The sequence below is a fragment of the Plecotus auritus genome (assembly GCF_963455305.1).
Source record: "Plecotus auritus genome assembly, chromosome: 1".
In the NCBI taxonomy this organism is placed as follows: domain Eukaryota; kingdom Metazoa; phylum Chordata; class Mammalia; order Chiroptera; family Vespertilionidae; genus Plecotus; species Plecotus auritus.
The window spans coordinates 41,470,440-41,686,718 of NC_137770.1; the positions used below are offsets into that span (position 1 = coordinate 41,470,440).

General features: G+C 41.2%; 1 protein-coding gene and 1 pseudogene across 14 annotated transcripts; one reads left to right on the forward strand and one right to left on the reverse strand.

The window, feature by feature from the left end:
- Window positions 1–19,304: 19,304 nt before the first annotated feature.
- Window positions 19,305–143,038, reverse strand: KTN1 (kinectin 1). Of its 13 annotated transcripts, XM_080640536.1 has the most exons (44): window positions 142,685–143,038; window positions 128,689–129,241; window positions 120,579–120,716; window positions 118,839–119,006; window positions 117,258–117,388; window positions 109,826–109,942; window positions 107,397–107,537; window positions 101,482–101,588; window positions 100,635–100,767; window positions 95,185–95,272; window positions 82,008–82,174; window positions 81,515–81,583; window positions 80,000–80,037; window positions 79,276–79,366; window positions 78,360–78,428; window positions 77,819–77,856; window positions 77,586–77,667; window positions 74,701–74,769; window positions 67,793–67,827; window positions 65,965–66,055; window positions 65,230–65,298; window positions 64,385–64,422; window positions 63,614–63,704; window positions 63,396–63,464; window positions 62,027–62,064; window positions 61,289–61,379; window positions 61,145–61,213; window positions 60,278–60,315; window positions 55,500–55,590; window positions 53,632–53,700; window positions 51,768–51,805; window positions 48,888–48,978; window positions 46,789–46,875; window positions 42,789–42,878; window positions 39,352–39,432; window positions 36,829–36,918; window positions 36,607–36,699; window positions 34,011–34,082; window positions 33,694–33,777; window positions 33,443–33,526; window positions 30,133–30,216; window positions 28,464–28,556; window positions 27,164–27,284; window positions 19,305–21,460 (listed from the first exon to the last, which is right to left on the reverse strand). In XM_080640536.1, the coding sequence occupies exons 2-44, from the start codon at window positions 129,212–129,214 to the stop codon at window positions 21,456–21,458; spliced, it is 4,074 nt and encodes a 1,357-aa protein (XP_080496662.1). In that variant the 5' UTR covers window positions 129,215–129,241; window positions 142,685–143,038; the 3' UTR covers window positions 19,305–21,455. The 13 variants fall into 13 exon arrangements, with proteins under 13 accessions (XP_080496662.1, XP_080496667.1, XP_080496669.1 ...); XM_080640541.1 differs by lacking the exon at window positions 63,396–63,464; XM_080640543.1 differs by lacking the exon at window positions 46,789–46,875.
- LOC308254050 (uncharacterized protein C3orf38 homolog) lies at window positions 90,735–91,762 on the forward strand (annotated as a pseudogene). The gene has a single exon. The product of its transcript is annotated as an uncharacterized protein C3orf38 homolog (transcript).
- Window positions 143,039–216,279: the final 73,241 nt, after the last annotated feature.

The window sequence follows — 216,279 nt, forward strand, 5'->3', positions numbered from 1 at the left end:
TCTTTTCCTCTCCCTTCCTCTCTGAAATCAATAAAAATATATTTTTTTTAATTGTAAAGTATCTTTTTTTATTTTTAAAGTATTACAAATAGTAGTGCATATGTCTCCTTTTTTTCCCCATTGACCTTCTCCCAGCCTCCCTTACCCCCCAGCACATGCCCTCACCCCAACCCACCCCCAGTGTCTTGCGTCCACTGGTTATGCTTATATGCATGCATACAAGTCATTCAGTTGATCTCTTACCTCCCCCCATCCCTCCCCAGCCTTCCCGCTGTAATTTGACAGTCTGTTTAAAATTGTAAAATATCTTATTAGTAACCTAAAAGATTCATTTTAGATTACTAATAAGATATTCATTTTCTGTTGATTTTGATAATATTTTGGATATATTGAATTAAACTAAATAATTTTTAAATTAATTTCACCTTTTTACATTATTCAACATGGCTGCTAGACATTTTTTAATTAGATATGTCTTCATAATGTGGCTGCCATTACATTTCCATTGAACAGCACTAGTCTGGAGGGCAAGGTAGGAAGCTGGAAATCTCACATTTCTCTGGCCCTTCCTCTGGGTTCAGACTTAGGAGCAAAGGGGCTTCATCAGAAGGTGTCACTGCCCTAACCAGATTGGCTCAGTGGATAGAGCGTTGACCTGCGGACTGAAAGGTCCCAGGTTCGATTCCGGTCAAGGGCATGTACCTTGGTTGTGGGCACATCCCAGTAGGGGGTGTGCAGGAGGCAGCTGATCCATGTTTCTCTCTCACCGATATTTCTAACTCTCTATCCCTCTCCCTTCCTCTCTGTAAATAATCAATAAAATATATTAAAGAAGGTGCCACTGACTTTACTGCTGCTTTATTGGTTAGACTGCAGCAGTGGTCCCCACACTTCAGTGACCATAAGTGCTATGGATTGAACTGTGTCCTCCCCCAAAACTCATATGTGGAAACCTTAACCCCTGTGACTGAATTGGAGATAAGGCCTTTAAGGAGGTGATTACAGTTAAATGAGGTCATAAGGGTAGAGCCCTGATCCAATAGAACTGGTTCATAGGTCGACCACTGAACCACACCAGCTGGGCAAATTTAAGTCCTTTTATTGGAAGATAACTCCTGGGGGTGGAGGGTATACTGTCATAGTGCAAAGGCTAAATCAGGGGGAGGATTTTTTAAAAAATTAGCTGAGCTTGGTCACAAATGAGAAAGCAGGCTTAATTCCTTCATACGTGAAAAATATTCTTGAGTCTGAAAAACAGCTCTCTACAATGTATTCTTCGTTATTATTATTCATTAGTGTCAATGTGTGGCTTGTTTTCAATTCTTCTATATCGAAGCTAGTGAGACATGATGGTAAAGTTTCAAGACAGCATGAAGTTCCTAGTGCCTCTTATTAGAAAGCAACATTTTTCATCCCAGGGTTATGCACCACCATTTTTCTTATTCATTACTGATGCCACATCAAGCTGTGAACTTCTGCAGGGCTGAAAAGAATTCATGCAACCAATCTTCTTTAACAAACTAATCATCTCTCCCCTTCAGGAAGTACAAGCTATGGAACACTGGGGATGATTATGAAAAATAACAGTATTTATATAAACCTACTGGGCTCCACAATACCTTCAGTGCAGTTGGGGAAACTTTAACTGTGGTTAAAGATCTTTCCACTAAAACTCTCATGGAGACAGAAAGGGCTTGCCACATCATTTGGACAGAAGTTTCCAAACATTGTTCTCAGAACCCCTCTACACTCTTACCAAAAGTATTAAGTCCCCCAAAGAGCCATAGTTTACATATATTAAAACTATCAATATTTTCTATATTAGAAATTAAAGGTGAAAAAAAATTTTAAATGAATTTGTTAATCTTATTTTAAAAAACCTATTAGCATTTTTATAAAACACAACTATATTTTCCAAAACAAAAACATTAGTTAGAAGAATGGTATTGATTTACACTTTTGCAAATCTCTTTAATGCCTGGCTTCATAGAAGACAACTGGATTCTCATATCTGCTTCTGTATTCAATCTATTACAGTATCACACAGCATATAGCATCTGAAAACCCCCATTACACTCATAAGAGAATGAGAGTGAAAAAGTAGATAACAATTTGGTTTTATTGCTAAGATAGTTTAGACCTCGTGGACCCCCTGAGAGTGTCTAAGGAACCACTAGGGTTCCATCAACACGTTTTGAGAACTGCTGAGTTGGGATAAGACTGACTCCCATAAATGAAAAACTAAGCTTAACTATCTAGTGAAGAAAGTGCTAGAACTAGAAGAGTGAAAGCTAAATAGAAGTAGAAAACATAGTATCTATTTTAAGGGGGTTAACATGTATTTTGCAATAGAACAGTGGGACATATTGCATTACTCTTCAAAATATCTGCTGCTCCTCTTACCAGCTTCTCCTAAGTGGGCCCTCCCAACAGAGACTCTCCCTAAGGGACAAGTATACTCTTCCCACCCCGTTGTGTTCATGTCTGACCATCTGAAATGTGAGTGGACTGACATGTTACTTCTGTGCAGAAGCTTTCAGGGCCATTGCATGATTTCCTCATCCCTCATTTCCTCTCCCATCACACTCACAAGGCAGCATGAAGCAGAGTGGCAATCAACCCATGAAATCCATGTAACAAAGTAGTTGTCCACTGAGATTTTTGGGGGTGTTTGTTATTGCAGCATAACTTAGCCAACGGTGACTGATAAAGGTGGGATAAATAAGTACAGAGAAACTTACATATTGAATAAAGTATCATAGTAATTATTGCCACATATTAAAGAATAAGAAGCCAGAGATGATCTATGTCAGCATCCTCAATTTTTTAATTAAGTGTAGCAAGCACTATGGAGTCAGGCCCTCTACCAGACCCTGAATATTTAGGGATGAATAAGATATGGTCTCAGTATGGAAGGCAGTGGTAGGAAGCATGGCTTTGACATTAGGCCTAGATTGCAAGCCTAATTCTGCTACTCACAACTGTAGAACCTTAGCAAGTTTCTCTGAATTTTATTATTCTTATTTGTAAAATGAGGATATTAATACCTACTTCAGATGATTGTGAGAATTAAACAATATGATTAAAGTACTAGTATATGGCAGATAGCCTAGCATAGTGTATATTTTCAATAAAGACTGCTTTCTTTCCACCTTTGTTCCCCCATCTTCCACCCCCACTCCCAGATGAGGTCTTGGGATTATAAACGTAGCTCTATTAACTGAGTTTCTCAGTTACTTTTCTAAATTTTAGTCTTTCCAAAAATAAAAAAACTTTATATGGACAACATACATATAAATACACAAATATAATCATTTAGTCTGTCACTCTAATAGTTATTAAATACTATACTCAATTTACAAATGAGAAACCTCAAGCAGTGAGAGGCGGAAAAACTTCCCCAAGATCATATACATCAGCACATAAATGTTTATCTCATTTTTTAAGTGGCTGATACTATTCAACATATTGATAGTTTCCTTAAACATTCCCTTTTGGAGGGACATTTTCAAGTTGCATTATGTGTTTATTATGACAACAAAGGAACATCCTACACAAATATCTTTTTATACATATGTAATAACATTTGTAGGGTAAATTCTTAGAATTGGATAGTTAGGTCAGAGTATAGAAATTTAAATTTGGATAGATAACTGAAATTGCCTTTCAGAAAGTCTTTGCCGATTTATACTCCAGCCCACAGCGTGTGACATACCTTTTCCCAGAGTCTCATCTATGCTATCATCTTAACCTTCAGTGGCTTATGCCTCTGGATCAGTGTTTCCCAAGCCGTGTTCCCAATACTGTCATTGGGCACAGCTTAGGAAAGGCTGCTGCATAGGGAGCACCCCCCTTTTTGTCCTTGGTGGGTTAATGCCTTCTTTCTCTGCTTTCACCCACAATGCATTTGGTGAGTTTGGCTGGAAGTGGGCTTTGTTCTGCTCTGAACTACGCAAGAATAATTCATCTATCTGAAAGGTAACTTGTATATTGATCCAGAAACATTGCAGGAGTGTAGCTTTTTCATCGATTATTTAATAATGGGTCATTTCATTTCTATCTACTTCTGACTTCTCTATCTAACTCAGATAAAAACCCAGGTAACCCTGAACTCATAATTCATCTCAGTGAAAAGCATTTTGCCTGCTCATTCACATTAGCTCAAAAAATGACCCTGCAAACCTCCAAATCATTCAGAACAATATGAATATGGCTCTTCCAACCTGCCTTGTTCTTGTTTAATATTTGGACAAGAAACTAAAGGAGCATTTATTTTGAAGCAAATTACATCTCATATTTTCTTGGAATGAGGCAAAAGCAAGCCTAAAACATATTTCAATGGCGTGAACCCACGTTGACAAGAGCACTTGTAATCGCTTCCATTGTGTGTTCTTAGCCAATTTACAACTACATTCACTGAATTAATAATGATCACCTAGAACTTGTAGAAGCCTAATACCCAGGGCTCCATTCGAAGGCTACTGCCCTGACATTTAAATATTTATTGGTGATAATTGGATGATAGATAGGGATGGGCTCAGCCAGAAATAAATTCAATCTGCTTGCACGAGCTCCCAAGCCAAGAGTCCTCCTCAGGCCACGTAGATGCAGTACCAGGAGAAATGGAGTGAGAAGAACTTTGAAGATATGTGAAAACTAAAATCTTGAGTCTTATCATTGCTTTGTTTAGTTAAAGATAAAGGTGACATCATTTTTAAACCAAATTGTCAACAAAAGGGAAGAGAATTTGGAATTCAAGACGTTGCCTCCCTGGTCTCTGAAATTTCCCTATTTCAAAAAATATTTGAGTGCATTAGGCATCCAATCTGTATAGAGACTAAAAGGAGACTCAGGGTATGGAATGAAAGAAGTAGAAGGTAGAGAAAAAAAGGCAAGAACAGGAAAAGAAATTGATCAGAAAGAAAGCACTGGAAAAAAATTGTTAAAGATCCTTTTCAATTCATGACCTACCTTGTTAGCACTTAGAGACATTTAATCATTATTTCCCCCCAAGATGATTCAACCTGTTGCTTCTACCTGACAAATAGAAAAATTACAGAGCTAATTTAGGTAGCAGTGTTAACCACCTTCCTGGAGCATTTATTAGCCAAGATATGCTAGGTTATGCTGCAGTAACAAAGAATCCCCAAATCTTAATGACCAAAAACCACAAAGGTTTATTTTATGCTCATACCACATGTCCATCTCAAGCTGCCAGAGCATTCTGCTCATCACAGTTACCCAAGGATGCAAGCTAACAGAACAGCCAATCGCCCTTTCAGGAGAATCTTGCATCTGTAACTGAATGTTCTGACCTGGAAGTAAATGGCACTAATGACTACCATGGAGGCCATGCTTAAGGCTTTGAATCCCTTCTCTGCTTCTCACTATCCATATGACCTTGAAAATGTTACCTTTACACTTGGAGGCTCAGATTCCTTATCTGAAAACCAGGATAATACAATTGTAGAACCTAGCACATACCTGAGGCTCAATAAATGATAGGCTTTTGGTTTTTACCACATGAAAAGAGATCCAAAGAGCCCAGTGGGTTCACACAGCTGTTTGCTTTTGCTCACTTGTACCATATTATACACAAAATTCCTTAAAGTATATGTTAAACCACAATGCTTGCATGTCTCAAGGCTCTCACTGCCACGCACTGTGGTTTCTAACAATTCAACAGTTCAATATTGTATATGGTGAAAGGTGACCTGAAGGTGACTAAAGAAATGAGCCAAGATTTAACATCCAACTTTGTATTTCCTGATTTCCACTACAGTCCATATTCATTGCTGTGCCCACCTTCTGTGTCTGGGGACAAAATGAGGGAATAATATACTGCACCACAGGAAAGCATCTTTGTCAGCAAGCTTTTAGACAAGGATCAGTAAGCCGAAAGTTTATTGTCACTGTTCATATGCAATGATTACCCTTCACAACTATATTTCCCATAATAACTAAGAAAATTAAAGAGATTCAAAAAATGATTACTACTATAATAAAGCAGAAAAATAGTTTATGGAACAATGTGTTTTAGGGAAGTGTCATAGGGTGGAAGCAGGAGAGGGAACCCATGCTTATCTCCAAGGAGAGAGGGGAGACCCCATGGATGGAGCAGGCAAGCTGCATCAGGCCTGGCAGGTACCATTTCAGTGTTATGGGACCAATAAATTAGAGAGAGAATTTAATACCTATTATTTTAATACTTACCTAAGAATTTTTAAAAATTCTATATCTATGAATTTTCAAGGGGGACCAAGTGGTTTGTGCTAACCCGAAGATGTCACAGCTAATACTCTGTCAAACAAAAGAACACACTTTCCAAATAAAGACAACAACATTAAATATAATTTCTTCATGTTTTTTAAATGAATAACCCATTAGCAATCATTCAGTCATGAACTAATAGCACTTACTAGACACCCCTTAGTGATTTCTCAGAAATATTGGGAGATTGACAGGATGTGATTAATCAGACTAAGCCTATAAACTATTTCCAAGTACTTGTTCCTTTTTTCTTTCACGTGACAAAGTGGGCTGCAACTAACAATGTCTGTGATCATAGTGGATGACCACTATGGTTAAGTGGAAGCTGGAGGGGTAACAGCAGTTGGCAGGGTAGGCTAGTATCACATACAAGGAAGGCCTTGCCAGTCAGCAACCCTCAGATCACACATTTCCACGTTCTGTCCACATCTCCTTAGCTGTGCTTGTTGAGAAAGATGCAGCCCAGTAAGTTGGTGAATGGTCCATGGTAGGCTCCAGCAATGAGGATAAGACACATATGGGCATAGAAAACTTGTAGGGGAGGTAGAGGCCAGTCCTAACACATAAGCCCTGAAACAATTATGTCATTAACTTGTTATCAGTGGCCCTCAAGTCAAATGGAAGAGAACCGCTTCACTGCACCAACATGGATGAAGGCAACTCTTTGGCTTTTTGACTGTCAGTGAGCCTTGATTCAGAAATTACCGAAGAACCTCTTCTGCTGGAGTCCTGAGCAGACTTGTAGCTCTCAAGACTACATGTGCCTCCCTCCCATCCTTATGTTTCTCTGGGCTGGGTCGCAGTGGCCACTTCGGGAATGGGCACTCAGCACCACCACCATCCACATATCCATGTACCTGTTATAGGAATTAAGTGGTTACTTCCCTCGAGGCAGGAACTAAGCATCAAATGGCCTTGTATAGCAGCCATAGCACCTGTACTATGAATTCCCTAAAATGCTTTTGTCAAACTGATGATTTGTATAGTCTTTGCCGGTGTCATGGCCTTGCCAGGAAATACCGAGATACACCAGCTCACACTTACTGCCAGCACAGTGGCTTTTCACTGTTCCACAGAGTGCCAGGGCTTGTGGGCTGCTGCGAGGGACGAAGGGGGAAAGATAAGGTCAAGAGGGTAGAGCATCGGCCCCACCTCCACAACCAAGGCGTCTGCTTTCTCTGTTTAATACATCAGGGCTATGTTTTTTCACTTGAAGAGGGGTCTGCTTCTTTTAAAAGTTTGAAAACCAAGGAGATGCCCAGATGACCAGAAACATAAAATCAGTAGGTAGTGTGCCTCACACAGAGAAGCAGCTATGTGGACAGCAGTGTCCTAGGTTTCCAGCGTAAGGTACTTCTCTTTCTCGACGGGGAACATTCGTTATCTCTTAGCATTCCAAGAAAAACCAGCAACCCTGAATATGTCTACAGCCTAATGGGGCCCCCTCCTCGATTAACCTTAAGGAAAGCTGTGTAAGGAAGGAGAAGAGATATGAACAAAACAAGGAGAAAAACGGCAGCACTATGCCACCGTGGAAACGCTATCCTGCTCCTTCTTCGGGAATTTACCCCGCCGTCTTCATAGGAACATCAGGACCAGCTATTGAAAGTGTCACACAGACGGGAGGACACTCAGAGACAAAGGAGCCCAGTGGATTTGCAGTCAGAGGCCCGCGGAGGCCTATCCACTGACAGTCTTGCTGAGTCTCCGGACAGAGAGAAACTAGACCCCAGGCTGAATCATCTGCAGTCAATTCTGGATGCACCTCCAGACAAAACAGCAGTCAGACACCCTGGCACCAAAGATACGACCAAGAAAACACTGGCAAGAGATCTGTTTACAGGTCCCCAAAAGAACCCATAGAAAAAGTCTTCGACTGCAAATGCACAGACTGTTTCCATCCTGGCTGTCCCTGCAGCATTCACAGCCTGAGGTGCAATGGCCCTGTGCTGCCTTAATGTTCACCCATCAGGCAACAAAGGGTATCCAAGGTGGGAGAGCAGGAACATTTTCCGAGAAAAAAACCCGGATTCCAAGGTCTAAAGGGTTCAAGTTAATCCTAGAAGCACGTTTGTGGTAACCCTTCTATCCGTGAAGCCCCCTAACCTCCTCAGCCTCCTGGGGACCAGACAAGGGGAGGAGAATGGGAGACAGAGGTGGTGGTGGATGGAGAAAGAGGCCTGAGGCTTGGGCAGTGAGGCCTCAGAACTCAGCCCGCGTCTGGCTCCTGGACCAAGGCAGCTTTTCCAGGCGCAAACACTGATGCTTCCTTTCTCTTCAGACATCTCCCTGCCTTACCTTTACTGCAGTTCTCTGCCTTTCATCACCCCCAACATCTTCCCACTGATGAGCTACTTTCAGAGCAGCCCAGGTGCCTGCTGCTCTGAGGCCGTGGCCCCAAGACACCAATTGCCCAAATGGAGCTTCTCTGAAGAGCTCAGGGAGGGTCCGTTGAAATGACTTTTCCTCAAGCAGTAACCCCAAGAGAGTTTCAGTCTCAGTCTGAGGGCCACGGTTCCCACAATGCACCCCTGCCTCAGAGCTGTCCACCTGAGGGCTCTGAGGTGGAAAAGGACAGAACACGCCAGGAGCTACGTGGCTTTGCTTCTCTGACACTGAAAGAGCTTCCTCCATCTCATCTCCCACCTAAGCCAGCCTCCAGGACTCTGAAGGCACAAACGCATCCTTTCTGTCCTCAGATAAGGCAGCTCCTGTCACCCCTCTCACCAAGGCAGCCCCTCATCACTGGCCTGGAAGGAGGTTGAGCAGCTTTGCTGTGGGGTAGCTGTGCTCTGGTAATTTTATTGCATCTACAGGAAAACCGGGGGACATTTTATAAACCCTAAAGACTTAAATTGGATTTTTAGAGATTCATTAGCTCCTGACATCTTGGGTTATGTCATTGTTGAATGAGAGCCAATAGAAACGGATGGGAAATATGTGTCTCTGGCGAACACATGGTGTTTCATAGTGAGACTGCTCTACAGCCAGGGGCCAACAGGGAAGTTCCAGTTCTTATTTCTCTTTTGCCAATGAGATGCTCAGCTGTCCACAGTTCATCTGGGAGGAGTCCCACAGGAATCTGGCCGTCACATCAGAGCAAGGGAATTTGTTCAGAGTGATTAGAACGGAAAGTTAGAGCAGCAACTTTCTCATATCACTAATTCACAACAGAGATTCGCACTCCTGGAGGGCTTGCTAGGAAGGAAAGACATAAGGCTCAGTCAGAGGAATTTGGGTCATTTCAGTACAATAGGATTTGAAGGCTGGAGGCATGTCTACCAGTGCAGACCAAAGAGAGAAGATGGGCTGGGCTGGCGTGACTCAGTGGTTGAGCATCGACCTATGAACAAGGAAGTCAAGGTTCAATTCCCAGTCATGGCACAGCCTGGGTTGCGGGCTCAGTCCCCAGTGGGGAGCACCGTGCAGGAGGTGGCCAATGATTCTCTCTCATCATTGATGTTTCTATCTCTCTCTCCCTTTCCCTTCCTCTCTGAAATCAATTAAAAAAAATTTTTTTTTTTTAAAGAGAGAGAGAAGGTGGGACTATCAAGGCAGAACCAGGTAAACAGCAAGGCAATGAAAGATGGTGGCAGCTGTCCTCATCCCCTGGTTCTGAAGTCCCCACCCCAGTCACACTTGCATGGGGATACGGGGAGTAGACTCCCTCTGCAGAGCCCACAGCCCCCACACAGCCACTGCTTCCTGGACAGTCTGGTCCATGGACAGAGTCACCTTCCCTTAAAACTGAATGGTCCAGGACAGGGACCTAGAGGGCAAGCTCAGAAGGAACTTCACTTTGACTCCAAAACTCATGTTAGATTCCTCTTAGCCTACATTCCTTAGGCCGGGGCTAAAGGCTGATGCTTTAGTTTGAAAGTGCAAAGTAAAGGGAAAGGAGGGTGGGTCAGGGAAGGATGGGGAGTAAACTCGGGTTGTCTTACTGTGCTGTCCACTACTTCCAACAAGTCTATGAGATTCAGCCATTGCCCAATAGGTATTCCTTCTTGCCACACAGGACATCCCTGGTCAGGCTACAAAGAGAAGGCGGAAAAGTTCATCAAAGGGAAAAATGGAGACAGAATTTATCTACCCATCTCTAGTCTCCTCGGCCAAAGTGGCCCATGGGCTTCTCTTCCCTGCACTGAGTTGCAACAAATGGTCCTGCCCCCGAGGAAGCCAGAGCCCCCACCTGAGGTCTGAAGCTCATGCACATCCAGAAATGCTGGGAGGGCCTGAGACGCTGGGCATCAGAATCCAGAGCCTTGCCAGTCGATCCCCACCTCAGCAGCTGAGAGGAGTAAGCAGCTGTATCTAGGAGGCAGGTGAGGCCAAGAGAATAAGGGACATCTGAGATGTGTCACATACAAAGACATGCTACTTGGTTAAAAGAAAGCCTTACCCCTTACTCCTAACTTTCAACATAACCATCGTCACCTCTGAATCCATCACTGGAATTGGCAGAAGCTGGGGTTAGGAAGCCTAATGTGAAGCAAGGGCTCTCGGCCCCTCTGCCTCTCTAAGTGACCTTCAGGAATGGAAGACGCCTAATGTCTCGTTGCACCTGCTTCGAGACAGGCTTTCCACTCTCCATCCACAAACATATTACTGACCAGGTGGAAGCAGGTTTGGCCCATCGGGCAATTGTGGGACACTTTGCTGGTTCTTGGTTAGATGATGCATCTCAAGAAGCCAAAAAGAAGTATGCATCCCCTTTTCCATATACTGAAACAGCATTGCATTAGGCTGAGGGATCTGGGTGGGGCTGTGGAGTCTTACTGCATAATGTCCCTGGGCCACCACTTCCCAGTTATGTAACCCCCGCCTCTCTCTGTGTGTGTTCTCTCATAAGTAAAAAAGGGCATAAAGTTAGAACCTCCTCGTAGAGCTGTTGTGAGGATTGAAGGCATTCCCTGGCAAGTGCCTAAACAGTGCCTGCTACCTAGAAGTCATGAACTATTAGCTATTAGTAGTAGTAAATAGAAAGTCTCTTGCTTATTATTAGACTAAATTTTTTGTCTCTGCTACCAAAAAGTTGGGAGGTAAATTTTGATGGCATTGTTCATAAGCGTGTTTACTTCCCCTGATTTTCTGCTCTATTGTATTTGCATTGTCATGCAAATGTGCTTTGTAATAAGCTGCATCTTTTACCTCCTTTTCCATTATGCTTTCCTCCTTTAACCAGCCCCATCCCACTCCTAGTTTTCCAGGTAGAGAAACTGTCAGCTGGCTTGTGTCCCACACCTACCACCCCTTCCAGGGTAGGTGCCTGTCTGCGTGCTGACCCTTCAATGTTTTGTGTCTGGAAAGGGCTTCTCCCTCCTTTAAAAGGTGAGTGCAGCCAGGTAGCATCCAGCTGTCACCACCTGGAGTGTCAGGGACAGCAGAGTGCTGAGGAGGAGGAGCTGGAATAAAAGTCCTTAAAAATACACAAATCGCTCTCAGATGGCTTGCTGCAACCTCCAAAGCCCACGACCACCCCTGAGCTCGTCAGTACCAGCCAACGTTCTCTGGGCGTGGAGGAGGCACCCACTCCACCTTAGCCTCCTCAAATGATGCATGCTGTTTCCTAGAACGGTGAGTCTCTCGGGTAATGGACAGTTTATGACTCAAGGTTTAAAACTCAAAGCCAAACAACTGCAGTTTCTTGAGGCTCCTAATGCTACAGATTTCTGTGTAACTTCCTTGGGTCCCCAAAGGTCACGGCCATCAGAAGGCCCCCACACCTGCAGTGGTGGTTCCCCTGAGCTGGCAGCTGCCAGCACAGCCCTTCATGCTGTGGTGAGGGATTGTACAAGGTGCTGGGAGGGGAGTAGGGAGCTCAAAGCTGCAGGGGATGCCTCTTACCCCTGCTCCGTGCTCCCTGAAACTCGTCCCAGCTGCCTTCAGTCTGACCACTGCATCCTGGGGAAGTTATGTGGGCATTGGAAGAAAAACAGTATAAGTGCTCCTGCCCTGTGGAGTGGGAGAGACCGCCTGCCTTTTAGGAACTGCTGGTGGCTTCTCCTGTGGGGCCCATGTCCCCAGCCTTTACAATCATCTCCATCATCTCAGGCCACCAGGTGCAGACTGAGGCTGGAAGGTAGGAGGTGGGGAGGCCGGGGGGAGGAAGATTCACTGCAGACCACCCAGGGCCCTGTGTGTCAGGAATCCCGGAGGGGACCAGGAGACTGGGCTGAAATAAAGGGCCTGGCCTCGTAGTCCTGGGAAACCATTTAATCCAAAAACAAAGCAAGCAAAACAAATTCCAATACCGCCCACTCAGTACCACCAGAACAAGGCCTGCTCATTTGCTCAGGCCCCAGCTAAGCTCAACAAATTAGGTACAGCCATTTGAATTTTACAACCTCTGACTCAGACTGTCAAGATATAATGTTAATTTTACATAAATCAGTTTAATTTCTGTATCTGAGCACCCATTGTGCTGATGGCAGCGAACTTAACTGTCAAATTTAAATACATGTCCATGCACCAGATCTTCCCCAGCCCCACTCTGGGCCTCTCTCAGCCCCTCCCTGCATGCCCTTGCAGGGCGCACAGGACCTTGGATGTTCTTTTTGCACCATGATGGGTGCCAGGACTCCAGTAGGCTACCTCAGAGGCCCCTGGCAGACCCCCAGTCGCCTCTGTGGACACCACGTAGAGCAAGAGTCATCCGTGCTCTGGGGTCACCCACACATGTCTGAGGTTTCTATCAACATCTCCCCATTCTGGTGCTTGGCTCTGATGGTTTGATCCTTTCTCTGAAATACTCCTGATGTCAAATTCAATTTATCTCCTTCTCTAACTCAAAAACACAAAACCAAAGACATTCTCCAAAGCCAAGAAAAAGTTTGTGTTTGGCAGGAAAGACTGTTCTTATTTAAATATTCATTCTTTCCAAAGTCTATTATTCATGAAGTCCACCTATGTTCCTTCAGGTTTTTTTCACTTTGGGAACTTAAGTACCAATAACAGTGACAATAACAATAATAATGATGATGATAATTTTTAAAAAGCAACAACTTTTCTCCTCTCGGCAAATAACTGTGGGCTTCCGGCTCCTGGTGTAGCCCAAGGAGCTACAAGACCCACAGGCTCTCTGATGGAGCCTCCCTTGTTCCAGATGCCTGCCCTGGGTGCTGAGCTAGAAAAAGCAAAGAAAACAAGCAACCTTTCAGGACCCAGAGGAAGTAAAATGTCTCACCCCTCCGCCCCCAAACCAGTGCTACACAAGCACTGGTCCAACAAAAACAAGTGGCCCCTACTCTCCAGGTCTGTGGCTGCCCACCATTGTTCTGAAGGGAAACACCAGCTAGTCATGGTGCCCTTCAACTGCCATCTCTTGATTTTCCCTCTTCTTTGTGAGATCCCTCTAACTGGAAAACACAGAAAAGAAAATTGGGAGAGGAAATCAGAAAAGAAGCAAGTCAGGGTCACAGGACTATTTACTAGTCCATAATATTGGGAAACTTTTAGAAAAATATAAAGATTCTTTTTCTGAGACACTCATGCATACAAAATATATTTTATTTACTTTTCCTTTATTACACAAACTATGATTTCTAACATAGATGGAATACTATTACCATCAATATTAAAATGTCCTCATGCTATCCTTTAGGGTCTGATTTCCCCCATATCCAGGATCCAGAGACCACACACTGCACATAACTAAAATGTCTCATTAATTTCCTTTAATCTGGGATAGTTCCCAGACATATTGTCTTTTATGACATTGAATTTCTTTTAAGAATCCAGGCCAGTTGTTTTGCAGAATGTTCCCAGATTTGGATGTTTGATTGTCTCTTCTTGATTCCATGCAGGCTCAACATTTCTGGCAAGAATCCCACACAGGTGTCCTCATATGTTTCACTGAGGCCACTGTGTCAATTTGTCCATTCTTGGTGTTGTCTGATCACTTAAGGTAGTGTCTGTCAGAGTTCTCCATCATAAAAGCACCCTTTTCTCTTTTTTTTTTTTTTAATATATTTTATTGATTTTTTACAGAGAGGAAGGGAGAGGGACAGAGAGTTAGAAACATCGATGAGAGAGAAACATTGATCAGCTGCCTCCTGCACACCCCCCACTGGGGACGTGCCCGCAACCAAGGTACATGCCCCTGACCGGAATCGAACCTGGGACCTTTCAGTCCGCAGGCCGACGCTCTATCCACTGAGCCAAACCGGTTTTGGCCCCTTTTCTCTTTTTAATTAACAAGTAATCTAGAGGATGATACTTTGGGACTGTATGACTATTCTCTTCCCCCAAAACCCTTCACCCAGTGGTTTCAGCATCCATTAATAATTCTTACCTGAATTATTACTATAGTGGCTAAAAAATGTTTTTTTAATCATTCCTCTGTTTATTAATTGGCATTCTTCTAAAAAAAAAAAAAAGCTTTTCCTTCTCCCTTCCACTTTATTTTAGTATAAATGTAAACTGGTGGATTATTTTTTAATGCAATGTGCTATTATCCATTGCTGTTAATAATTTTTATGCTCAAGTTGCCCCAAATGTGATTAAGGGAGTCCCTTTAAGCAAAGTCTGTGTCCTTTTCTTTTTTAAATATATTTTTATTGATCTCAGAGAGGAAGGAAGAGGGAGAGATAGAAACATCAATGATGAGAGAGAATCATTGATTGGCTGCCTCCTGCACACCCCCCACTGGGGATCGAACCCGCGACCAGGGCATGTGCCCTTGACCAGAACAGAACCTGGGACCCTTCAGTCCGCAGGCTGACACTCTATCCACCGAGTCAAACCGACTAGGGCGCCTGTGTCCTTTTGACATGCTCTCTTCAGTTTGGAACACATTATGATGGCATTTAAAATGAAAGGAGATTAAGAGAAATGTAGAAGGAAGAACCATGAAGGACGAACAAGAGGGTAGTCATGGTGACTATGGCAACTTTTCTTCAAATAAAACAGAGATGTCATTTTCAGCCAGAGCTTCCTGTTTGCACCGCTGAGGCTCCGACGTGTTCAGAAGCCATAGAAAAGGCCTGACAACAGTCTATGCACAAGGAAAGTCCTTGGCGAAGAACTCAAGATTTGTCCCCTGATAGATTCGTAACTTTTATTACGCCTGGCGCATAACCTGTTTTCAGAAGGTTGTAGAAAGGTAGGCCTCTTCCTAAAGGAGAGGGAGGCCAGCACGACTCACTGGTCCTTGGTTGTAGGAGGAGGTTCTCAGGATGAAGCGTGGGGGCTACGATATGACCCACTTCCAGGCAGTCCTGAATGTGAGAAAGGCAGCCGAGATGATTGTGAAACTCCATCACACATGGAAGCTCAAACAACACTGTGTTGGGACCCTTCTAGCAGGTGGTAACACAAAGGCAAGCGAGCCACTCTCCCTTTGGCAACAGAGCCACACACAGCATTGGTCTGCTCTGGCCAGAGGGTCATCTGACGTAACAGAGCAGACACTGCAGCGGGGGGAACTTCTTTATGAGGACCTGGAAACTGACCCCAGAAATACTTTAAGTGGTAGAGAAGATGGACTATTTAGATAATGTTGAATGCACAGAAGAGGCAAAAGCCAGATTACTATACAAAATAAATATACCTGGATGGTAAACATGGAAATTATAATTATCCCTGAAAACAAAGGTTCACTGGGATTCTGCAATGTCTCTGGTCAACCAGCTTGTTAGTGGTATTCATGAGACTTGGCTTCCTAATCCAACATTCTTTGCAGCTAGCAGAAGGATAATGACGAATTCTAGAAGAATGGAAAGAGAAGAAAACAAATCACCATAGGAAAAAGTGGGGAAGAAAATGACCTAGAAATAGCCCTAGAATGATCTGGATAAAATACCCAAGTAGGCCAGCTCATAAAATCATGAAAGGGATGTGATCAGGAACATGCCTTACTAGCTCTGCCTAACATGAACAACAAACACAGTCTAAAAAGAAATGAAGTGGAAACAATAAAGGAGAAACAGAACCTCAACAAACACAGAAATGATCACAGAGCAAACAGAAGGCAAAAAGAACCATGAGAGAGTCTGTGCTTAGCCGTGAGTATCTTCCATTCATTTGTTGGGCATCACCCACTATCCAAACTGTTCATGATAGACTAAGATGCCTCCATGGAAACACCTCATCAAAAGCACATCAAACCTTGATGAGAATGGCAACCAGTACCTCATACAAACCTTTGCTTTTCTGTTTTAAATCCCTGAGCATCATTTAGGAAAAACACACACACTTTCCTTCCAAAACCAAGTTGCCTATATGCCTTGTCTAATGCCTCCCCCTAGTGATTGCTTATATGATATACGCTAAGAATCCATGGACACGGTTAATGTCTTTCATATTTGCAGAGTATTGCCCATTCCTCAGAGTGCTTTCACACGTGTAACCTCTGTGTCCTGACAACAGCCCTGTGAAACCTCCAACCTTGCTTTGGAGTCTATTATTAGAACTGGAGAAAGAGGCCCTGACCGGTTTGGCTCAGTGGAGTGTTGAAGGGTCCCAGGTTCGATTATGGTCAGGGCCACATGCCTGGGTTGCGGGCTCGCTCCGCAGTGGGGGGGCATGCAGGAGGCAGCCAATTGTTGATTCTCTGAAACATGTTTCAATCTCTCTCCCTCTCCCTTCCTCTCTGAAATCAATAAAAATATAAAATAAAAAACTGGAGAAAAGAGAACAACCTAGAGCAGTGGTCGGCAAACTGCGGCTCGCGAGCCACATGCAGCTCTTTGGCCCCTTGAGTGTGGCTCTTCCACAAAATACCATGGCCTGGGCAAGTCTATTTTTGAAGAAGTGGCGTTAGAAGAAGTTTAAGTTTAAAAAATTTGGCTCTCAAAAGAAATGTCAATCGTTGTACGGTTGCTATTTGGCTCTGTTGACTAGTGAATTTGCCGACCACTGGGCTAGAGGTTTGGAGTCAGATCTGCATTTGCAGCCTGGTGCCTTCAAGCATCGCTTTGTGATTTCCAGCCAGTGGCTTAAAATGTGAACCTCCTCTTCCATGAGTGTGATACATGGTTGAGGCTGCAAGAACTCAATGAATAGGAGCCCGAGTTCTGTAGAAATGTGAGGGGTTGCTACTACTTCTCCTGTTGTTCAGTGTTTTTGAAGAGTGCTGTCCACTTCCTTAGAAACCCATTTAAGATTTCTGGACCTGCTGGGAGGCATTTCTTCCCTGTATCTAACTGAAATACATGGCTCTATAACTTAAAATCTACTTTCTTTTGTTCAGTTTTCCTATCTTCCGGTTAGTGCTCCCAGGTGGCCTGGCTTATGACCTGTTGTCCAATCGCTTCTAAAGGAGAACCCTGGTGTTGTTACCAGAGTCCCATCCTGCCACCCCTCAGCTTTGGTCTCAAGCCCAGAGCTGTGTGCAAACCCACAGGACGCCCTTCCCTGGGCTCCCTCAGTTCCTCCCTTTCAGCTCTCTCCACCCCTGAAACCCAGGGAGCTGAGCTTGACAAGAAGAGCACATGCACCCCAGGCTCATTCAGAACTTCTCTTCCTCAGAGACTTTATCTCCTGGTGGACAGAGGACCCAGTTGCTTTGAGAAAGGACAGAAAAATCCATAAGGAGCTCTTTAGAACTCTAAATCAAACTTATCACTGATCAAGCTTATAAAGCATGCACGTACACGTACACACACACACACACACACACACACACACACACACACACACACACACACACAGGTTCAGAGCAATTATAGGCTCATGGAATCTGCTCGGGGGAGGTGGGAACTCCTGTAGTCAGCCACCTAAAATAGCTCCAGCACCTGGACCCAGCAGATGTCAGGATGAAGAGCAAGCAGCTTGTTCCTGAGCAAACACCTTTGACACAAGAGTCACCTGGGCTGCCCTCATAACTAGCACGGGCCTCTGTCTCCACTTCATGATGGAGTTAAGAATCAACGGCTCCACCAGGTGCCTTTGGGGGTCTTACAAGACCAGCCCTTTGCTGATGGTCACTTGTTTTCCTATACACACCATCTAGGGAAGATCCCACGAGTGGCAGGTGCCCATATGCAGTCTGTCCTGGGATGCAAGACACGTGGAAAATCTCTCCCTGGCTCAAACTGTGGGCAATACAGCTTCTGCCAACTGGTGCACACCTACAACCTCGTGCTGCTGGGGGACCACTTGCAAGTCGCTCCAGCCTGGTTGCTTTACACTGGTGACTGACCTCCAGGAAATTTACTAGTTCTGCCACACCAAACAAGGTTATAGCCTGCTTCATAGGCATCCCCTCACTCCTCCCTTTCAGCTCTCTCCATTCTGTTTCAGGGGAGCAACAAGTCAGCTCCCAAATACATGGTCATTCTCTCCTCCCTGTAGGTTCTCCCCAATCTGAGTAATCAGGGTTTCCTGCCTCAACTGGCTACAATAGAGGCAAGGAGAGCCACTAGAGACCTAGGCCAGTGGTCGGCAAACTCATTAGTCAACAGAGCCAAATATCAACCATACAACGATTGAAATTTCTTTGGAGAGCCAAATTTTTTAAACTTACGCTTCTTCTAACGCCACTTCTTCAAAATAGACTCGCCCGGGCCATGGTATTTTGTGGAAGAGCCACACACTCAAGGGACCAAAGAGGCGCAGGTGGCTCGGGAGCCGCAGTTTGCCGACCACGGACCTAAGACACACGGCTCCCTCTTAGTTTTGATGCTCCCTGTCTCCCTCAGTGAGTGAACTGCTTACAGTGGGCAGTTGGGAGATGGATGAGGCAAGCAGGCTAGTGTGGCCCTTCATATTCAGGGCAACTAAGAACTGGGCATATTTAACTTAGAGGGAATGACTTGGAGAGCATAGAGCTATCTAGGCATATCTGAAAAATAACCAAATGGGAGTGTGATAAGCTTTTCCTATTTGATTCTGGAGTAAGGAAGTAACACAAATTGATGCAAGTAACAGGAATAGACTTTTAATAAAATTAAGTAATCGTTAACTATTTCGACTGCCCCTAACTGGAACAGGCAATATTAACAACTTCCTGCCATTTCAGGGGCAAAACGATGAATATTTGAGTTGGAATGTTGAGGAAGAGGACACAAATAAGACACCAGATGGAGTCCTCTGAGTCTCTTGCAATTATTTTATTTTTTAAAAATTCCAACATAGAGGAAGATTAAAAAAATAATACAATTATACAATTCTTAGAAACCAAACTCCGGAGAGAAGAGTAGCAAGGAAAATTTGTAAAATAAAAGACAGGATTTCTGTTTGTTTGTTTTCAGGTGGCAAAGACATAAGTAGCTTTACAGCAAAGCAAAGGAAAAAGGAGAGAAGATGCTGACACAGTATCTGGCCTTCAGATCAATTTCCCAATGGTTTGCTGAAAGCAGCCAGGTAAGGCCTGGGCCCTGGGGAATCCCAAATCCCTAGGCAGGCATCCCTGGTCATATACCTTAGAAATATTACTTGATAGGTGTGCTATGAAGTGAAAAGGTTGGGAAGCAACAATCCTCAAGCTATAAAAATAAATTTCATCCATTCATTCATTTAAATATTTGAGCACAATTAGATGTCAGGCACTTTCTCAGGGCTGGGGATAAAACAAGGAACAAAAGAGGTGATTCCGGCCCTCGTGGAGCTTCCTCTCCGTGGTGGGGTCTGGGGACTGACCAAGTATATATCTGAAACTTGTAAATGTTATAGACAAAAACAGGTATGGGGACAGGGAGGCAGGGGGATACTGGATGATCGAGAAAGATCTGATGAGAAAGGTGACATTTAAACAGATCTCAAGATGGTGAGGGATCAAGTCAAGAAAAGAAAGTTTTACACAGGAGAACAAAGTGGAGAGGCCCCATGGTAGAAGCATGACAAACTGCAGGGAGGCCAGGCACTTTAATGCTTCAATACTCAGTGGCACAGACATTTGTCAGCATCTGAAGGGCTCAGTTTTTCATCCAATTATCATTTTTTAATATATTTCTATTGATTTCAGAGAGAGGGAGAGATAGAAACATCAATGATGAGAGAGAATGATGAATAGACTGCCTCCTGCACACACCCGCACTGGGGATCAAGCCTGCAACCCAGGCATGTACCCTGACTGGGAATCAAACCATGACCTCCTGATTCATAGGTGGAAGCTCAACCACTGAGCCATGCCAGCCAGGCCAACCGATTTATTTTTTAAAGCTTCTTCAACAACAAAAAAAGATAACACATGGCCTTGGCCAGGTGGCTCAGTTACTTGGAGTGTCATCCCAGATACCAAAGGGTTGTGGGGTTCGATTCCTGGTTGGGGCACATACCTACTAGGTTGTGGGTTCAATCCCCAGTCAGGGTGTGTTTGGGAGGCAACCTACCGATGTTTCTCTCCCTCCCTTCCTCTCTCTCTCTAAAAAAAAAAATCAATAAAAACGTATCTTTGGGTGAGGATTAAAAAAAAAAAAAAAGATTAACATGTGAACTATAACATAGTGCCTGGCAAGAAGGAAACTAAAAAAGTTAATTATTATTACTTAACAAAATAGTAATAGTAAAAATAAAGTAGAGCTCCTCAACCTGAAGTGGGGGTGGTAAGCATGAAACCCTAAATATTTGCTCGTGCTTTCTGTAACCGGCAGCTCTTCTGGATAAGACTTACGTTGCACAGAATCCCAGAGAAGACCCAAGGCTCCAGCAGAGAGGCTGTATGATCAACAATGCCTATCTCATCTTGTCTGAAGGTTGAAATTACTAAGTGTGTTGGCCTGTAATGCTAATAAAATCTATTAAAGCTCAATGAAATTAGAACAAGTCTGATAATAAGCATCCCTTTATTTGCTGATGCCATTACAAAAACCGATTACATTAGCAACAAAAAGTGTTTTCTTGAGTGGACGTCAGAGGCAGTTACTCCCCAAAATGTTAAGTAAAACAGTGCACAACATCAGTATTAAAATGTTAAATTTTACATTGTCTTTACTTTTGATCTTCTGAACAATTTTATTGAGCAAAATAAGATAAAAGATTACATGTTCATTTTATCTTCAGGAATGTAAAGGTCTAATTATTCAAACAGTTTTTGTTATAAAACTAAACTCTGAAGGTGTCTACAGAGTTGGCTTTTTTTTCTCTCTCTTTAAATCAGTAGTCTAACAAGGATTAGAAAAGACAAAACTCTGTTCAGTGTTTCTGACGAAGTAGAAAGGGTGAAAACATAAATAAGGCTTTAATTTGGCAAAATATAATACAATGCCTCCTGTTATTCTTGAATGAACAGTTTCTCAATTACTTCACTCTGTAAAAGATCAGAAATAAATAAATTCAGTTTAAAACAAAGAAACAAAAGGCAATCAGAAACTTTTGACAAGCACCAGGAGTACATACTCCATTTGAACTAGCATGGTCCTTTCGACTGGATCAAAGCAATTAATATTAATGGTAATCCAAGGGGGAAAATTCTGAAACTTTTACATGGATTTTAAAATATGTGCATCAAAACTTCATACCAAACTTAGAATAATTTAAGGGTGTTAAAATCCTATTAAAAATATTTAAGAGAACAACACTGAGAATCCATTTTTGTTAGTTCTACTCAAGAGCACTCTACAGCTATTCAGGTGAGTGAGTAGTCCTGAAAAGAGGGACTGAACTTTACAACTTTCCACTCATGCGTAAATAGGTTCAGAGACTTTCTGAGGTCATATGAAGCTTTCCAAGTCTGATAAAATGACTAAAGAAATTACCTTCAAAGTTCATAACCAAGTGCAGCATGTGAATTTTGATAGGATGATGGTTTGGGAAAAATAAAAGCTATCTGGGGTATAATTGAGGGGACTTAAATATGGGTTTAATACTGGATGATGATATAGAACTACTGTTTTATTTTTGGGGATGTGATACTGATACTGTGGACTTGTAAAGGAATGTGTTTGTTCTTAGGAGATGCACACTGGAGTGCTCAGGGATAAAATGTCATTACTTTCAAATGGTTTGAATCAGCAAAACATACACACACACAGAGAGAGAAGAAGAAGCAGGTAAGCTATGTGAATGTACTATTCATTCAACACTTCTTTGTGTGAAATTTTTCAAAATAAAAAGTTGAGGGGGAAAAGAAGCAGTTAGAAAGTAAAAGTTATCACTGGCTATCATGTTATCTAAACAAGATTAACAGCTGATCAGAAAGTACATATATTAAACTATAAAGTGCTATGTAAACACATTACAGGAAATGAAAACCTGATCAAGTGTAAAGTGTAGAAATAAAAGCTAGTTTTTATCTGGAATGTCAACATTATACTTCAATAGTACTATAAAAGAATTCTTTCTTTCAGAAATAAGAGACAATAGCATCATAAAATAATCCATTTGTCAATGGGAGTAGGGAAAGCACATATATACTTCACCCCAGTTTTGCTGGATAACACTGAGAGCCTCTCCCATTCATTATTAATAAACCAAATACATACCAACTTTAGGAAAAAGTCAGAATTAACAGAAGAAACTCTAAGAAGCTGGCAACAAAGGATGAGACAAAATGAGGAGAAAAGGAAGAAGGGATGGAAGCACACAATGCCTAAATCAGGGAGAACAAAAGTACTGATTCAGAGCACAGGCCCTGGGCCCAGACCACTTTGATTTAAACCCCAGCTCACCAGTTACTAGCTGTGTGACCTTCACCAAGTTACAGAACCAATTTGGGGTCTATTGTATAATGGGAATTAAAAATTAACAATACCTACCTACCATGCAGGGGTGTTGTGAGGATTACATGAATGACAATGCCTATGTGCTAGAAGCATGCTCATGCTTGGAGGAACACTCAAGAAGTGTCAGCTATTAAAGTTATCATCCTCCCTCCATGGGACTCCACAAACTGGTTCCAAGGTCAGGGAAGCTGAATCTTTTGTGTCCATCTAAAAGCTGTATGTTGAGATTCTAACCCCCAGTGTAAATGGTATTTGGAAGTGCCCACCTTCCAAAGACCCCACTGTCATGAATGGGATCAGTGCCCTTATAAACAGGACCCAGAGACCTCCCTCACCCCTCTGCCATGTGAGGACACAAAGGGAAGGTGGCCATCTTTAAACCAGGAAGGTTTCACTAGAAACAGAATCAGCTGGCACCTTGATCTTGGACTCCCAGCCTCCAGAACTGTAAGAAATAAACTGTGAGACATTCAGTTTGTGGGGTTTTTGTTACAGTGGTCCAAACAGATCAAAACACTGGGGTGATGAAGTTTTCTGATACAGACAGGTACACACTTAGAACACAAAGGCAGGCAAATATGAAACATAAAGAACAGTAGATTATCTGGGAACAAAAAAGTATATTATAAAATACTAGTCATTAAGATAATTAAGCAATTATCTTAATTTTTTAAAAAAAGCAGGGGTCTGATAGCCTTCTTTGGGGGGCTTGCAGGGAGAGAGGAATAGAAGATGGACAAGAAGACATCCAAAAGAAAAGAAAGGTTAAGGCCTTACCAATTAAGGTTATAAGATAAATACTCCTATTCCTACAAAAATGCTAAGTACTGTGTATTAGGATTTAGAAAACTAAATTACTGGCTATCACCTCTCTCATTTATCTTTTAAAAATAGCTTTTCCCTTACTGATAATGTACAGCATTATCTTAAACAATTCATATATACTAAAAACAAGTCTCCTGATATCAGCTTTAACCTATTACCTACATTCTGATGATTTAAAAATTTATAGTTAAAATTTAATCATCTAGTAGTTTTAGAATAGTTCACAAGAGGGAGAATACTTTGTGCAAAAATGATGGCTGAAGTTAAAAACCTGAGAGAGCCAAAACCGGTTTGGCTCAGTGGATAGAGCGTCAGCCTGCGGACTGAAAGGTCCCAGGTTCGATTCCGGTCAAGGGCATGTAACTTGGTTGCGGGCACATCCCCAGTAGGAGGTGTGCAGGAGGCAGCTGATCGATGTTTCTCTCTCATCGATGTTTCTGACTATCTATCCCTCTTCCTTCCTCTCTGTAAAAAATCAATAAAATATATTTAAAAAAAAAAAAAAAAAAAAAAAACCTGAGAGAGACACCAACAGTTAAGGAAGAGCTGTGGGAACCAAGGGATCTGTGGGAGGAGCTAGCATTGTCAGTGCTGTCAGTGCTGGGTAGAACACATAGAAGGAAGGCGGTCCTCAGTGCCTGGTGGACCTCCACCTTCACACACCCCATCCTGTCCCTCCTGCTGTATTACTGTTCATGCTCCACCCCTCCCTTCCACTTGCCAAATAGGGACTTATGCTCATCAGCTCACAAAAGACTGCTGAGCTATCACTTATGGGAGCTGCCTGCCAAAGAGTTCAGTTTTAGCTGTGTTCCAGAGCATAGATATTTATTTAACAAGTTACTACAATTTTATAAATCAAGACCAAAAATTTTTAAAAAATAAAAGTGCTATTACCAATGATCAGTATAAGTGTCAAATATAATATGATTAAGGCAAATGTGGAAAAAGGCCAAGTCAAAGATGGTTCACAAGACTTAATATGAGCAACCCATGTGCGTGGGGGGAAAAGAAAAAATTCAAGAACACCTTTGACATGCTGGAGAGGTACTACTGATGAGGTCTAAAGACAAGGGTAATCGGTGATCTCATAATTTTTTAAGCTCTTGGAAATGAGCCCTTCCCTTATAACACAAAGGCCTATGGACTGACTTCAGCCTATTTAGCATATTTCACTATCTTCCATGCAAACAAAGGACCTGTATTAGATCCAGCAATTAGGAAATCCCTAATGATCTCAGCAAAAAAAACGTTTCATTGGAAAGGCAGGAAGAGAAGCCCTTCTAGACTAGATGAACAGTTAATATCAAGAAGTAGATGTCATGAGAATAGTTTTTTTAAGAATTTTGTTGATCAGTGAAGTAAAAGAAAAAATAGGGTAGTAACCTAAAGGAAGTGCACGGTTAAAACAAGACATCTGAGCAGGTTTTCAAGACTGAACAGAAGGAGCACGTGGAGAGAAAAGAGTAGGGCTTAAGACATGGGAGGGAAGAAGCAGGAAGCAAGGGCATTTCCTATTGTGGGAAGGTGGTAATGTGACAGAAGTGTAACTCTAGGTAACTGAAAGGTCAACATCCTAAGGCTAAAAGACTAAGAAATAATTATTTTGCTGACAGGTTAAAAGAATGAGCTGGATTTATTTGGAAAGTCTTCTTAAAGGTAACTGGCCTGAAATAGCATTTTAAAGGAGAGCATATGCTAAGGCCAGAGGATAATCATTCTATAAAAGTGAAACAGGCCCTGGCTAGGTGGCTCAGCTGGTTGGAGCATCATCCCGTACACTGAAAGGTTGGGGTTCAATTCCAGGTCAGGGCACTTAACTAGATTGTGGGTTTGATCCCTGGCTGGGGTGAGTATGGGAAGGCAACCAATTCATGTTTCTGTCTCACATCGATGTCTCTCTTGTCTGTCTCTCTCTTTTCCCCTCTCTCTTAAAATCAATAAGCATGTCCTTGAGTGAGGATTAAAAAAAAAAGACAGAATGCCCCTGTAATAAAAATAGCTGTCCAATGGAAGCATGAAACAGAGTGCGGAATCTCGGAGGGAAGGCAGGGGAGGGTGGGTGTGTGGGAGGTAATCAACCAAAGACCTTGTATGCATACATGCAGAACCCATGGGCACAGACAACAGGGTGGTGAAGGCCTGGGATGGAGGGTGTGGTTGGGCTGGAGGGGGTCAATGGGGAGAAAAAGGGGGCATATGCAATACTTTCAACAATAAAGATTAAAAAAATAAAGTTAAAGCATAGGATATAAAATAAATAAAATAAAAATAAAAGTAACCCATGTCTAAAATAAAAAAATAGCTGTCCATTCCAGTTTTTCCAGGACACCTAACTTACCCTGAGACTTCCATACAGACTTAAAGAGTCTTAAGTAAGGGTTTTGAAAGAGACAGTTCAGTGATGAGTGGCCCCTTTGTATTGTATAAGCCACTCCACTCATCTCCAGATACCATGATTATTTTAGAACAAACAGCTTTGAAAGAAGAATATCTGAAGTATTCATGCATATTGTAATATCCTAATTACCCAAGGTTAATATGACTTAATTCATTCTGAAAACAGGTAAAACCCAGGAATTAACCAATCAATTGATCTTATTCACCAGCTAAAACACAAGTCACTTTTTAAATATATATATATTAAACTTACTTTTAGTTATAGCTGATACACAATATTATATTAGTTTCAGGTATACAACAGTTATTCCACATTTAAATACCTTGCAAAGTGATCACCACAATAAGTCAATCAACCATTTGTCACTAATCATAGTTATCATATTACTGACCATATTCTCTATGCTGCACATTATATCCCTGCAAGTCATTTTTAAGTGACAACAAATCTGAGCTTTCCCAGGTAATATAGGCAATAAAATTTCTTAACATGGTCTGGTTAGTGACGGATTTATTTATCTTCAATTAAGACCGTCACTTCAGAAGTTAAAAAATGAATCTGGTTAGCTTTATAAGCAAGCAAAGAAACAAAAAATCCAGCATCCAATTTAAAGAAACTGTGATGACCTGATTTTCAGCTCAGAATCTTAACTTAGTAAAAAATCAGTCACTTTATTTTACCAAGTCATTAAAAAAAAATGCACAGATACTTTACCAGAACTTAGATCAGGATAAAGTAAAGGAGTTGCAGACATTATGGCAATGAACAAAACTTAGGTAAACAAGTTACAAGAGTGTATGTTTTATACAAAGGTCAAGGAAGGTAAAAATAAAGGGTTTTTTCCCTCCCTCCAAGCTGGAAGACCAAAATATGTACAAAATGGTAATAAAGCTCCAAAAAAGCTAAAGCTGTCACTGAAGGTTCTGAAAGAGATAGAGGAAATATTTCTGCTAGGGCAATAACAGCTCCTGTATTTATGATAAACACACAGTACACATACATTCACATACACACACTATGCCAATTACCCATAGACAGACATTAATAGTTCAGTTATTCTTACCTACTACCGGGTAGTGTTCTTTCTCCTTTGTGAGCTGTTGGTTTACTGCCTGAAGCAACTGTTGTAACTGTGCTACAGTCTGATTTAGACTTATAGACATTGTCTCCTTCTCAGAAGACTCCTAAAACAAAGATGAAAGTAGTGAAAAACTCCCAATACAAGAAAAGGGCAGAACATTTTTGTTTTAAATACAACATGAAAAATCTGAAAGGTGACATAAAAATCAACAGTAAAAACCACATAGAGAAAGAGTGTTTGATACCTAGTGATGCAAATTAGTTTGCACCAAAGAAAGCTGTAATAAATGTTGTCACTGGACCACAAAGGGAAAAACCTAGAATCTCTGAATGTCAGATATGAATTCATTTCTCTGATCAGAAAAAATATGTGGGGCACCAAAGAAGAGAACATTCATAATAACAGTAAAAACAACAATAAACATATACTGAGCTTTTCTAAGTGCGAGGCACTGTTGTGTTACCAGCTATTTTAAGCGATTTTTATCAGTGGTCGCCAACTGGTGGTCCGCGGATCATTGGTGGTCCATGAGGTCCAAAAGGTTGGCGACCGCTGATTTATATAGTAACTCACTTATTCCTTTCAACAATCCTACAATATAGGTACTATTATAATTGCCTTTTACAAATGGGGCAACTAAACCACAGAGAGGCTAAGGAATTTGCCTGAAGTCTCACAACTACTAAGTAGTAGGGGCAGGATTCTAACACAAGCAGTCTATACTCTTAAACAGTATACCAAAATACCTCCCAACACAAACCTTGATTAACATCTTACTAAGCTAAAGGGAAAACAAACATTAATAAAAACACTGCATTTCAGAGATAGGGTATCAGTTAAAAAAGCAACATGACTGATGGAAGCACATTACAAAGGTGTTTTTTTTATCCTCACCGGAGGATTTTTAAAATAATTGATTTGAGAGAGAGAAAGGAAGGGGGAGAGAAGAAAGGAAGAAAGGAAAGGGGAGAAGAGAGAGGGGGGAGAAAGAGGAAGAGGGAGAGAGGGGAGAGAGGAACAGAAAGGAAGAGAGGGAGGGAGGGAGGGGGAGAGAGAGAGAGAGAAATATGAAACATTGATCAGTTGCCTCTGATGTACGGGCCCTGACTGGGAATTGAACCTGCAACCTTTTGGTGTGTAGGATGATAATCTAACCAACTGAGGAACCCAGCCAGAGCTACAAAGGCATATTTTAAGTCATAGATGGATCTTGTACATGTTTTACTTCACTTAATTTATAAGGTAATTAGCTCTGAGATTTGAAGTTAAAGAAAAGACATACCGTTTCTGGGGAAACATCACTATTCTCAATAACAGTAGTATCTCCAGCAGCTTTTACTATTTTTGACTGGATAAGATCCAGTGACTGTTGAGCCTGTAAAGAAAGCAATATGGTAACCTCCACATACTACAACTGGTAATTAAATATAGACAAGAAAAACAATGAACGATTTTCTTACATCTTTTGTACAAGAATAAAGCTCTTCTAAAAACACAATGTAAAGCCAACCTATTCAATTTTTACTCCAAAATGAAAACAGCTTCCTCCCCCACCAGACTATAAAAACACATGGCTCACTGTTTTAAAAAGTTCAAACAATACACATTTAGGATTAACATTAGGCTAGGTCAGGGGTCAGCCAAGTATGGCCACAGCCTGTTTTTATACAGCTCATGAGCTAAGAATGGTATTTACATTTGTAAATGATTATGTTAAACAAACAAAGAACAGTATGTGAGAAGTCATATGTGGCCCACAAATCCTAAAATAGTTTGTGGTTTTGCTGACCCCTGGTCTAGATCCCTCTTCTGTGCATACAAGGGGCAAATAGAAAACTGGCAAAAAAAAAAAAAAAAATGTATAAATGGTCTTTAACATACATGCTGTTTTATACTTGTTTTACATTGTATTTCATTAACTTTTTTCATGTCAATAAATATTTATGTGCATGTCCAATCAAGTGCTACACGGTCTTTCTATATAGATCTGAGCACATCACTGTTGCCTATTATTGCCATTTTAGCCATCACAAATAACATGGCATATCTAGTATCTTTGAGTGCCTGTTTAATATTCTTAAAGTATATCTGAGAAACTAAATTGCTAAGCTAAAACTACATGCTTTATATATTTGGTCCAGAGGTCAAAAATTACCACATACTGAAGTAAACTAGACTGCTCAGCCTTGACAATTGTATCATGTACTTAAGTTTTGAGCTCTAAAACAAACTTCCTAAGTTCACATTTTATTTTCTGGTAACAATAACACCAAAGTAATCTGAAGCAATTCTGAAGTCCTATACTTTTACATAACATCATACAGAACCAACAAAAACATTTCTTTCAACTTTTGAAAAAGTGACGTATTTGTTTTGCTAATGAACACAATCACAGCTCTAAAGCAGCTTTGATAATAAGTACACATGAATTACACTTTGAAAAATATCTCAAAATTACAAATAACTTGTCAACCTAATGCAAAGAATAAAAAAATGTAATCCTAAAAACTGCCTATTTATGAGACTAAGAAAAATGTATTTCTACAAAGTAATAAATGAAAGGAACAAACTTCTGAAACATCAGAGGTCTATATACATCTTTCGGATCCATGAAGATAAACAACTATATAAGCTAATCCCCTCCCCCTCAAAAAATAGATGGCTGTAAATAAGTTTTAAAAAAAGAATAACTTCAATTAAATTTAAAGTTTATTCTATACTTTATAAAGCAATTAATTACACAAATGTGATGAAATGATGAAGCAAATTAAAAATGTTAAAACAAGCCAAAAAGTTTAGTTCTAAAAACTATATAACAAATAGTTTAAATTTATAAACAAATTAATATAATAATGCAAAAAATAACAGCAGAATTAGCAGTACGTTTGTTTAAGATTCAAGGCACAACATTGCATGATGCAATAACATCTTCTGGATAAGCAGTGTCTTACCTTATGCAAGTCACCAGCTACCTTCTGTCTTTCACTTTGTTCAGTTTTAAGTTTTGTGAGTGTTTCATTTAACTGTGTTTTTAACTGTAAAAATAAAGGAACACCATAATTAACTTTATTTTCATCCTTCTTTGATTATGCTTAGACCTCTACAACTGAAGAATGAATGAGAAAGAATGGGATCTCTAACAGTTATGCACAGTGGATTAGCCAATATGCTGCACCAGATGTATAGAAAAGCTAAGCAGTGGAGGATCCCATCTGTAAAGCTAAGTCAATGTAAGAAAAGCTATAGAAACAAACTAGAGTTTAGAGAAGAAAACTGTAAATGTAAAAACAAAACCATCAAATTCTAGTCAAGTGCCTTTAAAAGTATTCCTATTCACTATTCATAATAATTCATTCATATTTAAATTATTCAAATTAAAAGGCAAGTAGGCCCTAGCCAGTTTTGTTCAGTGGATAGAGTGTCGGCCTGCAGACTGAAGGATCCTGGGTTCAATTCTGGTCAAGAGTACATGCCAGGGTTGTGGACTCGATCCCAGTAGGGGGCATGCAGGAGGCAGCCAATCAATGATTCTCTCTTATTGATGTTTCTATCTCTCTCTCCCTTCCTCTCTGAAATCAATAAAAATATATTTTAAAAAATAAATAAAAGGCAAGTAGTCAGAAATTTTACTAATTTTTAAAGACTTTCATGACTATACAGTTAAGAAAAGTCAACTGTGTAATATTTTAAAAGACATTGAACAAAAGATTGCAAATCCAGTAAAATGATAACTTCAAAAATTTTAATGTTGCTTATCCTTTAAGATGGCACTGAAGAAATCAGTGCAAGACCATACTGGCCTAATAATGGCAACAAGAAATGTCTTAAGACACACTTCTCAATAACCAACTTGTCAAAACAGTAATAAAGCTCTATAAAACTCTAGTGCCAATACAGAATGCCTCTAATCTTGTTAACTGTCCTGATTAAATATGAATAAGGAAAATGGACTACACTGACAAAAAAAAAAACTTTCTTATTTAAACTCACCAAGTTAACTGATTTAGCTTCCCACCCAGAGGCATAACATTCCAAAAAGGTCTGGAGACGCAAAAGGGGGAAATACAAGATGCTGACGTTTCGAACTGGAGGGAGAATTAATGGGGGACGTTCATTTGGAAATTATTTTTAGAACTCTATTTAAATACCAACTTCTTCAGTTTTGCTCTTTTACTTAATTCTGATTTAATGTACCAGACAGGTTATTCCTTTGGTCCAAGAACACACAATGTATGTATAGACAAATAAAATTATTTTAATTTATCTTAAAATGTGGCAACAGTTTTCCTGAGCAAACAAACGGAAAAACTAAAATTAAGATTTTAAACTCGATGTGAAAAAACCCCACTCAAAATGGCCTCTTGCCCGGCCATAATGGCTCAGTGGTTGAGCGTTGACCTATAAACCAGGAGGTCACAGTTCAATTCCCAATCAGGGCACATGTACGGGATGCAGGCTCGATTCCCCAATAGGGGGCGTGTAGGAGGCAGCCGATCAATGATTGTCTCTCATCATTGATGTTTCTGTCTTTCTCTCCCTCTCCCTTCCTCTCTCTGAAATCAATAAAAACATTTAAAAAAAAAAAGACCTCCTGACAGAAGTTGAGGAGCAAATAATCAAAGTGAGCATCAGTCTGAATGAAGAGTCAGTCACCAAGCACCAAAGTTAATAGTAGTGTCTCCAACAACAGTAGGAGAAATTATTTTCTAAAAACACATTATAGAGTAAGGCTTATAGCTGTAGCATACCACAGTCCTGACCTGTACAATCAATGTATAGCGAACATATATATAAAACTAGTCTCACACTGCAGTGGGAATGATTCAATTAAGATAAAATGAAGGTAAATAAAAATTTTTATTTTAAAAACTAAAGAGGTTGTTGTGTGCATGTGTGTGTTTGGGGGAGAAGGGCAAGGCTCTACATGTACATTCCATTGAGCCCTATTCTGAAAATGAATTCCCATAAATCACTAACGTAACACAGAAAATCAACCACAAATGGATAAATTAAGAAGTTTTCTTTGGTACCTACAACAGTATTAATAAGTAAATTCCAAACTGGGCAGGATTAACTTGGTGTAAGAAGAAAACTTACTGTAATCTTCCTAGAGTTTATTCTGGTACTTTTTAAAAATCTAATTACATGCTATAACAATTTTTAAGTCATGGAAAGACATAACAATTGTTTGCAAAACATACTACAAGATAGTCATATTTATCTAACAACTAAGCCTGTCACAATCAGTATAAATTTCCAGAAATTTAATAATGGGAGTACTCTACATCTATAGACATTTAGCTAACTTTAGTTAAATCTTTAAGTCTATAGCTTCATGACTACTGTGCCCTAAATGATGTTGATGATAAAGAATTTCACAAGCTTTTTATTAACTATCTGTATAACAAAAGCCTAAGTGACCGTTAAGGTGGAACAACCAGTCGCTATGATGTGCACTGACCACTAGGGGGCAGACATTTAATGCAGGAGCTGCCCCCTGGTGGTCAGTGCGCTCCCATAGGGGGAGCACCACTCTGCCAGAAGCCAGGCTCACGGCTGGCGAGAGCAGCAGCAGCGGTGGCGGGAGTCTCTCCTGCCTCCACAGTAGTGCTAAGGAACAGTGAGCCGAGCAGTAAGGAGCAAGGGGTCCCAGGGACTGGGCCTAAGCCGGCAGTCGGACATCCCCCAAGGGGTTCCAGACTGCAAGAGGGTGCAAGCCGGGCTGAGGGACACCCCCCTTCCCACTGCTTCCAGTGCAAGAATTTAGAGCACCAGGCCTCAAGTAATCTATAGAAAGACCAGTTAAAATAAGAAGCTGGATTGGATTATTGCACTTGAATGAAGAGGCTGCATCTTCAACCTTTAATATTCTCCTCCTTCCAGGTTAAAAAATAAGAGGTCTAGTTTATTATGGTAGCTCTGAGAAGAGAATCTTCACAACTCAGTCTTTATTAGCGTGTTTCATTTCTTTATTCATAATGTTATTTAAGAAATTAGGTTTCATAAAACACAGGAAATTTCTGAGAAAGAGTTGTAAGCCAAACATGCTATTGTTAGGAGCTAAGAAAAGAAGGATCGTCTTAGGAATCAAGAAAAGAAAGATCACCTCAGGAGTCAACAGAATATGAAGATTATCTTAAACTTACAAAATTGCCAAGCTAAAGATGTTAGCAAGGAGAAAAAGTTTGGATGGTTTCTCCACGTGTCAACACAAGTGTTTTCAGAGCCTACTTGATACCCAGTGGAGAACAAGCTTCTTACCAAATTTAGCTCTTCATTCTGTCTTACTGCTTCAGAATATGAATCATCAAGTTTTTTCTGCAATTCAGTCAACAGATCTTTCAGCTGCAATGAAGTTTAGAGTTTAAGATTGATCTCCTTATGGTAGCCCATGTTATGTATGCAACTTGGAAGCTCTGCCACAAACAACTTACACTAAAATATTTTACTACTCTGTTATAAACTTAATTTAAGTAGAGAAGGAAGGTTGAAAAAAATTCTACTGTAAGTACCTCTCTGACTTCTGTGACATAGGTAGATCGTTCAATTTCTGCCTTCTCTAGTTCCATTTCCAAATTCTCTCGTTCTCTTCTCAGCTAGCAATGCAACAAAGAAGGAAAAGTTAACAAACACATTTAAGATTTCCCTTCATGATGCTTCTCACAATGAAGAGTTATGACACTTCTGAATAAAAAACTATTATCTCAAAAACTACAAGATATCCTTAAATGCATAACAAGTACATAAATAGACTAAAGAAGTCTTAACAGAGATCTTAAAAAAAAAACATATACTTAATGCTAAAAAGTCAAACAATGAAATAACATACATTTTCATTATCTTTATTTTCTCTTCTTAATTGCTCTAGCTCTTGTTCCAAAGATGTGAATGACAACTGCATCTGAAATATGAAACAATTATATGACCAACTAAACCACCAAGGATATAGAGACTTCTATCTTCTAGAATTTTAAATCATTTTCTTGAAATGCATCTCATTTAAAGCTATAACGAATTTTAAAAGACCTTATAAATGAGAGTGTCACATTTAACTTGCAGTCAAAATCCACCCCATTTGCATGTTATTATATTAGGCCTTGTCAGAAGTGCTTAAATTTTTTAACAATTAACTGACAACTGACTGTATTTAGTCCCCAAATGCATTAACATGGAGTACCATCAGCATCCCTAAATTCTGCACAGGTTGGCCCAGAAAAACAAGCAAGCAACAGAAGGCACTCTTTACCACACCCAAGTAAATGGGAGAGAAATTAAGATTGCACAAAAACATTCAGGTCCATAAGAATGTAAAAACTTATTAACTTTTTCTTGAATACTATATGTCATGGGTCACAATATCCTATCTAATAAAAGAGTAATATGCAAATTAACCACCACTCCGCTACACCCACAAGCCACGCCCACCAGCCAATCAGGAGCGAGTATGCAAATTAACCCAACCAAGATGGCTGTGGCCACAGAGTGAGCAGGAGGCTTGGGTTTCCCCAGCAATGGAGGAAGGCAAGCTTTCTGCACACCCTGGCTGGCCCAGGCCTCCACTCAAGGCTACAAAGTTTCAATTATAGAAGATAAATAAATCCCAACAAAAATGGCGGCAGCCATGGAGCTGGAGAGAGCAGGAGGCTTGAGTTGCCCCCGGCGATGGAGGAAGCCAAGCTCCCGCAGCCCTGGCCTGCCTTGGTCTCCACTCCAGGCTACAAAGTTTCAATTATAGAAGATAAATAAATCCCAGATACCAGGGCCTCCGCTTGGGTCGCCGGGGGGTGTGGCCGGCCTGCAAACCACCACAGGCCCCTCGCCCAGGCTGCCCCACACCCCAAGGGAACCCCCACCCTGATCTGGGACACCCTTCATGGCAAACCAGCTGGCCCCCACCCGTGCGCCAGGCCTCTATCCTATCTAATGAAAGAGTAATATGTAAACTGACCATCACTCCAACACACAAGATGGCTGCCCCCATGTGGACACAAGATGGCTACCACACGATGGCCAGCAGGGAAGGGCAGTTGGGAGGGACCAGGTCTCCAAGGGACGGCAGTTGTGGGTGATCAGGCCAGCAGGGGAGGGTAGTTGGGAGGGACCAGGCCTGCAAGGGAGGGCAGTTGGGGGCAATCAAGCCTGTAGGGGAGGGAAGTTAAGGGTGACCAGGCCAGCAGAGGAGGGAAGTTGGGGGCAACCGGGCCTGCAGGGAAGGGCAGTTGGGGGGGCGGGGGAATCCAGACCTGCAGGGGAGAGCAGTTGGGGGGGACCAGGCCTGCAGGGGAGGGCAGTGAGGGGCAAAAAGGCTAGCAGGGGAGGGCAGTTAGGGGCAAACAAGCTGGCAGGGGAGGGCAGTTAGGCATCAATCAGGCTGGCAGGGGAGTGGTTAGGGGGTGATCAGGCTGGCAAGCAGAAGCAGTTAGGGGCAATCAGGAAGGCAGGCAGGCGAGCAGTTGGGAGCCAACAGTTCTGGATTGTGAGAGGGATGTCCGACTGACTGTTTAGGCCTGATTCTACTGGGATCGGGACTAAACGGTCAGTTGGACATCTCTCAAGGGTTCTCAGATTGGAGAGGGTGCAGGCTGGGCTGAGGGACACACACCCCGTGCACCAATTTCGTGCACCGGGCCTCTAGCAATGTTATAAAAGTCATTTTGGCCTGGCCAGTGTGGGCCAGTGGTTGAGCATCGGCCTATGAACCAGGAGGTAACAGTTTGATTCCTGGTTAGGGCATATGCCCGGGGTTGTAGGCTTGATCCCCAGTAGGAGGCATGAAGGAGGCAGCTGATCGATGACTCTCTCTCATCTCTGATGCTTCTATCTTTCTCTCCCTCTCCCTTCCTCTCTCTGAAATCAATAAAAACCTATTTTTTAAAAAGTACTTTTGAACTTCAAATAATTTAACTCGTGTCACTGCATAGTAGTTCTGTCACTTTCAAAGCATTTTATATTCTTTATCATTATCCTTTAGTTGTACTCTAAACCAATGATTCTCAGTCTTGGGTGGGAATCATAACCACTTGAGGGGCTCTTTAAAGCAGACTGCTGGCCCCACAGAGTTTCAGATGCAGTTAAGTCTTGGGTGAGACTCAAGAATGCATTTTTAACAAGTTTCCAGATGATGCTGATGTTGCTGGTCCAGGGCCCACACTTTAAGAATCGCTGCTCTAGCTGGTTTGGCTCAGTAGATAGAGCATCGGCCTGTGAACTGAAAGGTCCTGAGCTCCATTCCAGTCAAGGGCACATGTCCAGGTTGTGGGCTCAATCCCCAGTAGGGGGCGTGCAGGAGGCAGCCAATCAATGATTCCATCTCATCACTGATGTCTCTATCTCTCTCTCCCTCTCCCTTCCTCTATTAAGTCAATAAAAATATATACTTTAAAAATCACTGTTCTAAATAAGCTCTTCCTTTTTAAATACAGTACCTGTTTAATAGTCTTTTGTGATTCATCGACCTTAACTTTCCATTTATTTTCTTCCTGCTCCACACTTCTCTGTAGCTTCTGTAAAATACCTTCCTATGGACAAAAGTATAGTTGTTATGAAAAATTCATGCTCTAATGCTAAAATAAACTATTTAAGCCACTAAGGAATAAGTTAATGATTTTTAAATGAAACCAAAATGTAGATTAAAAATCATTTCCTACTGTTTCTGCAAGGACGGATTTATATTTTTCACACTCTAGTTGTAACAATGTGTGCATTTCATCAGCTTCTTTCAACTTGTGCTCTAGAACCTGCAAAAAAATGACATAAAGAAAAATTCCCTAGTTTTACCAGAAAGTTTTGTGCTTCAAACTTGTTTCAGTACTTACTGGTATATTATGACAAATGGTTTCTAACTGTTTTAAAATGAAACACTACATTTCAACCTTCTTAAGGAGCAATGAAGTACAATGACCTTTTTGGTCATTTGGTTTTTGCTAATAAAACTCTCTGAGTCTGTTTACTACAAAATATATTACACAATCTATATATATAAAAGCCTAAGCGACCGAATGACCGGTCGACCAGTTGCTATGACGTGCACTGACCACCAGAGGCAGACACTCAACGCAGGAGCTGCCCCCTGTGGTCAGTGCACTCCCATAGCAGGAGCGCCGCTCAGCTGACCAATGGGTGCCAGATGCCAGGCTCATGGCTGGCGAGCACAGCTGTGTGGTAGGCACAGACAGGGCCAGGATGAGCTTGGGCTCCTCCCAGTCTGCCTGCTGCTTTGCACACTACTACACTCCTTGGGGGATGTCGGACTGCTAGTTTCGGCCCAGCCAAAACCAGCAGTCCGATATCCCAGGAAGGGTCCCAGATTGCGAGAGGGCACAGGCCAGGCTGAGGAACCCCACCAGTGCACGATCAGGCCAGGGAGGGACTGCGGGAGGGCTCCAGGGCATATCAGGCCCATCTCGCTCAGTCCCAATCAGCCGGACCACAGCAGCAAGCTAACCTACTGGTAGGAGCATCTGCCCCCTGGTGGTCAGTGCATGTTATAGAGCAGGGGTGGGCAAACTTTTTGACTCGAGGGCCACAATGGGTTCTTAAACTGGACCGGAGGGCCGGAACAAAAGCATGGATGGAGTGTTTGTGTGAACTAATATAAATTCAAAGTAAAGGAGCAGAGGGGAGAGCAAGAGAACCCTCCGCTCTTTCGGCTCCGCAGGCTGGATAGAACAGCCGAACGGGCCGGATCCGGCCCGCGGGCCGTAGTTTGCCCACAGCTGTTATAGAGACCGGTCGACCAGTTGACTGCCTGCCCCCTGGTGGTCAGTGCACGTCATAGCAAGTGGTGGAGCAGCCTTAGCATATCATTAGCATATTACGCTTTGATTGGTTGTTCTGCCATTCAGTCTATTTGCATATTAGCCCTTTATTATATGTGATGATTATATATGACTAGAAGTCCGGTGCACAAAATTCATGCATGGGGGCGGGGGGAGGGTGTCCCTCAGTTCAGCCTGCACCCTCTCCAATCTGGGACCCCTCGGGCAGTTGGACATCCCTCTCAGAATCCGGACTGCTGGCTCCTAACCATTCGCCTGCCTGCCTGATTGCCCCTAACCACTCTGCCTGCCAGCTTGATAGCCCCCTAACCCCTCCCTTGCTGGCCTGATTGACACCTAACTGCTCCCCTGCTGGCATGATCGTCCCCAACTGCCCTCCCCTGCCGGCCTGATCGCCTCTAACTGCCCTCTCCTGCCGGCCCAATCACACCCCAACTGCCTTCCTCTGCAGGGCTGAGGGGACTGGGGGACTGAGGCTGCATGAGGTGGGGCTGAGGGGATTGGGCACCGCCATCTTGTGGCTGTGGGTGCCACCATCTTGTGAGGGCGTAACAGTCAATTAGCATATTCCCTCTTTATTAGATAGGAGGATAGGATAGTTTCATCACTCTTTAGCAGATGGTAAAATCAAAGCAAATCCACATGTGAAATAAAGTCATAATACCTAGGCTACACACAAAAGAGGATTTGAATCATGCCATTTGACATACAAAGAAAAGTTAATCCCCAAATTTCAGTAGACAAGGATAAAAACACATCTAGGTTCTGAACACGTCTAACTATATATCTGGGGTTGCTTTAGCAAACCAGTCAGTTTCTACCTGCCTACCTCAACTGAGCTTTACTTTTTAAATTCAGGCTAAAAAGAGAGTAAGAGATAAATATTCAATTTTAGAACTGAGTTGTAGAGTTAAAGAAATGGCAAACTTTAACTTTGTATATAAATCAAATGCAAGGAAGACTTACAGCATTTTCACCAAAATTTACACAAAATGAAATCACATTATACTTTCTCAAAAAATCATTATTCTGCCCTCGCTGATGTAGCCAAATGGTTAGAGTGACAGCCCGCCCACCAAAGGGTCTCTGGTTGGATTCTCAAACAAGGGCATGTACCTGGGTTGTGGATCTCATCCCTGGTCCGGGTATGGGCGACTAAGGTAGGCAACCAATCCCTGTGTCTCTCTCACATTGATGTGTTTTTTTCTCTCTCCTTCCCTTTCTCCCTCTCAAAATCAATGGGGAAAATAGCCTCAGGTGAGGATTAACAACAACAACAAAAATCATTAGCCTATTCATACTACATCTTTTATCTTTCCCAAGCTCATAAAGACAAATTCTGATTTAATTCTTTTTTGGTTAAAACATAGATATTTCACTTCTTAAACTAACCTTAACCTCCTCTGAACCAGAAGTTCCAGTCACACATTCTTTTGCCTTCTTTTCAAATCCACGCAACCATTCACTATAATTCTGTGGAGAAGAAAAGTAAAAATAAACAATATCCAAAAATATATAAATAAAATAGGTAAACATTTTTAAATAACTAATTTAGATTATACTGTAAAAGAAAACTACATAGCCCTGGCCAGTGTGGCTCAGTTGGGTGAGTGTTGTCCTATGCACTGAAAGGTAGCTGGTTCGATTCCTGGTCAGGGCACATGCCCAGGTTGTGTGCGGGAGGCAACTGATCAATGTTCCTCCCTCACATCTCACCTCTCTTTCTCTTTCTCTTTCTCTTTCTCTTTCTCTCTTTCTCTCTTTCTCTCTTTCTCTCTTTCTCTCTTTCTCTCTTTCTCTCTTTCTCTCTTTCTCTCTTTCTCTTCTCTCTCTCTCTCTCTCTCTCTCTCTCTCTCTCTCTCTCTCTCTCTCTCTCTATATATATATATATATATAGAAAGATAGATAAATAGATATATTTCTCGCTCCTCTCCCTTTCTTTCTAAAAATCAATAAAAACTTTTTTTTTTTTTAAGAAAACTACATAGACAAACTCCAGCCCGCTGGAAATTTCAAAGAAGAATAAATATAATGCATAAATTATATATAACCATCCTGGGCAGGAGGCGCAGCTGGCTGGAGCATCATCCTATACACCAAAAGGTTGAGGGTTTGATTCCTGGTCAGGGCACATACCTAGGTTTCAGGTTTGATCCCCGTCAAGGTAAGTATGAGGCAACCAATCAATGTTTTTATCTCACACTGATGTTTCTTTCTCTCTCTCTTTCTCTAAAAGACTAAAAAACATATCCTTGGGGGAGGATTTTAAAAAAATTATACATAACCAAGCCTTGAAAATAAACACTAAAAATATACCTATGGGCAAATGCTCTCCCTCCCAGGAGCATGCCCACACCTTTCCCTTCTTCCTCTTCTCCCCCGACAGGAATGCATCTCCTAAACCAGTGGTTCTCAACTTTCTAATGCCGCGACCCTTTAATACAGTTCCTCATGTTGTGGTGACATCCAACCATAAAATTATTTTCCTTGCTACTTCATAACTATAATTTTGCTACTGTTAATGAATTGTAATGTAAATATCTGTGTTTTCCGATGGTCTTAGGTGACCCTGCTAGCAGTTCTCAACCTGTGGGTCGCGACCCACAGGTTGAGAACCGCTGCTGTAGGTAGAGCCTAAGACCATTGGAAAACACAGATATTTACATTACGATTCATAACAGTAGCAAAATTACAGTTATGAAGTAGCAATGAAAATAATTTTATGGTTGGGGATCACCACAACATGAGGAACTGTATTAAAGGGTCACGGCATTAGAAAGGTTGAGAACCACTGTGACCTAAACTCTAAGGGACCCCACAGGGCTTACAAACAGGGAGCAATGGGCAGCAGCAGTTCATCCCAGGCTAATCCCCTGACTCTGTCCCCAAGGCCCCCTATTCCCTGACTTCTCAGTAAGCCAAAGCAGCCCAGCCTAGGCTCATTTTCCACCTAGTCTCTCTCCTGTTGCTTCTTCAATCCTAGTCCCTCCCTTGTTTCACTGTCCCCAGCTTTAATAAATGTCCTCTAAAATTAAATATATATTAAACATAAGTTTTATATTATAGTTTTAGTCATTATTCTAAATTTTAGAACAATTTATTCTACATTTTGGATGCTTCTTATCTTAATTTTATACTTTGATAGAGTATTTATTTGTTAGATACTTTAAATCAAATTTCATGTTAATCCTCTTAAGTCTTTGGTTTACTTTATTCTAAGAAAAAATGAACACAAATGAAATTTCTATTAACTGCTGTAATTTAAAGCTTCATTTACATGCTGAATCAGGATTCTCTATAATCTATCAAATCAGAACAAAAAATGAAAACTGGATGTGAGATCACCCCATAGTACAATAAAATAATATAATACACCTAAAGCACAAAATTTACATTTTCACATTATAAATCTGAACCAAGACTAAGTGGATACTATTAAAATCCTACTTCGCTTCAAATACTGGGATTTAATATAAATAAGTAAGCTGGAAAACTGATTTAGTTGTTTAAAATTTGTAATCCTCCCTCTATGTCATATGGCTTACATCTCTCCTATGCTGATGAAAGCACCACACTGTCTATGCAGTCATCCTGCTCCCACCCCATCCTAATCAGGCCTCTACTGACGAACAACTTATGAATACACGATGGACAGAGGAATATACTGGCTACAGGGATTCAGTCAGCTACATCCAAACAGGGTAACTGCATATAAGACATAGGTTTTGTGGTGTGTTTTTCTTTTAAAGGGTGGGATTGCTAACAAGAAGGAAACCCATGGAATAAATAAATCTAAGAGACATCTTAAACAAATCACACATTGACCCTTCCTTGGGTCCTGACTAAAACACACTACAATAAGTAGTTATTGTTTCATTAAAATAGACAACTGATATGACAACTAGAAAAATGTACTGACTAAATATATGAAATTAAGGATTTTAAAAAATGTAATGGTTTTATTTTAAGGAATCCTTATCTTTTACACATATGTATACAGAAATATTTATAGATGAGATGCTCTTATGTTTGACTTCCTTCAAAACAATCTAGGAAGTGCAGGGTAGGAGGAAAAACAAGATGCTATGTATTACCAATTCATGCCACATATTATTAATTGTTGAAGTGGTATATTGGGTATATCAGATTCATTATACTATTCTACTTCGGAATATGTATACAATTCTCCATTAAAATAAATAAAAATATCTACACCAACATTTAGGGAACTACATGCATTCACTGGCTTTCTCTGTCCTCAAATATCCACTGCATTGATTATATGAATCAAAGCAACTTTTCTCTCCCACTTAAAACACACACAACCTCAAGTAAAGTAAGTTGTTCTATATTATCTTTAAGACTTTTACTTGAAAACCTTAACAGATGACCAAAATCTTGCATTGTGAACTAAAGAGAGCTTGGCTCATAGTATTAAATACCTTTAATTAAAAAAATAAAATGTTCCTAAAACTAGGAAGCAATCACTTAAAATTAAGTTCTATTTTGAATAAAGCCATTAAGAACATTATTGGCAGATTAACCATTAAGAAATCATTTTGTCCCAAATATGTTTATGACCTTCTAAATATATGTCTCCTATTTAAATTTTATAGAATACAACAAAAGTATCAGCTGAAAAACAGGAATGAGTTTTGAATCAAGTAACTGATCTTCATTACTTAGAAGCGCCCTAGGTTAAAAATGGAAGAGAGTAAGGAATTGGTGCACTATTGGAAACAAGTGCAGAGTGCAAATGCTGCTTACTCACAACTTTCTTGAACAGTGATAAAGATGTCATGTTTTACAAAATAATAAATTAATCTTACCAAATTTGAAGGAACAGACACCTTTGGAAATAATTTTTTGAGAACTTCTTTAGCTTCCAACTCAATAGCTTCCATATGTTGTTGTCTTTCCTAAAGCAGAAGTTCAAATCAAACTTACAAGTTTATAGAATTAAAAAAAAAAAAGAGCTACAGTCTTTTAAGTTCTTAGGGAGGAAAAAGTGAAAGTATTTCTTAAAAATTCATGTCAATATTGACAAATGTCAAATTTTCCCCATTTTGAAATGTCAAAATGGCTTCCATAAAAATCTGCAAAATCTCTAAAGCATCCTAAATAACAAATAACATCTTATATTAATCAAGCCAAGGCAATATCTAACAATATGGACATTTTCCTTGTCATTAGAAATCAAGTGATTTGCCCCTCTAGGAACACTTCAAAAATCAAGCAAATAAAACCCAAAAAACAAAATATACTTCCTGCAGCTAAAATTTTAAACTGCGTGTACAAAAAAAAAACAACTAGAAATGTAACAAACTACATGCAAAAAGTAGGCATCTGGGCAACATAACTGACTGAGGCTTACTGCCTGATGAATCTCCACAAAAAAATGCATCACCGATGGACTATAACGCCAGGGGATTAAAATGCCAACTTTCATATTTCCACCTTCAAGGTCAGGTAAAAATACCTATTTTAAACAAAGCAAAAAAATAAATAAATCAAAATTTGATGGGTGGTACATATGAGAAGAAGAGAAGGAGGAAAAACTGATGTCATATTACTTCACCAATGCCAAGTATCAAGAAGACTAATTCTGAAACTTTTATATGGACTCTGTCCACTGTAAATTTAAAGTTAAGTATTACAAATGCATGTCTAAATTTGGTGAATTTAAATCCAAATCTAATGAATATCAATTAACTCAAAATCATAGTTTGTCAAAATTAGGGTAATGGCTTGATCACACACAAAATAAAAATCTAATAATAAAACTATCTGTGCAAGATAAAAAATGAGAGCTATAAAAATGCACATCTAAACCAAGCCAAGAAAATCATCTCAAAACACTTGTGAAGTTCAACAGATGACAGAAATACAAGCAAGTTAGCAAGATCTCAACTCAATTCCCCCCCCCATCATTTAAATGTGATCTTTGAAATTTATTACAGATTTAAGATGCACACACTTCAATTTAAGAAAATCTCAAGTCACAAAATTAAAAGCTAGAGATTAATCATATTCTCTACACACAAAAAGTTATTGTATTCTGTGTTAGTGGAGGATTTTAAAAATAGATGTTTTAAGGGAGTATTTTAAATAATTCAATAAGTTCGACTATTTTTCAGGAATACACCCACCGGGCTGCATAAAATAAGGTATACTTATTCACGGAAAATATTTAACTGCCAATTCAGAGACAATTAAGAGGTCTCTGAATTATTAGCATATGACTATAGAAATGATAGAGCAATCGCTAAAGAAAATCACTCAGGAAAAGATACACTGTGAAGCAGAATCTTTTTGATAACTTCCCAAGGAAAAATGAATCTAAAGAAAATAAGTGTTTAACTTTTAACCAAGAGGCACAAAGATGAGAAGTTACTTTTAGTCTGTACTAATTCTAGCTAAAATGTTTTCATTTAACAAAGTAGTTTGATTGTAGATACAATTTCCATTCCCCCGTAACACCTGGAAAATATCCAATAATTGAAAGTAATCATTATAATTTCCTTACTATCTTTGTCTAAGTAATATATATAAAGTATCTTCCATGTGAATCTAACATTTATAGTAGCTCCTCAAGAATATATACTCCTTACAGCACAACTTGTGGTCTGGGTCAATCAATATCACTTTACACTTATGCTATCTGAGGACTAGATTCCTTTAAAATAGAGAAAGACTGTAAATTCTATTATCTGTTGATTATTAGCTTTGCAAGAAGCCATTGTACACTTGGTGGTGAGTCTGGAAATGTGGATAAATTCTTAAACTCATCACCAAGCACATGAAACATGGTTAAACTCTAGCTTTCTTTTGGAATCCTAACATGCCAGAATGCCTATATAACTTCTTGCAGGATTATTAAGAGACTAGAGGTCCGGTGCACAAAATTCATGCACTGGCAGCGGGGGATGGAGGGGTGTCCCTCAGCCCAGCCTGCACCCTCTCGCAGTCTAGGACCCCTTGGGGGATGTCCACCTGCCGGCTTAGGCCCGATCCCCCAGGGGATCGGGCCTAAGCCGGCAGTCAGACATTCCTCTCGCAGCCTGGGGTTCTCGCAGTCCGGAACCTTTCACTCCTTACCACCCACTTGCAGTGGAGGTGGGAGAGGCTCCCGCCACTGCCACTGCATTTGCCAGCCATGAGCCCTGTTTCTGGCTGAGAGGTGCTCCCCCTGTGGGAGCACACTGACCACGAGGGGGCAGCTCCAGTATTGAGCATCTGCCCCCTGGTGGTCAGTACGCATCATAGCGACCGGTTGTTCCGCCATCATTCCGCCATTCGGTCAATTTGCATATTAGGGTTTTATTATATAGGATTAGTACTTTGTAGATACCCAGTCTCATTACCAAAACAAAAGCTAAAAGGTAGCTCTTAACAGTGACAAAGTTATAAAACAACCACCCCCATTACTGATAGAACTGACTGTAACCACTCACAATGAGAAAAGGTCCACCCTGGCCTAGATTTTTCTATTCCTGGGCCTAAATTTCTCTGGTCCCAGTATCTGCCAGCAGTCTCAAGTTTAGGTAAATTTCCATTACACTAAAGGGACTATAACTACAAATATATACTTAAAAATATATACTTAAAAATTTATAAAAACTCTGCTAAAAAAAGTCCTTCAAATGTCACTAAGACTTACATTTAAAATACAACAGATTAACTTGGCACACAAAATACTTATAGAATGCTGCCGAAACCGGTTTGGCTCAGTGGATAGAGCGTCAGCCTGCGGACTGAAGGGTCCCGGGTTCGATTCCGGTCAAGGGCATGTACCTTGGTTGCGGGCACAACCCCAATAGGAGGTGTGCAGGAGGCAGCTGATCGATGTTTCTCTCTCATCGATGTTTCTAACTCTCTATCCCTCTCCTTTCCTCTCTGTAAAAAATCAATAAAATATATTTAAAAAAATACTTATAGAATGCTGAACTGAATCATATAATTAATGAGCTTTATTAACCCATCTATAAAATTCAATATTTCTGTTCCACACATTTATTCTTGGTAAGAATTTTCAAAATGCCTGACTGAACTGGCACATTCATTTCTCTCAATCTTTACAAACAACTTAATTATAATTCATTAGAAATCTTTAAGCCCATGGAACTTGAACTTAAGAAGAATATCCTTTATCACATTGAAGACAGGGAGAGATATTCTTCAAGAGTATTGTACATACTCTGGTCAAGAGAATTATCCCTTATGGTAATATTCTGTACTGAACATAATACATGATTACTGTCCAGCCACTTCAAAACGTAAAGTTTAATTTTAATTCCACCTCTTTTAAGGAACCATCCCCAATAATATACCAAGAAGAGATCCCTTCCCTGAACTTCTTAAGACTTCTATTATTTTCCACTTCGTCTGAGTTGTCTTGGTGTGCCCCAAAGAACCTAGGAAAGTTCACTGTGCATTGTAGGTACATCCTAGTTATCCAAATGTGTTTATTAATTCAGTTAGTTTTTTTGACTGAGTTTTCATCGAAGTTTTCTTAGCTAACTCAAGAGGTACACACTGTCTCACAAGAGTTTACATGGGAGGCAGCATAGGTTTCCTGAGACTCTTCAGCTTAAAGCAGTAATCACCAAAGCTAAAACCATCAGGTAATCACAACAAACCAGCAAGCCCAAAATTAAAGCTTCAAGGAGTAGATGAAAAAAAAGCAGAGATGGCAGAGATGATAAATGTGGATGGATAAGGAGATTATATATTTAAATTGCAGTATAATTAAATGCTTTAGTCTGACTTCAAGATAAGCTGCAGATTTTCTCTGTTCAGCAGATTGTTTCTAGGAGTTAGCATTACAACCTTGGAAGTCTTGTTCACTCTGTCCTGCAGCATTTTTTCAGTTGATGCCAATGCTTCCATTGCTTCCCAGTTTTTCTCCCGAAGGTCCTAATCATTTTTAGAGAGAATGATTTCAGTTTATCCATTATTGAAAGATTTTTGCTTTTTACTTCATCAGTATTTTGCACTGCATTTAAATGCTGGTTACTGCAAAATTATTTCAATGGGGAAATATGTACATTAGCAAAAAAAATAAAAAGCAATGTTTAGAAATTTGAATGAGAAAACAAAGATGCCCAGTTTGCATGTTTTAGTATACGTGTCAAATATGCCAGCTTTAAAGTAATTACTGTGCACATGTGACAAAGAAGAAAGCATTTAAAAGTAAGCACACATACCAAGATTACAAATATGATTTCAGGTACACCGAAAATTAAAGGATTAAGGACAGAGCAAATACACAATTGCTAAAAGCTTGAATTTTAAACAAGGCCCACTATCACTCATGGGACGTTCCACTGCAGCCTAACATTTTTTCTCTAAATATGTTTAATTTAATTAACACATTTCAAGTCTACCTAGGAATGACATAGTAACTCACTGTGCTTCTGTATCTTTCTTGGCATGGTCAAATGAATATGCCATAAAGCAACCTGACATGAACTGTATGAGCTACTCGATCCAGGCAAACCAGGAGACAGGAAGACTATAAAACACATTCTCTTGGAAGAGAAACAGAGGTCATTGGAAACTGAACTCTGAAAGATCTATTTAACAGCATTTTATTAGCAAATTCAGAAAAGGACAATCTGCTATATTTCAGTCTTTGTTCAGATTCAGAAATCCAAACAGATAAAAAACAAAAAATAAAAAGCCAATAATCACCATTTATTGAATGTTTACTTATGTACCCAACACTGTACTTAGCGCTTCACACAAATTCTCATTAATTCTCACAACCCTAAGAGGTATTTATTCCCACTGCATTGACAGGGAATCCACAGCTCAGGTAGGTTAGGAATTTGGTCAAGTGAACACTGCAAATGAAGTGGCAGAACTAGCAATCTGCTTGCCTCCAGTATCCTGGCTTTTCTCACACACATCAATGCCTCCAGCGCTGCTGCATTAGAATGGCATTTACCATGCTCTACAGTTAGGATGTTAGCAGTATAGTGGCAAATTCAATTCAGGTTTTGTGGCCAAGCAATGCTGTTAGTAACATTACACAAACACACAAGGGCAATTCACATACCTAATTTTGACAAACTCAGAGGTACAGGAACATTTCAACTTGTTAAATTAACAAATTAATGCAAACTTTGAAAATTTTTACTTTCACTAGAAAACACATATCGATTTACTTTCAATAGCCCCTTAGATTTCAATAACATTTGTAATCTTGCTTAAGACTTAGCAATCGTACTTTTGTGTGCAAAAGTTCCTTCTCTGCCAAAAATGTTTGTAATCTCATAGTTGTCACCTCTGGTCAAAGAGAAGTTAAAAAATTCATCTTAATTCACTCTTTATCTATTTAATAAAAGTATTAGGATTTATATTTCTGAAGGCATTATCCCTTCCCATTTTAGCATAAAAGTATTCAGGTCCTGAGAGACCTCTATAACATGCTTATTAATTCCCAAAATTTGAACTATCTCAGTTAAAAAAGGAAAATTCCAGAAGGCTTTGAAAGACAGTTAATTATTAAAATTACTTGGTTTAAATACTGGCATTACTTTTAGCTTACAAAAAAGCTAGCCCAATCAAAGTAAGAGGAAATAGCTTTGATTTTAAAATGTTGAACTTGAAAAAATAATTTTCCCAAATAAAAATTTAACAGAAAGTAAACTGCATTTTAATTTTAAAATATTTTTAAATCAGAAGCTGTAATAATCATAGCTTCAAAAGTGTACAAATTGGTTTTTTCACTTATTCATTTAAAAAAGTCTGTTCTCCAATAAAATTAACCCAATACTTCTCCCCAAAAGAGCTATACACAAAATAGTACTTAAAAAGACTAAGAAAAATATCTCAAGTAAAAGTAGATTTTAAAAAATTCTGAAATTTGATATTTCACTGAACAAATAAAAAGAAAAGCTTTATTCTGATCAAGATTTGCTTACATTGTTTTTCTTCCTCTGGTGTTCAACAGCATCCTTCAAAGTATCGATCTCATTCCGGAGACCAGTGATTTCTTTCTCTCTTTCTGAAATTCTAAACCAGAACATAAATACACACAGCAATATTTTGGGTAAAGAGTGAATAAAATATTTGTTACTACAAAATAAAAACCTCAGGTAGATGATGCTTTAAAAAATGCATTAACTTAACAGGCAAATTCTTAAACTTAGTTACCATAGAAAGACTATCTATGAATAAATTTTTACACTACTACACGCTGACATTTGTGTTAAAGTTATATAATCCCCTAAGAAATAATTCATGAACACATAAATTGCTGCAGTTGTAGTTATCTCTATTTTTATGTAAGTTAATGAAGTAGCAGTAAAATCTCAATAATTCAGGGGTGTTCGTTAAAGCTGAAAGTCCATTAGTAAGTTTTCCAAGTGTGTATGTTAAAAATTGACAAATTAGTTTACCTGTTTTTATTTATGTAGATAATTTTGTGTAATTAGATACAATTAAGTATGTAAGAAGAGTTTAATTTCACAGAAAAGTTTTCTATGTGTTATTCTAATTTTAATTTTATACTGAACTAGTGGCCCAATGCACGGATTCGTGCACATTGAAAGGAAATTAATTAGAAGATTCGTGCGGTAATTATGTTACTGAAAAAAATTATATGTCAAAATAGAATATGTAATATAGTATTATAAAATTAAAACGCGCACGATTGGTGCCAGTGAGAGCTTTGTAAGTAACGCACATGTGCAAGTCAATGTTTATTTTTAAATTGCCAGTGCGCATCATATGCACCGGCCATTCGGTCAGTTGAATAAATCGCGAGGTGATTCACGTTGAATGTCAACAACAACCAAATTCACAATTGACAATGACAGATCAAAACACACGCATGCGATTGGCACCAGCGAGAGCTTTACATGTATGGTGCATGTACAAGTCAACATTTATTTTTAAAATAGAGGCTAGGTGCATGAATTCATGCACAGGTGGGTCCCTCAGCCTGGCTGGCGATTGAGGCCTATTAGGGGGCTGGTGGCCAGGGAGAGGGACCCTGGGAGGTTGGCCAGGTGGCACCCCCAATTGGGGCCTTTGGGGGGGAGGGGGCCAGTTGACGGGGGGGAGGGTGGAGGGAGACTGCGGGAGGTTGGCTGTGGAAGCACAATGACCACCAGGGGAAGCTCCTGCTTTGAGTGTCTGCCCCTGGTGGTCAGTGTGTGTCATAGCAACTGGTCGACCAGTCAGTCATAACAGTCACTTAGACTTTTATATATATAGATTGCCAATGAGCATCGTATGTACCAGCGGTCAGTCGGAAGATCAGATGGATGGATGGTCGGTCACTTAGCCTTTTATATATATAGATAGATAGGTCTAGTAAGAGCATGAATTCGCCAGTCACATGTAAACAAATGCACAGGGCTAGAGTGTGGCTTAGTACAAGTCGGAACATCAGCTACAGGGTTAAAACTGCTGCAGAAAGTCTCACCACGGGGCAACAGACTCTATTCCTGCGAGCCATGAGGTGTGATCATGTGCTAATCATTTGCTGAACATTGTTAATTAGTGGTGACTTTCGGATTTAAATACGTAGACTATAGTTGTAGAAATGTAATGTTTATTTATGTTGGCGAAATTACTATAGAGTTTTCTCCAACACATGACTTATTTGCTATAATTTGTTAAAAATAACAGTGAACTAATAACCAAAATAATACCTGTTAATTTATTTATAAGAAAATCTTGGTTAGAAGCATTTTAAAATTAACAGGGTGTTAATTTTCAGATATATGACATATGGACCAGAAATTTTTATCCCTTAAATCCAAAGTCCATTAAATCGAGATCCACAGAATCGATGATTTGCTATATTTCCAGAAGAGTGAAAATGATGTAGAAGCACTCTCTTAAATATTTCTTTTTTCCAGAAGATAATAAAATCAGTTGTGAGTTTCTTAAAGTGGCTAACCCACAATAAAAGTATGCAGTTAATGTAAGGTACGTGTTCCCTTGTAATTTTTGTAACAGTCTCAAGGTTCCTGTTTTTCTGGTTCTATCTAATGAGTTAGTGGAAAGCAATGGCAAAGACTCACAATTCAATACTGTTATAGTGGACAGCAGTTTGAGTAGAAACTTTAATTACAAATAGCTCTTCCCTAAGAATAAAGCTCTATATGAGGATTTGGCAAACTAGGGCTCTGGGTCTGTCCCCACAGTCTATTTCTGTATAGTCCTCAAACCTAATTTTGTTTTTAAAGAATTAATATATATTTATTTACATTTATACATAGATTTATGTTTATTTAGATTTGTTATATCATCTAATAATAAGTGTGTTTGACACTTAATGTTTTGAAATATACAACTTATCTGAAATGGCCTTAAATGTAGCCTCTTTGGAGAAAAGTACAGGTCAAGAATTTTAAAAAAATATTTCAGTTTAGGAAAAAAAAGTCTCCTCAGAAGAGAGCAACCATACAGATAAGGGTGTGGTTTGTTTGTTTTTTTGATGCATAAGCTAAACTAAATTTTCAATTCAATTCCACAATGATAGAGTAAGTTAAATAAGTAAAGCCTTCAAAGTATAGTTTATTTTATTGGATGTTTTCAGAATGCCTAAAAAAATAAACAAATAAAAATTTCCCTCAACAAAATGTTCAAAGAAAACCAAATACTATAAAAAGGTACATTAGCTTAGCCAAAGGCACAGCTAAACTCTACTGATCTGCAGTTCAAATAATCCAAACAGAACTGTAAAAATTTGGTGACTATTTGCAATGACAGTAAATTGCTTGTTTTAGAACTATTTAGCACATAAAAAGTTACCAATTCCCAAATTAAGAATCAAAATTATTACTTACACTTTTAATAGTTCTTCAGGCGGGGGAAAAGAAGATGCCTATTAAAAAGAGTTAAATGTTATTTCAAAACACAACTTTCCAGAAGATTTTAAAAAATTAACTCTTTTCAGATATAAATTAAGACAATACCAAAGGTAAACATGCCATATATTCCATGTCACCAAGTAATTTTAATAAAAACATATACAAATTTTTAAAATGTATTGAGCCCTAAATAGAATCTTCATTGTCACTACATGCTTAAACTCTTCATTTAACAATTTATCAACTTCCTACTAGGTGCAAAACACTGAGCTAATACCTTCAAATTTTCATACGCTGTATTTCCTATTTGACTATACTAAGTTCCTGAAGTCAAAAAATACTATAAATGAAGTCAAAATAAAAATTAGGAAGAGTTAACTTGCATGTACCAAAAAGTTAATTTTACATAATATGTAAAGGTATATAGCCCTTCACATGTGATATTTATTCCTTTATGACTCCAATATCTCAAATTAAACTACTATAAGCTTCTTGTCATCAGGAACTAATTGTTTTGCCCCTGAAAAAACTTTCTAGTTTATCCATATACATTCATAAATTAAAGAATATTTTGTTAACATCTTTTTAAATTTTTAACCAAGCAGAATTATATCTCAAAGAAGTTATTTAAATAGTGGTAAACTATCTATACTAATAAAAGCCTAGGTGGCCCTCACGCGACACCCTCATGTCATCACAAGATGGCCACCCCCATGTCGTCACAAGACGGCTGGCAGGGGAGGGCAATTATGGGCAATCAGGCTGGCAGGGGAGGGTAGTTGAGGGGGACCAGGCCTGCAGGGGAGGGCAGTTAGGGGCGACCAGGCCTGCAGGTGAGGGCAGTTGGAGGCAACCAGGCCGGCAGGGGAGGGCAGTTGGGGGCCATCAGGCCAGCAGGGGAGGGCAGTTGGGGGCGACCAGGCTGGCAGTGGAGCAGTTAGGCATTAATCAGACCGGCAGGGGAGCGGTTAGGGGGCGATCGGGGTGGCAGGCAGAAGCGATTAGGGGCAATCAGGCAGGCAGGCGAGCGGTTAGGAGCCAGCAGTCCCGGATTGTGAGAGGGATGTCTGACTGCCAGTTTAGACCCGATCCCGTAGTCAGACATCCCCAGAGGGGTCCCAGATTGGAGAGGGTGCAGGCTAGGCTGAGGGACACCCCCCCCCCCCCGTGTACAAATTTCATGCACCGGGCCTCTAGTTACTTATAATATTACATATTTCTTAGTTTCTCTCCAATTATTGACATTTTATTTGGGGTTAAGGCAGGGGTGGGCAAACTTTTTTACTCGAGGGCCACAATGGGTTCTTAAACTGGACTGGAGGGCCAGAACAAAAGCATGGATGGAGTGTTTGTGTGAACTAATATAAATTCAAAGTAAAGGAGCGGAGGGGAGAGCAAGAGAACCCTCTGCTCTTTCGGCTCCGTGAGCCGGATAGAACAGCCGAACGGGCCGGATCCGGCCCGTGGGCCGTAGTTTGCCCACGGCTGGGTTAAGGGGTAGTAGGGTATACACACATAAGTTAAAACTGACTCATGGGATTTTAAACTGAGTTGCTAAAAAAGGTCTTCTAGAAAATCTGAAAATACACACAGCCATACATAACAGATGTGGAATACACATTATTTGCGTATACACTGTACTTTATAGATTTTATCTTGGATATGGCATAGCAAACTGCTTTTTTTTTTCCAGGAAATTTGATAAAACACTTATAAATAAAAACAACACATACTTTATTCTCAATGAAAAGACAAAATGGTAAGAATATTATCCAGCCCATCATGGGTTATATAATTTTTCACCACATAAATAAATGGCAAGCCATCTCATAGTACCTACCTGTTGGTAGTTCTGTTGCTTCAGCTGTTCAATTTGGGATTTAAACAAATTGTTCTCATCTTGTACCTCCTATTTAAACAAAAAGTAAACATTAATAACTGGACAGAGTTTTATTTTTATTTTGAAGCCAGGAAAATTCTAAAATAGTAATAATTTTAAAGGGGCATAATAAGCCCTCATTATGAGAATAATTATATTATTTAGTACTGGTTTGAAAGTGTACTAAAGTCAGCAGTCAGACATCCCCCAAGGGCTCCCGGACTGCAATCTCATTATGTCTCAATGAAGAAAATAGGATCCAGAAACAGAGCCAAATACCTATAAGAATTTAGTATAGAGTAACATTTTAAACCAATAGGACAAATTCTAGTGATATTTTGGGCTAGCTGTTATTTTGTCGCGAGGGGCTGTCCCATGTACTGTAGGATGTTTAGCTTTATCCATGGTCTCCATTCTCTAGGTACAGCACTCCACCAGCTATGGCAAACAAAAGTGTCTCCATATATTGCTAAATGTCCCCTGAGGGGCAGAACTACTACACTAAAACAATCATCATGGATTATTTAATAATGCAGCTAGCCTTCTTTTTTTTTAAGTTGAAATGTTATTCTCATAACTTACTCAAAAAGAGTACATATGAATAAAACATCTCAACAAAAAATATAATACAAATGTATTAAAAGAAACATGTAAACATATCTTTATGATCATAGCATGAGAGATACCTTTCATCCCAAGACTTGAAACTAAAAAAATTACTTATACTGGAGTACATAAAAGTTTTAAATTTCCAAAAGAGAGGAAAAAAGACACAAAAGAAAAACTTAGAACAAATCACCTCACATATGACAAGACTAATTTCCCTTATATGTTGAAAGGGATCATAAGTTAGTAAAAAAAAGTTAACATGGAGAAAAATGTGGGAAAAATTAAAGGCCAATTCATATACAAAGGAAGAGTGCTTAACTTCTCACACAATCAAATGCAAATTAAAACAATCTGACCATCTACCAAGCACCATACCAAATGTCTTGATCTTTGTCACTGTTGGAGAGGATGAAAAGAAAACGGCCCTCAGTTGGCAGAAAGGTAGATCAGTAAAAATACTTTTGGAGGATGATTTAGTATTATCGAACAAATTTAAAATTAATCTACTTGGAAGGGAGAAGGAACCTGACAAAACCAACCATTGGAGCATGAAATGTGAACAAGAGTAGTGAGAGACAATGCAGGAATCTAAAATTTGCTATCACTTCAAATGAATGTTTTATAAGTACTTTCAATATTAACTACATGAGGGTGAGGATACACTGATTTTCTATTTTAACTATCACTTTCAGAAAGGAGAAAAACAACTCTGCATAATCCTTTGATCCCAAATTGCACTTCTAGATATTTTAGGTACAGATATACTAACAAAAGTATTGAAAATGTGTGGGCAAGAATATTCACTGTTGAATTGCTGTAACAAGGATATTCACTGTAGAACTGCTGTAACAAGAAACTGTAAATAATCTAGGTATCCATAAACTAGGATGATACAATTATATCGTAAAATACCATAAAGCCATTAAAAATTAAAGACAGAAAAGTGCTTATGTGAAAAGATCTCAAAAACATTATTAAATAGGGATGGGGAGTAAATACAAAAGTATGTATGGTTAAATATGGAAGACAATTAAGTACACATACATATGCATGGCATGTTCTCAAAAGATATACAAATGAATAAAGTAAGTCATCTTTGAGAAATGAGACCCAGCAGCTGTGCGGGAGGGAGAGGGTCATTCTGTATTCTGTTTTCTTCTGTAGTCGTTAAAATTGTATTTAAAACATATACATAATTCATACAATAATTAAACATTCACCTGTAGCAGCTTTGTTTTGCTAGAAAGATCACTCTCCCTTTCTTTTAGCATAATTTCCACTCTCTTCATTTCATTTTCATTTTCTTTCAACCTAGAATTTTTACAAACACCTTATATTTAGTTATACACATAAAAAAGGATAAGCAGACTCCAATATCATCTGTAAGATAAAAAAGATAGCAGAAACAATGCCTATCAACTTTCTTCCCATATTATACCAACTTATAAATTTGTTTTAAAAGATAATTATTTCCAGAATTTTCAACTCAAAGTCAAGTACTTCCTAACACAATTTATTTCATATTTAACAGTTCTTAGGCAAGTATGGCTTTATCTAGGAGAAAAATCTAAAAGAAAAGCCTTAATTAGTTGACTCTAAAACTTGATTCCCAACCCTTTGTACTGAAGAAATGCTACATATAATTTCATCTGATTCTCCCTAATCCAACACAGAGATGTCTCACTATAGCAGGATAGTAAGAAGCTGGGAAAATTCCTGGATAAGTGGAATGGGGAAACTGAGACAAGAAAATTAAACAAGGCCAACAGTTTGGGCAGCTCGTAGTCAGCTTGTGAATGGCAAGACCTTATTTTCCCAACCAAGGAAACTTGAGAGCAAATGGTTTATACTTCTCCTCCCTAACCAGAGAATACATAGCTTAAATCACACTGGGCTGTAAAAATAGAGAACAAAGACCCAATTAATGCAATTTGTGCCAGTTAAATTCAAGAACAAATATCATTTGGGAGCTGTTAGGGCAGGAAAGAGGAGAGAGGGAGTTATCTAAAACATTCTGAAATAAGCTATAACAATGCAGAAAGAGACTTTGAAACCTAGTTTGCTACTCAAGATATCCAGCAGAACTTAGAAACCTATTCAGGAAAGGGTATAAAACCCCTGAACCCCAACCGGACGTGTGCTCAGACTAGCTGAGTTGCCTACTTACGCTTTATGCCAAGTGTATTCTTAATAAATTCACTTGCTTTGTTTGTTTCAAAGCTGTTCTCTGTCACTGGTCTTGAAATCTTTCTTGCAAGATTGACAAGAGCCAAAGAGGGAAGAGCCCCCTCCCTCTAACTCAAGGGGGCTGTCCGGTAACATTACCATATACACTGAGTGGCCAGATTATTATGATCTCTGAACGCATAATAATCTGGCCACTCAAGTGTATACCCTATATAATAAAAGGCTAATATGCAAATTGTCCCCTCAACCAGGAGTTCGACCAGCAGGCAGGCCAACCAACCGCCCATGTCCCCTCGCCCTGGCCAGGCTGGCCGGACCCCACCTAAGCATGAATTCATGCACTGGGCCTCTAATACACACACACACACACACACACACACACACACACACACACACACTCTGAGTGGCCAGATTATTATGCGTTCAGAGATCATAATAATCTGGCCACTCAGTGTATAGCCCAAGTAAATTACAACTGCCTTTGTCATCCTAAATACAGATCTCTCTAGCATAATGTTTAACACCATTAGTCATTTTAGCCATTTCACTATTCCCAGTACCAAGGGCACATAATAGGCTCTCAAATATTTGCTGAGTTGAAAAGTTATTTTTCTCATACCTTAATCTAGAATTTCAACATGTTTATAAGTCTATTTTAAAAATGGCAAACAGCATACTCAAAGAGTCAAATTAAAAACTGAAAAGAATAACAAATATTAAATACACAGTACTAAGTGAAAAAAGCCAATCTGAAAAGGCTACATACTATATACTTCAAATTATATGACATTTCCAGAAATGGCAAAATTATGGAGACAGTAAAGAGATCAGTGGTGGGGGATGAGTAGTGGGGCGGGAGGGAGGTATAGGTGGAGCACAGGAGATTTTTTAGGAAGGCAAAACTATTTTTTATGATATTATAATGATGGATACATGTTATTATACATTCCTCAAAACTCATAGATACAAAGAATGAAACCTAATGGAAACTATGAACTTTAGTTATAACAATATAACACTATCAGTTCAATTGTAACAAATGTACCACACTAATACAAGATATAAATAATAAGAGGTATGGGGGAGGGGAGAATATTGGAAATTTAATATCAATTTTTTATGTACCCCATACACCTAAAACTGCTCCTCCTAAAAAATATTCTATTTATTAAAAAAAGAAAAAAATGTGAGGCAGAAATAAATCTAAAATCACATACTTTAATGATCTATATACCTAATACAAATAGACCACAAGTATGTCTCTAATCTTTCTATTAGCAAATGTGACAATAACACCTAGACAGTTACACAATGCCCACAAAATAAACAATTAATTCTAAAATGAGCAATCCTAATGCCAGGAATAGAGACATCTCCTTTGTCTTCCTGAGGACAATCCTATATAATAAATGGCTAATATGCAAACTGACCGGACGGCGGAACGACTGGTTGCTATGACATGCATTGACCACCAGGGGGCAGACGCTCAATGCAGGAGCTGCCCTTTGGTGGTCAGTGCACTCCCACAGGGGGAGCGCTGCTCAGCCAAAAGCTCTGAGCCGGGCTCACAGATGGCGAGTGTAGCCTCTCCCACCTCCATGGCAGCACTGAGGATGCCCGATGGGTAGCGGGCCTAAGTCAGCAGACAGACATCCCCCCAGAGCTCCCGGACTGCAAGAGGGCGCAGAACGGGCTGAGGGGCACATCCCCCACACCAGTGCATGGATTTTGTGCACCAGGCCTCTAGTGACCTAATAAATATCCTCAATGTCTTACTTTTAAAGACACAGATTATAGCCAAAACTGGTTTGGCTCAGTGGATAGAGCGTCGGCCTGCGGACTGAAGGGTCCCAGGTTCGATTCCGGTCAAGGGCATGTACCTTGGTTGTGGGCACATCCCCAGTAGGAGGTGTGCAGGAGGCAGCTGATCGATGTTTCTCTCTCATCGATGTTTCTAGCTCTCTATCCCTCTCCCTTCCTCTCTGTAAAATATCAATAAAATATATTAAAAAAAAAAAAAAAAAAAGACACAGATTATCAGGCCACTTCTTAAACATCAATGAAGACTGATGACATCACAACAAAACAAAACCTCTTAAAGGGAATTCTATAGGGGACCAAAAAAGATAAAATCCAGGTAACCTTCTCACCACTGTAAACTGATTCAGTTTAAGAGAACAAACTTTATAGGATAAAAATTTTTATAAGATAAAACAGATTCAATATTTTTACTATTCTTCACAGCATACTGATGACAACAGACACCATTTTCCCCAATAAGTAAGTTACTTTTATAGAAAGAGTCAATATTTATTATCAAGTTATGATTAAAATTATCATCTGGTTAATTAAAACATGTTATTCTTTCAAATACTAAAATAGTCTTAATTTGAAATAATTCTTACCTCTCTTTACAATAATTGCATACTTTGTTTAAAAAACAACAACAACAACAAACTTAACACCAGTCAATACTAAGCAGAAAGAGTATTTCAGAAAATGAGTTTGAAGGGCTGGGAAAGGATAAAGTCTCCAGGTATCTGAAAATACTTAAAGGGCCCATGTTTATTTAGTTTTTATTTATTCATTTATTTACTTATTTTTAATTTTATTTTATTGTTGGTAATATTAGAGATGGCTCCCATTTTCTCATTTTTTGCCCCCTCTACCCAACCACCACCCCACCCCAGGCTTTCCCAAGCAATTATGCATGTTCATGGGTGATGCATATACTAGAGGCCCTCCCCTGAGGAGTCCAGATTGCACAAGGGCGCAGGCCAGGCCAAAGGACCCCCACTGGTGCACAATCAAGGCCAGAAGGGACGCAGGAGGTTGGCCAGCCAGGGAGGGACTGGGGGAGGGCTCCAGGGCATGTCCGACCTGTCTTGCTCAGTCCCAACCGGCTGGACCCCAGCAGCAAGCTAACCTACCGGTCAGAGCATCTGTCCCCAGGTGGTCAGTGCATGTCAAGCGACTGGTCAACCAGTTGACTGTCTGCCCCCTGGTGGTCAGTGCACATCAGAGCGAGCAGCTGAGCAGCCTTAGCATATCAATAGCATATTACGCTTTGATTGGTTGAATGGACGAACGGACACTTAGCATATTAGGCTTTTATTATATAGTAGGTTCTTTGGTTAACCTCTTCCTATCCCCTCCTCCTCCTTCCACTTCCACCTCTACCCCCCAAGGTCTGTTATTCTGTTCCTTGCATCCAAACCTCTGGATCTATTTTGTTCATCAATTTATTTTGTTCATTAGATTCCACATAAGAGTGAGATCATGTGATATTTATCTTTCTCTGACTGGCTTATTTCACTTAGCATAATACTCTCCAGGTCCCTCCACGCTGTCTTAAAGGGTAAGAGATCTTTCTTCTTCACAGCCATATAGTATTCCCTGATGTAAATGTACCATAGCTTTTTTATCCACTCATATACTGATGGGCACTTGGGCTACTTCCAGATCTTAGCTATTGTAAATAACGCTGCTATGAATACAGGGGTATAGTCCCAGAAGTAGGATCGCTGGGTGAAACAGCAGATCCTTTTTTAATGTTATGAGGAACCTCCATACTGTTTTCCACAGTGGCTGCACCAATCTGCATTCCTACTAGCAGTGTTACAAGAGTTCCCTCTTCTAAAGAGCCCATGTTTTAATATACCAAACAGAGACTTTGCTTATTTGCCTCTGGACTACAATTCCTATTTAACCAGAAAGTTAATGATTTAAAAGAAACTCGTTATAATATTCAAGCACATTTTGAAAAATAATGAGAACTTTCTCTTTAAATGTTGGCTAAAAATATACTTACACAGTCTCAAGTTCTTCATGCCGTGAGGCAGAACATGCCTAAGAAACAGATTCACATTTTCAATTCTACTATCAAAAAGATCAGGCACTAAACATATATATATATATATATATGTAAAATACCTCACCAATAAAATAAAATTATATGTAGTAAATTTAAAAGACAGAATGAATTTTCTTTAATTTTTCCCCTTAGATTTTGCTTCTATTTTTTTAATTAACAGATTTTTAAAGTAATTTTAAGTTTACAGAATAATTTATTAAAAATTACAAAGTTCTAACTTAATTTTTAATATCCGTTTCTTTAAAGGATTAGAGAATAAGCAAGACAAAGACTAAGAAAGTTGTCCAAGGACACAGGGAATGATTTGAGTTTCTAATCTACACCAATCTCTTGATCCCTATGGTATGTTACCTCCCGACATGTCTTTGATATGTAATTTTTGTTTAAAGATTAAAAACACATCTTTATTAATCAATACTAAATTAAATAACATTCTGACTCCACATCAGTAATGTCATAAAGCCTATCAATTTTTTAAATATTAAATTTATTGGGGTGACATTAGTTAATAAGGTTACAGAGGGCTTGGTTGTATAGTTCTATGACACATCATCTGTAATTGCATTGTGAGCCCACTACCCAAAGTCAAATCTTCTTCCATCACCATATATTTAACTCCTTTTACTCTTTATGATCCCCTTCCCTCTGGTAACCATATTGTTGTTGACTGTGTCTATGAGTTTTACAACAATAATTTTTAAGCAAAGAAGTTCAGAGAACAGATTACCTTCTTTGTTTTCTAATATAGTAAAATAAAAACTGCTCATTTTTATGTAATATTCTGGTTGTCTGCTTATACTATACCTCTTTCAAGTTATGTTGTGCTATCTCCTGAACATGAGCTTTTAAAGATTCATTTTCTTCTTGAAGATCCTAAAAAAGAATAGGTATGAATTGAACTGATAATCAACTATAAAAAAGACATTTTCTTTGTCTTTATCTTCTCACCTGTAACCATTTCCCACTATTGGCTAGATCTTTCTCCTTCTCTTCTAAAATAGTCTTCAAGGTATTCATCTGTTCCTCCTTTCCTTTTAATCTGACAGTAAGTTAAGAAGAACTATCAATGAAAATGTTACAAGACTATACAAAGCAACAATAATGGAGACTGGGAAAGATATATTTTAGATTATATTTATAGCCCAAGCTAACTTAAATAAATAAAAAATAAAACATGCAAGATTTTGGAGATATCATATTAAAAAGCATAAGATGAATAAATCAAATTAAAAAGCATATGATGATTAAATCCATCTATCACTGAAGATCCAGATATTGACTAAACTAGGATAGCTATAGTCCCACTCCATATCATGCTGTTTAAGTCAATACCAGCAAATTTAGACGGCTTATTACAACTGGTTTGGTTTTGAAATATACAGCCAGTTTTACAGTGGCTATGAAAATGGGCAAAGAGGATCATCTCAATTTAAGGTCATATTCAGATTATAAATCATAAAAAATAAAACTTTCCACTATATCCCCATTCCCATAAAAAAACAAAACAAAAAACCTATAGGTTAAATCCTAATGAAAACTTAAGACCTTAAAGCCTTTTTGAGGTATAATTTGATATTCCCTAAAATAGTACTTAAAATCAAACAAAAAGAAGCTACAATTTTTGTTATAATTGTATTTAACTGTTGAAAAGAAATATTAAAGGAAAATTAAAGAAATGGTACTTACAAGTTCTGAAGCTCCTGAACTTGAGAAGTGATAGATAACTGAAATACAAAGAAAAAAGCAGAGAAAAAGCATTCATAATCCTTTCAACTTACCTTATTAAAGCTTTATGATAAACACAGATACATTCTAAATTACAAAGATCCCAATTGAATTATTCATGCCAAAATAAGATGCATTTTGATTTTGTCATCTCTTGATTCCAATGACACAGTAAGAGTAACAAATTAAAAATGTAAGGTAGGCAGGCAGGTGGTGGCAAGGAATATAGTTATGAATAACTAACTCTAAATAATGTGATACTTCTGTAATTGTGAAAATTAGAACATTAAACTGTCTACATACCTCCCTACCTTATCAGACCTCTTCTTTCCCAGTCTTCAAGGTCAACCATTCAACAGCATTCTATAGTGTCTTTAATCTCATTTTCTTATCAGACACAGTTCTATAGTACCTTTTATACCCCATAGTCCCTTCAGAGCTTGGCTTAGATATCAATTCCTCAGGAGGAAACTTTCCTGATCTCTCAATCTATATTTAGAGTAGTTTTATCTTTTCATCATACCCCATTTCCTTTGACACATTATCTTCATTAACATATTCTTTTGACAAGTAGGAGGAACTCAAAAAATATTGTTGAATCAATCTATTGGGATCTCTTCCATACAGCCTCACCATTTTTTCAAAGAAGCCTTATTGGATTAAATTCACCAAAACCCATCTATTTCCAGTAACCATTTTTACCTCTGAAATATGAAATCTGTACTTTGTTCTAAAGGCAAAGGTTGAGCAATACATATTCTATAACAAAACATTACAGTCCATGCAGTTAAGAAAAAAGTTAAAAAAAGATTTACCAAAGTGTTTCATGTATTAAGCTGGAAAACTAAAGTGAAATATTAGTACAGAAAACTTTCTAAAAAGGAATCTTTAGCCCTGACCGGTTTGGCTCAATGGATAGAGCGTCAGCCTGTGGACTGAAGGGTCCCAGGTTCGATTCCAGTCAAGGGCATGTACCTTGGTTGTGGGCACATCCCTAGTAGGAGGTGTGCAAGAGGCAGCTGATCGATGTTCCTCTCCCATCGATGTTTCTAACTCTCTATCCCTCTCCCTTCCTCTCTGTAAAAAAATCAATAAAATGTTTTTTAAAATAAATAAATAAAAATAAAAAAGAATCTTTAACAGTTCAAAGACTCATTAAATATCAAGAACGCTTTCTCAAATCAGGCAAAAACAATAAAGAGCACATTATCCAATATACTTACATCACACTACTAAAAGATTTTTTTCCAAGTAACAAGAAGAAAACCAAGTAGCTCATAAATACACATACACTAACAAATCTGTCATGCTATGGCTCTGGGATTTTTACCTGTTGAGCCTTTTCAAGCTGGATATTTCCTATTTCTTCTTTTAGAGCCTCTATTTCCTGTTTCAAATCCTTGACAATGACAAAACAAACAAGATTGGACAATGGAAACACAGAAATTGACATAAAATGCAATGTACAGACAAACACATGAAATTAGATGGTATTCACTAAAGTTGGTAAACAAATAGACAAGGACACAGTTTTCTCACTCTCAATACCTGAATAGTTTTCTCCTTATTAGCAACTTTGAGAAGTTCAGCTTCTAGAAGCTCTTCCACAGACTTGATCTTTCCATCTTTTTCATGAATTCTTAGATAAAGAAATGGAGTATTAAATTTGAATAGAAACCATTACCAACTAAGAATAGCACCAAATCATGAATAAGCTCACCAAATGAATTCTCCCCGTTTTAAGTAAAATAGCAACATATCAGACAGAAGGGGAAATAATACTTAAAGCTCTTTCTAAATGAGAAATAATCAGTAACTATCAAGTGGCTGAAGCCTATGCACATTAGGAGAAGGTAGTGACATGTTTCAGAAGTACACAGAGAATATGAGGTGTACCCTGAAGAATAGCAGAGAGAATCAAGTTCCTCTCAATAACATTGGCTCTTAGGGCTGCAAAAGCTGTGATAGAACTTACACATAATTATGACATCAAACTTTATAGACATCTCAGAAAGGAGACAAGCAAGGAACATATCTCCCCATCTAATAAAACCTATTCCTTAATAGTTCCTACCACAGAAACAGAAAATTAACAATGCAATGTTATAAGTTAAGAAAATAAATGGAATCAATTAGGAAATACATTTTTTAACAATCACGTTGTACCAGGGAAATCACAGCTTATCCAATCAATAAAAAATTCTAGAGTGAAAGTTAAACTAACATACATAGCTATCTCAACTGCACCATAAAACAAGATTTATCAGGACTAACCAAGGGACTAAAAGAGGAAGACCAGTTTAATATGTCACCACTTACACTTTCTTAAGTTCTTCAACTAAAGATGCAAAAGAAACCTGGAAATAAGAAGGCATCCTAGTTAGTAATTTGCTCAAAATACCAATGGGTCAGAAATAGAAAAGTATGTTATCCTTAAATTTTCCACTGTACCAAAATCCAAATAAGCAAAGTAAACCCAAGAATTAATTTTTACTAGATTTTAACATCATAATTATGAAAATGAAAAGCACTTTGAAAGTAAGCAGCTTAAAGGCTACTTATGGTTAAGTATAGGCCAAAAGAAAAATCAACACATAAATGTTAAAGAGAAAATACGACTTAAAAAATTACCTAAATCAGGTAACCCCTTCTACTATTATTTAGAGCAGGGGTGGGAAACATCCGGTCTGCGGGCCATATAGAGCCCGAGAAATCATTTGGTCTGGCCCTGCCAAGGCATCAGGGGTGAGTTAATTAAATGTTTGAACAAATATAGTAGGCTAATTTTTAAGTTGATAATTTTGTATGACCCTGGAATGATGTTATATATATCCAAATGGCCCTTGTCAGAAAAAAGGTTCCCCTCCCATGATTTAGAGTCTCACTTTCTTTTTTTATACTCAACCCTTTTATCCTATCATAAAAAGCAATGACCTCCTATCTAGAGTACTCTACCTAGTACTTGGGATATAGTCAGCATCCAATAAAATTGCTGCCTCTATTACTGATAATCAAGTCACTAATCATTCACAAAAAACTACAATTGACTAATTCCACTTTGGAGAAGGAAGGAAGAGACAAACAACAGAATGGCTACGTTTGAATGTAACAGGCCTGTCCATTATTTTAAAGAAAATGGTTGCAGAATCTATTAAATTCCTTACCTGATCATTTTGCTTTGCCTTTAAGTCTTGAACTTCTTTTGTCAAAGATGAGTTTTCTGTTCTTATTGCCTTTTTCAAAGACACATAAACAGAACATACTTTTATTTTCTGGGGAAAAATAGCTTGCTTCAAAATAAACTAGCTTCTCATTTTTTCTTTAGCTGCTTTTTTTCTCTGGAAGGCCCAGAAATCTCCCTTCTTCCACATTTACAATTCTGTAACTTTTAGAGCTAGCCAAATAGATTTTTAATTCAATTATTTCTATTTATGTTTACACAATCACACAACCACACAGTATACCATTTGTCACCTAAACTCAAATACAACTTTTAAATTATTTCTTCCAGCACCACCACTTATCCTACTCAAGTTCGTTAATGATAATCATAAAACAGAACTGTAGTCTCTCCTTTCTCTGGCCTCCAATACTACTTCCTGAACTTATGAAGTCTGCTAGTTAGCACTGGTTATAATTTGAGCATGGGTGGAGGTGGGAAAACTATTTTAAAAACCATAACAATAGTACCTACTTCATTAAGGCAATGAATACTATAATCAACTATGCATTTTTGTATTTTTAATAAAATCTTAAATTTAATGAAAGAAAATCATAAATGTAATAAAATGTGGTTAACTCATATGCAGTTTAAAAGCTATGGGAAAAGTCTTACACAAATTATAGTGAAACCCCTTCAATGTATAACCACAAGGAAAATAACTCTAAAAGTGCTTTACATTCAGTTCCTCTTCTTTAGTGGCCACCTGAATAAGTCCAGTTTCAAGTAATTCTTCCACAGTTTTCAACTTCTCATCTTTTTCTTGAATGCTGAAATTATAAATTTAAAACATATGTATGAACTATTTTTTAAGTTAAGTGAATGATATCATTCCTAAATATTTGACATGGATTACCTCCTTTGTCCATTGTTCTTTATGAAATTTAATTCTAGAAACATTTCTGAGAATCTTTGATTAATGTCTAAGGGTACTTCTTCTTTACCAGTAAGTAAAATGTGTTCAAGTAATGCATGTTTACATGCTAGCCTAAACAAATAAATCACTGCTACGCATGGCACCCAGAAACCTAACGTAATCCCAAATCAATCAATAGCATACCACTCTCTTCCATTGTGAAACACAAAAAGAATTCTGAGAATCTTGATTAATATAGTTAACTAGTGTCCCGGTGCACGGATTCATGAACATTGAAAGGAAATTAATTAGAAGAAATATTTTAATATCGCTATTCACCCTTCTCTAGAAGTGTCAACCAAATTCACGATCGACAATGACAGATCAGAACACGAGCGTGCGATTGGCACCAGCAAGAGCTTTAAATGTATTGCGCATGCGTGAGTCAACTTAGCCTTTTATATATACAGAATAAACTTGCTTAATTAGATCTGCTTTCTGATGTTGCTAAACTTTTTCCAGCCCAGTGAAGCACCCCAACTTCTCCTTCAGGTAATTGTCAGCAACACAGCAGTAAATATCAACACAAAGCAGATTATCATTATAGATCAGGCAGGGAAAACAAAGGGTAAAATATTTAACTGCAGCAGTGTTTGACTATATTCTGCACAGTGAGAAAACCTGAAGTCATTTTCAAGGTCCACCATTTCTTACTTCTTTTCAGTCAGGTCAAGTTTCTAAACTTTCTAAATCTCTGTTTTCCAGCTAATGAAAAGAAACTAGGATTCCACCGAGTCTCCTATCTACCTACTCCAGGACTTCCATGAGGATCAAATGAGATGAGGCACGTCAAAATGCTTCACAGACATTTGGTTAAAGTGTAAAATGTTTGCACCTGGCTATAAAGCAAGTCGTGTTCCTGGGCTGAAGAAACTCCAAGGAGACTAGTCACTAAAGAGAGGAAGCCGGGCGTTGCTATGTGATGTCATTACCCGGCGCCCACAGCGACCGTTTCCAGGCTGGGCTGGGCCGTGGGCCACATTTCGCGCCATGGGGTCTTGGCAGCATTGGCTGCGATTTGGTAGGGTGTCCCTCTGGGGTGGTGGTGGGGCCTGTGTCCCACTTGGGGGAAGCCAAGTGTTGGTTTGTCGGCACCAAGTCTGTGGTGCCGTTTATTTTGAAATAGACAGTGCGCGTCATGGCAGCTCCTACATTGAGCGTCATAGCTACCAGTCGGATGGACACTTAGCCTTTTATAGACTAGAGACCCGGTGCATGAAAATTCGTGCACTGGGGGATGGGAGGGGGCCCCTCAGCCTGGCCTGCCACCTCTTACAGTCCAGGAGCCTTCAGGGGATGTGACGACTTAAGCCCGCTCCCCATAGCTTTCAGCCACCGCAGCTGCTGACCCTCCTCGGCCCTCGCAGCCACTCCAACTGCCGGCCCTCCTCGGCCCACGCAGCTGCCGTGACTGCCGGCCCTCCTCGGCCCTCGCAGCTGCCATGGCCACCAGCCCTCCTCGGCCCTCACAGCCTTTGTCTGGTCTATCCGGTCTAATTAGCATATTACCCTTTTATTAGTATAGATAATTGTTATCTCAAATTTGGTAGAAGTGAGTCATTAAAATATCTAAAGAAAATTTTAAACTCACCATTTTTCCATTTGTTCCACAACATCTTTATTAGGCTAAAATAAAAATCACCAAAGAGTTTAATTTACCAACTTTGCATGAGGTAAAACTTGTTTAAACATTGAAATAGGATTCTATAAAAATTGTTTAGTTTTAATTACATTCAAAATTTAGTAAGATGATCCATATTTGAAGACTGCTAATAATTAAATAATTAATTTACAAACACAATACAAAAGAGAAGCAGCTACACAAGACAGAAAAACGTGAAATATAAAATGGACTAGTAAAGTGAGTTAGTATGTTATGAATAATTCTTTAATTACTACAAAAGAAAATCTTAAGGATAAGAAGAGAATGTGCCTTAGTTCCTTTTCATCAATTAATTCAGTTCTTCATATATAAAAAAAAAAAATCAAAGGTTCTAAGGCCTCACAGGCCAGGAAGGAGGCTTTGTGTTCTTTCTTTTTATAAACGGATTTTTTTTTAAACACTAAGATATAGTATTTATATAGGCAAGTTCAAAACTCCTATGTACAACTCAAGAATTTTTTAACATGTAGATGGTTATATAACTACCACCCAGACCAATATATAAAACTGTAGATGGTTATATAACTACCACCCAGACCAATATATAAAACTGATTATAAATTGCAGAAGCAACATATGAACACATCCGCCTTGTAGATCATTAAAACGTGACATGTAGTCCTGGCCAGTGTGGCTTAGTTGGCCGAGTATCAACCCATGCACCAAAAGGTCACGGCTTCTATTCCTGGTCAAGGCACATACCCAGGGTGCAGGTTCAGTCCCAAGTTGGGGTGCATGCAGAAGGCAACCAATTGATATTTTTCTTTCACAATGATGTCTCCCCGCCCACCCCCGCCCCAATCCCTTTCTCTCTCTCTCAAATCAATTTAAAAATATATATTTAAAAAAAACAACTGACAATGTGTCAGGTTCAATCCCTGGTCAGGGCACGTATGGGAAGCAACAGGTCAATTGCTCATTCAATACTGCACAAAACTGACACAGCTTAGCATCTATCCAACATTTTTACTTTATACATTACTGGTCTAGTCTAATCCAATTTTGTTCCTCCCTGCATGATTTGCAAAACTACATCTTATATAATAATGAATTAGTCTGCAATAAAATACAACTGACCCCTGACATTGGCCTCCCTCCTGCCATCCCCCCATACATACAAAAGTCCTCACAGTCATAATTTATTGTGTGTCCAGAAGCAGAGTTTCCCCTCAGTATCTCCAGGCCTTCAGGCAGCTAAGGTATAATATTTATATAGGCAAGTTCAAAACAGGTTTAGGGTCTTTTTCCTTGAACACTGTCTTCCACCCATCTCTACCTGCTCTCTCCTAATTTCTCTAGTTTCTTAATTTTTTCCCAATGTTATTACAACCATTTTCACAAACACTATTAATTTTTCCAATTTCCATTGCCAAATCCAAATCCTAAGATTCTGCTTCTTACATATTTCTAAAATTAACCCCCCTTTCTTCTATGCCATAGGTTAGGCTCTCAGCTTTACTCTTCTCAACTATCCATATCACCCTAATTCTTCTCCCTGCTAATCCATAAGGATAATTTTGTGAGAAGTACACAAAGAACTTCCAAATGGAAAAAATTCTTCTTACCATCAGAAAGGAGGTAAGAGTTGTCAAACATATATTAAACTCTGTATAATAAAAGCCTAATATGCAAATCGACCAAAAGGTGGAACAAGCAGTCAGCGGGGGGCAGGGCCGGCACCAGGCCAGCCAAGGCGGGTGCCAGCGGGCAAAGGGAAGGGATGCAATCTGGAGGCAGAGGGAAGGGACGGCAGTGACCGGAAATGGTGGAGAGGCGATTGGGGGAGGTGGGGGGCAGGGCAGACGGCTCACCGGCCAGCACTGTCCCCTGATCAGCCTGCAGGTCACCTCTCACAGAGGGAGGCCAGACTGCAGCATCCCCCAAGGGCTCCTCATCTGTAAGAGGATGCAGGCCGGGCTGAGGGACCCCCCTCCCCCCGCCACCGCCAAGTGCACGAATTTTCGTGCACCGGGCCTCTAATCAGGTTTATAAACTGTGAAAAATAAATCATGCAATAAGTTTACATCTTTCGTCAAGATGATATTTGCCCATCTTAAGTCTCACATAAAGACTTAACACAAAATGTGTAACTATGCATGATAATGGATTTTAACCACATTTACAGTGGTAATCTTTTCATAATATACACAAATATCAAATCATTATGTTATATATAGTGTTAGTGTCAATTAAAGCTCTATTTTAAAATGAAAGAAAGAAAAAAGGGAGCAAGGGAGGGAGGATGCATGCACGTGCGGGTGTGGCTCAGTTGGTTGCTGTGTCATCCCATGCACTGACCAAAGGTTTTCAGGTTCAATCCCTGGTCGGGGCACGTACGGAAGGCAATAGATCAATGTTTCTTACATCAATGTTTCTCTCTCCCTGTCCCTTCCTCTCTCTCTCTCTCTCTCTCTCTAGAATCAATGAAAAACATGTCCTTGATGAAGATTGGAAAAAAAAAAAGACAATACTATTAAGTCCAAGTTATCTTCACATTAACCGTTCAGTTGTATTTTACTTTTAGTCCTTCATACTTCTCCCCTATGTAAATTCAAATACTTAACTGTCACCAGAGTGATCTATCTAAAATGCTAGACAAAATGCTTATTTATTTTTACAGCACCCTTCAGTGTCATACCTATATGCTAAATCAAGTTCACTGTCCTTACACAGCATACAAAGTTCTTCATTATTAGGCCCTACTGACTCTCTACTCCTTACACCTCATACTTTGCAGTTCTCTAATATGCTCTAAATATACCAATTTACCTGTATACTGCCATGACATTTAATACTGTATCCACTAGACCTGGAATGCTCCTCTTAGCTGTTTGGCAAATTCATAGCCCTTTTTCAAAATCACATTTAGCTGTCCCCTGTTCTCTGTGCATTTCACCCTCACCCTCCTTCAAATAGAATTCATTACTCCTCCTCCTAACCTGTTCAAGAATTTTATTCATCACATTTTTCTGTGTTATATATCTTCACACTAAGCCTGTCTTGAAGACAGGAACCAGTTCTCACCCATCTCTGTAGCCTCAGCATGTAGCATAGTTTCTAGCATGTACTCAATTAGTAAATATTTAATAAAGTGAAATTTCCTTTAAAGAGGTCACAGTTTAACAAGTACTCTTGGTCAATTGCTCATTCACTATTCAATTGTACATACTGACCCAATTAGCATCTATCCAACATTTTTACTTTATACATTATGGATCTGATCTAATCCAATTTTTCCCTCCCTATACGACTTTCAAAACTATATCTTATATAATAATAAATTAGTCTGCAGTAAAATGCAACCAGGCATCAGGGCAAGGAGTAAAAAAATGTCTACTCCCACAGGTTTTACTTAATAATACTGATCACTGAATCTTAAAAACCTACTAGAATAAAATAAAAAGTCACGCTGCTCCTTTGCTAAAAAGTCAATATTGTAAAAAAAAAAAAAAAAAAAAAAGGACATGTAATAACCCTCATCCCCAGAAAATTTTATTTTATTCTGAATAAATGAGATTTTGTATCTGATTTGATTCATCTATAAATGGTGATTTCACTTCTTTAGTGTATAAACAGCTTCCCTTACCTGGTGTTTGTTGTCTTTCTGCCTCCTACACCTTAAGAAACAACAACCTGGCACCATTGTTGGTTTCTGTTTCAATAAGGTCAATCTTTTCCTCCAGGATAAAAATCCATGGGGCAAAAGGACTACATTTTTTTAAATAACTGAACTGTTCATCTCTCAACTGTCACTTGGAATTCTGACTGCTGGGTAGGAAGGGGTTAAAGAAAGGTAAAAATGAAAAAACATTATACTAATCTTTAGCTCTTCTTTTATTAGCAATAACAAAGAAATGACCAGAAAAAAGTCAAACAGGTGGTTCTTTGGTCTGCCAAGATAAGTCAGAACTACAACCAAAAACATAACACCAGTCATATGCTTTCTACAATATTTTAAAATAAAAAAAGACTTTTCAGAAGAGAAAAATTCTAAGAATTATCAAAGAGCAAATCTTAAGTTATTACCATAAAATGAGTTTCCACTCTTAACAAATAATTCTTATAAATAAATTTTAAAAATGTGACTATGAAATTTTGTTCTGAGAACTACTGCTAAAACTTCATAAAACTATTATTCGTTTAAAAAATTCATGTCATGCTAAAAGTTGTTATTTTAACAATACCTAAATGCACACAGAAACTTCACAGTAAAGGCTGACTAAGGCAGAAATTAGAGGATTTTTAAAAATATATTTTTTTAATTTTTTATTAACTTCCACATGTGATAGTTTATATAAGATATTAAATGGCAGTTTTAGGGCATCATATTATCTTTAAGAAAAAGAAAATTTAAAGACTAGTGGTTTCACTCTTGTCTAATGATAGAGAATACCATTTTTAGTACAGAACAAAAGTTAAAAGAGTTTTAAAAATTCAGGTTTTCTTTTAAACCTAAATAGGATTTACCAGTATATTTAATACTGGAAATTTAGGACAGATTCAGGTTTCTAGGCATTTGCTTTCATCTCCCATGAAGTTAATTTAGAAAGTTTAAAACTACATATTGAAATAGGTGTTCCAGAATCTCTGATAACCAACTCACAAAAACTACATTCTACTTTTCTGGGTAAGAATTAACACAATCAAAAACCATCTATAAGCCCTGACTGCATGGCTCAGTTGGTTGGAGCATTGTCCTGTACAATAAAAAGGTTTCGGGTTCAATTCTTTGTCAGGGCACATACCTACGTGTGTGTTTAATCCCCGATAGGGGATGCATACGGGAGGGAACCAATTGATGTTTCTCTCTCTGCCCACCCCCGCTATACACACACAACCCCTTTCTCTCCTCCTGGAATCAGTTAAAAAATGTTCTGGGGTGAGGATAAAAAATATCTATCTATCTATCATATTTAATCTCATCCAATTCACTGACGTTGCATCTCACAACCGATATTTTATGAAGCACTAAAAATTAAAAATGCTGCCAACTAAACTGTAACCAGAGACTGTAAGATACAACCAGACTTCAGAGATGGATGATAAATTAAGAAGTAGGAAAAAACCTTACAATTGATGAAATATCATCCCTCTTATAAGCTATACCTCAACAAAATGAAATAAGATTTAAGATAAGATTTAAATACCACTTTAGGATTAGAGGCATGAAGTCATATCCCTGCACTAAATATCATCTGCTCAGAATTTTCTCCTCTATTAACTTTAATTTGCAGGGGTAAAGAATATATAAAGTAATAAGGATTAAGCAAAGTACTTAATATCATATTGAAGGGAGGAGGAAAATAAGTGGATTATACCTGTTAAGATATTAACAATACTTCCAAAATACTTCCACAGTACTTGGCACAGCTACTTACATCACTTCAATACCTGCATAAATGTGGATTATAAAATAAAAAAGAAAGCATGCACCTGCTGAAAGAAGTGCTATCGTTTGCACTAACTTACATTTCAGCTTTTAAAGAGTGTGTTCTAAAAATTTAACGGTATTAGAAACACATGCAAAGCTTTTATTTTAATGTGTCATCTAATATCAAAAGTTTTTAGAATATTTTTTAAAACTGAAATTTGAAGAGTTGTGTAGGAAAAGAGTATGAAGACAACCCTCAGGAACAGACATAAAATGGATGTTGCCTAGGGCTCTAGTTTATGGAGCTACTGGAGGCACCATGCACGGATTCATGCACCAGGTGGGGTCCCTCGGCCTGGCCTGTGGACATCCCCCAAGGAGTCCCAGACTGAGAGAGGGAGCAGGCCAGGCAAACGGACCCCACCAATGCATGTTCGGGGCCGGGGAGGGACCACGGGATATCTCCAGGGCATGTCCGGCCTGTCTCGCCCATCCCAATCGGCCAGACCCCAGCAGCAAACTAACCTACCGGTCGGAGCCTCTGCCCCATTGGTCAGTGCGTGTCACAGCAACTGGTCGAATGAACAGTCAGACACTTAGCATATTAGGCTTTTATTATATAGGATGCTTATTCAGGCTGCTATAGTTTTGATGGCTTGCTATAAATATAGAAAAAAGTATGATGGCAGTATGGGGTGGAAATGAGATGGAAAAAAATATTCTAAGGGAAAGATATGGAGGTATAAAATAACTACTATATGCAAAGCACTAGGCTAAGCACTATTCATAAACTTACCCATTTAAATCTACCAAGCTTATGATGTAAATAAAATGTGAAAGACTTGGGATGAGAGGTTTCAGAAAGGATAAGCAATTTGATCAATATCACTGCATTAAGTGCTGGTATTAGGTTTCAAACCCTTTCTCTCTCCCTCTTTTTTTTTTTTTTTAATTGATTTCAGAGAGGAAGAGAGAGGGAATGAGAGATAGAAACATCAATGATGAGAATCATTGATCAGCTGGCTCCTGCATACCCCCTACTGGTGATCAAGCCAGCAACCTGGGCATGTGCCCTGACTGGGAATGGAACCATGATCTCCTGGTTCATAGGTGAGCGCTTAACCACTGAGCAACAATGGCTGAGCCAAACCCATTCTCCTTTTAGGGAACCATGCTGCCTTAGAGAATGTGAAGTTCCAAGTCTGAGGACTTTTATCCTCAGAACCGAATGCATCAAAATAACTTAAAACATTCTTTTTATGCATACTATTACATTTTTCTTTCCTTTGGGCGGGAGGAGGGTTACTTATAAGCATGTTAGCATTAACATCCTTTCAGGAAGAAAAGTTATATTTTCCTTAGTTTGGATATTTGATAAGCACAAGAACAATAAAAATACAATCAATATTTTCAAAGTAAATGAACTGGTTACTATTTAAAAAGAAAGGTTCGTGAAAAGCCTTACCTGTTCAGAAACAAGTGTCTGTAGCTTCTGAACTTCTAATTGTAATGCTTTGTTTTGGTCACTTAAAATCTGGAAGAAAGAATCTCAATTTACTGTTTTATTGAGAAAAGGTAACAATGCAATAATTTAAGTTTTTTAAAAAAATATCAAATCCATATTATTGCTTTAAGTACTAACAAAGTGGCAGGTGAATTATATACTAATGTACATAAGAATGCAAATTTCACATGGCTCCCGTTTCCAGATTTAATGAATATATTCCAGAGTACAGGAATACAGTACTATTATAAAGTACATCCTATCTAATAAAAGAGTGATATGCAAATTGACCGTACCTCCACTACACCCATCCTATCTAATAGGAGTAATATGCAAATTGACCATACCTCCACTACACCCACAAGCCACACACACAAGCCAATCAGGAGCGAGTATGCAAATTAACCCAACCAAGATGGCTGTGGCCACAGAGTGAGCAGGAGGCTTGGGTTTTCCCAGCAATGCAGGAAGGCAAGCTTTCCGCACACCCTGGCTGGCCCAGGCCTCCACTCAAGGCTACAAAGTTTCAATTATAGAAGATAAATAAATCCCAAGAAAAATGGCGGCAGCCACGGAGCTGGAGAGAGCAGGAGGCTTGAGTTGCCCCTGGCAATGGAGGAAGCCAAGCTCCCGCAGCCCTGGCCTGCCTTGGTCTCCACTCCAGGCTACAAAGTTTCAATTATAGAAGATAAATAAATCCCAGATACCAGGGCCTCCACTTGGGTCACCGGGGGGCATGGCCGGCCTGTAAACCACCACAGGCCCCTCGCCCAGGCCGCCCCACGCCCCAAGGGAACCCCCACTCTGATCCGGGACACTCTTCAGGGCAAACCAGCTGGCCCCCCACCCATGCGCCAGGCCTCTATCCTATCTAATGAAAGAGTAATATGCAAACTGACCATCACTCCAACACACAAGATGGCTGCCCCCATGTGGACACAAGATGGCCAGCAGGGGAGAGCAGTTGGGGGGGACCAGGCCTGCAGGGGAGGGCAGTGAGGGGCGAACAAGCCTGCAGGGGAGGGCAGTTAGGGGCAAACAGGCTGGCAGGGGAGCAGTTAGGCATCAATCAGGCTGGCAGGGGAATGGTTAGGGGGTGATCAGGCTGGCAGGCAGAAGCGGTGAGGGGCAATCAGGAAGGCAGGCAGGCGAGCAGTTGGGAGCCAGCAGTCCTGGATTGTGAGAGGGATGTCCGACTGCCCGTTTAGGCCGAATCCAGGTAGGATTGGGCCTAAACGGGCAGTCGGACATCCCTCTAGGGGTCCCAGATTGGAGAGGGTGCAGGCTGGGCTGAGGGACACACACACCCCGGCACGAATTTCATGCACCAGGCCTCTAGTGTATAATAATCTCTAAAACAAATTCTACCAAGCCCCCTATTTCAGTCATGTAGTTTATCCAAAACACTGTTAACACTGTGCTTTGAACTGCTTTCATGTGTATTTCAAAGAGTTGAACAGTTTTTGCCAATGGAATCTGGGAAACCCTGCTTTCTTAAGTGAGTACTAGTAAATAAAAGCCCCCAAGAAGCAAATCATATTACACAGAGATGCGCCCTGGGAATCAGAATGCAATCAAGCTGGTTGGCCAGACCAGAAACTAGCACTGCATCAACAACAAAGGCAGAGAGAACCATCACAAACTATGAACTGAAAACTGTAGAGAAAAGGCTGGAGCAAAACAAATTTCAAAAGTCTGTTACAAAAAGAAATAAGATAATCTAGGCAAGAGGAATCTGTTAAATTCATTGCTTGTATAAGTCCCCAAATAAACTCTAGAAACACTGTTTCAGAGTCATCCTACCTAATAAAAGAGTAATATGCAAATTGGCCATCGCTCCAACACACAAGATGGCTGCCCCCATGTGGTCAAAGATGACTGCCCCCATGTGGACACAAGATGGCCGTCACAAGATGGCCAGCAGGGGAGGGCAGTTGGGAGGGACCAGGCCTGCAAGGGAGGGCAGTTGTGGGCAATTAGCCCAGCAGGGGAAGGCAGTTGTGGGCAATCAGGCAAAAAGAGGAGGGCAGTTGGGGGTGATCAAGCCTGCAGGGGATGGCACTTAGGGGTGACCAGTCTGGCAGAGGAGAGAAGTTGGTGGTGACCCAGACCTGCAGGAAAGGGCAGCTGGGGGGGACCCAGACCTGCAGGGGAGAGTAGTTGGGGGGGGGGCAGGCCTGCAGGGGAGGGCAGTTAGGGGTGACCAGGCCTGCAGGGGAGGGCAGTTGGGTGGGACCCAGGCCTGCAGGGGAGGGCAGTTGGTGGGGGGACCAGACCAGTAGGGGAGAGTAGTTAAGGGCAATGAGGCTGGCAGGGGAGGGCAGTTGGGGGTGACTGGGTCAGCAGGGGAGGGCAGTTGGGGGGGACCAGGCCTGCAGGGGAGGGTAGTTAGGGGGGGGCCAGGCCGACAGGGGGGGCAGTTAGGGGTGACCAGGTTGGCAGGCGAGGGCAGTTAGGGGCAATCGGGCTGGCAGGGGAGCAGTTAGGCATCAATCAGGCTGGCAGGGGAGTGGTTAGGGGTGACCAGGCTGGCAGGCAGAAGCGGTTAGGGGCAATCAGGAAGGCAGGCAGGCCAGCAGTCCTGGATTGTGAGAGGGATGTCCGACTTCCCGTTTAGGCCCGATCCCAGTAGGATCGGGCCTAAACGGGAAGTCGGACATCCCTCGAGGGGTCCAAGATTGGAGAGGGTGCAGGCTGGGCTGAGGGACATCCCCCCACCCCCGTGCACGAATTTTGTGCACAGGGCCTCTAGTTAAACATAAAAGTAGTATTTCTAGATTCACTTCAACTGAAAACTATTACAAGGTTGTTCAAAAAAAGCAGAGATGACAAGCTTAATCACACACCTTAAATTCTTCCATTTTGTTTGAAATTTCACACTGTAGCTGCTCTTCAAGCAGTCTTATTTTATCATCCTTAACACGAATACTATGAGGAAAAAATCAATTAAAACACGTAATATATTCAGAAAGTGTACATAAATTATGTGCACAACTATGTTATAAGCAGCAATATTTCCTATAATTATATTTGGACATAAATGTATGAATGACTCCATATTCAACAATACATTAATTACCTTTTATGCATTTTCTCCAGTTCATGTGCAGCAGCAGCCTGTGTTTAGAATGAGATGAGAATTATGTCATTTCTCAGGCAGTACTCTAAATTATTTTTTTTACTTATTTTTACATATTAAAAAGTTACATTTTTATATATTTGAAGTAAAATTAAAGCAATATCAATACATTTTGCTATCCAATATTTTATACTTCTTATTGATCAACTTTTATCCTAATAAAAAGATATGTGCTTTTTTAATTAAATGGTAGAAAGCTAAAACAAACCAGCACATTAAAAGTGCTTTAACTGTTCCTTTGCTATATCAAAAGTGGTCAATTCTTTGGATCAAACATTAATTTCAACATGAAAATAATTAATATCTAGATGGGTTGTGAGAGGCATATAAAATAGAAAAGGCATTCAACAACATACCATGAGTAACCATTACATTTATTTACTGTCTACATGAGTAAAATTAGAGCTTGCAATACCAATAAAAATAAGTATAGACAAACTGAAATTCTAAGGTAAATGCTTAAAAAGCAATAAAGATCTACCTGTTCATTTGCCAAGGCCTGTAATTTTTGTACTTCAGCTTTTAATAAGAAATTCATATTCTGTATATCCTAGAACAAGAAGAAAAAAGAGAATTAGAAAGACAATATATAGCCGAAACCGGTTTGGCTCAGTGGATAGAGCGTCGGCCTGCGGACTGAAAGGTCCCAGGTTCGATTCTGGTCAAGGGCATGTACCTTGGTTGCGGGCACATCCCCAGTAGGGGGTGTGCAAGAGGCAGCTGATCGATGTTTCTCTCTCATCGATGTTTCTAGCTCTCTATCCCTCTCCTTTCCTCTCCGTAAAATATCAATAAAAAATATATTTAAAAAAAAGAAAAAAAGAAAGACAATATAATTGACTTTGAAGCTTGTAAAACGCTCTTCTACTTAAGCAAAGGTCTCAAAGCAAAAGTCTCAAATTATAATTTCTTAAATGAGGAAGAAAAACTGTCAATTCCTGTTGTTTAACATATTTCCCAAATTACTGTCAATTGTATCATGTGAGAAAAAAACCTTTAAATTTTTCCTCTTACAGGGCTAAAAAGGATTTTGTAGTTTAGAAAAGAGACACTTTTCAGATGAGTTTGAGTATTTTCTCTTTTTTTTTAAATATATTTTTAATGATTTCAGAGAGGAAGGAAGAGGGAAAGAGAGAGAGAAAAATAAAAGATGAGAGAAAATCATTGAACAGCTGCCTCCTGCACATCCCCTACCAGGGATCAAACCTGCAACCCAGGCATGTGCCCTCGACCAGAATCGAACCTGGGACCCTTCAGTCCACAGGCCGACGCTCTATCCACTGAGCCAAACTGACTAGGGCTAGAATATTTTCTTCTTCATAAACACATGTGCTGGTTACAAGATCAGGGTAACAATGACTGTAAAATATTGCAGCCATTTATAATAATTACTGTACCTTAAGTTCCTCCTCTTTACTTGTTAAATGATCATGTTCATTTGCTAAAGAATCTTCAGTCTGTTTTATCTGCTTATCCTTTTCTGCAATCCTTTAACGGGAAATACATTTGCACATTCAATAAATATTCAGAAGTCAAACCACAAATCAAAGCAGTTTCTCACATAAACTGTACCTTTCATTTCTGTAATCCCCCTTTCAGTGAAGGAATAACTGTCATATGCATTACTACCACTCCTTAAAATACCTACCCCTATTTTAAAACTTTAGGTCAAATAAGTAACTTTTTTAAGCTCACAAGCCTGGCAATGTCAAAACCTGAGTTTAGGGTTTCTGAACTCAATTACACAATACACAAAAACACAGAACTTCGTTTTGGCCACCACCGTATAGTTAGATACAGAGTACCTGCAACTACTTGGACACAATAACTTTCACTGATCTCAAATCATAATTATCTCTCCCACATAAATGCTCAAGACCAAATTAAAAAAATTTCCCCGATTCTTTTTATGATGAAGACAAAAACACAGAACGTTTAACTTTTCAGGAACCAAATCATTGAGAGGGAGGGGGGCTGGCGAGAGGGTGAGAGTTGCTCCAAATTTAGTTGCATTTTCTGAACAAGTTAGAATATAAATTTAACCATAAGTACTGAATCTAGGAGGTAATAAGTTAATGGTGATTAAGCAATTATAAGAGAAATGTAGACAGGCAAGCTTACACTTTATGTAATTCTTCCGCTAGAACTGAAGCAGAGGTCTAAGAAAGAAAAACAGTGTCAACATAAAAGCATTTAGGACAAAGTTTAAAAGTTTCACAATAATCATTAAGAATTAAAGTGTATAAAATTATTAAGGCATCATCTAGCCCATAACAAGTGTTCATTAAATAGTAGGTATTATTTTGAAGGCAAATTTGATCAACAACAACCAACAAAGAAACAAAACATTGGGAAAATAGCCATGAAGTTCCTTTTTCATCCCTGTACTTCCTTTTCCTTAGTAACGATTTCCAATAATTAAATGATACAGTTCATGATTAAGGTAAGAATTAAACTTTTTGGTAATACTTATGCTCATCTTTACTTTTTAAAAGGTACTTATAGCATCCTCTAAGTATTTAATTCCTAATAAATTTTCTAGAGCTCTCTTTCAGCTAATAACTTGGATTTTAATCCAATTTGAATTGATAATTTATATATACATACACATCCATAAACACACAAACATCCTTCCCTATATTAAATAATTCTTCCTAATTAATTTTAGACTAGTTTCTACAAAGAAAGCAAATGGGGGGGGTGAGGATGGGAGGAAATGTTTGCTATCTCAAAGTTTTAGGACTTTAAATTTGCCTGAAACTTTAAAAACAAGTTTTTAATGTTAAAACTACTTTTTATATAGAAAGATGACGTTTATTCCAAGCTAATCCTTTTTCTACAAACAATTTTTAGAATTTTAAAGAATTAAAATTCACAACATGTATATAATGGAAACAAGTTAAATACTCGCAAGTTTTTTCTTTTTTCTCACTGTTGTATTATTTATATTCCAAAGACTATATCTACCTATCTACCATAATAAAAAGATATATCCTTTTTTTAATTAAATGGTAGAAATATAAACCAAATCAGCACATTAAGAGTATTTTAACTGTTCCTCTGATATCTCAAAAATAGTCAATTCTTTGGATCGAACATTAATTTCAACAACAAAATAGTTAATACCTAGATTAAAATGCTGCTAAAGAAAAACAGGCCTTGTAATACCACTTGCAAAACTTTGGAAGGTTTCTCCACTCACTAAACTGAAATATAAATCTTAAAGTGATCCTTTTATATATATAATCTGAGAGTTATGATCAGCATACTGCTACCACCTGAGGGAATATAAAATTTTCCTTTATGGCTAGTCAATAGTAGAGAACACTTCTAATAGACAAATGACTATTCTTGACACCATTTGGCTAGTTCCTCCTGTTTTGTGACAGAATTGTGGACATTTTTTCTTCCTATGGCAAAAACTCTCTAACCCACCTCTCAATTAACTGAATTTGAATTTCTTATTGTTTCTTATTATGATTATCAGAGTGTTTAGCACTCAGGATCATCAATGCTGATTCAATGACTAGTCTCCCAATGACTAATCCAGTGCTCAGCACTCAATAGGCACTCAGAGGATTAGTTATACAGCTAGGAAGCTATTAGTAATGATAAACAATAAGAGAGCACCATTACCTGGGCTGCTATCTGGGAGTGGAATTGTTGAATTTGAGCTTTCAAAGCCTCATTCTGTTCCAAAATATCCTTTCATAAACAGCAACCAAAAAAGAGAGGGGGGGAAAGTGTGCTGTTACTAAATATACCAATGCATACAAACAAAATGAGTTACAGGTACATGTGTTTATTTTTAGAAAGGCATTCTTTGATTCCAAAAGACGTCATTTTATAATAATGATTAAGCATTCTTCTAAGAGAGTTAATTTACAAGGTAGAAATTAAGAATATGTTGTGTTGTTCCTAATGTAATACAAAAAGCCTAAGACTGTGGGTGAGGACATCTTTAAGTATATATTCAAAAACACCATACTGTGACAAATACTCAAAGATTAAGTTTTAATTATTCATCACCACTCCAGAATTAGGACAAGGCAGACTATCCTCCCTCTTCTATTTAGATACACCCAATTCCTGCCCACCTTTATTTTTTAAAAGAGATAAAACTAGATACCTGAACTTGCATTTGTAGAGACTCTTCTTTATTCACCCTTTTTTGCTCCAATTCCATTAACTGCATTAGTCTTTGCTCCAACTGCTGTTTTGATACCAAGGTATCTGTAAGCTTACTATGCAGACTCTGTACTTCATTTTCTTTGGCCACAAATTTACTCTGTAAATCTGTAACAAAGCATTGTATTTTACAAAGGTCTCTTCCTTTCCTGGTTACTGGTACTCATCTTTATTTAGTGTAGACATTATCTCCTCTGGAAAACCTTCCTTGAATGTCTCCTCTGCTCCCTCCTTCCTAACTGCATATGAACAGCCTATGTGCTTACTTTTAATCACAGTACCTGCCACACGATACTAATTCGTCTTCTCACCCAGCTTTTTGAAATCAGAGATTACCTTTTCTTAATCCAGAGCTGTGACCAATACTTGGCACAGAGTACATACTCAATAAATGTGTTAACTGAACAGTACGTGATGTTTAAAACTGTTACATGATTTCTTTTTTTTATTATTGATTTTTTTAGAGAGAGAAACATCACTGGGGAAGCAAAAACATCGATCGGGTTCCTCCTGCATGCCCTCTACTAAGGATTGAGCCCACAACCTGGCATGAACCCTAACCTGACACAGAATTGAACCGGCGACCTTTCTGTGTATGAGACGACACCCAACTGAGCCACACTGGCCAAGGCTATATCATTTCTTAATTTCCAACACCTTTTAGTAAGTACTTTAGTAAGTTATTTAGTGAATTTCTTCTAAATTCCCTGTATTCTTCTACCTGGAAAGCAGAGAAAGATGCTGAAAGCTGACAAATGTCCTGGTGTAAGACGAAGTAAAAATTTTCTGTCTGCTTCTCTTCTAATAACCCCAAGACAGAGAGATAGAGAGAGATGAGAGAGAGAGAAAGAGAAAGATGAGAGAGAGAGAGAAACTATCCTTGATGCAATCATAAGTAAATGTAACTCCAAATCACAAGAAATTAAGACAAAATGAATGGCGAGATGATCACTAACTTGGAGGAAAGGGAAAGGGTTCTAGAAACCTAGAAAGGCTCAGGAAATCATGATACCAGGCATTATGAGAGTTGCCTCCTGGCCCCATAACACAATCAAGTTCAAAACAGAGAGAAGGGATAACACAGGCAGAACATGGTTGACTACCACCAAGAATAGAGAGGGAAATAGAGGGAAGAAGGAATGTGTATATGTGTACATTAGATATGTTTTAAGAAAGGTTAGATGTTTCTTCCATAAGAAGATACTAGTATCAAAATGGAACACAATTCATAAAAGAGCTCCTGAAAATTAAAGACATAATAATAATGTCCAGGTTTAGAACTCAGAAGAGCACAATATCTCTTATCAGCAACAGAAGTTAAATCTGTGGGAAAATTATTTCCAACCCAGAACTCTACATCTAGTCAAACTATAAAACAAGCATGAAAGTAGAAGAATAAAAACATTTTCATATAGTCCTAACCGGTTTGGCTCAGTGGATAGAGCGTCGGCCTGCGGACTGAAGGGTCCCAGGTTCGATTCCGGTCAAAGGCATGTACCTTGGTTGCAGGCACATCCCCAGTAGGGGGTGTGCAGGAGGCAGCTGATCGATGTTTCTCTCTCATCGATGTTTCTAACTCTCTATCCCTCTCCCTTCCTCTCTGCAAAAAAATCAATAAAATATATTTTAAAAAAAAAATTTTTCATATATACAAACATATGTACTTCAAGGCTTATTCTTGTGAAGCTACTAAAACATTTGCTATTAAATGAGAGAGGAAAGCAAGAAAGATGGCAGTGACACAAGACGCAAAAAAAAGGATAAAGAGACAAAACTAAGTCTCAGGAAGATAGCTATGGAGCAAACCTAGAAAGTAAGGTACTCAAACAGGAAGACTGAGTACTCTAGACAGATAGCTCCAGGAAAAACTGATAGGGTCTCCATTATCTAACATGTTGAGAGGCTAGGGGAGGGGAAAATGTTAAAGGGAGCTTAACCACAGGTAAAAATTTAAATGGTAAAACAAAGACCAAGCAACTTAAAAACATAAAGCAATAATTAGCTCCAGAAAATTAAAACACTGTTCAAGAAAAGAATTGCAGTTTTCATATTTTTCTTGGCTCAGCACTGAGTACAGAGTCATAATGATGGAAAAAATGAATATTGACATGATCAAAAAGTATAAATGACCTTATCAGGAGGATGAGGGAAAGGTGAGAGAAATAGTGTAAGAGTATTAAGCCCTCATTTCCTATGGCAGAAAGTTAACTGATGCCTATCAAGAGATAGCAGTATAAATATAAATAATATGCTTAATTAGAGATATGATACAATTGCAACCAAAGAATAAAATAGCTAGGAATAAACTTAACGAAGGATGTAAAGGACCTATATACTGAAAACCACGAAGCATTATTAGAAGAGATTGAAAAACACACAATGAAATGGAAAGATATTCCCTGTTCCTGGACTAGAACAGTGGTCGGCAAACTCATTAGTCAACATAGCCAAATATCAACAGTACAACAATTGAAATTTCTTTTGAGAGCCAAATTTTTTAAACTTCAACTTCTTCTAACGCCACTTCTTCAAAATAGACTCACCCAGGCCGTGGTATTTTGTGGAAGAGCCACACTCAAGGGGCCAAAGAGCCGCATGTGGCTCACAAGCTGCAGTTTGCCGACCACGGGACTAGAAGAATCAACATAGTGAAAATGGCTATATTACCCAAAACAATATACAGATTTAATCAATCCTCATCAATATCCCAATATCACCCTGGCCACTATGATCAGTGGTTAGAGTGTCGGACCCACACACCAAAGGGTTGAAGGTTTGATTCTCAGTCAAGGGTTCCCTTCCCACCCGCAGTCGGGACAGGTATGTGAAGGAACCAGTGGATTTGTCTCTCACATTCATGTTTCTCTTTAGGTAACTAAATGCCTAAAGTATAGAAATTTAAAATGTGCTTACTCTAGTAATTAGGAATTCAAAATATGTTGCTTATTGGTCTAATTAAATCAGAAGGATTAATTCTGTGATCCCAACCAAATTTTGAATATAAAGACCAGTTTAAAATTTAATTGATATCTTAAGATAATTACAAAAAGTAATATAATCTTTAAATCATATATAGATACTTGTTTGATGGTTTTTTCCATGTTAAAATTTCAAGGCTTTAACCAAGAGATGATTCTTGGAGAGCTCCAAGGGCCCGGAGTAATTCAAAAAGTTATTCTCTCTTCTTAAAGGAAATATTTTGAAATCAAACCTATTTAATATACTTGAAATTGCATGGAAAGCTTTATCAAATAAAAATTAATAACTATATTTTACTTATAAATGTTATGAAAGTTTTGGCCTCTAAGGAGGACAAAACAAAATTTCTAAATAAAGCCAAATTTTTAACAGCAGAATTTTAAAACAATTTAAAATAATAACAAGCCCATAGCCGCCTGCATTCTTAATTAGGCTAGAGGTGGGGCAACCTTTGTGCCTTGTGAATCAGACATAAACATTTACTAAATTTGCTTTGCTTTGCTTATTAATTAAAGATACCTACTTAAATTATACACAATTAAATTCTAATAAAGCCACTGGAAACAGCTAGTGAGATTTCTGTTTGTCTGCAATGTAGTTTTGGCTTTAACAGTTTAGACCAGCCATGGGCAAACTACGGCCCACGGGCCGGATCCGGCCCGTTCAGCTGTTCTATCCGGCCCGCGAAGCCAAAAGAGTGGAGGGTTCTCTTGCTCTCCCCTCCACTCCTTTACTTTGAATTTATATTAGTTCACACAAACACTCCATCCATGCTTTTGTTCCGGCCCTACAGTCCAGTCTAAGAACCCATTGTGGCCCTCGAGTCAAAAAGTTTGCCCACCCCTGGTTTAGACAGTCACCATTTTTGGACTGCCTGACTTGGCAGCCGCCAAGTTGGCCTCATGGCTTGCCGCTCCCCTGGGGCCCGCCATCTAGAAACAGCAAAGGCCAACCCCTCTCTTTGAATAAAGTTACTGAGACCTCCCATGATCCCTCTGTACATACTAATTAGCCAAAGGGGATACTCTTTAAAAATAAGATTCTAAGCTTAATAAAAAGGAGAAATTTAAAAATTTTGGAATCTCTTCCACTAATATTTACAGGATAAACTAAGATTGCTGTTAAAGTTTTAAATCTGACAGTAAAATAGTAGTCAACTTTATGTAAAGTTACTTGTAACATAGCTAGCTATTCAGCTGTAGGCTTGAGCGCCAAGCAGCAGCTCTGTAGGTTGCTTGTCTTAAAGAAAGACAAAGAGTTTTAAATGAAACTCTCTGTAGCCTGAGAATTATTTTGGAAGGAAATAAAGAGAGGTTTTCTTCAAACACCTGAAGAACTGTAATTAAAAGTCAATAAATTTGGCCTCATAAACTGAAGTAAATAATTTGTGTTTTTGCCTCCTTGAATATAGCTAAAGTTACTCCTAGACTAATTGCAATTAATGTCATTTACTGTCCATAACCAAGGACAAGTAAAGTTAAAATTAATAAAATATATATATATACTTTATTTCAGACTAATTTAAATTGGCTAATTGAAATGAATGAATATTCAAAAATAAAAACTTAATTGTACTGGACAAAAAAACTGTTTCTGAAGTGTTAACTAAAATTTTTATTGGTAGTTCATCTCATAGTAAAATTGCCTCACATGCAATGACTCCAAAGCAGTCATATTTCTGTGCAAAAAATTAAAATTAAAAGTTATCAAGACTGCATTGTAAAAATTTCCAAAAGCCTCCTAATATGTAAATCAAAAAAGGGGGGATAATAGAGTAATATCCTGTAAGAAATAATATCCTATAAGTAAATTACATCAAGAAATTTTTTACTTTGAAAATTAATTTTCATTTGTAAATGCTAATAGCAAGACTCCCATGAAAAATCACATGGTGTCAAAATAAGCCAAAGGAAATTTATTTGGGCAAAAAATGAAAAAGGATCCCAAGTCAAATTTATAGAAAAGAATTCTTTATTAACCTTTGGTCGAGAATACGTTTGTATATTTCCAGAAAAGCCCATGTGGGTTCCTGCAACAGCGGATCCCAGAGAGAAACTGACCGGACTGCTCCAGCCATAAAGACATGAGGAGAAACAGTCCAGAGATGGAAGATGCTGAAGATGCCTTGCCATATTAGCAGTCAGCAGCTGTGCACCGCAGCAGGTTGCCCAGGACCAAGCAGAGAGGGTTGGACCTGCATTGCCACCATTTGTCCACCATCCAGAACTGAAATATCATTGCTGACATGTACACATAAGGAACTATTGGCCCAAAAAGAAACTTACTACAGACTGATTCATTTGCCTCTCAGCATAACCACTATTGCTTGTCTCATTTTTGTTCTTATATGTTTATTTCTAGTCTGCAGATGCAAGATTTTTTAAGGAAAAAAAGTGGAGGAGATGTTGGAAGCCGCCCATTGCCTTCACTAGCAGAGAGGTGTGGACAAGGAACCCAGAAGGCTGGTCAACCTTGAAGTTCTGAAAGGTCAGAGCCAACCACCCACTGTGTAGTTAAGACAATGGTAGCTAAAGCAACTTCCACCATTTTTTTTTTAATACATTTTATTGATTTTTTACAGAGAGGAAGGAAGACGGATAGAGTGTTAGAAACATCGATCAGCTCCCTCCTGCACACCTCCCACCAGGGATGTGCCCGCAACCAAGGTACATGCCCTTGACTGGAATCGAACCTGGGACCTTTCAGTCCACAGGCCCGCCGCTCTATCCACTGAGCCAAACCAGCCAGGGCGCAACTTCCACCTTTTAGTTTTATGTAAATCCTTGCTGATTGGCTATTATTGGAATTGCCTGCCTAAGGGTTATGGGTGTATCCCACAATCTGAATAAAAGGGATTGCAAGGCCAGAGCATGGTGGAGTCCTTCCCCTTGAGTTGGGCTCCTACCTGGCCCCCAATATTCCCAAATTTATACTTTCTTGTCTAGTCTCTTTCATTTGTGTGCAGCCTCCTCCAGAACCCGAACCCTGAACCACACGGGACGTCGGGGGGACACTCTCATGGAACCACAGAAGTCCCAGAATAGCCAAAGCAATCCTGAGAAAAAGAAAGAACCTGGAGGTATCACAGTATCTGACTTCACATTCTACAGAATTACAATAATCAATACATCATGGTATTGGCAGAAGAACAGACACACCGACCAATGGAATAGAATTGAGAGCCCAGAAATAAAACCACAGGTATATGGGCAAATAATGTTTAACAAAGGAGCCAAAAACACACAATGGAGAAAAGAAAGCCTCTTCAATAAATGGTGCTGGGAAAATGGAAAGACATATGCAAAAGAATGAAATTAGGTTAATTTGTCCCCATTTACATGAATTCAAAATGGATCAAAAACCTAAATATAAGATCTGAAACAATAAATTACAATAAATAGAAAACATAGATAGCAAACTTATGGACCTTAGTCATAGAGAACATTTTATGAATTTGATCCCAAAGGCAAAGAAAGTAAAGGCAAAAATAAATAAGTGGGACTATAACAAACTAAAAAGCTTCTGCACAGCCAAAGAAACTAACTATAAAAAAAAAAAAAAGGCAACCAACCAACTAGGAAATGGTTTTTTGCAAGCAACAGCTCAGACAAGGGATTAATATCTAAAATATATAAAGAACTCATACAGCCCAGCTGGTGTGGCTCAGTGGTTGAGTGTCAACACATGAACCAAAAGATCATCGGTTCGATTCCCGGTCAAGGCACATGCCTAGGTTGTGGCTTAATCCCCAGTAGGGGGCATGCAGGAGGCAGCCAATCAATGATTCTTTCTCATCACTGATATCGAGAGAGGGACTTATAATCTGATAGAGCACCTGAATTAATCTGAAAAATAATCATATTATTTTAAATTTTAGAACACATATACTTATGTGAATAGGGGGTTAAGTTTCTTATATGTGACTAAGGCGTTAAGTTTTTCTTAAAGTCTCCTTTACTCAAGGCCCATGCGAAGTGATTGAGGAGGTGACTTGGCTGTAAATCCAACAAGCAGAACCGATAAGCAGGGTCAGACCGACACACCAGGAGTCAAAACATCATCTAATCACCTGATGACTAAAGACAATAGCTGACGTCTGTGGATCTCCAGGGCTGCATGTAACTGCATTCCATTCCCAGTCTCATCCTAGCCCATGCCCCTTTATAATCCTGTCCCCCACACCTCGCTGTAAGACAGGATTTGAATGCTTGTAGGTACCCTGCCTTCTTGGTTGGCTAGCCTGTTCAATAAATGCCTTATATGATTCAACCCAGCCTTCATTACTGGACACAGCAACGGGCAGCCTGAGCCCACCCAGGAGTTTCCCAGTAACATTATTTTTATCTCTCTCTCTCCCTCTCCCTTCCTCTCTGAAATCAATTTTTAAAAAAAAATTTTAATAAGCAGAGGACCTGAACAGACACCTCTCCCAAAAAGACATACAGACAACTATCAGGTATATGAAAAGATGTTCAACTTCACTAGCTATTAGGGAAATGCAAATCAAAACTACAACGAGACACCACCTGTTAGAAAGGCTATTATCAACAAGACTAGATAGAGGCCTGGTGCATGAATTTGTGCACAGGTGTGGTCTGGCCAGCCCACCCCAATGGAGGCCTATCAGGCCAGGCAGGCGGGGGGGAGGGGGGGAGCTGTGGGAGGTTGGCCGCTGGACCTGCCCTCAAATGGGTTGGGCTGGCTGGGGGGAGGGGCACGGAGGGGTTGGCCAGCTGGGGACAGGACCGGCCAGGGAGAGGGACCATGGGAGGTTGGGGAAGGCCGATCAGGGCCCTGATTGGGCCGGTTGGCCACTGCAGTACACGTCATAGCAACCAGTCATTACAGTTGTTCCATCATTCTGGTTGCTTGGCTTTTATGTATATAGATAGGTAATAAGCATTGGAGAGGTTGTAGAGAAAAAGGAACCCCCACCACTGCTGTTGGGACAATAAACTGGTATAATCACTATGGAAAACAGAATGGGGGTTCCTCAAAAAACTCTTCTGTGTATCAACCCGAACAACTTGAAAACATTTACTAGTATTCACAAAGATATATGCATCCCTATGTTCGCTGCAGCATTATTCACGGTGACCAAGACATGAGACAATCAAAGTGTCCTTCAATAGAAAAAGAAGATATGGCACATACTAAGGAATACTACTTAGCCATAAGAAAAGATGAAATACTGGCATTTGTGACAACATGGGATGACCTTGAGAATATTATGCTAAGCAAAATGAGTTAGTCAGAAAAAGCTAGGAACCATATAATTTCACTCATATGTACAACATGGAACTGAAACTCAGAGACACAGATAGACAACTGTATAGTGGTTTCCAGAGGGAAGGCGGTGAGGGGTAGGTAAGGGGTAAGGGGACCAAATGTATGGTGATGGAAGATTATTTGACTTTGGGTGGTGGGCACACATTGCAATATACATATCATCTTATCATAGTAATGTACATTTAAAACCTATACGACCCTATTAACTAATGTCACCCCAATAAATTTAATTTTTTAAAAAAGCAGTTACTTCCCATTAAAAAGTCACTTATGTTAACATAAAGAAAGTTATGATAACCCGGGAAGGCACTTCCGGTGCCTGTTGCCAAGGCGCTGGCCCCGTGGGCCTAAAGGAGCGACTTTATTGACATCATCCTCTCCCCGCTTCCTGGGGGTCGAGATGTCGGGGCTCAGCTGCCCAGAAAGAGGGCTGTCGTAACCTGCTCGGCCTGCTGGATAATGACGAGATCATGGCCCTGTGCAACACCGTCACCAACCGCCTGGTGCAGCCTGAAGACCACCAAGATGCCATTCGTGCAATCTTAGTGTACAAAGTGTAAAAGAACTTCTGAGGCGTAAAAAAGTCCACCAAGATGTCATATTTAAGTACTGGCATCACAGGGGGTTGTTATACCTCCAGCTACTGAAAAACACAATCTTATCCAGCATGCAAAGGATCACTGGAAAAAGCAATTACATCTGAAATTGAAGGAAACACCAGAGCCAGTTAAGACCTCTTAGGACATTAGAGACTTTCAACAGGAGAAAGATAAAACTGAAAAAGTTGATTTCGGTCAATTAGGAGAAGCATTCTGTCACTGGTTCTTTGAACTTCGTAATTCTCAGAATCCTTTTTTTGGACCACCTCAAGATGAATGGGGGCCATAGCACTTCTGGCATGATGTCAAGCTTAGGTTTTATTACAACACATCTGAACAAAATGTGATAGACTACCATGGAGCAGAAATAGTGAGCCTTCGTCTGCTGTCACTTGTGAAAGAAGAACATCTTTTTCTCAGTCCCAACCTTGATTCCCATGAATTGAAATGTGCTTCTTCTCCCCATGGTCTTATGGTTGGAGTTGCTGGGACTGTCCACCGAGGGAACTCTTGTTTGGGCATTTTTGAACAAATTTTTGGATTCATCTGCTGCCCTTTTGTGGAGAATTCTTGGAAAATCAAATTTGTCAACCTGAGGATTATTGGAGAGGCTTCCCTTGCTCCTGGAGCATTAATGAAACCAGCTATTACATTTGAACCGAGGGATCTAGAGGCCTTTTATAATGTAATTGTCTTATGTGGTACCAATGAAGTACAACGTAATGTAAGGCAGACGGATAGTGGCACTGGAGACCAAGGTTTGTGCAGTGGAAATGAGGCATTGTTGAACAAAAGATAAGTGAGTTTAAGTAATCCTCTAAAGCACTGAGCACTGTATGTATGGAAACTATTCCAGATACTACACTGATATATTTTAGTTGAAATATCTTTTTTGACTACAGACTAACTTATGTGAATACTTGCCTCTTTTCTACCTGAGCTGCATCAAATGTTCTGAGGGCTTAATGCAGTTCATCAAATAAATCCCACTTTAGATGTTGTGCCCTAGAAACCAGGTAATATTTGCATTTTACTGAGTATAAATGTTCTGCTAATGTGTATACGTTTCATGTGGAAAAGGAGTGATGATGTCCAAGGCTTCCCTTTTTCAAGTTTCTTATAACAATCTGGATAATTTTACAATATTTAAAAAATATGCACTTTAAAAAAATTGCATATTTTAGAGATGTCTAATGTAAAATCAAAGTTCTTATTTTAGAAAACATCAATGACATTCATATGCAAAAAGTTTAATAATTTAGCAGGCATAGAAAAATTTACTTTGCCTTTTTAAAATCTGAGGAACCTATTTCAAAGTTATCTACTGTAGTCCAAGTTAGATATCTTATAACCTGCAACATTTTCTGAACTATTTTGGGCAGTGATAAGTGCTGTTCTCAAATCAGACTTTATTATCTAAGCTCTAACAGTTTTACAGGGCATTTATTGTAACACCATATAAAGGAAACATCCTGTTGAAATTTTTGTAAGGTGTTCCCAGTTTCTAACTTTTAATTGAATTACTGTTTTTCCTGTTGCTTGATCTTGGTTGAGGCGACCAAAAAATAAAAATAAAATTATAATGTAAGCATATACTCACTCACCACAAATTAAAATTATTAGGATTTTTTCACCTGTAACTTGTTTTACTAGGATTGAGTTATGCGGGTTAAGTTGCCAAATTAATTACATAGTTGCTTTAAAATTTAAATTTCTCATCACCCAGCAGCTACTTGCTGATACTGGATTTAGTTTGTAATTTTTAATTTTCAAATGCCATTTGGAAAAAAATTCATCTGGGAAATGCTGTGATGTTGTATTGCATGTTAACTTTTTACCTTTAACTCTGCTCATGATCATCTAGGGTGACTGAAAAGAATTTTGGAAGCAGGAGGAAAAACTCGTTTTTTTAATGCCATGCCTCTTATGAGGAGTACAAATTGATATGTCCTAAAATAAAAACTTAAAAAAGGGAAAAAAAAAAAGTTATGATAGAAAACACTAAAAGCAAAAGTAACTGCTTCAGATCAGAGTACGGTTTTATTATTTACTAGAGGCCCAATGCACAAAGAGATTCATGCAACAGGCCTTCCTTCCCTTGGCTTCCAGCACCAGTTTTCCTCCGGCACCCAGGACCCAGGCCTTCGCTCCGGCCAGAGTCTGCCATCTTTGCTGCAGACTCCGGCCAGAGTCAGCCGTCTTCATCTTCACTGCAGACTCCGGAGTCTGCAGTCTTCGTCTTCGCTGCGGCCAGAGTGCCGCTCCTCTAGATCCCTTCGCACTCCCCTCCCCCGCCCTCTCTCTCATAACCTGGAGCAGCTGGACAGCCGCCATCTTTGTCATTCTAATTTGCATATTCCCTCCTGATTGGCTGGTAGGCGTAGCAGAGTGATGGTCAATTTGCATGTTTCTCTTTTATTAGTGTAGTTAGTTACATAGTTTATATTTATATATAGTTTTGATCTTGTTTGTTTTTATATATTTTTATTGATTTCAGAGAGGAAAGTAGAGGGAGACATAGAAACATCATTGATGAGAGAGAATCACAGATCAGCTGCCTCCTGCACAACCTCAAGCTATAAACCAGGCATGCGCCCTGACCAGGAATCAAAAGGTAACCTCCTGGTTCATAGGTCAACACTCAACCACTGAGCCATGCTGGCCAGGAAGTTATATAAGTTTATAGTTACAATTCTTTTAGCAAGATTCATATGTGCTTTGTTGATTAAATATAAAATATTAATTTTAAGAATAAGCTAATGTATCTTAACATAAATATAAACTTTACCTATAAAGAAATAGGGCTTCAATATCTTGCGTATCTATAATAATAAAAGCGTAGAAACAACCATCCCGATGACCTTCCAGATGAAGCCAGGGCTATGAGGGCCGAGCCCCTTGCACGAATTTCATGCATCGGGCCTCTAGTATTTATATATTGAACCAAAGGGAAATACTTGGGGAGGAAAAAAAACACAAGAAACCAAAGGTCTAAAGACCCAAATTATAAAATTATATTTTATTAGCTTACTGCCTCTTTCATAGAAGAAAATGAGTAGTGGAGACATAAGTAACATACAAGCTTCATTATCTCCCATATCTACACTAATAAAAGAGAAACATGCAAATTGACCATCACTCCGCTACACCCACCAGCCAATCAGGAGCAAGTGTGCAAATTAACCCAACAAAAATGGCGGCGGCCACGGAGCTGGAGTGAGCAGAAGGCTTGGGATGCCCCCGGTGATGGAGGAAGCCAAGCTTCCCGCCAGGCCTAGCTGGCCCTGGCCTCCACTCAAGGCTACAAAATTTCAATTATAGAAGGTAAATAAATCCCAGATACCTGCTTCCAGCCGGCCCTGGCCTCCGCTCAAGGAGGCACTGAAAAAAAGGAGGGGCTGGGAGCTTGGGTCACCGGGGTGTGTGGCCAGCCTACAAACAGCCATCAGCCCCTCACCCAGGCTGGCCACAACCCCATGGCCCAATCAACATCTCTCGAGGGGTTCCAGATTGGAGAGGGTGCAGGCTGGGCTGAGGGACACCACCCCCACCCCATGCACAAATTTTGTGCACCGGGCCTCTAGTATATTTATAAAATTAAGAATAAGAGGTGAAAGTATTTAAGGAGTAGGGAGTTTTAAGTCAACTATTTGGAATAATAATGCTCTTGTTTTTCTCTTCACAATATAGGAAGTGAGACCCTTAGAAACAAAAAAATCAAATGAAGAGTTGATCAAAGAACCAAAAGGAATAAATAACTACAGAAAGGAAACACACAGCAAGGGTCGTATTACCCTATTATGGACTATAATTTTTTTGCAACTTAATGCTTCAAAGCTTTTAGACTGCTTTTTTTTTTAAATCCCCACCTGAGGGCATGCTAACTGATTTGGGGGGGGGGGGGGGGGCGCGGGGGAAGAGACATACGGACGGACAGACAGACATCAATGTGAGAGAGAATAATCGATCGATTTTCTTCCAATACCAGTCCTAACCAGGTATTGAACCTGCAACCTTTTGGTGTTGGGACTATACTCCAACCAGCTGAGCCCCACTGGCCAGAGTTAGAGTGCTTATCTGTAAAACCCTAGGGAATGTTAAAGTAATAAAGGTGCTTTAAAAGTTTAAAAGCTATTTTTATTGAGCTATAACCAAAATGCCAAATTACATACTGTCTCAACAATATGGAAAGGGGAGAAAATTTTACACAGAATTATATACAAAATTTACATGACTACCTCTTCCCCTTACCTTGCTGTGCTGCCTCATGCTCTGCTGTTCTCTTCCTGATATAACTTTGGACTTCTTCCCGCCTTCTCTCAGCTTCTTGTAATTGAACCTGGAGAATGGATAAATCAGCACAAACACAGGATTGCATTTATTTTTAAGTATCCTCTACCTTTACTGTTGTATCATAAAACTGCTTATTCCAACAATTAGTCTCCTACATTTTAATAAGATAGGCAGATATGTTTAGCCTGATAATATGCATGGATATTATCAGCCACAGCCATTCTACCACCTCCCCCCCACCCGCATCACCACCACCATGTGTATACAGGATTTAGATATTGGAAATTATTTCGAAACAATATTTGTGCTGGTGGATCATTATACCTACTATGTATATATCTGATCCTCCTAGCTATAATCTGTTTTCCATTAATCTTCCGTGAGCTAATAGGCTTTCAAAAGAAAAGATGGTATCTTTATTGCTAAATTTCAGTAGGTACACATAATTTGTAATTTGAGGTATAGCACAACACTTTAATCTTTAGTGTCATTATCTACTTATCCATATCCAGAGAACAAACTTCCATATGTGTAAATGCCAGCAAAAAACACACCAGCAAGACAAATCCTATATAATGAAGAAGTAATATGCAAATAGACTATCACTCCAACACACAAGATGGCTGCCCCCATGTGGTCAAAGATGGCCACCCCCATGTGGACACAAGATGGCCGCCACAAGATGGCCAGCAGGGGAGGGCAGTTGGGGGTGACCAGGCCTGCAGGGGAGGACAGTTAGGGGCAACCAGGCCTGCAGGGGAGGGCAGTTGTGGGTGATCAGGCCGACAGGGGAGGGCAGTTAGCGGTGACCAGGCTGGCAGGGGAGGGCAGTTAGGGGCAATCGGGCCAGCAGGGGAGCAGTTAGGCGTCAATCAGGCTGGCAGGGGAGCAGTTAGGGGGTGATCAGGCTGGCAGGCAGAAGCGGTTAGGGGCAATCAGCCAAAAAGGCAGGCAAGCGGTTGGGAGCCAGCAGTCCTGGATTGTGAGAGGGATGTCCGACTGCCCGTTTAGGTCTGATCCCACCGGGCAGTCGGACATCCCTTGAGGGTTCCCAGATTGGAGAGGATGCAGGCTGGGCTGAGGGACCACCCCACACACCCCCCGCCCCGCGCACAAATTTTGTGCGCCGGGCCTCTAGTATTAAATAAAAGAAAGGACGATTATATCAATCTCCCCAAGGGATCCATGAAAACTAAGAAAACAAAACTTACACTATTTTCTACATTCAATTATTCCCAAGGCCCTTTTAATCCCTACTATTCTGAAACTAATATCAATATATTACTGTATCAAATACCTAGGAAACTACTACATTTAACTTATACAAATTCAACTACACACTCAACAAATCCTCTCCCCAGTAAAAGGAGGAAAAGACAGTTCCACCCATCATTCTGCTCAATGTATATATGCTAAAATGTTCAAGAGAACAAATCTACTCCTCTCTCAGACAGCTTCAGCAAACACATGCATCTCTTCTCAATTTGAACATTTCAACTTACCAAGTGGCTAAAGATAAATTCTGGTGTATAAGGAAACAGTGTATACTTTTTGTGTACTATGGCTCAAGCAAAAGCTATTGGAGCATTACTAGGTCTGGTGCTCAGACAAGGAAAAATAATCTATTCCAATGCTGGAAGAAAAATAAACTTTGTTTGAACTTACTAAGAAATCCAAGTTATGAGTAAGTAATGTTGAAGGTAATTTTAACTACATGACTTTTTACTTACATGGGTAGACCCTAACCTCCACATATAAGATGAAATTCTCTCTACTGGTTACTAATATACAGGTGTACTGGTTAATAATGCAGATTTTTTTCAATAGATGGAGTTATACACATATGTTGATATATATGCGATTTGATATGTATGCTATTTTATTGTATTGACAGCAAGCTTCAAAACTTCATATGTCATATTTTCTGAAGGTGTTAACATCATAGATATTTTTATGCTTAAAAATGTCGAATTTTGTGTCAAAAAAAAAAGAGCATTTGCGGGAAGTTTTAATTCATTACTTTATTTTGAAGAAAAGTGCTGCTGAAAGTTATCGTATACTTCGGGAAGCTTATGGTGAACATGCTCCATCTCAAGATACTTATGAATGCTGGTTTAAATGCTTTAAAAGTGATGATTTTGATGTGAAAGACAAAGAACGTCCAGGTCAACCAAAAAAGTTTTAACAACAATTACAAGCATTATTGGATGACGAAGCATGTCAAACTCAAAAACTACTTGCAGAAAGATTAAAGGGTGCTCAGCAAACAATTTCCGATCGTTTACAAGCAATGGGAAAGATTTAAAGGAAGGAAAGTGGGTGCCACATTAACTGAACGGAAGACAAATGGAAAACCGAAAAGTCATCAGTAAAATGTTGCTTCAACGGCCCAAAAGAAAGTCTTTTATGCATCGAATTGTGACTGGCAATCAAAAGTGGGTTTATTTTGAGAATCCGAAATGCACAAAATCATGGGTTGATCCAGATTAACCATCAACATCGACTGCAAGGCCAAATCGCTTCGGTAAGAAGACAATGTTCTGCGTTTGGTGGGATCAGGAAGGTATGGTGTATTATGAGCTTCTAAAACCAGGTGAAACCGTTAATACTGATCGCTACCGACAACAAATAATCAATTTGAACCACGCTTTGATCGTAAAACGACCAGAATGTGCCAGAAGACACAGCAGAGTAATTTTGCTTCATGATAACACACACTTCAAATGATCACACACTTCAAAACCAGTTAAAAACATGTTCAAAGATCTTGCCTGGGAAGTATTAACCCACCCAATGTATTCACCAGACCTTGGTCCTTCAGATTACCACTTGTTCTCATTGATGGCACACGTACTTTCTGAGCAGCATTTCAAAACGAATGAAGAAGTGGAAAATTGGGTCTCTGAATGGTTTGCCTCAACACAAGAAAAGTTCTATTGGGATAGTATCCACAAATTACCTGAAAGATGGGGGAAATGCGTAGCCAGCAATGGACATTACTTTGAATAAAGCACTTTTGATGTTTCTCTTGAAACTAGAGGCCCAGTGCACGAAATTCATGCACTTAATGGGGGGGATCCCCCACCCTGGCCTGCACCCTCTCACAGTCTGGGAGCTCTGGGGGGATGTCCAAATGATGGCTTAGGCCAGGGGTGGGCAAACTTTTTGACTCGAGGGCCACAATGGGTTCTTAAACTGGACCGGAGGGCCGGAACAAAAGCATGGATGGAGTGTTTGTGTGAACTAACATAAATTCAAAGTAAAGGAGCAGAGGGGAGAGCAAGAGAACCCTCCGCTCTTTCGGCTCCACGGGCCGGATAGAACAGCCGAACGGGCCAGATCCGGCCCGCGGGCCGTAGTTTGCCCACGGCTGGCTTAGGCCCACTAAGCCATCAGTCAGACATCCTTAGCATTGCCACAGAGGCTGGAGAGGCTCCCACCACTGCCACTGTGCTCGCCAGCCGTAAGCCCGGCTTCTAGCTGAGCGGCACTCCCCCTGTGGGAGCACACTGACCACCAGGGGGCAGCTCCTGCGTTGAGGGTCTGCCCCCTGGTGGTCAGTGCACATCATAGTGACCGGTCAGTCTACCATTCGGTCATTTGCATATTAGCCTTTTTATTATATAGGATACGCTGTAGACGAGGCCCCCTAGAACCATAAGAAATGCAAAAAATTCACTGTTAACTCATTCTTGAATTGCCCCCATTTAAAATCAAATTGCCCCCCTGTGGGGCGTGTGCTGCACCTTGGGAATCACTGGGCTTGACACTTTTCCTCTCTGAGCTTCATTTCTGAATACATACGCATATACCATGGGAATTGTAATCTCTTCTCCGCCTACCTCACTGGGTTGTCATGAGGAGGTTCTGAGCTAATAAACCTAGAAATGTTTCATCAAGTAAGTGATGTCTAAATGGGAAGGGATTGTTATTTTTAAGCCCACGGGTACCCTCACAGGTAGCAGGTGCTGATTAGGGGAGGAGGACATGATTGTTTCCTGGGACTGCAGCTATTGAAGCTTTGCAGAGGGTTCCGCAGGCCTCGAAGGGGCGGGCTCTGGCCAGCAGTCCTGTAGCGGTGGTCGTCCCTGGAGGCGCTGGCCAGGGGGGCAGTAAAGGGGTGCTAGGGGGTTGGCGAGGCCGAAGGGGGGGTAACTGTAAAACCTCCCCGCTTGGTGCCATTCTTTAAATTATACGTGGCCATTTCGCAGCTGTACCTGCACAGGGTGGGGATCCAATCTCCTGGAGCGGGAGGGGGGCCAAGGAGGTGAAGGGGGAGTGGGACTGGGCCAGGGTGGGGCCAGGTGGGCTAGGAGGGCGGGTTTAGCCACGGCCCCCAGCGAGGTTCAGCCCACTTCCACTGCGGAAACAGTGCCGCTGTCTGGGGGGGATGGGTCTGACCCTGGGAGGCCGCTCGGGCCTGCCTCCACCCGGGTCTGGAGTTGTAGGGAGGAGAGGTGTGCCCAGCCCCAGCGAAGGGGACCCAGCAGCAATGGGCCACGGGTGCCTCCGGGACACTGACGGGTCGTCGCCAGCGTGCTATTGTTGTGGGCACCCCTGGCAGGGGTGGCAAGGTAAGAGATCGGGAGTTGGCGGTGTGGGCTGCGGCTATCCCCGAGGCTGGGTCTTCTCCACATCCAGTCAGCCTCCTCGCCCTCCCAGGGTTGCGAGGGCTGGGGGTAGGGTGTCCGTGCAGGGGGATTGGAAGAGTTCCCCTTGGCCACTTCCTCTTCCTTCTTTGCAGTCCCGGCTCCTGTCATGCGCTCTCCTCAGACCCCTCGGAACTTGGCTCTGGCAGCCCCGCCCCTCCATGGCTCCCTGCTGCCCCTGCCCCACTAGGCTCTCCCCGGCTGCCTGCCTGTCAGGAGGCTGCCAGGGTGCACTGCTGCAGGAAGCGTGGTCCTGGGGCAGGGGGTGGGGGTGTGGGGAGCAACTCCAGTAAAGTTTAGTAAACCCCAGGTCCACGTTGGGATTCGGCTGCGGGGACTCAGGGGAGTATGCCTGGGTGGGACAAAATCACGCCAGACCCAGAGTCCCACCTCACGGCCCCACAACCCCACCCACCCTGCTGAATGGTCATGACGCTATGGTGTCCTGGCTAATTTGCATATTCCTCTATTATTAGTACAGATTATCGTGTTTTCTTTGATTACAAAATCCGCATTATTAACCGGTACACCTGGTACCTATCAATCAGCTCATTTCATTTTTCATATCTTCAGTCTTTAACTTCAAACTTAAGCCTATATTTAATTCTTACATAAGTGCATACAAGTGTATATAGGCAGAGTACTACAGGTCCTATTCAGCCTCAAATTACATATCTCAACCCTTTATATACATTTAGGACACTGAATTGAATGTGTACATTATTTATGAAATAATAAATATGGGTGGAAATATATCACCTTCAGCTGAGTAACTGCTTGCTCAGCATTCTTCTTTTGAACTTCCTCTTGCTGCAATTTTCCTGTTTTCTCAGTCAGCTCATTCACCAATCTAGCATAATCCTGGCGCAGTTTATTTAGTTCAGCAGACTGCCTGAAAACAGTAACTGGATTAGGAACCTCCCATTATTATTGACTAATATAAAGAATAAGCAACATACTGAGTGTAACCTCTGAATCATTCTGATGACAATTATACAAATTCTAAAATCACTATAATATAATCAAGAAAATAAATGACCACACTCATAAGCACAATCAACAGTGTCACCCTCAAACTGATATTCTGAAAACTGTATTAAAATCTAACAGGATTTAGTCTGTGTAAGGATGCTACTAGTCTTCTCTAATGCACTGTTTCTCAAAGTATCAGAGCCAACTACATAACTATTAGTGGAATGTGTCTTAATATGTACACTCCTGGGCTCCATCTTAGAGCACCGAATTATAATCTTTTAGGGATCGGACTCAAGAATATGCTTTTTTAACTAACATGCCAAGATGCTCTTCAGAATAATGAAATTTGATAACTACTGTTAAGGGGGATAGATGGTTTAAAACTTCAGTCTCATAAATTTGTATACTATTCCATTGGAAGTACAGTACTTATCATGTAGTTTAGCGAAAGAGGTTCTTCACAGAGCAAGAGAATTGTTTTTTTTAAATTAACTGATTTTATAAACAAATATAAAAAACAAAAGTCTAACCAATCACTATCAAACACCATTTTGATGATTCAAGAAAATACTCTGCCAATCAAAGAAAATACTCTGCCATTCAATTAAAAATAAAGCATTTGGAAACATACTTGTTTTCTAGTTGGTTTGTAGTGTTGCTGACAGCATCTCTCAATATGCCATTTTCCTGCTTCAAGTGAGCTATCTCTGCTTCCATCTGCTCACGAACTTGCTGGAACTAAAATTATTTTACAAACATAAGATGTAGAAAACAATGACTACCAAAGCTAACTTTTTTTTTTAATCCTCACCTGAGGATATTTTTCCATTGATTTTTAGAGAGAATGGAAGAGACAGGGAAAGAAGAAACATTGATGTGAGAGAAACACATGAATTGGTTGCCTCCTGCATGAGCCCTGACCAGGGCCCGGACCAGAGAGGAGCCTGCAACTAAGATACATGTCCTTGACCAGAATCGAACACAAGATCCTTTGATTCACAGGCCGACACTCTATCCACTGACCCAAACTGGCTAGGGCTGCCAGAGCTAACTTTTAAAAGACACTTTATTGTGAAGAGAACGTAAAAAGCATCAAGTATAAACTTTGCACCATCCTTAAATATAAAGAAACGAGAGGCCTGATGCATGAAATTCATGCAAGGGGTTCGGACCTCACAGCCCCTGCTGCCTTGGCCGGCCCTCACAGCCCCCGACAGCCTCAGCTGGCCCTCACAGTCCCTCGCAGCCTCGGCCGGCCCTTGCAGCCCTGGCTTCGTCTGGAAGGTTGTCTGGAGGGTTGTCCAGATGGTCATTCTGCTGTTTGGTGTAATTAGCATATTAGCTCTTTATTATATAGGATTTAAAAGATGAATTACATTTTGATAGTGATGAATGCAAAGCAAATACCAGCTGCCACAGAAATCCAAGAATGCAAGGAGCTCCTGCCAGTTTTGCTCAGTGGATAGTGCGTCGGCCTACAGACTGAAGGGTCCTGGGTTTGAGTCTGATCATGATCACATGTCCGGGTTGTGGGCTCAATCCCCAGTAGGGGGTGTGCAGGAGGCAGCTAATCACTGATTCTCTCTCATCATTGATGTTTCTATCTCTCACTCTCACTTCCTCTCTGAAATCAATAAAAATATATTTTTAAAAAAGAATTCAAGTAGCTCTAGCCAATTTGGTTCAGTGGATAGAGCGCTGGCCTGTGGACTGAAGGATCCCGGGTTTAATTCTGGTCAAGGGCACATGCCTGGGTTGCAGGCTCAGTCTCCAGTGGGGGGCATGTAGGAAGCAGCCAATCAGTGATGCTCTCTCATCATTGATGTTTCTATCTTGCTCTCTCCCTCTACCTTCCTCTCTGAAATCAATTAAAAAAATTTTTTAAAAAATGCAAGTAGATGCTAGCTGCTATCATATTTGAAATGCAAAATACACAGAGATGCTGTTTCAGAACTAAAAATGATTTAGAATCTTTTTCCTACCCCACACTCATACAGAATTAAGCCTGTCTTAATCCTATGTCAATTTTATGTACACAATATTTTTTAAAGATTTTATTAATCAAGTTTTAAAGTTGAAAATACGTTTAATACATTTATACTAAATTGCAAATTGAGCCATAACCAAATATATGGCAAATTCATTACACAAAACTCTATTTGCTAAAATATTCTGGCCTCTAATTTTTTATTTCAGAATTATAGAATCAAAAGATAAAGAACACTGACTCTTATATCTCCATAAGGGCATATCTTACTTTAATATGTAAAATAATCTTAATAATTTTAAATCTATTTAATTAAGAGAGATTAAAATGTGTGTTTCTATTTTTCTGAGAATTTATTATATGGAATCTATATATCATGGCCTCTATAAGCAATCAAATAAAAAAAAAAAAGATGAATCACTTCAACACCTTTCATCCTCAATAAAAGATGATGGATGCTATAAGTACCTAGCTAATTTTTAAATCAACATTAAGTAGCAATTAAGAAGAAGAAAATATCACCTGAGGCAGGAAAAATCAGTTCTTCCATAACCTGACTTACAGGAAAGAATATTTTAAATGACTCGAGGATGGGAAGACGGAGGATTGGACCAAATGAAAGAATAAAAACAGCAGTGGATGGGGTAATAACCTGACAACAGTCATTCACTTCTTTTGTACTATTCCACTATTAGTGTAATTCCATAAAAAACATTTGGACTTTGATAGCAGTGAAGAATAAGTTTAAAATGTGCAATAGAGCCCTAGCTGGCTTAGCTCAGTGGATAGAGCGTCAGCCTGCAAACTGAAAGGTCCCAGGTTCGATTCCAGTCAAGGGCACATGCCCGGGTTGTGGGCTCGATCCCCAATGGGGGACTTGCAGGAGGCAGCTGATCCATGATTCTCTCTCATCATGGATGTTTCTATCTCTCTCTCCCTCTTCCTTCCTCTCTGAAATCAAGAAAAATATATTTTTTAAAATTTGCAGATTAGCAATGTGATCAAAATAGTGTTTTATAAACATAAATCTAGTACTAATCATGTTAGCACATAAATGAGAAATCTATTAAGAAGGTGCCACAAATATGTTAGAATTGTTACTGTAGGTAGCTAGTTTATATTAATAAAGGAAGAGAGAAGAGGGAATCAGACATTGAGAAGCCTAATGTAAGAGGGAGCTAAATTAAGCAATGAGCCTGCTTAACTAGGAAGTTGCAGCATTCATAGACTCCCCATAGGATCAGAGTATTGCCCCACCAACAGGATTAACACCCCTCCTTGCCCCATATAAGGGAGGAAGGACTGGTTTCCAATCTCCCCTGGGTATAACTGGCCCACTCTCCCAAACTAAAGGGGGAAGGAATAAAACAACAAAGAAGAAATTCCTCTATTGGGCACATGCCCAGTTGAAGCCAAGATGGTACAAAGGAAGGTCTTTCCACTTTCAGGCATGCACAGGAGCCAAGATGAAGACCATAAAGGAGAGGAGCTACCTTACCTGGGAAAAGGATTTGATTGGATAAGAGGCACAGAAACAGGCAAGAACTAAAAAATGGATCAGTTAGGGGGAGGATCCAGCACCAACAGGGGTTGGTTTGAAAGAGCACCTGGTCCTTCCCAAATCAGAGATAAGACAATCCGAGCTTAAAGGCAATCTCTCTCTTTCTCTCTCAATCTCTCTCAATCCCTATCTCCATATCTCTCTCTCTCTCTCTCTCTCTCTCTCTCTCTCTCTGCCCGTAACATGCATTCATTCATGTGCTCATGCATTCTCTCTCCACAGCAGCCATGGGGGCATAGCAGCCGCCTGCAGGAGGCCAGCCAGCCATGGGTACTCTAAGTGCAGGCACCAAGCACTAGCCTGGGTAAAGCAACACAGCGCCAAATGGAGTGCAGACAGGAACAGAGACTATGCTAGCTAGACAGGGACAGAAGTTGAACTGGACTAAGCTTTGACATGGACTAAACAAATGGCACAGAATTTCTGGACATTAGCTATTTTCCTGGGTTTGATGAAGACAAGGCTGAACTTTTTTCACAGGTGGACAGATGGTGATGAGACATCAGGAACCTGGGGGTAGCCTTCTATTTCTATCCCAATAAACCTTACCACTGCATCTTATCCTCCCATGCGTGGGTCTCCCAAAATGCTTTTCTTGCAACTTTGTGAAAGGACCCCATTTCCACCGGCAACAGTATGAAATACTAAACTAAGGTAATGTCTAAGAATAACAAGAAATGCAAGAATAACAAGAAATACAGTATCTATTAAGGTTTTAAGAATAAACTATAGATTGAGCAAGGGAGAAAAGTCAAAGGACTTAAGAGTAATAATAATAATGCCTCAAAATGTTGGAAAACAAAAACAACCTGATCAAAAGAGTATAATTTTAGACAGGTGATGATAAGAGCTTCCAAACTGAAGCATCAGCCAGCAATGAAAATAATTTCAAAAAATTACTAGTTCAGAAAGTCCAATATAATAATAAGCCCACTTGGCAAGTAGACACAAACCATGTTCTCCAAAACCCTCTTTATTAGCAATAAAGATGATATTTAAATCTCAAAACAAAAAGACCAAAAAAAAAAAAAAAATCGCTGAATTAGACCTAATTAGAATCATGAAAATGGATGATACAGAGAAAAGATATATACAGTAAGAACTGAACTTTCTTAAATGCTAGAAGACAGGTGAAAGTAATAACAAGAGAGAGAACCAGCCGAAACCGGTTTGGCTCAGTGGATAGAGCATCGGCCTGCGGACTGAAGGGTCCCGGGTTCGATCCCGGTCAAGGGCATGTACCTTGGTTGCGGGCATGTCCCCAGTGGGGGGTGTGCAGGAGGCAGCTGATCGATGTTTCTCTCTCATCGATGTTTCTAGCTCTCTATCCCTCTCCCTTCCTCTCTGTAAAATATCAATAAAAAAAATATATTTTTTGAAAAAAAAAAAAAAGAGAGAGAGAACCAAAACTGTAGGAGTTATCCTTCATTATCATTTCTCTCTTCCTCTCTCCTCCACTCTATCACTAAGCTCTATCTACTCTTTTAAATCACTCAAACTCATCTTTCCATTGTCAACATCTGATTTCAGGACTTTGTTCTCTTGGTTTCCTGCCAAAGCTTTCCAAAAGATCTATCCTTTGTTCCGTTCTCCACAATACTGCCAGAGTAGTAATTTAAAATACTAATATTATAACACTGATGTCATTTTAATGACCTGATTGTTATTTAACATAAAAGGGATGAAAGGGGAAATCGAATAGTATAGGCATGACATTTGTTCAGCTTTGCCAAAAAGCTGCATTTAATACTCCAAGTTTGTTCCCAGCTCATTGATTGGGGAAGGAACTAGAGAAAGGTAGTTTAGACACACTCCCAGTAAGGTCTGAGTGAAGTGGAAAAATACTTGCCTGTCAATCACACCTGAAAACAACTCGTGGCCAAGATGAGCATGGCTACTGAAAGCTCGGGAAATCTAAATATATAAACTTCTAAACAAAGGAAGCTCAGCCCTTCCTCTCTCTCTCACACACATGCCAGCACTCTGGGGACTCCAGCTGCAGGAGGCTATGCTGTATGCACATGGCACAAGGCCATGTTGGATTCCACACATGGACTGATGTATTGTAATCTGGTCTGAATGCTGAACCACAACTGGCTGCAACACTGAACAGAAACTTTGGACACTGGCCTTGTTTCTGATTCTGCTGAACTCCCAGCTGCTCCTCTTCCAGGACTGGCATGAGGGAAATAGGATATTAGAACTAGAGAAATATAACTCTACCCCAATAAAACCTTCTTCCACATTTCATCCTCCCATGGAGACTTCTGAAAACGCTTCTTTCAGTGGCACTCCCAGAGCCTCACTCCCACTTGTGTCTGGGAAGTCTGGCCCTTTAATTCCTCCAGCATCAACACTTGTGGTTTGCTAAATTTCACTGGCTCCCCAATCTTCAGTTATACAAGGTCTTTTAAGACAGGACCTCTATTTACTTCTCTAGATCTTCTCTTCTACATTCCAGCCCTGACTCACAAATAACGTAAGTTTTATTTCTTACAAACTGTTATCTCCAAACATTCTGTATTGGAAACACTGGAGTACACTAATTAAAAAGCTCAAATAGCCCCAATATAGACCTAATGAATCATCATCTCCAGAGATATGACTAAGGAATCACACCAAGTAAAAACCTCTTATACGCAGTGCCCACTCCTTCATCCTCTTACTAAGTAGCTGACCAGGCCTAAATGTTTCAAAAGATTCAACAGTCTGAATATCATTTCTAACAAGTCTTCCCTATCATTCCTTCTCTTCCACACCTCCCATCTCCATTGTTCCAAAGCACCCAATGCTTACACCACTATTATAATGGATTATTTACTTGTCAGCTTCCAGCTCTCTACCTCATCCCGACATACAAAAGTTGTTTACTTAAGGAGGCAGCCAGTTTAAGTAGCCACTGTACCATGACCCAGCATAAAGCCTTACCATATTAGGCACTTAATTAAATTAAATCAATGCAAATACTTCACTTTGTTTTCAAACAATGAATATATACCTTCATCTGCATCTGTTGAGTCTCTTGATAACTGACATGCATTTTGTTTTGAAATACATTATGTTCCTTTTCTAATGTTCCAATACGATCTTTCATCCTTGCTATAACCACATTGCTTCTTTCTTTCTCTGTCATCATTTCCTAGAAGAGTAAACCAGAAAAAATATTATTAAAATGTGTTATTAAAAATATAAGAACATACGACTCTAATAATAAGAAAACATTTTTAACATCAGTAAAAATGATGTCAGTAAAATAATCATGAATTCTGAAATAAGTACTTTAAAAGTAAGGTGAAAGGTTAAAAAAAAAACACACTGTCATCTGTATCTCACCTCTTTACACCAATTCCCTCATAAACACTATTCTGTTAACTCTTATTTCAAATGCACTTTTTGGTCTAAGAGTTAGAGCTGAACCTGAAATAAATCCTACCTTCTAACTTGATAAGAAAGAACATTTTAAAAGCAAAACAGTTCTCCTGGCCGGGTAGCTCAGTTGGTTACAACATCGTCCCGATACCAAAGTTGTGAGTTCAATCTCCAGTCAGGGCACACACAAGGAGAACCAATGAATGCATAAATGCGTGCAACAACAAATCGCTGCTTCTATCTCTCTCCCTCTAAAATCATTCAATACATTAAAAAAAAGAAAAACAGTTAATTCTCTATAATTTGGAGGTACTAGCTCTCTTTTAGGGTACAAAAAAAGGACTGGAAAAAATAGTATAGAAGAAAAAAGAAGCCTCTTTCCTAGGGAAGGAGATTGATATGTTTATAGCAGAATGGAAGTTTGGAATAAGGGAAAAGTAAAAATCAGAAAACAGAGTTGTATTATCTTCCTAAGTCAAATCTTTAAAAGGTGGTTTCATTTTATGTTGCAAATATTATGAACTTCTAGAACAAATATTAATTATCAAAGTAAAAGAAAGTCAAACAATTTGAAAGTTATCTGCAGGTATGATCAGCCCATGCCCCTGCTGTAAGAAACTGACAAAATTTAAGATTTTTATGTAATTTATGGTTGCCCAAAGGAGTTAATTCATTTACATTGGGAAACTGTTATATGATATAGATAAAGCACTTAGGAAAAAGTATTCACATCTGAAGTGTACAGCTCAATGAATAACCAAAACGTAGTTACCTTTTTTAATTTTTTAAATATAGTCAGAAAAATATAGCAACATAAAACTATACTAAAGTTTCTAATCTTAAAATATAGTCAAAAAATATGGTAACATAAAACTAAAGTTTCTAATCTTAAGCAAATGATTATATTTTAGTAACAACTTTGTTTAATCTTAATCTGACCAAGTTTTTCCAATCACATATTTACTTCAAATTCACATAAAGAATTTTATATTCAAATAAAGCCATTCTCATAATGTCATGAAGAAGTTCTGTGAATGATACAGAAATAAACCTCATTTTACTCTACTGTACTTAATTCCTAAAAGGAGAAATAGTATTTCAGAAGAAATGAGACCCCATTTTCTATTGACTTTCAATTATGTTCTCAGTCTACATTATTTTTTTGAGATTTAATTGACAACGAATATTATATTAGTTTCAGGTTTACAACACAATGATTCATTATTTGTATATATTGAAAAGTAATTCTAGTTAATATCAAAACCACACAGTTGGAAATTTTTTTTCTTGTTAAGAACTTTTAAGATCTACTCTCCTAGAATCTTTCAAATATACAATACAGTATTATTAACTGTAGTCACCATGCTGTACCTTACATCTAAAAGTTTGTATCATTTAACATGATTTGTTAAAGGCCTTTCTTTATGTCTCAGAGTAAAATTTCCAGGGCTTGAAGAACTTCAATGATTAAAAATTATAAATTTTTATAATTTAAACAAAATCGCACTGAGTTTTGTGCTTCTATAGAGAATAATTTAAGTGAGATCCAATTGAACAATGTCCAAATGCTTCCATTATTTTGAAATTAGGATATCTATAAGTACTGTTATTTTAAATTCATAATTCAACTATAGGCTATAAATTACACAAAAGAGTAAGACCCCACCACCACCACCAAAACTCTAAATGAAAATGGCTTTTACACAAATAATTAACTCAGGAATTGTGGACAATTTCTAAAATCCTTCACTGATTCTGATTCAAAAACTGTATCCTTTAGCCTTGGCTGGTGTGGCTCAGTTGGTTGGAGCATCATCCTGCACACTGAAAGGTGGGTGGTTCAATTTCCAGTCAGGGCACATACTCAAGTTTCAGATTTGAATCTGGTCAGGCATGTGTGGGAGGCAACAATTGATGTTTCTCACATCAATGTTTCTCTCTCTCTCTCTCTCTCTCTCTCTCTCTCACTTTCCCTTCTTTCTAAAATCAATAAAAAGATAAAACAGCCTTTGCTTTAAAAAAAAAAAGTATATCCTTTAAATGCAAGAATGACTTCACCTGGGTTAACTGCTTACACCGATCTTTCATAGCAGCAGCATCTTCCTTCACAGCAGCAAGTAATTTATCTTTCTCTTGAAGCTGATGTACAAGTACAGTCAATTCTCCTTTACTTGACTATAATTGAGAAATCAATACAGTATTAGTAGTAGTTAACACAAGCTAATGAAAATTATGAAAATGAAATATCCAGATCAAGTGTTCTTAGGCCAATGCAGAGTTCACTAATACATATAAGTAGAATGACAGCCAACTAGCAGTCAGTAAAATATCATTCAGAAAAATTACTGTATCAGTATATATTCTGATGCATATAATAGGATACATATTAATCAAAAAACATATTTTTACGAAGAATTATATAGGTCTTCCAGTTTTTAACCATGAGTCAATATAGCCATCTCCCCCTCCTCCTCCTAAAAGATCAAAAGAATAATATGAAACCAAAATGCACCACAATGAAAGTCATCTGTGATGTCAAAGTCATCTGTAATATCAGGAAAGATTGCCAAAAGCAGTGGAAATCAAACACAGGTGCTCAACAACCCTGTCAGAATATACCCAAAACTACAGAAGTGCCATGGGTGCTTAGTTCTCTGAAGTTAATAGACATGTCCTGAGAAGTAAAACCAACAATCTTGCATTTGACATCAGGAACAAGTACAAAGATAGAAGGTAGAAATTTTCTTAGAAGAAGTTCTCAAGAAGCAGAATTTAAAAAAAAAAAATGAAGAAATCATACAAACTTTACTCAGAGAGAGCAGCTACAGTGAAGCATGGTCAAGGGAGTTTGAACAACTTTCTCTAGTGAAACTCTCTATAATGAAGATTTTATCTGGGAAAAAGGAAAGGCTAAAAGAACTCAATTACACACACAGCCCAACGAGAACACCCCTCAGTGGAACAGGAGTACTGATCAAAAAGAAATAAAACAGGGTCTATACAAGATACAAGAAAAAAAAGAAAGGAAAATAATAAGAAAAAACAAATGGCAAGAAGAAAAATCACCAGAAAAAGATTGTCAAAGAGTAGACAAAAATTGTAATTAAAAAGTATCACCATGATTTTTAAAAATCTAGTATAACAGTCATTTCTGGAAAAATAAGAGCAAAGAATAGAACTCAGAGAAAGAGCTCAGAGAAAAGACCAGACCACAGAATGAGATAAAATATGTGCTGGCAAAACCCAAAGCAGAAGTAAAAGTAACACCATCTCAGAAATATAATCCAAATAGAAGCAACAAACAGAAAAAGAAAGACTGCTAAAAATACAATAAGAGACATAGACTACAAGGTGAAGTAAATAAAAAGAAGCAAATAAACCAAAAGCTTTCTTTTAGAATTAAAATATGAAAGATAAAGACAACAAAAATCCAACATATGCTTAATTGATACCCATTATTTTACTTATTTTTTAGGGACACTGAATCTCATTATTGAAAAGATATGCTTTATCCCAAGTAATATTAATAAAGGAATCAATGCTCAGACATATTATAGTAAAATTATTGCTAAACTTCAAAGAAGCTGAATCCCTGGATGTTTGTACAGTAGGGCATATACTGGAAAAGTCCAATAAATAATAAACACTTGGTTGATTGCCCAAAGGATGTTTTTATTGTGAGTGTAGTTCGACAAAAATACATGAAAAGAGTGCAAAATTCAGGCAGGTCTCAGATCTGTATCCAGCAATTTGGATGTAGATAATAGTAAAGCAAATATGAAAATTTCTCAAGGAAAGAAAGTGACATCCAGAAACATTATACCCCACCAAATTATCATTCAAGTAGAAAGACGACAAAGAAGCATTTAACTTGCCAGAATTTGGGAAATATAGTTTCCATGAGCCCTTCTTGAAGAAATTCCAGGAAAAACAACTTCAGCCAACCAAGAGATGAATACAGAAGCTATGGCAAAAGAACTGGTATCAAGCTTTGAACCCATCATTAAACTGTAGAATTAAAACTAAAACAAACATGAAAATTATAGTCACAAAAGAAACAATAAATATTAAAAGTACCTGATAAACAAATGCTATAATTAACAAAAGCTAAGAAAGAAGAGAGAAGGTAGGAAAAAACTTAAGTAAGCAGATATCCTCCTATTATATAACACTAGAGGCCCGGTGCACGAAATTTGTGCACGGGAAGGGGGTCCCCTCAACTCAGCCTGCACCACTCTCTCCAATCTGGGACCCCTCAGGACCCCTGGCTCCTAACCGCTAACCTGCCTGCCAGCCTGATCCCCCTAACTGCTCTCCCCTGCTGGCCTGATCCCCCTAACTGTTCTCCCCTGCTGGCCTGATCCCCCTAACTGCTCTCCCCTGCCTGCCCTGATTGCCTCTAACCTCCTCTGCCTTGGCCCTGCCAACATGGCTTTGTCGGGAAGGACGTCCGGAAGGACGTCCTGAAGGTCGTCCAGAAGATGTTCAGTCTAATTAGCATTATTACCCTTTTATTAGTATAGATGCCACCTTGTCCTAAAAATGCAGGTTGTTCCCAGGTTATCCTATTGTGGAAGGGGAGCCCACAGTAGCATCCTGGGTTCTAACCAGGGCTTATGCGCTTGTGCTTTATCTCAGCAGATTCGATTCCTAGTAGAAGACTCTTGGATGTACCTTGAACATTTCTATCGAATTTGCCAAATCATCCTCCAAAAATGTTGAACCACTTTAAACTCCCACCAGCAACCATGCGTGTGCCCTCCGTCCCACTTTGATGCCAATATCATTGATTTCTCCCTAGAAACTTCCCTCCCGTCAGCCGGGATTGCTTGGTACTTGAGCCAACCTCATTGTTCAGCTGGGGCCTTGATTTCCCGAGATAGAATTATGGAGGAGGAAAAATAGTTTTCCTCTACCTTCCTGAGTTCCTAGTGGAGGCCCTTGTAATGAAAGACAAATCACCAAGAGAAAAACAAAAGTTCATTAACATGTGTACCTCGTGTATATGTGGGAGATCCCAGGGAAAAATTAGTAACTCCTCAAGGTGGCTTAGAACGCAGATTTAAATACCTTCTTACTAAGGAAAGGGGACGGGAGATATAGGTGTCTTAGGGGAGAGTAAATGATATTTAGGAAAGATGAATGGGGGTGGGGGGAAATAGTTTGTAACAAAGTTTGGGTGTGATGCCGACTTCTACTCTCCTGTCCTGTGACAGGAGTCAGTCTTCTCTGCCTGATGACACTTCTCCCATCAAGGGGACCTATGACATTTGAGCTCCTTTTGGGGGGTCCCATTTTAGGCAGATCAGGAGACTTCAGTGAAAGCCTCTGCATGCATTTGCTGCTTTTCAAGCATCTGCAGCTCAAGATCATCAATATAACAACACAGCATATGTTGGGGTGGCATGTTCTCTGACCTTCAGAATAAACCCAACAAAAGCTTGTTTCCTCTCTTAGATGATTTGCCACAGTAGCGTTATTCCCTGGAGACAGTATTCTGACCAGACCTTCCTGGGAGTGGTCATAACATACCCTGTGCTTGTAGAAAGGTGTGGGCCACATCACTAAATAAACCAGGGGCAGTTTTCTCATCTTGTGGAAAGGGAGATAAAGTTATGATAGTTTATCTCCCTTTCCACAGGTTTCTTGGGGGTTTGTGTCTCCGCTGCCCTCCCCCTCCCCCCCAGCAGCCCCAGCACCACGGTGGCAGGCCTTAGGGCTGCTGGGTGCCGGCCTCCCTGCAGGTTTGTGTCAGGATCTGGCCCCCTGCAGCCCCAGCGCCGCCATCATGGGACTTGGGGCTGTGGGGTCCAGCCTCCCTGCAGGTTTGTGTCCCTGATCCGGCCCCCGCAGCCCCAGCGCCGCCATGGCGCAGCTTGGGACTGCGGGGTGCCAGCCTCCCTACGGTCTGTGTCCCCAATACGGACCCCCTCCCCCCAGCCCCAGCACCGCAATAGGGACTCCCTGCAGGTTTGGGGGCTCGGGGTTGCGGGGTGCCGGCCTCCCTGCAGGTCTGTGTCTCAAATACGCGCCCCCATCCAACCCCAGCACCGCCATGGCGGGGCTTGGGGCTGCAGGGTGCCAGACTCCCTGCTGGTTTGTGTCCCCAATCCGGGTTTGTGTCCCGATCCGGCCCCCCACAGCCCCAGTGCCGCCATGACAGGGCTCAGGGCTGCGGGGTGCCGGCCTCCCTGCGGGTCTGTGTCCCCAATCCGGCAGCCCCAGCCCCAGCGCCGCCATGGCGGGGCTTAGAGCTGCTGGGTGCCGTTGTCTGGCTGCTATGGGCGTGGCCATCTTTGCTGGGTAATTTGCATACTCACTCCTATTGGCTGGTAGTGCAAGGGAGTGATAGTTAATTTGCATCTTACTCTTTTATTAAATAGGATGGGGCCAAAACGGTTAATAATTTAAAGTTGAAAAATTACATTATTGAGGCAAGTGTATTTAAAGGCCAATAGTAAAAAATTAACCTATTAACTAAAATAATCAAATACATCTTTAAAAATTTTTTATGGTAATCACATTAACAGTTAACATATTTTGAGCAATTACTATATAGGCTAAGAACTCTAAGCACCTACTACATATTATCTCATTTAATTCTCAAAACCTGATTATCATTCCCATTTCAGAGATGGGAAAACTGAGGCACCGAGGTTAAGTAACCTCTAAGGCCACAAAGTTCAACGTGGCAGAGCCCAGATTTGAATGCAGGAAATGTGACTCCATGGCCCAGGATTTTAACCTACACTCTAAATATATAGTACAAGTGTCTTGTAGATTAAACATAAGTCATGTGCACCCACACACACACCATAATACCTCCTCTCTAATTATGCAATCTCTCTTCCCCAACCCCTAAAGTTTCAATCCTCCCTAAGAACCTATGATTCCACTGCCTCCTGGTATTTCTCCTTCTCCTGCTTTGTAGTGGCTTTCCCTGCCCTTTTAATGTTAATGTTTCTCATTCTTTAACTTTCTTATCACTCTTCACATCTTCTCTGGTCTAATATACATCCACCATATGTATTGGTAAAAGTAGATTAATTGCCTAAATCACTTCCATTGAAATCCTTTTTCAACTCCAGAGAAATAAACATATATTCAATTGTGAAATGATTCTATCCATTTAAATGATCCAAAAGATACCTAAAACAACTTCCTAAAAAAACAATCCTCTACTCTCTCTTCCTCTGCAAGTGTTCACAAATACCATTGTCACCACTATCTACCCAGTTACTCAACAGCAAAACAAGCATTCATTCTAGACTCTTCTTTAGCCACCATATGTAATTAATCAGCAAGTCTTCTAACTCCTCTATCTATATCCCTATGCCTGTGCAAATGCTCCTGCATTTATCTTCCCCCTTTCTCTCAAGTGGTCTTTATAAGATTAGGGATTCATTTACATATGGGACCTTGAAATCTATTAAAAGGTCTGTCTGACCAAGACTCCGTTTCTCTGGCAAAAAAAAAAAAGGAGAAATTAAACTTACCTAGTCTTTCCCAGATACAGTGGACCTACAGGGCACCGAGTCCCTTCTAATGAGAATAGAACCACTCCAGAGAAATCCAGAACAAGATTTTACTCTGAAGCTCAACATTCCAAGGAAAGGGGGGAAACATGTAGTTTCAAAATACTTTATGTCAAAATGCTGCCTTTAGCAGTCCCCAATTCCTCCTTGGCCTGCCTAAAATACCTATCAAGGGGAGTTTTATTTCCCACCTACTCATAGAGTTCAACACTGTCTCAGACAATAAAATGACTACTCTTTTTTTTTACATACTTATCCAATTAAAATGAAGTACATCAAATGACAAATTCATCAATTAAGAATTTCAAGAATGTTCTCTGCAACAAAATAATCAGATTTTGTATCCAAAGTCACACAGAGTTATCACACTTACTCTGATTACCCTCAAACACCTTGTTTACTCTGGGCCACTGCTGATACCACAAGAAGACTATCCAACAAGCATACTACATTGTAAAATGCCATAGATTTATAAGACACATTATCAATAGATACTTACAAGCATGGACAGACTTATAATGCTAAGATAAATGTTATGACAAAAAATCCAGATAGCTATGAGAAACAACAGTGAGAACTATGTGGACTGGGAATTCAAATTATCTTTATATGAGAAAAGGATATTTAAGTGGAGACCTGAAAGAGGCATTAGCCAAGGGGAGAAATTGGGAGGTTAAGGGAGTGGGCTGTTGGGACAGTCCAAATAGAAGGCTTGGTATGCAAGGGTGGGGGACCTTTTTTCTGTCAAGGGCCACTGCATATTTAGAACATCATTCGCAGGCCATACAAAATTATCAACTTAAAATTAGCCTGCTATATTTGATCAAAACACCCTAATGCCTTGGCAGGGCCAGATCAAATTATTTCTGGCTGGACATTCCCCACCCCTGCTCTAGAAGAACCAGAAGAGCCCTAGAATGGGTGAAATGTAGTGAGTGATGGAGAAAATGCCATGAAGTAAGGTTAGAGAGAGAGATTGACGAAGTCCTGCTAAGGAATTTGGGTTATATTCTAAGTGCAAAGAGAAAGGCATCTAAGGCTTTATAAAGGTCACCTTACAGTTGTTTTGAAAAAATAAATTAAGAGGACTAACAGGGAAGGCAGAAACAACACCTAGGAGACTATTGAAGACAATCAGGTGAGAGGTGATAGCCTGGATGGGGTGTGTCGGGAGGGGGGGGGTTAAGAAAATATGGAAGCCACTCAAGGTTTTAAAGCAGATAACTAGTGTTTGTGTTTTGTTTTTTTTTGGGGGGGGGTAGGGGGTGTAATGTGTGTGTGTTTAGAACAATTAAGGCTACATCTAATAAGGACCAGAAATTGTGTCATCTTACATTACACAAGTAACACATAAAAACTTGTCACCTTTACCAGTATGACATAGTACACATAGTGAGCAAGACTCATAAGAAATTATTAACTCCACAGGTTTTTGTTTTTGTGTTATTGTTTTCTTACTTATTTTAGTCATAGCAATAATTCCACTATCCAAATAATTTATTTATTTTACAAGGGTAATATTATACGCATTCACAGGCAACAACAGATTCCCAGGCTCTTTGAATGGTGCTATCTTCAGTCACAAAAATATTCCCTATATGCTATCCAGAAATCACCTGAAATTGCTTTCAATACTTCCAATTAGAAGATAGCAAGGTACAACTTAGCCAAGAGCCAAAAGACGTGAAAGTGAGATAAATCATCTTACTTATAAGCAATTTGCTTTTGTCAAAACATCTAATGACTCAGACACCTGACTAAACTAAGTAAGTATACTGATTAGTATGGGTATATGAAATAACTTCTAAGGGCATTCTAGAACTTCTAAATGTGGCCATAAGCTTTGGTGTATGAAGAATGGAAGTAGATGATAATTTATTGCTCTAGCTAAAGTTTTGCTTGGTGAACTTCTAATCACTGCTTCCACATATGCTCATAACCAAAAATATGCTTACCTTCTTTAAAGCTTCCTGTATCACACCAGACTTCTCCTTTAGCAGGTCTACAACACAAAGGGCCTCATCTTCAGAAAATATCATAGTCTTCAAGGACAGAATAAAATCTTTAAATTTCATTTCAGCATTTTCTAAAAACAAAATAACAGTTGGCATTTAAAAGACACAGTAACTTCAGTAAAGCATCAAGAATTCTTAACCCAGAAAAAAACCAAGACAAAACAGACTTATATTGCAAGTCAAACAAAAATAATCTAGTGAAGAGAGAGCAAGTGTTTAGCATCTTTAATGTAATATGGAATAATGAATTACATTAACTGACAATTTGCTCACACTGTATAATACTTGGTTCATCTACCAAGACTACATTTTAAATTCAAAAATTTAATACTAAGGTATCAATATGCCCTCACTTTAAAAACAAAAAAATCGCCGAAACCGGTTTGGCTCAGTGGATAGAGCGTCGGCCTGCGGACTGAAGGGTCCCGGGTTCGATTCCGGTCAAGGGCATGTACCTTGGTTGCGGGCACATCCCCAGTGGGAGGTGTGCAGGAGGCAGCTGATCGATGTCTCTCTCTCATCGATGTTTCTAGCTCTCTGTCCCTCTCCCTTCCTCTCTGTAAAATATCAATAAATTAAAAAAAAAAAAAAAAGAAAAAAAAAAAACAAATAAAATCACTCAAGTCTCTAGGATGTGATAGCATCTATATAAGATTTGTTCACAAATATTCTCATTTAACCTTAATACTCGTGACATATAAACCAAATTTTACAGGTGAGAAAATAATATCGAGGATATTAAAAGGAAATCTGATTTTTCAAATACATACAAGAAATCTTGACATTTAGAAAAATTCATGTATCGGACATCTGACTCACCCATCTCAATTCCTCAAGTGCTCTCATATTAGGCATCAACTTACTCTTCCTAAAAGCAACTTCCACCCATTAGACCCAAAAAAGCCCAGGGCTTTTAATATTTCAGCTACATTATTAAGTTTAAACAGGCACTGTGTGCATGTGTGGGGCCGAGGGGTATGTGAGAACTCTGTACTTTCCACTCAACTTGACTGTAAACCTAAAACTACTCTAAAAAAATTAGTCTATTAAGAAATTAACCAAAAAATAAAAGATTAACCAAAGAACTTATATGCATATATGTATAACCCATGGAAATAGGAAATAGTGTGATGAAGGCCGGGGGGCAGGGGTAAGGCATGGGAGTGGATGGGGGAGGGTGTCAATGGGGGGAAACAAGGGGACATCTGTAATACTTTCAACAATAAAGTAAAAAAAATAATAAAAATAAAAGGTGGTTGTGAATTAGCATAGAAATCTTGTGTAAGACAATCATAGAAGGGAAAAGATCACCAGACACCAAAACAGCTGTGAGCCCTTGTGCAAATCAAAGCCAGTATCCAAAAACTGAGGTTAGACTAGCAAACTACCAATAAATCCTTTACTACAGTATTCTATTAGTCTTTCGCGATTCATTGCTTCTATGAGAAAATGTACTCAATTCCATCAGAACTCAAAAATGTGTTTTTTCAATACAATAGATTGCCTCATTCTGTATGTTACCTTTGTCAGTTTCCACCCTCAGTTTTTTAGCCCCCATTTTCTGGATTCCTTCTACTTGGTCAGGCTTAATCAGATCAATAACCTCTCTCTTCACCGCAGGACTTGAGTCTGCATTATCCATCAAAGGAATATAAGTAGTTGCATGAATAAGAGGTTCATCTACCAAGACTGCAATTTAGATTCAAAAAAATTATAATTAGTATTTTTTACAGCAGTAATTAAATATCATGTAAGCACATTTTAGTTTAATGATAAATGCAGTTATTTTCAAATCTCTAATACTACCTAAATTTGGCTTTAAATTCCTATTTTAACATTTTAAAAGTCAAAACACAGTGCCAGTTCAATACTATTTCATAGTACAGTAAACATTTAAATCATCTAAAACTTGGCAGCATATCTCTTTCTAATAGTATCTGAAAACTTCTTCTTATACATCCTTTACATTTTAATTGGTTCTCATTTTTCTTGTTTTAAGAATCCATTTACATTTAATTAGTGCTCAAGAAAAACTTAAATTTTTCTTTATGTTGGTTCTTTGTTGAATGTAAGTGATAATTCCTAATTGAGTTCCTTTGACTTGCTAAGTACAAAAATCAGTCATTGTTCCTTCCAGATATCTTCTCACTTCTAATAGGTATGCCTCCAATTTCTGTGGCACTTCTTACTACATTGGTTAAAACTTTCAGAACAACATTAAAAGTGGAGACATAGCCGGTTTGGCTCAGTGGATAGAGCATCGGCCTGGTGACTGAGAAGACCCAGGTTCTATTCTGGTCAAGGGCACATGCCCGGGTTGCAGGCTCGATCCCCAGTAGGGAGCGTGCAGGAGGCAACTGATCAATGATTCTCTCTCCCTCTCCCTTCCTCTCTGAAATCAATAAATGTTTTTTTTTAAGTGGAGAAAGAAAGCCTCCTTACTTTGTACCTAATTTTAATGGGAAGAACTCTATGAGTATGAAGAGTAAAGTGTGGTGTCTGTTGGTCAGAGATACCAACTTCCACATTTATATGGGAATCTATATTCCTACATTTTTGAAAAAACTAGGCATGCATAGTTCTTTTATTTAAAACATAATATTTAATGTTATGAAATATTTTGGCATAATATTTTTCTATACCTGATTGCTTGATATGTGTTGTAATTTTAATGTAAATAATAGAATTTAATTTTTTCCTTTTCCAATTTTACTATTTTGTAGCACTAGTTGATACCACAGCCCAATATTACTTAAAAATCACTGTTTAAACTACATAAATATCACAGTTAAGTTTCTCCTGGATAATTCTGAACATATAAAAATTGCACCACCACGTTTAATTGGATGCTTCCCATATATACATGCAAATAATATTCAGGAAATAGCTTGGAATATAAACTAATGACAGATCAAGCTAATGTTGTCAAGCATAATCCTTAAGTGATATTAAAAAGTATATTTCAGGAATCCTTTTCTTCTATAGAGTTTGTATGCCATTTACACTATTTTCAAAACTTAGTTAAGAATGAGAATATATTTAAACTATAAATACTTCTTTATCACAAACTTATACCCTGCCCATCTGTCAAAGTACTACAAAGCCACAAAGCTAAAGAGAACCCTGGACTTGCATTAGTATCAAAGCTATTATAGTATACATTCAGCTGGAAATTAAAGAGTATGTGAGGTCTCTAGGGTCCTTATCATAGTGTACTGCTATAGAATTAATATTTATAAAATATATATCTACACATTTCACCATTTTCTGTCTTTTGCTTCTTTGATGAAACTTTCTTCTTTCCTGATCCACTTTCTTGTTTAGTCTCTTGGTGGAGGGGTAATGATTCTTGCTTTTTCGAAGGTGCCATAAGAGTTTCCACCTTTTTATCCTGATCATCTTTATTAAAAATAAATGAAAAATCACATTAAAAATAAAGGAAAATAATCAGAAAAGATACAATTATTAATAAATAATTCATAGAATGCTTTACCGCCCAAATTTAAGCTCTGATATATAACTTTCACTAATAACTTGACATTGTAGCTTTCTTACTGTTACACCTGCTCTTTAATTTCATCAAGAATTCCAGCACTTGATCCTTCTTTTATATCCCGTTTTTCAGCCATTCCTAATCTACCATTTCTTCTATGACTACTATAGCTGAGTACCACAACTTAATTTTGGAAAGCAATCTCTTTGATATACTCTGCCTATATCAAATACTGTCCCATGTAATTTGTACTTCCAAGTTTGGCCAAAGATGTCTTTCTAAAACATAAATCTGACCGTGTAAACTAACCTGCCTGAAAGCCTTTAACAATGGCTAAACCAGCCTTGGGCAAACTACAGCCCGTGGGCCAGATCTGGCTGTTCTATCCGGTTCTATTGCTCTCCCCTCCGCTACTTTACTTTGAATTTATATTAGTTCACACAAACACTCCATCCATGCTTTTGTTCCGGCCCTCCGGTCCAGTTTAAGAACCCATTGTGGCCCTCGAGTCAAAAAGTTTACCCACCCCTGGGCTAACCTATAACATCCCAGCTCCTTAGCACAGTACAGAAAAACCATCATGAACTAATCACTGCATACCTTTTCAGCTTTGTTTCCTACCACTCCCTACACCTCATATTTCATGGTTCAACAATACACTGCATTCTTTTTTCGGTGAGGATTTTTTTTTCATTGATTTCATAAAGTGGGATGCAGGGAGTGGGAGGGAGAGAAGGGGAGGGTAAGGAGAGAAACATTAATGTGAGAGAGACACATCAATTGGTTGCCTCCCACACACACCCTGACTGGGGACAGTTATCGAACCTGCAACCCAGGTATGTGCCCTTGAAAGGAATCGAACCCTCGACGCTTCCATGCTTGGGCTGATGCTCTAACCATTTAGGTCACCAGCCAGGGCAATACACTGTATTCTTATACCTTTATGCCTTTACACATGATATTCTGCCAATATGGAACAAGACCCCACTATTTGCTTGGTGACAGGATTCACTCTGGAAGACCCAGCTTAGGCACTCCCTCCTCTGTAAAGCTTTTTTCCCTCAGTCTCCATAAATACTTGTTTAGGTCTCTATTCTTCTATACTTTACACATCTCTTATATAAATCACATTTTATTATTGGCTTATATGTCCTTCTCCCCTCTTCTTGTAATACCCTATCCCCACGCCTTCCCAGCCACCCAAATAAAATAGCTAGCATTTACTCAACCTTTTAGATTAATTTCAGTCATTATATAAACTAGCCGATATAGAACTCCTACACTGGTTTAGATATACATAGATCATTATAGATAACTTTTTATTTTATAATATTTACTAGAGGCCCAGTGCACTCATACACCAGTGGGGTCCCTCAACCTGGCCTGCACCTTCTCGCAATCCGGGATCCCACAGGGGATGTTGGACTGTCCAGGCCAAGGGACCCCACTGTTACATAAATCAATGCACCAGGCCAGTTTCGGCCTGATCCCCACAGGCCAGGCCGAGGGACCCCACTGGTGCACGAATCCATGCACCGTGCCTCTAGTATGCATATAAGATATTTGGTTAATCTCTTCCCGCCATTTCCCCTTCCCCCCTGGCTTCTGAGATTCATCAGTCTGTTCCATGTTTCCATGCCTGTGTGTTCAGCATCTGCCCCCTGGTGGTCGAATGGTCAAACGGTCACTTAGGCTTTTATATACATAGCTGTTTGTATCTACAGCTAGCATGTAAATACCTTGAAAATGCACAATTCAGGAAAAAAAATGGCGGCAGAATAGACAGATGTATCCCAAGCCTTGTCCAGGAGCAGATAGAACAACTGAAGGTCGCACGGGGAGTGTCTGTTGGTGAGTTTAAGGGACAGCTATACTCCAGGAGAAGGTGGAGGACTGCTGGATGGGGCTCCCCTGACCAGGCAGCCCCCACTGCTGCTGGGTTCCCTCCCAGAGCCACTGGCTCGGACACGAAGACCGCGCCATCTTGAAGGGGAAAGTAGATGTTATCGGAAGCCTGAAAATCTACAACTACGGCACCCATCGAACAGCTGCGAACCCCAGAGCACCGGTCCCCAGTTGGCGCAAACATGCGGATTCAGAGGAGCACTACACTCCACCACGGAAAGGAGAGAGAGAACAACATAACCAGACAACTGGAGAAGAGAGACCATGGGGTGACAAAGAAACAGCCCGCATATGAAGGAAAAGCAGGCATCACGAGAAAAGGAAGTAAACGAAATGGAGGCAAGCAACCTGTCAGAGAAAGAATTCAGAGAAATGGTCATAAGGTGGCTGAAAAGAATGGAAGACAAATTCGACAATATGAGTAAGAACCAAGAGGAAATGAAGAACCAAGAAGAAATGAAAAATGACATCGCTGCTGTAAAGAACTCAATAGAAAGCATCAAGAGTAGACTAGAAGAAGCAGACGACCTCATCAGTGAGCTAGAAGACAAGGTAGGAAAAAATACCCAAGTAGAGCAGCTTCTAGAAAAAAAATTAAAAAGCAGGAGGAGAGCATAAGGGAACTTTGGGACAACATGAAACAAAACAACATCGGCATAATAGGGATTCCAGAAGGACAGGAAACTGAGCAAGGAATAGAAAACCTGTTTGAAGAAATGATGACAGAAAACTTACCTGATATAGGGAAGAAAAAAACCACACAAATCCAAGAAGCTCACAGAGTCTCAAGCAAAATGAACCACAAAAGACCGACGCCAAGGCACATTATAATTAAATTGGCAAACACCAACGACAAAGTAAGAATCTTAAAAGCAGCCAGAGAGAGACAGAAAGTTACCTACAAAGGAACCCCCATCAGACTAGCAACTGATTTCTCAACAGAAACTCATCAGGCTAGAAGGGAATGGAATGAAATATACAAAGTCATGCAAAAGGAAGGGTCTGAATCCAAGAATACTGTACCCAGCAAGGCTATCAATCAAAATTGAAGGTGAAATCAGGAGCTTCACAGACAAAAAAGGATTAAGGGAATTTATTACCACCAAACCAGCAATGCAAGAAATGCTAAAGGGTCTGCTATAAAAAAAAAAAAAAAAGAAATAGGAAGCAAAGAAGGAACACAGGGGTAAAGAATAAAAATGGCAACAAATAAGTACCTATCAATAATAACTTTAAATGTGAATGGATTAAATGTCCCAATCAAAAGACATAGGGTAACAGACTGGATAAGAAAACACGACCCATATATCTGCTGTCTACAAGAAACCCACCTCAGAAAAAAAGACACACACAGACTGAGGGTGAAGGGATGGAAAAAGGTTTTTCAGGCGGATGGAAATGAAAAAAAAGCTGGGGTAGCAATACTTATATCTGACAAATTAGATCTCAAAGTGAAGGACATAAAAAGAGATAAGGAAGGCCACTTCATAATACTAAAGGGAGCAATCGAACAAGAAGAAATCACTCTGGTAAACATATACGCACCCAATACAGGAGCACCCAAATACATAAAAAAACGCCTGGAGGATATCAAAGGAGAGATTGACAGCAATACAATCATAGTAAGAGACTTTAATACCCCACTATCACCATTGGACAAATCCTCTAAACAAAAATCAGCAAAGAAACATCAATCCTAAATGACTCTTTAGACCAGATGGAATTAATTAACATCTTCAGAACATTTCACCCCAAAGCCACAGAATATACATTCTTCTCAAGTGCAAATGGGTCATTCTCAAAGACAGACCATATGTTGGGTCATAGGCAAAGTCTCTTCAAATTCAAGAATATAGAAATCATATCAAGCATCTTCTCAGATCACAGTGGCCTAAAACTGCAAATCAACTACAATAAAAGCAATCCAAAAAAATCACACATGGAGACTAAACAGCATGCTATTAAACAATGACTGGGTTACCAGAGAGATCAAGGAAGAAATAAAAAAACATCATGGCAACAAATGACAATGAAAACACAACAATCCAAAATCTATGGGACACAGCGAAAGCAGTCTTGAGAGGAAGTACATAGCTCTACAAGCCTACTGCAAAAAACAAGAAACAATGGTAATAAATTACCTAACCCTACAACTCAAAGAGTTAGAAAGAGAGCAACAAGAAAAGCCCAGTGTAAGCAGAAGGAAGGAAATAATAAAGATCAGAGTGGAGATAAACGACACTGAGACCAAAAAAAAACAAAACAAAAGATCAACAAAACCAAGAGCTGGTTCTTTGAAAGGATAAACAAGATTGATGAACCTCTAGCCAGGCTCACCAAGAAGCAAAGAGAGAGGACCCAAACAAAATCAGAAATGAAAGAGGCAAAATAACAACAGACCCCACAGAAATACAAAGGATTGTTAAAAAATACTATGAACAGCCCTGACTGGTTTGGCTCAGTGGATAGTGCATCAGCTTGCGGACTGAAGGGTCCCAGGTTCGATTCCGGTCAAGGGCATGTACCTTGGTTGCGGGCACATCCCCAGTAGGAGGTGTGCAGGAGGCAGCTGATCGATGTTTCTCTCTCATCGATGTTTCTAACTCTCTATCCCTCTCCCTTCCTCTCTGTAAAAAAAAAAAAAAAAATACTATGACCAACTCTATTCCAACAAACTGGACAACCTGGAGGAAATGGACATATTCCTAGAAAAATATAACCTTCCAAAACTCAATCAGGAAGAATCTAAACATCTCAATAGGCCAATCACTATGGAAGAAATTGAAGCAGTCATCAGAAAGCTTCCAGCAAACAAAAGCCCGGGACCAGATGGCTTCACAGGGGAGTTTTACCAAACATTCAAGGAAGAACTAAAACCTATCCTCCTCAGACTATTCCAAAAAATTCAACAGGAAGGAACACTTCCAAACTCATTCTATGAAGCCAGCATCACCCTAATACCAAAACCAGATAGAGACAACACAATGAAAAAGAATTACAGGCCAATATCCCTCATGAACATAGATGCCAAAATCCTCAACAAAATTCTAGCAAATCGGATCCAGCACTACATCAGAAAGATCATACACCATGACCAAGTAGGATTTATCCCAGGAATGCAAGAATGGTACAATATCCGCAAATCAATAAACGTGATACATCACATAAACAAGTTGAGAGATAAAAATCACATAGTCATATCAATTGATGCAGAAAAAGCATTTGACAAAATCCAACACCCTTTCTTGATAAAAACTCTCAGCAAGGTGGGAATAGAAGGATCATACCTCAACATCATAAAAGCCATATATGACAAACCCATAGCCAACATCATACTCAGTGGGTAAAAACTAAAACCATTTCCCCTAAGAACAGGAACAAGACAGGGATGCCCACTCTCACCACTCCTGTTCGACATAGTACTGGAAGTATTAGCCATTGCAATTAGACAAGAAGAAGAAATAAAAGGCATCCAAATTGGAAAAGAAGAAGTAAAGCTGTCCTTATTTGCAGATGACATGATATTGTACATAAAAAAAACCAAAAGACTCCATCAAAAAACTAATAGACTTAATAAATGAATTCGGGAATGTAGCAGGATACAAAATTAACGCCAAGAAATCTATGGCATTTCTATACACCAATAGTGAACTTTTACAGAAAGAGAGACTAAAAAAGCAATCCTATTTACCATCATACCAAAAAAATTAAGATACCTAGGAATAAACTTAACTAAGAAGGTAAAAGACCTATACGCGGAAAACTACATGACACTGAAAAAAGAGATAGAGGAAGACGTAAACAGATGAAAGAACATACCATGTTCATGGATTGGGAGAATCAACATCATTAAAATATCTATACTACCAAAACAATCTATAGATTCAATGCAATCCCCATTAAAATATCAACGGCATATTTCACAGACCTAGAAAGAACTCTTCAAAAATTCATCTGGAATAAAAAAAAAGACCCCGAATAGCCACAGCAATCCTGAGAAAGAAGAACAAAGTAGGTGGGATCTCAATACCAGATTTCAAGCTATATTACAAAGCCACTGTTCTCAAAACTGCCTGGTACTGGCACAAGAACAGACATATAGATCAATGGAATAGAATAGAGAACCCAGAAATCGACCCAAACCACTATGCTCAATTAATATTTGACAAAGGAGGCATGAACATACAATGGAGTCAAGACAGTCTCTTCAATAAATGGTGATGGGAAAATTGGACAGATACATGCAAAAAAATGAAACTAGACCACCAACTTACACCATACACAAAAATAAACTCAAAATGGATCAAGGACTTAAACATACGACGAGAAACCATAAAAATACTAGAAGAATCCACAGCCAGAAAAATATCTGACATATGCCGAAGCAATTTCGTCACTGATACTGCAACTAGGGCAATGGAAACTAAAGAGAAAATAAACAAATGGGACTACATCAAAATACAAAGCTTTTGCACAGCAAAGGAGACCATCAATAAAACAACAAGAAAGCCCACTGCATGGGAGAACATAATTGCCAATGATATCAACGATAAGGGTTAATCTCCAACATTTACAGGGAACTCATGCAGCTTAACAAAAAGAAGATAACCCAATCAAAAATGGGCAACTGATCTAAATAGACACTTTTCGAAAGAAGACAGAAGGAAGGCCAAGAGACATATGAAAACCTGCTCAAAGTCACTAATCATCAGAGAGATGCAAATCAAAACAACAATGCGGTACCATCTCACACCTGTCAGAATGGCTATTATCAACAAATCAACAAATGACAAGTGCTGGCGAGGATGCGGAGAAAAAGGAACCCTTGTGCACTGCTGGTGGGAATGCAGACTGGTGCAGCCACTGTGGAGAACAGTATGGAATTTCCTCAAAAAAACTAAAAATGGAACTCCCATTTGACCCAGTGATCCCACTTCTAGGAATATATCCCAAGAAACTAGAAACACGAATCAGAAAGGATATATGCACCCCTATGTTCATAGCAGCACAATTCACCATAGCTAAGATTTGGAAACAGCCTAAGTGCCCATCAGCAGAATGAGTGGATTAAAAAACTGTAGTACATCTACACAATGGAATACTATGCTGCGGTAAAAAAGGAGTTCTTACTATTTGCAACAACATGGATGGAGATGGAGAACATTATGCTAAGTGAAATAAGCCAGGCAGAGAAAGATAAATATCACATGATCTCACTCATTTGTGGAATATAATGAACAACATAAACTGATGAACAAAAATAGATCCAGAGACAGAGAAATATCAATCAGAACGTCAAACCTCAGGGAAGGTAGGGGAGGGTAGGGGTAAGGGGGAGAGATCAACCAAAGGACTTATATGCATGCATATAAGCCTAATCAATGGACACAGACAACAGGGGGGTGGGGTCATGAATGGGAGGTGGGGGGTAATGGGGAATAAGGACACATATGTAATAGCTTAATAAAGAAATTTAAAAAAAAAAGAAAATGCACAATTCATCTCTGTAGTCCTAGTATCTAGTATAATGCCTACCATAAAACAGATGTCTACTAAATGTTTGCAAAATCAATCAAGGGTGAAAAGAGGTATCTGATTTATCTTTTCATCTTTAATTCTTATCACACTGATTAGATAGCATTGGTTGAAATAAATAAGTTTCTAACTGCTGGTACCTACAGATCCCTTATGGTGTTAGTAAAACAGTTCGATTTTATGTTTCTATTAAAGGTCTTTCCAATATTTGTAATGTGAAGCTTAATTTTAAATGTTTTATGATCAATACCAATTATTTCTATCAGCAATTAATGTTAATGAAAGCAAACACACAGTAAAAAGGATAATGATTTCATTTCAGACTCAGCATTTAACATTTTGTATGCATATCTAATACATTACTAGGTGTGAATTTCAAGCTCTAACGTTATTAAAAACAAATACTATCACCCAATAAAGTTAAATAGATTATAATACCGCTTCCATTTTTAGACTTCTTCTGTCCTGGTTTCTTCTTTGAGGCAGCTGTTTCAGAGGGGGGGGTAGGCTGTTTAGTAACTGGGACAGGTTCTACTTTTTTGCTTGGAATCTTTGATACATCACTTTCTTTGGTGACCTGCTCTTCTAGTACAGGCTTGTGTTTCTTTTCCTTCTTTTTTCTTTCTCTAACACTACTAGAAGTTTCAACCACATTCAGTGGAACAGGTACAAGTTGCTCATCTTCTACAGCCAAGGCATCAGATAATTTAAAGTCCCGGGGTAAACTCTCAGAATCGGATTCATGAAGGTTCCCATTCTGGATTTCTTTCTTTTTATTCTTTTTCTTTTCTGCCTTCTTTTTATCTGTTTTGGTAGGAATAAGCTTTTGTTCTCTCTTCTGTTTTGCAAGAACTTCATCATATAATGTTTCTTTCATGAAAAGCCAGAAGAAGAGGAAAATTACTGTAATAACTACTGAAGGAATAAGAACAATAAAATATGTTGACTCATAAAACTCCATCATGCTTTTGTTAATGTGATCTTATAAAGCCTAAAAGGAAAAAGAAAAAAAACCTTAGTTAGTCTTATAAAAATTAAACACACAAAACCTCTGCTCTTTCAAGTGGTATTTCAGATCTAACCTGATCTATAAATCTAATCAGGTTAGTTGTTTAAATTACATACTTGATTACCTTGCCAGGTACAGTTCAAATACACTGTGGAAGAAAAATGTGTGGTAATTAGAACAAGTGTAACACATCCTTCCATTTTTCAATCATGTGAAAAGATGCTAATAGAAGGAAAAAAACTTAAGACATCCATTTTTCCCGCAAATATCCACCGTTAATACTTTATTAGTACTTTTCTTTTATTGTACAATATTCACGAATACTACTACATGTGGAAATAAAGTGGCATTAACTACTATCAATACAATGGATATAACTAAAAGTACTACACTCTTAATGAAAAAAAACAATAGAGGTGGTTCATTACTCCTTTTAGAGAGTTGAGCCCATTCACAAACTGCTAGCACCTTTATTCCACCAAATAGTACCTATGTCATAAGGTTGAGAGAATTAAATATGATACTTTACATAAAGTATTTACAGAACCTTACAGCAAATAAGCACTCTAATGTTACCCATCACTTATGTAGCAACAACTAAGATCAGGGGTCCTCAAACTTTTTAAACGGGGGGCCAGTCACTGTCCCTCAGACCGTTGGAGGGCCGGACTATAGTTTAAAAAAAAAACTATGAACAAATTCCTATGCACACTGTGGGCCCGGGACGAGTCGGCTGCTAAGCAGGACAGGCAGCGGCACCCGGCGGGCCGGATAAATGTCCTTGGCGGGCCGCATGTGGCCCACGGGCCATAGTTTGAGGATGCCTGACTAAGATAATATAAGCAAGGCAAATGAACCTCAAGCCAGTTAAGATAGATAAGTTCACACATATGTTAAGTGGCAATAATTAGCAAAGCCAAATCCAAACCCAAGCTCTTCAGACACCTTGGCACCTATGCTCTTTTCACTACATCATACATTCTATAATTAAAGAACTGAGCAGTAAGAAACTTGCATAAAAATCTTAGTTTTAATAAGGTCTAAGACTTAAGTCTCCTAACTAATGACTTTCAACTTATACCAAATCAGACTGTTTCCTTGACAACTTAAATGACTTGTGTGCAAGAATCCTATCTAATAAAATAGTAGTATGCAGATTGACCATCACTCCAACACACAAGATGGCTGCCTCCACGTGGTCAAAGATCCTGCCCCCATGTGGACACAAGATGGCAGCCACAAGATGGCCAGCAGGGGAGGGCAGTTGGGAGGGATCAGGCCAGCAGGGGAGGGCAGTTATGGGCAATCAGGCCAGCAGGGGAAGGCAGTTGGGAGGGTCCAGGCCTGCAAGGGAGCGCAGTTGGGGGCAATCAAGCCTGTAGGGGAGGGTAGTTAGGGATGACCAGGCTGGCAGAGGAGGGAAGTTGGGGGTGACTGGGCCTGCAGGGAAGGGCAGTTGGGGGGGACCCAGGCCTGCAGGGGAGGGCAGTGAGGGGTGACCAGGCCCGCAGGGGAGGGCTGTTAAGGGCAATCAGGCTGGCAGGGGAGTGGTTAGGGGGTGATCAGGCTGGCAGGCAGAAGCAGTTAGGGGCAATCAGGAAGGCAGGCAGGCGAGCAGTTGGGAGCCAGCAGTCCTGGACTGTGCCTAAACAGTAGGATCGGGCCTAAACAGGCAGTCGGACATCCCTCAAGGGGTCCCAGATTGGAGAGGGTGCAGGCTGGGCTGAGGGACACCCCCCCGTGCATGAATTTCATGCACCGGGCCTCTAGCAAATAATAACTGCCCCACATTTTCCAGGGAGCATGTAGAACATCAAGACTCTTGAAAGACAATATATACGAAAATCATGTAAGTCCTGATAACTAATTACAGGTGTTACTCAGAGTGAAAATAAAGAAACGTAGATAAGTGACATTCTCCTCTAGTAATGACAAGCAGCTAGGATCTTATGGCTCCTATAAAGCCTACTCAATATGGAAGCCTCTTTAAAGAACCTCTCACTGAATTAAATAATATTTCTCCCCTAGGTAGAAATACATGGACTGGTATCTACAGAAAGCTAATGATTCTGGCTAGCAGTCTATTCTCCTTGTAATCATTTATTTATTTTTGTGTGTGTTTTTATTGATTTTAGAGAGAGAGGAAGGGAGAAGGAGCTATATAGAAACATCAATGAGGGAGAAACATCAATGAGGGAGAAACATCAATGAGGGAGAAACATCAATGGGCTGCCTCCTGCACACCCTGTACTGAGGAAAGAGCCCAGGCATGTGACCTGATCAATTGAACAGGCAACCTCTTGGTGCATGGGTTGACAATCAACCACTGAGCACACCAACCAGGCTGTAGTCATTTATTTTTATAAATCCATTAGATATGAGAATATAAAGACAAGAGCTGTTACTGCTATGTAAACTAAATTAAATCCTTTGAAAGGCCTTGATGAAGAAGTAGAAAAATCTAGAATGACTTGACTTTGAACTTGGAAAGTTTCTAGTGGCCACATTTTCATTCCCCTTTAAAGAAACCAATAGTAGCAATCATCGACAATGCTTTTAGGGTATCCTATCTCAGTGGTCGGCAAACTCATTAGTCAACAGAGCAGCAAACAGCAGCTTGCAAGCCACATGTGGCTCACGAGCCACAGTCTGCCAACCACTGTCCTATCCAATAAAGAATGAATATGCAAATTGACCGTCACGCCATCACAAATATGGCAGTGCCCACAGACAATAAGAATATGCTAATTGACTGACACACCCTCAAAGATGGTGGCACCCACAACCACAAGATGGCGGCACCCAGTCCCCTCAGCCCTGTCAGAGCGGCAGGCGTGCGGCACAGCCGGGTCCGCCCCCAGGTGGGTCGGGCCACTCCGTGCACCTGCCTCGAGAGTCCCCCAGTCCTCTCAGCCCCCAGCCGCCCAGGGCCGGCCTGAGGCACCAGCAAGCCTCAAATGGCAGCTGCACAGCCGCCCAGGGCCAGCCCAAGGTGCAGTCAAGACTCGGATGTCGGCTACCCAGCCACCCAGAGCCGGCCCGAGACACAGGCAAGCCTCAGATGGCAGCTGCCCAGGAAACGCCCAAGGCGCAGGCAAACCTCAGATGGCGGCTGCCCAGCAACCCAGGGCCAGCCCGAGGCACAGGCAAGCCTTGGGTGGCGGCTGCCCAGATGCCCAGGGCCGTCCAAGGCTCAGGTAACCAGGGCCAGCCAAGGCTTGCGCTGCCGGCCAAGGCTTGCGCAGCAGCAGAGGTGTGACGGGGGCATTGCCTTCCCCTGATCGCCAGGTCGCCTCCCACCCGAGGGTTCCCGAACTGTGAGAGGGGGCAGGCTGGGCTGAGGGACCCCTCCTCCAGTGCATGCATTTTCATGCACCGGGCCTCTAGTGATCTATAGAAAAAAGATCAGAAGACACCCCCCCGCCGCAATCCCCAATTCAAAGACAAAAATTGATCCAAAAAATAGGACAAATAAGTGTTTTAAGTTAAAATAAAATATATTAAGGCATACAGATACTTTCAGTTCCTGCTTTAACCAACCTAACCAATAGTCCTAATCACATAGGGCTGGGGAAAAGGTTTCCATCACACTCTAACATTATTCCATCCACCAAGGCATCCCCAAAAGCTCCAATACCACTTTTCTCCTGCTCTCTGACCAACTGAAGTTGAAAACTATATGAGCAAACTGAAAACTACATGTGTCCAAGAATGAGGTATCCATCACAGTAAGGAACTACAGGATAAGGATTTCATTCGTCATTAACAAATCTTTATTGAGCACATGCTATGTGCCAAGCACTGCCCTAAACACTCAATAAACAAAACAGACAAAAAGTCCTGCCCTCATAGAGGTTACATTATAGTATGTGTTCGGGGACAGAGAGAAGAAACAATAAACACAATCAAATAGAATTTACATAGTTTGTTGGAAGGTGGCAAGTGCTATGGAGAAAATAGAGCAAGATATAGATCAAGTAGGGGAATGCAGCTTTAAATAAAACTACAGTAAAGTAAGAGAGACCATTTGAAAAGCAAAGATTTGAAGGAGACATGAGAGTCAGCCATGCAAATATCTTAGGGGGAAAAAAATGGTCCAAGGAGGGGGAGCAGTCAGTGTAAAGGCCCTAAGACAGTTAGTTGGGCTGGAGTGAAACAAGCAGGGGGAAGAGTAGCAGCTAAATTAAGACAGGTAAGGGGTGATGGGGAAAATAGGAGTGCCCAACTTCTGGAAGGCCTTGTAGGCCATACAGACTTCATCCTTCACTCTGCATATGGAAAGGCCCTACAGGGTTTTGAAGAAAAGTGATATGATCTGGTTACTATATTGAAAAAGACTGTAGGGAGCTAGGGTAGGTAGAAGCAGGGAGACCAGTTGGAAGACTAACTGCAGAAATCTAGGCAAGAGATAAAAATGGCTTCGACCAGCTTAGTGAGCAGTGGAAGAGATAAGAAGTGATTTAATTCTGAATACATTTTCAAAATGAGACAGTCAGAATGCCAAGTGTGAAAGAGTTAAGTCAGGGATACTTCAACAGGTTTTTTGCCTGAATGTTGGATGGAACAGCATCAAATGAGATAAATCAGACTGCACCTGAGGCAGGTTTAAAAAGGAAAATGGAAGTTTAGTTTAAGTTGACTACAGTAAAACCTCAATATTAAAGGACTAATTCAGGCAAGGGTTGTCCATTAAAGCCAAAGTCCGTTAGGTTTTCCAAATGGATATGTTAAAAAATTGATAAATTAGTTAGTTTACCTGTTTTTACTTATGTGACACATTTGTGTAATTAAAATTAAGTATGTATGAAATTTTAATTTCACAGAAAAGTTTTCTATATTTATTACTTAATTTTAAATTCATACTCAATAGGTCTAGGACAGTGGTCAGCAAACTCCTTAGTCAACAGAGCCAAGTATCAACAGTACAACGATTGAAATTTCTTTTGAGAGCCAAATTTTTAAAACGTAAACTTCTTCTAACGCCACTTCTTCAAAATACACTCGTCCAGGCCGTGGTATTTTGTGGAAGAGCCACACACAAGGGGCCAAAGAGCCTCATGTGGCTCGCGAGCCGCAGTTTGCCAACCACAGGTCTAGGAAATGGGTGCATTCAGAGTCACCAGGAGTACATGGCTGTGGTGTGACTTAGCACAGAAGGAAACATCAGTTAAAACTGCTTCAGAAAGTCACACAGGAGACAACAGAACCAATTAGCATGCACTATGCAGTGTGATCACGTGCTAATCATTACCCATCAGTGTTTATAAGCAGTGATTCTTGGATTTAAATATGCAGACTATAGTTTTAGATATGTAATATTTATTTATGTTGGTGAAATTATTACACTGTTTTTTCCAACACATGGCCTATTCACTAAAATTTGTTTAAAATAACTGAACTAATAACAAAAAAACCCTGTTAATTTAATGAGCAAATCTTGGTTAAAAGCACTTAAAAATTAAAAGTGTGTTAATTTTTACATATCACATACAAACCAGAAATTTTGTGTGATAAATCCAAAGTTCTTTATATTGAGGTCCACAAAATCAAGGGTTTACTATACTTAACATCCAACGTGAAATGTGGAACAGGTTGTCTGGAGTGCAGGAGGGAGATCTGAACTGGAGATATAAATATGGCAGCCATCAGCATATAGGTATTTAAAGCTATGACATGGGATGAGATCACCAAGGAAGTATTAAAAAAAAAAAAGTGAAACAAGGACTAAACATTTCAACCTCAAGAAAAGAGGAATCATAAAGACAGTATGAGCAAAGCAATTAGTAAGAAGAGAAACCAAAAAAAGCAATGCCCTGAAAGGAGGGGAGTGTAAACAGTTTCACTTAGTGTACAAATCACTTTGCTGAGACCAGATTTAAGTTTAAGTGTTCTTGAGGAGAAACCAAGATGGCGGCATAGGTAAACACCTAAACTGCTGCCTCACACAACAATATCAAAACTACAACTAAAAGACAAAACAGACACCATCCAGAACCACAGGAAAGCTGGCTGAGTGGAAATTCTACAACTAGAAGAAAAGAGGAAAGCACATTGAGACTCAGAGGAGCTGCAAAAGGCTGAGGTACGGAGACTTGCACGTGGAGAGGACAGGCAGCTGTGTGCACGGGCTGCTGACAGCGCAGCTGGCTTTCTAAAGCGGGAGGGAGAAGGAAGCTCCCGACTGCACTGAACTCCAGTCCCAGGTGAGACGCTGGGAAACCAGACTCATTCGGGGGAAACTGGACTGTCAGAAAAAGAAAAAGCACACTTGAGACTCGGGAGCTGCGGAAGGCAGAGGTCTGGAGGCGCGCGCATGCACAGAGGACTGACTGCTGAATGCACGGGAGGCTGAGTGCACGGCTGGCTTTCTAAAGAGGGAGGGAGACTGAAGCTCCCGACTGTGCTTAACTCCAGTTCCGGGGAAGTTTCTGGGAACCCCGACTCATTCAGGGAAAAACTGGACTGTCTGGCAGCGGGCGAAACTCGAGGGCGGCTTTCTCTCAGAGGTGCTTGCAGCAATTACCAAGGGACACTGAGACCCAGGGGACTCTTAGGGCAGGGCTGACGGGAAGCCAAGGCTGTCTGCTCCGCCCTGAGACTCTGCCCCATCCAAGCTGAGCACAGAGGCTTTTGCAATCTTGCAAGTCTTGTCTCATAAGAGTGTCTCCAGCACAGAAGTTCTCCCAGCGTAGACACAGCTGATCCTCACAGCCAATTGGCCTGATGGTCAATTCCTCCCAGTGATACCAACAACAATCAAGACTTAACTACAACAAGGCTGAGCACACAGTCCACAAAGGGGTGCACCAAGAGTGTCCACCTCAGGTAACTGGGGAGGCTGAGCCACTGTGCCCTAGAGGACACCTACCACACAAAGCTACCCTACCAACTCAGGGAAGCAGCGAAAATGGGGAGACAAAGAAACAGATCACAAACGAAAGAAATGGAGGAAAACAAACGACTGGATATAGAGTTCAAAACCACGGTTATAAGGTTTTTCAAGAATTTCCTAGAAAAGGCCGATAAATTTAGCGAGACCCTCGAGGATATGAAAAAGGACCAACTAGAAATTATACACTGACTGAAATAAAAAAATATTATACAGAGACCTAAAAGCAGACTAGAAAACCACAAGAATCAAGTCAAAGAGTTGAAATACAAAGAAACAAAAAACACTCAGCCGGAAAAGCAAAAAGAAAAAAGAATCCAAAAACTTGAAGATAGTGTAAGGAGCCTCTGGGACAACCTCAAGCGTACCAACATCCGAATTATGGGGGTGCCAGAAGAAGAGAGAGTTCAAGATACTGAAAACCTATTGGAAGAAATAATGACTGAAAACTTCCCCCACCTGGTGAAAGAAATAGACTTACAAGTCCAGGAAGCGCACAGAACCCCAAACAAAAGGAATCCAAAGAGGACCACACCAAGACACATCATAATTAAAATGCCAAGAGCAAAAGACAAAGAGAGAATATTAAAAGCAGCAGGAGAAAAACAGTTAATTACCTAAAGGGAGCACCCATACGATTGTCAGCTGATTTCTCAAAAGAAATTATGCAGGCCAAATGGGAGTGGCAAGAAATATTCAAAGTGATGAATAGCAAGAACCTACAACCAAGATTACTCTACCCAGCAAAGCTATCATTCAGATAAAGAGCTTCACAGATAAGAAAAAGCTAAAGGAGTTCATCACCACCAAACCAGTATTATATGAAATGCTAAAAGGTATTCTTAAAGAAGAGGAAGAAGAAGAAAAAGGTAAAGATAAAAATTATGAACAACAGAGAGAAACCAAGATGGCGGCATAGGCAAGCACCTAAACTGCTGCCCCGCACAACAATTTCAAAACAACTAAAAGACAGAATGGACACCATCCAGAACCACAGGAAAGCTGGCTGAGTGGAAATTCTACAACTAGAAGGAAAGAGGAAAGCTCACGGAGAAGGAGAGGCAAAGAGCTGAGGTACGGAGACACGTGCACACAGAGAGGAAGGGCAGCGGAGTGCCTGGCTGGCTTTCTCTGGCGGGAGGGGGAAGGAAGCCCCCGACTGCACTGAACCCCAGTTCCGACTGCACTGAACCTCAGTTCCGGGCGAAACCCTGTGGACCCAGGCTCATACAGGGGGAGTTTGGACTATCAGGTAGAGAGAAAGGCACACAGAGACTCGGAGACTCAGGAGAGCCGCGGCGGCAGGGGTCTGGAGGCGCGAGTGTGCACAAAGATTGACTGCAGAGGTTGCCGCAGGCATTCCTAGCAGAAGGGAGTCGGAAGCTCCTGACTGCACTGAACCTCAGTTCCAACTGCACTGAACCGCAGTTCCGGGTGAGCCCCTGGGGACCCACGGTCTTACGGGGGAAATCTGGACTGTAAGGCGGAAACTCGGGAACTGCGGAAGGCAGAGGTCTGGAGACTCATGCGCAAGGGCAGGGCTGACGGGAAGCCAAGACTGTCTGTTCCGCCCTGAGACTCCACCCCTTCCAAGCTGAGCACAGAGGCCTTTGCAATCTGGCAAGGCTAATCCTATAAGGCTGTCTCCAGCACCGAAAATCTCCCAGTGTAGACACAGCTGATCCTCACAGCCAACTGGCCTGCTGGTCAATTCCTCCCAGTGATACCAACAACAATCAAGACTTAACTACAACAAGGCTGTACACACAGTCCACAAAGGGGTGCACCAAGAGTGTCCACCTCAGATTAACTGAGGAGGCCGACCCACTGGGCCATATAGGAAACCTAGCACACAAAGCTACCCTACCAACTCAGGGAAGCAGTGAAAAATGGGGAGACGAAGAAACAGATCACAAACAAAAGAAATGGAGGAAAACAAACGACTGGATATAGAATTCAAAACCACGGTTATAAGGCTTTTCAAGAATATCCTAGAAAAGGCCAATAAATATAACGAGACCCTCGAAGATATGAAAAAGGACCAACTAGAAATTAAACATACACTGACTGAAATAAAAAATATTATACAGAGACCCAACAACAGACTAGAGAAACACAAAAATCAAGTCAAAGAATTTAAATACAAAGAAGCAAAAAACACTCAACTGAAAAAGCAAAAAGAAAAAAAAATCCAAAAAGTTGAAGATAGTGTAAGAAGACTCTGGGACAACTTCAAGCGTACCAACATCAGAATTATGGGGGTGCCAGAAGAAGAGAGAGAGCAAGATACTGAAAACCTATTTGAAGAAATAATGACAGAAAACTTCCCCCACCTGGTGAAAGAAATAGACTTACAAGTCCAGGAAGCGCCCAGAACCCCAAACAAAAGGAATCCAAAGAGGACCACACCAAGACACATCATAATTAAAATGCCAAGAGCAAGCCGAAACCGGTTTGGCTCAGTGGATAGAACGTCGGCCTGCGGACTGAAGGGTCCCAGGTTCGATTCCGGTCAAGGGCGTGTACCTTGGTTGCGGGCACATCCCCAGTGGGAGGTGTGCAGGAGGCAGCTGATCGATGTTTCTCTCTCGTCGATGTTTCTGGCTCTCTATCCCTCTCCCTTCCTCTCTGTAAAAATCAATAAAATATATTTTTAAAAAAAAATGCCAAGAGCAAAAGACTAAGAGAGAATATTAAAAGCAGCAAGAGAAAAACAGTTAATTACCTACAAGGGAGCACTCATACGATTGTCAGCTGATTTCTCAACAGAAACTATGCAGGCCAGACGGGAGTGGCAAGAAATATTCAAAGTGATGAATAGCAAGAACCTACAACCAAGACTACTCTACCCAGCAAAGCTATCATTCAGAATGGAAGGTCAGATAAAGAGCTTCACAGATAAGAAAAAGCTAAAGGAGTTCATCACCACCAAACCAGTATTATATGAAATGCTGAAAGGTATTCTTTAAGAAGAGGAAGAAGAAAAAAGTAAAGATAAAAATTATGAACAACTAATACATATCTATAAACAAGTGAACCAAAAAACCAAGTGAATTAAAAATCTGAGGAACAGAATAAACTGGTGAATATAATAGAATCAGGGGCATAGAAAGGGAGTGGATTGATAATTCTCAGGGGGAAAGGGGTATGGGGGGTGCAGGCAGAGACTGGACAAAAATCGTACACCTATGGATGAGGACAGTGTGGGGGGAGATAAGGGCAAAGGGTGGGGTGGGAACCGGGTGGAGGGGAGCTATGGGGGGAAAAAAGAGGAACAATTGTAATAATCTGAACAATAAAAGATTTATTACATTAAACAAAATTATGAACAACAAATACATGTCTATCAACAAGTGAATCTAAAAATCAAGTGAATAAAAAATCTAATGAACAGAATAAACTGGTGAATATAATAGAATCAGGGGCATAGAAAGGGAGTGGACTGACAATTCTCAGGGGAAAGGGGTGTGGGAGGTGCGGGAAGAGACTGGACAAAAAGCGTACACCTATGGATGAGGACAGTGAGGGGGAGGTAAGGGCAGAGCGAGGGGTGGGAACCGGGTGGAGGGGAGCTATGGGGGGAAAAAAGAGGAACAATTGTAATAATCTGAACAATAAAGATTAAATTAAAAAAAAAGTTTAAGTGTTCTTAATCAGCCCATAGTAGTTAAGGTGATATGTAACATACTAATTTTATCTTTAAAAAAAGAGTTGAACCCAGCTGGTTTGGTTCAATGGATAGAGCATCAGCCTGGGGACTGAGGGGTCCCAGGTTCGTTTCTGGCCAAGGGCACATCCCGGGTTGCGGGCTCCATCTCCAGTAGGGGGAGTGCAGGAGGCAGCCAATCAATGATTCTCCCTCATCACTGATGTTTCTCTCTCTCTCTCCCCCTCTCCCTTCCTCTCTAAAATCAATAAAATATATTTTTTTAAAAATAAAAATAAAAAAGAGTTGAACATTTCTTACACATCTCCTAAGAACAACACTATATTTCCCATTGGAGTTTCTACTAAGTATTCTTAGTGCTAAAAGTATATTTTGCCTCTTATCTTTTTTTTTTTTAATATATTTTATTGATTTTTTTACAGAGAGGAAGGAAGAAGGATAGATAGTCAGAAACATCGATGAGAGAGAAACATCTATCAGCTGCCTCTTGCACACCTCCTACTGGGGATGTGCCCGCAACCAAGTTACATGCCCTTGACCGGAATCGAACCCGGGACCTTTCAGTCTGCAGGCTGACGCTCTATCCACTGAGCCAAACCGGTTTTGGCATTGCCTCTTATCTTTTTAACATCAAACCAATTAGTCTGGCCAGTGTGGCTCAGTGGTTGAGTGTCAACACATGAACCAGGAGGTCCCCGGTTCAATTTCAGTAAGGATACACGTGCAGGAGGAAGCCAATCCATGTTTCTCTCTCATTGATGTTTCAAGTCTATCTCTCTAGCCCTCGCCTTTCCTCTCTCTCCCTAAAATCAATACATATATTTAAAAATACATCTTCAACATGTTTCAAATAAAATTTAAATTAAGAACTTAGTGATAGTAACAATTCTAAAACACGGGTCCTTTAGAAGTTAAGCCTCAAAAAAATCCCTAAGTCCTTTAGAAAAGCCACAGACTGTTATTTACCATCTAATTATTAAAATGTCCTCCCTACTAAAATCAGATTAACACTTATAAACTAAAAGGAGGTTTGGGGTGAAAGACCCGAGAAAACGTACCAAGCAGAACAGACTGATATTAAAGGAGGATATAGAAAAAATTAAATTAGAACCAAAATCATGTATTAATGGCTCTTCATAATGTTGACCCTGAGTCATCAGGGTTAATAATACTGAATAGCCTTTATAATTTCAAAGTGCTTAATACATTTAAGAAAGTTTTTCACTAAGCTTTGTTATATTTGAAGTTTCAGAGTGAGTCTCAGAAAGTTAAAGAAATTAGAACACCTCATTTCCTAAGCTCACGTAATAGAGTACTGTTATAATTGTTGATGCTGCAAAATTAGAAGAGACATTTCTAAGTTAATGTTGGGGGAGGGGAGTAATGAATTGTTCTTAGAACCTACAAACAATAAACTCCGCTATTTCTTGCTAAATCCTTGAACAAAAGGGGGTGGGGAGAGCCTCTTTTTGTCAGAGAACACAATATGAAAATCTATAGCAAAGCATGTAGACCAGAAATACAGATTTAATGAGCAAATCTTGGTTAAAAGCACTTGGTTAATACTCCAGGGTTATTCTTGGGAGGATCATTCCAGTTTCATCAGCAACTGCTTTAGCCAAACCGAAGACAGGGTTGCCAAGTGCCCGCTAGGTGAGGTAGGGAGGACAAGTGCTATCTAATTAGCAAGAACTCACACTCCAAGTCAATTCCTACACAACTCAGTGTTTAGTTCATCCCAATGTGTTTATCTTTAGCAGGCTATGAGTATCTACATTTTTCAAAGCATCTTAAACACACCCACAACTTTGAACAGTTAACTTCAACTGTAGCTTTTAAAGCAGTGCTTATTCAAATACCTGCTAAGGAATCCTTTTCGAGTATAGGCCCAACTACGAGTTTAGACTTTCCTCCCAGAAGGGATGGCTAAGATCAAACAGCCCAGTCTTGAACCGAATCTGGGTGCCGCTGGACGAGGTTAGGAGGCCGCTCCCGCGTCAGGGGCCGCCGGGCGCCGGTGCCCACAGGCTCCTCCACGACCGCAGCGCCGGGCTGCACAGCCCACACCAGGTATCTGATTACCGAGAGACTTTTCTAGGCTGCCAGTTGGGTTTTCCGCCCAGATCCCCAACGCCAAAAATCTCATTGTTGGAAACTGAAGGGGGAGGGGGAAGCAGTAAGGAAGACACACCCCTCCGGGAGAGGAAGGGATAACTTCCCTGGTCTCGAGGGCGATCCATAGATTTTTCCAAAGTCTCCTCTCACGGAGCTTTCCCATCCCCAACCGCCCCCCCACCATAACCAGGGACGCGCACAGGGCGGTGGGAAGGGGCCATGGGAGGGGCGAGGGCCGGTCGCTCAGTGTCCGGGGAGGCGAGGCTGAAATTCCAGCATGGCGCACGCGTGGCCCATCCGGCCCAGGGACGCGCCGGAGACGCGCTCCCTCCGTCCACCGGCCCGGAGGCGGTAATCCGCCTTCCCTCCCGGGGGCCCGCAGGCCCGGCTAAAAATAGGCGCCTCCGTCACCCTAGGGCCCTCTCCGCCGACCTCGCCTTCGAGAGACGTCCTCCGGGGAGACCTCGGCCGCGCTCGGAGGCGCCGCGGCAGAGCCGGGGTCGGGCCGTGAGCGGCCCGTGAGGCCGAGCCGCCCGGGGAGACCGCCGCCGCGAAGGCCCGGCCCGAGCTGGAGTCCGGCGGTGGGACCCGGAGCCCGAGGCCTACCCAGCGGACGGCTGGCCGTGTTCGGGCCCCGCGGCCGCGCCCCCCAACCGGTGCGGCCCTCCCGCCCGGGGCCCCGCGGCCGGCGCCGCCTCCACCCCGCGGTCCCCGCAGCCGGCGCCCCGATCCGACGCCGCCTGCTCGCCCTTACTCTGCGCGCCGGGGTAAGGAAACCGGGAAGACGCGGCGGCGCCGGCACGACAGCCCGACCGCCAGCTCCGAGGTGCCGCCACCGCAGTTGCTCAGGTGCCGTCGCGCCGCCCGACACGGGGCGGGGCGGCCCCGGCACGTCCGGGCGTCTGGGCTGGCGGTGCCCGGAGACCGGCCCCTTAAAGGGACAGGCGCCCGCCGCCTCGGCCCCCGCGCGCTCTAAAAAGCCCCCGCGTGGAGCTGCTCGGGATTCCGGGGCTGTCCCCCCGAGATAACGTTCCGCAGCAGGTGGGGGTGGGAGCTCCGGGCTGGAGGCTCGGTGGCACTTCCTTCATTCCTTAGCCCTGCCTCTCTCTCTCTCTCCTCTCCCTCCCTACCTCCTTACCCCTCCCCCGCTTCTCTTTCTCTCTTTCTCTGTCTCTCTCTCCTTCCCCCAAAGCTGGTTTCATCTTACGGGAACCTCCACACTAGGTGACTTTTTATTTTTTGTAACCTTAAGCAAATGGTACTCGATTTCACCCTGCCCATCCCAGATTCCTCTCCAGAAATCAAAACGAAACCTTTCGTTCCTCCGTCTTTCTCTTTGAATTAGCCTTCAGGCAACCCTAGCTTCAAACGGAGAGAAAAATTAAAAACCGACCCAAATAAATTGTGTGCAAATATTATGAAGCTGCTAGCTGGTGGGCTTTCTTTAAGCCGGGGTAAAAAACTAGAAGCTGCAGCGAAGAGGAAAAGTTGGCCAGAGTCCCTGCTAATAAGTTTGCTCTTTGCTGAAAGGAGGGCAGCGACCTTCTTGGTCCACTGGCAAAGATGTGTTACTCATCATCACTTATTGCTTATCGATCCCTCGCAGAATTCCAGGCACTGCCCAGAACATATACAAAATACTGCAAGGTCTCCTCAAAAGTTATGAGAGCTCGAAATTATTCCAATTCTGTAAGAGTGTGAATAAGAGATACATAAAACCAAGACTCGTCACTAACACCTCCCCTTGCATCCTGACAAAGAGGGAACAGGAGTCCTTAAGGGATGAACAGCAGAGCAATTTCTACACCAACAGAGAATTTCCTGTATATGGACTGGCTAAAAGTGTACATTTGTATTCTTATATTGTCTTAGCTTTCTAGCGCATCTCCAAAGTACAGATGAAAATTAAACAGATTGTGGTAGCCTGAGATGTTGAGAAATCCGATAGTCTTCATCCACTATGTTCTCCAAACATGCATTCGGTCTTATTTTAACTCCAGAAGCGTCCTCTTTTTCCTTTCTCAGTAGGGTTACTCAGCACCTCAGTGGTTCCAATACCCTCAAAGCAATTTATCTCTAAACCACTGCTGTCTCCTGAGCCTTTGCCAGAGGACACAGCTTTATGGAAGAGCTATGCCATTAGTCTCTTAATACAAAAAGGGCAATGTATCATTTCTTTAGTGGAGTTTAAGGACTCTTGATTAGCTTACAGACATCTTATTTCCTCTGGTTAGCACTAAAGCAGGTTTTAGGTTAGAATAAAACTTTCTATCATTTTCCTGACTTCAGTAAAACTACAGTGATACTTTAGAGACAGTAATATGTAGGTACATTAAGTGGAGTTTAGGGACATGTTTACTGTAAATATACTATTTCTTTTTTTTTTAAATATATTTTATTGATATTTCGCAGAGAGGAAGGGAGAGGGATAGAAAGCTAGAAACATCGATGAGAGAGAAACATCAATCAGCTGCCTCCTGCACACCTCCCACTGGGGATGTGCCCGCAACCAAGGTACATGCCCTTGACCGGAATCGAACCCGGGACCTTTCAGTCCGCAGGCCGACGCTCTATCCACTGAGCCAAACCAGTTTCGGCTAAATATACTATTTCTATAGTCAAGGATCACTTATTTTTCTGTTCCATTATTTGAAACAAAGAAGAGTATTTATCAGCTATTTCAGCTTTCCTGAGTGATTAAACTTTGACTTCTGAAAGGGAAGTGATCTATTTATTCACATCAAAAAGATTTGCTAGAATTATCATGCAAGGTAAGCCCTATTAGGAATTAAGACATACCCTTTAAGTTTTGTAATATAGTATAATATAATATCAATGGCTATAATTAACATATATAATTAACCTATTACGTAATTAACCTTAGTTGCTGCTCATTACTCTCCATTGTTACTGAAACCAGCAACTAACTTGCTAAAAGGGATTAGCACTCCCAGCATTTGAGGTACCTCTAGTTGTAACAACCAAGAAATAAATTTTTTTGAAACTACAAAGTGTAATTCTATTACCTAAAGATTGCTAGTGTCTCTGTCTCTCTCCCTCCCCTCCTCTCTCTTCTCTCTTTTATTCAAGTCCTCTTATTTTTTAAGCCCCTTCTCCCCCCACCATGGCCCTCACCTTTGGCAACCATCAGCTTGTTCTCTGTATCTATGGGTCTGTTTCTATTTTGTTTTATTTATTCATTTGTTTTGCTTTTTTAGAGTCCACATATGAGTGAAATCACAATATTTGTCTCTGTGTCTGACTTACTTCACTTAGCATAATACTCTCTAGGTCCATCCATATTATCGCAAATGGCAAGATTTCATTCTTTTTTTTTTTTTTTTAAGAATAAGATTCTTTTTTTAAATATATTTTATTGATTTTTTACAGAGTAAGGGAGAGGGATAGAGAGTTAGAAACATCGATGAGAGAGAAACATCAATCAGCTGCCTCCTGCACACCCTCCACCGGGGATGTGTCCGCAACCAAGGCACACACCCCTGACCGGAATCGAACCCGTGACCCCTCAGTCCACAGGCCGACGCTCTATCCACTGAGCCAAACCGGTTTCGGCAGATTTCATTCTTTTTTATTCGTGAATAATATTCCACTGGTAATTCCTCCTCTCTGAAATCAATAAAAACATTTTTAAAAAATTAAATTAATAGCCAGAACCGGTTTGGCTCAGTGGATAGAGCGTCAGCCTGGGGACTGAAGGGTCCCAGGTTCGATTCCGGTCAAGGGCATGTACCTTGGTTGCGGGCACATCCCCAGTGGGAGGTGTGCAGGAGGCAGCTGATCGATGTTTCTCTCTCATCGATGTTTCTGACTATCTATCCCTCTTCCTCCCTCTCTGTAAAAAATCAATAAAATATATTTTTAAAAAAAAATTAAATTAATAGCATATCTTTATCCATTCATCTATTGATGGATTTCTAGTAATGGTGCAATGAATATAGGGGTACATATATATTTGCAAATTAGTGGTTTTGTTTTCTTTGAATAAATATTAGAAGTGATATTGCTAGATCATATGGCAGCTCTACTTTTAATTTTTTGAAGAATATTCATACTGTTTTCCATAGTGGCTGTACCAGCTTATAATCTCACCAACAGTGTATGAGGGTTCTCTTTTCTCCATAGCCTCACCAACACTTGCTATTAGTTGATTTATTGTGGATGGCCATTCTGATGGATGTGAGGTGATACCTCAGTGTAGTTTTAATTTGCATTTCCTTGATGATTAGTGATGGTCAGCATTTTTTTATATATCTGTGGGCCATCTGTATGTCCTCTTTTGAGAAATGGCTATTCAGGTCCTCTGCCCATTTTTTTTTTTTAATATATTTTATTGATATTTTACAGAGAGGAAGGGAGAGGGATAGAGAGCTAGAAACATCGATGAGAGAGAAACATCGATCAGCTGCCTCCTGCACACCTCCCACTGGGGACGCGCCCGCAACCAAGGTACATGCCCTTGACCGGAATCGAACCTGGGACCCTTCAGTCTGCAGGCCGACGCTCTATCCACTGAGCCAAACCGGTTTCGGCCCTCTGCCCATTTTTAATTGGATTGTTTGTTTTTCAGCATTAAGTTTTATGAATTCCTTATATATTTTGGGTATTAACCCCTTACTAGATATATCATTGGTGAATATCTTCTCTCATTTGGTAAGCTGTCTTTTGGTTTTGTTGATGGTTTCCTTCTCTGTGCAAAATTTTTTAGCCTGATGTAGTCCCATTTATTTTTTCTTTTGCTGGCCAGAGGAAACATATCCAAAAATATATTGCTTAGAGCAATGTCAAAGCGTTTTACTGCCTCCCGGCTGATGTGGCTCAGTGGTTGAGCATCGACCTATGGAATAGGAGGTCACAATTCAATTTCCGGTCAGGGCACATGCCCATTACGGGCTCAACCCCCAGTGGGGACCTTACAGAAGGCAGCCGGTTGATGATTCTCTCTCATCATTGATGTTTCTATCTTTCTCCTCTCTCCTCCTCTCTGAAATCAATAAAAACATTTTTAAAAAATTAAATTAAATATGTATTCTGCAGTTTTTGGATAAAATGTTCTCTAAATGTCAACTAAATCAATCTGGTCTAATGTGACAATTAAGGCCATTATTTTCTTATTAATTTTCTGTCCAGATGATCTATTCCTTGATGTGAGTGGGATATTAAAACCTTCTACAATTATTATATACTGTGGATTTCTCCCTTTATGTCCATTAATAATTAAGCCTCTTAGGCCACTGCCATCTTGGATCTCCTCTTTCTCTCTTTTTTTTTAATCTACCAAAGTGCAATTTACTGGAGACTGCCTTCTGACTTTTAGTGTTTAACAATCCCCTTTTCCCTGAATTTTCGAAATGTTTTAAAGACACACAGTACACATCTCTCTAGCACAGTGGTCGGCAAACCGCGGCTTGCGAGCCGCGGTTTGCTGCTCTCTTAACTAATGAGTTTGCCGGCCACTGGACTAGACTAAATGTTACCGTGTAGTTGGAAGCTGGGAGGATTAGGCAGTTGTGGCATATTGTGTGCAAAGAGGTAAAGGGTAGTATATGACAGTGGTCGGCAAACTCATTAGTCAACAGAGCGGCAAACCGCAGCGGCTCGCGAGCTGCATGTGGCTCGCGAGCCGCGGTTTGCCGACCACTGCTCTAGCAGATAGAAAGCTGGCTATTCCTGTTTTGTTCAGGCAAGACTTCCCAGAAGTGGTGAGTAATGTGTGAGTAACATATTACATCTCCTGCACCACCAGGATGGCAGAGATGAAAGTATAATAGAAACAATTCACAGATCTGAAAGTAAAGGGAAGAGTCCAGGTCCCCCAAATAATGGAGGGGGAAAGAAATATCTGCAGTTGCAGATTTAACAATAAATCAGCTATTCTAACAATAACTGCTTATTAGAGGTCTGCATTGTGTCCCCATTAACATGTAGTCTCTTTAAGCATATGACATTCAAGTGCTTTCATCACAGCCTAAGGGTGAGGACAAATTATTGGCCATTCTTTGCACAAAGTGGTGGGATCTGTGTTTCCTCCTCTTGAATCTGGGAGGGCTCTGTGGCTGCTATGTCCAATAAAATATGCCACAAGTAACACTGCCAAGTTCTGGGCCCAGGCTTGGAACCGTTGATCTTAGAGCCCTGAGCTACCGTTTGAGAAGTCTAACTACCTTGCTGAAGAGACCATGTGGAGAGGCCCTGAGATTACTACAGGGGGAGGACGAGAGATCCAGCCTTCCAGCAGCCCTCACCAAGGTGCCCAGTGTATGAATGAAGGCTTCCAGTACCCCAGGCCATACACACTACAAGCTAAATACCACCAAGTAACCCCAGTCAGTACCACCTGGAGCAGAAAAATCACTCACTGAAATATGCTTGAATTTATGACCCCATATAATCTTTGTGGGTTTTGGGGGGATAAATTGTTTGCAGTAAAAGATAAGCAGAACATCTTTATTCCACTTCTAAATAGCTGCAAGAAACCTTAGTCTCATTTCTGTGGAGAGGAGTTTCCATTTTGCCCATACAATCCTAAAACATCATTGGGGCCTTTCAAGGGAAATCTGGTCAGGAACGGGTACAGAGATAAAGCTACTTTGTGGCATAACTTAATATTATTGGAACCATCTCCATGTCTCCCATCATGTCTCCCATCTTCAAAGGCTGTTCAATGATTGAAAACTGGTGAATTTAATGAGAAAAGAGGAGCCAACATTTATAGTGCAGTTACGCTGTGTGGGTGTTGAATGTACATTAGCTTACACAATCGTCAAAATAACCCTATAGGCTAGTTCTAGACTCACACTGAAAAACTTACTAGCTCAAGGACACAGAGCTAAAAAACCAGCACCTGAACCCAGATCTGTTTTACTCCCAAGGTATAAACCTTAGGTATACAAACAATTAAAATGTGAGTTTTTATTTATATATGTTTCACTTACTCAAAAAAGATATCTTTTTTGTCATTAGCTGATATATAACACTAAATTAAATCAGCAATATTAAATCAGCTGCCAGCCAGCATCTTGTAAACTTTTCTAATAGAAAGAATTTAGTATTGAAATATGTATGTTTTGTCCTAGTAAACTTAGCAATTGGAAGAAACAACCTTTACAGCCTCTTTGAGTCTTGATTCCATGATTTTATACACTTCTTACAAGGGATCTGTTAAATATTGAATTTGCTATCACAGAACCTGGCTTTGCTCCCCAGCTCTTCCTTTCTGGCTGTGTGACTTTGGAAAAGTCACTTCACTTCTCGGAGCTTTAGTTTCCACTCTGATTAACTGAGGATAAGAGGACTTAGCTCTAAGGCTTAGTGTGAGATTAAATGAGATCATGTATTTTTCAATATTGTAATAATAGTATTACCAGTTCTTACTCAATATAAATATTAAATAAGACATTATTAAACCCACATTATATCTGAATAATGACTACCATACTAGCTATTCACAGATTACATATAATTGCTAATTCTAACAACAATCAAGTGAGATGTAATTATGTCCATCTACCACTGAGAAAACAGGGTCAGAAAATCAAGTTACTTGCCTAAGCCAAATGGCTAGTAAGTGGGAGAGCTGAGTCTGAAACTCCAAAATCCAGCCTTCTTGCACTCTACCAGACTTCCCCCACATAGCAACAGGCTAGTTTATAACCTGCTTGTACAGCATTAAAAAAAGGGAGAGTTGACATCTTTCCTCTCACCTCAGGCCAAACCACTTTTACCCTCCATCAGCTAGGTAGAAAGCATTCTTATCTCTAAAAACCTTACATATTAACTCAACATCCTTCCTCAAACAGCTACTTCAGTGTTTAAATGTTTACTATCCCTCACTGTTGTGTAACTCTTAAGTTCTAACCTCAATCTTGGGCACATTTTTAAATGGATGCTAATTGGCAAATAAAAATAAATAGGAGAAAGTAAAATTATATATGTATGTATATGTACACACATATATAAAATCATCTATAGACTCACATATAGAGATAAGCACAGGTTACATTTAATTTATTCCATTTCAAAAAATCTGTGCATATTTTTCTTGTAGTTATGAATGCAAATACCAGATGAAGGAATATGCAAAAATTTTAGATAATGTCCTATTTTTTAACATCTAATTTCTTCTGACTTTAAGGTTAGCTCTTGAGCCCTGGTGAGGGCAGATCAGTAGCAACAAATCAAACCAAGTCAGCAATACTTGCAAAATGCGTGGCATCATGTTAGGTGTTTGAACATAAAGTGTGCATTTTAAAATGCTTGTCCTCCAGAATGGTGCTTGCTTTTTAAACCACACTGCTATTTGTTGGCTCATATTCAGCAACAAATGATAACTCTTAGATTCCACCCAGTCCTTGCCCTGTGTTTTTCTCCCCGTAATATGACAATCCTGTAATTAACCTTTCCCAGGCTTCGTTCCATTTATTTCTGACCATGTCTCCAATTTACCAATTTTCTTTGATCAGGGCCAACAATTTTTAAAAGCCATCTCTTGGTATTTCCATATATTGTTTTGGAAATTTAATGTTTTTGAGAAAAGGTAAACAGATTGCAAGCTCCATTACAAATCATTATTCTGTGAAGGCTGTAGAATAATTCCTCTGGATGCCAGCTCTCATGACACAGAGCTGTGGATGTCAGCCCTCCCAGCCTCCTCGGGGACCTCACCCCATCAGCAATGCCCTTTCTGTCTCCATCTTCAAACTTTCTTCTCTAGCAGCCAGTTAGTGCATTTAGGGCCCCCTCCACTTAAAGGAGAGGCGAAAAAGTTTGTTCAAACTCCAGACCACCCCATTTACCCCATCTCCGGCCAAGCCAGGTTTTGGGTTGGTCAGTTGATTGGTTAGGTAAGAAGCACTCATTTGGCTGCTTATTCACACTACCCATTCACTCACTCCTCATTCTACTGGAACCTGCTTCTGCACCCACAGCTTGATTCTGAAACACTCCTCATCCTATATAATAAAACCCTAACATGCAAATCGACCGAATGGCCCGGTCGCTATGACATGCACTGACCACCAGGGGGCAGATGCTCAACGCAGGAGGTTGGGGGCAGCTCCTGTGTTGAGCATCTGCTCCCTGAGAGGCAGGTGACTGGTGGCAGCAGTGATGATGGGGGGTGGGGCCGGCTGGTGAGCACCCCACCTCCCCCAAGGGCGCAGGCCAGGCTGAGGGACCACCCTCCCACCCCCACTGCACAATTTTCATGCACCAGTGCTCTAGTGGAAGTCAATGATCTCCCTGCTGCTAACTGCAGTGCAGCTGCTCAGTCTATCTGGCAGAACCTCTCTGTCATATGACACCATAATTACTTCTTGACATGCTTCAGTTTCCTTGACTTCAGTGACCACACCCACAGGGCTCTCTTTGCCCACTCTCTTGTCTTTTCCTTCTCTCTAGCCTAAAGCTCCTTCTCGGTCTCTTTGTGACTTTATTTTCTCTTTCTATCACTTTTTTGGTGATGTTTCTCAGGGTACCAGCCTTGTACCTTTTATTTTCTCACTTTGCAGTCCCTCTCTGGTCTTATCATGTGTATCCCCTAGTGAAGGCCGAATTGCTGCAATTTGCAACCCCTACCACTAAGAAAAAGGCATCTCTATCAGTCAGCATTCTCCAGAGAAAGAGAACTAATAGGAGATACATGTATTGAGAGATTTTATTTATTTATTTATTTATTTATTTATTTATTCATTTATTCATTTATTTATTTATTTTAACAAATTTCTGATTTCTTAATTCACGTGACTGTGGAGGCTGGCAAGTCCAAAATCTTATGGGTGGGCAGGCAGGCTGGGGACCCAGGGAAGAGTCAGTGTTGCAGTTCAAGTCCCAAGGCAATCTGCTCGCAGAATTCCCTATTCTTCTGGGCAGATCAGAGTTTCTCTATTAAGGTCTTCAACTGAGGTTCACTACATTATGGAGGATAATCTGCTTTTCCCAAAGTCTGCTGAGTTCAATATTAATCTCCTCTTCAAAAAAAATACCTTCACAGAAACGTCTAGAATAATGTTAGACCAAATATCTGGGTACTATGTCCTAGACAAGTTGATACATAAAATTAGTCATCGATGGCATCTGGAAGCAGCATATACTATTTGGGTCTGCTATTCTAACTCATTTAATGACTAACCTGTTAGGCTGCTAATGTTGAATGGGACCCAGAACAAGAAAGGACTCTGAAGCAGGTCGTGGCTTGTGCACCCTGTTATCAATTGAGCCTTTTCATCCAGCAGATTCAGTGATGCTGGAGGTATCTATAGGAATTGAAAATACTGTGTGAAGCCTCTGGCAAGTCTCAATAGGAGAATCGTAGTGCAGCTTTCTAGGTTTGGGGATATGCTGAATGTCATTGTGCCCTAAACAAGATCAAGTGCCTGACCAAAGAACACCAAATGACCTGGTGACCTGAGGTGCCCCTCATGAATTGAGTGTAATCTGACCCATCAACCCATAAATTTGGGTGTGGGAAAGTATGTTCATCATCAAAAAGATATGATTTATGCAAGATCTACCTTGAGCAGGTTCTGAAGGCACAAAATGAGTTACATAAGCAGGTGGCTCAGACTTCCACGCCATCTACTTCAGCGCCACCTCTTCACTTACACCTATAGTCTCATAAGGAATTCAATCTGATCAAGGAAGAAAAAATGTGAACCTGGTTTAGAAACGCAAATTGCTGAGAGTAAACTGATGTAGAATCACAATCCTAGTCACAGATGGCCCTGAAGGACTATAGGGAAAATAAATCTAGTTGTTCACTCTGCCTAGAAGAAGATATGGCCATATAATTAGGTATACAAATTCATGGGCTAACAATTAGGCTTGATGGTCAGGAACTTAAAAGGTACAAAATTAAATAACTAATAAGAAGGTTTAGAAAAGAGACATGTGGATGTGTCCGCTTAGTAATACACACAGAATGTGAGGAAATTTTTTCCCCATGTGAATGCTCATCTTGGGCATAAGATTGCAGTTCTCTATAATCAGTTGGGCAAGATGAGCTACTGTGGGTATACCAACCCTTTCCTTGGCCAACCTGCAATTTGTTCATTGATCTCATGAACAAAGTGACCATAGTAGCAGATATGGAAGTTAGGCAGGAATTCAAACACATGGATTCTTCTTACCACAACTAACCTAGCTACCACCATTGCTAAGTACCCAGCCTGCCAACAGGAGAAACCTACATTGAACCCTGGTACACACCATTTCCTAGGGCAGTGGTCGGCAAACTGCGGCTCGCGAGCCGCGGTTTGCCGCTCTGTTGACTAATGAGTTTGCCGACCACTGGATAGGGGCTTAATCACAAGGAACAACAACAGCCTGTAATTATTGGAATCGAGAGTCTAGGTCAGTGGTCGGCAAACTCGTTAGTCAACAGAGCGGCAAACCGCGGCTCGCAAGCCGCATGTGGCTTACAAGCCGCAGTTTGCCGACCACTGTCCTAGGGGAATAGCAGCCATCAAAAGGCGAGTTGATTTTATTAAACACCTTCAATCATGGAGGGAGCAGTGATTGGTCTTCACTGGAATAGACACTCATTCTAGATATGGATTTGCCTTCCCTGCCTACAAAGCTTCTGCTATCACCACCATCTATGAACTTACTGAATGCCTATTCTCTGTCACAGAATCCCAGACAACATTGTTCTGACAAAGGAACTCATTTCACAGCAAAAAGAGTGATGCAATGGGCTAAGGCCCAAACTGTTCACTAGAAGTAGCTGACATAGAATGGTTGGAATGGCTGTCAAAGACCCAGTTGGGTGACAAATGAGAGACAGACAATGGGTGCCCTTTTATGAGATGTAATATATACCCTGAATCAGCTACCAAGATGCACAGCTCTTTTTTTTTTTTTAATATATTTTATTGATTTTTTACAGAGAGGAAGAGAGAGGGGTAGAGAGTTAGAAACATCAATCAGCTGCCTCCTGCACACTCCCTACTGGGTATGTGCCCGCAACCAAGGTACATGCCCTTGACCAGAATCGAACCTGGGACCCTTGAGTCTGCAGGCCGACACTCTATCCACTGAGCCAAACCGGTCAGGGAATTTTTTTTTCCCCCACAGAGTATATAGTTGCAGAAACCCAGAGGAAGAAGTGAGAGTTGCTCTTCTCATTATTATACCTAATCATCCACTTACAAAAATGTTGCTCCTGATCTCTGCAGGTTTAGAGTCTTAGTTCCCAAGAGAGGAAGGCTCCTATGAGGAGACACAACATAGTTCTACTTGAACTGAAAGGTGAGTCTTCCGTCTGGCCATTTTGTGTTTTCTCGAGGCTCTGCCTATATCTACTAATTGGGGTGATGATCTGTACTGCCAAGGCGATCTGACCTCTGCTTAGTTCTCTCATAACTCGGGTGACCAACTTGTATCAATTTGTCTGAGATTTTTCCAGTTTTATCATTCAAAGTCTCACATCCCAGAAAATCATTCAGTCCCAGGCAAACTGGGACAGTTGGTCACCCAACTACTTCCCTGAGACATTGAAGGCATTCAGTAAATTTGCTGAAGACTGGTTATTGTTTATGTCAGGCAAAATCTACTTCCCTCTCTCCCTGCCAAAATATATCCTTGATGACATCCAAACTTATTTTGCATCCCAGGGAGAAATGTTTGATAGTAACAATGGCTTGCCCTTTCATTCATTCACTTATCCTTACAAACATCATCTTCAGTGACTTACATGCCTTTGAGGACAGTTATGCTTCTTTGGCAAGTAGAAGGGAAAGCCCCAAGTATCTCATGTTTCAGCTCACTTATACTCTGCTCAGATTTTCCCATATTCTCCAGGATATGGATGCGTGTGTGTGTGTGTGTGTGTGTGTGTGTGTGTGAATTCTCATTAATTTTAATTTTTCCAGCATTATGGAAACCTTATGTTAGATCTTGAAGAGGTCACAAAAATCACCTAATCCAAATCCAAGTACGTCATGTTTATTTTCAGTGCTCTATTGTTTAAACTTAATTGTTTTTGTTTTAATTTATGATGTGTCATGTCCACCAAGCATTCATCTCTTTACCTGACCAAAAATTACATTTCCACGTTTAATCCAGTGAGTAATTTATTTTTTGCTAGCATAATGAGTGTGAGCTCTTACTTTCAAAACCTAGAAAAGGCTCAGTATTCTTTAGCATATCATCAAAAATCATTACTCAGTGAGGGTTTGTTAATGAGGGACCTTGGTCCTCTAAGTATTGAATATCAGTCTCATTTTCTATTGTGCCTGAGAAATGACATCAACAATTGTCAAAAGATCTGTTTGCAGATAGATGTGGCCTACAGCACCAATCACAGAGTAGAACTCAAGATTAAGATTCATTGCATTTCGGGTCAGAAACAAATGAGGTAAAACAATACCCTCCCACAAAACCTCCATTGGTACTACTTTCAACCAAGTAAGAGGTAAGAATATCACTAGTCTTGTGTTTTATTTTTATGAATCAGTTATTTTAATTTCTCAAGGACAATAAAGAAGAGCAGAATTTGCAGAAGCAATGAAATGTGTTTTAAATGCTAACCAAGAATTATTCATCATGCTTAGAAGCTCATGCCACGGTTTGTCAGAGTCCACCTCCTGTGAAATTGCCAGGAAAGAAAGGAGATTTCAACTGTCAGCTAAAGGCCAAAGAAAGAAAAAAAAAATTATTACTTTTTTCCTTCTTTGACTTTAAATTTTACTCTTTTATAACTTTATTTTCTGAGTACATTGGGACTGTTATGGGAATCTGAATTTCCATTGGTTCAGGAGATTGAAAAGCAACTAAGATTACAGGAGCACAAAGATCAACAGCAACAAACTCCTTTCAGCTTCTAGCCTGACAATAGAGGATATAATGTCAAGATTAAAAAAAAAAAAAAAAAAAAAAAAAAAAAACCCAGATCCAAGCATTCATGCTCCACTGAGAAGTTCTATAAAGACTTTTGTCAAAAGTGATTTAGTATTGAGAAAAGAGAAATAACGGTTATCTCTGAAAGAGAAAAAAAAAAATGTTTGGATTAAAGGGAATTCAAATCAATAGCTGAAGCATCACAAAGCTTCAGGTTTGAATGATCCCTAAATGGTTTTTTTTTAGTTTCTTTTCATAAATCTTATGGTTAATCTTGTCCCATCAGTTGTAGGAACCTACTGTAGGTGACAATTCTCAAGTGGCTTTGGAACAGAAATAAAATCTAGGATAGAGCTCTAAGACCCTTTATTAAGAAGTAAAGGAGATTTAAGGTGGTATCTCATAGATCCTTGAAGAGAGAAGGCCTTCTAAAGATTTTAAGAGTCTATCTTTCATGTTTTCTCCACTTCAACAGTGGGACTTCTAGGAATTTAAGGCCATCGACCCTCAGCAGCTTCACAGAGAATCCAAGGTAGATAAAAGCTTATTTCAAAGAGATTTGGGGGTCTGGCTTTTATATAATTGAATGGATTATAAATTGACACTTAGGAAAGCCACATAGTTTTTAAAGCAATTATATTAGCATGATCTGAAAAAGGCAAAGACATGCAGCACCTGCCACATTTTTTTAAAATATATTTTATTGATATTTCACAGAGAGGAAGGGAGAGGGATAGAAAGCTAGAAACATCGATGAGAGAGAAACATTGATCAGCTGCCTCCTGCACACCTCCCACTGAGGATGTGCCCGCAACCAAGGTACATGCCCTTGACCGGAATCGAACCCGGGACCTTTCAGTCCGCAGGCTGACGCTCTATCCACTGAGCCAAACCGGTTTTGGCACCTGCCACATTTTTGCCAACATTTCTCAAAGTGTAGTTCAGAAATTACTTGGTTTTTTTGTTTGTTCTCTGCTTCATCATTTAATGGCCAGTGCGGTACAGTGAGTGACAGACAGGGTGGGACACAGCGGGGGGCATCGCCACGCAGTGTGGTGGGTGTGGAGGGCAGGCCGACATGCTGGAGTCCCCTTAACTCGTACTGAGCCAACCTGGATCCCCGGAGGGTCCCGGCTCGGGGGACCCTCTCTACCTGCCAGGGACTCGGGCCCCTCCCTGGGCTTTGCTGGATGGGGGTCAAGGCTTAGGGCTGGAGTTGACTTCAGCCAGGGGTGGACCCCCCTCAGACGGAGGAGCAGGTCCTGGGGCAGGCGGACCCCGAGGCCTGTGGCATCAGGTGGGGCCCGGGTGAGGGAGGGGTCCCGGTGTCCAGGCTGGCACAGACTGTGGTCTGACACTCAGACCTGGGGCTCCCGTTCCTCCCTGCAAACCCGGGGTCCAGGAAAGCCAGGGCTAAGGCTGGGGGCGGTGGGCCCAGGTGAAGGGCTGGCTCGGGGGCGGTGACGTTGTGATTGGGGCGACGAAGGGGGGCCCTCAGAGCTGACCTGGGGGTGGGGTCGCAGGCGGGACACTGGCTGGTGACGGCTCTCCCAGTGGGACGGCTGAGACTCAGAGCACTGGACGCAGCCGAGGGCGGCGGCGGGAGGTGCAGGGCACAGAGTGGGCGAGTCCGGGTCAGTCTCTTCGAGGCTCCAAGACCTCGGCGGGACCCTGGGCCGCAGTGACGGGCGGGCAGGTGGGCCCGGGAGGTGGCGGTATTGGAGCAGGAGGAGGCCGGGCCCCGCAGGCACGCAGGCGGGGCAGGGTGGCCCTGGCTCAGAGGCCGCGGGGAGGGAGGCTGGGTGGCGGGAGGCCTCGAGGCAGCTCCTGTGGGCGCCGCGGGTGAGGCTGTAGGTGCAGTAGGCCGCCGCCGAGCCCAGCGTCAGCCCCATCATGTAGGACATGGTCATGGTGTTCCCTGCTGACCAGAGCGGACCAGAGCGGACCTGAGCGGCCGGGACGCCGCCCCTCCACCAAGGGCTGGGCCGAGGCCTGGCACCGGGGACGCGGTGACCAGGGCCGCTCCGGGAGGGCCATGCGAGGACTGTCACAGGGCCCAGGCCTGGTGGCGTCTCTCTCCGGTTGCTTCCGGGTCATGGGCAGCTTGGGATGTGGATGGGCTTCTGGAAGGTGCGGCAGGAGCCCAGCCCAGCCCTGGCCCCGCTCCCACCGAAGCTCCCTCCACCTCAGCTGATGGCAAGGGAGCCTCTTGCCTTGAGCATCGGCCCCAAACTCGAGTCCTTCCGCCCCGTCCCTTTCTGCACCGCCCCCCCCTCCGCCCCCAACCATCAGCCGCGCGGGGACCACTGTGCACACAGAACCCAGCACTCCTTCCGGCCCCCGCCCCGCCCCAGGCCCAGCGCCTGTGCCCGGGGCCTGCACGGCTCCTCCCTTGCACTGTCACAGGGCTGCCCCCACTTCCTCAGGTCTTTGCTCAGAAGCCACCTCCTCAGTGACGCCTGCCCGGGCCGCTGTGATGCGAGCCCCCCGCCCGGCTCGCCATCCCCTTTCTCTGCTTCATTGTCGTTCTTTGTTGTCTGTCTCCCCTGACCGGAAGCGCGCCATCGAGTTTTGTCACCACCGTGTCCCCAGCATGCGGGACAGCACCGGCGCTCAGAGGCCTCATACGCAGCCCAGCGTAGGCTGAACGCGGGAGTGAGCGCCGCAGACTGTCCCGCACCAGCCAGCTCCCTGAGGGTGACGGGCCCTGGGACCTGAAGGAGCCCGGGGCTGTGGCCTTGGCTTCCCTGGGCGCCGGGGTCCCTGCCTGGCAGGCCTGCAGTCAGGCGGCCGAGGGGGCCTAGCGGCCAGCTCCCGCTGCCGGGGCCCCACCTTGCGGGCGGCCAGGATCGTGGGCACGCTGCCGAAGTAGCCGTTGCTGCTGCCCATGAGCAGGGAGAAGACGCAGGGCCAGGCCGGGTGCCGCTGGGGTAGACGCACAGGATGAGAGCGGCATGAAGGGCAGGAGCAGGCCCGCAGGTGCGTGCCCCGCCAGGCCATGGGCGGTGCCGCCAGGATCTTGCCCACGAAGTCAGAGAGGTTGAACACGGCCATGACGAGGATGGGCAGCCACTCGCCCAGCACGCAGTGTCGGATCGGATCTCGGACTCGAGGCTGGGGAACAGGCACAACGTGATGAAGTAGGTCACGGCGATGGACACCTGTCGGCCCAGATGGCGCGGGCCACTCCGGAAATTACTTGTGAGCCACATCAAACCTCCTGGACTGAATTGGGGCGGGCGGGGGGGTGGAGGTGGGGGAGAGTATATCTGGGAATCATCACCTTTTAATAAGTAATAGTTATGAATGTTAAAGTTTGAAGTTTGATATCACCTTGAAAGTCCTGCCTACTCATTCCTAAATTATTACTTGTGGCACTGCCCTCCATTTCGTCAGGTTGGAAGACCACCACCTTCCTTCCCTTACATGATGTCTATGCTTTCAATGTTATGCATTTTGTCCAAAAGCAAACCCAAGCATATGCAGCGCACTGATCTTTGACAAGAGTGCCAAGAGCACACAATGTGGAGAAGATAAGCTCTTCTATAAATGATGCCAGAAAAGCTGAATATCCACTTGCAAAAAAAAAAAAAAATGAAATTGGGCCCCTACCTTATCAACTCAACTGAAAAATCAACTCAAAACGAGGACTGAAGACTTAAACATAAGACCAGAAACTGTACAACTAGGAAAAAACCATAGGAAGGACGCTCCTGGACATGGGTCTTGGCAATGATTTCTTGAATATGACACCCAAAACACAGGCAACAAAAGCAAAAACAGATAAGCAGGATTACATCAAACTAATAAGCTTCTGCACAGCAGAAGAGACAATTGACAGCCCTGGCTAGTGTTGCCCAGTCCGCTGAGCATCATCCTGTGCACCAAAAGGTCTCCAGTTCAATTCCCAGTCAGGGCACATGCCAGGGTTGCGAGTGATCTCCCAGTAGGGGCTTGCAGGAGGCAGCCAATCAATGTTTCTCTCCCATCGATGTTTCTCTCTCTTTCTCTCTCTCTCTCTCTCTCTCCCCCCCCCATTCCTTTCTCTCTCTCTCAAATCAATAAAGCCATATTTTTTAAAAAAGAAACAACAGACTGAAGAGGCAGCCTAATGAATGTGAGAAAATATTTGCAAACCACATGTCTGATAAGGTGTTAATCTTTAAACATCCATTTTAAGTTTCATTTGAGGCCTGCAATAAAGAGTCACAAACCCATGAAATGCCTTCCCCTTGCAAGTGTGCAAGAGCAATCAGGACAGGATGGATCCCACAGAGCATGGAACCAGCATCACACTGCTCAGGATTGTGTTCGTGCCAGGGTCGAGTCTCCTGGCACCTAGGGCCCCAGAACTCTGACCTGGGTTGAGATACAAGAGATATTAGCCCAATAGGAAAGAAGAAAAATAACAGAAGGAGCCCTTGATTTTGAGGTGTGAAATAAATGGAGACCCAAGAATACTCTGCTCTCACACACAAGTACCTCAGTGCATTCCAGAACTGCCATTCCAAAAATCAAACAGGAACCTTTGTCTGGAGATTGGCTCAGACATGCCCATTAGATCTCAGCTTGAAGCCATTTCTCCCTTTTCCTTCCTCAGGAGTCTCATAATGCATGGCCCTGGCCCCACAATCCTGTATCATACTGAAGAATGATGCTGAAGAACTATGATACTACCCAAAAGTGTGAGTGTGGTTGGAAAGATTAATGAAAGGTTTGTATTTGGTTTGCGGCTTTGCTCACTGCTTGCCTCTCTGCCTCTCAAGCTGCCCATTTCAATTCAAATTAAGCAGTGCTTTCTCAGACTGTGTGCCAACATGCTGTACGTGCAGCTGCTGCCTGCCATCCATCACAGCCCAGCTTACCCCACTCCAAGTTCCAGGTCAGCATTTCCTGATTGCATTCCTTGTCCCCGTCATGCTTTGTGCTGCCCTACTTTTAGCCATTCATCACCCAGCAATTGTTTCTGTTCGCTGTCTTTCTCACATGACCAGTCCTGCAAAGTGTGGCAGACGGGAAAGCCAGTGGGCTGGCTGCAAGCCAGGACGTTGCCCAGAATTTGATAGTGATCTTAAGTATCATAGATAAATGCCACTAGTGAAATCTGTGCTGAAGCTAAATGCAGTATCCAAGGACATCAAAGACCTGCCTCTTTCTCTTCAAAGTTAGAAAGCATCTTAGGCCCTGGCTGGGTAGCTCAGTTGATCAGAGCATCACCCTGATACTCCAAGGTTGTGGGTTTGATACCCAGTCAGGGCACGTACAAGAAGCAACCAATAAATGCATAAGTAGATGGAACAACAAATCGATATTTCTCTCCCTCTCCCTCTTCCTCTCCCTCTTCCTCTCCCTTTCTGTAGACGAAAGGAGCCACATGCTAACCTCAGAAGCTCAGGGAAGGCCTGCATGGCAGTCTTACAAACTTAAAGACCTAAAGTAACCACAAAGGATGGTCTGAAATTAAAACTTTAGCTAAGAACAGTATGGTGGATAGTCACGTCCTAGTAGGCCGGTATCTTCCCTGACAAGGTCAATCTTTACCTTAACTGAGCCTATTGTCTTTTTGCATCTATGATAATATATCATAGAAATGTCAAGGTTACTTGTAACTTCCCTTTTTTCTGGACCCCTCAAGGCACAACCAAACGCCCTGGGTGCCAGAACAGATACCATAAATTCCTTCACTGTTATTGTTATCATGTTCATTGTTGACTGTAACTTTCCTGTATGCACCTAAGTAAAAGAAGTATGTGTCTATCATTTTACTTTTGATCCAATCCCAGACATTTCTCACCTCTTTGCTTTCTCCCACCTCTCTAACCTATCACCAATGGATTTCATGTAACCCACTTACATTTCCTCCTTTGAATGTGTTATAGAAGACCGGAGAAAAAACCAAGCCATGCTTAGAGAAAGGGAGTTACATTTTATTATTAAATTCTGTGCAGGCCCAAAGAAAACTGTGTCTTTCAAATTCTTGGCCCCCCAACATGGAGGAAACTTTTTCTATTTATACTTTTCCTAGCTCTTTGTATCCCAAATTTGGAATGAGACTTCCGGGCCTTCTGAGAAAGAAGGCCTTCATGCTGGGAAGGGGCCATCTCAAGGCCTGGCCTGGTGCCAGCACTGACAACTCTGTCTGGGGCATAGTTTATGGCCTCTCTGGAATGGGAATAGTCTTATTTTCCTTATTATTTAAGCAAGCAAGCGTTTACAGAAGCCAAAATAGCAGTGTTAAAATTTCAAACAGCAGTTTTTATATAAGATGGATGCTTCAAATGTAATGTATAAAACGAGGTGAAAAACCACCATTCTCTGGAGCATTATCCCAATACGTTGAGATTCTGCTTCCTGGCAATTGTCAACAGTTTGGCTCAATAAACTCACAAAAATTCTTTACAGGTTTGAGCCCTAGCTGGTTTGGCTCAGTGGATAAAGCATCGGCCTGCGGACTGAAGGGTCCCAGGTTCAATTCTGGTCAAGGGCATGTACCTTGGTTGTGGGCACATCCCCAGTAGGGAGTGTGCAGGAGGCAGCTGATCGATGTTTCTAACTCTCTATCCCTCTCCCCTCCTCTCTGTAAAAAACCAATAAAATATATTTTTTAAAAAATTCTTTACAGGTTTGAATGTTTTTACATTAACATCTCCCTCTCCCTCTCCCCTTCCCTTCCTCATCATCCTCTCCCCCCCCCCCATCTCCCTTCCTCCTTTCTCTAAATTCTTTTTTTTTTTTTAAAGTTAGGAAGCATATTCAATTCCATCCATGGGCTGCAGTATGGACTACTGGTTGAGCATACAGATTTTTTAGTCAGACTGCAGGGGTCTGCCGCAAATGAGAAGTTACTATAGCCAGGCTTAGTTGCATACCTCCTAGAGCAGGGGTCCTCAAACTTTTTAAACAGGGGCCAGTTCACTGTCCCTCAGACCGTTGGAGGGCCGGACTATAGTTTCAAAAAAAAAACTATGAACAAATTCCTATGCGCACTGCGGGCCCAGGACGAGTCGGCTGCTAAGCAGGACAGGCAGCGGCACCCAGCAGGCCGGATAAATGTCCTCGGCGGGCCGCATGTGGCCCGCAGGCCATAGTTTGAGGATGCCTGTTAGAGTCATTGAGAGAACTGAATGAGTTAATCTATGTAAAGCATTTAGAACAGTGCCTGCCACATTAATTGCTCTGTAAGAGTTTGCTATTGCCATATTCTGCTCACTCTGCTTAATATGCTTGGATTGACCACTTCAGATCATTTATTTATTCCTTTAATAAATATTTACTGAGTGGCTCATGATGTTCCAGGCCCTGTGGGACAGTGATCCATTTCCTTTATGGTAAGCCTTGGCATGGTCATCTGGAACCCCTTTACACTCACAGTTGTGCTACAATGGAAGCAGTAAGACTCCAGAAAAGAAAGCACTGAATAGTGTGCCTAGGGAGGCAGATCCTCGGCAGCCTCTCTTGATTCCTGTGCCCTGAGAACAGCCTAGGAAGGTCAGAGGCAGACAGAAGACACAAGACATGGAGTCCACTTGGCCAGCTGCTCGCTCGCCTCTTCCCCACAACTCCCCAATTTCCCTGGAACTTTTTTAAATGTATTTTTATTGATTTCAGAGAGGAAGAGAGAAGGAGAGAGAGATAAACATCAATGATGAGAGAGAATCATTGACTGCCTACCTGCATGTGCCCTTGACCAGAATCAAACCTGGGACCCTTCAGTCCTCAGGCCAATGCTCTATCCACTGAGCCAAACCAGCTAGGGCTGCCCTGGAACTTTGACATATTCTCAGGCAGGGGTGGAGGTTGTACTAGGACAGGGGTAAGTGAAGGAGAAGGTGTGACGCTATAAGGTCTGTGTCTAGAGATTCATTTTCTTTTACATGTAGATGGCTAGTTGTCTCAGCACCATTTGTTGAAAAAACTGTCTTGGCTCCGTTGGATTGCCTTTGTTCCTTTGTTAAAGATCAGTTGATTATATTTATGTGGGTCTATTTCTGGGTTCTCTATTCTATTCCATTGATCAGTTTATCTGTTCTTTTACCAATGCATACTATCTTAATTACCATAGCTTTAGCATAAATCTTGAAGTTGAATATTATCAATCTTCCAACTTTGTTCTTCTCTTTCAATATTGTGTTGGCTATTCTGGGTCTTTTGCCTTTCCATATAAACTTTAGAATCAGCTTGTCTATATTCACAAATAACTTGCTGGGATTTTGATTGAAATTGCTTTGGATCTATAGATCGATTTGGGAAGAACTAATGTCTTGACAATATTGAATCTTCCTATCTTTGAACATGAGATACCTCCATTTATTTAGCTCTTCTTTGATCTTTTTTAAAAAATTAGTTCTGTAGTTTTCCTCTTAAAGATCTTGTATATATTTTCTTAGATTTATGCCTAAGTATTTCATTTTAGGGATGCTTAAGAAAGTGATGAACTTGTTCATGTGCCCACTTCTGGCCCTTCATGTGCCTACTTCCAGCCAATCACGTGGCCCCAGAACCTTGATCAGAAGCCCAATTCCAGCGGAATTCCTGGCCCCATCCCCTTGATCTGTGGGCACGTGAATAGGGGGGTAGAGCCACGTGAACTGCCCGAAGTGAGCCACGTGATGGGCGTGGACATGGGCACGTGATCAAGGGGGCAGGGCCATGTGACAACCTAGAGGGGCGCAGGTGGACAAGGTAGGGACTCCTGATGGTTCAGAGGTGGGCAGGTGAACAGGGGGCGGGGCCACAAAGTTGGGTGCAGGATAGTTAATAGTCAACAATTAACTCAATAACAATGAGTTGATTTGTGGATTTGTGGTCTCCGCAGACTAGTGGCTGTGCTTTGAGGGGTCTGGAAAAAGGAAAATTACTTTGACATTCCAACAATATGTTATCATAGATGCAAAAAAGATAATAGACAGTCTCAGTTAAGATAAAGATTGACCTTTGTCAGGGAAGATACTGGCCTAGGACATGACTACCTACCAAAAATTGCTTTTTAGTTTAAAAAGTTTTAATTTCAGACCATCCTTTGTGGTTACTTTAGGTCTCTGAGTTTGCAAGGCTGCCACACAGGCCTTTCCTGAGCTAGTCAGGTGAGCATGTGGCTCCTTTTCATCCACAGCTGTTAAAGTGGTATCAGATCAAGGGGGCAGGGCCAGGAGTTACGTTGGAATTGGGCTTCTGATCAAGGGGGTGGGGCCGAGTGATTGGCCGGAAGTGGGCACGTGAACAAGGGGGTGCGGCCACATGATGGGCCCAGATGTGGGCACCTGATCAAGGGGGCAGGGCCATGTGTCAACACAGAGGGGTGCAGGTGGACAAGGGTGGGGACTCCTGATGGTCCAGAGGTGGACATGTGAATAGGAGGGCAGGGCCAGGAGATCAGCCTGAGGCCAGTGGGTTTGAAGACCCCAAATCACTTTCTTTTCCAGGTAAAACATAATCTTCCAGGGGAGACAGACGGCAGAAGCCAAAGGAAAAATAACAGTACTTTGTAATATAAGCCAAAGAAGGCGAGGAGAATAGGGGTGTTCTCCTCACATGGCCCTCACCCCAGGCAGGGGGTCTCCACCCAGGTTACCAACTGGGAGGGACCCTGGACAAAGAGAGCAGTGGCCCAGAGGCCCTGAGGCAATGTCCGGACCCCTGTCCTCTGGGGCTGGAGGAGGGATGTGGGTGGAAAGGTCAAGCCCATCAGAGCAAATGGCCATAAAGTGAAGGGCTGCCTACCCAGAGATCACAGGTAAAGGAGGCACAGTCTGTGGGCAGCCCAGGGGTCTATTTTTAGCTCTGTCCATTAACTGCTGTGTGCCCTCCAGGAAGTCACTCGCCCTGTCTGTGCTGCAGAAGCCTCAGTGTACAATGGCCACAGCTGCTCCTCCCAGGAGTGTGGGGTGATTGTGTGTGTGCAGCACTTGCCCTGAGGGCATTCCCCTTCCTAGTCAACACCCCTGCCTCACCACCCGTCCCTCCCCAGCCTTCCATGGACTGCATAAGCCCCTCTGGACCTTTTGCATGGACTCTGGAAGGGCCACTCTCTGTGAGGCCAGATTTCCTTTCTATACTTCAACCACATGACCATGGCCCAACAGATTGACTGAAGAAAGAGATATGAGAATCTGGTTCTTTATTAAGCCAGAGCAGTGGTCGGCAAATTCATTAGTCAACAGAGCGGCAAACCGCAGCTCGCTTTTGCCGACCACTGAGCCAGAGTGAAAGAGGCTTGTAAAACAATGTCAATGTCCCCACTGATTTTCTTTTTGTTTTGGAATTATAGTTATTTTTCACAAAATATGTTAATATGTAATGGGCTTATTATTTTTAAATAATTAATAATTTTTAAATTTATAAGATCTTCAACATGATAAATATCAATAGATATAACCCACATAAACAAAACCTCTTTGGGGGGTCCTCAATACTTTTTAAAAATGTAAAGAGGTTCTGGGCCCAGAAGTCTGAGGTCCAGTGGTCCAGACAATGGTCCTAATAACTTAAGTTACTCAACTGATGTTAGCAGCTACAAACCTCTGGAATTCTTGTAATGAGAAAAATTAATTCCTGTTTGTCTGACTGCTGACAGCTAATCACAACCACAAATTATTTCTGAGCTGCCCAGCTGGCATTGCTCAGTGGTTGAGCATCGACCTATGACCCAAGAGATCATGGTTTGATTCCCAGTTGGGGCACATGCCCGGGTTGCAGGCTGGATCCCCAGTGTGGGGAGTGTAAGAGGCAACCAATCAATGATTCTATCTCATCGTTGATGTTTTTTTCTCTCGCTCCCTCTCTGTTCCTCTCTGAAATCAATAAAAAATGTTTAAAAAATGATTTCTGAGCTAATTCACCAATGAGTAGTCATTGATGAGGCATAATTTAAAACTGATCAATTGAAAAGATAGTCTTAATTACTCGTGGTTATTGACTACTAATAAAGTGAAGTAACAAAATGATAAGGTCATAACTATGTAAACTATGATTTACAGAAAGAACAAGACAAAAATCTTTCAAAGGCTGAAACCGGTTTGGCTCAGTGGATAGAGCGTCGGCCTGCAAACTGAGGGGTCCCGGGTTTGATTCCGGTCAAGGGCATGTGGCTTGGTTGTGGGCACACCACCAGTTGGTGTGCAGGAGGCGACTGATCGATGTTTCTCTCTCATTGATGTTTCTAACTCTCTGTCCCTCTCCCTTCCTCTCTGTAAAAAATCAATAAAAATATATCTTATTTAAAAAAAAAATCTTTCAAAGGCACAAAAGGATAACTTTGGAAATTTGCCTCATGATTTTCACCAACAGTCTCCTTACCTCTAAACTGATATTTTCCTAATAAATATTTAGTGTTCATATTAAATACATGGAATTAAACACAGACTAAATAAGAGCAGAGTATGTCTTCTATAGTTCCTACCTAAGGAATGTTCCTTAAAGGCATTTAAGACCTTATTTAGATTCTTTAATCTTGAAGCCTCTTAATTACAGATCATTGTGCTCTTTTTTCCATTGCATTTGACATTCGGACCTCCTTATTTCTGACATAATTACCTTATTCCTATAACATACCTATGTCTTCTCTGAAGCACTTACTTTGTACACCTACACCTTTCTTCACTGAGCATCCTTTCACACTGTATTAGCAATGAGGCTAAGTGTTACCCTAGTTATATGAAATATTCCCAATCCTTCCTCATTTTAAGAACAAAGGCATAACTTCCTGTCACCTCTAAACAGTGAGGAATAAAGCAAAAATCTTGGTGCACTTTCAGTTAGCAGTCTTAAAGCTAATAGAAGATATAAAGCTGTTCTTGGTTTTCATGGAAACTACTCATTAGGGTATTTGGGCCTGGAGGGAAGATAAAAAGTCTTACATTCAGAGTTGCTCTGCTTTAAAAAATAAATAAATAAATAAATAAAAATAAAAACATCTAACATAAATTGATGAAAGCAGCTCACTGTCTATATGTTTTTAAAATTACCTGTTTGTTCTAAAAGGAGCAAAATCCTATAGATGTTTGCAGGTAAAATGTAGCAAATCTGGCATTACATGAAAAATTGGCAACAGCCTCATCTACTGAGAGCCCCGTAGCTTTCAAGGACTGGTTTGTTAAAAAGAACAGTCAACCATTGTCTTCACTTTTGCATTCTAAAGTAATTTTCATAGACATTCACACATCCTCCCATGTACTAATAAGAAATCTTAGGAACGTTAGACTTTTTTAAAGCTTCCATCTCTTTTTTTGTGGTAAAATACACATTAAAAAATTTACCATCGTAACCATTTTTAAGTGCACAGTTCACTAGTGTTAAGTACATTTATATTATTATGCAACCAATCTCCAGAAGTTTTCATTTTGCAAAACTGAAACTCTGTACTCATTGAACAGTAATTCCCTATTTCCCCCTTCTCCCAAGTGCTGGTAAGCACCATTCTGCTTTTTATGAGTTTGACTATTCTAGATGCCTCATATAAATGAAACCATACATTAGTGTTTGCTGATTAGCATATTTCACTTAGTGTAATGTCCTCAAGATTCACCCACGTTGTAGCATGTGTAAGAATTTCCTTCCCTTTTTTTTTTTTTGTTAATCCTCACCCGAGGGTATTTTTTTTTATTGATTTTTAGAGCAAGTGGAAGGGAGGGGCAGTGACAGAGAGAGAAACATCGATGTGAGAGAGACATATCGATTGGTTGCCTCCTACATGTGCCCTGACCAGGACTGGGGACTGAGCCTGCAATCGAGGTACATGCCCTTGACCGGAATCGAACCCAGGACCCTTCAGTCCATAGGCCTGACACTCTATCCACTGAGCCAAACCAGCTAGGGCAGCCTGGCTGGCATGGCTCAGTGGTTGAGCATTGGCCTATGAACCAGGAGGTCATGGTTCAATTCCTGGTCAAGGCACATGCCTGGGTTGCTGGCTCGATCCCCAGTTTGGGGCGTGCAGGAAGCAACCAATCATTGATGTTTCTATTTCTCTCTCCCTCTCTTTTCATCTCTGAAATCAATAAAAATATTTAATAAAAACATAAGGAAGGCCAAGAGACATATGAAAACATGCTCAAAGTCACTAATCATCCGAGAGATGCAAATCAAAACGACAATGCAGTACCATCTCACACCTGTCAGAATGGCTATCATCAACAAATCAACAAATGACAAGTGCTGGCGAGGATGTGGAGAAAAAGGAACCCTGGTGCACTGCTGGTGGGAATGCAGACTGGTGTAGCCACTGTGGAGAACAGTATGAAGTTTCCTCAAAAAACTAAAAATGGAACTCCCATTTGACCCAGTGATCCCACTTCTAGAAATATATCCCAAGAAACTAGAAACACCAATCAGAAAGGATATATGTAGCCCTAACTGGTTTGGCTCAGTGGATAGAGCATCGGCCTGCAGACTGAAAGGTCCCAGGTTCGATTCCGGTCAAGGGCATGTACTTTGGTTGCAGACACATCCCCAGTAGGAGGTGTGCAGGAGGCAGCTGATGGATGTTTCTCTCTCATAAATGTTTCTAACTCTCTATCTCTCTCCCTTCCTCTCTGTAAAAAATCATATATTTTTTTAAAAAAGAAAGGATATATACACCCCTATGTTCATAGCAGCACAATTTACCATAGCTAAGATTTGGAAACAGCCTAAGTGCCCATCAGCAGATGAGTGGATTAAAAAACTGTGGTACATCTACACAATGGAATGCTATGCTGCGGTAAAAAAAAAAAAAGAAGGAATTCTTACCATTTGCAACAGCATGGATGGAACTAGAGAGCATTATGCTAAGCGAAATAAGCCAGTGAGAGAAAGATAAATATCACATGATCTCACTCATCTGTGGAAGATAATGAACAACATAAACTGATGAACAAAAACAAATCCAGAGACAGAGAAGCATCGATCAGACAGCCAAACCTCAGAGGGAAGGACTTGTATGCATGCATATAAGCCTAACCAATGGATACAGACACCAGGGGGGTGAGGGCATGAGTGGGGGTGGGATGGGGGGGGGAATGGAGGGGATAAGGACACATATGTAATACCTTAATCAATAAAGAAGGGGAAAAAATGCAAAAAATAAAAATTAGCAAAAAAAAAATTTTTTTAATTAAGTATATCCCAGAGGCTCCCCATGCAGGATGCAAATCAGTGTTTAACAATCTGGAGTCCAATCACTGGAAGGGTTTAGAATAATCTGTTTCTCGCAGCTCAAAGGCCTCTCGAAGGTCAGAGTTGTCGGTGGATGAAAGAGCTTCAACAGCAGCTGCTTCATTTGCATCATGGGGCAGGTTATATTTTCTTATCCGGACCTTGTGTGTGAACCTGGCACTCACGTTGAGATATTATAGGATTAGGGAGGCAGAGTGCCACAGCAATTACAGGAAGATTCTTTCTAGTGGGACTGAGCTGGGTTTGGCTTCACCACTTTTTAGCTGTGGGACCCTTCGCCAAGTTATTTGACTTTCTCTGGCTTTATTTTCTTCTATGTAAATTGAAAATAATAGAACCTATCCCATTATTGGTTGTTGGCAGGATTAAATGAATACATACAAAGCACTTAGGAAAGTACCTGATAAACAGTAAATATAGTGTTTATTATAATTGTTGCTTTTTTATGTACATTTTTAAAAACATATTTTTATTGATTTCAGAGAGAAGGGAGAGAAAGAGAGAGATTGAAACATCAATGATGAGAGAGAATCATTGATTGGCTGCCTCTTGCACACCCCCTAATGGGAATCGAGCCCACAACATGGGCATGTGCCCTTGACTGGAATCAAATCTGGGACCCTTCAATCTGCAGACCAATGCTCTATCCATTGAGCCAAACCGGATAGGGCTTCATGTACATTTTTAATACAGAGATAGATCTAGCTGCATATAATGTAATATTTTTGTCTCTTTTTTTTGTAGTAGACTATGCACAACATAGAATTTTAGCCATTTTTAAAAAATACTTTTTTATTGATTTCAGAGAGGAAGGGAAAGGGAGAGAGAGACAGAAACATCAACGATGAGAGAGAATCATTGATTGGCTGCCTCCTGCACACCCCAAACTGGGGATCGAGCATGCAACACAGGAATGTCCCTGACCAGGAATCAAACCAGTAACCTCCTGGTTCATAGGTCAACACTCAACCACTGAGCCACCTGGCCAGGCCCATTTTAACTTTCTTTAAGTGTATAGTTCAGTGGCATTAAGTACATTCACATTCTTGCGAAAGCATCCCCTCTACCTCCAAAACTAATTCATCATCCACTATCCATCTCCAAAGCTTACTCATCATCCCAACTGAAACTCTGTACCCATTAAGTAATAACTCCTCATTCTTCCCTTTCCCCAGGCCCTGGAAACCACTGTTCTAATTTTTTACTCTATGAAATTGACTATGTACTTCCTGTAAGTGGAGTCATATAGTATTTGTCCTTTTGTGTCTGGCTTATTTTACTTAGCAAAATGTCATCTATGTTGTAGCATGTGTCAGAATTTTATTCCTTTTTATGGCTAAATAATATTCTATTGTATGTATATGCCATATTTTGTATATCCATTCATCCCTTTGTGGACATTTGGGTTGATTCCACCTTGGGGTGATTGTGAATAATACTGCTATAAATATGGGTGTGCAAATATCTGGATTCCTGCTTTCAATATTTTAAGGCATATACCCAGAAGTGGAGTTCCTTGATCATATGGTAATTCTACGTTTAATTTTTTGAGGAATTACCATACTCTTTTCCACAGATATCATAAAATTTTACGTTCCCACCAGTAATGCATAAGGGTTCCAATTTCTCCACATCTTGTATTTTCTTCTTTTTTGAAAATTTTATAACAGCCATCCTAATGGGTGTGAAGTGTATCTCATTGTAGTTTCGATTTGCATTTCCCTAATGACTAGTGATGTTGAGCATCTTTTCATATGCTTATTGGCCATTTGTACATCTTCTTTGGCATAATGTAATCTTTTTAGATACACATTTTCTAATTCTTAACCCTAAATAATAATAATGAGGTTTAATCTATTAGCATGTAATGAGTACCTTCTACTATGCTTAATACACCATGTGTATGCCTGGCATAGCTAAATAGCAACTCCAGTACGGTGATGTGTTTTATTTTTCACCCAACCAGTTATGATAGCCAATAGCCAGGGTGACAATGGAAAGAAGTTTCTTGAGTGGAGAGAATAGGATGGGAATCTTTCAGGCAGCCTGAAGTTGAAAGTTGTCTTCCTCCTGAAACTCTTCCAGCTGCCACAGCACTTGCAGAAGGCAATTGATGGCCAACATTCAGCGGCAGGCATTTCCTGGCAGCTGTAGCAAGGATTTTGCAGAATTAGAGTCATATATATTATAACAAGAGCCATAAAAATGCAGTTCTTGGATACTCTGTTCTTTAAGTTTGCACTCTAAGCAATTTCAGATGGGAAACAAAGGATTCTTTGCAACGAGGGCTTCAGTGATGTGGTCATCACTTGGTACAGGCAGATCTGAAGATAAGCAGACAAGGGAGCGGCCCAGACCCATGTCAGATGCACTTCCCTTCGCCACAGGTGCCTTAAGGTCTCACCAAAACCTGAAGGATACAGGATCCCAGAGTCACTTATTCATAAATGTATTCATCAAAGATGAACGCAGCCTACTATGTGCCAGATGCTGGTTTAGGATCACAGGGAGCCGAGGTGAACAAAACACGTCCCTGTAACCTTAGCACTATGTGTTACTGGAAGAGATAGAAAATAAATGATCAAAAGGATAATGTGTGAGCTGGACATAAGTACTGTGTAGAGAACAGAAAAATACAAGTCATTTAATTATACCTATAAATTACGATAACTCTATACTTAGAATTGAGTTATATCTAAACTTTGTACATAGTTCATTTCATAATATGGAGTCAGTCATCTCAACTAATCTTTCTCTTTTCTTTCAAAGCCCTAAGAATGTCTATAAGTATTATTAGAGAAAGCAATCTGAGCCCAATAGTGCCGGCCCGTGTCCCAGAGTCTGTGTACCAAGCAAGTGACCCTCTCAGAATGGAGCCTCATGTGAAAAATAAGCAAGGCGAAGGCGCACTGCTAAGTGAAAAAGGAATAGCTGTGGCAAAAGTAGACTTACAGTTGTGAGCACACCAAACAGTTTGTTCTTGTATTATTGTTTAGCAATTATTTTCCATATGAACAACTGTAAACCTACTTTTGCCCCACCCTGTATTGCTGATAGTAAAGCAAAGTGGTACAGCCACTTCGGGAAACAGATTGGCTATTGCTTATTAAGTCAAACATAAATTTACCATACAACCCAGTAACCCCATTCCTAGGTGTTTACTGGGTAAGAGAAATAAAACTTATGTCCACATAAAAGCCAGCATGTGATAATAGCAAATGTATCCCTAATTGCTCCAAATTGGAAATAGCCCGATGTCTTATTACTGGTAAATGGATAAATAAACTGTGGTATACCCATAAAATGAAATATAACTCAATAATAAAAGGAACCAATTACTGATACACCAACACCATGGATAAGTCTCAATTACATTGTGCTCAGTAAAGGAAGCGAGACTCAAAGGTTACATCCTGTATGCTTCCATTTATATGACATTTGGGAAAAGGCAAAATATAGGAACAGAGAGCAGATCAGTAGGCACAAGTGCAGGGAACTGTCCACAAAGGTGCACCAGGGAGTTTTTGGAGTGATGAAACCGTTCTCATCTTGGTTACGGTTACGTGACTATGCATGTCTACCAAAATTCATAGAATTATGCACCTAAAAGGGTGAACTTTACTGCACATATACCTAGTTTTTCCCACTCTCTTCCACTCTCTCTAAAAATCAATGAAAAAATATTCTCAGGTGAGGGTTTAAAAAAAAGATTATTATATGGAACTTCTCAGAATGTAAAGGTTCTTGAAAGTCAACAATCATCTCAATAAAATTTTTAATTCCTTGTTACATAAAGTAAGGTTTAATACAGAGTGCATGATGTGGTCCTGCTTTTGTTTTTTAAATGTATTTGGGTGTATATGTGTATTTGTATGGGGATAAATTGTGTAGGCCATATGAGGAAGTCTTGAAAGATGAATGTTTTAAACTTGGCCCCAGATTCTTTGACATTTCTCTCATTGAATGATGGGGTATACGTCTCTTTTCCCTTGAATCTGGACAAGCTAGGACTGTTTCAACCCCTAGAGTACAGTGGAATTCACACTGTGGATTCTGAAGTTAATTCATGAAAAGTCATGTGGCTTCTGCCTGGTTCTCTTGGAACACTCACCCTCCTGAAGTTTGCTCTTGGGACAGTTCTTTTCAGAACCCACTGCCATGCTGTGAGAAGCCCAACACACACACGCACACACGCACACACACACACACACACACACAGAGGCTGAATTAGATGTTCCAGATTCCAGTCAAGAAGCCCAGCTGTGTCCAGCCTTCAGGTCATCCAGCACCATCAGCAGACCTTGGAGGGAAACAGCCACAGGTGATTCCAGTCAGAGATAGTGAGTCACCAGCCGTTCTCCTCCCAGCCAAGGCCTGGCATCATGGAGCAGTCAAGCCGCTCCACCATCCCTCTGAATTTCCAGCACGGAATCTGCACGCATCATCAAATGTTTTGTGCCACTAAGTTTGGGGTAGTGTGTTATGCACCAATGGATAATTTTACACAAAATCAACAACTAAATAGTAGATAATGAATGCCAAAGCAGTAATAATGGGATTTAGAAATGTTTTCTTATTTATATTTCCAATCTCTCTATAATATAGGTTATATACCGGCCAAATAGTGTTTTGCAAAGAATCTCAAGAAAAATTACAAAAACTCTCTTAGGCCTACTCTTTCAGGGTTGGTTTCCTGCTCTTTATGTACATTCTCTATCCAAGACACTCTTCATAAGGCAAATGGTTTCTGGTGCCTGATATAGTCATTCCCACCTTAAGAAGCAAGTTGTTCTCAGTGACCGCCAGTTCACCCCAGGAGTAGTGGGCCTGAATCACCTGAACACAATAGATAAGCAGGCCCATTAAGTTGTTTACTGCTTTAGAATATATAGTTCTTTTTTTTAAATATATTTTATTGATTTTTTACAGAGAGGAAGGAAGAGGGATAGAGAGTTTGAAACATCGATGAGAGAGAAACATCGATCAGCTGCCTCCTGCACACCTCCTACTGGGGATGTGCCCGCAACCAAATTACGTGCCCTTGACCGGAATCGAACCTGGGACCCTTCAGTCCACAGGCTGACGCTCTATCCACTGAGCCAAACCGGTTTTGGCTAGAATATATAGTTCTTAACAAGCACGTGCCAAATAGCTACAAGTTCCCTGGGTTCCAGGGTATCCCAAAAAAGTGCATACACACTCTGTGAATAATTATAAAGGCAGTGTTTATTAAAGTACATTTCATTTTCAAAATTGAGCTATCGGCTCTGTTAACATAAGAAAGTCAAACCTGTGAAGAATTTTTGTGAGTTTATTTGAGCCAAATTGTCAACAAATGCCAGGAAGCAGAGATAATGCTCTGGAGAATGGCAATTTTGCAGCTTGTTTTTGATTGTTTTATTACAATCAAAAGAGACATAAGTAGGTTACATGAAATCCATTGATGATATAGATTAGGGAAGTGGGAGAAAGCAAAGCACAGGGGGAGGGGGGACCCTCTGGGATTGGATAAAAAGTAAAATGATGGAGACATACTTCTTTTACTTAGGTGGGTGCAGGATTGTTAATAGTCAACAATTAACTCAATAACAATAAGTTGATTTGTGGATTTGTGGTCTCTGCAGAGTAGTGCCTGTGCTTTGAGGGGTCTGGAAAATTACTTTGACATTCCAACAATATGTTATCATAGATGCAAAAAGACAATGGACAGGCTCAGTTAAGATAAAGATTGACCTTTGTCAGGGAAGATACTGGCCTAGGACATGACTACCCACCATAAACTGCTTTTTAGTTTTGAAAAGCTTTAATTTCAGACCATCCTTTGTGGTTACTTTAGGTTTCTGAGTTTGCAAGGCTGCCACACAGGCCTTTCCTGAGCTAGTCAGGTTAACATGTGGCTCCTTTGCATCCACAGCTGTTAAAGTGTGTATACATTTTGGGGGGACACCCTGTATTTCAATGCCCCAACCCCTTTCCAGTGTGGAGATCCATATCTGGCTGCCACCCAAGACTGCTTCTGTCGGTAAGTTCCCTTAATAGACTCTTTGTTTAATATTAAGCTATCAGCCTCTTTCTTTGGTCTCTTGGCCCCAACCTCCTTTGGAAATCAGTTTCAGTGCACCACGGGAAATTTCCCCAACGCTCTCCAAAAAAACCCCAAGGAGAAACTCTGAAACTCCAAACTAAGAATGGAAAAGAGCTAAGATCAATCTGAGGTTTGCATAAATGATTATGTAATTATTATTTTTGCCCACAGTATATTTCTTTTCTTTTAAGAAACCAAATGGTACATTTTATTTCTTTACAAATTTTGAAAAATACCTAAGAAGTATCAAGATGGGTGACTCCTTATGCAGCAAGAGGAAAATTGCCAACATACATTTGGCATAGTAAATGCCACCAATTAATTATACAGACAAGTTGGAACAAGTTCAATTTATGTACAGACTGTATACAAGCTTGTAAACTGACTTTAATTACTATCGAAACTATGGGGAATTAGTGTATCAGGTTTAGAGCAAGAGCTTGGTAGATATTTTTATATTTAAAAACTAGAGGCTTGATGCACGAAATTCGTGCAAGGGGCTCGGCCCTCGCAGCCGCTGTGGCTTGCCTTGGCCCTTGCAGCCAAGCCCTCGAAGCCCCAGCTTCGTCTGGAAGGTTGTCCGGAAGGTCATTCAGCTGTCTGGTCTAATTAGCATATTACACTTTTATTATTATAGATAACTTACACTTGTTTCGTACTTAACAATTTAAAGATCACTTCCACATATTACTTCCACATATCCAGATGCGTGTATTCTAAGTGAAATACATGCACTTAGTCTAAAAGTCTCCAAAATAAAGTTTAGAGACTTTTAGAAACTGAGTTGCTCCAGGTCATAGGGCAAGTAAGTGACAAAAGACATTTTACACTAATGAAACCCGTGTAATCTGACTCAAAAGAGGAAACATGTTTTCATCAGATTCTCATGTAAGCTCTTTCTTCTTTCCACAGCATCTTGGGGTGTAAGAATTCATCCAAAGTGAAAGGGAACTTTCTTGCTCCTCAGTTGTGTGGGCTGAAATTCAAAACCCACGTCTTATATGTCAGTTAGGGTCTTAGTCACAAGCATTGGCTGGTTTAAGCAAGAAAGGAAATCTACTGAAAGATATTGGGCATCTCATAATCTTTGGGAGGTCATGAGCCAGGTCAGGATCTAGCCAGGGGTGGGCAAACTTTTTGACTCGAGGGCCACAGTGGATTCTTAAACTGGACCGGAGGGCCGGAACAAAAGCATGGATGGAGTGTTTGTGTAAACTAATATAAATTCAAAGTAAAGGAGCGGAGGGAAGAGCAAGAGAACCGGATAGAACAGCCGGATCTGGCCCGCGGGCCGTAGTTTGCCCACGGCTGAGACTCAGACTGGTGCATGGGCATTGGCACCGCTGCTGCCCCTGGGCCCAGCCCTTGCACCTTGCCTTGACTATACTGGACATGGGCATTGCTGCCAGGGACACTGACTCTGTGCCTCCAAACAGCTGCCAGGCAGCATTCTTCACACCATTATTTTTATTTCACAGTCTAGGGCAGCCGCGGGCAAACTACGGCCCACGGGCCATATCCGGCCCGTTCGGCTGTTCTATCCGGCCCCCGGAGCCGAAAGAGCAGAGGGTTCTCTTGCTCTCCCCTCCGCTCCTTCACCAGCAGCAGTGTTAACATGGCAACGTGGGGAAACACGGCCGCAGCTCCTTCTTCTGAGTGGGCGGATTTATATCCGCCCATTCAGTAGAAGGAACAACCTCTCAATCTTCCAGAGGCTCCTTGTAATGCCCGCGGACGTGTCCCCCGACATCACCCTGGGAATGTGTAGACACCTTATCGTGGTGATGTAGGGAGACACGCCCCTGGAGAGCAGAGTATCAGAGCATTAGCTAAAAAGGAGACCAACAACACTGTTCCCACTGAAGTTGATGTTTTAAAGACCAAAAACCTTTCAACCCAGTCTACATTGCCATCTACATCTACGTCCCGGGCATAATTTGGAAGTTGCACTAAAGAAAATGTTTAATTTACTGTTTACACATTTTGTTCTTTTCTATTTGTTTTAGTTTTAAATTATTTTATTATATTTAAGTTTAATTTGAAAGGCTTTTGTACCTTTCCTTTGTTAGGCAATTTTATTTTGCCTTTGCCATCTTCAATATAAGGTATGTTATTGTGCTATGATTCCTCCACTTTTTGAAGTTTCAAATTATAATAATTAGTGTTTACATTCTTCTTGTTAAAATGTTTGAAATGAATAAAACTATTGAAATAAATAAAAAAAAAAAAGACCATACCCTTTTATGTAATGATGTTTACTTTGAATTTATATTAGTTCACACAAACACTCCATCCATGCTTTTGTTCCGGCCCTCCGGTCCAGTTTAAGAACCCATTGTGGCCCTCGAGTCAAAAAGTTTGCCCACCCCTGGTCTAGGGAGTGTGCCCTGATTGGCTAGTGCTGTGCCTCCGTCCTGGCTGCAAGAGAGGCTCAGAAAGTGCATTCTGGTATTTTCAGCTTCAGAAGTGAAAGCCTGACTCTGCCTCACAAGCCTGCAGATTCCTGTGTCTAAGGAGGTTTACAGGATGAAAAGACAAAAAGAATCAATGGCCTCTGCCTATGATGAGGACCTTTCACTCCCCTCAGGAGGAAATTGGAAGTTGGTACGGATTTTGCACCTAAGTGAACCTGCTAACACCTTGTTTGTGCAAATGGTGACTAGATAATGAATCAATGGATGTGTGATTTCATTTTGACTGAACAAATAATAACATAATTTTTAAAATACCTACCATCTGTCAAGCATCATCAGGGGCAGGTTTCCTTGGAAGCTAAATAATGATAAGCTTTGGGGCTCTCAATTAAAAGGCCCTTTCCAAGGGTTGTATTAATTCTGTTTCTGTAATTTGGTATCCTTCTCCTTAAAAAGGAACCTGCAAATTCTATATTCTTCTGGACCAGCAAAACCTGGATCCACTTCTGAGCACTCTACTAGGTCCTTCATATGTATTAGCTCTAATTTTCACAATGATGCAAGGTAGGTCATAAAGGACAATTTTTTTTTCATTTTTTAAAACTTGAAAAAAAATATTGAGGAGGGTGGTATTTTAAAAATTTTTTTTCTTTATTGATTAAGGTATTACATATGTGTCCTTATTGCCCGATTGCCCCCTCACCCCCTCACTCATGCCCTCACCCCCCTGTTGTCTGTGTCCATTGGTTAGGCTTATATGGATGCATATAAGTCCTTTGGTTGATCTCTCCCCCTTACCCCCACCCTCCCCTACCTTCCCACTGAGATTTGAGGACAAACAATTTGATAAGCGTCTGTGGTCACCTGCACACACGCCTGTACCCATGCTCTTTCTTTAAAAAGATAGTTCTTTTGTTTGCTGAGGCTGACCACCTCGATTGTATTTCTCAGACCTCCTTGCAGCTATGTGAACTGGTAAGCTTTCCCTTTCTAACCATCCTGACCTTGGTGGCTTAAAACAATGCAGCATACCCTGTTTTGCAGCCGCACCACTCGGGTTCTTCTTCGAGTGAGGACTCACTGCTTAACAGCAAGAAGGAGTTCACTGATGGCTTTCAAACCGAGGTCATTCTCATCTCAGGGTGGCACCGAGCCGATGGCTGAGCAAGGCTGGGGTGCAAAGGCCTAGCCATTTCTGTGCAAGGCAGGGCTCTTCCAATAGGCAATCTTTGGAACTGTTGGGCTGACAAAGACTTGTCAAGAACATCATGCTCTGGTAGCCATTCCCCTCAAGCCCTCCCCAGCCAAACCCTGCTTCCTGCCCTTTTCCTTTTACGGGAATTCTGTATTCCCGACTCCATTTCAGCATCTGCATCCCAGAGAACCCAGCTTGTACCAGGCAGCCGTTTATTCAGTTCATACCTCTATGGGCCATCCATTTGGGCTGGGCTCAGCTGGGATGGCTCACTTCTGCTTTCCCTGCTCTCCATCCTCCAGCAGGCTGGTTGGACTTGTTCACTTGCTCACATGACAGCTGGAAAGGATTCCAAGTGGCAACGTAGAAGATCCCTAAAAAGTCTAGGCTTTAAACGGCTACCACATCGCTTCTGCCACAATCTACTGGCAAAAATAAATCACAAGAGGAAGAGAAACGACGGTACCTCTTGATCAGAAGAGCTGCAAAGTCACGTTAAAAAGGCCTTGGATACAGGAAAGAGTGAAATATTGTGACCAATTGGCAAGCTGCCACAATAGGTGTGGTCAAGTGATTAAGTTGTTAACAACAACAAAATGTGAACAGAAGTGAAATGTGCATTTATGTGCCTGGGTCTTCAGACACAAAGCGGTGCCTCCTCCTTTCTCCCTTCCCACCATCTGGAATCCATCAGATTCTATTACGCAGATGACATCAAGGCAGAGCAATAAACAACCTGGGCTCCTGAATAACTAGACAGAAAAGCTGCCCAGCTGACCAGGATCATTTACATCATAGCCGTGAGAGAGAAGGAGAGGGGGAGAGGGGAGGGAGGGGGAAGAAGAAAGAGAAAGAGAGAGCACTTTTCTCTTCAGACCACTGCATTTTGTTAGGGCATTGTCATTATCCTAACTAAGCTTATGACAATTGATGGAGGCCCTGAAAAATGCTTAGGAGCAGTTTCGGCGAGCCTTGCCATGTGTTGTGCAATGCAATCCCTTTATTTTTATCCTGAGTAACCTGCAGTCAAGGTCTTCTTTAATTTTCTAATGTGGATTTTGGCTTATTTTCCCCCCCTCAAAAAAAATGTCAATATAGTAAGGATCTTAAGGAAGCATGGGGCAATCAACAAGGAATGCTTGCATGTGGATTACAGAATTATTACCCCATTTTTAGACATGGACACTAAAGTTATGTAGCAAATAACTGAGGGAAACAATATTGCGATCCTGACTTAGCAGACCCCAAACTCATTTCCCACCTAAACAGTTATGACATTTATTTTCCCACTGTGAGAATAGTGGAGGTTTTATTCTCTCTACTGTCATCTTTAGAGAAACCAACCTCCTGTGCTATCTAATGTCAGTTGGTGGTCCCTTAGGGCAGTGGTCGGCAAACTGCGGCTCGCGAGCCACATGCGGCTCGCGAGCCGCGGTTTGCCGATCTGTTGACTAATGAGTTTGCCGACCACTGCCTTAGGGGGATAAATTACAGAAAGGTGGTCAGGATTCCAAGACTAATTTTCTCTTTGGAGAAAGAAGCAAGAGAGTTCAGCCAAGTCATCCTCTTGCCAAAATTACCCCTTACATGAAATTATGATTTGTTTGGAATCTTTATTAATTAATTTGATGAGGGAACAGCCGGACTGATGCTATCTATGCAGAATGATAAAGGTGCTTCAGCCAGAAATTGGAAGAGAAGTAGAAGGAGGTTTAAAATTGGCAAAAAGCTGCGTTACGCTCTCAGTCTTTTGCCAGGGGCTTTGCTTCTGGCCAAAATTGTAATATATTTAACAGCATTTGCATATCTCTTCAAATAACCTATGTGTATATATGTATACACACAAAGGATTATATGGAAAAACAACATTTTATAACTGTACTACTAGGTCAAGATTTAGTATCTTATTCGTTTCTGCAACTGAGCAGGAGGGAGAAAAAGTCTAATGCCTGGCACTAAAATTTGCTTTCCAGTTCCAAATAACAGTTTTAAATCTCAAGGCTTAAACAGCAACAAATTCCAAAAGAAATTTATATAGATAATTAACTAAGTTTCCAAGCAATAGTACATTTGGTGAACTGATACAAAAATAAATAATGAGCCCTAACTGGTTTGGCTCAGTGGATAGAGCGTCAGCCTGCAGACTGAAAGGTCCCAGGTTCAATTCTGGTCAAGGGCATGTACCTTGGTTACGGACACCTCCCCCGTAGGAGGTGTGCAGGAGGTAGCTGATTGATGTTTCTCTCTCATTGATATTTCTGACTCTCTGTCCCTTTCCCTCCCTCTCTGTAAAAAATCAATAAAATATATTTTTTAAAAAATATAAATAAATAAATAATGATAAGAAATTTACTGACAGCTAATTTAAAATAGGATTTTGCAAACATTTAGAATAATAAACACATAATATGCTAATTAGACTGGACATCCTTCCGGATGAAGCTGGGGCTGCGAGGGAAGCCCGGGTCCTGGGTGCCGGCAGCCAGGGGAAGGAAGGCCTACTCTTTTTTTTTTTTCTTTTTTAATATATTTTTTATTGATTTTTAACAGAGAGGAAGGGAGAGGGATAGAGAGTTAGAAACATCGATGAGAGAGAAATATCGATCAGCTGCCTCCTGCACACCCCCCACTGGGGATGGGCCCGCAACCAAGGTACATGCCCTTGACTGGAATCGAACCCGGGACCTTTCAGTCCGTAGGCCGATGCTCTATCCACTGAGCCAAACCAGTTAGAGCAGGAAGGCCTACTCTTGCATGAATTTCGTGGGTCAGGCCTCTAGTCTTCATATAATTCAAAACTATATTTACAAAAGTAATTCTTTTGTATATTTCATACAAAACATTCTTAGTAATAATGCTGCCAGATTATTTCTGAAAGTTAGTGGCTCTTAACCCAAACTTGAAGTTGGGAGAAGCCTTGCACAATATCTAATCCAGCTCATCATATTTTTTTTGCATTTTTTTTATTTCAAGAAAAACTATTTTAAATATAATAATGTTACATGCAATAAACACCAATCAGATCATCATATTAAAGATGAAGAAACTGAAACCTAGAGAGGATTATTAATTAGTTCAAGATTATTATTAATTTTTTTTGTCTACCCTTATAATTTGTGGGCAAAAAAAGGGATCACATACTAAACCTGACAAGCTCAGGGGAGGCCTGCATGGCTGGCCTTACAGAAACATAAAGTAACCACATAGGATAGTCTGAAATTAAAACTTTCTAACTAAAAGCGAGTTTGGCTGGGTAGATAGTCATGTCCTAGGCCAGTATCTTCCCTGACAAAGGTCAGACTTTACCTTAACTGAACCTGCCTATTGTCTTTTTGCATCTAAGATAACATACCTTTGGAATGTCAGGGCAATTTCATTTTCTCTGGACCACAAAAACCCTCATGGTTATTGTTATCATGTTAACTGCTAACTATCCTATAACCACAAATGTAAAAAGAAGTATGTGTCTATTTTTTTTTCTTTTTATTCAATCCCAGAGGTGCCCGCCCCCCCCCACCCGGCTTTACTTTCTCCCGCCTACACCTTCCTAATCTATCACCAATGGATTTCATGTAACGGTTAACTCCTTATGCAACTTCCTTTGATTGTAATGTATAAAATAAGGTGCAAAATTACCATCCTCTGGAGCATTTTCTCAACCCATTGACATTTTGCTTCCCTACAATTGTGGTCAGTTTGACTCAAATAAACTCATAAAAATTCTCTACAGGTTTAAAATGTTTCTTATGTTGACAAATTCATCCCTCTATCCTTAGTGCTTTTGTTTAAGTTTCTTAATTACTGAAATAAAGATGAGGAGAAATGGACACTAGAGGCAAAAATGATCTCAGAATCCTAAATAAAACTATTTCCCTGTATCATTAAGCGTATTTAATACTAGTGGTCCAGTGCACGAAATTCGTGCATATTAAAAGGGAATTAATTAAAGGAAATATTTTAATATTGCTATTTGCCCTTTCTCTATAAGAGAAATGTCAGAGATGAAAGAAAATTAGTAAAATGTATATGAAGATCTTCCTCCTGTCAGAGTCTGGGGTGCACCGCGGGACCCAGAGTCAAGTCCCCGCCCACCTGCGCGCGCCTCGAAATTTCGTGAGACCCAGATCCGACCCGCCCCACCCCCATTGGGAGAGATCCAGACCCAGCCGGACCCACCATTGTCAAGCCCCGCCAGGCGGGGGGCGCAGCCTCAGTCCCCTGGTGCATGCCGGGCGAGGGACGCATCCTCAGGTCCCCCGGCGCACCCTTAGGTCCCCCGGCCTGGTGCCGTGGCAGGTGCATGGCCTCAGGTCCCCTGGCCCAGCACCAGGGCAGAGGGCACGGCCTGAGGTACCCCGACAAGCCCTGCCGGGCGGGGGGTGCGGCCTCAGGTCCCCTGACCTGGTGCCAGGGTGGGGGGCACACCTTAAGGACCCCGTCAAGCCCCGCTGGGTGGGGGGTACGGCCTGTGGTCCCCCATCAAGCCCCACTGGGTGGGAGGCGCAGCCTGAAGTCCCCCGATCCAGGCCGGGGCAGGGAGTGTGGCCTGAGGTCCCCTGACCCAGCACTGGGGCAGGGGGTGCACCTTGAGGTCCCCCATCAAGCCCCGCTGGGTGAGGGGGTGCGGCCTGAGGTCCCCCATCAAGCCCTGCTGGGCAGGGGCCACAGCCTAAGTTCCCCTGTCAAGCCCCACTGGGCGAGGAAGGCGCATAGTCTGAGGTCCCCCGTCAAGCCCTGCCAGGCAGGGGGCGCAGCCTCAGGTTCCCTGCCCCGGCCCAGCGCCACGCAGCCTCAGGTCCTTGCTGATTGCTTGTTAAGGCTCGTTACAGGAACTCAGCCTCCACTGTGGGCACAACCATCTTGTGTTACAGAAACACGCCCCCATGGTGTGACGGTCAATTTGCATATTCCCTCTTTATTAGATTAGACAAGCAAACCTCTTTCTACGTACAAGTTTTATCTCTGCCTGGCACATAGTAGAGTCTCAATATTATTTGAATGAGCAAATTCTTCCAGGCTAAAGAAAAAAGTGAAGAGAACCAAGTGTACCCAGCATATGGATTCATTGTGGAAAGCTCTTTCTATAATCCACACGCTGGGTGCTGCAACCTTTGCGGCAGGGTTCAGGATCTGAAGGAGGGGGTGACGCACAAATGAAAATACTATACAAGAAATACGAATTTAGAAGGCATGTGGGGGCCAGATGGAGACCTTCTTTCTTGAAGAGGCACACGGACTTCTGGCCTCCGCTTTTTATTTACTTGAATACACATTTTCCCTTTAGCAATGCATACAGGCAGATCAAAGGTAAAGTTTGGTAAACAGCATAAGGATTATCAGGTTAGGAAATTGTCTTGAGCCATTGAGCCCACAGCAGGGCAATATTATGCTGATTTTCAGCCCTGCTGAATATCAAAGTCCATTGACCTTCCAATGGGTCTTTTTGCATTAATATGCTAACTACTGTTTGCTTTAGCCTCTGGCACCTGGGTACTTTCTTGGTGACAGGGTACCTGCCCTATTATACCTCAGGATGGCCAAAACAGCCCAGAGACTTGCAGGGACACCTCTAACTCAGCTTATTACCCTGATATTCCAATTTTCCTAGTTTTCTTGAACATTTGGCTACAAACCTCCAAACTAATGTTTTATTTTTCTCTCATCCTTTAACTTGGAATTATTGGGATTGATGCTCTGTAAACCATGGAGAATTTACCTGAGCACTGATGCCATCACCAGAGATATTACTTGTTGATCAGAACAAATAACATCCGAAATCTAGGCCAACCAGTCTGGAGGGTCCCTGATACTCTTACCTGGATATTCCCTCTCACTGGACCATATGTCATAGTTCTTGTCATTATAGCTTTTACCCTAATAATGTTAAAATCTATAACACAATTGGTCTCCACCAGGTTACAAACACTACTCATACTCTGGGAATACCACCCCTTATCAACTCTAAGACACCATCACAACCTCCTTCCATTCCCAGGCTTCCTCGTCCCTCAGAGAGCAAGGATCACCTGGCTCTGAAGGAAAATTTCACCCCTCTTCAGCAGGAAGCAGCTACAGAACAGACCCTTTGCCCCCTTCCCTTAAAGAATTCAGAGTCAAAAATCCTTGAGAGGAGAATGTAATGGACAGTTAGACAAACATGAGCAGATTAGGAATGATAGGCCAGGTACAGAAGGTCACCAGGGTAGAAAGCCCCAGATATCTACCATGTTTCCCCGAAAATAAGACAGTGTCTTATATTATTTTTTGCCCCCAAAGACATGCTAGGTCTTATTTTCAGGGGATGTCTTATTTTTCCATGAAGAAGAATACGGTACACATTTATTGTTAAATGAAAATAAAGGAAATTTATTACCTGTATACAGTACGGTAGTACGGTAGTTGTCAACACAAACCAGACAAACTGTGAATCCTACAGTATCAAGAATTTACTCATTTATTCAATGACAATCATGTCATCATCTTCTGGAACATCATCATAACAATCCAATTCCTGAATTTCCTGGTGAATTTCTTGTGACTCCATTTCTTTCAGAATCAGTGGACCAAATCTCTCATGTTTAGCAATAGCACTGTCTTTAAATGAGTACTTCTTGTCAAGGTAGCCTGCTCGCAGTGCATTTGCAATGCAACTGTCAGTGATTTTCTCCCATGAATTCTTCACCCAAGTCACAACTTCTTGCAGTTTAGGTTTCACAAAGTTTCCACGCTGATTTCTCTCCATTCTATTTTCAATGTAGTCATTAATTTCCATGCACAAATTGTCTTTGAATGGCTTGTTTATTGCAATATCAAGAGTCTGGAGATAGGCCGTCATTCCTGCAGGAATCATTATCTGATCTATTTTTCTTTTGTGAAGAAATGTCTTCATGTCTTTAGCGCGGTGAGTGCTGGCTGCATCCCAGACTAGCAGACCTCTTTGGCTCCCTTGCATAACAAGCGGCAGCATTAAATCGACCCACTTCCTTATAACTGCTTGTGTGACCCAGGCTTTTTCAGTTTCAAGAATAAAAACGCCCAAAACACGTTCAATCTTTTCCTTCTTGCCCTTAGAAATGATTAAAGGTGGGATTTTAGTGCCATCCAGGTGAATTGCCAAAATACAGGAAACACGTGCACTTTCGTAAGCAGTGGAGGGAATGTACGCCAAGGAGGCACCCCCGCTGTTCAATTGTTGTTTGAGATGATTGGCCCATAAACACTGCAGTTTCATCCATAGCAATCATGTTGGAAAGATTGTATTTAGAGAAGTCAGCATCATCAATAAAGGACTTGAATGCAAGTGCTCGCTTAATAACTTGAGTATCTTCCAACCTAAACAATGTTGTAGATCTTCTTAAAGACAGTTCACTTCGCTGAAGGAAATTATCCAGCCAGTGTTGTGATGCTTTGAAGTCTTCGGGGGCTATGTCAAACTGTGGTGCCATTGCAAGGGCAAATTCTTGAATCTGAGCCCTATTCACAACCAAAGCCTTTGCTCTCCTGTCAACAACCCATTCACAGATCAGGTCTTCCAGCTTGGAAAATAATGGTTGCCGACCTGATCCACACTTGCGCTTTTTAGCATTTCCCTTGTCCACTTGTTCAATGAGGTTACCATACTCTGCTCGCCATTTTCGGACCAATCGGATACTCAACATCTTCTCTTTGCAGAAAGCAGTAAGATTTTGGCCCCAAGAGCTTCCACGATTCCTTTCTTGTACTCCACGGAGTAGCTTTTTCTTTTTGCGCTCATTTCTAGGGGTAAAAAAAAAAAAAGGAATTGGGGTATCAAGGTGGGAGGAGGGGGATCACTCAAAATGACACAGGGGGGATCAAAGGGGGGAATCAAAATGGCACAGGAGAATCAGAGGGGGGATTACCATTTTAGTAACCCCTTTTGATCCTCCTGTGTCATTTTGATTGCCCCCTCTGATCCTCCTGTGTCATTTTAAGTGATCCCCCTCCCCCCACCCCTGTGCCACTGAACACCTTCACCAGACATCCCCCCTATCTCTTTATCAGACATTTACCCCCTGGGGCCTGCCTGGGGACTGTCACTGGGCTTGCTGGGGCCTGGATCTGGGCTGGAGCAGGGTCTGCCACTGACTGAGAACCTTCAGTCATCATGAAGGCGGCCGCGAGCATCAGGTAGTGTCACCAGAGACAGACCAGCACTCACCACCTTCGCCACGTCCCGTCCGCTCTAATCCTCCTGTTCTTCTACACGCATCTGCGAAAGTCTCCTCCTCTCTCCCGCCCCGCGCTCACTGCTCACTCCGACCTCCGCTCTGCCTCCACACAGCAGTGACGTCAGGACTCCGCGTAACATCACTGGTTGCTAGACGCCAGTCGGGGCGGCCCTAGCGACCAGTTTACGGTAAATTAATTTTCATTCTGAGACAGAGCCTGGGTCTTATTTTCGGGGGATGCCTTATATTTCACTCAGAAGGAAACCTGTGGGTAGGTCTTATTTTCAGGGAACATCGTAGTAATAGGCAGAACTGTGAGAATAAGTACTGTAGGACTCCTGCCCCCAAAATGACCTTTCCTCTCCTAGCATATCACTAGTCATGCAGTTTGGACCCCCTGACCTTTCATATCGCTGGTCATGTGGTTTGGATCCTCCTCTGACCTTCCCTCCCCTTACATGTCATTAGTCATGTGGGTTAGACCCCCTTAGAGGAGGAATAAACAAGGGGGCTGGAGAATAGCCTCATATAACCCTCTGTAAGCCCTTGTACACCCACTTCCTTTAGCAGCCCTAGAGATAACATCTAGGCCTCAGTTGTGTTTCAGCTCCAGCCCTAGAAAAGCAGCAAGGCCAGACAGAGCCATGGCTGACATCAGACCAGATGCAATGACTAATGACCCTCTGCCCTGGCACTGACCAATCAGTGGAGACCATGACTCTAAGGGGACAAATTTGGAAAGCTATTGAATATTCTATTGAGATCCTCCCCTGAGACCTCCCCTAAAACTCCTGCCTTTAAAACCCTTAAGATGAAGGACCCGGTCCTCTCTCTCTCTTCTTTCCCCAGTATGCCTGTGCCTTCCCCTCTTTCTTTCCTCCAGGCATGTTCTCTATGCCTTTCTTTTTCCTAAGCTTCAAGGGCCCTTCTTTTGCCTCTGTAACTTGTTTCCTGAGCCCACACAGCCCAGCTGGCTCACTTTTTCCATGGCTCACTTATTCTACCTCTGTGACTTTCTAAATAAACTTTTGCTTGTATTTGAGTCTTGGCTCTGAATTCTTTCTTAGCCAGAACTCAAGTACCAAGGTTGCCGAATTGAGGTCCAATTTGCCAGTAGCACTCTGGTGCCATTTCATTGCTAACATTTCCACCTTATCTGGCCAATCCTTTTATCCCTCTAGTCTCAGTCTAAATGTCACTTCCCTAAGAAAGTCTTTGCATCCCTCAATCTCCAATCACAGAACTAGGGTAACTGTAGTTGTACTTATTCTTCAGAGCCTCAATCATAATTTTATCTTTAATTATGTACTATATATTTAATGTTTCTCTTTTCTACTAAATCAAAAGTTTCTTATCAAGGATTGTGTCTTCACCACTGTATTTATAATACCAAGTGTTACCTGACCAAAGGGTCCATTTGTCTGTGGCATCAAAGCCCACTAAGACTTGAACAGGAGCTTGGGGCAATGAAAGTACGGGTTTATTTTTAGGAAGTGGCCCACACCTGGAGGCAGGTTAGCTAATGCTCAAAGACCTGGCTCCCCGGTGACTTCCAGGGGATCGGTTATAATATAAGGAAAGAACCATTAATCATGGTGACTAAGGGAGTTAGGGTCATGTCAGGGTCATGATCTCCACTGACTGGGTTGGGGATGTTTGATCATTGCATCTGGTCTTGACGTCAGCCATGGCGTTGCTTCATCTAGTTTTCCTGCTTTTCTGGGCCTGGAATTGAAACACACTGAAGCCGAGATGTTATCTCTAGTTTGACCAAAACAAAGCTCTGTCTCCGGGTCTACGGGCCCAAGGCTTTCTTCCTAAAATGATGTAGTTGATGCTGATCAGAACCGCATTGTCCTGAGGGCTTAATGATTAAGAGTGGTCCTGCAAGGAAGAAGGAGGCAGGTGAGTCAGGGTGCTGGACAAGACCAGTTTGAATCAAAAGGAAAAGAGAAAAGGTCATATTAAGGAAATGATGTTTCTCCAGGGTTACACAAGCACTAGGATTGCCCCATAATAAATTCTCTATAAACATTTGCTGAACATTGGAATAAATGAATGAGTGAATGAACACATAAATAAGCAAATGGCCCTGTGGCAAAATCGCATTTGGCTAGACAGACCTACAGGAAAGTATATAATTTGTCTTTCCTTGAGTTATTTAAAATGAGATAGGAAAGGGAATAAAGAAACCAATCATAACGGATGTCTGAAACTCCGTTCCAGACCACAGGCAAATACAGACAAAATTGTAGCAAGGAAATAAAATGGTTGTAAAGAAACATATTCAGGAAAAACTAGCTCTAACAGAACATTTAAAAATATACCAATAATAATATTGTAATAACTATATGATGTCAGGTGGGTAGACTTACTGAGGTAATTGCTTCATAAGTTATATAAATGTCTAATCACTATGTCATACACCTGAAACTAATATAATAATGTATATCAACTGTAATTAAAAATAAAAATATATTTTTAAAATTATTTTTAAAATAAAACAAAAATATAATGGCATTTCCCACAGTAAATTTACCTTTCAAGCAAGCCCAACAATGCTGGGGCTGCAGTTGTATCTTGCACATAAACATCACTGAATGAAGGAAAAGCTAACTTTACATGTGCTTTTCTTCACTCTTCTGTGTTGGTAACTGTTATGTAAGGATCGAGGAAGGAGCAAGGACAGTCTTACCACAATTTAAAAGTGAGATTCAAAATCCTTAAGGCAAACTGTTGTTGGAAAACATTTCCAGCTACTCAGTTAACTTACTGGACAACCAACAAAAATGAACTCAAGCTCGTGGCTGTATTTATCATAATAAGTGTGTCAATAAATGAAAACTAGCTTTTCAAAGTAAGACAAAAGCTTCAAAAGCAGAAAAGGAGATCTAAACCAAAAACTAAAAGCTGTGACATTAAACAAAGAAAAAAAACTGGCTATACTTTTTTGAATTACAAAAATAAACAAAAGGAAGTGGCATACAATAGTTTATATATACTGTTTAATGCACACTTTGCAACAGGAAGGATCAACTTCCAGCAAGGAAACGCATACCAAATGAAGCTTTTAACATCAAAGCCCAAAGCAGGCTCATTAGAGCAAGGTTTCTAGGCTCAAGGATCAAAGAAAATCCCCAAAGAAGCAAGATGTAGGGCACTCCTTATATCATCAAAATGAGTGTATCAGAGGAGACATGGGCAAAATAAAGATGAAAATGACGGTGATAACCTACTGAGGAATGTGATGTAATGGGAAAAGTTTGGCTGTTAATGCTCAATGTACTTGCTGTTGTGAAATTAAGAGAAAGGAGAAAGAAAAACAAAAATCACAAGGCAAAACAAAACAGGATATAGATGAATAGTCACTATGGCCCTATTCCAGTTTGTATGGTACCTCTAGGGCTTCTGGCTTAAATTTTATGAAACCCTCTTGAATAAAGATCTGATTCAGAAGCGTTACACTTTGTTCATAGTTGAGAGTTTGTGTGTGCTCTTTCAAATGCTCTGTAAGCCATCAAACATTGACCAACACACTGTAGATAGTACAAAAGATAATATTTTTAAGATTTACCCTTTCATAACTCAAATTTAGGAGGCCCACTGAATACCTTGATTGAGAAAACAATGGTATCAAAAGGTAAACCAATAGTTTGATTAAGAGAAAATGAGAATTTTAAATGCTAAGGCTGGAACCATAGTTCTTCACACCAGTGCTTCTCAAACTATCTGTGATAGGGACCAGGTGTTTTTTAATCTGTTGTAGACTTATACTTACATAAAATATAATAAGAAGTCATTACTATACTAGAAAAAAATGAAATAGTAAAAAAAGACATACTAACCGTGAAAGGCATCAGAAATATCTCACTTAAGGGGCATTCTACAAAACATCTGACCAGTTCTCAAAAACAAGCAAATCTGAAAAACTGTTTCAGCCAAGAGGAGCCCAAGGAGATATAAAAACTAAATGTGGTGTCCTGGATGGGATTCAGAAACAGAAAAAAAGACATTAGATACAAACTAAGGAAATCTGTATAAAGAATGGACTTTGTTCATAATAATGTGTCATATTGGTTTATTATTTGTAACAAATACACCACACTAATGATACTAGTAAGAAGATACTAATGAGGAAACTGGGTGTGGGGCACATGGGAACACTCTGTACTACTTCATAATTTTTCTGGAAGTCTGTTCTACAATAAAAGCTGTATTTAAAATTTTTTTTAAAACAAAGACATACAAAGTACCACCCCCAAAAAACTTTAAAGTATTACATCAAACAGACATAAAATTATTCTTTCAAATCTCTAAATGCTATAAAAAGTTTCTGAATTCTTACTCTCAATTTCTGTACTTATTATGGACTGGCACTAGCCCATGGGCCACGCTTTGAGGATTTCTGGTTTAGACCAGTTCTTCCCAAATACCATGCTGAAGTCTTTATTCGGTATACAGCCAGTAAGAAAAACTAGGACAAGAAATTGAGCTTTCCATAAAGCAAACTTAATTTGACATCAAGGACCATCATCCTATGTTTTGAGATGATCTCCTTTCCATATATTTAGGGGGAAGAGTGTGAGAAAGAGAGAGAGACTGAGACTGAGACAAACAATGGAGAGAATAGGTGGTAGTTGACTTTGGATGCCTTTGTTGACAAATGATTGAAGAGTGGCTAAAACAATGAAGATATTTCTCATTTTTCATACAAGAAGCTGCACTTAGCGGGGTGCCAGGGTTGAGAAATTCAGGTGATGTATTTCCAACAAGATTATTTTCCTCTCACACTGTGCCATCAGTGTGTTGGCTTGCCCTTAAACTGGCTTTCCTCATGGTCCCAAGATGGCTGCAGCAGGTCCAGCTGTCCCAGGGAGACAGTGATGCTCAAAAAGAAAGGCGGCCAGTGGTGATTTACCAAGAAATGAAAGCGGCTTAAGCTTTAGAACACTTCACTTTCACAGGCTCCTTCCAAGACTCTGGAAAAGACCCTAGCAATGCATTCACCTGGAGATATAATATATATACTAGAGGCCTGGTGCACGAAATTCGTGCACGGGGGGGGGGGGTGTTCCTCAGCCAGGCTGCACCCTCTCCAATCTGAGACCCTTCGAGGGATGTCTGACTGCCCGTTTAGGCTCACAATCCAGGACTGCTGGCTCCCAACTGCTCGCCTGCTTGCCTTCCTGATTGCCCCTAACCGCTTCTGCCTGCCAGCCTGATCACCCCCTAACCACTCCCCTGCCAGCTTGATTGATGCCTAACTGCTCCCCTGCCAGCCTGTTTGCCCCTAACTGCCCTTCCCTGCATGCCTGGTCACCCCTAACTGCCCTCCCCTGCAGGCCTGGTACCCCCCAACTGCTCTCCCCTGAAGACCTGGGTCCCCCCCAACTGCCCTTCCCTGCAGACCCAGTCACTCCCAACTTCCCTCCTCTGCCAGCCAGGTCACCCCTAACTGCCCTCCCCAGCAGGCTTGATCGTCCCCAACTGCCATCCCTTGCAGGCCTGGTCCCTCCCAGCTGCCCTCCCTTGCTGGCTATCTTGTGGTGGCCATCTTGTGTCCACATGGGGGCATCCATCTTTGACCACATGGGGGCAGCCATCTTGTGTGTTGGAGTGATGGTCAATTTGCGTATTACTCTTTTATTAGATAGGATAGAGGCCTGGTACATGGGTGGGGGCCAGCTGGTTTGCCCTGAAGGGTGTCCCGGATCAGGGTGGGGGTTCCCTTGGGGTGTGGGGCGGCCTGGGCAAGGGGCCTGTGGTGGTTTGCAGGCTGGCCACACCCCCTGGTGACCCAAGCAGAGGCCCTGGTATCTGGGGTTTATTTATCTTCTATAATTGAAACTTTGTAGCTTTAAGTGGAGGCCAAAGCAGGCCAGGGCTGCAGAAGCTTGGCTTCCTCCATCACCGCGGGCAACCCAGCCTCCTGCTCTCTCCAGCTCCATGGCTGCTGCCATTTCTGTTGGGCTTTATTTATCTTCTATAATTGAAACTTTGTAGCCTTGAGTACCAAGGGCAGGCGGAAAGCTTGGCTTCCTCCATTGCCAGGGAAACCCAAGCCTCCCTCCCGCTCTCTGTGGCTGCAGCCATCTAGGTTGGGTTTATTTGCCTATTCCCTCTGGATTGGCTGGTGGGTGTAGTTGAGGTATGGTCAATTTGCATATTACTTTTTTAATATATATATATATATATATATATATATATATATATATATATATCCGGTGCACTAAATTTGTGCACGGCGGGGGGTGTCCCTCAGCCCGGCCTGCACCCTCTCCAATCTGGGACCCCTCGAAGGATGTCCGACTCCTGGTTTACAGGGATCGGGCCTAAACCAGCAGTCGGACATTGTTGGAAGCCGCCCATTGTCCTCACTAGCAGAGAGGTGTGGACAAGGAACTCAGAAGGCTGGTCAACCTTGAAGCTCTGAAAAGTCAGAGCCTCCACCCACTGTTTAGTTGAGACAATGGTAGCTGAAGCAACTTCCACCTTTTAATCTTATGTAAATCCTTGCTGATTGGCTATTACTGGAATTGCCTGCCTAGAGCTATGGGTGGATCCCATAGTTTTAATAAAAGGGATCACTAGGCCAAAGCAAAGCGAAGTCCTTCCCCTTGAGTTGGGCTCCCACCTGGCCCCCAATATTTGATAATTAATATTTTCTAGTCTCTTTCTTTTGCGTGCTGCCTCCTCCAGAGCCCGAACCCTGAACCTGAACCCTGAACCACGCAGGACGTGAAAGGGGTTCACTACAAACTGGAGCCCAAACGTGGGACACTACAGGACATCCCTCTTGCAATCCTGGACTGGTGGCTCCTAACCGCTCACCTGCCTGCCTGCCTGCCTGATTGCCCCTAACCACTCTGGCTGCCGACCTTCTCGTCCCCAACTGCCCCCTGCCACCAGCCTGCTCTCCCCCAAGTGCCCCTGCCACCAACCTGCTCGCCCCAAATGCCTCCCACCAGCCTGATCACTCCCAACTGACCCCTGTGCCAGTGTGCTCGCCCCCAACTGCCTCCCCTGCCAGCCTGCTCACCCCCAACTGACCCCCTGCTGGCCTACACTCCAAACTGCCCCCCCCCTGCTTTCCTGATCACCTCCAACTGACCCCCACTGACAGCCTGCTCGCCCCCAACTGGCCCTTCTGATGGTCTGCTTACCCCAATGGCCCCGCCCCCCACCAGACTGATCACCCACAACTGCCGTCCCCTCTAGGCCTCTAACCACCTCTACCTCAGCCCCGCCACCATGGCTTTGTCCAGAAGAACGTCTGGAAGGTCTCCTGGAAGGTCTCCCAGTCCAATTAGCATATTACCCTTTTATTAGTATAGATAGAGGCCTGGTGCATGGGTGGGGGCCAGCTGGTTTGCCCTGAAGGGTGTCCCGGATCAGGGTGGGGGTTCCCTTGGGATGTGGGGTGGCCTGGGCGAGGGACCTGTGGTGGTTTGCAGGCCAGTCACACCCCCATGGGATGAGGGTCCCCACTGGCGGGGCATGGCCAGCCTGGCTGAGGGGCTGATGGCTGTTTGCAGGCTGGCCACAGCCCCTTCAGGGTGGGGGTGTCCTGCTGGGGTGCCTGGCCAGCCTGGGTGAGGGGCTGAGGGCCGTTTTCAGGCTGGTCACACCCCCTGCAGCATGGGGGTCCCCACTGGGGTGCCTGGCCAGCTTGGGTGAGGGGCTTATGGCTCCCAGCCCCTCCTTTTTTTCTTTCTTTTTTTTTTTTTTCAGCACCTCCTGCAGCAGAGGCCAGGGCCAGCTAGAAGCAGGTATCCGGGATTTATTTATCTTCTATAATTGAAACTTTGTAGCCTTGAGTGGAGGCCAGGGCCGCTGGAAGCCTGAGTTGCCCCTGGCAACCCAGGCTCCCAGTGCCTCCTTGAGCAGAGGCCAGGGCTGCCTGGAAGCAGGTATCTGGAATTTATTTATCTTCTATAATTGAAACTTTGTAGCTTTGAGCAGAGGCCAAGGCCGGCCAGGGTGGGCGGGAAGCTTGGCTTCCTTTATCGCTGGGGACAACCCAAGCCTCCTGCTTGCTCCAGCTCCATGGCCACCACCATATTTGTTGGGTTAATTTGCATACTCGCTCTTGATTGGTTGGTGGTGTAGTGGAGTGATGGTTAATTTGCATGTTTCTCTTCTATTGGTGTGTGTGTGTGTGTGTGTGTGTGTGTGTGTGTGTGTGTGTATATATATATATATATATATATATATATATATATAAAATATTGATTTCAGAGAGGAAGGGAGAGGGAGGGAGATAGAAACATCAATGATGAGAGAGAATCATTGATCAGCTGCCTCCTGCATGCCCCACACTGGTGATTGAGCCCACAACACAGGCATGTGCCCTGACCAGGAATGGACCCTAGTTCAAGCATGTCAAACTCAAAGGCTAAAATGGACCAAATAAACAAGGTTTAAGTTTATGTAGGCCGCAAAAAAACAAAAGCTTCAATTTTCATAGAAATGTAGGTTTATTTCAATAGAGACATGCTGAATACTGTTATATTGGAAATCAGCAAGCTGAACAGAAGATGCCTTAGTTAAACAAATTTGGAGTCTTTATTATGCTAACGATCTCAGAGGAGTTGCCTCTCAAAGTCTGAGCAAAGCAACATGGAGGAAACTTCCCCTTTATACCCCCCAGTTCCTTTGTCTCCTAAATGTGGAGTGTCCGCACCTTTTGCAGGCTTTTCAAAAAGCCCTATGTAGATATTGTGCAGGAAGCTTATAACCTTGAGCACAGCACAACTCAGTAGCCTTGAGTACAGTATAATTCAGATAACTAAAAGACACCTGGCATGGGAGTAACCAGGGACGGCGGCAGAGCAGCTTACAAGGCCAGATAATTGAGCTTATTTTCCCTATTATTCAAGCAAGCATGTTTACAGAAGCCAAGAATAGCAGCGTTAATTCACAGAATAAAGGACCATCTATGTTTATTGGGAAATTTCAAACAACAGTTTTTACAATATAGAGGTTACGGGAGTGATATGGAGTGCCTATGCTTCAATACAAAGGGCTGAAATAAATGAGTAATCATTAACATAAAATAATAGAACATTTTAATAAAAATTAATATTTTTCCTTGAACATTAATTTACCAGACACTGAATAACTGCATAAGTGTAATGCAAATAAACCTATTTTTCTTGTTCTCCAAAAGCAAAATATTTCCTGTTGCACACACCAAACAAGTCAGTCCAAGACTAATGATGTGGCAATCGGCTGCTAAAATATTTGCTGTAGTATTAGTGGAGAGAAATGGTGCACCTGTGCGTAAGTCAAGTAAAGTAAATGAATTGAACACGATTATAGTAATCAGTCATTAGCAAATGTTGTAGTTCATCCTCCTATATAATAAAGAGGTAATATGCAAATGGACCATCGCTCCAATACACAAGATGGCCGCCCCATGTGGTCAAAGATCCTGCCCCCATGTGGACACAAGATGGCCACCACAAAATGGCCAGCAGGGGAGGGCAGTTGGGGGGACCCAGGCCCACAGGTGAGGGCAGTTGAGGAGAACCAGGCCTGCAGGGGAGGGCAGTTGGGGGGAACCAGGCCTGCAGGAGAGGGCAGTTGTGGGTGACCAGGACTGCAAGGGAGGGCAGTTAGAGGTGACCAGGCTCTCAGGGGAGGGCAGTTGGGGGTGACCAGGCCTGTAGGGGAGGACAGTTAGGGGGTGATCAGGCTGGCAGGCAGAAGCAGTTAGGGGCAATCAGGCAGGAAGGCAGGCAGGCGAGCAGTTGGGAGCCAGCAGTCCTGGATTGTGAGAGGGATGTCCGACTGCCTGTTTAGGCCCAATCTCTGTGGGATGGGGCCTAAACCGGCAGTCGGACATCCCCCAAGGGGTCCCAGATTGGAGAGGGTGCAGGCTGGGCTATGGGACCCCCTGCCCCCTCCCATGCACGAATTTCGTGCACTGGGCCTCTAGTTATTAATAATTATGTATAACAGGATATTGTAAAAATTAAGTTATGAAATTTTTATTAAAACGTTTCTTACATATCATTATATTGGCTGGGCTGCAAAAATATTCATTGTGGGCCGCGACTTTGACATGCTTGTCCTAGTTCATAGGTCAATGCTCAACCACTGAACCACATTGGCCAGCTGGTCATATATTTTTGTAAACTGAAAAAGCAAAGACAATTTTATACCGTTTTTTTTAGAGGGCCCCAAAATTGTATAAACTTCAAGCTTCACAACCTGGATCCTACCCTGACGAGCATTTTTTCTTCATGTATCGCTCTTTGTAAGAGTAAGAAAAATCTTTCCCAAAACTCTTGCATTATATCCTATTAGTTAAAACTTAAGGCTCACCCCTAAACAAATCACTGACAGTGGGGTTGGGATTACATAATTGGCTTATACTAATCAAGATTCACCCCGCGCTGCTGGGGAGGGGCCCTGTTTACCCCAAAGCCCCTGGCTGCCAGATACCAGATTGGGATTCTGAAAACAAGAGGAAGACCATAGTCAGTCACTTCCCTGGTTTCTTCAGACTTCCCAATCAGAGTCTTTTGCAGTTTCCTTGACTTGCAACTTATGAGCAAGTATATCTCATATATGTCGGTCCCTTTCTCCTTCTACAGCCCTTGAAACCTGGTGATTTCTTCAGCGTCTTTGCTAGGCACTCCTCACCCCTCCACAACGCCCTATCAGACAGTATGTGGGATAGGTACTCACACTTCTCTCTCTCTCTCACATCTAGATCTTGAGAAACATCAGGCAGCCTTAGCCCCACTAAACTTTTATTTGCATCTGGCCAGCTCCACTCATGTCCTTTGGATTTCTGGAACAGAGCCTGTTTTACTTGGCTTGGGTGAGGGACATCCACCCACAAGATCCACTCTATGGAGGCACTTGGGCAATCCACATCATAGCTCTCTCCTATCCTTTTTCTCTCATCTGTCTGTACTTTCAGTGTGGGTAAAGGGTTTAAGAGCCACTTAACCTTGTGCTATGCTCCACTATTTTAATTTAAATTAATCAAAATTAAATAAAATTTAAAATTCAATCATACCAACCATGTGTCAAGTGCTCAAATAGCTACATGTGGCTAGTGGCTACTATATTGGAAAGCACAGATATAGAACATTTCCATCATTGTAGAAGGTTCTATATAGAACCCTTAATAAAAATTTCAATACCCACTTTAAAGTTTATGCGTGGTGGTCCATCTCAGAACTTTTGGTATCTAAAACTTATCATACCTTAAAGCCTCAAGCAAAACCTAATCAACTTTTGCACATACATATAAAAGTGTGAGATGTATTAATATAATTAAGTATGATTTTCCCATGATTTTTATTTCATGCATAATAATCATTGCATTCCTAAAGTTGTAAATATTTGCAAGGACTACTTCAATCATTTTGCTCCAGCTTATATTCAATTAATGTGGTATAATTTATCTCAGAAAGCATATTTTCATATCATTTGATGGTGCTTATATTTGTTGAGTTTACATTTTTTGAAATTGCTCTGTTATATTTTATGTTCAATTCACAAGAATCCAATTCATAAGAATCAAACTTAAAAGAGGTTCATTAAAGTGTAAATACCAATATAGTAAAGAAATCAATAATATAAACATTATAACTGAGAACAACAACACAAATGTAAAAAGTGAGCAAAAGCCCTAGCTGGTTTGGTTCAGTGGATAAAGCGTTGGCCTGAGGACTGAGGGGTCCCAGGTTCTGATTTCGGTCAAGGGCACATGCTGGGGTTGTGGGCTCGTTCCCCAGCAGGGGGCATGAGGGGGCAGCAGATTGGTGATTCTCTCTCCTCATTGATATTTCTATCTCTCTCTCCCTCTCCCTTCCTCTCTGAAATCAATAAAAAAAATATATATTAAAAAAAAGTGAGCAAAAATCCAGGCAGAATATAGAATGTGAGTGTATTCACGCAGAGCCAAATGAATCTCTGAGTAATTCTGATTTTCCACAAGTAACCAATGGTGAAAAGTGTGAACAGGAAATGTGATGAATCTATGAAACTGAATGTTACTCATTCATCAATTTCTTCCTCTCTAGTTCTGTGTGTTGACACCTTTGAAATGTTGCCAAATAGCAGCATGAATCCTTTGTGTAATATTCAAACAAACCATCTTGACCACTCAGATGAGCCAAATATTTTTTCTACTCCCAAACAAAAAATAATAATCTCCAACATGAAAGTGATAAAGTTTGCTGCTAGACAGAAACAAAGACTATCATTCATTCTTATGAGTCATTAAAAGTAGGTGCATGTCATGGTATTGCTAAACAATAGTCACAAGCAAATGATAAGGATCATATTCAGAGAGAAGATAGAAAAAGCTACTGGCAAAATCCTTTAGTGAATGACCCTATTGTAGACCCTAATAATAATGGCATACTGGGTGGAAAAGTAGTTGCTATCAGTTGTGCATACTAGTACTTCACAGTGGAAGGAATTCACCAATGAGTATCAGGGTAAAAATCAGCTCTTAGCATATTGTGATAGAACATGTGAGTGAGAAGTTCCAGATAACTTTTTGTTTTCCTTATGCCTGAAAATCCATGCTAATCATTTGCTCGGTTAGCCAAAGTTCTGTGAGTCATAATCTTAACAGGAAAGTGTGTGCTGATATCAGCACTGACCAGGCAGGTATGTAACAAGAATGATATCCAAAAAAAAGAGGCTGTACCTGAATGCCAATCCACATTTATTCAGAGAGAACAGTAGGCAGTGTGCTCTCTCTCTCTCTCTCTCTCTCTCTCTCTCTCTCTCTCTCTCTGTCTCTCTCTGTCTCTTCCTCTCTCTACTACACACACACACACACACACACACACACACACACACACACACACACACACCCCTACATACAGCTGTTGGTTCTGTTTCTCTGGAGAACCCTGACTAGCACAGCCCCTTTGGTGACTTCTGCATGTGTCCAAGTCCAGAAGTGACAGGAGGAGGCAGAACTCTCAGGGTGCTTGGCCTGGATGTAGGATGGCAGCAAGAGGAGTGACCCAGCATCCCAGTGAGAGGCTAGTAAGACCCAGGGATCAGGACCAAGCGGGCCACAGTGGAGTTGGCTAGTTTTCATTGTGGCTTAGGTAAGATAGGTGGCTAAGGGTTCAGGATGTGGCATCCAAGGAAATCTCAGGAGCAAAAGGTGTCTCTGAAATTGACCTGAATCTAACTTCAGGCACCAATGATCTAGATTTTTAATGTTGAGGGTAAAATATTGGGATTTCTTCAGAAGATTAAATTGTATACATTTGGTTCTTTACAAAGACCTTAAATTTTCACTAACTCTTAATGATTCTTCAGACATCTGGGAGATAAATCAATGACATTATTCAGCATATTTTAAATCATATTCAAAAGCTGCAACAATGAATCAATTACTTCCAGAGTCTACTGTCACCAAAGAATGAATTAAGAATTCATTGTTCAAACTTCAGTGTTTGAGTGTGATATGCTACAGTCTTTGCATCTGATGGAGCCCTATAAAATAGTTTTCTATTTCTGCATAACAGACTGCCCCAAAACATAGTGGCTTAAAACAAAAACAATCATTTATTTGTTTACATTTCTGAAATTTGGACATGGCATGGCTGGGACAGCTTGTCTCTGAGCCGTTGGGCTAGGATGGCTTACTCAGGGGTTGGACTATCTAAGAATGGCCTTATTCACGTAGCTGGCAGTAGATTGTGACTGCTGGTTTGAAACACAGCTGGGGCTATCCCTGGGACACCCCGGTTTTCCTTCACATGGCTAGCTTGAACCTTCTCAGAGCATGATGACTGAGTTCCAAAAAGGAGAATTTTAAAGGGGCAAAACCAGAAGCTGTGAGACTTCTGGAGGCCGAGGGCACATTCTGCTGTACAAGCAAGTGATAGGCCAGCCGGATTGAGTGTGGTAGGCAGGATTCCAAGATGCCTCCCTTGATCTCTGCCCTCAGGATTGCTCCCATGATAATGTTACATGGTAAAGGGAATTTGTTACATGGCAAAAAGAATTTGTAGATTAAGACTACTGGTTAAAAGTGAAGGCCGCATCCATTTGTGGCTAGGGTTCAAGGTCTGGAGAAGGGGCTGATGCACAGATGGATATACTAGACAAGAAATATAAATTTAGAAGGCATGGGGGGAGCCAGGCAGAGACCTACTCTCTAGCGGAGAGGTTCCTTGAATCTCCGGACCTATGAGCTTTTTATTTACTAGAATACACATTTGCCCTTCATCAAAGCAAACACACATATCAAAGGTAAGGTTTGGTAAACAGTAAAATATTATCAGATTAGGGAATTGCCTTGAGCCATCATTGTCTCCACAGAACAATCGGTGCCTAGCTTTTTACCCTTGCTAAAGCCCAAGGTCCATCAGCCTTCTGTGTTCCCTGCTGCACTTTCATGATAGTGTAGACAATGAGCAGCTTCCAGCAGTTAAATTTTACTAATTAGGATTACTAATCAATTGACTGAAGATAGAGCTGTTATCCTGGTAGGCCTGACCTTACATGAACCCTTTAAAAACAGAGAGTTTTCTTTTCCTGGTAGCATAGAGAAAGTCAGAAAGAGTGAAAGCATGAGAGAGAGTCAATGAGAAGGATGGTTCTCCATTGCTGAGATGGGGGGACACATAGCAAGGAACTGAGCATGACCTCTACGAACTAAGAGTGATCCCTAGATAATAGCAAGCAAAACAATGGGGACCTCAGTCCTACAACCAAAAGGACATGAATTCTGGCAACAACCCGAGGGAGCTTTGAAATGAATCTTTCTTTGGCCGAACTTCTAGATAATGACACAGCTGGCCAATGCCTTGATTTCAGCTTCATGAGACCCTGAAGAAAGGACCAGCTAAAATGTTCTGGGCTATTGACACAATACATGTGTGAGATAATACATGTGTGTTGTTTTAAGCAGCAGTTTGTAGTAATTTGTTACAGCAAGAGAAAACTAACACATAGAAGATAGAGATGGAGTGGACTTCAACTCCTGATGAAAGGAATAGCAAAGGCTTACTACAAAAGGCTGTGGGATGGGAAGTATTGTCATTCAAAAAAATGGGATACACATTGATCCAAATAATAGCTAGAATTATCTGAAAGAAAATTCAACAACTGCTACTATTCTCAGAAACTTATCATTGTGAATTTCAGTTTTCTAATTGAGTAGAAATAAAAGTAAGAAAAGAAACCAATGTGATCTATAGCTCAAGTTATCCATTATCACACTGCCTTGACAAAAATTGCATACATCATTCCTCTTACAAATCTGAAATGACAATCATAAATTTTTAATATTACTTATCATAAGTGAACAATCTTTAAAATTTTTTCAACTAAATTTTCATAGTTATTTTTTACAAATTGATTTGAATTTTAACGGCACTGTGGTTAAGAATTGTGGTTCCAATTATTTAAAATGCATTGTGACTTGAATTGTGGACTATTAAGTAGTCAGATTTCATAAGGTTCTGTGTGGCATGAAAGAATGTGCATCCTCCAATTGTATTATGGGATTCTATATATATCCATTCATTTGAGCTTGTTAACTATCTTATTTTTTTATTTTTTTTAATCAAATAATAATTATTATTATTATTTTTAATATATTTTATTGATTTTTTACAGAGAGGAAGGAAGAGGGATAGATAGTGAGAAACATCGATGAGAGAGAAACATCGATCAGTTGCCTCTTGCACACCTCCCACTGGGGATGTGCCCGCAACCAAGTTACATGCCCTTGACCGGAATCGAACCTGGGACCTTTCAGTCCGCAGGCTGACGCTCTATCCACTGAGCCAAACCGGTTTTGGCTAATTATTATTTTTTTAAATAAATCTTTATTCAGATTATTACAATTGTTTCTCCTTTTTCCCCCCATAGCTCCCCTCCACCCAGTTCCCACCCCACCTTCTGCCCTTACCTCCCCCACACTGTCCTCATCCATAGGTGTATGATTTTTGTCCAGTCTCTTCCTGAACCCCCCATACCCCTTTCCCCGTGAGAATTATCAGTCCACTCCCTTTCTATGCCCCTGATTCTATTATATTCACCTGATTATTCTGTTCCTCAGGTTTTTAATTCACTTGATTTTTAGGTTCACTTGTTGATAGATATGTATTTGTTGTTCATAATTTTTATCTTTACTTTTTTCTTCTTCCTCTTCTTAAAGAATACCTTTCAGCATTTCATATAATACTGGTTTGGTGGTGATGAACTCCTTTAGCTTTTTCTTGTCTGTGAAACTCTTTATCTGCCCTTCAATTCTGAATGATAGCTTTGCTGGGTAGAGTAATCTTGGTTGTAGGTTCTTGCTATTCATCACATTGAAAATTTCTTGCCACTCCCGTCTGGCCTGCATTGTTTCTGTTGAGAAATCAGCTGACAGTCGTATGAGTGCTCCCTTGTAGGTAATTAACTGTTTTTCTCTTGCTGCTTTTAATATTCTCTCTTTGTCTTTTGCTCTTGGCATTTTAATTATGATGTGTCTTGATGTGGTCCTCTTTGGGTTCCTTTCGTTTGGGGTTCTGTGCGCTTCCTGGACTTGTTAGTCTATTTCTTTCACCAGGTGGGGGAAGTTTTCTGTCATTATTTCTTCCAATAGGTTTTCAGTATCTTGCTCTCTCTCTTCTTCTGGCACCCCCATAATTCTGATGTTGGTATGCTTGAAGTTGTCCCAGAGTCTTCTTACACTATCTTCAACTTTTTGGATTTTCTTTTTTACTTTTTGCTTTTTCGGTTGAGTGTTTTTTGCTTCTTTGTATTTCAATTCTTTGACTTGATTCTTGTGTTCCTCTAGTCTGTTGTTGGGTCTCTGTATAATATTTTTTATTTCAGTCAGTGTATGTTTAATTTCTAGTTGGTCCTTTTTCATATCTTCGAGGGTCTCGTTATATTTATCGGCCTTTTCTAGGATATTCTTGAAAAGCCTTATAACCGAGGTTTTGAATTCTATATCCAGTCATTTGTTTTCCTCCATTTCTTTCGTTTGTGATCTGTTTCTTTGACGCCGCATTTTCACTGCTTCCCTGAGTTGGTAGGGTAGATTTGTGTGCTAGGTTTCCTATATGGCCCAGTGGGTCGGCCTCCCCAGTTAACCTGAGGTGGACACTCTTGGTGCACCCCTTTGTGGACTCTGTGTACAGCCTTGTTGTAGTTAAGTCTTGATTGTTGTTGGTATCACTGGGAGGAATTGACCTCCAGGCCAGTTGGCTGTAAGGATCAGCTGTGTCTATGCTGGGAGAAGTTCGGTGCTGGAGACAGCCTTATAGGATTAGACTTGCCAAATTGCAATAGCCTCTGTGCTCAGCTTGGATGGGGTGGAGTCTCAGGGCGGAGCAGACAGTCTTGGCTTCCTGTCAGCCTTGCCCTTGCGCGCATGCGCGCGCCTTCAGACCTCTGCCTTCCCCGGCTCCCGAGTCTCCGCCCAAGAGTCCAGATTCCTCCCACAAGAGCGTGGGTCCCCAGGGGCTCGCCTGGAACTGGGGTTCAGTGCAGTCAGAACTGGGGCTCAGTGCATTCAGGAGCCTCTGACTCCCTTCCACTAGGGAAAGCCTGTGGCAACCTCCGCAGCCTTTGTGCGCACTGGCACGCGCGCGCTTTCAGTCCTCCGCCTTCCCCGGCTCCCGAGTCTCTGCCCGAGAGTCCAGACTCCCTCCGTAAGAGTGTGGGTCCCCAGGGGCTCGCCCGGAACTGGGGTTCAGTGCAGTCAGAACTGGGGTTCAGTGCGGTCAGGGGCTTCCTTCCCCCTTCCACCAGAGAAAGTCAGCCAGGCTTTCAGCCGCCCTTCCTCTCTGCGCGCACAAAGCCCCTTTGCCGTACCTCCAATTCTCTGTGAGCTTTTCTCTTTCCTTCTAGTTGTAGAATTTTCACTCAGCCAGCTTTCCTGTGTTTCTGGATGGTGGCCGTCTGTCTTTTAGTTGTAGTTTTGAAATTGTTGTGCGAGGCAGCAGTTTAGGTGCTTACCTATGCCGCCATCTTGGTTTCTCTCAATCTTATTTAAAATTTATTTATCTTTCTTGATATTTTCACCTACTTGATCTATTCATTACTGGGTGAGTGAGCTAATTTCCCACTAAGACAAGGGATTCATCTATTTTTTTTTTTTGGTAGTTTTATCAATTTTTGATTCATATATTTTGAAGCTATCTATATAGAAAAGGCTAAGCGACCGTCCGACTGTCCAACTGGTAGCTATGACACACAATGACCATCAGGGGGCAGACGCCCCAACTGGTAGCTGTGACGCACACTGACCAGCAGGGGGCAGATGCTCATAGCAGGAGCTGCCAAGCTAAGGTGACTTGGCAGCAGTGGTTCTTGGGTGACAACCAAGGAACCAGAGAGGAGGGGGTCCGATTCTGGGGTGCATCACCCGAGAACTGCTCTTTCACAATCCAGGACCCCTTGGGGGATGTCGGAGAGCAGGCCAGGCCGAGAGACCCCACCTGCTGGAGGGACCCCACTCACTCCACAGATGCCCTTCGAGCCGCAGCACGCCCCAGGTGCAGCCAGCCAGGGAAGGACTGCAGGAGGTTAGCTCCAGGGCATGTGCAACCCATCTTGCCCAGTCCCACCCCACTGGCCACCTTCTAATTAATTTCCTTTCAATGTGCACGAATCTATGCTCCAGGGCACTAGTATTACTATATACATTCAAATTTAGAATTATTATAAACATCCTTCTGGTTAATTTGTGTGAATATTATATATGCATATAGATATATACATGCATGTGTAAATATACATATATGTGTGTGTGTGTGTGTGTGTGTGTGTGTATTTGTGGTATCCAGCTTCCAAAATAGCCCTAATATCCCCACCTTGGTATTTACATCCTGTGCTGTCCCTTTCACATTGCACCAGGGTTGGCCTGTGTGATCAACGGAATAGAGCAGAGGTAATGGTGTGTCACTTCTGAAATTAAGTTATTAAATAATATGTTTTCCCTTTTGGGTGCTCTTTTGTGCTTGTTCTTACTTTCTCTCTCATTACATTCTCCCTGGGGAGCATGCAGCCTTGTGTTATCAGCCTCGTGGAGCGGCCCATGTGTGTGGAACGGAAGCCTCCAGTCAATTAATAGTCAGCAAGGGACTGAGACCCGCCAGCAACCACAAACTGAGACTGGGAGGAGATTCTCCGATCTTGAGATGACGGAAACCTCAGGAGACACCCTGATGTTGAGTCACCCAGCTACCCCACTCCTCCACTCCTAACCCCATCTTTAATGAAACAGGGGAATCCACAATCACAAAGAACAACCATGAAGAATACCTGCCAAACACCTTCACATTGGATCAGAAATAATAGTGAACCCCGAGAGCAGGTGTATGAATTTGTGAGAATGGGTGCTAGTTCCAAAGAATCTTTGATTAAAGCACCAAGATCAAGGGCCATGGGGAGACCATGGGAGAAGCAGTAGATGCCGCAAGGGAGACACCAATTCTGTACTGTAAAGTGAGTGAGTGTGTGGGGGGGTGGGGTGGGGGGGGGAACAGCTGAAGAAGAGACCACTGTAACTGTTAGGTCAGAGGAATTCCAGAAGCCGATGCATGCAACTGATGGTGACGCAGATAATAGACTAGTGCACCAGACAGATGGCGACACAAATGCTGGTCCCTTCCTGGAACCCGTGATGGACCAGTGCTCCAGGCAAATGGTGGCGCAGATATTGGCTCCATTCCTGGAACCCCTGCCCGAGGCGGAAATTTTACCCGCCCTCAGCTCATGGTTCTCCGCCCTCACTGAACATGTGTATAAAATAAAAAAGTGCCTCAGCTCCCCCAGCACGACTTCTCCAGCCCTACACTCAGGACTGGTGAACCTCGCCCGGTAGTGCAAGATTAAAGTTCCTTTTGGCTGGCCTGGACTCCCTGTCTTTGTTCCCTGCCCCGCGAACCTCACAGTAACAATAATTTCTGTTGTCTATAACCTAGTCCAGTGGTCGGCAAACTGCGGCTCACGAGCCACATGCGGCTCGCGAGCCGCGGTTTACCGCTCTGTTGACTGATGTGTTTGCCAACCACTGACCTAGTCTAATAGCTGAGAGAGAGAGTTTAAGGGATTTTCCAGAGGCAGTTTAAGGGACTTAACTGTGAGTACATCACACTCACCTGCTAAAGAGATAAACCCTTGGAAAGAGGAAGTAGTAGATATAGGAAGTCAAAGATTGTCAGAAATAAACCAGCCCAGCCCTGACCGGTTTGGCTCAGTGGATAGAGTGTCGGCCTGTGGACTGAAGGGTCCCAGGTTTGATTCCGGTCAAGGGCATGTACCTTGGTTGCAGGCACATCCCCAGTGGGGGCTGTGCAAGAGGCAGCTGATCGATGTTTCTCTCTCATGGATGTTTCTAACTCTCTGTCCCTCTCCCTTCCTCTCTGTAATATATTAAAAAAAAAAAAAAAAAGAGAGGAGGATCCAAGATGGCGGCGTAGGTAAACACCTAAACTGCTGCCTCGCACAACAATTTCAAAACTACAACTGAAAGACAAAACGTCTATCACCCAGAACCACGGGAAAGCTGGCTGAGTGGAAGTTCTACAACTAGAAGGAAAGAGAAAAGAGCAGTAAGATGTGCACAAGCGCTGAAAAGCTGAGGTACGGGGGGCGTGCGAATCGGGCTGGCGACTGGCGACTGGGAGCGCTGCTTTTTTTCAACCCGAAGGGAGACAAGCTCCCGATTACTCCGAACTCCAGTTTCTGGGGAGACGCGGGGGACCCAAACTCCTACGGGGAGAAGCTGGACTGTCTGCCATCGGGTCGGAAAGTGAGTGAGGCTTGCTTACAGGGCTACGGGCAGGAATAATTGTTTACTGTGCTGGGGCGCGGGACGCGGAGACGCAGAGCCGGCTAACTGGCAGCCATTGCTGTTTGCCACGCCCTAGCCTAGTGACGCCCTGAGACCCCGCCCTGCACAACCTACAAACCCACCCAAGCTCCAAGCAGCAGCTTTAGCATATGAATGACCTGCCCTATCGCAGCTTAACCTAGTAAACTTGCAGCCTGGGTCAGACAGCTCCAAAACCTCCAAACCCCAAGCAAAGAGGAGAAAACTGTAGTTCTCACTGTAGCTCCTGCTGGGTGGCCTCAGACAGTAGCTGACCTGCACCCCTTTGGAGATCCAGAAGCCAGTGTACCTAGTGGTCAGTGTGAGACACCAGATTTCAACTCCTCACATCCATAAGTGACACATTCAAGAGGCAGACTCAGTGAGCACCAAAGCCCCACTGAAACAAGTCCTGCACCATAAGCGTGTCTCCAGCACAGCAGTTCTTCCATTATAGACACAGCGGGTCCTCACAGCCAATTGGCCTGGAGGTCAATTCCTCCCAGTGTACCAACAGCAATCAAGGCTTAACTACACCAAGACTTTGCACTCAGCAAAGGGGTGTACCAAGAGTGTCCACCTCAGGTGATTGGGGAGGCTGAGCTACTAGCCCCTAAAGGTCACCTACCACACAAAGCCACTCCATCAACACAGGGAAGCAGCAAAATGTGGAGACAAAGAAACATGTCACGAATGAAAGAAGGGGAGAAAAGCATACTACTGGACGACATAGAGTTCAGAACCACATTTATAAGGTTACTCAAGAATCTTCTAAAAACCGCCGAGAAACTTGATGAGACCTTCAAGGACCTTAATGAGAATGCCAAAAAAATGGAAAAGGACCAGTCAGAAATTAAGCATACACTGTCTGAAATAAAGAATATACAGAAACTCAACTGTAGATCAACGTACCCCAAGAATCAAACCAAAGATCTGAAATATGAGAAAACAAAAAACACCCAACCAGAAAAACAAAAAGAAAAAAGAATCCAAAAATATGAAGATAGTGTAAGGAGCCTCTGGGACAACTTTAAGCGTACCAACATCCGAATTTTTGGGGTGCCAGAAGAATACAGAGAGCAAAATATTGAAAACCTATTAGAAGAAATATTGACAGAAAACTTTCCCTACCTGGTGAAAGAAATAGACTTACAAGTTCAGGAAGCGCACAGAACCCCGTACAAGAGGAATCCAAAGAGGACCACACCAAGACACATCATAATTAAAATGCCAAGGGCAAAAGACAAAGAGAGAATCTTGAAAGCAGCAAGAGAAAAACAATTAATTACCTACCAGGGAGCACCCATATGACTGTCAGCTGATTTCTCAACAGAAACTATGCAGGCCAGAAGGGAGTGGCAAGAAATATTCAAAGTGATGAACAGCAAGAACCTACAACCAAGATTACTCTACCCAGCAAAGCTATCATTCAGAGTTGAAGGTCAGATAAAGAGCTTCACAGACAAGAAAGAGCTAAAGGAGTTCATCACCACCAAACCAGGATTACATGAAATGCTGAAGGGTATTCTTTAAGAAGAGGAAGAAGAAGAAAAAGGTAAAGATAAAAATTATGAACAATAAAATGACATCAAATACATACCTACCAACAAGTGAATCTAAAAATCAAGTGAATAAAAAATCTGAGGAACAGAATGGACTGGTGAATATAATAGAATCAGGGACATAGAAAGGGAGTGGACTGACAATTCTCAGGGGGAAGGGGGTGTGAGGGGTTCAGGAAGAGATTGGACAAAAATCTTACACCTATGGATGAAGACAGTGGCGGGGGGTAAGGGCATGGGGTGGGGTGAGGAATCAGGTGGAGGGGAGCTATGGGGGTAAAAAAAGAGGAACACCTTAATAATCTGAACAATAAAGATTTATTTTAAAAAAAAATACAAAAAAAATTAAAAGAATGATATACTTTAACAGGAGCACATAAATATGAGACTTTCTTAAAATTTCAATTAAATATTTTCATTTCAAAAACAAAACAAAAAAAAAAAAAAAAAAAAAAAAAAAAAAGAAATAAACCAGCCCAAGCCCTATGCATGTATTCTTCGGGAAGAAAGAAAAGAATAAAGAAATGTAATCAAACTTCAGATAAAGAATATGTACAAAAGAGGATTTATCCAAGGAAACAGGAAGGGTTAAAAAAACAACAGTGGAGTAAAAGGCAAGCCAGCAGGACCCAGGAGAAAAATAGTTTAATGGTAAAAACATTACCAAAATAATACTACATGAGAAATGAAAGTGGGGGGAAAAACAAAACGATAATAAATGACATAAATTACAGGCTTTTAAAAAAAGAGATGGAAAGGGGCAATGATATAAAATATATTAGAGCCGAAACCGGTTTGGCTCAGTGGATAGAGCGTCGGCCTGTGGACTGAAAGGTCCCGGGTTCGATTCCGGTCAAGGGCATGTACCTTGGTTGCGGGCACATCCCCAGTGGGAGGTGTGCAGGAGGCAGCTGATCGATGTTTCTCTCTCATCGATGTTTCTAGCTCTCTATCCCTCTCCCTTCCTCTCTGTGAAATATCAATAAAATATATTTTAAAAAAATAAAAAAATAAAATAAAATATATTAGAGATGATAGATATAGAAGTCAAAAGAGATCTAACAGACACATCATTGATATTTCTGAAGAATAGAATCAAACAAATGAATTTTTAATTTCCCCCCAAATATAATAGAAGAAAAATATTCCAAAATAAATGTTTGAATCTTCAGGACAAAAAGCCATATTGAGGAGGAAACTGGTCTTGCAAGGTGTGTCAGGCCATAAAAACTGTGAACAATGCACTGCCCTGGGGTGGGGGGTGGGGGCTGGATGAGTCTTATTGCTGGCCCCAGGACAGATCATTGGATATGGCCTGGGGACCCCCAACACCTGGGGCCTTCCTGTAAGCCCACAAAAGGGGGTGGAACCATATCTGCAAGATAAAGACCCCAGAAGGTTATAAAAAGTGAAGCCCTCTGCGTGTTTCTTCACTCTGATTTGGAAATTATTCCCGGAGTCCACTAGTGTTAATAAACAGGGTCCCTCCCTTTCTCTAGGAAGCGTGCTTGGTATTTCTTTGGTCTTCTGCAACAATATGAGCCAGGAAGAACCAAGATAGAATGCCCCAAACCAAGATATAGCCTAATGAAGTTTAAAGGAACTAGAGTTACATACAAAACAAAAAGAAAAAGTTACACACAACAGAGAAAAGTCAGGCGGCCCTCAGGCTTCACCACAAAAAAACATCTGTTCCAGCAGAGAACACCGCTTAGACAGATCTATAAGAAAGTGTGGCCTAAACATTTATATTTAGCAAATTTGCTCTTCATTTAAAACACAAAAGACAGAAATTCTCCAGGATGAGAGAATTCAAACAAAATATCCCTTGTGAGCTCTTCTGGAGAAAGAAAACAAAACTCTTTGATGATAAAATCCAGGCATCTGTGGACGAAAGGGGCCACATACTCACCTGACAAGCTCAGGGAGGCCTGCATGGCAGTCTTGCAAACTCAGAGACCTAAAGTAACCACAAAGGATGGTCTGAAGTTAAACTTTAACTAAAAGCAGTTATGGTGGGTAGTTATATCCTAGGCCGGTATCTTCACTGACAAGGTCAACCTTTACCTTAACTGAGCCTATCTGTCTTTTTGCATCTATAATAACATACCCTTTGAAATGTCTAGCCCAGTGGTCCGCAAACTCATTAGTCAACAGAGCCAAATACCAACAATACGATTGAAACTTCTTTTGAGAGCCAAATTTTTGAAACTTAAACTTCTTCTAACTTCACTTCTTCAAAATAGATTCGCCCAGGCCATAATATTTTGTGGAAGAGCCACACTCAAGGGGCCAAAAAGCCGCATGTGGCTCGCGAGCCTCAGTTTGCCGACCACGGGTCTAGGTAACTTGTAACTTCCCTTTTTCTGGACCCCTTGGGGCACAACCTAAAGTGCTGGGTGCCAGGACAGATACCACAAATTCCTTCATTATCATCTTAATTGTTCCTACACCCACCTAAGTATGTGTCTATCATTTTACTTTTTATCCAATCCCAGGGGTTTCCCTGCTTTGCTTTCTCCCGCCTCTCAATGGATTTCATGTAACCCATCTACATCCCTTTCCTTTGATTACAATGTATAAATACAGATGTAACCCGCCAATCTCCAGAGCATTATCTCAATTCGTTGAGGTTCTGCTTCCTGGCATATGTCGACAGTTTGGCTCAAATAAACTCACAAAAACTCTTTACAGGTTTCAATGGATTTTTTACATTAACACATCTAAAGGGTAGAATCAAAACAACAGATTCAGAAATGAAGGAGGCCCTGGTAAAATGACCAGTTGAGTACACTCTGGTGACAGACTGCTTGGGCTCCATTCACATGCCTGTGTGACCTTGGATAAGTTCTTTAGCTCTCTGTACCTACGCTTCCTCATTGTAAAATGGGCACAGTCGTTGAACTTAAGACTGAAATTTTTGAAGACTTCATTTGGCTCATGTGTAATGCGCCTAGAATAGCGCCTGATACAGAAAAAGAGCTATGAACTAGAAGTGTGTAAGCTAATATTTTATTTTAGAATAAGTCTGAACAACTATGGGCTGTTGCTGAGAAGTTAGAAACCTTGAAGGCTTCACAGCCAAAAACATCCAAAATATGGCTACAAGACTAGTCTAGTGAGGAGAGCCTATTGCCACGGCCAAGGACCGATGCTACAACTTATGACCCCAGCCCCCCAGCACTGGACACTGTTGACCACCACTGGCACTGCTGCTCCTGAATGACGATCTTGTTGCAGCAGCCATGAGAGAGTGCACAGATCACATGTCACAACCGAGGTGCAAAGGAAACTGGGAAGTGAGTACCTGCACTTTGTGGTGGCAGGTGGGCTCTGTGTCCTACCCAGATTCACGTGGAGGAGAATTTCCCAGGCACAATAAGAGCACTCAGAGGCTGGGCCACTTAAAAGAATGACAGATCTCCTCTTCAGTAAAACAAGGCAATCCAACTTAATAGAGATAAGAGCATGACCCTCTTTACTCAGAACACCGAAGTGCAAATGCTCTGCGACTGTGGACAAGTTAATTAAGCTCTAGGAGCCCCGGTTTCATCTGTAAATGGAGATGGTAATAGTACCACTCTCATAGTGCTGTTGTGAGGATTAAATGAGTTAATTTATTAAATGAGTTCTTTCAAGTGTTCAGTGAAGGTTAGATCTGAAAGTAATATTTCTTACATTCCACTCCTTCACTGCTCAAGATCAATGCATATATTTCTTCACATACTTATCACCCCAAAAGTGCTCTCACCTAACAAAATTAAATCATCCTGTGCAAACAAAATTATACCCACCTCTTCTTTTAAGTCCCGGATATCTGTTTCATTTCTCTTTTATTCTATCACAGCTCTGATGGATAGTCTGTAACATGTAGAGTAATATTTAAACTAACATGCTCTATATGTAACTGTGGAGGGCAAGGGAGAAGAAAGAAGAGGGGAACTAGAGTACATAAGCATATTTATGGCGCAGTAGAGAAAACAGGTGTTGCTGAAATTGTTCTTATTTCTGCAATGCTGTATAAATACCAACGTTGGTATTTCTGACTTATTTTTCCACCACCTAGTTCATGGTCCTTTGGCTTTTCACCAGCATCTCATCTGGTTGGAAATTTTTACCTGATGAAAGTGAACCAAACCTTAAATTCGGCGGGATCTGAGCCTTTTGTGATCTGGTTTCTATCAGGTTACTGTAGTGTTCCACTTACTCTCACCATTGGCAGTAGCTGTGGCAGTGGAGGAGGCAACCTAGTGGTTCCCTGGAGGCCTACCCATATGTATTCCTTCTCCCCCTCACCGTGAGCCATGGTGCCCATTGGGTTCTCTGGAAGCGATCCTCACCTGTGATGTTACGGAGCAGAAGCAGAAGCAGAATTGAACTGTGTGCCAGCCTGGTGGGGGGCTCTGGAGGGATCACTGCCCCGCATGGGCTATCCCAGGAAGGGTCTGGCCCTGGCGGAGGCGACTCTGTGCAGCTGAGAGTCGCAAGTCCTTCCTTCAAAGGGACCTGGGTGACTCAGACCCGTGTGTTCTATGGGCAGCAATCCCATTCGCCTCAGGGGTCAGGCACAATCACTCCGTCTACATTGTAACTCCTCTTCCTTTGTTCACCTCGTGGCCTGTGGAAACCACCTTCCAATCTGTTAGAACTGCAAGTGCGTCTGCTGCTGGAGGCATTCCTCCCATGGGCGTGGAGCAAAGCACAGAATGTTGAAAATGCACAATGAAAATTTTGCAAATGGGTCACAGAGCATAATGATTGGAGGTGCTTCCTCCATCTGCTTTGTCATTGGAGCACACAGCTCAAAATACAGTATTGTAGTTTTAGGAAAACAGAGATTGATGTGTTCATGTTATAGGAAAAACAAACAAACACCTGTATGTTAATCAAATTGTGGCAAATTGAATTGTATTTTAAATGCATTTGGGGAGTTCATAATATAAAGAAAATTGTTCTGCAAAAATAATATTATTCTTGTTAATCAAATAGTCACTTTTTCACCCTCTAACTTCCTTTTCCCAGCTGCTCTCCGCCTCTAGCAAAATTAATATATTTTATCCATTACTTTGTATGATATTGAGTTTTAAGAGTAACACACACAGGCTCTGTTATCCACAATTTAATATCCCATAATGTTTCCTGGAAATAGTGGTTTCTTGTTCCTAATGAGATAACTAGGGTTTATGAAATTATCCCAGCAGGAGGCAATAGAAATGTGAGTATAAAACCTTTCCATTAATGAATGAGAAAAGTTAAATGTCCCTGTGAAAGGGCCCTAAGCACTTAGTCTCATTAAGAAAAATTCATGCCCTGGCTGGTTTGCTCATTGAATAGAGCCACGGATTGAAGAGTCCCGGGTTCGATTCTGGTCAAGGGCACATGTCTGGGTTGCAGGCTCAAACCACAGTAGGGGTCGTGCAGGAGGCAGCCAATCGATGATTCTCTGTCATCATTGATGTTTCTATCTCTCTCTCCCTTTCCCTTCCTTTCTGAAAGAAATAAAAATATGTTATTTTTTTTAAAAGAAAAATTCACAAGGAAAGGTGGGGGAGGGTGGGTGGATGGGTGGGAAGAGATTAACCAAAGAACTTGTATGCACCTAAGCATAACCCAGGGACACAGACAATAGGGTGGTGAAGACCTGGGGCAGAGGGGGCTAGAAGAGATCAAAGGGGAGGAGGGCATATGTAATACTTTCAATAATAAAGATTTTTTAAATAAAATTTTAAAAATTCACAATAGCAAGGAGATACCTGATTGGTGGTGTTGTTCTTATATCAATCAGGGGCAAAGCAGATGTATAGTCCTTAGTTCATCCTACCTAGCTTGATGCCTGTGTTGGTGTCAGAGCTGTTTCATGCCTGAGGCACATAAAAAAATTTTCACGGTAGCTTAAAGAGTTAAGTGGAGATGTATACATAACTACAGTTCAGAATCATGGAAATTGGAATGTTTTAAGACTTTAGGAGTAAAATGAGTGTCTTTAAATCATTGTGATACAGTTGTAATAACCTAGTTATTATTTAACAGGAAAAGGGTGAAAGGGGAGAGCAAATAGTATAGGCATGCCATTTACACAGCTTT

Bases quoted from the DNA above. Each gene is read 5' to 3' on its own strand.
- KTN1 (XM_080640536.1), bottom strand. From the start codon at position 129,214: ATGATGGAGTTTTATGAGTCAACATATTTTATTGTTCTTATTCCTTCA. The intron at 63,705-64,384 runs GTAAGTGGTGAC...TCTTTATCTAAG, and splicing joins GTTGAAGAACTTAAGAAAGT to AATTCATGAAAAAGATGGAA. The intron at 63,465-63,613 runs GTATTGAGAGTG...GTCATTGTCAAG, and splicing joins ATAAGGAGAAAACTATTCAG to GATTTGAAACAGGAAATAGA.